The sequence below is a fragment of the Equus caballus genome, chromosome 26 (genome assembly GCF_041296265.1).
Source record: "Equus caballus isolate H_3958 breed thoroughbred chromosome 26, TB-T2T, whole genome shotgun sequence".
Classification (NCBI taxonomy): Eukaryota; Metazoa; Chordata; class Mammalia; order Perissodactyla; family Equidae; genus Equus; species Equus caballus.
Window position 1 is genome coordinate 48516095 of NC_091709.1, and position 259724 is coordinate 48775818.

Consider the following 259724-nt stretch of genomic DNA (forward strand, 5'->3'; position numbering starts at 1 on the left):
CCTGCTTTGCTTGTTGATGGGGGAACATTCTTTACAGAAAAGTGCCAGCTAGTTAATACAGAGGGAATGGACACAATTAGAGAACCACCATTCTGCAACCCCCAGCGAAATAATCAGTTCAGGTTAGGTTCATCAACAGGTCCTAAAACTAAGATGAAATTCCACTTTTACAGTGCCAAGATTGATAGTCTCCACTTTACTCACAGCTCCCCACAGGTGGCCTGGCACAATGTCATGTGAAGTATGCAGCATCTCCCATGGCATGCTCCCAGCTTATAGATGGAGGAACAAATTACATGAAACCATGAGGAAAAAGACAAATGTGGGATATTTTATAAGTGATTGGCCTAGTTTCATCAAATAGATAATCTTAATGGGAAAACAAAAGTGTAGGGCTTGTTTTAGATTGAAGGGATCTAAGGGGATATAACCAAATGCAATGTGTAAAACTTGATTAGTTCCTAAATTGGGGGGAAAACAGCTATAAAGACATTTTTGGGGGTAAGTGGGTAAATCTGAATCTGTCCTGGATAGTAATTTTTAGGGGAATTATTGTTAAATTTTCTTAGATGCAATAATGGTTATGTAAGAGAGTATTCCTTTTCTTAGGAGTTATATGTTGAATTATTTAAGAATAGGAGCCATAACATATGCAACTTACTTTGAAATGGTTCTGTTAGGAAAAAAACATACACACATGTATATGGATAAAGTAAACATGGCAAAATCTTTTTAAAATATTGAATCTCGTTAGTAAGTATATTGTTTATGGTTTAAAATTTTTCGTAATAAAACATGAAAAAATACATCAGGACCAACTGAAGTCTGGCCCAGGATGCCTTAACCTAACACAGTATACTCTATCAGAGCCCAGGCGGGAAAACAGAAACCACCCTTGTTTTCAAACAAAGGGAATTAGTACAAGGATTTGATTACTCTGATGATGGAGGAGCTGAGACATGAGGCGGCATGGTGAGGCAACCCAGAGACAGCCATGCTGGAAGCTACTGTTGCCCTGGGGCTGGAGGGTCAATGGAATTACTACTGGGACACAGAGACAGAGCCCCTCTGGTAGGAGCCAACCCCACAGAGGAGATGCATCAGCTGCCAGAGTTGCTGCCTGCAACGAGTGAAAGGGAGAGAAATGTCCGTCTTTGCCCTCCTGCCCTCCTGTTCACCAGAACTAGACGAGGGAGCCTGGGATGGTCCCTGTGCAGTGCAGACAGGCCAGAGTTGGTCTGGAAGCACACCAGCTGATGACCAGCACAGTCCACTCCTTTGGCTGCCAAGCATTTGTTTTCACCCTTCCACCCACATTTAATGACCGAAATGTAATCTAACGCCCCTGCCCAATGTGAGGCAAATTTCTTCATATGGAAGAAGATGCTCTAATTTTCTCTCCAAGGCCCACGAGGTGTCATAGCTCAATAGTGCAGACCCTCCAGGTAATGTACAGACTTCTCCTTCAGTACTGGGTCAGCCCCTTTACTAATGTGCACAGGTAATGCACCCAAGCAGGTCATACAAAATGGGAAGGTGAATGCGTTAAAGTGAAAAATGCACCGCCCCAGTCTCTATAATTAGTCACAAGGAGCTATTTGATATTTATCACCTCCTCCTCCCATCGCCTAGTCCTTGTTTTCTGGCCCTCAGCCTGTACCTTGGCTGGTTGGGTGACCTAACTTCCCTTCCTGAAAGATTTGAGACCATAATAGTCTTTTTAGAGGACTTCCTTTTTTCTTCTTTTACAATCGAACCTGAAAGCAGTAAATACCAAGAGGTACCCAGTGAAGACATTACAGAGAGATTCTCCTGTCCTCATTGCCAGCCACCCAGTTTCCCCTTGGTAATTGGGGTCCATTGCACCGGCTAATACAGTAACCCCTGTCCCAATTCAACTGCTCGTTCAAAGGGACCATTGTCATATCTGGTGGAAGCAGTCCTCCCTTGGGACAGCAGAACCCAGAGTCGTAGCAAAAGTTCCTTCAGGAGTTATTTGGCATAACAGTAAGAGGGGCCATTTCTATCTTCCCCCCTTGGGTTCCCAGGCTGCTGTATTCTGGCTGGGAAGAAATGGCACCATAAGTGATTCTTCAGTAGGTACCTAGGTCTTTCCACCACCCATTGGGTGAGCTACTTCTGGGTGATGGGAGTTTATGGTAACATTAGGGAATTACATGGTCTTAAGCCTAGTGCCGTGCTTGCTGTGAGAAGAGTTTTCTGGTCAGAACCAGTGATGGTAAGTAGTTTGAGAAGTCCACAAATGAGTTTTGGGGAAGAAAAGCAAATTCATATCCAGAATAGGAGTGGACAGAGGCATAGGGACAACTCAGCAGGAGAAATTTAATGGGAACTGAGCCACCTGTTAATGCAATTTACTTTTGCCAACTTGATCTGCTTGAGTCATCTTCTGTCGTTTTTCAACACCAGTTCCCCAACACTGAGTGTCCTACAATTCGATTCAATTCTGACACTACCTGGAGTCAGCACAGACCCCATAGGTTAAGGACTCAGTCCGACAAGACTGCCCCTACTTCAGACAGCAGCTGTAAGTGGGGTCCCCAGGCTACCCACACTTCTGCTTGGCTAACTACAAGTTGGGGGTTTTTCACAACCCCTCCCTCAGGTTTGGTAATTTTCTAGAATGACTCAGAATTCAAGAAAGTGCTATGCTTATGATTACCAGCTTATTATAAAGAAGATTACTCAAAAATGGGCAAATGGAAGAGATGCATAGGACAGATAAGGGGGCAGGGGTGCAGAGCTTCTGTGCCCGCTCTTAGCACATCAGTGTGTTCACCAACCTGGACGATCCCCCCAAACCTTGTTCAGGAGTTTTTATCGAGGCTGCATGATGTAGTCATGATTATTTGCCATGTGATTGAACTCAATCTCCAGCCCCTCCCCTGTGGCAACCAGCCTCCATTCTGAAGCTAACTAGGAGCTGCACCATGAGTCACCTCATTAGCAAAAACTCAAGTATGGTCAAAAGGGGCTCATTACAGCAGAAGGACAGTCCTGTCACTCGGGAAATTCCAAGAGTTTTAGCCAGGAACCAAGGGCAAAGACCAAATATATGTATTTTTTATTACACTTCACATAAATAGCAGTTCCATGTGATAATGGGTTACTACTACACTCACGTATCTTGATGGCTTGGTGATCAGACAGCACCCAGTACACGATTGGCAGTTTGAATGGCATATTGCTTGGTATCCCATGGACGAGTTGGATCTCTGCCAAGACCCAGGAGTAAGTCAAATGTTTCTCAAATGGAGAATGAGTTAGCAGAAGGCAAAACTTTGCTCTGCTGTAATGAGGCTTTATAGTGGTCTGCATCCTTAGTTGTAAAGGCACTTTAAGCATCATTGAAACTTGTGGGTCATCAGGCCTGAGTAACAGGACAGCTTGTATGAAAGCTGTAGGGGGCTTTTTTTGGTGAGGAGGATTGTCCCTGAGCTGACGTCTATGCCAGTCTTCCTCTATTTTGTATGTGGGATGCTGCCATAGCATGGCTTGATGAGCAATGTGTAGGTCTGCGCTTGGGATCTGAACCTGTAAACCCTGGGCCGCTAAAGTGGAGTGCAGGAACCCAACCACTACACCACCAGGCCGGCCCCAAAGCTGTAGGTTTTTATTGTCCAGATCTCTCTTGAAACCAAAAAGCCTATTGCTCCTCAGTAAGTAGACTGGAGCAGCACACCCAAATATGGTTGTATCCAAAATCCAAACAAGGCAAGCCTTGTGCCTTTCTTAGTTGTAGGCAGTGCAAGGTGTAGCCACTGTCTTTCACTTTAGAAGGGATACTATAATATCCCATAGACTACTTGACCCTCTAGAAGCTTTGCCAAAGTGGCAGGCCCCTGATTTTTCATTGAATTTCTCTCTCACCATCCAGCACATAGCTTACTAAGGCATCTAGGGTACTTACTACTTCCTGTTCACTAGGACCAATTAATATGTCTTTAATATGATGGATCAAAATGTGTTATGATGTCTAGACAATCAAAGACCCTAAGATAAGATAGTGAAGGTGTACTGCTGTCTCTGCCAGCTGAAATTGAACTGATTTTGTTTTTTAAAGATTGGCACCTGAGCTAACATCTGTTGCCAATCTTTTCTTTTCTTCTTCTCCCCAAGGCCCCCCAGTAACTAGTTGTATATTCTAGTTGTAGGTCCTTTTGGTTGTGCTATGTGGGATACCACCTCAGCATGGCTTAACAAGCGGTGTCATGTCCGTGCCCAGGATCCAAACCAGTGAAACCCTGGGCCACTGAAGCGGAGCGTGTGAACTTAACCATTTGGCCACAGGGCCGACCCCTGATCATCTTTTCTAATAGGTATTAAGGAAAAAGTGATAAGGGAACCTGGATATAAACTTTTTATGATTGTACCTGGGAAAGATGCCATTGCTTCTGGACCCATATCAAGAGTTTGATCCCAATATAGCCCAGAAAAGTACAAGGCCTGCTATGGGAAGAGAGCCTATACAACAAATCATAAAAGTGGATGTAAACAGCAGCATTCCATTGAAAACTGGAAACAGTATTTTCTTAGCTTGAGCTGCTATAACAAAATACCATAAAGTGGATGGCTTATAAACAACAAAATTTTATGTCTCACAGTTCTGGAGGTTGGAGGTCCAAGATCAGGGTGCCAGAGTAGTGGGGTTCTGGTGAGGGCCCCCTTCTGGGTTGCAGACTGCTGACTTGTCCTTGTATCTTCACATGGGGGAGAGCAGAGAGGGGAAGCAAGCTCTCATACGACTCTTACAAGGGCTCTAACCCCATTCATGTGGGCTCCAACCTTATGGCCTCATCTAACCCCAATTACCTCCCAAAGCTCCCATCTTCTAATTCCACCACATTAGGGAGTAGGATTTAAATATATGAATTTGGGGGGACATATTCAGTCCGTAACAAGTATGTGCAAAACGGCCTGAACAGATCTAGAAGGCATAAGTAAATGACCCAACTGAGTGGTCAAACTTGTGCTGAATTTTCTACTTAACTGTTTTCCCCTCAGTCCATATCTGTGGTCTTATGGGAAGTTCCCTATGACCAGTTGACAGAACAGAAAAAATCATAGGTTTGTTCTGCAAGTGGGTCTTCATAGTACGCTGGCATCAGCCAGAAGTAGACAGTTGCTACACTACAATCCAGCTTAGGGATGGGTTTTGGAAGATTTCTAGTTGGCAAAACATTGGATGGTACATGTGGTGGTCCATTTCATGTGGAAAAATAGCTGACCTGTGTTATTGATCTATAAGCATTCATGTGCAGTGGGTAATCTACCATCCACCTGGTCGATAACTTGACAGAGAAAAGATTGCGAAGATTGGTATCAAGTAGTCTACAGGACAGGTATGTAAATAGACCTCCTCTGTCTACCAGAGGACATCCACTGTGGAAATGTAATCCAGTGGACAAGATGATTGGTCTGTGGACGTCACTCAGCCTCTTTCTTTAGCCAACATGGTGCTTTCTGAATGAACTCATAAAAAGTGACCACAGCGTGAAGCAAGGAGAATTAACATTTGTTCAACAATATAGACTTCCTCTCACCAAGGCTTCCCTGGCTTCTGCTATTTCTCAGTGCCTGAATTGCCAGTGGCAGAGGCCAATGCTGAGACCTTGATATGGTGACCTGGTTCCTTCCGTTAGAGAGGAGGCAGTGATTTGTCCTCCCAGGAATAGAAACATATTCCAGGTACAAATTTGGCTTCCCTGTCTGCACTGCACCTGCTGACACTACCATCCATGGACTTATCCTGTAGTTCTGCACAACACTGCCTCTTAGCAGCAGGCATATTTTAAAGCAATAAAAGTGCAGGAATAAGCTCACACTCAGAATTCGCTGGTCTTACCATGTGTGGGAGGAGGTCATCAATAGGATGTGACTGTCGGTTGACTGGTGAGCTGGACCCAGGCAATCAGAGGCTCTTCACTCCCTCCCTTGTGCTTGAAATGTGTTTCCTGCTTGTCTTCCTCACACTAGAAGCTGCCCCAAGGACACAGCCTTGAGAGAGTAAGGTGTTGCTGAGACTGTCTGGATGTCTATTACATGACTGATCCCGGTCAAGTCCTCTGTATAAACTTTTAAGATTCTGGCGGGCAGGTGCAGAGATCTATTCATCTTCCAGCTCCCCAAGAGAAACCTTGTGAGTAAGTTCCCTTGTTTATGCAACCTGCCACCTACCAATCTGGAGTAGAGTGCCTCTTTCTTCATTCTTTCTTTGCCCTCTGTGTACAGGGGGTCAATTTACAAACCAACACCATGTATCCCATCAGCTGGAAGCAAATGCCTTGACCAAAGAGTGGAGTGGCCAGCTGAAGGCTCTCTTTCAACACTAGCTTGGAAACCACATTGTACAAGTTTGAGGTAATGTCTCAAACTGGTGTATGTCTTAAGCCAGTAGCACATGTATCATACTACCTCCTTTACAACCAGACTGCAGGGGTCTGGGAATCAAGAGGCAGAGTCTTCCACTATGTGTGCAAGTTGGATTCTCTAGTTTCTTAATCATAGTTGAGCAAAGGAGTACCAAGATGCACTCACATCTGGGTTCCACACAGATTCTTCCCCATTATGTAATGAATGTAATAAGAGCCCTACCTTTTCCACTACCAAGACAGTGACTCCCTCTTTTGCCTGCTGATTCCTAGAGGCAAGGACCCCAAGGTTAGACATCCATAGTTTGCAATCCAATGGACTATTTGCGTGTTCCCTGATGAGTGTCCCTTTTGGGGACCAGGGCCTCTACCCCTACAGAGTCTAAACTTGGGAGGACAGGAAGCACAAAGTTCCCCACTGGATAATGGGGAGTGATGGTAAGTGGGGCCACTCCTGTTTCCACCCCTTGGGTTTCAGACTCATATCTCCTTCCTATTGGGAACACAGTACCAAATACAGGTCTTGAACGGCACTCCATCTTTGCAGAATACTACTTCCAACGTGGCACTTCAGCTATTCCTTTAGCTGGCAGTTCCAATGGTCTATCAGGCAGTGAATCCCATGATCACTGCATTTCTTGCTGTGTAAAGAGCACTTCCGCATTTCATTTGCTGTAAAGTGAATCCTCTGTTTGATATGATGTCACATGGAATCTTCTGCCAGTGGAACAAACACTCCTGAAGCCCTTGCTGGCTGACACTTGTGGGCAGGAAAGGCAAACCTATATATGGAATATGAATCTATCCCTGGGAAAACGAACTGCTGGCCTTTCCAGGATGGAAGAGTTCCAATATAGTAAACCCGGTTCGTTGAGCTTCTCAATGACAGGAACCATATTGGGAGCTCAGCTTTGGTCTCTTTTGTTGGCAGCTTAGACATTTAGTGGCACCTAGTGGCTAGATCAGCTTTGGTCAGAGAACCCACATTGTTGGGCCCATGAATAGCCTCAAACTCCACCACCTTGGTCACTTTCTCCTTGGGCCCGTTGTGCCAGTACTGAGGTTGCCAATGAGAGATGCTTCCCAACGTCAACTGGCCAAGTCATTTTGTCTACTTTGTTAATACATCTTTCATGGATGCTCTCTGGTGGGCATTAACATTTTATACAAAGATCATCCCACTTGGTGTGTATTCCAATACGTCTACCCACATGCTTCTCCACTTTCCTCCTTGTCCCCAACTTCTAGTTGTTTTCCTTCTAGGCACTCAACCAGTCACCCAGGTCATGCAGCACTGCCCATGAGTCCATATTTATTCTCACTTTGGGCCACTTTTTACACAAAAAATGTGAATGACTAGGAGCTCTACTTGTTGAGAGGATATGCCCTTAGTACTATCTTTCAAGGCCTGAGTAAGGCTATAATGTAGCTACTGTCCACTTTTTACACAAAAAATGTGAATGACTAGGAGCTCTACTTGTTGAGAGGATATGCCCTTAGTACTATCTTTCAAGGCCTGAGTAAGGCTATAATGTAGCTACTGTCCATTTTCATTTTGAACTCACATACCAAGTCAACCCATCGATGAACCAAGCTCCAGATTTTCCCTCCTCTGTCAACTGGTCATAAAGGCTCCCCATATAGTCATAGATGTGAAATGACAGAAAGGCTCTGATATGACAGCAGTGCATGCCGTGTGAGTCTGGGCTACCTATTCTGTGCTCACTTGTGACCTCTGTCCATTCTCATGCTCAGTCTTGAATGTACTACTCCATCTTATGATGGATTGTTGCTGGGCCCAGCTAACCTTATGACTTGGTGAATTTCACAGAACCCATCTCATAATGGGCAGTTTGGCTGCATGGTCGCTTGGTGCCCCAAGGTCAGGTGTTCCATATCTATTAAAGCACAGTAACACACCAGAATATTTTCCCCCCAAAGGCATATAATTTTATGCTGCAAGTGGCATGGCAGAACCTCAGAGTCCTGCATTGTGAGTCACCTACTCAGATGTGCCAGAAACTCCACACTGCATTGTTCCCCACCACCGATAACTACCAATACCACTTGCTAGATCGTATGGCCCAGGCAGCAGAGCTATTTGCTTTACAGCCTTGACGTATTACAAAAACTTTTCCTGTTCTGGGCTCTTCTCAAAGCTGGCAGTCTTCCAAATCACCCAATATTTGGGCCAGAGCTGTATTTCTAGGTGTGGAATATGCTACTTTCAGAACCTGAAGAGGCCCAAAGTCTTCCTTTCTTTCTTTTTTTTCTTTTTGTTTGTATCAATTTTTTTAATGAGTTCATAATAGTTTACATCAATGTGAGGTTTCAATTGTACATTATTTCTTGACTGTGACCACATAAGTGCTCCCCTTCACCCCCTGTGCCCACCCCCCACCCCCCCTCCCCTGGTAACCACTGAACTGTTTTCTTTGTCCATGTATTTGTTTATATTCCACATATGAGTGAAATCATCTGATGTTTGTCCTTCTCAGACTGGCTTATTTCGCTCAGCATAATTCCCTGCAGGTCCTTCCATGTCATTGCAAACGGGATGAATTTGTCTTTTTTATGGCTGAGTAGTATTCCATTGTGTATATATACCACATCTTCTTTATCCAATCATCAGTCGATGGGCACTTGGGTTGTTTCCATGTCTTAGCAATTGTGAATAGTGCTGCAACGAACATAGGGGTGCATATGCTCCTTTGGATGGTTGAATTCAAATTGTTTGGGTAGACACCCAGTAGTGGGATAGCTGGGTCATATGGTAGTTCTATTTTTAGTTTTTTGAGGAATCTCCATACTGTTTTCCGTAGTGGCTGCACCAGTTTGCATTCCTACCAGCAGTGTATGAGGGTTCCCTTCTCTGCACACCCTCTCCAGCATTTATTATTTTTAGTGTTAGTGATTATAGCCATTTTATCAGGTGTAAGGTGGTATCTTAGTGTAGTTTTGATTTGCATTTCCCTGATGATTAGTGATGTTGAATATCTTTTCTTGTGTTTATTGGCCATCTGTATATCTTCTTTGGAAAAATGTCTGTTCATCTCCTCTGCCCATTTTTCGATCGAGTTGTTTGCTTTTTTATTGTTCAGTTGTGTGAGTTCCTTATATATTATGGAGATTAACCCCTTGTCAGATATATGATTTGCAAATATTTTCTCCAAATTGGTGGGTTGTCTCTTTGTTTTGATTCTAGTTTCTTTTGCCTTGCAAAAGCTCTTTAGTCTGATGGACTCCCATTTGTTTTTTCTTTTTTTCCCTTGTCTGGGAAGCCATGGTATTTGAAAAGATCCTTTTTAGTTTGATGTCAAAGAGTGTACTACTGATAGTATCTTCCAGGATTCTTATAGTTTCAGGATGTATCTTCAAGTCCCTGATCCATTTTGAGTTTATTTTTGTGTATGGCGTGAGATAGTGGTCTACCTTCATTCTTTTGCAGGTGGCTGTCTGGTTTTCCCAACACCATTCATTGAAGAGACTATCTTTTCTCCATTGTATGTTCTTGGCACCTTTGTTGAAGATGAGCTCTCTGTAAATGTGTGGTTTTATTTCTGGGCTTTCAGTTCTGTTCCATTGATCTGTGTGCTTGTTATTGTACCAGTACCATGCCTTTTTGATCACTGTGGCTTTGAAGTACATTTTGAAATCAGGGATTGTGATATCTCCAGCTTTGTTCTTTTTTCTCAGGATTGCCTTAGCAATTTGGGGTCTTTGGTTGCCCCAGATGAATTTTGGGATTCTTTGCTCTATTTCTGTGAAGAATGTCATTGGGATTCTGATTGGGATTGCATTGAATCTGTAGATTGCTTTGGGTAGTATGGACATTTTAACTATGTTTATTCTTCCAATCCATGAGCAAGGAATCTCTTTCCATCTCTTTATGTCATTATCAATTTCTTTCAGTAATGTCTTATAGTTTTCATTGTATAAGTCTGTCACCTCCTTGGTTAGATTTATTCCTAGGTACTTTATTCTTTTAGTTGCGATTGCAAATGGAGTTGTATTCTTGAGTTCTCTTTCTGTAAGTTCATTATTGGAGTATAGAAAAGCAACTGATTTTTCTAAGTTGATTCTGCACCCTGCAATTTACTGTAGTTAATTATTTCTATTAGTTTTCCAATGGAGTTTTTGGGGTTCTCTATATACAAGATCATGTCATCTGCAAACAGTGAGAGTTTCACTTCTTCACTCACTATTTGGATTCCTTTTATTCCTTTCTCTAGCCTAATTGCTCTGGCCAAAACCTCCCGTACTATGTTGAATAAGAGTGATAGTGGGCATCCTTGTCTTGTTCCTGTTCTGAGGGGGATGGTGTTCAGTTTTTACCCATTGAGTATGATGTTGGCTGTGGGTTTGTCATATATGACTTTATTATGTTGAGGTAATTTCCTTCTATCCCCATTTTGTTAAGAGTTTTTATCATAAATGGCTGCTGGATCTTGTCAGATGCTTTGTCTGCATCTATTGAGATGATCCTGTGGTTTTTATTCCTCACTTTGTAGACGTGGTGTATCATGTTGATTGATTTGCAGATGTTGAACCATCCCGGTGTCCCTGATACGAATCCCACTTGATCGTGATGTATGACCCTTTTGATGTGTTGCTGAATTCGGGTTGCCAAAATTTTGTTGAGGATTTTTGCATCTATGTTCATCAGTGATATTGGCCTATAGTTTTCCTTTTTTGTGCTGTCCCTGTTAGGCTTTGCTATTAGGGTGATGTTGGCCATGTAAAATGTGTTAGAAAGCGTTCCATCGTCCCTAACTTTTGGGAATAGCTTGCAAAGGATAGGTATTAAATTCTCTCTGAAAAGTTTGGTAAAATTCCCCAGGAAAGCTGTCTGGTCCGGGCATTTTATTCTCTGGGATGCTTTTGATTACTGTTTCAATCTCTTTCCTTGTGATTGGTCTATTCACATTGTCTGTTTCTTCTTGACTCAGTTTTGGGAGGTTGTAAGAGTCTAAGAATTTATCCATTTCCTCTAGGTTATCCATTTTGTTGGCATATAGTTTTTCATAGTATTCTCTTATAATCTGTTGTACTGTACTACGATGGGAGTTTGGCGTACAAGATGTTTATCTGGTATCAACAAATGGAGTCTGTTGTTATTTCTGCTCTTTCATTTCTGATTTTATTTATCTGAGCTTTCTCTTTTTTTCTTTGTAAGTCTGGCTAGGGGTTTGTCAATCTTATTTATCTTCTCAAAGAACCAGCTCTTTGTTTCATTGATCCTTTCTACTGCCTTTTTTGTTTCCATAGCATTTATTTCTGCTCTGGTTTTTATTATTTCCCTCCTTCTCCTGACTCTGGGCTTTGTTTGTTCTTCTTTTTCTAATTCAGTTAGGTATAATTTGAGATTGCTTATTTGGGATTTTTCTTATTTGTTAAGGCGTGCCTATATTGAATGTCTTCCTTTCTTGATGGTTGAAGGTGCAAGATGCAATAATTATCTTTTCCTTTTGGAAGGGATGCCCTAGGGCATCGCTGACCGCTAGACCCCTAAACATGTTGTAGATCTAGGTCTCTGAATCTTTATAGCGTTTATCGCCCACTCTGTGGAGCACCTTTATCTTATCAAGGTCTCCAATATCTTTGTCTTCTCCACTTCTTGCTCATCTAGCCAATCAACATGTTATTGATGTAATGAAACAACATAATATTCTCCAGAATGTCTAGGTTTTCCTGATCTCATTGGACTATGATGGAAGGCAACAGAGGTAACATAGCCATCAGGCAAAATGGTATCTTCATCCCTTGTGAATGTGGAAAGTTTCTGATCCTCTTTCCTGATAGAGACAGAAAAGAACCCATTCACCAAATCAGTAGCCACCTAGCACATCTGGCACAGAGGATGTTATAAAGGCTACTACTTGGTTGGTTGTGGTAATGTCGTCATCTTCTAGGATCCTTCTGATTTCTGCAGGGGTCATGCTGGTGAATTAAAGATTTTTGGCACTACCACTCTGCATTGTTCAGATCCTTAAAAGAGACACCAATCCCTGCCATTCCCACCCTTGGATGTAATACTGTTTTATGATCTTGGCAGGGATGGGGCAGTTTCAGAGGTTTCTGCTTGGCTTTTCCTATTGTGATAGCTCTAACCCACAGACCCAGTGCACCTACTGTAACCTAGATCTTGAGCAAGACTCCAGTAACTACCTGGCCACCATATGCAGCCACTCTAACAAAGGGGCCATGATGATGATCCAGGCATCTAGATATGAGTCAATTCAGGCCCTGTGTCCATCAGTCTTCAAAGTGTTTGGTTATCTGTTTTCTCCCAGGGTGTAGTTATCAATGGAAATGGCTATTGGGCCCTTTGAAATAGGACTTAGGGATTCATTTCTGTGTGTCTCTATGGCATATTGCAGTGTCCTTCTGAGTTTTTGGCCACTTCTTCAGTAAATGTGTTTCATGTCTGAAAACTGGCTCAAGTCCAGAAACTGGTGATTCTTTAAATTGGGGCAACCATCTGGATTTTCCTAGACATCCATCCTTGACTTTTTTCTGCTGGTAGTATCCTCAGCTACCCATTTATTTTGCCTCCAGGGATGCCATGTTTTGTTAACCATTTCTGTAAGTCTCAATAGGTCAGGCTCCCTTGGCTGCCACTCAGATCTTGCTAGCCATTTTAATTGCTGTACTCTGACTTCTGTTCGTTAAGTGCTGCCTCTTGTTTTAGGATCGTATCATCTCCTTTGCTATCACCCAGCCAAGTTCTGGAACAGCCTTTCCTACTGTCAGCTCTTGCCTACACAGGTGAGCCACCACTGAACATTTTAGTGGCATCAGTGCCCCTTTCATCAGCTTGTTTCTTTGGACTTTTGTGTTATTTGCACCTCTATCTGGAATATAATCGTCTGGTGGGTCTTCAGGAAGCACAGAGTATATAAATTTCCATTATTCTTCCTTATAGCCATTATATATAAAAGGCCTAATATATCACCCACTAGTGTATTCCACTTCGCTTCACTGGTTCACCCTTCTACTTTGACACGGGTGAAAATGTAACAATTAGATCACCACCAAAGCCAGGGGCTGTGAGTGCTCCACCTACCAAAGTGGTAAGTGATTCAGCTTCAAACCCCATCTCATCCTGTTTTCTCAGACTACTCTTGGTACCAACTGTTGCAGGATGGTTTCTCCTCAAGCAGACACTACGATGGGAGTTTGGCGTACAAGATGTTTATCTGGTATCAACAACTGAGAAAGGAGGCAGGATTGGGCAGAGGAAGTAGAAGTGTATACAAACCCAGCAAAGCTCTGGCCAGTCAGGTGTCCTCCGCAGCAAGTACTGCTCATGAGAGGTGTGCTGCCTTAGGCACAGAGGCCAGATCTTCATACCCCTGCCTCATTCAGTCACCAGATGTGGACTGTCCCAGGAAGGCTGTGACCTTAGGAAGGTGGCTCTGTGGATGGATGTGTGTACTCACATGTACTACAGTGCAACCTTGTACCATGCAGACACACTTCCCCACATCTATTTGGGGAAAAGCCCCTTCAACATTCCTGTGGGTCTCTCAGGTCAGCACCACCAAGTCGCCAGGCTCCTAATGCCTCAGTGTTCCCCTATGCCTGTCCTCCCATTTCCCAAGGTCACCGCATGGTCTGAAATGGCTGTTGGAGTTCCTTCCTGGTCAATACTGTAGGGGAGGAGGACATTTCCTCTCCCCAAATGTGGGTTCGTCTGGCCGGAGAACGAATTAAATTCATAGGAGACAGAATAGCAAGAGAAAATTAAACAAAGCTTTATGAGGAACCATGGCCCGGGGCCTTTCTTCCTGAAGGAAGAAAGGGCACCGAAGAAGTGGGGTGCACATAGTGGTTATATAACCCCAAACAGGGTGTTTCACATGTGATTGAAATGTCCCTCCCACAATAGTCACGAGGCCGCTCTGTCGGCACAGAACTCGATGGAAACGACAGATAGGTCTGCTGTCCCAGTGAACGCTGCGGGGTGGCAGGTGTGTTGCCTCGGGCTGGGGGGGGGGGGGATCACAGATGAGCGCCCCAATTGGTTCCCAGCCTAAAGAAAGATGCTTAATCTTTAAGGAGATGCCAATGTTGGGAGGGGAGGGAAGTCAGTTACAGGAGGTTACCAGACAAGCACAACAAAATGCAGATTTTAAGTCCTCGCCTTTGGTATTAAGAGTTTTTAGAGAGAAGGTCATCTCCTTTCTTCTTCCTGGTACAGAGAGGGAGGCACCTTTACAGATAGAGATTTACCTTACAAATGTAAAGGTGTCCTAACAAAGGGCAAGTTCCTTTCCTCAGAGCCTCCTTCCCTGTCCCAGTTTATCAAAAGCAATCAGCCTCAAATAATCCTGATGCCAAAGAGACATATCTTAGGGTGGCCAATTCCAGGTCCCCACAATACTATACGTGCTAAGGCTGTTTTGAAAAGCAAACAAGTTAACGCACAGAAACGCCTGAAAAAACGCCTGCCCACACCACGGGCTATGTAGCTATCTGTTAACATGCCAGGAGGGATGCCGAGCCAGGGTGTTAAAGTGTGCCGACGGTCTCCCAGCAAGGCTCCCAAGAGTAAAGCACACCCGTGTTGGGAAGGGAAGCATGTGGAGAAGGGTCACTTGAACCGCAGAGCCGAGCGTATCCCGAACACTCGCGGCGGGGAAATGCCTCAGCATCCACGTCAGAACCCTCACCCGTGCCGCACGGTCAGTGTGGGACACCGAGGCCAGTGCCCACCGCTCTCTTGCCGGGGCTGCCGGTGGCCGCTCTAGCCGCTGTGGCACACGGCCACCTAGCCTGAGAGCTAAGCTTGGTATCCCCGCCTCTGGGCTGCGGCCCCGCCGCATGCCCGAGACCCCGACACCGCCGGCGGCCCCGCCTCAGGAGGCCCGAGACCCCGAAACCGGCGGCGGCCGCGCCTCAGACCGCCTGAGGCCGAAGATCCCAGAACCTGAAGCTGCCAGCTCCCAAAGCCTATCCGGCATTTAGACCACGCGGCGATCCGGGCCCCGGCCCAGAGCCTCTCGGGAGTGACGCTCTCCCGCCTCTCCCAGTGGGAGCCCGGAGCGACCTCGCCGCCTCCTCAGGGCCAATGGGAACGAGCCTTCGGTGTTGCTGGGCGGGCCGGGGCCCAGCCTGCAGTCGGCCGCGCAAGCGCGCTCCCCTCCCGCCCTTCCTACCGCGCACGCGCGCTCCGTGTGAGGCTGGCCGGGCGGTCCGGGACGCGCGGGGCGGTGGCGGCGCTAGAGGAGCCCCCAGCCCTCGCGCCCGCGCCGGCGCGGAGCTGCTTCGGCCGCGCCCCTTCCCCGCTGTCTCAGCTCAGACCCGGCAGATGTGAGTCGCCCGGCTGAGGGGAGCGACGTAGCCGCCGCCCGGGCTGACCCCGACTCCTGCCCCGGCAACGGCCCCGCCCGGGTGCGAGCCGGCTTCGCTGTCCGCTGGGCGCGGCCAGAGCGGGCCATGGCCGACCGTGAGTGCCCGTTGGAGGCGGTGCCGCTGCCAGCCGAGGTGCGGGAGAGCCTGGCCGAGCTGGAGCTGGAGCTGTCGGAAGGTGAGAGGCGCGGATCCCTGCCCTCACCCCGGACCTCCGCGCGGCCCTCGCCCCGGACCCCGACCCCCGCGCGCGGCCCTCATCCTGGACCCGGACCCCCGCGCGGCCCTCATCCCGAACCCCGACCCTCGCGCGGCCCTCACCCCGGACGCCCGCGCGGCCCTCACCCCGGACCCCGCCCCCAGCGCGGCCCTCGCCCCGGACCCCGACCCTCGCGCGGCCGTCACCCCGGACCCGGACCCCCGCGCGGCCCTCGCCCCGGACCCGGACCCCCGCGCGGCCCTCGCCCCAGACCCCGACCCTCGCGCGGCCCTCACCCCGGACCCCCGCGCGGCCCTCGCCCCGGACCCGGACCCCCGCGCGGCCCTCGCCCCGGACCCCGCCCCCAGCGCGGCCCTCGCCCCGGACCCCGACCCTCGCGCGGCCGTCACCCCGGACCCGGACCCCCGCGCGGCCCTCACCCCGGACCCGGACCCCCGCGCGGCCCTCATGCCGGACCCGGACCCCCGCGCGGCCCTCATGCCGGACCCGGACCCCCGCGCGGCCCTCGTCCCGGACCCCGGACGCCGCCCCCATCCCGGCCCTCACCCGGAGATCTGGAGACCCCTGCCCCCACTCCTTACCCGAGGACCGTGCCCAGGCCCTTTACACCTGGGACCCCCGTCATGCGTCTGGCACCCGGGACCCGCGACCCCCGCCTGGCTTCTCGTGATCGGATCCCTGATCCTCAACCCTTGGGCGCCCACAGGCACCCTGCGCTCTGCGCTTTGACTGGGTGGTTTGGCCTCCGCCTCGTGAATCTTGCTGGGAAAGACCATTTGTGTCCACGCAGTGAGCGGTGAATGTCAGAGCCCAAAGCAGCAGGTCAGGGCTTCACGAAGCGGGCTGACCCCAGCAGCTGCTGCCGGCATGAGGTGTGGACCTGTGAGCCCAACCTCAGCCCTGTGTGCCTTAGTTTCCTCCCCTGTGAAACCGGTTAGAACAGCACCTGCCTTTCGATTGTTTTAAGGCTCAAATACCTTAACACAAGGAAAGCGCTTAACGCTTAGAACGAAGTTAGTAGCCCCTTTTACGGAACTTTTAAAAATGAAGAAAAATGTGTCCCATAAATGGATGTTTGGTAAAAAGAGACTGGGAAAATTCAGCTTCAGGGGGTGGGTGGCTCTCGTTGTCTAGATGTCATCTCTCCCCAAGGTTTGTGTCCTGATGTTCTGTTCAGCTGTCATCGTGCAAGAGTAAGTTCCTGCCCGGGATCAGGGAAGCCTTGTAGCCCTTGAAGAAAAGCATCTAAATGTTTAACTCCTTTTTAAACTTAAATGCATTTTCATCTTTTAGAATACACTTTTTTCATAGTCTTATTATTCTTACTTTATGTTTCAGGTTGATATGTTTGGCTCAGGTTGGGGTAGTGAATTCTTGAAACAACCATCTAATAAATATGCACTGGCTTGTGCTAACTCATTTAATCCTCACCAACCTTAGGGAGGTAGGTGCTGTTGTTATCTTTGTTTTACAGATAATACAACATCTACTTACACGTGTTTTGAATTCAGTGTTTGAATTTTTAAAAGTTCTATGATGTGTAGTGCATTGTTTTTAATGGAATTACAATAAGAAATGGGTGGATTTGAGAATTCTTGGTAACTAGATGCTCTTGGAAAGTTTGGAAAACTCAAATTAGGAATGGTTCTGACAGGAACTCCTGTTCTGAATTTGTTATAGTACTTCAGGGAAAATCATGTAGATGCAGGCTAGATTTTACACATTTCAAATAACGTTTTTGCAGATTGCACCCTAATTTCTGCTCCAGTGTATTTGTTATTCTCTGAATTCCTTGTTTTGTGGTTGTGTTTGAGTACTTTCTAGGAGTTGACTGTTAGATAAAATTGGATCCTTTCCTCAAAGAACTTCATAATTTGTACAACAGAACACACATAAAGAAAAGTACTTCAGTAAAAGAAATGCTTATCTGTTTAATCTGTTTATACTGTTGTCATTTTAGACATATGTAGAGGATGTATAGATAAGTAAAGGGTGTAAAATTATATGTAAGTGGAGAGGAACCTGGAAATGTAGCTTAAGTTGAGGAAGGGGGTGAACAAAATGTTAAAGAGAAGAGACAGAAGAGTGCAGCAACAGCCAAGGAAGTAGGAGCCCTGGCTTCTGCCCCAGCTCCTACACTGGCCTGACACCTTTCTTTTGGCCCAAATAGGTCAGTGATTACTCCGGCACAGTCATGCTTGGTCCTGCTCCCAGGGTGCTTCCACACCTTTGATGCTGGCTTCTTCAGTTTGTGTTGTGATTATTGTTGACACAGGGCTTCCCCATTGGACTTGGAGATACTTTTTGATAGGGACTGTGTCTTAGGCAGAGTTTTGACATCTTCACACAGTGGCTAGCATCTGCTAAGTGTCCATGAATCTCCACCATGAATTATAACATCTCTGAAGCTGGTTTTGGTCAGCTGTAAAAGAAGATGAACACTACCCTTATTGACGTCCCACAGTTCTTGTGAAGATTCAGTCAGATAGTATATGTGAAAGTGTTTTGAAAATGGTAAGGTGTTTTGTTTATATAATTAAAGGAAAGTATTATTAATAAAGCCCAGTTCCAAAGCAGCTGAAGTTAGTTTCATTGTCATTATTTTTATATTTTGATGAAGTAAAAGTAGAAAGTGGAACCCTCTTTGTCCTTGCATTCTCCCCACCCCCATTTCGGGGGAGAGAGAAACGTGTAATTCAGAATAAAGTAATGTCAAAGTAGGATGACTTCACAGCACTCACATTTGTCTGAATGAGAAATTGCTTAAAACTTAGAGTTGGCACTGTGCTGGGCAGGTTGGTGGGAAGAAGAAGTAACAGACAAAATGCTGCCTTCATGGAGACTGGTAGTGAGTGATAGATACCTAGATAAATCTGGAAAATCATGCATGACTTCCCCTCATCCTGTACACCAGCAGTGACTAGTTGAAAGTGTGCCGGGGCTTTTATTCATAACTCACATGTGGCCTTGTTCTCCAGCATCCTCACTGATTCTCTCCTTGTAATTGAGATTGGCTCTCAGGAAAAGTTGTGGTCTTAGAATGCACTGATTTTTTTCCCAGAGGGCAGGTTTGCTTATTACTTCTGTTATTGATTCTCAAAAGGGAAATAAGGTACTGCTGTGATCTTGCTCCCTAACTTTCCTGGCTGTTTCACCCTCCTTGACTTAGGATCTCCCTTCAAATTAAGATGAGGATGAAGGGTAGAATTGCACAGAACCACACTCTTCTTAGACTCCACCCACCATGAACACACAGAACAATTCATACATGTGGCTCCCCAAAGCTTATCAGAATGTCCGTGGATGCTAATGAGGTTACTAGAGAGGTTACTAAAAAATCATGATTTTTTAGAAAAGAATTCTTAAATACTTGTGTTTTACCTATTATTGTATCAAATTACCTTCGATATACCTCACAACTGATTTTGGTACTGTACAGTATCTTGGAGCTATTGCTGCTGAACTGCTTTAAAAATGCAGACAATGGTATAAGGTTTGTTCTTTGTTTTAGTGACCTGCAGTGGTTTAGAGAGGAAATTCCGATACAATAGGCTACATTTATCCCACTCCTGTTTCTTTATTCTGGTAAATAGGTCTATTCTGTAGCTTTAACTTTAGTCTTTTTCTTGTTTTCCTGTATTCTGATAATGCAGGGGCCTCAGCCTGGGTGGAATAGGGGAAAAGCTCTCTTGTGGGTATAGAGGAAGGGACTTCTTCACAAAGCTTTTATCCTCTTTAAGCATCTTTAATTTCAAAAATTTGTGATATAATTCTTAGATTTCAAAATGACAGTCTGCCATTGCCTTTACATCACTAAACATTTATTGTGCTTCCTAAATATTTTGTGGTATATTAAAGTTGTCATGTCCAAATTCTATTCATCTGTCAAAGCCCAGCCCAAATGCCTTCTTATTTTGAGCCTTTCATGATGATTTCTTTTTTTTTTTTCAAGATTTTATTTTTTTCCTTTTTCTCCCCAAAGCCCCCCGGTACATAGTTATATGTTCTTCGTTGTGGGTCTTTCTAGTTGTGGCATGTGGGACGCTGCCTCAGCGTGGTTTGATGAGCAGTGCCATGTCCGTGCCCAGGATTCGAACCAACGAAACACTGGGCCGCCTGCAGCAGAGCACACGAACTTAACCACTTGGCCACGGGGCCAGCCCCATGTCTCCCTTATTGATGGTCTATTCTTTGAGGCTGTACCTGGCACATAGTTGGTGGTCAACTTGTATTGAACTGAATTATTCACCCTTCTCAGGACTCTTGCCTGTGCCTGTGGTAGACTCTGGTTTGGTTCTCCATCGTGATGCTTCATGAGAACAGATGCCAAGCCTGCCTTGCTCTCCTCTGTCCCAGGCATCAGAGCCAGCTGGTGTGTTCTCTGTGTCCACTGACCTGTTATGTGGGATTCCAGACTCCTGTAAAGAAAGGCACCATTTGCTCCATCAGTTTGCCTTCTTTTAACAACTGGTAGAGGGAGAGAAGTTGGGACTTGGGGAGGTTACTTTAGACTGGTGGTCAGAAAATACCTCTGGACAGGCAAATTGAGTAACAAGAGGAGCCATCCATGTGAATAGGGAGAGAGCATCCCAAACAGGTGGATTAGCTGGGCCATGGCCACAGGAGGAATAAGCTGGGTGAGTCATGTGATGAGAGAAGATGGGTGAGTTGTAGGAGTGTTGCCCGCAGCTGCAAAGGGCAAGGAATGACAGGTACCGCCAAGGCTACTTGGTTGTTTAAGCAATCAAAGTTTATGATAGAGGAAAACAGAACAAGGAGCCAGGGATAAAGGGGAACAACAAATCAGTACTTACAACATCCACACCACAATCAGCCGGGGAAGTCTCACTGAGGAAAGGACGCTTTGCCTCAGACCTGGACAATCTGCACTCCTACCCGCCGTACAAACTATTGGGACATCCCTGGCTGATTGTGGTGTGGATGTTGTAAGTCCTGATTTGTTGTTCCCCTTTACCCCTGCTCCTTGTTCTGTTTCTTTCTATCAATAAACTTTGATTGCTTAAACAACCAAGTAGCTTTGGCGGTACCTGTCATATCCTTGCCCTTTGCAGCTGCGGGCAACAAGGAGACAGGCCAAGAAGGCAGCCTGAGGCCTGGTGGATCTTTGATTTTTAAGTGTGATGAGGAGCCACTGGAGTTTTGCTATTTTGACTATTTATGTCCTTAAAGACTCACTAGTTGTTGTGTCAAGAAGGGATTAGAGGGAGGCAAGAGTGAGTCCAGAGAGAGACAATTTAGGAGGCAGGCACTGCTGGGTGAGAAATGGTAGCTTCAATCCAGGATGGTGGCTGCAGGGGGAGGTGAGAAGTGATTGGATCTGAGGTGGATTCTGAAGGTGGAACTGAGGGGATTTGCTGATGGCCTGGATGCTTTGGGAGGAAGTCAGCAAGGAGTCAAGAATTGAATACTAGGTTTTGGGTTTGAGATGCTGCATGTACAGTGGTGAGATGAGGGGAGAGGGAATGACTGGATTTGAGGGAAAATGCAGTAGTTTATTTATTCAAGGAAGAACTTATCTGCACAGATTAACTGTGTGAAGTGTATGAGGGAGCCATGTGGGGATGTTGAGTCGGCAGTGTGATGTGCGAGTCTGGACTTTAGGGGAGTGGTTCAAGCTGGAGATGGATATTTTATTCATCATTGCTTTCAAATATGTGTTGAGGAATTATAGCAGTACACAAAACAGAAATTTCTACTCTCACAGACATATATTCTAGTGGGGGAATAAGGTGATAATACGAATAAAAATATATGGAATATTAGATTGTGATACACTTACCACAATTGAGAAAAATAAGGAGGGAAGAGGGATAGGGAGCATGCATTTGTATATTTGAGAGGAGGAGGCTGCAGTTTTCCCTAGGATGGACAAGAAAGGCCTCTCTGAGGAAGGGCATTTGAGGCAAGATGAGAAACTGTATATTTCTGGGAGATTTGTCTGGGTTGAGGGCTCCGCAGTTTGAGAGGCCACAAGGCAGATGAGGACCTGTCCTATACAAGGAGCTTCACGGAGGTCCATGTGTGTGGAGGAGAGGGGACAAACGGGGCAGTGGCGGAGATCTGATAGGGCCCTATGTGTCTCCCCAGGATTGATGGTTATTCTGTGGCAGAGAGCCATCATCTGACAGGTGCCTCATGCAAGGTCTCTGTCCCCATGATGAGACTGGTTGAATAGGACAAGGCTGGAGACAAAGAGTGAGATGATGGGTGAGGATGGTGATGCCAGCTAGTTGGCCTGATCATTTCACTGTTTTGGGATGATTTTGAAAAATTCATTCAGGAGCTGGCCTGGTGGCGCAGTGGGTAAATTCACACGTTCCACTGTGGCGGCCCAGGGTTGGCTGGTTTGGATCCCGGGTGCGGACTTGGCACTGCTTGGCAAGCCATGCTGTGGTAGGTGTTCTACGTATAAAGTAGAGGAAGATGGACATGAATGTTAGCTCAGGGCCAGTCTTCCTCAGCAAAAAAAGGAGGATTGGTGGCAGCAGTTAGCTCAGGGCTAATCTTCCTAAAAAAAGAAAAGAATTCATTCACTACTGTGTCCAGTAAATGTTTAGTAAATGCTTCGTGCAGTAACTACTACCATGAACTGATATCAAGAATTTGCTACCCTAATGCTATATCACTTTCCCTGTTAGTTTATTAGGTAGTTGAGGCCTAACCTGACTCCTGACTACTAATTGTAAAGCTATTTCTATTGAAGTGGTACTGGAAAACTGACCACTAACCCCACCCCCAGCTTGGCTGGGTCTCCCTTACGTGACTCAGCACCATCTACTTTTCTTTAGAAGCACTTATCATAAGGAGGTACTTTCAGAGAATCCTGTCTCGTGTTTGTCTTTCCTACTCAGTCATAAGGACCTTGAAGAGAGTGACGTTGCCATTTTGCTCGGTGCTGGCCGTGGGCCCCTTCCTCAGCTGGCCAGCTGGCTGCTGTAAACCACCTTGATTTCTCACACAAGGCACTTGTTGGCAGGGAGGAAGCAATGTGGTGTCTCGAGGGCACCCTTCTTGAGGGAGAGCCACCTGGCCCTTCTCCCCAGGGGCAGGCCCTCTGCGAGGTGTGTGGGGTATGTGGGTCAGGGTTGTACTCTCCGAGGCAGCCTCTATTGGTCGTTTAGTTCTCTTCTCTCCTTTGACCTCCAGTCTCACAAAATGGGGTAAATATACATCCAGGACTTAGAAGTTTGAAAAGAGACTCGGAGGTGGGGGCACTGGTCTGCTAGAGTGAAGAATCTCTGCCTGATGAAGAGTCCTCCTGGAAATATGAGCCTGGGGGAGTGGAATCAACCCCATAGCAGATACCCGGCACTCACGTCTCACATGGTGCACCTTCAGTGAATGCTGATGTGTTTTTGCTGTGGCCCCTCTCTCATCATCGGGGTCTAGGATGAGTGTTCTGTCTTTTTATTTGAAAAGTACAAAGAGTTGTACTTTTTGAAAACATTTTTTATATCATCTTTTAATGTCTTCTTTTACTTGATGTGACATACAACATTTAATATAAAAATGAATTCATACAAAGTATTTATTCACTTTATATAATGTAACTGAAGAAAGGGTGGAAATGAAGGTGGGTTAAGTTAATGGGAAAACTTTACTTTGTTCTGCTCTGCCAGTTAATCTTTTAAAACTAATTCTTGCTGTAGCACTTTCTTTGCGCTGAGCTTGCTTCTGAGTAAGACTAACATAATCCTTGTGGTTCAATCTTTATACCTTCAAATTTATCTAGCATTTCTGGTATTCTACTTGTGTATTAAAAAGACTAAGAAGTTACATACCAAGTACTTGGCATAGAAAAACCTGTATAGTTGGTGAAAGACAACACCTAAAAATAGTTACATCTATTGTTTATTGATAATCACTTGAAGTGATGCACCCAAGGGCCCCACTTCCCTTTTTCACACAGGAAATGAATGGTCTCTATTCTTAAGAGTTCCTGGATTCTTGAGGTAGCACCTCAGATAATCCCTGGAGACAATAATCACGCAGAGGTTTCCTTTCAGTCTGGCTCTGTGTTGTTCAACTTTAAGGAAGGAATAGTAATCCTGTCCCTTCAGTCTATACCGACTATTCATGGATTAAGAGTACCATTTTTGAAATAGCAGAGAAAAATTTTTATTCCCTTCCAGATTTCAGAACAACTTTTTCTTCAGGATCTTTGGTAAAGAACCTTTAAATTGAGTATCTGAAACTTAAAAGGACACACTCTTCTTGTTGAAAGCAGGTGAGTAACTCAGAAGAGCTTAAAGCCTTTTGCCTATGTAATTCTTAGGCTTTGTTTCCTTAGTTTATCTCTGAAGATGAAGGAGGTTAAGGATTTCAGGAAACAACCAAGAAACGCTAAAATTAGGATCACTTTGAGATAAAGCTTAAAGAAATGAGAGATTCCAGCCTCATTATTAGATAATCTTGGTGTTATGGACTGAATTGTGCACACACTTCCCCCCCGCCCCAATTTTATATGTTGAAGCCCTAACCCCAGTGTGACTGTGTTTAGAGATAGGTCCTTTAAGGAGGTGATTAAGGTTTAAATGAGGTCCTAAGGGTGGGCCCTAATCCACCAGGACTGGTGTCCATATAAAAAGGTTAAGAGACACCAGGAGTGGATGCACACAGAGAAAGGCCATGTGAGGACACACTGAGAAGGAGAGCTAAGCAGAGAGGCCTTAGAAGAAAACAAACCTGCTGAAACCTTGATCTCAGACATCTAGCCTCCAGAACTGTGATAAAATAAATTTCTGTTACTTAAACCACCCAGTCTGTGGTATTTTGTTGTGGCAGCCCAAGCAGACTGAGATACTCAGGGTGTCATCCCTGTCATTCAGCAACATTCAAGAGACTGAGTGCCAAGAGGCTGTTGGCCTAGTGGGGGCTGAAAGACACGTAAATAGTGGCAGTGTTGTGAAATGTGTACAGGACCCATTTGGCTCAAGAAGGGGAGTGATCATCAGTACTGGGCAAGCAGGGTCAATAGCGGAAATAAAGTTTCTTCCAGCTTTGTTCTGAAGGCATGTGTGAGGAAGGTGGAGTAGGAAAGCAGGGAAGAACACGCTAGACAAAGGAAGATGAGCCAAAGCTGAGTGGGCCAGGGGATTTCCAGACAGTGCACCTCAGGCAGATGGGTGGAGAGAGCAAGTTGGCAGGGGCTAGCTCATGCGAGGATTTACACATCCTACTAAGGCATTTGGACTGGACTCTCTGGAGTCTAGACCAGTGTTGGAACAAACTGAAGTGCCTCCTGCAGCCAGGTGGGGGTTGTGGATGTGTGAGGTGACTGGGAGTAAGACAGGCACCTGTCAGCTCCGGAGCAGCACAGCTGAACTTTTCTGTGGTGATGGAAATGTTTTGTGCTGTCCAGTATGGTAGCCACTAGCTACATGTGACTTTTAAACACTTATAATGTGGCTAGTGGGACTCGGGAACTGAATAGTCAATTCAATTTACTTTTAATTAAAATTCAAATAGCTATATATGGCTGGTGGCAACTGCATTGGACAACACAGAAAATTATATGCCCTGCTTAAAGGCAATCTGAAAGAGTATTACCATCAAAGTGTATCTTATGCAATTTTTTTATCCCTGCGCTTGACAATGGGGAGAAAAATGGGAAAGATTAAAATAGGCTATGTGTACGCGTTCAAGAACCCATGAAATCTTGAAAACAGAGATGGCCAATTTTCTGTTTTTAAAAAAGGGCTAAGGGAGTGGTTATTCTTGGGTGCTTTATTTTAAACGAGTCTTCTTTAATAAATGAGGAAGCCAGCAGTTAACTTTTTTTTTTAAGGTATTGAGCAGCAGTTGGAATATTCCTGTGTGATCTCTGTCTGTCTCTTCTTCTGTCTCCTCTTCTCTCTCTCTCTGTTATATAGAATGATTTTTCTGGCAGCTTGCAGAGAATGGATTGGAGGGATATGAAATTGAGAGCAGAAAAATTAAAGAACCCATTGCAGTAATCTAGGGCAAGAGATTGTAGCGGCCTGGACAGAGGCTGAGCCAGTGGGCTGGAGACAGTGGTCTGAAATAGAATCAGGAGGCTTTAGTGTAAAGAAGTGGACATTGAAGGAGAGTCTAGGATGACTTCCAAATTTCTCAAATGAGTGACTGGGAGATGATGGGGTTGTTTACAAAGGTGTGGAACAGAAAGAATGTCTGTTTCATACCTGTTGAGTGTGAGGTATCTCTAGGAGATCCAAGCAGTGGTATCCAGGGCGCATTTGGATATGTGGCACTGGTACTTTCTAGAAAGGGCTAGTCTACAAGTAGAAATTGGAAGTCATTGGCACATAAATTGTAATAGAAGTGAATGTGATCACCCTGTAGGGAGAACTGAATAATGCAGAGGATCTAAGACGAAACCACGAGGAACCCAAACCCATAAGAGAAAGGCAAAGAAAGGAGGCCAGAGGGAAGACAGGAGAAGGTGCCACAGCAGGAACAGATGAAACAGAAGTGTGGGCATCTATGCAGCTGAGGCAGAAGAGGGTTTCAAGATAAGAAGTGTTTGTGGGAATGGAGGATTTTCTTGGTCGATATTCATGACCAACCGTTAGGTAAAGATGACTCTTCTTCCCCAAATCTCATTGAAATGGTAGAAGTTTTAAAAATTAAAAAGAAATTCACAGCAGTCTAGATTCTGAGAAGTCAGAAAGGTGGATCAGAACAGCAAGCACTATCTAGGTAGGGAAGACAGGAGTTGGGGAGATCGGTAATGGACAGTGCGTCCTTTGAACTGAGTTGGGAGGGATAGGAGTGGAAGGTGGTGGTGAGGAGAGGATGTAGTTTTCACTGGTTTTCCGGAGTCTGCCATGCCATTCCCTGAGAAGGGGCCACCAGTTGTATGGGGAAGAGGATGATCAGAGGACAAGCCCCACCTCTGCCTCAGTCACGGTGGCTTCTCCACTTCATACTCCTCAGAAGAGTTCACTTGATTGGAAGGTGTGCAGCTGAAAAGCTGGAAAAATACTGGAGTGGATGATATTTAAATTCTTCTTCGAGTTGCAAGAGTATGTTAAGTTCTAATCATGAGTGTCCAATAAGAATCATACCACAGTGTGGCTGTATCTCACCAAGTGATGTTTAAAAGCATTCTTTCTTTAAATGTCTGCTATTTCTAATAGGTTTATTATCTGTTTACCCATTTGTTTAATACAGACTTGTTAGCCAAGAGGGATATTTTTATGGGAGAATCTTATTATCCTTCTCTGTGATATTTGTTTGTCTGTCTGTATGACCTAACTGAGTGTTCAGGGTCTTACTTAGTTAAATGGGATAATTTAAATAAGCTCATGAGGACTGTAGAAAATATGGCAGACATTTGCATTGAGCAAGGACTCTTTCATCCTTGGGAGTTGCAACCTAGCCGACTGCAGAATTCAGTTTGACAGTCTTTTAAGAGTTAGAAACTGTTGAATGTGAATGACTGCTTTAAAAATTTTTTTTCTAATTGTGAAATATTTCAAACATACAGAAAACTTATGAGAATCATGGTGTACACACCCAGGTACCTACCACTGACTTAAAAAAATTAAAATTTTGCCATATTAGCTTCAGGTCTTTTTTCAAAGAATTGTTACAGAGAGAGTTGAAGCCACACACACTCTGATTCCATCCCCTAACTTCTCTCCTGAACCTGGTGTTCTGTTTTATTGCATTTCCATATAACCTTAAACAATCTTAGTGCTGTTTTGCATGTTTTAAAACTTTACATAAATGATGTACTACTATATGACTCCTTCTGAAACTTGCTTTTTATCTCAACATTTTGTTTTTAAAATTATGATAATAATTGTGGTAATACATGTAGCTGTAGCTCACTCTGACTACTACTTTGTGATATTGTCTTACATGATTATACCAAGGTATATTAATTTTTTTCTCCCAAGTGTATATATTTTTTAAGTTAATAAGCTATGTTTTAGAGCAATTTTAGGTTCATAACAAAAGTGAGTGGAAAGTATAGAGAGTGCCCATATACCCCTTGTTCCCACACGTGTACAACCTCCTCCGCTATCAACAACCGCCACCAGAGTGGCACATTTGTGACATCAGTGAACCCACACTGACACACCATCACCCCGGATCTGTAGTTTGCCTTATGGTGGTATATATCCTATGGGTTTTGACATATGTATAATGACATATATCCTCCATTTATTATATGATCTCGAGTGTATTTTTTAAACAAACAAAGGATGAGCAATCTGCATAGTTGGCACTAGCATCACTCCACAGTCCACTAGGCGAATGCTCAGGGGGAGGCATCAGAGCTTTAGCCCAGGAGCTCAGACACAAACCAGCATGGGAAGAGCTCAAAAAAGGGGGAAGTGGAAAGAGCCTTCAGACTAGGCAAGGCCCAAATGGCTGCTAGTGGGAAGTACAGGAGTCAAAATGGGCTCAGCATTGTAGGAAGCAGATCCCGGGTGGGTCAAGGCAGGTTTGGGATGAATCTCACTGAAAGCATATTCTGGCCACAGCATCTCTCTTATTCTGTACGTTGACCTGTCCCTACTAGACCATGGACATTTAAAAATGGTCATTCAGTTTATCTCTGTAGCCACTTTGTTAGGGTAGCTCTGGCATTGTTGACCTAGAGACTTTTGCCCTTCCCAAGGTAGCTCGAGGAAGCATATGTTCTTCTTCCTAAATTGCATGGCAGTTTTAAAGATCTACATCTATTTGTTTATTGGTCTCCCACTGTAGTACACTCGTTGGTAGCCCCAAAGAAATCAGATCTTAATCCCTGGAACCTGTGAAAGTTACTGTATTTGAAAAAAGTCTTTGCAGATATAATTAAGTTAAGGATCTTAAGACGAGTGACCTGGATTTTTTGGGTGGACTTTATATGCTATCACAAGTGTCTTTATAAAAGAGAGGCAGAGGGAGATTATTTGCACACACAAGACAGAGGAGAGGCAGTGTGAGCAACAAGGCAGAAATTGGAGTGATGCGGCTGCAAGTCAAGGAATGTTGGTAGTCACAAGAAGCTGGAAGAGTCAAGTAACAGATTCTCTCCTAGAGCCTTCAGAGGTAGTGTGGCCCTCCTGTCACCTTGATTATGGCTCAGTGAAACTGATTTTGGACTTATGGCCTCCAGAATTGTGAGAGAATAAATTTCACTTGTTTTAAGATACCAAGTTTGTAGTAATTTGTTACAGCAGCCACAGGAAACTAATCCACCCACCTGAAGACGTATTTAGAGGAGAAAGTATTTCTTTTTGTTTCTTGTTCTATATTACTTCTTTGTGAATTATACTGAAGGTCTGAAATATTTTTGTTTTTTCTTTTATGGTTAGTGATCTTTGTGTCCGGTTTAAGAAGTCTTTCTGTACCTCAGGATCATGAAGATATTCTCCTATATTATTTTTTAAAAAGCTTTATCGGTCTGTCTTTCACATTTACATGCATAATCCACCTAGAGTTGAATTTTGTGCATGGTGTGAGGAAAAAGTCATTTCATTTCTATTCCATGTGGTTATTCAGTTAGTTGAGCCAGCACATTTATGGAAAGTGTCGTCTTTTCCCCCACTGCTCTGGACTGATTTCTGCTCCATTGCTCTAATTGTCTATCTTAGCATGTACCCCTCTTTGTACTGTAGCTTAACTCTAAGTCTCTGTATCTGGTAGAGTAAGTCTGCCCTTTTTATTTTTCAAGTTTGACTTAGGTAATCTTGGCCTTTTGCATTTCCAAGTACATTTTAGAATCAGCTTGTCTATTTCTACACAAAAAACTTGCAAGAATTTTTGATTGGAATTACTCAGACTCTGAAGATACATTTGGAGATAAATGACATCTTTATAGTGTTGAGTGTCCAGATTCATGAACGTGCTATATCCCTTCATTTCTTTAGGTCTTGTAAAATTTATCTCAGTAATGTTTTTAGTTTCTATTTAGTGGTCTTACATATCTTTCCTTAAATTTATTCCTGGATTTGAGATATGGTATTTTTCAAATCTGGAGCGTACTTTAAAAAAATTCACAATCCTGCTTTTTAAGTCCTTGATCATATTGATCATGGTTTTTTTAAAGTTCCGTCATATGGATTCCCTGTGTATCTTTCTATTATCTATTGTTTTTCATGGTTTTTAGTCATAGCTTACCATTACCTATAGGCCAGACATTGTAGGTATAGTGATGATTTGTGACTCTAGATGATCCTATGTTTCTCCATAAAGGATTTACTTTTGCTTCTGGCAGGTGGATGGGCAGGGGCCTCATACAATCCAAAATCACCTTAATCCACATATAGAGAGAGTGATTTGAAACTAGCTCTAGTCCCTGTGAGGGCTGCTCTATTTCCAGTTCACACCCAAGGTATGGTCCCTCCAAATCTCAACAAACAACCTAGGGTGTTTTCCAGGTCCCCTCCTCCTTGGTGAGTTCTCAGTCCCATGGATCTCTCAGAGCTCTGCTCAGCTCAGCTACTTGGTTATTACTTTTCAACTTCTCAGACCCCTCCAGGGGAAAAACTGACCCCCAGTTCTTCACTTCTTTGTTAGTTCTCTGATATCTTCAAACAGATTTTTTAAAAACTTTTTTAATGCAGTCTTTCTAGTTGTTTTCATTGGTGAAGTTGGTCAGAGCCCCTAGTCTGCTGTTGCCTTAATGGAATTCCTATGTGTGTGAGTGTGGAGAAATATGTGTTAGCACACAAAGGGCACGATCTGCTTGCCACAAGATAAAAACCAATCATCAAGAGGCAAGATGGTGGCAGAGAAAGAGCATTTTATTACAGCTTGCTAGCAAGAGGGAAGATGGCCAACTAATGTCCAAAAGAACCATCTTAAGCGGGGCACAGAATCTTGAAGCAGTTATATAGGCCAGTGGGTTATAGGGGAGAGGGTTAGGAATGTTGACCCTCTGGTGTTACAGACCAGGAGTTGCCACACCAGATTTTTCAGTTTTCAATGATGATGGCTATCAGCATAGACTCTCTGTTTGGGGGGTCATCCCATTCCTGAGGAATTCAAAAGAATGAAGTTATTGTCTTATTGCAGCTGGGAGGTATATGCATTAGCAGGGGTCATAAAATCTACAGAACAGGTGGATCTCCTGGAGGGTTCATATCCACCTGGGTTAGTTAGTCAGAAGTCATTCAAAGTTAAACATGGTCTCTTTTCTACAATATGGCTTCCCTTATGTCAGCTTTGTGTTGAGCCAGTTTCGTAAGTATATAAATATATATATTTTGTGTTTAATCAACATATTTTCCATGGTTTCTTGAAAACTTAAAGGAGAGAAAAGAAAATAATATTTATTAAGCAACGCTTAGAAAATCTGCTTTTAATCACAAATGAGGCAATAGACATTTAAACCCTACTATGAAGGTATATTTAATGAATTATCTTCAATGTTGAGCATAAATAATTTAAACTCTGCAGTCCGGTTCTGCTTTTGTGCATTAGATCTGTATATTTAAGACCCTTGTGTTGGGAAACTTTAAAACTTGGAAAGTGAAATTCTTGCCTACTCATACTGAGTTCAAGAACCACTATTAACCCACACATGGTGCCACCAGGCAAAATATTAATCCTCACAGATTTTCTCCACCTTTTATCCTGTGCCACAGGCTCAGCCTGCCTGATACTCTTTGTGGTGGTCTGTCTTGAGGTTTTACAGTGGTCAGGTGTGGAGCCTGTGTGCCTCCCACTCCTCTTTTTATTGCTTCCTCCTTGTTCTCCTTTTGGGAACCTCCAGCAGGTCCTGTCCAATCCAGCAGTCATTGTGGACATCCACAGGTGGGATAACACAGAGACCCTACCTTAGGAACCTGGGTAGGCGTGTGTGGCCCAGATTGGGACCCAGTAGAGCCTTGGACCCCTTCTCTGGGGACAAACTGAGGACCAATACCCTTTCTAAAGGAATGGACACTGGTAGAGAACACTGGTAGACATGTCCAGCTCACTTGGGTTCAAGGTCTCTAGTAAGCATCTGATCTCTGGCTGGTGCTGAACTTGAAGTGGTCAAGATAAGGTTGGTCTACTCAAAGACCAACTGGACCAGAATGAATCCTGCCTGGGCCCCTGGGCCTCCTACCCACTATGCCCTGTCTTGTGGGGTGCTCCTTTTTTGGCCACACTTGGTCTTTGTTGGATCACCCAGCTGCTGCTTGCCCGAAGTACTTCTTTATGTCAGGCGTTCCTCTCAGATACAAGGGTTCTGATTTGCAACAAGTGACTTCTCTATTTACCTACCCTACATGTATGTAGGTGCCTGAGGAATGCTCTGAGGAGGAGTACCCACTTGCCTCTCTTGTCATCTCTGCCTCTGTTGCCCTAGGGCTGCCATCTTTCATCCATCCTTTCCATCCCAGCAGTCTCTCCTATGGTATATATGTTGGGGGGGGGGGGGCTTATTTTTAATTATCATACAGTCAAATAAATTTTTTTCTTTTGATGTTCAGTTCTTTGAATCTTAACACCTATGTAGATTCATGTAACCACTACCATTATCAGGATACAGAACAGCTCTGCCACCCCAAAATACTCCTCATTCTATCTATTACAGTCATCCCTTCGTACTCTTAAAGCTTACAACCTGGCAACCACCAGTATGTTCATCTCCTCTATGGTTTTGTCTTTTCAGGAATGTCATACAGAATGTAACTTTTTGGGACTGGCCTCTTTCATTCAGCATAATGTCTTTGAGATTCATCCTCATTTTTGTGTGTGTCAGTATTTTGTTCCTTTTTATTGCTGAGTAGTATTCCATGGTATGATTATGCTACAGTCCATTTATCCATACACGTGACACCTGGCTGTTTCCAGTTTTTGGTGATTATGAATAAAGTTGCATAAATGTGTGTACAGGTTTTTGTGTCAACATAGGTTTTTTTTAATTCTCTAGGGTAGATAGCCAAAAGTGGAATTCCTGGGTGTGTATGTTTAACTTTATTAAAAACTTCCAAACTCTTCTCCAGAGTGGTTGTACCATTTTGCATACCCACCAGCAATATGAGTTCCCCTTGCTTCACATCCTTGGCAGCACTTAATACTGTCAGTATTATTTTAGCCATTCTAGTAGGTGTGTAGTGGTATATCTTCATGGTTTTAGTTTGTATTTCCCTAACAGAAGGAAAACGATAAGAGCAGAAATCAATGAAATTGAAAACAGAAAAACAATACAGAAAATCAATGAAACCAAAACCTGATTCTTTAAACAGATGATAAAATTGATAAACTTTCAAGAAGACTGACACAGAAAGAATAGAGAAGATGCAAATTATAAATATCAAGAATTAAAGAGGATACTAATATCGACCCCACAGACATTAAAAGGATAATAAGGGACTACTGTGAACAACTCTATCCACATACATTCAACACCTTAGATAAAATGTACCAATTCTTTGAAAACCACAAACTGCCAAAATTCATCCAAGATGAAGCAAATAACCTGAATAGTCCTGTAACTATTAACAAATTGAATTCATAGCTTAAAAACCTTCCAGAGGACTTCTGCTTTCTTAACTTTATGTGTAAGGAGCTTGGAAGTTGCTACTTGGTCTTAACAAGTAAAGAGCTGAACAGGTTGAAAAACTGAGCAACTATTCTTGGATCTGTAAGAGAGGGGAGGACCCAGGGCAAACCACTGCCCCCAAGATTGGAGAGACAGACAGGTGAATATAGGGACTCACAGATTACCAGAGCAGAGACTCACAAGCAGAAACCATTGTAGGAACCAGTGCTGGGGTAGGAAAACCTGGTCTGTAACTGGGGACTTGTTTAGAGGCTCAGTGTGGACAACTCTGAGAGTTAAAAACTCCAGGGGACCTGATCATAAGGGAGCCCCACAACATTGTGTGATTTACCCTCAGAAACTCGCCAAGGTTCCCACAGTATTTAAGAGAAAAATCCCTTCGGGCTTCTGAGAGGGGGAGGGGACAAGGAACCACTTTGAAATCCACCAGAACATTCTGTTCTTAACAAGGCCTGCCCTCAGGAGAAACTTGTTAACTAGAGCCTAACCTGTTGGGGTATTATCAGAACCTAACTGACTTGAGGAAAGGGAAATACTCAACTCCAGCCTGCTTTAGACATCCTGTACCACCTAAGTGGGGAGAAAAAAACCTGAGAAACCTTATGAAGTTCATAGTCCAGAGGCACAGGCTCACTAAAAGACTGAGACCTTTCATAGGACCATAGAACACTTCCCCTCCCCCACACCTCACACTGCATCACTAAAGGCCTATTTACACAGATCCTTTTACCCAGTACCTCATGTCTGGCTATCAAGAAAAAATTACAAGGCATACCAAAAGGCAAAAAACACAACTGGAATAGACAGAGAAAGCATCAGAACCAGCCCTAACAGGGATGTTGGAATTAGCAGATTGGGAATTTAAAACAGCTGTGATTAATATGCTACGAGTTCTAATGGATAAAATAGACAGCAGGCAAGAACAGATGGGCAACTTAAGCAGAGAGACAGACATCCTAAGACAGAACCAAAAAGAAATGCTTGAGATCAAAAACACTGTAACAGAAATGAAGAATGCCTTTCATGGGCTTATTAGTAGACAGGACACAGGTGAGGAGGGAAGCTCTGAGCTAGAGGATATATCAATAGAATCCTCAAAAACGGAAAAGCAAAGAGAAAAAAGGCTGAAAAAGAAACAGGATCCAAAAATTGTGGGACAACCGCCAAATGTGTAACATACGCGTAGTGAGAATACAGGAGAAGAAAGAGAGAAAGGAACAGAAGAAATCATTGAAATGATAATATCTGAGAATTTCCCCAAATTAAGTCAGACCCTAACCCACAGATCCAGGAAGCACAGAGTACACCAAGCACAATAAATGCCCCATAAAAGTACACTAGGCATATCATTTTCAAACTACAGAACATCAAAGATAAAGAAAATTCTGAAAGAGAGAATGATGTCAGCATCATGGCAGAGTGAACTGTTCCCATAGCCTCTCCTCCCTAAGATACAACCAGAAGAACATTCACTAGGCAACAGAGGACACCCACACAGTACAATAGGACATCTGAGAGATCTACACAGCCTTATGCCTGAAGGTTGGGGATGCTGGGTCCTTAGGAAGCAGCAGAAAAGATAAGCAGATCTGCACCCTCCCCAGTGTCAGTGATATGCAGTGAGGGACCTCATGCAGCGGCTGGCATGTGACTCTGGAAGGAGGCAGGGGAGCAGGCAGGCCTCCACAGGAACACTTTTGCTTTTGGAGTTGCATCTCAGCTTGTGGAACAGTCCACACTGAGGCAGGTAGGCCACCGCGTAGGCACTGCCACAAGCCCAGTGGCCCAGGTGGGCCACCAGTGAGTGCAGACTAGGTGTACATGTGCACAAAAGAAAGTGCCCCTCCTCCCCCGCCTGGTGCACCAGCTCGGCTGGTCAGTCAGGGCAGTGGACCCATACCAGAGCACCTGCACCTGCGTTTAGGACCTGCCAGGCAGTGGCAGCCAACAAACATACATGAGCCTTACTGGCATAACTTGCACTGGACATGGCAGGTTCAGAAAACATAGCTCCTACCCCTCTTCCCCCATGGTGGCAGGTGGTAGCTGACCAGACACTACCACTATGTGCTGGCAAAAGTCCACTTCATCAAATAACATGAAGAAACACAGTAACACTCCAGATCAGAAGGAAAATGACAAGACAGAAACCAATCCTGAAGAAGTAGAAATTTACAATCTAAATGACAGATAATTTAAAATAGTTACCACAAAGAAACTCAGCAAGTTACAAGAACACTCAGAAAGAGAGTTCAGTGAACTCAGGAATAAAATTAATTGGCATGGGGATTTATTCACAAAAGAGATTGAAACTAAAAAAAACCCAAACAGAAATGCTGGAGATGAAAAACACAGTGAATGAGATAATAAGCAATCTAGAATCCTTCAAAAACAGAGCTGACATTATGGAGGACGGAATTAGGAATTTAGAGGACAGAAATATAGAATTGCTTCAGGGAGCAGAGGAGAGAGAACTAACACTAAAAAAAAAAAAAAGATTTTCCAAGAAATATCTGACTCAATTAGGAAATGCAACATAAAGATTATAGGTATTCCAGAGGGAGAAAGGAGGAGAGAGCTTGTACAAAGAAATAATAGCTGAGAACTTCCCAAACCTGGGCAAGAAACTGGAATTACAGGTAAAGGAAACTAATGGAATTCCTAATTATATCAATGCAAAAAGAGCTTCTCCAAGGCATATATTAGTAAAACTGGTAAAAGTCAATGACAGAGAAAAAATATTCGGGGCAGCATGGCAGAAGAGAATAATCTACAAAGTTGGAACCCCTATCAGGCTTTCAGTGGACTTCTCAGCAGAAACTTTACAGGCCAGGATACCATGGAATGATATAGTCAAAGTACTGAAAGACAAAAACTTTCAGATATGATGGAGAAATAAAAACTTTCCCAGATGAAGAAAAGCTGAGGGAGTTCATTGCCACAAGACCCCTCCTACAAGAGATGATTAAGCATGCCTTCATACCTGAAACTGAAAGGAAAAGTTTTACAAAGCCTTGAGCAAGGAGATAAATAGACAGACAAAGTCAGAAAATTGCAGTTCTCTATCAGAACAGGTTAGCTTGATTATAACATTAAAGGTAAAGGGAAAGAAAGCATCAAAAATAACTATAAACAATTTATTTTATTCTATTCTATCTTTTTTTGGAAGATTAGCCCTGAGCTAACATCTGCTGCCAATCCTCCTCTTTTTGCTGAGGAAGACTGGCCCTGAGCTAACATCCATGCCCATCTTCCTCTACTTTATATGTGGGATGCCTACCACAGCATGGCTTGCCAAGTGGTGCCATGTCTGCACCCAGGATCCAAACTGGTGAACCCTGGGCCGCCGAAGCGGAGTGTGTGAACTTAACCACTGTGCCACTGGGCCAGCCCTAAACAGTTTATTTTAATCACACACTCACAACACAAAATGGAATAATTTGTGACAACAATGACTTACTTAGACTGGGAAGAGGGAAGAGATGGAACCTGGTTAGGCTAATGGTCATAAGAGGCTATCAGAAAATGGACTGTCTCATCTATGAAACCTCATGGTAACCACTAAACAAAAAATCAGAACAGAGACACAAATGATAAAGAGAAAACTGAGAAAACAATCATAGGAAATCACCAAATTGAAATGGCAGTCACAAATACACAGGAAGAGAAACAAGGGGAATATAGAGCAACCAGAAAATAAGAGATAAAATGGCAGTATTAAGCCCTCATATATCAATAATCACTCTAAATATAAGTGGAATGAATTCTCCAATCAAAAGACACAGAGTGGCAGGATGGATTACAAAACAAGACCCAACAATATGCTGTCTCCAGGAAACACATCTCGGCTCTAAAGACAAACACAGGCTTAGAGTGAAGGGATGGAAGATGAGACTCCCAGCAAAGGGCAAACAAAAGAAAGCAGGTGTTGCCATACTTTTATCAGAGAAGGCAGACTTCAGGATAAAAAAGACAATGCAAGACAGAGGGGCAGTATATAATGATAAAGGGACAGTCCACTCAGAGGACATAACACTTTTGAATATATATGCACCTAACACAGGAGCACCAAAGTACGTAAAGCAACTAATAATGGACCTAAAGGGAGAAATGAGCAGCAACACCATAATAATAGGGGACGTCAACACCCCACTTATATGAATGGATAGATCATCCAGACCGAAGGGCAACAAGGAAATAATGGAATGAAACGAAGAAGTAGACCAGATGGACTTAATCTATATAGAAGATTTCATCCAAAAACAGCAGAACACACATTCTTCTCAAGTGCACACAGAACATTCTGAAAGATAAACAATATGTTGGGAAACAAGGCAAGCCTTGATAAATTTAAGAAGATTGAAATCATATCAAGCATCTTTTCTGACCATAATGCTATGAAACTGGAAATCAACTACAAGAAAAAGGCTGGGAAAGTGACAGATATCTGGAGAATAAACAACACACTACTAACAAACCATTGGATCAATGAAGAAATCAAAGGAGAAATAAAAAAAATATCTGGATACAAATGAAAATACATCATACCAACTCTTACGGGATGCAGCAAAAGTGATTCTAAGAGAGAAATTCATAGCAATGCAGGCCCACCTCAACAAACAAGAAAAATCTCAAGCAATCTTAAACTATACCTAACAGAACTAGAAAAAGAAGAACAAAGCCCAAAGTCAGCAGAAGGCAGGAAGTAATAAAAATTAGAGCAGAAATAAGTGAAAAATTAAAAAACAGTAGAAAGGATCAGTGAAACTAAGGGCTGGTTCTTTGAGAAGAAAAACAAAATCGACAAACTCTTAGCCAGACTCACTAAGAGAAAGAGAGAAGGCTCAAAGAAAATTAGAAATGAAAGAGGAGAAATTACAACAGATACCACAGAAATACAAAGGAGTATAAGAGAATACTATGAAAAACTATATGCCACCAATTTGGGTAACCTAGAAGAAATGGATAAATTCTTAGACCCCTATAACCTCCCAAAACTGAATCACTAAGAAATAGAGAATCTGCATAGACCAATCACAAGTAAAGAGATTGAAACAGTAATCAAAAACTTCCCCCAAAACAAAAGTCCAGGATCAGATGGCTTCTCTCGAGAATTCTACCATTCAAAGAAAATTGAATACCTATCCTTCTCAAACTATGCCAAAAAATTGAAGACAGAACACTTGCTAACTCACTCTTTGAGGCCAATATCACCCTGATCCCAAAACCAGACAAGGACAACACAAAGAAGGAAAATTACAGGCCAATATCAGTGTTGAACATAGATAGAAAAATCCTCAACAAAGTATTGGCAAACCAAATACAGCAAAACATTAAAAAGATGATACACCATGATCAAGTGGGATTTATACCAGGGACACAGGGATGTTTCAGCATCTGTAAATCAATCAGTGTGATACACCATGTTAACAAAATGAGAAATAAAAGCCACATGATCATCTCAATAGATGCAGAGAAAGCATTTGACAAGATCCAACATCCATTTATGATAACAACTCAATAAAATGGGTATAGAAGGAAAGTACCTCAACATAATAAAGACCTTATATGACAAACCCACAGCCAACATCATACTCAACAGTGAAAAACTGAAAGCCATCCCTCTAAGAATAGGAACAAGACATGGGTGCCCACTCTCACCACTCTTATTCAACATAGTACTGGAGGTTTGGGCCAGAGCAAGTAGGCAAGAAAAAGAAATAAAAGGTATTAAAACTGGAAAGAAAGAAGTGACTCTTGCTATTTGCAGATGACATGATTCTCTATATAGAAATCCCTAGAGAATCCATCAGAAAACTTGGAAATAACAACTACAGCAAAGTTGCAGGGTACAAAATCAACTTACAGAAATCAGTTGCATTTCTGTATTCTAATAAAGAACTAGCAGAAAGAGAACTCATGAATACAATCCTATTTACAATTGCAACAAAAAGAATAAAATATCCAGGAATAAATTAAACCAAGAAGATGAAGGACCTATATCCTGAAAACTATAAGATGTTATTGAAAGAAATCAAAGATGACATAAAGAAATGGAAATGGGTGTACATGGGTTGGAAGAATAAACATACTTAAAATGACCATATTACCTAAAGCAATCTGCAGATTCAGTACAATCCCAATCAGAATCCCAGTGACGTTCTTCATGGAACTAGAACAAAAAATTCTAAAATTTATATGGAACAACAAAAGACCCTGAATAAGTAAAGCAGTCTTGAGTAAAAAGAACAAAGCGGGAGGTGTCACAATCCCTGACTTCAAAATATACTACAAAGCTATAGTAATCAAAACAGCTTGGTACCTGCACAAAAACACACTCATGTCAATGGAACAGAACTGAAAGCCCAGAAATAAAACTACACATCTCTAGACAGCTAATCTGCAGTAAAGGAGCCAAGAACACACAATAGAGAAAGGAAAGTCTCTTCAATAAATGATGTTGAGATAACTGGATAGCCACATGCAAAAGAATGAAAGTAGACCATTATCTTTCAGTATGCACAAAAAGTTATCTCAAAATGCATTAAAGATGTGAATGTAAGACCTGAAACCATAAAACTCCTAGAAGAAAATAGAGGCAGTACACTATTTGACATCAGTCTCAGCAGCATCTTATCAAATACCATGTCTACTCAGGCATGGAAAGCAAAAGAAAAAATAAACAAATGGAACTACGTCAGTCTAAAGAGCTTCTGCAAGGCAAAGGAGCCATGACCAAAATAAAAAGACAACCCACCATCTGGGAGGAAATATTTACAACCACATATCTGACAAGAGGTTAATCTCCAGTATATGTAAAGAACTCATACAACTCAACAACAGGAAAACAAGCAACCTGATCAAAAAATAGGCAGAGGGTATGAACAGACATTTCTCCAAAGAAGATACACAGATGGCTAACAGGCACATGAAAAATGTTCAACATCATTAATTAGGGAAATGCAAATCAAAACTACAATGAGATATCACCTTACACCTGTCAGAATGAGTATAATTACCAAGACAAAAAAGAACAAGTCTTGGAGAGCATATGGAGAGAATGGCACCCTCATCCACTGCTGGTGGGAATGCAAACTGGTTCAGCCACTATGGAAAACAGTATGAAGATTTCTCAAAACATTAAAAATAGATATACCATATGACCCAGCTATCCCATTACTGGGTATCTATCCAAAGGACTTGAAATCAACAATTCAAAGAGACTTACGCACCCCTATGTTCACTGCAGCATTATTTACAATAGCCAGGACGTGGAAGCAACCTAAGTGCCCATCTACTGATGAATGGGTAAAGAAGATGTGGTATATATGTACAACGGAATACTACTCAGTCATAAAAAAAAGACAAAATCGTCCTTTTTGCAACAGTATGGGTGGACCTTGAGGGTATTATGTTAAGCGAAATAAGCCAGACTGAGAAAGACAAACACTGCAAGATTTCACTCACATGTGGAAGATAATCAAACACATGGACAAAGAGAACTATTTAGTGTCTACCAGAGGGGAAGGGGGTTGGGGGTTGGGTAAAAGGAGTAAAGGGGCCTGTATATATGGTGACGGCTAAAAATTAGACTATTGGTTGTGAGCATGATGCAGTCTATCCAGAATACTGATAAGTAATAGTGTACACCTGAAATTTCACAATGTTATAAACCATTATGATCTCAATAAAATACTTTAAAAAAGAAGAAAAAATCCTGAAAGAAACCAGGGGGAAAAAACACCTTACCTATAGAGGATAAAGATAAGAATTACATTCGACTTCTCAGACACCATGCAGGCAAGAAGAGAGTGGAGTGAAATGTTGAAAGTTTTGAGAGGAAAGAAACACCAACCTAGAATTCTAAGTTCTGTGAGATTATCTGTCAAAAGTGAAGGAGGAGATGAAGGCTTTCTCAGACAAACCAAAGTTGAGAGAATTTGTTAGGAATGTTAAATTTCTTTAGAGAGAAAGAAAATAATATAAGCCTGAAACTTGATTTTACATAAACAACAGAAGAGCATTGAAGAAGGAAATAGTGAAGGTAAAATAAAAACGTGTTTTTCTTATTCTCAGTTGATCTAGCAGATAATAGTTCAAAATAATCATACCAATGATGTATTCACTTATGTATAAGTATATATCTTATGTGTGTGTGTGTATATATGTATATATATGCACGTGTATATGTGTAAGTGAAATGAATGACAGCAATGATATAAGGGATGGGAGGGTGGAATTAAGATTATTTTGTTATCATAAGGTACTAGCACTTCCTGTGAAGTTTTTAATGTTATTTCAAAGTGGTCTTGGATTAGCTGTAAATGTATATTGCAAACTATAGAACAACTACTTAAAAAAGTAATAAAGAAGTATAGCTGATATGCTAACAAGGGTGAGAAAATGGAATCATATGAAATGCTCATTTAAAACCACAAAAAGTAGAAAAAGAGTGAAAGACAAAAGTAGGAACAAATAACAATGGCAACAAAGAAAATAGTAATGAATATGGTAGATACTAATCCAGTAATGTCAATAATCACTTCAAATGCCACTGGTCTAAATGCACCAATTAAAAGATTGTCAGAGTGTATTAAAAATAAATGCATGGTGGGGCCAGCCCAGTGGCGCAGCAGTTAAGTGCGCACGTTCAGCTTTGGTGGCCTGGGGTTCACTGGTTCAGATCCCAGGTGTGGACCTACTCACCGCTGTGGCAGGCGTCCCACATAACATAGAGGAAGATGAGCACAGATGTTAGCTCAGGGCTAATCTTCCTTAAAAATAAAATACATAAATAAATTCATGGAGGAAAATATGCAATGCTAACACATCAAAAGAAAGCAAGAGTAGCAGACAGCGGACTTAAAAGCAAGGCAAGTTATCAGGGATAAAGGTGTTACATAATGATAAAAGGGGTCAGTTCTCCAAGAAGACATAACAATCCTTACTGTGTATATGCCAAATAGTGGAGCATCAAACTACGTGAGGCTAAAACTAATCAAACTGCAGAGAGAAATAGATGAACCCACTATCATAGTTGGAGACTTCAACCACCCTTCTATTAGAAAAGGACATATAGGGCAGGCAGAAAATCAGTAAGGACATAGTTGAACTCAAAAACACCATCTATCAACCAGAAATAATGGACGTCCATAGACTGTTTCATCCAACAATAGAAGAATTCACATTATTCTCAGGCCCACATGTAGGATTCACCAAGATAGACCACATTATGGGCCATAAAACGCATCTTCACAGATTTAAAAGAATAGAAATCATACAATGTCTACTCTCAGAACACAGTGGAATTAAACTAGAAATCAATGACAGAAAGATCACTGGAGAATTCCAAAATATGTGGAGATTAAAAACACACTTCTAAGTAACACATGGATCAAAGAAGAAACGCAAGAGAATTTTAAAAATATTTTGAACTAAATGAAAATAAAGACACAACAAAATCTGTTGGATTCGGTGAAAGCACATAAAAGGGAAATTTATAGCATTGAATGCATACATGTGAAAAGAAGAAAGATAAAAAACCAATTACCTGGATGGACCTTGAGGGCATAATACTAAGTGAAATAAGTCAGAGAAAGACAAATACCTTATGATTTCATATATATGTAGAATCTAAAAAAATAACTAAACCAAAAATGAACTCGTAGATACAGAGAACAGATTGGTGGTTGCCAGAGGTGGGGTAGGGGGCATGGGTGAAATGAGTGAAGCAAGTCAAAAGGTGTAAACTTCCAGTTATAAAATAATTAAGTCATGGGATGTAATATACATTATGGTGACTATAGTTAATAATACTGTATCATATATTTGAAAGTTGCTAAGAGAGTAGATCTTAAAAGTTCTCATCACAGGGGAAGAAAATTATAACTGTGTAGTGATGGATGTTAACTAGACTTACTGTGGTAATCATTTCACAATATATACAAATATCAAACTGTTATGTCATACACCTGAAACATAATATGTCAATTATATTTTAAAGAATTTTATTTTTTATTTTTCCTTCTCCCCAAAGCCCCCCCAGTACATAGTTGTATATTTTAGTTGTGGGTCCTTCTAGTTGTGGCATGTGGGACGCTGCCTCAGCTTGGCCTGATGAGTGGTGCTAGGTCTGCGCCCAGGATCCAAACCGGGGAAACCCTGGGCCGCTGAAGTGGAGCACACGAACTTAAACACTCAGCCATGGGGCCGGCCTCTATGTCAATTATATTTTAATCTAAAAAATCAATAACTTGGGACCAGCTTGGTGGTGCAGCAGTTAAGTTTGCATACTCTGCTTTGGCAGCTTGGGCTTCGCTGGTTTGGATCCCGGGTGCAGACATAGACACCACTTGTCAAGCCATACTGTAGCAGGCGTCTCCACATATAAAGTGGAGGAAGATGGGCACGGATGTTAGCTCAGGGCCAATCTTCCTCAGCAAAAAAGAGGAGGATTGGCAGTAGATGTTAGCTCAGGGCTAATCTTCCTCAAAACAAAAAAAACTTCTTTTTTAAATCAATAACTTAATCTCCCGCTTTAGGAAACTAGAAAAGGAAGAGCAAATTAAATCCAAAATAAATAGAATAAAAGAAATAATTAGAGCATAAATCAATGAAATTGAAAACCAGAAACCAATAGAGAAAAATTAATTAAACCAAAAGCTGGTTCTTTGAAAGATCAATAAAATTGATAGGTCTCTACCCGGGCTAACTAAGGAAAAATAGAACACAAATTACTAACATTGGAAATGAAAGAGGGGAAATCATACAGATCCTTTGAACATTAAAAAGATAATAAAATAATACTGTGAACAACTCTATGCCCCAAAATTTGGTAACCTAGATGAAATGGACCAATTCCTTAAAAGACACAATTTGCCAAAACTCACAAAAAGAAATAGACAATCTGAATAGGCCTATATGTAACAAAGAAATTGAATCGATAATTACCTCCCAAAACAGAAAGCACTAGGCCCACAAGGGTTCACTGGTGAATTCTACCAAACATTTAAGGAAAAAAATTGTACCAATTCTCTACAGTCTCATAGGGTAGAGGCACAGGGAATGTATTCTGACTCATCCTATGAGGCCTGCATTACCCCAATACCAAAACCAGACAAAGACATTACAAAAAAATAAAACTGTAGACTAATATCTCTCAGAAAGATAGATGTAAAAATCCTCAACAAAATATTAGCAGATTGAATCCAACAGTGTATGAAAAGAATTACACACTACAACCAGGTGGGACATATCACAGGTCTGCAAGACTAGTTCAGTGTTCAAAAATCATTTAACATAATCTATCACATCAACAGGCTAAAGGAAAAATCACATGATCATATCAATAGATACAGAAAAAGCATGTGACAAAATCCAACACCTATTTGTGATAAGAACTCTCAGTAAACTAGGAATAGAAGAAAACTTCCTCAACTTGATACAGAATATCTACAAAAATCCCACAGCTCACATCGTAGTTAATGGTGAAAAACTCGAAGCTTTTCTATTAAGATCAGATATAAGGCAAGGACTCCTTTTCAACATTGTACTGGAGGTCCTAACTAATACACTAAGATAAGAAAAGGAAATAAAAGGTATAGATTGGGAAGAAAGAAAGAAGTCTGTCTTTGTTCACAGTTAGCATGATCATCTATTTAGAAAATCCAAAATATTTGACAAAACTGGAACTGATAAGTAGTTATAGCAAGGTTACAGGATATAAGGTTAATATACAAAAGTCAATCACTTTGCTATATACCAGCACTGAACAAGTGGAATTTGAAATTAAAAACACAATGCCATTTACATCAGCACCCCACAAAATTAAATACTTAGATATAAATTAAATAAAATATGTACAAGATCTATATGAAGAAAAATACAAAACACTGATGAAAGAAATCAAAGAACAAGTAAATGGAGAAATATTCTGTGTTCACGGATAGGAAGATTCAATATTGTCAAATGTCAGTTTTTCTCAAAGTGATTTATAGATTTAATGCAGTCCTAATCAAGATCTTAGCAAGTTATTTTGTGGATATCGACAAACTGATGCTAAAGTTTAGGGGTAGAGGCAATAAACCCAGAATAGCCAACACAGTATTGAAGGAAAAGAATAAAGTTGGAGGAGCGACACTACCTGACTTCAAGATTTACTATAAAGCTGTGGTAATCAAGACAGTATGTTATTGGCAAAAGAACAGACAAATAGATCAATGGAACAGAATAGAAACCCATGTAAATATAGTCAACTGATCTTTGACAAAGAAGCAAAGGCAATACAGTAGGGCAAAGATGGTTTTTCCAACAAATGGTGGTGGAGCAACTGATCCATGTGCAAAAAAAATGAATCTAATTGCAGACTTTATACCTTTCGCAAAAATTAATTCAAAATGGATCACAAGCTTAAATGTAAAATGCAAAACTATGAAAATCCTAGAAGATAGCGTAAAGGAAAACGTAGGTGATCTTGGATTTGGCAATGACTTTTTAAGATACACCACCAAAGGCATGATCCATGAAAGAAATAATTGGTAAGCTAGACTTTGTTAAAATTTAAAACTTCTGCTCTGTGAAAAATAATGTAAAAAAAAAGAGAAGACAAGCCACTGACTGGGAGGAAATATTTGCAAAAGACACATCTGATAAAGGACTCTTACCCAAAATATACAAAGAATTCTTAAAACTCAACAATAAGAAAACAACCTTATGGGCTAAAAACCTTAACAGATACCTCACCAAAGAAAATGCACAGATGGCAAATAAGCATATGCAAAGATACTCCACATCATATGTCATCAAGGAAATGCAAATTAAAACCAACAATGAGATATCACTGTTCACCTATTAGAATACCAAAATCCAGAACACTGACAGCACCAAATGCTGGCGAGGATGTGAAGCAACAGAAACTCTCATTCATTGCTGGTGGGATTGCAAAATGGTATGGCCACTTTGAAAGACAATTTGGTAGTTTCTTACTAAACTAAATATACTCTTACCGTACAATCCAGCAATCACCCTCCTCGCTATTTCTCCAAAGGAGTTAAAAACATATATCCACACAAAAACCTGCACACAGTTGTTTATAAGAACTTTATCCATAGTTGCCAAAACTTTGAATCAACCAAGATGTCCTTCAGTAGTTGGATGGATAAACTGTGGTCCATCCAGACAATGGAGTATTATTCAGCACTAAAAAGGAATGAGTTATCAAGCTGAGAAAAAACATGGAGGAAACTTAAAAACATATTATTAAGTGAAAGAAGTCAATCTGAAAAGGCTACTGTATGATTCTAACTATATGACATTCTGGAAAATTATGGAGACAGTGAAAATGTCAGTGGTTGCCACGGATTGGGGGATGGAGGGAAGGCTGAATAGGCAGAGCACAGAGGATTTTTAGGGCAGTGAAAATACCCTGTATGGTATCATAATGATGGATATATGTCATTATGCATTTGTCCAAACCTGTAGACTGTACACCACCAAGAGTGAACCATAATTAAACTATGGACTTTGGGTTGTTATGATGTGTCAGTGTTGTTCATCAATTGTAACAAATATATCACTCTGTTGATAAATGTTGACAATGGAGGAGGCTTTGCATGTGTGGGGGTAGAGAATGTATGGAATTCTCTGTACCTTGACTTCAGTTTTGCCCTAAAGCTTAAACTGCTCTAAAATAAATAAATCGTCTTAATTTAAAAAGTAGAACACAGCAGGGGCTGGCCCCGTGGCTGAGTGGTTAAGTTCGCGTGCTCCGCTGCAGGCGGCCCAGTGTTTCGTGGGTTCGAATCCTGGGCGCGGACATGGCACTGCTCGTCAGACCACGCTGAGGCAGCATCCCACATGCCACAACTAGAGGAACCCACAACGAAGAATTCACAACTATGTACCGGGGGGCTTTGGGGAGAAAAAGGAAAAAAAAAAAAAAAAAAGTAGAATACAGCAAAAGATAGAAGAAAAAACTCAACCTTTTGGAAAATAAATCTGTAAGCCCACATGTTTTCACTGATAAATTTTATCAGACACTTAAAAAAGAAATAACACCAATTTTATATAGTCTCTCCCATATGTGTTTGTTTACTTATTTATTTATTTTATTTTATTTGTTTATTTTGGAAGATTCAATCTGAGCTCACATCCATTGGCAATCCTTCTCTTTTTTTACTTGAGGAAGATTATCCCTGAGCAAACATTTGTGCCAGTCTCGCTCCATTTTTTGTATGTGAGATGCTTCTACAGCATGGCAAATGAGTGGAGTAGGTCCACATCTGAGATCTGAACCCGCAAATCTGGGCCACCGAAGCAGTGCACATGGATCTTTAATCACTTGGCCACAGAGCTTGCCCCCACCCCATATACTTTTTTAACTGTTTATTTTGAAATAATTTTAGTCACATAAGAAGTTGCAAAACTAGTATGTAGAATTCATTCAGTTTCCTGCAATAACATCTTACATAATCATAGTACATTATCAAACCATCTTCCATATATTCTTAATTACAAAGGACTATGTGATTATTGTGATAAAAAATTTAAAGAGTTCAAAAGTGTATTGGGGTCAGCCCAGTGGTGTAGTGGTTAAGTTTTCATGCTCCACTTTGGCGGCCCAGGGTTCGTGGGTTTGGATCACAGGCGTGGACCTACACACTGCTCATCAAGCCATGCTGTGGCAGCATCCCACATACAAAATAGAGGAGGATTGGCATGGATGTTAGCTCAAGCAAAAAGAGGAAGATTGGCAACAGATGTTAGCTCAGGGCCAATCTTCCTCATCCCACCCCCAAAGTAAAACAGGAAAAAAAAATGTGGGGGGCTGGCCCAGTGGCCAAGTGGTTAAAGTTATGCACACTCTGCTTTGGCAGCCTGGGTTTGCAGGTTCAGATCCCAGGTGTGGACCTACTCCACTCATCAGCCATGCTACAGAGGCATCCCACATACAAAATAGAGGAAGACCAGCACAGATGTTAGCTCAAAGCTAATCTTCCTCAAGCAAAAAAAGAGGAAGATTGGCAATAGATGTTAGCTCAGGGAAAATCTTCCTCACCAAAAAAAAAAAAAAAACCTAAAACAAAAACCCAAAAACGTATGAAGTAAAAAATGAAATCTATCTCTCTCACCCCACACTAAATAAATAAATCACTGTTAATTTGTTGGGCAGCCCTCCAGACGTTTTCTGCACACACAGAAATATACACACCTACATGCATATAAATATAGTTTTATTTATCTATTTTTACCAGAATTAGATCATTCTGTATATACATGGGTTTTCAGCTTAACTCTTTTTACTCAATAGGACATCCTGAATCCATGTAGATTATAAACGCCCCCAACCCACCTCCCAAATAACAGAGTATTTTTTTAGGACCAACAGTATTCTATAGTAATGATATATGGCAGTGTATTTACTTCTTTCTTCTTTTTTGATGGAAAATTATGTTGTCTCCCATTATTTGCTGTTATACGTAATGTATCCTGCCTATCCTTGTTCCTGTGATCTTAAGGAGTTGCTGAGTGTTTTTGAGAATAGGTTTTTAGAAATTATGTTGCTGAGTTAGGGACTTGGAGATGTTATTTGGGATTTTGCATCTGTAATCCCAAGTGACTTTGGTTGCGGCAGTGGAGGTCAACTACACATTGAACCCCCACCTAAAGGGCTAGTAAGAACTAGCCTGCTAGCTCACAGACCATTAGGGAAGCATGTTCCGAGGATGGGCTGTGGTGTTTTTCCAAATTCTCGCAGGTGCCTGGGTACTCGGCCAGGGGAGAGCTCCACCTTATCTGAGACTCCCTCTGGCTGTCAGGTGAGGGTTACCTGAGTTCTGTACAGTGGATTGGGGAGCCTGGTTCTGCTGTTTGTCTCGTTAGTGTTTAATGAGCTTGGGGTCAGAAAACTTGGATTCGAGTCCCTTTATTAGCTTATTAGTTTTGTATCTGGATTCTATTTTGAAATTCTACCTTGCTCTCTGTGCGGGTGGAAGCTTTGTTTTCAATGGTGTGTTGGGTTAGCCTCTAAGCTAGATACGTGAAAATATGGTAACTGATTACACATGAAAATGTGTAGCTGGTTATGTTCAATTGGTTCAGTAAAAAAAAGTGAGACAGCTTTTGGGATATCATGAACATCAGACAGGGAGTTAGCATGTTTCATTTCTGATTGCTCTTTTGGTACCTTCACCATATCAATGTTCATTTGAAATGGGAAGGTAAGAAGGAACTCTTTCTAGGAAATGAATACCTAATTTTTAAATATCCTGGAAAATCAAATGCTCTGCTTTTCAATAAGGGTTTATCAGTTTTAGTTTAGTGTAGCAATATTTAATTTTCATTTAAATTTGTCTCAATTATGTATTTTCGTATATCCCAGAGGAAACAATTTTTTTTTAGCAGATATTGCTTTAAAGAATACATGTGCTTTAAAGTTGTTCACAAGTTGAAGCTTAATAAATGAAACAAAAAATCATATCCTAGATCCGATTGGGTGTGTGAATGTCTAGAGAGTGGGTAAGATGAGGACGACACACCCCAAGGGCCACTGCAGTCAGCAGTGGATTAGGTATCCTCACTGCATCACGGATGGGTTGATCTTAAAAATTCAGTGCTTGGTGAAAAAAAATAGACGATAGCGTGAGATTTATAATGTAATGTTATTCAGGTAAAGTAAAAATACATGGACACAAAGCAGTATACATTCTGCAGAACATAGTCAAATTAAAAGTCACTAAATGCAATAGAATAGTGTCCTGTGGGGGTGGCGGGGAAATAAGGTGGGGACAGAGGGATAAATAAAGGAAAGGATAGATGAGACTGAATGAGAGAGGCTCTGTGGGGAGGGGCCTGACTGAACGAGCTGTTGTCAAAGTGGAAGCTCTGTGCAGAGGGCAGGGTGCTTGAGGCCACCAGCACTGTGTGGTAGCCTGGCCTGGACCCAAAGCAACTCATGCTTGGCTGGCAGGAGGACCCACTGCTTCCCTGACCTCAGACTCCTCTTCTCTAGGATGGCATATTAATGCCTACCCAGAGACTTTCTGTGAGGCTTAATTTAGATGTCAGGCATTCAAAGGTGTTGGCTGTTTCACACAACAAATGCTGCAGTCAAGTTTATCTAAAGGAAATACTTGGTGAAGCACTCAACAAGTGATAGCAGCCTGTATCTTCTGATTGCCAGCAGCTTGACCCTTTGCTTATTTGTTTGGGGTGAGGGAGAGGGGAGAGTGGGGAGGGGGTGAGGAGGGCTTGCAAAACACTGAAAGCTTTCTGTTGAACACGGTTCACCCAAGGAGCAAGCTACTAGTGGGAATTGTAATATGTATTTTCAGTCTAAATAAAGTCTCCAAAACACGACAGATCACTGTGAGCACTCGGAGCTCTGTCTAGAAACCAAATGATGTCCTTAGATGGAGAAGTATTTCCTTGAAGATACATTTCCTATCTTGTTCCTAGATGGTTTAATTAGTTTTTAGGCTGTTCTTTATGATAATTTATCAGGACACCTGTCCTTTTTCCTGAGTCTTTGCCCAGGGACACTGCATGGGCTGCTAGGGCTCTTTTTCTGTGGGTCCCTTACACAGTGGTTCCACAACTTGACCCTGCACAGGAATCATGTAGGGATCTTGGTGAAATGAAGATTCAGACTCTGTCAGTCTGGAGAATGGCCTCAGAGTCTGCATTTTTGCCAAGCTCCTCAGGGATGCTGATCACAGTTGTTAAACATTGAAGTGTTATTTCCATACAGTAAAATTACCCTTTCTGGTATGCAGTTCTGTAAGTTTTTAACAAATGCATACAATTCTAGAACACCACCACAATTAAAACATAGAACAGCTTCATTACCCCCCAGAATTCCCTTGTACCCCTTCATGGTCTGCCCTTCCCTCACTTCCATTTTGAAGGGACTCACTAGCCTTTGAGTCTGGCTTCTTTCACTTAGCAATAGGCATATCAGATCTATGCAAATTGTTGTTTAGATCAATAGTTTGTTCCTTTTTACTGGTGAATAGTATGCCACTGTATGGATGCATCATAGTTTGTTTATCCAGTCACCAGTTGAAGGACATTAGTCTTTCCAGTTTTTCCATTATGAATTAATTTTTAATTCAAAAATTTTGAAACATTAGAAGAAATTTAATTCTCTTTTTCCATTGTTGTTTTAGGTGACATCACTCAAAAAGGATATGAAAAGAAAAGGGCAAAGCTTCTTGCACGTTATATACCACTTATTCAAGGTAAGGTCAACACACTCAAGTGTTTTGTAACAATTATATTGTCTCATAAAACTTGATTAAAAATTGATTGTAGAGTTTAACATTTGTATGTTTCATATTTTATTAAGAAGGATTGGGCAAATGATGTGTCTAATATTAAATAATAAAATCCAAAGGCATAGTTTATAATTTAAAGCTCTGGTTTGGTATAGATCTCATTCCCAAATAGGATTTATTTTATTTTTGTCATTATAGAACATGATTATTTTTATAATTATTGTAAGGAACATTGCCTTACTTAGGTTAAGAACAAATATTGTAGAGATGTCAGTTCTTCCCTTCGTAGATTGATCTGTAGAGTCAGCACATTCATCATTTCAACAGATTTTTTTGTATGTGTGGACTTTAACCAGCTAATTCTAAAATTTATATGCAAGTTTAAAGGGCCAAGAGATTCAAAATATGCTGAAAAAAGAACGAGGATTTGGGGGCCAGCCCAGTGGTGCATTGGTTAAGTTCGCACGTTCCGCTTCTCAGAGGCCCAGGGTTTGCCAGTTCAGATCCCAGGTGCGGACATGGCACTGTTTGGCGGGCCATGCTGTGGTAGCCGTCCCATGTATAAAGTGGAGGAAGATGGGCACAGATGTTAGCTCAGGGCCAGTCTTCCTCAGCAAAAAGAAGAGAATTGGCAGTAGTTAGCTCCAGGCTAATCTTCCTCAAAAAAAAAAGAACGAGGATTTACCGTACCAGCATATGAAGAATTAACATCAAGCTATCATCATTAAGACATCATGGTTTTGGGGCAAGAGTAGACAGCTAGATTAGCAGAGGACATAGAGCCCAGACACAGATGCACACATGTGGAGACTGGGCTTAGTAGAGGCGACATTGCAGGTTATTGTGCTGGCATAGTTCCTTATCTGTATGTAAGACACACAACATTGGACCCAGAAACCAGTTCCAGGTGTATCAAAGGCCTAAATGTGAAAGGCAAAAACCAAAGCACCTTGAGAAGATCATAGAGGAAAACTATCACCATCTTGAGATAGGATTTAAGTCACTAAAGTACCAAGCTGCAACCATAAAGAAAAAGATTGGTAAACTAGACTACATTAAAATTAAGAATTCCTTTTTATCAGAAGTCACCATAAAGAGATTAAAGTGAATCCACACAATGGGACAAGATAACAGAGAACTGGAAAAGAACATAGAAAACAGCACCGTCCAAGAGAACTGCCTGTGATAATGGAGATGTTCTGTAGCTCCGTTGTTCAGTGTAGTAACCACTAACCACATATGGCTGTTGAGCACTTGAAATGTGGCTAGTGTGATGGAGAGACTGAATTTTTGATTTAATTTTAATTAATTTAAACTTAAATAGCCAGAAAGTTCTCCAACATGATAAAAGTCCAGCAGAAAAATGGGCTAAAGACTTGAATAAGTATTTCATAAGAGGAAATTCTGATAGCTAACAAGCAAACAAAAAGATGCTTAATCTCAGTAGTAATCAGAGAAATGCAAATTAAAGCTATAACCTACCTCGGGGTGTTGGAGAGGATTCAGACAGTGGGGAATGTGGACAGCTGGGGCAGTTGAAGAGGTGCAGAGGTGACAGCAGTTCTCTTTCAGGTGCTTGCACGCCCTTGAGAAATTCTGTACGTTTGCACCTTATACCTGCCCTGCGCACAGAAATGTTCATTATATCCCTCGACAGCCAAGATCTCAAACGTCCATCAGCAGAATCCATACAGTGGAAATTCATACAGTAGAAATCTTTACAGGGGAATCCGTATAGGGGAATCTGTCCAGAGGAATCCATACAGTGGAAATCTGTACAATGAAAATCCATACAGGGAGATCCAAACAGTGGAAACCTAAAGACCAACATGTGTCTGCAAGGACAAATCTCATAAACATCATGAGGCATGAAAGAAACAATTACAAATGAATATAGCCAAGATAAGTTTAAAAACATGCCAAACTGCACTGTTTAGAAACCCATATGTAGCCGGTAAAGAAAGACAAGGGGCTGGTTTTCACTGACGTCAGCACGCTGTCTCCTTGTGGGGTGAGATTGGAGGGGCCAGGGGGCTCCTAAGGCACTTGAGTGTTCAAGCTTAGTAGTGTCGTTGTTACCTTGATTCTTTTCTGTGTAGTAATTCGTAAACCATACACATGCTTTATACTGCTTGTATCGGTATGATATATTTTATAATAAATCAACAAAAAGAATATTAAGAAGACTCTTTATATACTGACATTCATTCATCCAAAATAAACCAAAAACAAACTGAGTAAAATTGGAATTGGAGGAAACTACTGAAACGTCTTGAAGCCCATTTGCCAAACATGAACAGCAACTGTCAACCATGCTCTGCAGCATTTCTCTTCCAAGGGTGACGAGACAGGTGTGTTCACTGTGCCTGCTCCTGCACCACTTAATTCTGGTGGCTGCTGCCAATGCAACGAGACGAGACGACGACGAAGGATGAGTAGTGAGACAAAAGACAGCCATCTTCACTTATGGAAGGCATTATTTTATACCTTGAAAGCTCAGGTGACGGCTTACTTACTATTAGAATTAGTAAGAGTTTTTGGTTTATAGAAGACAAATATGCAAGAAATATGCAAGCTTTTCTCTGGCAATATTTCTATTAATGAAAAAACTCTTATTCACGATGATAATAAACTGTCAAACGCTTATTAATACATTTAGCAAGAAAGCCACAGAACCTGCATTTGGATTATAAAATCTTTTTGAAAGAAATAAGTAAGATTCTAAAATATGAAGAAACATACCAATTTCCTAAATGAAAAAGCTTAATATTATAAAACTGGCAGTTTCCAAATTAATGTGTGAACATAATGTAGTCCAATCTGAATACCTGTGGCAGATTTTCTTCCCAAACCTGGGATTGGAAATAGTAACCCATTTGAAGGAGAAGAGTTCTGAGAGTAGCCAATACGGTTTTGAAAAGAATACTCGTAAGAAAATAAACCTGATTATGTAAACTTCATAGTCACAGCAGGAGGGTGTTGGCAGATGGGGCAGAAGACTTAATCAGTGGAAGGGAAGCGGGTCTAGAAACGATTTAGGAGGATTCGAAGGAGGGAGGATTTATTTACTAACTGATGCCATCCCTCTGGAGGCAACAGGGCTGAGATCCTCTTCCTTTCCACCATTAGTGAACATAAATTGCGGAAGGATTAGAGCTCTAAATATGTTTGTAATTATAAAATACTGTTAAATTCAGGAGGATATTTGAATAACCTTTGAGGTGGGGTTACAAGATAGGAGAGCTGGAATTTAGAATGGAAAAGAAAAGCAAGTATGTTTGGTTCTGTAGAAGTGACCACATTTCACAATGACTGAGCTGCCACTAGCTGGGCCACGGCTCTGGAATGTGTGCATAGTCCAGGGAAGTGTCCCCAGCAGACCAGGGCTTCCTGTGGGTCTTTTAGAGGGACTCATTAGCTGAGTATAATGAATAGAAATTCAAAGAAGAGGAAATTTGGGTGGGCAATAAACATTAAATTATGTTCAACTCCACCAGTAGATATGGAAATGCAAATTAAAGTGAATCATTTTTCTCCTATCAGATTGGCAAAATTCTAAAACTTTTTATAGCATCAATGCTGCCAAGGATGTGGGGAAGTGACGCTTTTCTACATTGCTCGTGGGAGTGCGAATCACTCTAACCTTTTTGGAAAGTTATCTCTTGATATCACTTAAAACTAAAAATATACCTTTCCTTTTATCCAGTAATTTCAGATTGGCTTTTGTATCTTTGTTGAATAAATGAATCCATCTCAAAGAATAAAGGCACCCATATTTTGGAAATTAAGTGTAAGGATGTCCATGTGCATATATATTACTTTGCAACATGCCTGTTTATAATCCACAATGAATAAGATTCTATGTATTCTCCATTATGAACTTTAAAGTAGTTCTATCCAGTCGCAAGAAACAAAAAGCCAATAGCAGTACTGATCAGTATTGCTCTAAGCATGTATGTGTATACGTGCATATATGCTCAAATTTTGAAGAGCTAAACATTGATTTCCAGACAGAGTGTTCTCATTCTCTAGTGCTACATAACTAACCACCCCAAAATGAGGTACTTCAAACAACAGTGACAGTATGTGTTCTGCTCACAAATCTGCAGTTTAGCCAGGCACCGTGGGTAGCTCCTCCCTGTCTGTGGAGCCAGAGCCCGTGTCCTGTGCGGGCTCCTCAACACAGTTGTGGCGTTGGTGCTGGGAGACTCAGGCAGCCTAGAGCTGGGCTCCTGGGCTGCCTCTGTCCTCTCACATGTCCTCTCAGTGTGTTGTCACAGAGAGCAAGGTGGGAACTGTGTTGCATTTCATGACCAGCCTTGGAAGCCACACCACGTCACTTCTGCCACATTGTGTCCGCCAGCAGTCAATGACCCACTGGGTTCGAGGTGGGGGTAGACAGCCTCTTTTCACGGAGTGATGAGGGCTGGAGAAGCCAGTAGGGCTGAAATCCCTGCTGGCCAATCTTATGAGACATCTTGAAACAAAGGCTAAAGTTAAACAGATTGTTTTGATGAAGCACAGCTGAAGGCTTTGATTTGTGTCAGCAAATTAGGACTCAACACCAGGGATTCTCTTTGATGACCCTGCATGCTTGTACCCTGTTCCCTTACTCACCACCCGTTGTCCTGAGGGCCTGTGTGGTCAGGGGCTGTGGATATGAGAGCCGGCGGCCTGGCGACAGAGTGTGCAGAGCCATCCGCAGGTGGGTTTGGAGACAGCACTCAGGCATGCAGGCCGAGGCAGTGGGGCCTGATCTCAGCACTCTGCTCTACAGTTGTCCTTGTTATCTATGCCTCTCATGTCTTTTTCTCCACCGTTCCCCTTCTTTTCTGCCTGTGTCTAAGGGTGACTGGTGACCCCCTAGTGATTGCTTGTGGGCTGTTTCTCACTGAGTTTGCTAACACCATGGACAGTGCCAGGAAAAGGGGCAGGGCCATTTCCGATTCAGGAAATATTTATGATGCAGAAATGCACTTTCAAAGGACCTTCCCTAGAGAGTCTGCCCCGAGTGGCTGCCTGTTGTGCTGATGGGGCCTGTGATGGCTCTGTGATGGTCACCCTTCTTGTGGATGGTGGAGAAGAGATGGTGGATGGAGGCAGGGCTGGGCTGGGCCAGGCGCTGTGGGGAGAAAGAGAGCTCAAAGAGGACATCCACAGCTCTATCTCTGACTTCTAGACTCGGGTCTTCTGGGCTTCGAGGGCCACCACAGGGTACATACGCTTGGATCATTGTTTTTGGTACATGTATGCTGTGTAGCAACATATAAGAAGTTGTTTGTGCTGTTTTAAATGGATTTTTCCATAATTGGAAAAGCAAGTTGTTTAAATAAGAAATTCCTATAAAATTGTGTTTCAGGAGTAGATCCATCTCTACAAGCTGAGAATAGGATCCCTGGGCCCTCACAAACCATGACCACAGTGCCCAAACAGCAGAAGCCTCGGCCCACCAACTCACGGGATGAGCGCTTCCGGTCAGGTAGGGACCAGAGAGGGGGTAGACCTCAACTTTTGGACTCTAAGTCTTCCGGTTTTTTCTTTGCTAAAAATGTCTACTGAAGAAATTATCTTCTCTTGAATGATAATGTACCATATCATCATATTCTCCAAGAAAAAATTTAACCTTAATATAACTACAGTATGTTTGAATGTAACCTGTAGTGTAAGTGCTCTCTTCTTGGGGGATGCCTATAAAAGTCTCTGGAGAAATCTTCCTTCCCCCCGATTAGAATAATTTCTTTGGACATTTTTTTTCCATTTTTTTGCCTAGAACTTTGGGGTTGGTATAAGTAATTTTTGTACAGTATGGAGCAGCTTTACTACCATAGATGTTTTAGTATTTTTTGTTTTTCTAATTTTGAAGATTTCCTTCTAATTAGTTTTCTGCCATTCTGTCAGTGCTTTTATCAACGTTTAAATTTGTCTCTGATATTTTATTTAAATTATCAGAATACCCATGGGAAGAATTCATGTTTTAAATTACTAGGTTACATATCAACAACTTTGGAGCACTCTATTTCACCTGTTTAATAACATTTTCACCATTGTGTGATTGTATATTTCCTTTATATTTAAGCTCTTTTGATAAGCCTTTTTTTTTATAAAGAAAAACTTTCAACAGAGATAAAGAAATGGCCATTTTGTTTTAGGAATATCCAAAAAGGATGTTAAGATTTTAGATGTTATGTCAACATGGGAGTGTGATGAACTGATTTGAGAAATTTTTGATCAGATAATTTCTTACCAATTTAATACACATTTAAAAAACTTTGTCACACTGATAATAGTTTCTTTTCTGATTATATAAATAATACATGTAATATAAAATATTACACCAAGTTTAAGGACACCTGAACTCTCTGAGTCCTGAGACAACCACCATGAGCATTTCACTGAGCACCATCTTTTTCAGCCCTCAACGCAAAAACACACACTTGCGTGTATTTGTTCCATGAGTGGGATCACATAAAAAGTTTCCCTCCCCTCCCTTCCTGTCTTGCTCTTTTCCTTACTCCCCATCCTCCTCCAATCCATTTCCATGTAACCCGTGTTAACAAGCTGCTTCTGCCCTTGTGAACTTTATTCTAGTTCTAATTCTTTATTTTATGAACACAGACCATTATCATAAATACAGTTTGCTAATATTTTCTCCTAGGCTTTATCTTGTCTTTGCATTCTCTTCAAGTGACTTTTGAAGAGCAGAGGTTTTAATTTTAATGAAGTCCAACGTATCAATTTTTTTTAATGCATAGTGCTTTTGTTCTTGTATCTGAGAAATCTTCACCTAACCCAAAGTCACAAAGATTCTCACCTGTGTCTTCTGTAAGTTTTCTAGTTTTAGGTTTTACCTTAAATAAAATAGGATCTATGATCCATAGTTTAGTTAATTTTAGTATGAGTCCAAGGTGTGGGTCAAAGCTTATTTTTTTGCATATGGATATCTGGTTGTCCCCCACCATTTGTGAGGAATACATTGCCTTTGCTCCTTTGTCTGAAAGCAATTGCACATATATGTGTGATTCTATTTCTGGACTCTATTCTGATCTATTGATGTAATTGTCTTTATGACAAAACCATGCTCTCTTAATGATTGTAGCTTAGTAATAATTGTTGAAATCAGTATTGTCATTCCACCAAGTTTGTTTTTTATCACTGTTCCCTGGTGTGTAATGTGTCTTTTTTTCCTCTGGCACTTTTAAGATTTTTCTCTTTATAACTGGTTAAGAGTGATTTGATTAGGATGTGCCTTGGCATGGTTTTCTTTATGTTTCTTATGCTTGGTGTTTGTTGAGCTTCTTGGATCTGTTGGTTTATATCTTATTGTGTTGATATTGTCTAGATTTTTAGTTCTGGGTGTTTTTAATCTTTTTGTATGTTTTTATTTGTTTCTAAGACAGCAATAAAGTTTAAAGTGTGTGCTCACAGTCACTGCCATATCTGTTGCTGTTGCTCTTGGATTTGTCTCTCTCTCTCGAGCACCTTCCTCCATGAGTGTTTCACTTGTATGCCTGGGAATATTTTTATTAGACCTTCATGTTCAAGTGATAATTTGGCTGGATACAAAATTCTGGGTTCAACACTTTTCTTCTGACTATGTTGCCTACTTGCATCTAGTGGTTACTATTGAGTTATATCAAGTCTATTTCTTGATCCTTCAAGATGATTTACCCTTTCTCTCTGGAAGCTTTTAGAATTGTCTTATTGTCTTTGATGTTGGCAGATTTTATTTTAATACATCTAGATGTGAATTTTTCATTTTTCCTGACTAGCACCCTATGAACCATTTCACTGTAAGTTTTCTAAATGTTTTAAAAACATTTTGTTGGAGAAAAATTTAAACATGTACAAAAGTGGACTTAATAATGTAATAACCCCTCTGGATTCATCATCCACAGCTCCCAAGCGTGCTCAGTCTTGTACTCATTCATCTTCACCCACCTACTTCCTCTCTTCCCATATGATTTTGAAGCAAATCTCAGAGATTGTGTTATTTCATTTAGTTGTGATAATATTCCTGGTCTCTGTATCTGAAAAGAATGTATGTTCCTCTAAAAGATAATGTTATTATCACAAAATAAACAATAATTCCTTAATATCAAATATCCACATGTTTGTATGGCTTTTTAAAAAGTTTATTTGGACCCAGGATCCAAATAAGATGTATATATCACTAATGGTTGATAGGTGTTTTTACTGTTTCTTAATTCATGGATTCCCTCCCTCCAGTCTGTGGAAGAACCTGGGCTATGTGTCTGATGGCTCCTCTATGATGTAGTCCTCAGCTCCTCAGCTTCCTAGGCTCCATGAGGGTCAGGTGAGGGTTTTCAGTTGTTCATAAGACTTCTTCAGAGATGGGACTGTGTTCTTCCATCAAGAGGCACAGTACGCCTGATTCTCTCTCTTCCTTGGGGTGCTGGCAGCCAGTGACACTCAGTTCCTCGATCTGTTAATTCATTAAGGTTGCAAAATGGTGAAATGGATTCTGTCATCCGTCCTCATTCATACTGCTGTCAAGGGAAACTTCTCCTCACTTACTACAGGAGATCCAGGATAAATGCTCAATTCTTTTCATTTATTTACTCCTTTCCAAAATAATGGGTTGGGTCACTGGCATCCTTTCATGGCAGCCAATTGATTTTGCTTCCTCTTTTCCTTCCTTTTTCTTTTATCTTGTTTTTTAGTATCACATTTGATATTCAATCCACTCTAGCACTTATCCGTATTGAGATTTAAACTGTGTCATCCTTAGCCTTTGCAAATGTCTTCCACTCAGCTCCACAGCCTTTGTGTTGTTTGATCCTGTCCTCATTGGCTGTTAGGATAAGATGTTCTAGGCTCATCTGTGCATCTCCTGCCCCGGGCCTAGAATCTGCCATTTCTCAGAGTCCTTTTAGTAAGGATGGAATTTTAAGACTGCAGTCTACATACTAGGGATAGTCCTTGCTGTTGGGCTGACTGTTGTTTCTAGACATTTTCGGTGGATAGAGGTAAGACATTCTGTTTAAAGACAAAGTACCACATGCGTCCATACTGATATTTTCCATTCTGATTCAGGACTGCAGAGTTTTCGTCCCTTCTTTTACCTGCATTTGTAGCTCTTCTCTCTTTCCTGAGTGTCTGGGTTCCCAGGGATGATAGAATCACACTATCACGCCACTCTTCATTTGTGCTACAAACATTGCAGTGTGACGGTGGCCTCACTACCACAAACAGTGTGACAAGGGTTTAAATTTCTTATGCAGTTCTTTTTGTCTTGAGTAGATATCTCTAGAGGAACAGGTTAAACAGTCTAACTGCAGTGTTTTAAGTCATTTGGAATAGTTCATGCCAACAACTAGAGACACATTTAGGTTCATTTTATTTTCAATTTGGGGGATTTCTTTTTTATTTAGTTTTGATTTATAACTATGAAAATATTTACATGGTTCCAAAGTCAAATCTGCAAACAAAGGGATATTTAAAGAAATGTTCCTTTTGTACTCAATGAAAACAAATAAAAACAGGAAGTTCAATTTTATTACTTTGTAACCAGTCTTATGAAAAGTATTTTACTGCTGTTGTTTCTGTGTAGATGTTCACACTGAAGCCGTGCAAGCAGCTTTGGCCAAGTACAAAGAAAGGAAGATGCCTATGCCTTCGAAAAGACGTTCTGTTCTTGTGCATTCGTCTGTGGAAACCTACACCCCTCCAGGTAATGATAAACAATCTCAGGAATGGGTTATGTGGGTGTTTCACAAGCCTGATGTCCTAACATTTGTTTCCCATTGAGTTGGAATATCCTTCTGACCTGTGGTGAGAATTTGGAAAAATTGAAGGTTAAGACTGTTTGTATATGTGCAATATTCCTTACCTGAAAATCCGTAGTCTACATGGTATGACTCTTACCCACAGGGATACTTGCTTTCTACAGATTTCAATTTTTTATTGAGGTGCTATTTGTGTCTTTTAGTAAAGAGAAGAACCTCAAATAAGTGCCTAGTAGAATGCTAAAGTTCCCTGAATTCACGATTTTAAAATTGTTCTCATCTTATTAACTATTATTTACTGTGTTGTTACCAGGCTTTAAATGGGAAAGTATAAGGCTATTTGGAGGGTTTTTTGATTTATTTTGTTATTATTGTTTTGTTGATGTTACCATTAGAAATGAAGATTTATATGGAGCTTCTCTTCACCAGTAATGTGTTTTAATAAACTACACAAGATGTTGATAGTGTTTAGCGACTGCGTTATCTGTGCACTTAACTACTGTTGCCCAACTTATTATTTAAGTCATGAAACTGGTGACATTAGTTTTTGGTTTGATGATATAGTAAAAACGAACACACCAGATTCACAAGATAGTTTAGTGGTTTTGATAACGCTTCCTTGCTACAGAAAAAAAGAAGTTTACATTGTTGAAAAAAAATCTTAGAAATGGCTGTCAAGTTATTGTTTTTACTAAATATAACTATAGATACTACCCACTTTTTAAAGAACTTTTTAATAATTGTGAAACCCATAATAAAATGCACAGTTGTACTGACTTAATAGAACCTTAATTCACAGTAAATTTCATTGACTGAGGCTGTTGTATTGGGAAGGAATTCTTTTCAGAGCTCATTCCTGCTTCCCTAACAGGATTCAGGTAGACCCAGCAAGGCCTTGAGGCAGGGCTCTGGGCTGTGGCCCCTGTGGCCACCACTCTGCCCCAGGAGGTGTAGCTTGGCCCTCCCGAGGAATGTCCAGCCGTGTGTGGAGGTGGTGTGGGGCTCAGAGTGGACACTCAGTAGTAATACTGAGTGTTCACTGAGCACTCAACACTTGGGTCTCCTTTGGAACTGGAGACCCCACTGAGGAATGTGCTGAGGCTGGTTAGGAGTTGGGGCTGTCTTTACTGCCAGTGTGTGGTGCCCCGGAAGCTATGTCTTCTGGGGAAGCTGGAGTTGTGAAACCAGTGTCCTGAGTAGGGCCCTTGGATCTTATAGTCGGTCAAATGTAGGCCCTGGTAGGGTGAGGGCAACCACATCTGGGCGCAGCTGTACAAGTGCACAAAGCATGTCCAGTGCAGGCCTGGGCAACCCAGGTGCCAGTGTGGGAACCACCTGCTCATGGACTTGTCCCTACATCATGCCTGTCGTCGTTATTTTAACCACAGACACGTCGTCTGCCTCAGAAGATGAGGGCTCTTTACGGCGACCCGGGCGACTTGCCTCCACTTCGCTCCAGAGCCATTCCAACGTCGAGCCCTGGCTCGACCGGGTCATTCAGGGCTCGTCCACCTCATCCTCTGCATCCTCCACCTCATCTCACCCGGGAGGGAGACCCGCCGCCACGCTCGCAGGCTCTGCGGCCCACGCCCACATAGGTCAGTAACAGCTGCCATGGCCCCTCCAGGACAGGGGTGCCTCTGCGCTCATCAAGACCCACCTTCTCTTTTTCATCTAGAAAAATGTCTTTTTGGTAACAAAAGTAGTTCTTGATGCTTCTGTGGTCTGGCAGTCCCAGATCCTGTGGCTTGTGGGCCTCCCCTGTGGACCCCGAGAAGTGCGCGGAGTTTCTTGATGTCTTGTCTCCTGCTCTGGAGGGGTGGTCTGGCACAGGTGGCAGGTGCAGGGTGCATGGTCAGTTGGATGTGACCGTGGTTGCTCCTGAGAGTTACTCTTGGCCTGTGGCCTCTACACTGTCTCCCTTTGCTCATTGCTTTGTATGCACAGCTGTGGAGCTGTCAGTTGTCCCTGCTCCTGGGCGGTCCCAAGGCAGGGAGCTGGGGCTGTAGCCATGGTCTGGCTTTTCTTCTTCCACATACCGGATTAAACAACTCTTCAACCTGAAAAGAGATGTCAGTGAAAGCTAAATCATGAAGATACGTATATCTTTTCCAAATCATCTAATCCTTGAAATTATATTAAACTTAGAAAGGAAAATATTGCAAACTTGTCATCATTTGAAATGATATTTTTTAAACAAAAATAGTAGCATAGTTAGTTAGCTGTGTGTGGCTGGCATGCAAAGCCCACATACATTCTCGCACTAGTCCCTTAAAAAAAATGTACTCCTTAGATCGTGCAATCAATATTGTTGAAGCCTCATCTTAACCCCCTCTTTTTTCTAGATATGGATGGAAGACACAACATCAGGTTGATTGTAACTTGCCTGAGATCACACAGCTGGCTTAGTGGTAAAGCCAGGGCTAACACACAGTTTTCTTGATTCTTGTTCATTTTCTTTACTGTCAGTTGCTGTTCTGCTAAAATTGAAATGGTGTACCAGCAGTGCACCCAGGAAGGATGGTGTTTGCAGTGGGGTCCTAGTGAGTGAAACAGTCATCAGGCAGGCACTGGTGCTGAGCTGCTTTTGTGTAAAATCTTGGTCATTTGGCTGGACTGGGAGTAAATCAGGTGTTTTTAGTAGCCAGCAACTTCTGTCTCAGCGTCCTCTGTGAGCACATCGCTGATGCTCCTCATTTTTTATTTGTTGAGTCAATATACGAAGTCTGCACATTTCTGTTGAGCATTTGTCTTCTGCTGTGATGTAAGTCTTAGGTGAGAACTCATGACTCCTCACTCTGCTTCCTGCACACAGAGAAGCCACCAAGATCCCTAGGGTAACAGGAGAGTCTGGAGGTCGGGCTATCAGGGCTGTGCCAGGCTGCTTGTTTTACAAGAAAAGGACCCTTTGGAAAACAGCCCACCAGATTGTTTTGGTAGCTCTCCTTAGTGTCCTTTGAATGACTAGTGGTTACTGTGCGCCTTTCCTCAAGGAGTTTAGAGTGGATAGCTTGAAAAACAGCTTTTGCACTGTTAAATTTTTTCTCTGTTTGTGACGGTGATTTGACTTATTTGAAATACACAGATATTTCTGGTGTGAGAAAAAGTAGTTTTGGATGTTCTTTTACCTTATTTCTGCTTCTTGAAGCTCTGTTGCAGGTGAGACAGTGTAGTAAAGTAAGCAGAACATTTATAGTTTGAGTATATTAGCCATTGCTGAGCTGTTGTAAATGTTGTTTCCTGGTGGGTTAGAAATAAAAGCATATTTAGCATAACAGATTGGCCACAGTTCAAAATGTTTAACCAGACAGCCCTTGACTTTCAGTGGTTCTGGGCTCTTTTAACAAAGCACTTAACCGTAAGGCGTGTTTGAGTTAGGTGTTTTCATTCTCTGAAAGGCTCTGGCTGTAAAGATTTACAAGGTGGGTTTTCACCTCCATGGATGGAGGACTCCCAACTTCTGCAGGTGTGGCTTTGACCATCTCTTCTCCCATCCCACTCGGTTGGCCTCACATACACATTGTGTGATTAATTTAACAGTCTTAACTTGGGCTGTATTTAATACCTTACTGTGGATTGTAGCCTTCATATGCTAGATGTTTGCTGATATGGTTGACTTGAATTTCTAAATCTGAAAATACTCAATTTCCCTCTCTATATTATAATAATCATCTTAGAATTCTTCAGTTTGGGCTAAGGAAGGAAATATAGAAAGAAGAATATATTAGGTAAAAAACTTGAGGTAGAATATATTAGGTAAAGGTAATTTTAAAAATATGTCATTTTCAATTTTGGACTAAGGAAATCAAATATGTAAAACATTTGGACACAAATATAAATACCTATATTTAAAAGCAGTATTTTTAGTTATAGTAGTTCATTTTTATTTTGAATGTAGTTCGTTTATTTTTAAAATAGCTATTTTAAAAAGTGCTTTGTAGTTAAGATTATCATTTATGTCTTTTTTCATGAATACTGTTAAAATCATTTATTCTTTTTGCCAGATTTGGAAGGGTGGAGAGATTTCTTTTTAAACTGAAAGAACTTCGTGATAGGCAGATTTTAAAGTGCTAATTTCATCAACGTTAAGGTTTTTCAAGGGTTGTGAAAATACTGTCTCTAAAGTTAGATTTTTCCAAATAGTGTATTTTGCTATGTAAATAGTGAGTTTGTGTTTTGCTTCCATATAATTTAATCTCTCTACATAAAAAATTCTTAGTTTGCATTCTGCCTTGGTTATAAAATGATTCCAAATGATTGGAATTTAAAAATTAAACTCTTGGAGGGGCCAGCCTGGTGATGTAGTGGTTAACTTCGTGCACTCCACTTCCGTGGCCTTGGGGCTGCAGGTTTGGACCCTGGGCGTGGATCTAGCACTGCTCATCAAGCCATGCTGTGGTGGCATCCCACATAAAATAGAGGAAGGTTGGCACAGATGTTAGCTCAGCAACAATCTCCCTCAAGCTAAAAGAGGAAGATTTGCAATAGATGTTAGCACAGGGCCAATCTGCATCACCAAAAAAATAAAAAAATAAAAAGAAATAAAGTGTTACGGTGCCGTTTGTGATAGCAGGAATATTCATTAGAAATTAAACAGATTATACAGATCTCTACTGACAGAGACTAATGTTGATTCTTACAAGCGGACAAGTGTCTGCACACAGTGTTATGGTGGGATACGGACATGGTGCCTTTCCAGTGGTAGACCTAATTGTAATGATAATGCTGTAGCAACTTACAGTCAGCCAGTGTTCCCAACAGATAAATGTGCCATACACTGAAAATTAAACACAAAGATGGAAAGAGTGATTTTAAACATTTTCTGTATCTAACAGTTTGTCTTTAAATGTGACATTAATACATTCTGCTCTAAGAACTTGATTATAGTCTCTTAATAATGAGATGTGTTAAACTGGCAGTGGGGGTAGTTTTTATCTCTGTTGATTTATTCTTTGAAGCCAGCATAGGTCTTTTGTCTTCATGACATCCAACATATTTTTTTAGGGAATGGGGGGTAGTTTATAGAAGCCTGGCTATTTTTTTGTAATATAACAAAAAATGGTCCAATAACAATTGATTTTAAATGTCTCTATGCTGTAGTTGGTTGTTCTGGTCTAGATCCCTTTGAGAACTGAACAATGCACACGCACACAGATTTCTACATGCCATGTCTGGGAGTTCATAGTTCACAGGGTCCCAGTGTACGTTGGTCAACTAGAAAAACAAAATCAATCAGAATACTGCATTCCTTGCTTAGAGCTCAGCTAGTGAAGCTTTGGTTGAATGAGGTTGAAATAGCAACTTAATACTCTTTTGAATTAACAGCCACTTTTATTTTGGGTTTGTTTTTCAAAAGCAGATCTGCACTCTGCCCCTCCTGATGTCACCACCGGCCTTGTGGAGCATTCACACTGTGAGCGTCCACAGCTGGCTTCTGTGAGAGGTGTCCCTCGGGGGTACAGCGGGAGCATCCTGGAAACAGCGGGTGGTGAGCATGCCTCTCTCTTTTTCAAACAGCAGAGCACAGGTTCTCTCCTCAGGTACTGAGCTTCGCTTTAGTGGATTTGCTTCAGCAAACCTGAGCCAGTCATCTGTTATAATACTCAGTGCATGTAAACTGAGACCAGTGTGTGCACTGAACATTGCAGAAAGCATCATGTGGAGAAGTAATCAGGAATATCCATGGAATTGGTCAAATGGGGAACATGGAGAGTACGGAGGAAAAGCCTCCAAATTTTAATTGAGTGCAAAGGAGTTTGATCTATAATATTGTAGGAAAACGAGAAGCTGTGGCAAGTTTCTTTGTTTGGACTCAGTGTGGCCACGTGGAGCAGGTCTCCCTGTGAGTGTGCAGCTGGATGCATCAGTAGCGCACTCTCCATCCTCAGCAGCCTGTGAAATCGGCACAACAGCAGTCACGGCTTCTGATGTGCAGGATGGGGATGTCAGCCTGATTTTTATTGTGTCTTCGTTTATACCATTTCCTTTTGGTATAAAGGTATAAGTTTCCAGTGTCTTTATCAAAATCATGTGATGTTTTCTTTCCAGTGTACCAGATTTGAATTGCAGAAAAATCCAGAGGATCTCAGATCTAAGACTTTAACATGTATTTTGATACTTCTAAGTGGTAGCTCAAATTTTGTCAAAGTCTTTCAGCTCCTTGTCCAGGTGCAAAAGGAAAATACTGAGTTAGCACGAAGCAGGCTTTCTCTTGGTTAGATATATTTTTTAAAATTTTATTTATTATTCTTTAAAAAAAATTTAAGAGCTTAGTTGAGGTGTAAGTGACATATAATCAACTGCACATATTTAAAGTGTGCAATTTTATAAATTTAAGACATGTATACACCTGTGAAACCACCCCTATAATATCAAGATGGTGAACACACTCAAACAGTCCTAAAAGATTCCTTGTGCCCCTTTGTAATACCTCCCTTCTGCCCTTTTTGGCTTCCCCTCAGGCACCCACTGATTTACATCCCAACACTAAAGATTAGTTTGTATTTTCTAGAATTTTATATAAATAGAATCATACAGTATTTACTCTTTATTGTCTGGTTTCTGCCACTCTGCATAATTATTTTGAGATTCACTCATGTTTTCATGTGTATCAGTAGTTCATTCCTTTTACTGATGAGTAGTATTTCATTCTATGGATGCACCACAGTCTGTCTATTTACCTATTGATGGATATTTTTGTTGTTTCCAGTTTTGGGCTATTACGAATAAAGCTGCTATGAATATTCTTATACCAGCCTTTGTGTGGATATATACTTGCATTTATTTTGGGTCAATACTAGGAATAGAATGGCTGGCTCATATAGTGGGTTTATGTTTAACTTTTTTAAGAAATTGCCAAACTGATTTCCAAAGTGGTTGTACTGTTTCACATTCCTCATCATTGGTGATGAGAGTTCCATTTCCTCCGCATCCTTTCCAACAGATGGTATTGTCAGTTTTTAAATTTTAACCATCCTAATAGATGTTTAGGGGTATCTCATACGTCATAGTTTTAATTTGCATCTCCCTGATGACTGATGGTGTTGAGCATCTTTTCATTGGTTATATGCCATCAGTATGTCTTTTTAGAAGAATCTGTTCAAATCTTTTGCTTATTTTTTTTATTAAGATTATGATAGTTAACAACCTTGTGAAATTACAGTTGTACATCATTATTAGTCATGTTGTAGGTATACCACTTCACCCCTAGTGCCCTCCCCCCACCCCCCCTTTCCCCTGGTAACAACCGATCAATTCTCTTTGTCTGTATGTTAACTACCACCTATGAGTGGAGTCATACAGAGTTCGTCTTTCTCTGTCTGGCTTATTTCACTCAACATGATACCCTCAAGGTCTATCCATGTTGTTGTGAATGGGACGACTTTGTCCTTTTTTATGGCTGAGTAGTATTCCATTGTATATATATATACCATATCTTCTTTATCCAATCATCAGTTGCTGGGCACTTAGGTTGGTTCCATGACTTGGCTATTGTGAATAATACTGTGATGAACATAGGGGTACCTGGAATTTTTGGAATTGCTGATTTCAGTTTCTTAGGATAGATACCCAGTAGTGGGATGGCTGGGTCATAAGGTATTTCTATTTTTAACTTTTTGAGAAATCTCCATACTGTTTTCCATAGTGGCTGCACCAGTTTACATTCCCACCAACAGTGTATGAGGGTTCCTTTTTCTCCACAGCCTCTCCAACATTTGTCATTCTTGGTCTTGGATATTTTTGCCATTCTAACAGGTGTAAGGTGATACCTTAGTGTAGTTTTGATTTGCATTTACCTGATGATTAGTGATGATGAGCATCTTTGCATGTGTCTATTGGCCATCCGTATATCTTCTTTGGAGAAATGTCTGTTCATGTCCCCTGCCCATTTTGTGATTGGGTTGTTTGATTTTTTGTTGTTGAGCTGTGTGAGTTCTTTATATATTATGGAGAGTAACCCTTTGTTGGATAAATAACTTGTAAATATCTTTTCCCAATTATTGGGCTGTTTTTTTGTTTCAATCCTGTTTTCCCTTGCCTTGAAGAAGCTCTTTTAGTCTGATGAAGTCCCATTTGTTTATTCTTTCTATTGTTTCCCTCATGTGAGGGGTTATGGTGTCTGAAAAGATTCTTTTGAAGCTGATGTCAAAGAGTGTACTGCCTATATTCTCTTCTAGAAGACTTGTTGTTTCAGGCCTAATCTTTAGGTCTTTGATCCATTTTGAGTTTATTTTAGTGAATGGTGAAAAAGAATGGTCGATTTTCATTCTTTTACATGTGGCTGTCCAGTTTTCCCAGCACCACTTGTTGAAGAGACTTTCTTTCCTCCATTGTAGGCCCTCAGCTCCTTTGTCAAAGATTAGCTGTACATAGATGTGTGGTTTCATTTCTGGGCTTTCAATTCTGTTCCATTGATCTGTGCACCTGTTTTTGTACCAGTACCATGCTGTTTTGATTACTGTAGCTTTGTAATATGTTTTGAAGTCAGGGATTGTGATGCCTCCAGCTTTGTTCTTCTTTCTCAGGATTGCTTTAGCAATTCGGGGTCTTCTGTTGCCCCATATGAATTTTAGGATTCTTTATTCAATTTCTGTAAAGAATGTCATTGGGATTCTGATTGGGATGGCATTGAATCTGTAGATTGCTTTAGGTAGTATGGACATTTTAACTCTGTTTATTCTTCCAATCCATGTGCATGGAATGTCTTTCCATCTCTTTATGTCGTCATCGATCTTGTAGTTTTCGTTGTATAGATCTTTCACTTCCTTGGTTAAATTTATCCCAAGGTATTTTATTCTTTTGGTTGCGATCGTGAATGGGGTTGAGTTCTTGAGATCTTTTTCTGTTAGTTCATTGTTAGCGTATAGAAATGCTACTGATTTATGTATGTTGATTTTATACCCTGCAACTTTGCTGTAGCTGTTGATTGTTTCTAAGAATTTTCCTATGGATTCTTTGGGGTTTTCTATATATAAGATCATGTCGTCTGCAAACAGCGAGAGTTTTACTTCTTCGTTGCCTATTTGGATTCCTTTTATTTCTTTATCCTGCCGAATTGCTCTGGCCAACACCTCCAGTACTATGTTGAATAAGAGTGGTGAAAGTGGGCACCCTTGTCTTGTTCCTGTTCTGAGAGGGATGGGTTTCAGTCTTTGTCCGTTGAGTATGATGTTGGCTGTGGGTTTGTCATATATGGCCTTTATTATGTTGAGGTACTTTCCTTCTATACCTATTTTATAGAGGATTTTTATCATAAATGTATGTTGGATCTTGTCGAATGCTTTCTCTGCATCTATTGAGATGATCATGTGGTTTTTGTTTCTCATTTTGTTAATGTAGTGAATCACGTTGACTTGTGGATGTTGAACAATCCCTGTGTCCCTGGTATAAATCCCACTTGATCATGGTGTATAATCTTTTTGACGTATTTCTGTATTTGGTTTGTCAAAATTTTTTTGAGGATTTTTGCCTCTATGTTCATCAGTCATATTGGCCTGTAGTTTTCCTTCTTTGTGTTGTTCTTGTCAGGTTTGGGGATCAGGGTGATGTTGGCTTCATAGAATGTATTAGCGAGTGCCCCATCTTCCTCTATTTTCTGGAATAGTTTGAGAAGGATAGGTATTAAATCTTCTTTGAATGTTTGGTGGACTTCTCCAGAGAAGCCGTCTGGTCCTGCACTCTTATTTTTGGGGAGGTTTTTGATTACTGTTTCTATTTCTTTACTTGTGATTGGTCTATTCAGATTCTCTATTTCTTCCTGATTCAGTTTGGGTAGGTTGTATGAGTCTAGGAATTTATCCATTTCTTCTAGGTTGTTCAATTTGTTGGCGTATAGTTTTTCATAGTATTCTCTTATGATCCTTTGTATTTCTTCGGTATCTGTTGTGATTTCTCCTCTCTCGTTCCTAATTTTATTTATTTGAGACATCTCTTTTTTTTTCAGTGAGTCTGGCTAAGGGTTTATCGATTTTGTTGATTTTTTCGAAGAACCAACTCTTTGTTTCATTGATCCTTTCTACTGTCTTTTTTGTTTCAATATCATTTATTTCTGCTCTAATTTTTATTATTTCCCTCCTTCTACTGACTTTGGGCTTTGTTTGTTCTTCTTTTTCTAATTCTGTTAGGTAAGATTTTTCTTGCTTATTGAGGTGAGCCTGTATTGCAATGAATTTCCCTCTTAGGACTGCCTTTGCTGCGTCCCAAATAAGTTGATATGGTGTGTTTTCATTTTCATGTGTCTCCAGATAATATTTGATTTCTTCTTTAATTTCTTCAATAATCCATTGTTTGTTCAGTAGCATGTTGTTTAGTCTCCACATTTTTGCCCCTTTCTCGGCTTTATTCTTGTAGTTGATTTCTTGTTTCATAGCATTATGATCCGAAAAGATGCTTCATATTATTTCAACCCTCTTGAACTTATTGAGGCTTGCTTTGTTTCCCAAGGTATGGTCTATCCTTGAGAATGTTCCATGCGCGCTTGAGAAGAATGTGTAACCTGCTGTTTTTGGAGGAAGTGTTCTATGTATATCTATTAAGTCCATCTGGTCTAATTTTTCACTTAATTCTATAATTTCCTTGTTGATTATCTGTCTGGATGATCCATCCATTGGTGTTAATGGGGTGATGAGGTCCCCTACTATTATTGTATCGTTGTTGATGTCTCCTCTAACTTTGTTAATAGTTTCTTTACAAATTTTGGTGCTCCTGCCTTGGGTGCATATATATTTATAAGTGTTATGTCATCTTGGTGGAGTGTCCCTTTTATCATTATGTACTGCCCCTCTTTGTCTTTCTTTGTCTGTTTTGCTTTGAAGTCTACTTTGTCTGATAGAAGTATGGCAACACCTGCTTTCTTTTGTTCATTATTAGCTTGGAGTATTGTCTTCCATCCCTTCACTCTGAGTCTGTGTTTGTCTTTGGGGCTGAGGTCTGTTTCCTGAAGGCAGCATATTGTTGGATCTTGTTCTTTGATCCATCCTGCCATTCTGTGTCTTTTGATTGGAGAGTTCAATCCATTTACATTAGAGTGGTTATTGACACCTGGGGGCCTACTACTGCCATTTTATTACTTGTTTTCCTGTTCTTTTGCATTTCCTTTGTTTCTCATCCCATGATTTTTGGATTCCTAATTCAAGTAGGTAAATTTCTATATTGGCTTTCTTCTTATTTGTAATTTGTGTCTTTATTCTTGTTATTTGTTTAGCGGTTACCAGGTGGTTTGTATAACACATCTCATAGATGAGATAGTCCTTTTTCTGATAGCCTCTTATTTCCTTAAATTAAAACGTTCCATCCCTTTTCTCTTCCCCTTCTAGGTTGTTATTGTCAGATTTTTTTTTTCCCTCTTCTTTTTTGTGTTGTCAGTTTGTGGTTAAAATGACTAGGTTATATTTATTCTTGGTGTTTCTGTTCCATTTATCTTTAATGTTTTATTTAACTTTTGCTAACCTGTTCTGATGGAGAGCTGCTACTTTCTGTTATTGTCCTTCTACTTATCTCCTTTGTTGTGGATTTTGTAACCCTTTTCATTTTTTTGATTTTTCAGGAATGAGGTTCTTCCTGAGTCATTTCTTGAAGAGGAGGTTTTGTGGCGATGAACTCCCGTCACTTTTGTTTATCTTGGAAAGTTTTTATTTCTCCATCGTATTTGAAGGATATTTTCGCTGGGTAGAGTATTCTTGGCTGCAGGTTTTTGTCCTTCAGCGTTTTGAATATTTCATTCCAATCTCTTCTGGCCTCTAAGGTATCTCCTGAGAAATCTGCCGATAGCCTTATGGGGTTTGCTTTGTAAGTTATTTTCTTCTGCTTGGCTGCCCTTAGTATTTTCTCTTTGTCGTTGACTTTTGCTAGCTTCACTACTATATGCCTTGGGGTTGGTCTTCTTGCATTAATAAAGTTTGGAGATCTTTTGGCTTCTGTCACATGAGGTTCCATCTCTCTTCCCAAGTTTGGAAAGTTCTCAGCCATTATTTCTTTGTACAGGCCTTCTGCCCCCTTCGCCTTCTCTTCTCCCTCTGGTATATCTGTAACCCTTATGTTCCATCTCCTAATTGAGTCAGATAATTCTCGGAGAGTTTCTTCATTTCTTTTTAGTCTTAGTTCTCTCTCCTCCTCTGTCTGCAGCATTTCTATATTCCTATCTTCCAAATTGCTAATTCTGTCCTCCATATTATCGACCCTACTGTTCAGAGAGTCCAGATTTTTCTTAATGTCCTCCATTGTGTTCTTCATCTCCAGTATTTCTAATTGGTTCTTCTTTATAGTATCAAGCTCTTTTGTGACATAGCTCCTGAACTCATTGAGTTGTCTATCTGAATTCTCTTTTAACTCATTGGGTTTTTTAATAATGGCTGTTTTGAAATCATCGTCATTTAGGTTATAGATTTCATTGTCATTGGGATTGTTTTCTGGGTGCTTATCATTTTCCTTCTGTTCTGGAGATTTAATATATTTTTTCATTCTGCTTGATGGCATGGATTTGTGTCTCCGCATAGAGATAGAGTTTAGTCGCTGCTTCCACTTGTTACAACTGGTGTGCAGGGGGAGCAGCTGTTTAGACTGCACCAACCAGGAACCCTGTCAGCTGTTACTGACTGGACCTGGGCCTCTCCTTGTAGTCACAGTGGTCCTGTGGGGTCCCTAATCAGTTGTGGGGGCAATCGCAAGGGGGCCTCAGGTTGCTGGTGCCTACTGTTACAGCCCACCCAGACGCACTCCCTCCTTGGGGTCTGCAGGGGTGTTATGGGCTTTCCCAGCAGCCGGGAGCAGGATCACCTATAAACGCAGCTTTATCACTGTCAGAGGCCACACAATCCCACGTGTCCACTATAGGTCCCAGCAGAGCTATGGGTATCTTCTGCAGTATGTTGTTAGCTCACCTAGCTGTGCTACTTTTGCCCCAGGGCCTTCCAGCCTTGTGATTGCCAGTCAGGACCTCTCCAGTAGTGCTGTGCAGAGGCTTTTGCTGAGGCTGCTGTGGGAACATGGAGCCATTCCACTAGAGCTCCACCCAGTCCCTGGGCCACGTAGCCATTCCACTAGAGCTCCACCCAGCCCCACACCAGTGTCACAGAATCTCTGGGAGCCCCTTGCCTTGTCTGGGACACAGCCAGAGTCCGTGGGCCTGGCGGCGGCTGGCAGGCCACTGCCTTGTGGGGAATTCTGCTCTTTGGGAGCTTCCTGGTGTTCTGAATGCTGGGAGGGGCCTCCCTGCTACTGGTGAGCAGAGGCCTTCCCTGCCGCTGCGTGCGGGACCCTGGAGTTTCCCCCTGGGCCGCGGAGCTGGGCGCTGGAGCTCCACCCAGTCCCCAAGCACATCCACGGGAAGTCTGGGCACCTCCTGCACTGTCCGTGCACAGCCGGAGACCGTGGGCCCGGCAGCCCCTGGCAGGCTGGTGCCCTGCCGGGGAATCCACTCCCTGGGAGCTTCCCTTTGTTCTGATTGCTGGGCGGCGCCTCCCTGCTAGTGGCAAGCAGTGGCCTTCCCTGCCAGTGGGTGCGGGACCCTGGGGTTTCCCCCTGGGCCGTGGAGCCGGGCATTGGAGCTCCACCCAGTCCCCAAGCCCGTCCACGGGAAGTCTAGGCACCTCCTGCACCGTCCCATGCACAGCCAGAGACCGTGGGCCCGGCAGCGGCTGGCAGGCTGGTGCCCTGCCAGGGAATCCGCTCCCTGGGAGTCTCCCGGTGTTCCATATGCTGGGAGGGGCCCCCCCGCTAATGGTGAGCAGAGACTTTTCCTGCTGGTGGGTGCGGGACCCTGGAATTTCCCCCTGGGCTTAATTGTAATCGCAGGGGGCTTAGGTAGGGCTGTTGTCACCTGTTTCCACTGTCGCTCCGCCGGTGAGTGCACACTCCCACCCTTGGTGCGTGGTGATGCTGTGGGGGAGTCTGCTGGAAGAGAGCCTCTTGCAGGTACTAGGCTGTCTGGGGCTCGGGGGTTGGAGAGTTTTCACCTATTTCCACTTCCTCCCGGGGGGAAGTCTGTCCGCCTTCCAATGTATAACAGCATGCGTCTCTCAGACGTCTTGAGATGCTATCTGGATATCCTTTGTTAACTGGTGAATGTCGAATTAGTTGTAGATTTGAAGGGGGAGAGACAAAGAAGACCGGTCACTCCACCATCTTGGTCCCGCCTTTTGCTTATTTTTTTAATGTGTTGTTTGCTTTCTTGTTAAATAGTTTGAGAGTTCTGTATATATTCTGGATACAAGTTCTTTATCAGGTTTATAATTTGTATTTTCTCCCAGTCTGTGGCTTGTGTTGTCATTCTCTTAACAGTGTCTTTCAAAGAAGAAAAGTTTTTAATTTTGAAGAAGTCCAGTTTACCAATTTTTTCTTTTATGGATCGTACTTTTATGTCATAGCTAAGATATACTTTCCTAACCCAAATTCATAAAGATTTTCTCCTAGAATTTTGTAGTTCTAAAGTGTTTTATGTTTAGGTGTATGATTGACTTGAGTTAATTTTAGCATCAGTGTGCGGTATGAATCAAAGTTCACTTTTTTGTATATAGACATGTAGTTGTTCCAGCATCATTTATTGTAAAGACCATTCTTTCTCCACTGAGTTTCTTTGGCGTCTTTCATGAAAATCAGTAGACCATATATGAGAGGAGTCAACTTCTGGGCTCTGTATGCTATTCCGTTGCTCTTTGTCCATCCTTACACCAATGCTGTACTGTCATGATTACTGTGGTTTTATAATCTTGAAATCATGTAGTTTGTATTCACCTCTGCTTTTCATTTAAAAAGTTGCTTTGGCTTTATTTTTGCAGAGGCTTTGTAGCTCCTTTGCATTTAAATACATATTTTAAAATCAGTTGTTAGTTTCTAACAAAATTCCTGCCAGATTTTGATTGGTATTTCATTGACTCTCTAAATCAATTTGGAGAGAATTGACGTCTTAATGATATTGTATATTTCAATTGACAAATACGATATATCTCTCCATTTATTTAGCTCTTATAAAAAACTTTTTCACCACTGTTCTGTAGCTTGCAGTGTGCTGGTATTATATATATTTTGTTAAAATTATCCCAAAATATGTTATATTTTGATGCTATTTTAAGTGGTATTTAAAATTTTTTCCAATTGTTTTTTGCTAGTCTATAGAAATACAGTTGATTTTTGTATATTAATTTTATATTGGTTCTAGTAACTTTTTGGGTAGATTCCTTAAGATTTTCTACATGCATGATCATATTGTCTATGAATACAGTTTTACTTTTCTTTCCAAATTGTTTACCTGTAGAAACACTTATTTTTCTGGCTTTACTGTAGTATCTAGGAGTTCCAGTGATGTCAATTAGAAATATCAAGAGTGAAGATAACTTGCCTTCTTTCCAATTGTAGGGAGAAAGCATCCATTTTCCCTTTTTTAATTGTGATGTTAGCTGTGGGTTTTTCATAGATGCCCTTTATCAGGTTGAGGAAGTTCCCTTTTTGTCCTAATTTCCTGAAAATTTTTATTGTGAATTTTGTTAAATGATTTTTTTGATCTATTAAACTCATCATGTGGTTTTTCTTCTGTAGTTTGTTAGTATAGCAAATTTCATTGATTGATTTTTGAATGTTAAACCAAAGTTGTATTCTCAGGATAAACCCCACTTGGTTATGATGCATTATCTTTTTTATGTATTGTGGATTTGATTTGCTAATATTTTTTTGTAAAGGATTTTGTGCCTGTGTTTGAGGTACATACTGGTCTGTAGTTTTCTTCTCTTGTAATATCTGTTTGGTTTTGGTATCAGGATAGTGCTTGTCTCAAAATGAATTGAGAAGTGTTCTTTCCTCTTCTGTTTTCTAATCAAAAAAAACTTATTTTTCTATTCTTGAGTCAGTTTTGTGTCTTTGAAGGAACTTGTTCATTTCATCTATGGTCTCCAATTTATGGGCATAAAGTTGTTCATGATGTTCCCTTATTATCCTCTGATATATGTGGGATCAGTGGTGCTGTCCCCTCTTTTATTCCTGATATTAGTTATTAGTGTAGTCTCTCTTTTCATTCTAGCTAGAGAGTTAATTGAATTTTATTTATCTTATCTTTCAAAGAACAAGTTTTGGTTTAATTGATTTTATCTATTGTTTATGTTTTTCCTATTGTGTTTATTTCTACTCATATTTATTACTTCCTTCCTTCTCCTTACTTTTGGGTTTACTTTCTCTTTTTCCAGTTTCTGGAAACTTTTTCCAGTTTCTAAATGAATCTTTGGTCTAAACTCACTGCGTTTAGACCTTTTTCTTGCTTCCTAATATAAGTATTTAAAGCTATAAATATTCTTCTAAGTGCTGTTTTAGCATCCCACATATTTTGGTATGTTGACTTTTTTAATATTCAATTCGAGATATTTTCTAATTTCCCTCATGCTTTCAAAATTTGATGCATGATTTATTTAGAACAGTGTTGCTTAATTTCAACAGATTTCCAAATATTCCAGATGTATTTCCCTTATATATATAATTTAACTCCTGCTGCATATATTGAAACTTTTTTTTTTTTTTAAAGATTTTATTTTTTTCCTTTTTCTCCCCAAAGCCCCCCAGTACATAGTTGTGTATTCTTCGTCGTGGGTCCTTCTAGTTGTGGCATATGGGACGCTGCCTCAGCGTGGTTTGATGAGCAGTGCCATGTCCGCGCCCAGGATTCGAACCAACGAAACCTTGGGCGCCTGCAGCAGAGCGCGCGAACTTAACCACTCGGCCACGGGGCCAGCCCCATATATTGAAACTTTTTAACGGCCCAGCGCTTTGTCTATTTTGATGAGTGTTCTAATCAGAAATAATGTTGTTGGGTAGATTTTTCTGTAAATGATAGTTATATATAGTTGGTTGATAACATTTTTTTGACTCTTCTCTATCCTTATTGACTTTCTGTATACTTGTTCTATAACTTGTTGAGAGAGGGATATTGAATTTCCAACTATAATTGTAGCTTTGTCTGTTTGTTTGTTAGATCTGTCAGTTTTTTGTTTCATTTATTTTGAAGTTCTGTTATTAGGTGCATACATATTTAAAATTGTTATGTCTTAATGAATTGGCTCCTTTGTCTTTATAAAATTTTCCTTGGCTATAGTTCCGAAATCTCTTTTGCTTGATATTGCCTTCAGCTATTTTATGGAGTGTTTACATAGTAAATTTTTTTATCCTTTTACTTTTACCCTACCTGTGTCTTTGAAATTAAATATTTCTCATATTTAGTTTTCTGTTTGTATTTTTTTCTGAGGAAGATTCGTCCTGAGCTAATATCTGTGCCCATCTTCCTCTGCTTTTTATATGGGTGATGCCACCACTGCATGACTGACGAGTGGTATGTAGGTCTGCGCCCAGGATCCAAACATGCGAACCCAGGCCACTGAAGCATAGAGCACTGAACTTAAGCACTATGCCACCTGGCCAGCACCTCTCGTGTTTAGTATTTTATTCATTCTTGCTTTTTTCTTTAGGCAGACAATCATTGCCTTTTCATTGGAGTGTTTGGGTCATTTATAGTCGATGTAAGTGGTGGTTTGGTTGGGTTTACATCCATGATCCTGCTACATTTTCTCTATTTCACCTATCTGTTAAATTCACCCCTTTCCTGTCTTCTTTTGGTTTATATTCTATTTTATCTCCACTTTTATTTTTTTTGTGGCTGCTCTAGGATTTACAATATGCATCTTTGCCTCATTGGTGTGTGCCTTCAAATAGTATTTTACGACCTCAGTGTGGCAAAGGTGGTCTTTTTAAGAAATGTTATTGGGACTACTGGAAAGCTTTTTGGGAAAAGTTAAAATTAGATCCTTTCCCCACACCACTGAAAAGGAAAAACTTCAAAAGATTCGGATATCTAAATGTAAGAAATGAAGAATAAAGGGAAAAAATTGGTGAATTTCTCTTTAACCTGGTTATAAGTAAAAGCTTTCTAAATTTAATTAAAAATCTACATGCAATAAAAGTAAAGATACATGAATTTGACTGCATGAAACTAAAAACCATCCTTTACATGTCAAAATAATTTCATAAAGTCAAAAGAAAAATTGACAAACTAGGAGAAAATATGTGATGATAGATAAAGGTCTAATAGTTCTAATTCAAAAAGGACTTTTTTTTTTAGGAAGATTAACCCTGAGCTAACATCTGCCACCTATCCTCCTCTTTTTGATGAGGAAGACTGGCCCTGAGCTAACATCTGTGCCCATCTTCCTCTACTTTATGTGTGGGACGCCTACCACAGCATGGCTTGACAAGTGATGCGTAGGTCCGCACCCAGGATCTGAACCGGCGAATCCCGGGCTACCTAAGCAGGACGTGCGAAATTAACTGCTGCGCCACAGGGTTGGCCCCTGAAAAGGACTTTTAAAAATCAAGGGGAGGGGCTGGCCCCGTGGCCGAGTGGTTAAGTTCGCGCGCTCTGCTGCAGGCGGCCCAGAGTTTCGTCGGTTCGAATCCTGGGCGCGGACATGGCACTGCTCGTCAGACCACGCTGAGGCAGCGTCCCACATGCCACAACTAGAGGAACCCACAAGGAAGAATACACAACTATGTACCGGGGGGCTTTGGGGAGAAAAAGGAAAAAATAAAATCTTTAAAAAAAAAAAAAAAATCAAGGGGAAAATACGCAAAATCATATGGATCAGGGATCAACGAACTAAGGCTTATGGACCAGTATCCTGCATTTGCAAATAAAGTTTTCTTGGAACATTGCCGTGCCTGCCCTTCCCGTATCATCTGTGCTACTTTCATACCACAATGGCAGAGTAGGGTAGTTGTGACAGAGACTGTCCCGCTGCCCAGAATATTTACTATCTAGCCCTTTAAGAAACGTTTGCCAACTCCTAGTATAGGAAAATGGGCAAAAAAGGTAAAGAAACAGTTTCACAAAAATAGATATAAAAATAAGTCTTAAACATGATGTTTAGCCTTTTTATTAATTAGAGAAATACACGTTATTGGTGGGAATGTAAAATAGTTTAACTTCTTTGGAAGGGAAATTGGTAAAATTTATATATGGACTTACATTTGGACCCAGCAATGCCAATGTAGGAATTTACCCTGAACACACACCTCCAAAAATAAGGAAATACGTGTGCACGAGGTTGTTCACTGTCGTGCTGTTTATAATTGCAAAATATTGGAAACTACCTAGCTATCCAAGCCTCACAAATTGGTTGAATAAACCTAGTACGTTCACATTGTGGAGTACTATGCAGCTGTTAAAAATAATGGGAATGATCTTTATGACCTGGAATGAGGTAATTTTCCAGAAGCTATTGGTAAGTGAGAAAACAAAGAGTAAAAGAACATTATAGTTCCCCACTTTTTGTGTGAGAAGCAAAGGAAAGTAAACTGTGACATATCTGCTGGTCTTTGTAGAAGGAAACACTGGAAGGATAAACCAGAACACAGTGAAGGCCACCCCTGGAGGTGGGGTAGGGTGGGTAGAAGGAGTTCAGGAGGGAGTGATAGTTCTTCATCTTTTTGTATAGTTTTGACTTTTTAAAAGTTTGTTAATATTATACATATTCAAAACATAAACTTAGAGGATGGGAAGAAGGGAAAAAGCCCATAAAATTGAAAGCAAGCAGACATAAACTCAATGGTATTTCCAAGAAGTACCATAGCCACACTTAAGGGAGTGATAGCAAGAGCTGATATAGGTAAGTTGTGAACATGATATTTGACCATGCACCTCAGTCTTGGATGGGGTTGAGTGTCAAGGGCAGCAAACAAACCCTGAACTCTGGTTAGCAGGTTTGTGTTCTGTAGTGGTATTGGTGAAGAAATTTGGAAATTACTTTATATACATTATAGTGTTGAGCAAAGGTGTGGATGTTGTTGGGAGCCAGAGTTCTAACTGTGGAAGAAGGGACATCCAGGTGTGAATGGGACAAGGCAAGAAAGAACCCTGTGGGGAAGACTGGAGTTGGAGGTATTGGTGTGGACTCACGATTTCCAAGATATAAATGTATATGTTTATGCTTGTCTGTGCACACATGTATATTGTATGTGTAGGTGTGTATGTCCATGAATACATACATGTCTCTATACATAGTATTCTTTTTTAACTCTGTGTACGAAGAGAAGCAAAGACACTGCAGTAGCACCAAGCACACGAGTGACCAGATGTTGGTTTTTAATGTTTCCCACTCTCAGAAGAACGAGGGCTCCTTGGAAAAATGACTGATTCCAGGCCTGGAGCAGGGTAGCATAAAATGACTCTAAAGTATCTTATGACAGAACATAAGGCAGTGCTCAAAAAACTGTTGGGGGCATGTCACAAATCAATTTGCATGGGATCCTACTGGCTAAAAACAGAACAGTTTTATGCATCAAAATAGTTAAGAACTGTACTGATTTATAACAATTGCGAAAATAGCAATCCATGAGTCCTTCCTGATGGTTGATTGATTGATTGACAGATAGATAGATAGATAGATAGATAGATAGATAGATGACAGACAGAATGCTGGGTGCCAACTAGTAAATGTAAATAGAGAGCTAAAGTTGGGAAATAATTTTGCAACCATTGCAGTAAAAATTTCTTCTGGAAAGAATGATCCAGTGTCTGTTAAATGCAGGAAGAAAGTTATGTGAGGATCAGGATATTCATGTGGTCTTAAAGTTTCTCCTCACACATTGCTTATTCATTGCATAAGAAAAAACAGTAACGATGTAGTGGAGAACCCAGACAGCACTCTGGGTGATGAAAACCGTCTCCATGAGAGCAGGTGGACGACCATACATCTGGACATGAGATTTAGGTAGTATTTCAGCCAGGAATGCAGCACCTGAATTAAACCATGAGAAAACCTTGAGCAAACTCAAAAGGAGGTATGTTCTAGTTAGTAAAAAGAAAGAACTGTAGTCTTTCAAAAAGAAATCAGTGTCGTAAAGGACTAGGAAATGTTCCGGATTAAAGTAGACTATAGAGTTGTGACAAGTGAATACAGTTCTTGATTCTAGGCTGGCTCCAATATCAGAGGAAGGAAAATGCTATAGTACATTGTGGTGTTGGCTGCCACACTTGCAGTTGGATGGTGGATCAGCTAGCTGTCTCCACCCTCAAGAGGGGGTATCTGGGGCTCAGGGGGCCTTCCTTAACTCCTCTTCCATGCGTGCTCTTGGTCGTCTTCCCACGTCTGTTTTCCTTAGAGCACTCATCAACCATGTCAAGTGTTTTTGTTTATTTGCATGTGTACATATTTTTGCTGATTTTCACCCAGGAAATGGTGAGCTGGTTGAGGGCAGACTCTTATCTGTCTTTTTGCTGACCTTACAGCTCCCAGAACAGCATTTCTTAATAATTTTTGAGGACATCAAACAGCTTTGTTTATGTGGGTTATACCTCTTGATATTTATCATATTAGAAATGAAAACTAATGACTTAAAAAAATTTATTAGTTCATTTAAAAATAATAAACTCATTATGTCTTAACATATATACCACTTATTTATGAAAAAATTTCTAAAACAACAAAAATTTATGAGAAAAATGAGCTTATTTTTTGCCAATCTCTCCCATGACTGGCATAATAAAAGCATCTGGGTTCTTATGTCTCGTCTCCATTCGGTCTGTTGTAATATCACGTGCTGAGGCCTCTGGGATTCTCCACTGTGTGCTTGTGGGAGGAGGAGAGTGAGAAGGGCAAATGACATCCTGATATGACTATGGAAGTAGTTTTGACCTCATGAACTCCCTGAAAGGGTCTCAGGCCACCCCCAGTGGTCCCTGGACCACTTTGAAAACTGTTAACTTAGAACAAGTCCTAGTTCCTGGAAGGCATTCAGTAAATATTTGTTAAATGAATTAATAAATTGCAAAGTGGCTATTTGATGGGGCCAGCTCTTGGTGGGATTTGTAAGTTCCGAAGTGTTCATGTGGTTGGTCCCTGGACCTCATTTCCAGGTCATGTTCTCCAGAGGGTTTGGTGTGTCCTAGCCTCAGTGCTCTTCTTCCTATGACAGGTGTCCCTGTGAACAGCAGAGTGTCCTCCAAAATCCAGCAGCTTCTAAACACCCTGAAGAGGCCAAAGCGCCCTCCACTGAAGGAGTTCTTTGTGGATGATTTTGAGGAGTTGTTGGAAGGTGAGATTGCTGACTTTGGCTCTTGAGCTTGTGTGACCCGGGTGGCTGTTATGTCTGGAGACATAGGTTAATGTTCATCATATGTGGGTTATTGCTATGATGTTATGACACAGTAAAGTGATATTCTCTCTGTTCCCAGATGCTGTGGTCACTGTCTATGATGGTGAATTCAGCATCACACTTGACTGCTAGCTTTGTTTGAGCAGGTAGAAAATTCATTGCTCACAGTTAAGAGACTTAATGTTTCTCTGTGCCTCCTTTTATTTATTTTTAAAAAGAAAATTACCAAGAAATGGAAAGAAGTGTAAACCTGTAGAAAGGGAACAGAAATAAAGCCTAATATGAGATTGAAGTGTATGAATGTGTTGTTAGAGACTTGGGGGCACATGGCCAGCCCACCCCTCAGCTGCTGGCTGCTCTTCTGCACAGTCGCCGCCCCACAGACCAGCTCCAGGTGTCTCCTCCGTACATAAGGATTAGACACGACTGTTATAATCAGATAACAGCTTTCAAATTCAGAGTTCAATGGGTAGTCTTTTTAGGGTAGTCTTTCTTAAACTTGGGCAAATTTGGCTTACATATGCACTGGAAATATAACTGACTGTATTTTATTTTTTTCTTTCAACATGGTGATCGTTGTTTTGAATGCCCAAACTACTCACTTTCGTCCTGTACAAGTGAGACTAGTGTCTGCTTCTCAGGTGTCATCAGAGTCGGCTGTAACCCCGTGAAAGCCTGGCTATCACTGCCATTGTTCTGGGGATTGTTGTATGGAGTCACAGTAACCAGGATCCGTCATTATCCATGACTCCATCCATGATGAATCTCCATCCGTCCTTTGGGCAATCGGTCTGTGACTATTAGAATGAGAAGGAAATCTAAACAAATTATTGTAACCTTTTTATAACTGGTACTTTTTTAAAAATAAAATTATAAAATATCAATGCTTAAAAAGAGAATATGTGCATAGTACTATGAAATGTTGATTTTTAAATTCCGATTTTGCTTATAGTTCAGCAACCAGATCCAAATCAACCAAAGCCTGAGGGAAGCCAGATGGTAGTGCTGAAAGGGGAACCTCTGGCCCTGGGGACTCCCTGGCCGCCGTCGCTGCTAGCTGCCTTGCAGCGGTGGGGTACAACGCAGCCCAAAGCCCCCTGTCTGACTGCCTTGGACACAACTGGGAAGGCCGTCTACACCCTCACCTATGGCAAGTGTCAACAGAAGGCAGTTGGGCTCTGGTTGAGTGTAAAATATTACATGTGTCGTACAGCACAGACATACAGCTTGATGAACATGATAGAACAAATTCCTGAGAAACTGACGCAGCTGTCAGATAAATAGAACATTGCCTCACTCCAGGTCTCCCTCCTGGACCACTGCCCCTTTCTCCCACCAGAGGGGACCACTGAGTGACCAATGGTGACTGGCTACTGCTTTGGTTTTGAGTGTTCACATCTATATATGCATTCCTGAAAAATGGAGTTTAGCTTTGTCTAATTTTGAACTTTGTATGAATGGAATCATACGGTATGTATTTTTTGTGTTTGGCTCTTTTTGGTTGCATATTATGTTTTTATGTAACACAAATGATAAGCATATAGCTTGATGCATTGTCACAGAGCAAAAACATTCCTGTAACCAGCACCCAGCTCAGAAGCATTTCCAGATCCCTAGGCCCTTGTGTCCCTTCCAGCACTCACATCCTACCGCACACAGAGGTGACCTGTCATGCTGACTGCTAGCACCTCTGGCTTTACCTGTCTCTTAAGTTTAATGTAAATGGATTATATGAAAGGTATCTGTGTCTGTTTTCTTTTGCTCAGCATTGTTTTTGAGACTTATCCATGATGTTGTGTGAAGTTATAGTTAGTTTATTCTTATTGATGGATTTTTTTTATTGCATGAAAATGCCAAAACTTACTTATGCACTCTATGGTAGATGGACATTTGGCTTGTTTCCACTTTGGGGCTATTGTGTATAGTGCTGTTATGAACATGCTCATGTGAGTCTATTGGTGAATGTATATAGGCGTTTGTGCTGGGTATAAACGTAGAAGTAGCACTGCTCAGCTTTGGGACACACTGCCAAACAGTTTTCCAAGTGGCTGCTGCAACCTTCACTCCCACCAGCAGTGTGTGAAGAGTTCCAGTTGCTCCCCACCCTCTCCAACACTTGCTAATGTCGTTTATTTCATATTAGCCTTTCTTATAGGTGTGTCAAGGTGTCAAGTTATCGTACTAGTCTGCATTTCCCTGATTGCTAATGATGCTTTTCATATGCTTTTTAGCTATTTGAATATCCTCTTTTATGAACTATCCAAAATTTTGGCTCATTTTTTGATTCAGTTGCTAATGTTTTCTTACTTCTATGTTTCAGATACACATCTTTTGTCAGAGACATGTTTCGCAAATATTTTCTTCCACTCTTTAGACTTCCTTTTAGCACTTTTAATTGTGGCTTTAGATAAATGAGAAGTCTTAACCTAATGTGGTCTAATTTATCTATTTTTTTCCCTTTATTGTACTGCTTTTTTGTCCTGTTTAGGAAGTCTTTGCCAAACCTAAGATCACAAAGATCTTCTTCTAAAAGCTTATCTTAAAGTCCATCTACAAATGAATAGAAAAAAATTTTTCACTCATTCCATTGTAATAGGAATAAATCTAATGAAAGATTCTCAAGACTTTTGTACTTCTGTTGTGACTTTGTATCTAGTAATCTTGTTAAATTTATTCTTTTTTCTTTATTAGTAATTTGTCATGTATCTTTTGGAGATCCTGTGTACAGAGTCATGTCATCTGTGAACAAATGACGGTATTGTTTTGGCCTTTTTAATTCTTACACCTTTTATTTCTTTTGCTTGCCTCGCTGCATGAGCTAGACCTTCCAGGACAATGTTGACTTGTGGGCATTCTTGTCTCCTTCTCCATCATAGGTGGAAAGCTTTTGGTCATGAGTAGGATGTTTGCTGTAGTTTTTTGCTTGTTTTATGGTAGAAATTCTTTGTCAGATTAAGGGAGTTCCCTTCTAGTCCTAGTACGCTAAGTTTTTCATCATGGTTTGGCATTGGATTTTATCCAGTGCTTTTTCTGCTCTGTCAAGATGATCGTATGATTTCTTTCCCCTCCTCCATTAGTTTGATGAATTGTATTGATTAATTTTCAAATGTTAAGCAGCCCTTGCATTCCTAGAGTAAATTTCACTTGCTATGATACATTATCTTTTTAATAAATGTCTGGATTTGATTTTTCAATATGTTGGTTAGGATCTTTGTATCTGTGTTCATTAGAGACTGGTCTGTACTTCTTTAGAAAGGAACTCATGGCTTATTTGTGAGGAGTGTGGTTTGCTGATGGCCTGCACCTGTTGAATTCGGCTTTCAGATCTAGGTTATGCCATAACCAGGGCAGTCCCGACTAATGACCGAGCAAGGTGGTGGCCAGGGCCTGTGTTTCTGCTCAGCACGGCCTTCCTTGTGAGCAGTCGGCTCCAGTGCCCCCTGGGATTGCAGAGGCTTCATCCCAGCTGCGTTGCAGTCTGACAGCATCTCCCACCCATCTCATTGTTTCTCTTCACAAGTTTTACTCCCCAGGAGTGCTTTTTCATGCCTAACTCTGTCTCGGTGTCCACTTCCTGAAGAACCCAACCTGTGACACCCTTCTCTCCTTTTGCATTCTCCTTGCATTTTAAATGTATATTCATTTATGCCCCGTAAGATATTACTGTTGTTGTTTTTTAGGTCAGTGGTTGTAACTATTCTTTCCTTTGCTATTTATTCCTTCCTGTCATCCCATGTCTCCCACTGTAACCTCTCCTTTTTGCCAGCAGAACTCCCTGTGTATTCATTTTACTGTATGTTGCTGGTGAGGAAGTCTCTCAGTATTTGTCTGACAACAAGTTATTTCATCTTCATTTTCAAAGACTGTGTTTGACGGTGGTCATTTATCTTCTTTGAGCACTCTAAAGACATTATTACTATCTTTCCAGAAGTAAGATACCAAACACTTGTTTCTTTTTTGATGATAATGTGTCTTTTTTCCCTCTGACTGCTTTTTAAAACTTTCTCTTTCTTGGGCTTGGATCTCTTACTGTGATATATTTAAGTGTGATATCCTTTTAAATTTTCCTTCTTGGAGTCCACAGGGCTTCCTGAGTCTATGGAATGGTATCTTTCATCAGTTTTGGAAAAAGTGTAGCCATAATCTCTTAATATATTGCTTATCCCCCATTTTCTCTTTCCTCTCCTTCTGAGACTCTGATTAGACTTATATTAAACCTTTCTTGAGTCCCACATGCCTTTAATGTTCTTTTTTATATCTGACATTCTTTTTTATGTATACTTCAGTTTAGAGACTTTCTATTTTCCTTTATTCAAATTCTTTCATTCATTCTTCTGAAATTTCTAGTCTAATGTAAAACTGCTAATGAGTTCCTATTTTTAGATACAGGCATACCTTGGAGATATTGTGAGTTTGGTTCCAGACCACTGCAATAAAGCAAGTATCGCAATAAAGCGAGTGTCACAATAAAGCAAGTCACATGAATTTTTAGGTTTCCCAGTGTATATAAAAGTTATGTGTATGCTATACTGTAGTCTATTAAGTGTGCAATAGCAGTATATCTAAAAAAAAAATCCACAATGTACATACCTTAATTAGAAAATACTTTGTTGGAGCCAGCCTGGTGTTCTGGTTAAGCTTGCGTGCTCTGCTTTGGCAGCCCAGGATTCGCAGGTTTGGATCCTGGATATGGACCTAGCACCACTCATCAGGCCGTGCTCTGGTGGCATCCCTCATAAAATAGAGAAAGATGGGCACAGATGTTAGCTCAGTGACAATCTTCCTCAATCAAAAAGGGGAAGATTGGCAACAGATGTTAGCTCAGAGCCACTCTTCCTCACACACACACAAAAAAAAAACCACAAAAAACTGCTGCTAAAAAATGCTAACCATCATGTGAGCCTTCAGTGAGTTATTATCTTTGTTGCTGGTAGAGGGTCTTCAAAAAATGCAGCATCTGCAAAGCACAATAAAGTGAATCACAATAAAACGAGGTATGCCTGTATTGTCTTTTTAGTTGAGAATTTTCATTTCTTTATTCTAATTCCTATACTAGTTCTCTGGGAATATTCTTTATCATCCCATGCATCTTCTCCATCTTTTCCTCTGTTGGACACATACATTCCTTGCGGTAACTGAAAGTCTCTGTCACTTTGTCCAGTCACCTCTGGGTCTGTTGCTCTTGTCTTTGCTTTCTCTTGGTTTTGGTCTGGGGAACTTATCTTTTGGGATGCCTAGTACCTTCTTGATTGAGTGTTGATCATTGTGTATAAAAAAATTATAGAGGCTCCAGATGATGTCATCTTCCTCAAGAGACATCCTTCCTCCTTCCCCTAGGCAGATGTAGTGGCTGGCCACTACAGTCTGGAGAAGGCCAGTTCAGCCCACCTCTTCTCCCCGACTGGCCCCCAGACACCTTGCTGTGCCAGGGATATTCTGTGTGTCCTTTTCCTCTGGGGCTCTCCAACCATGGCTTTTATCTCATGTGGCTATTTAAGGACTCCACCTTTCTTTTCAGAGGTTTTCTACGTGAGTTTTTAGTGTCCTGCTACACGCAGTCCCAGGATTCAGCAGATTTGCCAGGAGGAAGCTGGCTATGCTCTCGGGGCCCCCAGTCTCTGCAGGAAGCTCTGCTTCCTCCGTGCCCCAGCAACAGGGCTCTGCGGGCAGAGGCAGCGGGATAGATGCTCAGTCTCCCCTGGGCACCAGAAGCCTACACCGCCCCAGCTTTTGTAAAAGCAGCTACGGAAGACAGCTCCCCTCCACATGGTTTTTCCTCTGGAGTCTTAACTCTTCTAGTTGCCTTTGCTGCCTCCCACAGATGTTTTCTGCATTGTTTCCAGTTTTTAAAATCATTTTAGGCAGGAGTGCTGGTCTACCACCAGTACCCTCTCCTACTTGGAAGCAGTCTCTTACCATTATGCTTTTAAGATCCATCCATGTTATTGTCTATAGTTGTAGCTCATTCACTTCAGTTGAGGAATGAATATATCAGAATTTACATATCCATTGTACTGTTGATCGACATTTGGGTCATTTTCACTTTGGCTGTTACATACAATGCTGTTAAGAACATTCTGGTGTGTGCTACCTGGTACAGTAGCATGCGTTTTTGTAGGGTACATACTTAGGAGTGGAAGTGCTAGGTCTGGGATTATGAGTATCTTCACATTTATCAGATAATGACAAACTTTTCCAGTTTACACTTACCCATCAGTGTGTGAGTCCCACCTGCTCCCTGTCATTGTCAGGCATATTTTAACTAATCTGGTGATAATATGGTGGTATTTCATTGTGGAGTTAATTGGCATTTTCCTGATGACTAAGTAGGTTGAGATCTTTTCCTGTTTTTTCAGTCACTTGGGTTTTCTCTTTTGTTAAGCACTATTGAATCTTTTGCACATTTTTTAATATAAGGTTGTTTGTGGAAATTTTTTGTGTGCTCTGGATCCCAGTCCCTCAGTGACACGTGCTACAAGTGTCTCCTCCTGTGTGCCTTGGCCCATTCTCTCCTGAATGGCAGCTTGGTGAGCAGAGCTCTGTCCAACTTCACCTTCTTTTCTTTGATGGCTTGTTCTTTGCATGTTCTCTTTAAGGACTCTTTGCCTAGGCCGAGAGTGTGAAGCAGTTCTGTTATGTTGGGAAAGCACTGTCATTTTGGCATCCACATTTAGACCTACCATCCATGGAAATGAGCTTTTGTGTATGGTATGGGGCTGGGTCCCATGGGACAATAGCTGTCCCATTCTTCCTCTCACAGTGCCACCATTTTTCTGCAGTGCTGCCTGGGCCATAAATAGAGTTGTCCACACGTGAGTGGGTCTTTCTGGGGTTCTGTGTTTTATACCATTTATTTGTATTCTATCTTTATGCCAATATCACACTCTCTTAATTACAGTAGCTTTATAGTAAGTCTTGACATGTGTAGAGGAAGTCTTGCCATCTTGTTTCCTTCTTCAAGAGTGTCTTGACTGTTCTTGCCCTGTATCTTTCAGGGTCAGTTTTAGAATCAGCTTGTCAAGTACTACAGACATACCTGTTGAGATTGAGATTATCATTGCTTTGAACAGTTTGAGAATTAACACCTTTGCATTATTGAGTCTTCCAGGGCATGGATATAATGTATCCCTCCCTTCATTCAAATCCTTTTCACTTTATCTCAATAATATTTTATAATTTTCTGTTAGGAGACTTTGCATATTTTGGGGAACACTTATTCTTAGGTATTTGGCATGTTTATTTTAATTGTACTGTAAGTAGTATCATGAAAATTTTTTACTTACTGTTTTTGCTGGTTATATAGAAATCAACTGGTGTTTGTATATTGTTTTATATCTGGCAGCCTTGCTAGTTTCAATTATAAAAGGTTCATAATGTACACAGTCATGTAATCTGCAAATAATGACAGCCTTATCTGTTTCCAATTGTTTTACCTCCCTCTCCCCCCTGCACCGTTATTGCTTTGGCTGAGACTTTCAGTAAAAAGGCAAATTACTTGACTTCATCTGATTTCAGAAAGAAGCTTTTAGCATCTGACCACTAATGATGATATCTCCTATAGGATTTTTAAGGATGGCGTTTATCACAGGAAGGAAGTTCCCTTTCATTCCGAATTAAGGAGGAGTTTTTTAAATCATTTAAAATCCTGAATGATTGTTAAATTATTTTACTTTTTTTCACCTTTATTCTGTTAATATGACAAATTATGTGGATTTTCTGTAAAACCTCTTGCATTCTTGAGATAAAACTAACTTGGTCATGGTGCATTATTCTTTTTATATATAGCTGGATTCAGTTTGGGAATCTATTATGCTCATTAACATCTTGAATTGACCTTTTTATATAGGCAAAGACAATGATTTTTTTTTTGTTTTTGTGTTTGTTTTTTAAAATTGGCACCTGAGCTAACAACTGTTGCCAGTCTTCTTCTTTTTCTCTACTTTTTTCTCCCGAAATCCCCCCAGCACATAGTTGTATATTTTTAGTTGTGGGTCCAGCCATGATGTTTTGAGTTGAATATTTTTTCTCATTTATTTCTCAGGTCTCACAGTTCACTTATTTCACAAAGTTGCAGCTGAGTTTAATGTTACTTACAATGAAATTTGAGCATTTGTTTGGAGGGCATGGCTCCTCAAACTGCATGTGAGTGTGCCACAGGAATTTGAGAGGGGCTAAATTATGACTTCTTTGGTACACTGCATAGGGTAAACGTTAGGGCTGCTTTGGGTGTTGAGGGTGGACTCAGGTTTTTCTATCTTCCTACCCCATTATCACTACTGCCTCTGTCTGCCTCCCCAGATACCTTCAATCCTCTTCACTTTTCCTTTGCCTCTTCTCCCATCCTTCTCATTGCAGCTCTCGCTTGTTGAGCATTCACCAGGCCTGGGCACTGTACAAAGAGACCACCTGCCAGGAGGGAAAATCTGGTGGGCAGGACCTCAGACAGGGCTAAGGGCTGGATCCTGGGATTTGTACCAGGATGCACCTCTGTAGCAGTCAGTGGGTCGGGGCAGGTTACTTAACATCTCCCTGACTGTCTTCTCTTGAGTGAAAAGTGGAAATGAAGATGTAACCGCTTCATGAATTGTTCTAACAGTTAAATGAATTGTATGCCACTCTTATAAGGGATGTAATTGAGACATATTTAATGATGTGAAAATGCATTCACAATGCAGTGTTTATTGAAAAAAGCAGGGTGAAATATGATCCCATTTCTTTAAAATTACACACATGTATATGTGTGTGTGTGCATATGTATGTGTATATATATGTATATACCTACGTAACAGAAAGATTGCTGACTTCTTTCTGCTGGCTTTTCTATATTCCAAATTTTCTATAATAAAATCCTGTTTTATTTACATGTTACGAAAAATAAATCTATAAGTTGTTTTTAAGAGAAAACTATGATGTTCATTACAGCATTGTGCAAAATGGTTATCATTTGGAAACTACTGAACTTCTAGTAATAGAGTGATGGTACATTATAGGGTATTATGATCGCTACATTAAAATGTTAATTATTAGTTTCTTAAATTTTACATTGCTTAGTATTTTTGTTTTATTTTAGGCAAACTTTGGAGTCGGAGTTTAAAACTAGCTTATACTCTACTTAATAAACTGACTAGTAAGAATGAACCACTACTTAAACCTGGAGACAGAGTAAGTAACTAGAACATAACTTTATTGGAGTGAGCAAAAACAGAGACCTAAAAATCTGTTTCATTGAAATCAGTATCCTATCAGTTGGTTAGACTTATAGCATTAATACAAGGGATTTAAAGTCAATAAAAAGTAAAAAATATGAAAAAATATTAAATTTGGAAAAAAGTTTGTGATGATGTAGGTAAAGTGATTGCTTTTTATTCTCCCTCGTTGACCATCCACTGATTCTTCAACTTCTTTTCTCTTTGACTTCATATATGTTGATTTTAATGAAGATGTTAATATCAGAGATTACTAAATGTTAAATTCCCAAAGCTTAAGTTTTATGAGGAAACTCTGACCTTACTTTGAAATTCTTTGTACTTTATATTCATCTCCTTCACTATCCATGTGGCCAGGCAATGTGCTCTGGTCTACCTGCCAAAATAGAATGTGGAGGAGGCCAGAGGCTAGTTCGTTGTCCTACGCTGCCCAACATAGTTGGCAGTAGCCACATGGGGCTATTTAAATTAACCAGAACTAAATACAATTAATGATTTAGTTCCTCAGCCACAGGAGCCACATTTCAGGGGCTCAGTAGCCGGACGTGGCTAAAGCTTCCATGTTTGATAGCTTGGAGACAGTACCCTTCCATCATCGTAGAAAGTTCTGTTGGTCAGCACTGCTTGAGGTGAACTAGGAACCCAGGTATGCCAGAAGGTTCAGGATGGAAAACAGGAGAAAATGGTGGAAATCAACATACTTACCAGTGAAATCCCATAGTGAAGAAGGTGGCCTTTGGTCAGATCACCCAGCAATGGGTAAGTTGTTGACAAGCTGACGTAGTTTCAGGCAACTCTTTGAGTGCCTCACTCTTTAATATGAACCAATAGCCAAGGACATTTAAAGAGGGAAACTTCAGTGGGAAAGAAAACAACCAAAGGGCAAAGAACAGGGAAAAAAAGGAAAAGAAGGTGGGGGGAGGAGAGAGGAGGAGGGAAAGAGGGAGGGGGAGGATAAGGATGGGGGAAGGAGAAAGGGAGGTAGGGAGATGGAGGAGGGAGAGATGGAGGGGGAGGGAGGAAGAGAAGAAAGGAGGGACAGGGAGGGAGAGAGAGAGAAAGAGAAGGAGAGAGGGAAGGAGGAGAAGAGGGAGAGAGGGAAGGGAAGGGTAGAAGGGAGAGGGAGAGAAGAGGGGAGGGATGAAAGGGGAGGGAGGGGTATGGGAAGGAAGAGGAACCAAACAAGCTTGGAGAAAAGCTAGATACAGAAAATGCGTTTAGAAATTAGTGTTAATATCCCTGGAAATCAAAGATGAAGATGTTGCTCTATAAATTGAGAAAAAGTTGCTACTAGGGAAGACCAAGAGATAAAAAGTAGAAAGGAGAAACAGTGCAAAAATTAGACTTGATTAAAAAGGCCCAACATCTGACTAATAGGAGTTCCAGAAAGAGAGAGGAGAAAGAGAGTAGACAATATTAAATGATAATGATAAGACGAGACAATATCTTGGAGTTGGAGAGCATGTTCCAGAGTGAGAGGACCTGCAGGGAATACAGTGGACCCACACAGCACATCACTACATTACTGCTTAAGACCAGGGATGTGGAAAAGAGCCTCAGAGCTTTCGGGGAAAAGTGGGATGTCTATAAAGGGTCAGCAATCGCAGTGGCTTTGGGACTTGTCAGTAGTAATACTGGAAGAGACCAGAGTGATGCTTCAAAGATCAGAGGGAATATGATTTTAACCCACAGTTCTATTCATAGAGATTCAACAAATGTGAGGGTGGTGTAACCATTTTCAGACATGTGGGACTCAGAAAAAATTGGACTCCCAAGCATTCTTTCTTGGAAAGTTCCTAGAGCATGTGCTTTAGCCAAATAAGTGAGTGGGGTCCAAACAGGAGAACCACAGGGGCCATCCCAGGATGACCACTAGAGCCCAGCAGGACTAAGAGGATGCAGGCCCCAGGATTGGGAGGCGCCGGTGAGCAGCTGGTGAAATTTACGGGTTTATCTGACTGGTTGGTTGTTTGGAAAATATTATTGATAATTCTTTGACACATTGGGTGGAGCATTTTCAAACAGATTGGCCAGTGCATACGTAAAAGCAAAGCAAGTAAAAATGGTGGTACTATTACCATCAGAAAGAAAGAAAATGTGTACTTAGCTGTAAAAATGTAAATAGTACAAGAATGGTACTTTATGATAAGTTGTGCTTTAGAATGAACCTGTAAGAATCCCTGACTTATCTTGTGCTTTAAAATGAATCTAGGAATCACTAGTTTATTTTTCTTGATAAAATTCTTGCAAGGACAAAGACTTCCAGATAACTTTCTTGACTTGCGAGAGAATCCACGTAGTTAGGTTAATTATAAGAATATTGACAAGATTATGGTGAGTAGGTTAATTGTCAGACATGGGTGGCAAAACCATCCCCCTGTGATAATATACTTTATGAAAATGAACAAACGTAACCCTTTAACAAGTTCTCTAAAGACGTATTTTCTATACCAAATATCTAGTCTCAAGGCTATAGGTCACAGTTCTGGGGCAACCCACTCTTAACATTGGCTTTTGAAGGAGAGCTTTGCCCTTTCCACCAAACAGACTTGTTAGAAACTTGATTTCCAGACCTCAAGTACACAACAAATATAGATATAACTTAAGTTTTGCCTTATAAAGTGGAGGATTGTTAGTTATCCATTGCTGTGTGTTCTCAAGGGCACTGTATTGACAGTCTGTTCACATACTGTTTTGACCAACAGTCATGGTTTCAGGCACACCTGTTACTATATTTGGGGCTTACAAAAATCTTATTCCATAAGTAGCTTTTCATTTAACCAGATATTATAAGAAATGGAAATTAGGATGGTGGGAGAAGGGAAAGGGAGAGGAATGCAGAAGGCTGGATACTTATCACAATAACAGGAAAGAAAATTGGTACCTAAATATTTTCAAAAAATAAAACATAACAGTATAAGCATAATATTTTAAAATGTGGGAGCAAGTAGCGAAAGGAAGATGTAAAATATTTTAAAACAGGTTGCCTTGGGGAGTGGGGAAGGGTGGAGCATGGGGGTATTGTTTTGCGTTAGTCCTTTTTGTAATTTTAAATTCTGTGTTTTAAAAAATTTTTGATAAAAATAAAAATATAAGATAAATAGAGTGGAACATAGTTTAAACAGTGGCAGCATGGTGACCGGGTGGGAACTGGAGTGGGCCACCTTTGGGAGCTCAGAGGGAGGGGGCGGTTGTGGGGGGTCTCAGGCGAGGTGTTCTGTGCCCACCACTCTTCCTGTTAAGTTTTGAGTGAAGATCTGTTCAGTTAAAACTTTGGTGCTAGGACTTTTTTCTTTTGGAAGATATTTTAGATATGATTTGATTCCTTGTTCACTTTTCATGTTGGGACAGGTGTTTTTTTTTCTCCTGGGCTAATTGGTGGTGGGTGATGGTCCATCACTTCCCTCTCTAAGTTTCTGCTGCCCAGATGGTCAGAGTGGATGGGAGCTGGATCTCAATCCCACAGCCAGACCTCTGCTGGACTGCCTTTAAACCCAGAAATTTAAAATTATTTTGTTGCATGTGGAGTAAAGACCTCAACCTAAAAACTATTTGTTAAAAGTTATGTGGTTGAGGAAATTTAAGGAACAAGAATTAACCCCCAAGTTACATTTCCTGAACTAAATTTAAAAAACTATGAGATAATCTAAAATGTCTAAATTCCATCTAATAGCAGATATTCTGAAAGTTGAGATGACTGAGTCATTCACGAGTAGATTTCATGATTGTTCTCTGTACTGTTGTAGGTGGCGCTGGTGTTTCCCAATAGTGACCCTGTGATGTTCATGGTTGCGTTTTATGGGTGTCTCCTGGCAGAGCTGGTTCCTGTCCCCATAGAAGTGCCACTAACCAGAAAGGTAGCCGCTGGGTCCAGGCCGTGGGCTCAGGTTCCTGAGGGGCATTCTGAAGCTGACAGTTTGGTGGTCTTCTTTCTCCTCTGTTCTAAGGAGCAGTCTGCAGATAGGTGGCTGATGACAAAGGAGAGGCGCACAGGCAGGAAAGGCCTTGAGAGAGATGTTAAGTAGAGCTTTGTCTACAGGGCTGCTTTTTATGTGTCTTGTTGGTGAGAGGGGCACTTAGAACAGCTATAGATGGAGCTATTATATCACCTATTTGAATTTCCCAAAGAAATGATGAGCATTTTTTCCTCTAATGAATAGAATTTGGGATTTGATAATATTTTGTTAAACTTTTTCTGAAAACTGTATGTTTATTGATAATTCTCATTTCTTGGGGGTAAATAAGTCATACAGTGATATATTATAGCTCACTTCTCAGTGATGGTTTTGGATATATGAGATGGAAGTTTTCTGGTGTTTCTGTTTGCTTAGAAGAAGGTTTTTGTTCTTTTTAAAGATTGGCACCTGAGCTAACAACTGTTGCCAATCTTTTTTTGTTTTTTTTCCTGCTTTTTCTCCCCAAACCCCCCAAGTACATAGTTGTATATTTTAGTTGTGGGTCCTTCTAGTTGTGGTATAAGGTGTTTTTTTTTATGCTTTTTTTGGGTGAGGAAGATTGGCTCTGAGCCAACATCTGTTGCCAGTCTTCCTCTCTTTTTGTTTTTCTCCCCAAAGCCCCAGTGCATAGTTGTATATCCTAGTTGTAAGTCATTCAAGTTCTTCTAGTGGGATGCTGCCATAGCATGGCTTGATGAGCAGTGTGTAGGTCTGCACCCAGAATCTGAACCTGCGAACCCTAGGCCACTGAAGTGGAGCACGTGAACTTAACCACTCAGCCACGGGGCTGGCCCCACAAGCAGTTTTTATTACTGACAAATGATTAATGTGGGGACTTGCTGATGTTCTAGAAGCTCATACATTTTAGGTATAAGTATCAGTGATCTGATTCTTGAAAAAAATACCATTTTAGGAGTAGACTAGGCTTGTATTTTAGAAAATCAGAGTTTTCTATTGTATTCCAGCGTTCAGGTATTTGTTAATGTGAGCACTGTCAGCAACAAATATTCTAGAATCCCAAAAGTAAAGTTTGCAAATAAAACCAGTACATCTCATAGAATAATATATGGTGAACAGATATTTAAATACAGGGATTCTTAGGAAAAAACTAGAGATTTTTCAAACTTAAAGAAGAAAATGATAAAACTTTACTGAGGGATGTATGTAAAAGAAGACTTGACTAAAAGAAAGTGTGCATTTCTGTGTGGAAATAATTAATATTGTTAAAGGTTAGGCCTCCCCAGATTAATCTATAAATTTCAAATGCAAATCAAGTGGAAATTTCAGTGCTGTTATTTTTGGAGTTTGTTAAAATACTGCTCAATGTCATTTACAAAAGAAAACTTTGAGAAACTAGCTCATTATCCAGAACTTTATATTTCACTGCAAAAGCATATCTTTTAAATTTAAAAACAATTATATTTTGGGGCCAGCCCAGTGGCGTAGTGGTTAAGTTCACACCCTCTGCTTTGGCGGCCAGGGTTGGCAGATTTGGATCCTGGGCATGGACCTACACATCACTCATCACGTGCTGTGGCAGCGTCCCAGATACAAAGTAGAGGAAGATGGGCACAGATATTCGTTCAGGGCCATTCTTCCTCACCAGAAAAACAAATTATATTTTATTTTCATGAAAATATAGTATAGAGTTGAATTGTTCTAGAAGTTTTATGAGGGGTGAAAAAAAGAGCTCTACTTTCCATGTGTGGGCCTGAGCCATGAAGGGCAGTGTGGCAGCGCCCTTGAGTACCTCATGCCCACCTTGCTGTGTTCTCCACAGGATGCTGGCAGCCAGCAGGTTGGGTTTCTGCTGGGCAGCTGTGGGGTCACCCTGGCCCTGACGACGGATGCTTGTCAGAAAGGCCTGCCCAAAGCACAGACTGGAGAGGTGGCGACTTTCAAAGGTGGGCCCCAGGGCAGGGGAGTCAGCCTGCTCCATGCTCTTCCTCAACCTGCACCCTCTGGGCACAATTTTCCAGCAAATAAGCTTTAGTTATGGAGGCTGAAGGGTCTTCAGCAAAAGCAGAGTCCTTGTTTGAGGCCTTGGTGAGTCTTGCTTCTCACCTGGTTCAGGGTCTAGACCTGTACTGTCCCTCCGGTAGCCACTGACCAGAGGTACCTATTAAGTTAATTATAAGTTAATAGAAATCAAATGAGACTGAGGCTCTGCTCCTCAGGCGCTCAGTAGCTAGGGCTGCACGTTAGACAGCGAGGCCCTGAGTGTGGGGGACAGAGACCCTCTGACCACCTGCCTGTTCTGTGTCCTTTGTCTGTGCCCTCACAGGCTGGCCCCCCCTTGCCTGGCTGGTGGTCGACGGGAAGCATCTGACCAAGCCCCCCAAGGACTGGCACCCATTGGCCCAGGACATGGGGGCTGAGACTGCTTACATCGAGGTAGTGACCCTCCTAATGCATCTAAACAGGCCCAGGGGCTTAAGTCTTGTTTTTCATAAAGACCATAAGCTGCTATTTTTTTTTTAGATTACAGGCTAAAACTTCTCCTTGTGTTTTATCCTCATCCTAGAAATACAGAGTGGCATGTGGAAACTTACCCAGCTCCTTTCAAGTGTCACTCTTACCTAATTCTCCCTTCGCTGGCTCCCCTGGGGACAGTTAAGAGGGAGCCTGCATGCACTGTTGCACCGAGGCACCTGCCCCAGGATGATCCCCAGCATCATCTGAGGGTGTTGCCTCGAGGGTCAGGGCATACAGTGAGCCCTGGTCTAACGGGATGGTTGGTGAAGGAGAGACGACCGACGGCTGCTTCTTTCCAGAATTCCGTCAGCTTCCATTCTGTGTGCTGTGGCCTCCAGAAATATCACATAATAGACTTTTCTTGAAATCTTTCAGTATAAAACCAGCAAAGAAGGCAGCACGGTGGGGGTCACAGTGTCCCATGCGTCCCTGCTGGCACAGTGCCGGGCTCTGACCCAGGCATGCGGCTACTCAGAAGGTAAGGCATGCGAGGCGGCTCTTCCAGATGTGCACAAGGCACCCAGAAACTGTCGCTGCGTGTGTCAGGTCCAGCCCGGTATGAGGGCTCCCTTTAACCCGGGCTTTAATCCAGGCCGTGCCAGGTGCTGCCTTGCTCGGGGCTCTGTGCTCCCACTGACACGTGGATGTTAGGTCACCTGGGCAGCCCCTCTCAGGGTCCTTTTTGATAAATTCATGTGTATGTTGGTTTCACGGAGTGTGAAATCCATATTCCACCAAGTCATCTGTGCCCACTGGGCTGGTTCAATCTGTGATGCAGTTAGGGGGTGGTGCATTTTACATTTTTGAAAAAAGGAAAATCGTCTTACTGAGGCACGCTTTCCTGTGACTGTGGTTTTGGCTTAAGCTGCTGTATGTGCAGACCTACAAATGGAATCTTTGTGGCCATAGCTTATCTCTTGGTAACATTTGGTAGCCTACTCATTTATCAGATATTTAACTTAGGGAACTATTATTTTAAAAACTGTAAAAACAGATACATGGTAGCTTTCTTACCATTACAATGCTGGAATTGAACAAAACCACAAAGTAAATTGAATGGTACTTTTAAATATCTAAAAGATGGGTGTTAAAAGCAAGGAGTGGCTTGAGGGCACAGCTGAAGGCATTGGTAGAGGTTTGGAAAAGGGTGTTAGATATGTTCAAGGGCCTGAATAATTTTTTGAAAATTAGATCTATCACATCAAGTCCCATGGTTTTCTTTCTCTTCTGATCCAGTGCTAACCCTACATGGCTCACATGTAATTTGGGCTCTTTAGCTAACAAAGAAGCATGTGCACAGTATCCTTATTCAGAATGAAACAGCATTTCCTGACACACACAAATCAGACTACTTAATCCTCGTTGAGTGTTTCTCCTGTGGGTGCACCTAGGGGTTGCTGAGGTGAGGGACCAGATTTGCTCATAGCCCCAGGCTCCGTCCTCTGCCCAGTAGCCTCTGCCTGGCCTGGAGCCAGGTCCTGCAAGGACCTGGCTAGGAGCTCTGAGCACAGGGCTGTGCTGGGAGCCCCAGAACTCCCATCCTCTCCCACCCTCTAAGACGCATCGATCACACTCTCTGGAAGAGAAAAGGGGTTACTTCCTGAAGGGAAGTGACAAGAGCAGCATGTGACGTTTCCTGAAGGTGCAGGATGATGGCCTTGGGTGTGGGAAATGGGAATCTGGATGTAAAGTTGAGAAGAAAGAGTATCCATGACAGTACTCATCCCCACCTCTGACAGAAACGTGTATAGCCTCGTACAGGCTCTGGAGTATATGCTGTTCCTTGTGTTTTCCGATTAGTAATCAGCACAGTTCTCCGTTTTAATACAAAATTGTATGACTATCTCCTTTTATGTTTTTCCAGTAATTTGAATAGATAACCAAGATTATTGGTTAATTGGTGCATGGTATTTAGGAATGCTGTATATGTTTCCTAAAACTCTTCTACATCGATGATGTACTCAGAGTTTCTCTGAAAATGCATGTGACTTGTGAAGAGGGTCACTCAGCGGTTTAACCATCTTTGTCCACTTTCAGCTGAAACATTAACAAACGTGCTGGATTTCAAAAGGGATGCTGGTCTGTGGCATGGCGTGTTAACAGTGAGTGTCGTATGCTAAGTGATCTAATGGTTGGAATGAGGGGTTTCTAATGTTCCATATCAAACCCTGTTTTTTTAGGTGATGTAATTAATCCTTAATTGCTGATTGACTTGAATGATGTATCTAAGCTGAAATGTCATTGTGAGAGGAGTACTGATGCTGTCTGGTCCTTTCTGGTGCGGTATAGACTCTGCAGTCTGGATGCTGCATGAGGCCTGCCCCCTGAGTGCCTTTGTTTCCTTCACAGAGTGTCATGAACAGGATGCACGTGATCAGCATCCCATATGCGCTGATGAAGGTGAACCCACTCTCCTGGATTCAGAAAGTGTGTTCATATAAAGGTAATAGCAAGTAGCATCGTTACTGGATTCATCCTTCATTAAGGAAGTCGCTTTGAATTAATCTTTGGTGATTAAGAAAAAAATAAAGGACAACATGCAGAACTGCAGATGTGGGTAGAAGAGCCTGGTGACCAGCATGCCATGGCCAACTCTCAGACATACCTGTGGCTATCTGGACTCGCAGGCACTGGCTGTAGGCTGCCGTATGGTTGGACCTGCATGTGCAATACCTCAGTGTTAGCTCTTTTCTGCAAGGACCATGGGCTCCTAATTTTATTCTCTTGAAATTTCCCTTACAATCACTTCGATCTTCTAATTCTTGGTGTTTGAGATGGTTTTTACTTGAAGTTAGAGCTTTTCAAGCCACCAATAGCAAAATGGCTTATTCAAACGAAGAAGTCTAGACACAGAGCAATGGGGCTGCCCTTGGGGCCTTGCCCCACCCTGCCCTCCACCTTCGGTCAGTTAGTGCTTCCTGAGCACGCCTACACCTGTACTGGCTGGGCGTCCCTCTGGCTCTGCTCTGGTGGAGCTCAAGGCCACCTTCACTAACCCCTGAGGCTGGACCTAGGGTCTATCTTTGCACTAACTCGTTCTGGGCACCGTGTTTACTTGTCTACCTGCGCTGACAATAGTACCAATTACTGAGTGCGGATGTGGGACATGTGCTCTGCTGGTATGTCTTCAGAGCAGCCTTGAGGTGGTAGCTGTCTCTGTTTATCCTATTTTATGGAGGAAAACTGAAGCCTAGTGGGAGGATTTGGCGGGTGCCGCCCAGTAGTCAGGGCATGACCAGGACTGAGGGCCAAGTCCACTTGTTCACATTGTGGCATCCTCCCAGCACACCTCCTCACATCCCGAGACTTTCAGCACACAGTAGACTCGGCCACATGGCTGTGTGAGTTAGCAGCTCAGGGCAGGACAACATGAGACAAGAGGCAGATATGGAAAGAGCAAGATCGTGCTCTTAGGAGAAAATTAAAGTTGAAAGCAGATCTGAGTTTACTGTATCTTGAAATCAGACCTCAAAGTTGATGTTTAAGTGAAATGGCTTAGGGTGGGTTAAGCTGCCTCTGAGACAGGGCTGCAGGGAACACGTGGCCTGAAGCAGCAGTCTGTGTGTATCTGCTCTTGCATGTGCACTTGAGTGCAGGATGAAGGGCTGTGTGTGTGTCTGTAAGATTCCAGGGTGCCAGTTTCGCAAGACTCAGGGCACGTCTGTATCCCCTCCTCTGCAGCCCGTGCTGCGCTGGTGAAGTCCCGAGACATGCACTGGTCTCTCCTAGCTCAGCGAGGTCAGAGGGACGTGAGCCTCAGCTCGCTGCGCATGCTGATTGTGGCCGACGGAGCTAACCCATGTGAGTAAGCCCATCTGATCAAGGCCTGGCCCTTGCAGCATCCCCACCTGTAAACCTGAACTCTAGAGGGACAAGGCTGAGAGAGAACATGTTGAGAAGCAGCACTGCAATGTTATGTAAACATAAATGTCCTATAATGTTCTATAACATATAACCTCTTGTTGGTGACTCACTGGTATATCTCGTGCATGTTTATTAGGGCACTGAATTGAAAAGCAGTTGACAGAAGGTACATTTTAACACAGTTGACACAAGGTACCTGCCTGGATGAGTCATCTTTCTTAAGAAATGACCAGAATGTAGATACTAACTAGGACCCTCCTCTGAGCCTCCCACCCTTTAGCCTTGTGCCCCCACTGCAGTCCTTGACCTCTCCATATGCCTGGCCCCACTCATCCTCCCAGCTGGAGCTCCCCTGGCATGCTGCTGGGCACCCTGGGCTCTACACGGGATTCTTTTTTTTTTTTTTGAGGAAGATTAGCCCAGAGCTAACTACTTCCAGTCCTCCTCTTTTCTTGCTGAAGAAGCCTGGCCCTGAGCTAACATCCGTGCCCATCTTCCTCTACTTTATATGTGGGACGCCTGCTACAGCATGGCGTGCCAAGCAGTGCCATGTCTGCACCCGGGATTCGAACTGCCCAACCCTGGGCTGCTGAGAAGCGGAACGTGTGAACTTAACTGCTGTGCCACCGGGACAGCCCCTACACGGGGTCCTGAGCATAGCTGCTTATTGGGGGTTGTCCAGGGCCTGCCTCAGGCGTCCTCTGGGCAGCCTTGGTTGACCTTTGGTGGGGATTTCTGTGCAGCACAAAGCTGTTGACCAGGTAGACTTGAGTTTTCTCAGTTTAACAGCTGTGTATCGCTGTTATGCATTGAAACCGCCCTGAACCAGAGGCTGGCCTTTCAACTAATCCCCTGTCCACTGTGGCCCCGACACCCCTGCACTCCTGGATACTCCATTGCTCAGGAGAGCACCCCACCATCCAGCGCTTCAAAGCCTCTCATTCCCTCCATCCACACTTGGGCCCACAGGGCCCCTATGTCCTGCCTGCAGAACACTGCAGCGCCGCTCACGTCTCTGCATCTCTACTCATTCTCTCAGCCCCACACTTCACTCCTGCCTGAACCGGGTCAAGCAGCCCAGTCAGTGCGTGGCACTCCCCTGCAGGGCCTCCATCTTCCCAGCTGCTGGGCTTTCCCGCCAGGAAGGCCCTCCCCAGGCTGGCTCCCCTGCAGACCTCAGACCCCTACCCCACCAAGTGCTTGTTGGTTCTCTGTAGCACTGACCCTTCTGGATTGTCTCGTTTGTCCTCTGCTGTCCCTCAGTGCCTAGCATGAGTCTGGACACAAGGGCACTTGTGAACGGGTCCCTTCCTTCCTTGGGCCTCGCCATGACAGAGGGCTGGAGGCCTGTGGTACAGCCTTCAGGTCCCGACAGTTGTAGCCCAAGCAGGCAGCACCCAGGCTCCTGAGAGCTGAGTTTTCATACCCAGACTGTGGCTAGGATGATGCTGGGGGAGAAGCAGGGACAGCCTGGGGACAGAAAGTGTAGGCTACCCTGCAGGGGGAGGCGTGGCAAGACCACTTGCAGACTGTGCAGCTCATGGCACTTCTGGGAGCAGGGTGCTCACATGTACCTGGGGCCTTGTGACATGGATGGTTCAACTCTATAAACGCTCCTTGGTCACCTCCCACTTGGCAGACCTGCCAGGACATGGGGTGAGGCTGCATGTGATGGGGAGGGCAGGGCTGGCTGTGAGTTACACCTCAGCAACAGCGTAGGGGTTAAAAATAGGCTTTCTGTGAGAAATTTCCAACTCTTCCTTGCTGGTGATTTGAAAATGCATCATGTTTTTCATGGAAACAGCCCACTCCCTCCCCATAAGGCTTTTGCCTCTCTGTGTTGTGACAGTATTTTACGTCATGATGACTTAAACGTGAAATGGAGCACGTGCAGCCTCCAGGCTTGTCCCTGCGGCATCCTCACAGAGCTGTGTGCCCAGTGTGTTGGCGGTCGAGGGCTGTCCCTGTCGGCCTTCCAGTTACCTCTTGCGTCCCGCTCTGTCGCTCACAGGGTCCATATCCTCCTGTGATGCATTCCTCAACGTCTTCCAGTCCAGAGGTCTGAGGCCGGAGGTCATCTGTCCTTGTGCCAGTTCTCCTGAGGCCCTAACGGTTGCCATCCGCAGGTAACTTAATGACTTGTAAAGACTTAATTCTTACTCATACAGCTATTACCTGTGGTACCAAATTTGGTTAATTTGTTTCTAAGCAGTAGAAATCATGAAGCAATGCCCCATCCTGTGCCAGCTTCCCAGGTGTGTTTGCGTGGTAACAGGGCGACCCCCTTTTGGCCACATGTCCCACACAGCCTGGATTCCTGGTGGGAGTTGGGTGGGGGCTCCCTGGGCCATAATGTCGGGATTCTTGCAGTTTGTGGGCTTGTTTTCCCCGAGTGCTTCCTCTCACATCAGCAAGGCCTTGCCAGCTTGCTCTTAGCCACAGTAAACATGTCAACCCCAGAGCTCTTCGCTGTTCTGGGGTTGGGTGAGCAGCGTGGAATGGGGTCCATGCCTGTGGGCCCGTCGACCTTCCTGGAGAACTCCCCTGCCCCACTGCTCTCACAGCTGCCTTCTCTTTGTGCTCATCTATTGCAACTTAGAGGGCAAGGTTGGGAGGCCTCAGAGACAGCAGGCTCGTCTTCTTCCTGTGCTACTTCCACACCCCTTGTTGCTCCCGAGGCCACCGCAGATGTGCCCCTTGGTTCACTTTTCCTGCCGGATCAGCTCTTGCCTGCCCTAGGGCTCGTGTCCACACTGCCCCAGCACCATGCTGGGGTGGAGGGCAGTGGGCTTTTAGCTGAGTCTTCTATGTTAATTTTCTACTCTCAACTCAATTGTTAGAAAATTAGTCTCAGTTGTGATCTTGTATTATGTTTATATATTCATAAATAATATGTGCTTTCATATGGGTAAGGATTAAGTAATCCTAACATTTTAATAATGACTTAGCATTAAAAATCACATTTTTATCCTTCACAAACCATAAAACATCCTTCATTCCTTTGTTATGTGGTGATTCCTTTTGCTCGACAGTATGATTTCTTACTGGAGAAAATGCTGACCTTTGTTTCTCAGTGTTCCAGTCACTACTGCTGCATAACAGATCACTCAGAAACTTGGTGGCTTAAAACAGCAACAGTCATGTTCTTATTTCTTGTGCTTTCTGCAGTCAGGAGTTTGGGAAGGGCTGCAGTGGGCGCATCTGGCTTGCAGGCAAATGGTCTCTGGACTGGAGCGGGGTGGGGGAGCTTCCAGACGTTTCTTCCTATGTGCAGGCTTGGGGCTTTTCCCTCTGGTCTCTCGGAGTTCCTCACAGCATGTCATCTGCTTACCTGGCTGCCCTGGGCTCCAGGTCAGTGTCCCAAGGCAACCAGCATCACTTCCACTGTCATCACAGGGCTACCAGATGAAGGGAAGGGACGCAGACCCTGCCTCCAATGGGAGGAGTGTCAAGGTCCCATAGCAGAGGAGTGTATGGGATGGAGACGTCCTTGCGGCACCTTTAGGAATGCATCTGCCACACACAGTCCTGCAGCCACTGTCCTGACAGTCTGTGACTCAGAACAGGGTCTCTGTGCAGCATCACCCTGCAGGCAGGGTGGGCCATGGGTCCCATCTCCTCCCATGGACTCTCTATCCCCTTGTCAGTTAATCTGGTTTTGTTTTCTAGGCCACCTGACCTGGGAGGACCTCCTCCGAGAAAAGCTGTGCTATCCATGAATGGTCTCAGTTACGGTGTGATCAGAGTTGATACTGAAGAAAAGTTGTCAGTCCTCACTGTTCAGGATGTTGGTCAGGTGATGCCTGGAGGTAAGGGATGCAGGAGTGTGTCTGGTCCTGTGGATGATTAATGTAACAAAGAGTCATAATTGCCCCAGCCTTTGTAGGAGTGCTCTAGAAGCACACAAGTAAAAGATTTCTTAAAAATGTTTTTCCATGTAAATTGGGATTTTAATTTGTACCATACTTTTTCAATTTTTTGCCTTCCCTTTGTATTAAGTTTAAAGTTAAGCTAAAATCCAAGGGTCTGTTTATGGCTGTGAACCTGACTTCTGGTTCTCCAGTGCTGGGGAAAATGGTGACAACACACGTTCCGGAGTGCTCTCCTTACGCCAAGCTCATACTTGTTGAGGCATTTAACCCCACAGCACCCTATGTTGTCTGTAAATAACTCGATAATTAGATTATCTCAGGGGGTCATAAATAGTGTGTGCTACGTCAGGAGCTTGACTTTAAAGGTTCCCAGAAATCCCCATGGGTTCCAGAAAGGCCCCTGTGAACCATCCTGCACATGGGGCCTGGTGAGCCTGAATGTCACATGAGTCGCTGGGAGTTCCCTTGCTGCCCCAGGGCAGAGCAGTGGGGAGAAGTTGAGAGAGCAGTCTCCCTGCAGTTCTGCAGGCACATCCACACAGCATGACGCTGCGGCAAAGTTCCACAGAGGAAAAGTAAGACTAGAGCCTGGCCAGGAGCCCCCAGTGACAGTTGTGAGTGGGGGAACGCTCTGAAGCTGCTCTGAGGTCGTCCCTCATTGCTGCAACCCCGCAGCTGCTCCAGCTCCCCTCCTCGCCACGCCAGCCCTTCTGGGGTTCGTGCGTAGCTGTCTTGACCTACCCTGGTGACTTCCAGAGGCAGGTTCCCACCTCTCAGTTAGTTACCCTGTCCCTACTGCTACCGGGACTGCATTCGACATCACAGGGCCTGCAGGTGCCCCTTGTGCCTGCAGCTCTGCCTTCTACAGGCACCCCTTGCTGACAGGACGTGAGCCTCTCAGGTGCTGTGCTCGGGCATTCCAGACGCAGAGCCCACAGGCAGGGGCTCTCTGATCCTGTGCCTGTGCCAGAAGTTGGGACTCTTAGAACAAGACTGGAAATTTAAATTTTATTTCTAGTTTCCACAATTATAATAACATGAGTTATATTTTTTCCTACCTATAATTCTTCCAAAATATGGAGTCATTGGTCCTGTAGTATGCTTGGACATGAGGAAAAAATATTTTACAAAGAGCAAAGAACAAGAGTCTATTTTTAGTTGTCATGAGGCAAGCACAAGTAATTTAAGAGATTGACCAAAAAAATAGGTGATTTCTTTTGAATGAAAATTTAAGGGACTTTCATAGTAGTGCTCATTTTCTTTTATTAGTAAAATGTGGACCATGATGAACTGTGTGTCTCTGTGCATAGAGCTCCCTAGGTGTGTGTGCACAGTGCTCCCCTAGGCGTGTGTGTGCATTGTGCTCTCCTAAGTGTGTTCACAGAGCTCCCTAGGTGCATGTGTGCATAGTGCTCTCCTAAGCATGTGTGCGTAGTGCTCTCCTAAGTGTGTGCACAGAGCTCCTTAGGTGTGTGTGTGTGCACAGTGCTTCCCTAGGTGGGCATCTGTCAGCTGGGACAGTTGTGGAACTGATAAACTCGTTGAAGGCTGATGGCGTCTTGTCTTCAGCGGACATACAACCTCCCACTGTGTAGCCCCACAGGGTTTGTGTGTACTGTGATGCGAAGTGGATTTGTTGCCCTCTGCCTTTTTGTGATTTAAATCAGGGTCTCTGTCACCACTGTGAGTGCATGCATGAGAGAGTGCCGGGTGTGAGCTGAGGGCTGCCTCACAGTGAGGTCCACATCCACACCATGGTTCTCTTCAGCCAAGTGTTTCCAGTGTTCTCTCTGCTGAGCCTTTGATCTGATTGTGAGCAAACAGAAATAAATGACTGATTACACCTCCTTTCTCTTCTCCTTGCTTACTGTCTTTGGAGATGAAAATATATTAGAAAAAACTCAAGAAGAGGTGAAAGAAGGATGATGCCTAGGTGACTGCAGGTTATTTAACTCATCACTGAGTGACTGAGCTTCATTTAATGGACCACCGCACATTGTGGTGTGTGTTTCGCTCTCTTTGTTGGAGGCTATTTCTGGGCACTTGCACTGTGGCAGGGCTGGGTGGCCTGGGGCTTCATTAACCAGACAGGCAAGGTCCCCAGTGCCGAGGGGTGGGCAGCAGGCAGGAGCGTCAGGGATGGGGACCCTCAGCAGCCAGGTCAGCCAGCATCTCACATGGGCTCGAGAGGGTGGGGCAAGAAGAGTGAATACAGAGTCTGCACATCTAGTAAAGACCCTGTCGGTCTCAGCCTGTTATGTGAAGGGTGCATTGTACTTTTTCATCAGCTCACATTGGTTATATGCCATATATAAAATATAAAGACTGATTAGATGGGTATGTTATACATGTCAGAAAACTTGTTATAATAACCTACTATATATATGATGTTTTGTTTCCATAATTGCAAATATAGCAGCAAGTAGATCTTTAGGAATGAGTCATTTAAATGTCTATTTTGTTTATGATTTTGAGGATTTTTTCCCTTTTTAGCTAATGTATGTGTTGTGAAGGTAGAAGGTACCCCTTATCTTTGTAAAACTGATGAAGTTGGAGAAATATGTGTGAATTCCAGTGCAACTGGTGCAGGATACTATGGACTGCTTGGAATCACGAAGAACATCTTTGAGGTTTGTTCCTTTTCCCAACGTTTAGTGGAATTAAGTTCTACAAGCATCAGTGGAGTGGCAGTGGGAAGGTGTGCCAAGAGAACAAAGCCCTCGGGCCGGCCTGCCTCCTGGGCATCCGCACTGCTGGGGCTGCAGCCGTGACGGGAGTTGAGGTCAACCCAGGGAAGCCAGCACTCTGTGCTGGCATTGTTGGGTTGTTGGAGGAGTCCAGTGAGTGCCCCTCTTCTGGGCCAGGCACTAGGAACACAGAGACAAGGAGATAGGAGGAGGAGTACAGGCCTTTGGAGGCCGTGCTGGGCACGGGAACCCAAGGAGGGACTCGTCAGCCAGCAGAGACTCCAGCCCTGGAGCAGCCTCTTCCACTCCAGGGAAACCCCAGTGATAGCCCCATCTGAGGAAGTACACTCTGGCTGGCAGGCAGTGCACATGCTGAGCTCTCCTGCCTGCCCACTGGGTCTTACTGACTGGTTGGTAGATTGTCTGTGGACCACAACCTGACCGGTCCCCTCTCCACTCTGTGCAGACCATCCCAGTTACTGCAGGAGGAGTGCCTGTCTCTGATGGGCCTTTCACCAGGACGGGGCTACTGGGCTTCGTTGGGCCTGTGAGTATGTCCCACTACCAGAACCTCAGCCTCCAGACAGGTCACAACTCAGGGGAGGAGATGCTGCTGGCATCTAGTGGGCAGGTATCTAGAGGCCAGGGATGATGTTCCATGTCCCGCAGTGCAGAGGACCACATCCCGACAGAGTACTGTCAGCCCAGAATGTCACTGGTGCCGAGTTTGAGAACCCTTCCCACGGCCCAGTAGCATTCAGAGTCCTTTACAAACTTCACCTGTAATGTATTCCCACCTCTGACCGTTCTTGTAAAGACTCCCTCCCTGGATGTCCCCTCGCCCCCACCCCAGCCCACTAGGCTGTAGGGACCCCTTCATCCCACAGTCACCCCTGGCCCTATTTCACCATGTGCATGGGGTATGTTGATCCTGTGTGGAGTTACTTGGCTTCCATGTACTATCTGCTCCTTGTAGCAGAGCCTGACCCACAGGGCCTGCCTGCACGTCCTGAGTCCTGACCAGTGTCCTTGCCTTTAGGATAACCTGGTCTTTGTTGTGGGCAAGCTGGACGGGCTGATGGTAGTCGGAGTTCGCAGACACAACGCGGATGACATCGTGGCCACTGCCCTAGCCGTGGAGCCCATGAAGTTTGTCTACAGAGGCAGGTGATGCGCTGCGGGTCCCTGTGCTGTGGCTTTAGATCCCTTCTCTGCTTGAAATTGGAGAAGTCTGTCTGCAGTAGAAGGGAAGCGCAGTGATTTGAATACACAAAAGCTAAAAATTCCTGTTCATCAGAAAAACTTCACAAAGAAAAAGATGACATTTGCAGCAAGGGCGCCAGAGTCAGTGTCCTCACTGTCTACAGAGCTCATGCAGTTCTTTAAGAAGGTGAGATCCAAATATATAATTGGGCAAAGGGGCCACAGAGGGTGAGTGACAGCAAAGGAGCACTGGGCCCCCTTCCTAATAGCCACCATGTGCAGATTCAAACAGTGAGGTGCCATTGTCTCTGAAGTCGGCAAAGGCCAATTCTCTTTTCTACTGAGGTTTAGCAAGACACGTGGAGTGCTCTACATTGCCTGTGGGATAAGAATCATTCATGGGCCGGCCTAGTGACATAGTGGTTAAGTTTGCACACTCCGCTTTGGTGGCCTGGGGTTTGCAGGTTCAGATCCTGGGCACGGACCTACACACAGCTCATCAAGCTGTGCTGAGGTGGCATCCCACATGAAATAGAGGAAGACTGGCACAGATATTAGCTCAGAGACAATCTTCCTCACCAAAAAAAAAAAAAAAAAAAGGAATCATTTCATTCAATCAATCTCATTGCCCCTGGGATAAGAATCAATTAAACTTTTCTGAATGTGTTGGGCAAGCACTTTAAAGATTCTCGTTTCTGTTGACAAATAAATGGACCTCTGGCCCAGGCCTTTGGGTGTCTGTGGGCAAGGAGGGGAAACCCTGTCTAGTTCTGTTCAGCTCCCAAGCTCTCTGTCCTAGAAGAAGTAGCCCCTTCTTCTAGTTGGTACACTCAGCTATCTGCATTTCTTAATTTTATTCTCAAGAGAGTGCTTTTGTTACTCAAACTAGGGTGCCTCTGAGCCTGGCTAGACCCTGCCTGCCTTTGAATATACCTTAAAGAAATCCTTAGGCAATTCTGACAAATGGTGGGTCAGCATGGGCTTCAGGCCCTTCCCCTAGGTCAGGATGATGGCTATGGGACAACTGCCCAGGAGAAACTAGCAGGGCAGGCCTGTGTGGGTGCGTGCAGCCTGGAGCATGGGTGCCCAGGACATCATGACCTGCCCTTACAGCATAAACTGAGGACACCATTGCATAGGTGTCCACAGGGGTAATATCAGGTAGCCCACACCTGCTTCTGAGGTGGATTAGGGACACCACCTCCTTACATGGCCGTCAGAACCTGGCAGTGCCTAGAGGTGAGGGCCCCACCTGATGAGGCAATGCCAGCCCCGGTGATTAGCTGGGGTATGGGGTGATGGCCTCTGCGATTGGACAGGGTAGCCTGCCTGTCCCCACCAGGGAAGAACTTGGGGACTACACCCACCTCAAAAGAGAACCACAGTCAATTAAGCGTAAGTGCCACTGGAAGTAGAACATCCAGGAATATTAGCAACGTGTAATGAGGTCAAGAAATCATAACAACAGTTGTTTAAGCAAAGAACACAACAGACGGAATAAATAGTAGGATGGATACAGCTAGAGAACAAGTTGATAAGCTGGAAGGTCAGATTAAGGAACTACTCCAGAAGTAAAGGAATAGAAAGTTTAGAAGAAAAATTAAGAGAGATGGGGAGAGAGGAAAAAGGGCTGGCATCCCGATAGCAGACTTGGACATGGCGTGTGCACAGAGAAGCGGGGTGTCTGGGAAGCAGGAGGCTGGAAGTGTCCAGATGTGAGAAGGTCCTCAGAGCTGCTTTGGCCACGTGTCTCAGCCAACACAAGAACCAAGCAGATGCATCAGACTTCCCATTGGTGGCACTGCTGCAAGAGGATGACAGTGCAGTAATGTTTTCAAGTTTTTGAAAGGAATTTTTAACTTAGACTTTATGTTCATCCAAATTGTCACCTCATTGTGCAGTAATAAGTAATAAAAATATTTTGGGGCATATAAGTTTCAGAAGTTTTGTTACAAAAAGACTCTTTTTGTGAAAACACTTTCAGATGAGACACTAAGGGAAACAAATACAGGAAATGCTACAAGATGTATGAAAATAAGGAAAATTTAATACTAGGTAAGGTTTGTTGTATAAGAGTGTGTGCATGTGTACACACCAGGCTAAGGAGAGAACAAGAGAAGGTATATGTCCATAACAGCCCAGAACTAGAACAGTGGACATGCTAGCATGATGGGTTTGATGGGAAGACCAGCTTCTTGTCTTACAAGGAAAAAGATAGTGATACCAAGTCAAAGTCTAAAAGAGGAAAAAAGGCAAGACAAAAGAAGGAGAACGTGTTGAAATTCTTAAAGTAAGAGAAACAAGTCCAGATATATCAATCACAATAAGCGTGAGTAGATGAACTCATGAAAGATTTAATTAGTTGGATTTAAAAATATAATTAATAGAATTTCTAGACAAAGATTTTTGCACCAAGAAATGTATCACATGTATTAACGTGATAATTAAGGAAAATTTTTTTTTAAATGTGTGCCTGGTTGCTTTGCTTTACACCAAAGTCCTCTCTGTTTTAGTGAATTGAAACTTATTTCAACCATACTTGAGGTTATTAATGACTGCTTACTTTTTAAATTCTCAACAAGCAGCCCATTGTTAGATTGACTTTTACACACCAGCACTTCTGGATCTCCCATTTCAAGTAAGAGGAGGCTCTGCGTCCCATCTGGCATCCTTTGCTGGGTGGTCATCTTTGTTCTTGTCCTCTCCCAGGATCGCTGTGTTCTCTGTGACGGTGCTGCATGATGACAGGATCGTCCTAGTGGCAGAGCAGCGGCCTGATGCCTCCGAGGAGGACAGCTTCCAGTGGATGAGCCGCGTGCTGCAGGTGGGCGCAAGGGTATGCTCCTTTTCCGGCCTCTCTAAGTGTGTGGTTCAGAGGAATCCAGGTGTTTGGGGTGTTCCACATTCCATTCCTCTAGAGTGCAGGCGGTGAGCCCCACCTGCCTGTCCCTGTCTCCAGCTCAGTTTTTGAAACACTTTCACCTTTTTGTGACTGTGCTGAGCAGGCCAGATGTCCAGTTGCTCCACACTTGATCATGGGGTTGACTTGCTGAGACTCCTGGCTTCCAGGACCCCTCTTCCACCTTGCACGTAGTAGGCACTAAGTAAACACGTGCTTTGTAAGGATGAGGGAACAGCTATGTAATGCTGTTCATATGTAATGCTAGACGAAGCTTAGTGTGTCCTTGTTATTCAAAGAACAGTCCCATAAAGCTGCTGTCAACTAGGATGATTTAAAATGAAAATATCACTTAGATTCAGAGTAGGCCGACACCCAGGGGTGGACTGGTGTGAAATGAGAACTTGTACACCTCTCTACCAGTTATTTTTTCATTTTATTATGAAAATGTTCAAACATACAGCAAAGTTGAAAGAATTGTACAGTGACTTCCTAGTGCCCAGTCTCTGGGTTCTGCAGTGGTCTACATGTTGTAACATTTGCTCATCGCATGTCTGTCCCTTTGCCCGTTCATCAGGGTGGCTCTGTTGTGACACATCGCAGCATCACCTTCCCCTCTATGCTTGCATGTTCATATCTTTAAATACTGAACTAGGGTTCAACATATTCTTTGAGGAGAAGGAAGTAGAATTTACATTCATTAAAGTGCACAAATCTTAAATGTAGTACTCAGTGAGGAGTTTTTCAGTCAACTTTATTGAATGTAATTTACATGTAGAATGAGCCCATTTTTAAGTGTGCAGGTTGATGAGTTTTGACAAATGTATGCACCCAGGTAACCGCTGCACATGATAATTTAAATACAGAGCATGTGCATCACTCCAGCAGGTTCTCCCGTGTCCCTTTGCAGTTGGTCCCAGCCCAGAGAACCACTGGTCTGCTTGATGTCACGGCCAATGAGTTTTTCCTTCCTGCCTGATGCTCTGTGTAGATGGTGTCACCGTGTGTGCTCCTCCATCTGGCTGCTCTCCCTCAGCAGCGTTGTGAGATTCCTCGTGTTGTATTTGGACCAGTGGTTCATTCCTTTTATTGCTGACTGGTATTCCTTTGCTTATCTAGTCACATCTTGATGGACGTTTGGGTTGCTAATTTCTGGGTGTCCCGAATAAAGCTACTATGGACAATACTGACTCTTGGTTCTGGCAGCTTTTCAGAGAAGCTCTCTGGTGTCCTGACATCTCTAGGTTAGTTGCATGAAGTTGTGTGTAGCCCCACAGCCACCTGACAAAGGAAACAAACTTCAGAGTGAGTTTTTCCCACATATGATTCACAACATTTATTTTTGATAAAAACTTTAATGTTTTTTGTGGAATATTTCTAATACACCAAACATAAAAAGAAGAGTTCCCATCGACCTGCTTCAACAGTGACCATCCAAGCCCTGTCTGCACCTCCACCTGCCCTCCTCACTTCTGCCTCAAAGGTGTTTTGAAGCAAATTCCAGACATCACATCATTTTTTCTGTAAAGATTTTAGTATTTATTTCTTTAAAAGAGAAATACTATTATCACATTTTAAAAGTTAACAATAACATCTTTATTTTTTTACTGAGATATAATTGACATATAACATATAGTTTCAGGTGCACAACATAATGAATTGATATTTGTATATATTGTGAAGTGATCACCACACTAAGTCTAGTTAACATCCATCAACACGCTTAGTTACAGAATTTTTTCTATTGTGATAAGAACTTTTAAGGTCTACTCTCTTAGCAACTTTTAAATATATAATACAGTATATTAACTGTAGTCACCATGCTGCACATGACATCCCAGGACTTATTTATCTTATAACTGGAAGTTTGTACCTTTTGGCTCTCTTCACCCATTTCACCCACCCTCCACCCCCTGCCTCTGGAACCACCAAACTTTTTTCTGTATCTATGTGCTCAGTTTTGTTTTTTTTTTAAGATTCCACATATAAGTGAGATCATACAGTATTTATCTTTCTCTTTCTGACTTATTTCATTTAGCATAATGCCTTCAAGGTCCATCCATGTTGTTGCACATGGCAAGATTTCATTCTTTTTTATGACTGAATAATATTCCTGTGTGTGTGTGTGTACCCCATTTTCTTTATCCATTCATCCAACAGTGGACACAGGTTGATTCCATATCTTGGCTATTGTAAATAATACTGCAGTGAACATGGGATGCAGGTATCTTTTTGAATTAGTATTTTTGTGTTCTTCAGATATGTACACAGAAGTAGAATTGCTGGATCGTGTGGTAATTCTTTTTCTTCTTCTTTTTTTTTCGTGAGGAAGATTCACTCTGAGCTAACATGTGTTGCCAATCTTCTTTTTCTTTTTTTGCTTGAGGAAGATTAGCCCTGAGCTAACATCTGTGCCAGTCTTCTTCTGTTTTGTGTGTGGCTTGCAGCCACAGCATGCCTTGACAAATGGTGTAGGTCTGCACCTGGGATCCAAACCCATGAACCCAGGCCGCCAAAGTGGAGTACACTGGACTTAACCACTATGCCACGGGACCAGCCCCAGTAATTTTATTTATAATTTTTTGAGGAACTTCCATACTGTTGTCCATAGTGGCTGCTCCACTTTATATTCCCACCAACGGTATACAGGGGTCCTTTTTCTCTACATCCTTGCCACATGCTTGTTATTTCTTGACTTTTTGATAACAGGCATTCTACCAGGTGTGAGATGATATCTCATTGTGGTGATGTGTATTTCCCTGATGATTAATGATGTTGAGCCTCTTTTCATGGACCTGTTAGCCATCTGTATGTCTTCTTTGGAAAAATGTCTATTCAGAGCCTCTGCCCATTTTTCAATTTGAGTTTGTTGTTGTCGTTATTGAGTTGTATGAGTTCTTCATATATTTTGGATATTAACCCCTTCTCAGATATATGATTTCTCTCATTCCATAGGTTGCCTTTTTATTTTGTTGATTGTTTCTTTTGCTGTGCAGAAGCTTTTGAGTTTGATGTAGTCCTGTTTGTTTATTTTTGCTTTTGTGGCCTTTGCTTTTGGTGTCAAATCCAAAAAATCATTGCCAAGACTGATGCCAAGGAACTTACCGCCTTTGTTTTCTTCTGGAAGTTTTACGGTTTCAGCTCTTACATTCAAGTCTTTAATCTATTTTGAGTTAAATTTTGTGTGTGGTATAAGACAGTGGTCCAGTTTTCTTCTTTCACATGTGGCTGTCCAGTTTCCCCAACGCCATTTATTGAAGAGACTGTCGTTTCCCCATTGTATGTTCTTGGCTTCTTTGTCATAAAACTGACCATATATGCGTGAGTCTATTTCTGTTCCACTCCATTCTTTTCCATTTCTGTTCCACTGATCTGTGTGTCTGTTTTTATGACAATACCATATTGTTTTTATTACTATAGCTTTGTAATATAGTTTGAAATCAGGAAGTGTGATGCCTCCAGCTTTGTTCTTCTTTCTCAGGATTGCTTTGGCCATTCAGGGTCTTTTGTGGTTCCATACAAGTTTTAGGATTGTTTGTTCATTTCTGTGAAAAATGCCATTGGGATTTTCATAGGAATTGCATTGAATCTGTAGATTGCTTTGAATAGTATGGATATTTTAACTATTAATTCTTTCAGTCCATGAGCACAGAATATCTTTCCATTTCTTTGTCTCTTCTTCAATTTCTTTCATCAGTGTCATATAGTTTTCAGTGTACAAGATTCTTACCTCCTTGGTTAAATTTATTCCTAGGTATTTTATTCTTTTTGATGCAATCGCACATTGGATTGTTTTCTTAATTTCTGTTTCTGATAGTTTGTTGTTAGTGTATGGAAATGAAGCTGATTTTTGTATGTTGATGTTGTATCCTGCAGCTTTACTGAATTCATTTTTTAGTTCAGTTTTTTTGTGGAGTCTTTAGGGTTTTCTATATATAACATTGTGTCATCTGAAAATAGTGACAGTTTTACTTCTTACTTTCTAATTTGGATCCCTTTTATTTCTTTTCCTTGCCTGACTGCTCTGGCTAGGACTGCCAATACGATGTTGAATAAAAGTGGTGAGAGTGGGCATCCTTGTCTGGTTCCTGTTCTTAGGGGAATACCTTTCAGCTTTTTGCTGTTGAGTGTGCTGTTAGCTGTGGGCTTGTCCTACATGGCCTTTCCTATGTCAGTGTAAATTCCCTCTGTACCCACTTTGTTGAGAGTTTTTATCATAACAACAAGTTTTTGATGTAATTAAATATATAGTCACTATTCAAATTTCCCTGATTGTCTAATTTTAGTTTGTTTGTTAGACTCAGGATCCAAATGAGGTATGAAAAATTGCACTTGGTGGAGACAGGTCTGTAAGTCTTTTTTAATCTATAGACTCTTTTTCTGTCATATTTTTCTTGCAATTTTATTGTCAAAAATGGGTTGTTTGTCCAATACGTTTCTCTAGCCTGAATTCTGATGACTGTGCCTCTGTGGTGTCATGTAATGTAGTCGTCTGTCCTCTGTGGTTCCTGTGCATTAGTGATTTGATCTAGAGGTTTGATCAGACTCAGGTTCAATTTTCTGGCAAAAATTCTCTATTGTTTAGCACTCCTATGTTGTGCTGATTTGTTAGGACTTCATGGTGCTGCTCCTTTGATCCTTCCATTCCTTCTTCATTATCAGCTGGAGCAGCTTTAGAAGTTTCCTCTACAGAGAGTGCACGTCCTCTTCAGTCAGCGGAGACCTGGAGGGCAGGTCATGCAGGAAAACAAGGTTGAGGATTGATTTCAGAGTAATGAGCTGGTTTCCCACAATCCTCTAAAAGTGACCACTGAGTTTTGTTTTGTTTACTTGTTTCATTATGAACTAGTGGATTTAAACATACTGGATGTGTTTCAGTCTACTATAGTTATTATTTTCCTTTTTCAGTGGTCAGTAGGAGCCTCTTCAGGGTGGCTCTTAAGTCCCTTTAACACCCACCTGGGATTCTCTGAGGCCACAACAGAGAACAGGAAGATCAGACACTTGAGGCAGGCAGTGCATTTCGTGTCCTCGACCTGTCCCGGCCAGGACCCCAGGGGCCCTGCTGCCTCCCAGGGGACGTGGGGTTGGGACCACCATCTGGACACTTGATGTTGCTGGCTTAGTCACTGTTTCTGGGCTTTTTTCAGGGGACATGGTAGGAAATGATGTCTGTATGTTTGTAAGATTACCTGCATCGTGAGTTTATACTGCTAATTCCAAATCACATTCAAGACCACAGGGTTTTATTGATCTCATCGAACTCCTTTCTCCCACACAGAAAAATTGCCTTTGTCCACGACTCCAGCAGAACTACTCACTTAGCGCAGGCCACTCTACACACACTGCGGTCTCATAATAGCGATCTCCACACTACCTCTAAAACGTGAGATTTCTGACAGCAGCTTATGATGTTTTTGCAATTCTTTTTGCCCATATGGCACATCCCATGAGTGGTGGACTAATTGAACTACAGTGTTTAAAGTCACTGTAAATAGATTCTTTCTCTGTGGCTGTGCCACCAACCTGACTCCAGCTCCATTGAGTTCATTTGTTTTATTTCACTTTCAGTTGTTAGGAATTGCTTTTTAAAATTTTAAGTTTTTTGTATGTAAAATATATACATGGTTCCAAAGTCAAACCTGAAAGAGGAGTCCAGCTTCTGCCCCTGCCTGTTCGCTCCTGCCCCCACAAGAAGTCCTCTAACACTGCTTTTATGGCTTATCTAACCTTCCATTGTTTAAGCATATGTACACATGGACAGTATGTGTATGTGCATGTGTGTGTTCAATGATGGAGCATTTACATACATCTTCCTGTTTTCTCATTTAACAAAATGTCCCAGAGAACACTCTATGTCCTTGACTTTTGGATCTGAAGGTTGTCCCCAGTGCAGTTCCCAGCCTTCCAGCTTCTTCCCAGCCTCGATTTGGTCAGCATGTGCTCAAACGCAGTTCCTCTTATCTCATGTCCTTCCAGGCAATCGACAGCATCCACCAGGTGGGCGTGTACTGTCTGGCCCTGGTTCCTGCCAACACCTTGCCCAAGGCTCCTCTCGGAGGGATCCACATTTCTGAAACCAAGCAGCGCTTTCTGGAGGGGATGCTGCACCCGTGTAATGTGCTAATGTGCCCTCACACTTGTGTTACCAACCTTCCCAAACCTCGCCAGAAACAACCAGGTTAGTTGTGTATAACAATAAGTGTCTATTCAGTCTTAAAATTGGTGACAGCCACACTCATGGTTACATCTCTGGGGTTGGGGTTAAGTGCCAGAGCTAGTGACACACCAGGTTGGTCACCACCTCCTGCCTCCCTGGAACCGAGCCATGGATGAGAAAACTTTACCACATCACTGGTGGTGGTTTCCACCTGCCTGTTAGAACCCGTCTCAGTAACTAAACTCAAGTGTAGCATCTCAGCTTTGGAAGGCTAGGCGATGGCTCCTGGGAGTAGAAATGATGCCCAAGAGCAGACTTGGAGCTTGGGGATCTAAACAGCCACTGTTGGCCACTGCTGTGGCCAGCCACACTGAGGCCACAGTTGTGTGCTGCTCCCCTCGGCCCTGTGATGTGCCACAGCCACAGGGTTGATGGGACCTAGGAGGTCTTAACAAACAGTAAATTTACCTTCCCTGGTTTAACTATTATATACAGTTTTCCATTCCTTTGATTATGTAAATTTTTAATAAATACTAACTTTTACTGATTATTGAACACATAAAATATCGTTAAATAAAATACATTTAATCAGGAAGATTTAATTTTCTGATTTATACATAAAATACAATAAAACAATGAAATATATTAAAAGTTTGGCTGTGGCTGAGGTCAAATCATATCTCCCCAGATAATGCCATATGGTAAATTTTTCAATCTGGCATTGTTTATATTTAAGAGAGAAATTCCGTTTGTCACTTAGCATAAGCCTTGTAGCTGGTTTCCGGAACAGCTCCGTGTTAGTGAATAATCACATGCCTAATTCAAACAAAAAGTGTGACGGAAAGAAAGTCACCTGATGATTATATATCTGGAGTCATCAGCTTCTCATCCAGAACCCCCCACTGTTTTCTAGAGGTTGGACCAGCCTCCATGATTGTTGGCAATCTGGTTGCTGGGAAGAGAATTGCACAGGCCTCGGGGAGGGAGCTGGCTCACCTGGAGGACAGCGACCAGGCAAGGAAGGTAACAGCCCAGGCCCTTGGAGGGTGAGGAGGTCCTGCTCCCTCCTGCCTCCTGCGTGAGGCTGCAGGAGACTGAGCCAACCTCTCTGCGCAGTTCCTGTTCCTGCCAGACGTGCTGCAGTGGCGGGCCCACACCACTCCTGACCACCCACTGTTTCTGCTGCTGAACGCCAAGGTGAGGGCAGGGCCTGTGCCCAGGTGGGCGGGTGGAGCCCACTGGTCCTGCAGCGCTCCATGCTCTGTCCTTGTGATTTCACGTTCAGAGATTAGGCCTTCACGGGCTGGGTTCTCTCTGCCTGCCTTTCTATGTAGAGCCCTCGGCTTTCACACAATTCACACAGTAACATTTCTGTTGATTTTGTATTTAACAGGAAAATTCTTGTTAGCCTGTTTTTTGATAAGAACACCATACAAATCCTCCTAAGGAAACTAAAAGGAAATGCTCATGTTGTAAAAATTAGAATTTAGACTTTCTGCATTTGTTTATGGCTTTAACATGACAACAATGCTTATTGCCCTGATCTTGGTGCAGATTCAGAAATTCACTTTTGTGAATTTTGGATACTTTTTAATGTGTATGATACTGTACCTGGAGTTTTAGGATATAAAGAAGGAGAAGCTGTAATCCTGACATCCAAGTTGTGGGCCAGTAGACAAAATACGAAAATGTGAAAAGTTAAACAACAGTATAAGTCCCCGCATGACTGTTAGGTGTGTCCTACAGACCATAAAATTGCTTGCACTTTGACGTAGTAAAGGGCCAATCGCAGTGGTCTTAGAAAATGCAGGTCTAGCTCTTGTTACTGCTCATTACTGGTCACTATTTCTTCATTCAAAAAACATTTATTGATGCCTACTCCATACACTATGTTAAATAAGATAAAAAGGGCCCCTGTTCTCAGGACACTTAAAGTAAGTCTTCCCTGCTAGAAAACTAGTCCATAAGAGAGATTTATGTTCCTTGTTCACTGTGTATCCGCGGATCTAGCACCGTCTTCGGTAAACGTTTGTTTGATGACTGACTGAGTTCTAAAGCATAGAGACAGCCAATAATTAACAGTTGACCAAGATAAAATCAGCTCATGATGAGAACCTGAAGATTAGTGCAGCAGGGCTGTGACCGTGAGCACAGGGCTCTGAGGCAGGCGAGGCCTGGGCGCTGGGCAAGGGTGTGGTAGGAAGCCCTGGATGGGGCTGAGCATGATGGGCATGATGCATTTCAGGATTCTGGGCGATTCCTCTGGATTGTAAGAGAGTAACTGTGGGAGCAGAAGGACACGGAGGCCACAGTCCAGACATGAGATGGCAGTTCAGAGAAGAGGAGAGCAGTGGAGATGTGGACAAGTGTGAGACGTGGTCAGAGGCAGGGCCTGCAGGACCTCCTGAGTGTGGGCATGATGATTTGGCTTTGGGCTGTTAGCTGAACAGATGGAGCACTTCTCAAGGGAGGAGGGAGCCACGGGTGGGGGTCACACAGAGATGCTTACCAGGCCTGCGTTTGGAGAGGTTGAGCTCAGTAGGGTGGTCAGCCCACACGAGCCCAGGAGCATCTTTAAAGCTAGGAGAGAGCTCAGGAGGAGCCAACAGAAGACAACCAGGCCTTCTCCAAATCCATTCCAGATTTTTCTCAAAGTTACTTGTAAATTTTTGTATTTCTTTTAGTTTTAGCCTTCTCCAGGTTTGAGTTGTCCTTAGGTTCCTGAGGATGTGCTGGCCTTTGACCTGGGAGGAGGTCTGTGGCCATGGCACAGGGTGATCTCTGGGCCTTGGGGACTCTGAGTCACCTGAGGGAGCTGGCGGGGCTCTGAGCATTTGGGTTTCCAGCATCTGCCAGTGCTGATGTTCTCCACCTCAGCTTGGGTTGTGAGAAGTGAGTCTAGTTGGCTTGTGTGAAGCCTCCAGGGCCTCTGTCCTGGCTCGACATATAAGTGCATTGGCCTATGCAGTGGAAGCACCAGTCAAGAAGGGGTTTTGACGTTAGGCTGATCTGTCCTGGAGAAATATGATTAGACCAAGTTGCACTTTTAGAGGCCTCCCTGACTCAGGTCAGCAGAGGAAGAGAGCGTTTACTGGGAGCTGGTCCCCAGCCCCGATGTCCTCACAGAGACACCAGGTGAATAGATGAACTGGTGTAGGTGTGGAGAGGAGCCCTGTGAGTCAGCACAGGCACTCTGAAAAAGCAAATTGCAGAACGACACGCTCACCTGGTGGACATGAAGTTTAAACATGCATAATCTTATTGTTTAGGGATGCTTGTTTATTTATTGTTTACTATTTATTTATGTGTTATTTATATTCAGGATAATGGTTGCTTCTGGGGAGGGAGAGGATGAAATTGGGGGTGGTATGCAGAGTAGTAATGATCTATTTTAAAAAACAGAAATTGAAACAATGGTAAAATATTATTAGGTAATGAGAATCTGAATATATATTGCATCATTCTTTATAAAATTGTTATATTTAAAATATTTTATCAAAAGTCCAAAAGGGTTTTCTTCAGTTGCTGTGTCTCTGACTGTCCCAGACAGGTGGAGCACCCACTGCTCCAAGCTCTCAGGATACACTTGATGGCTTGTCCCTTCATTGCTGGCAAAAGAGCCACCGTTGGGAATTGTATTAGAGATACACATGACTAGCAAAGAGAGCAGATGTGTCTCTGGGCCTGGCACCTTGTTCTGGTTCCTGGCACTAGGAGTTCTGAGTACAGAGTATGCCCAGTGTGCACACAGGAACCCAAGGAGCAAGCATTCTCTGCTCCACAGCTTGGTGGTGACTCGATTGCTTTCCTAGGGCACAGTCACGAGCACAGCAACCTGCATCCAGCTGCACAAAAAGGCGGAGAGGGTGGCCGCTGCCCTGATGGAGAAGGCGAGAGTGAGTGCTGGGGACCATGTGGCTTTGGTCTATCCCCCAGGTAAGCACACTGAGTGGTCCTCAGCCCTCCTCTCTGCACATACCCACCTCCCTTGGCTCTTCCCTCACGGGGGCAGTCCCTGGTGGTACTGGTGCTGTGGCCACCTTTCCCAGACTGCTGTCGTAGGGGCTTCTGGTGAGCTCCTGGACTGCAGTCCTGCACCCCTGCAGCCAAAGCAGTGCAGCTTCTGACACTTAACAGCGGGTTTTACTATTTACAGTGACCTTCTTTAGACATCTGTGCCTCCATTGTGATTATGACTTGATTGTGATTTTCCACATGCCTTTTAGCACAACCCACACTGTCCTGCTTTGTTCATCTGTTCTTCTTTCCCAGTCTCTCCCACAAATTTTATTATTTTATTTATTTATTTATTTATTTATTTATTTGAGGAAGATTAGCCCTGAGCTAACTGCTGCCAATCCTCTTTTTTCTGAGGAAGACTGGCCCTGAGCTAACATCTGTGCCCATCTTCCTCCACTTTATATGTGGGACGCCTGCCACAGCATGGCTTGCCAAGCAGTGCTATGTCTGCACCTGGGATCTGAACCAGTGAACCCAAGGCCACTGAAGCGGAACGTGCGCACTTAACTGCTGCGCTACTGGGCCGGCCCACATTTTATTATTATAAAGTAAACACCCTTGTGACCACCAGCCAGGTCGAGAAAGGGACCCTTGCCAGGTACCCAGAAATCCCTTTGCACTCCTGTCCCTACCACAATCCCCTCCCCTCTCCCAAAAGTAGCCTCTCCCCGACGCCCGCAGTCATCATCGCCTCCATTTCATTATGTTTGATCACCCCAATGAGCATCCCTACACATCATAGTTTAGTCTGCCAATTTTCTTTAAATTTGATATATTTTTTAAGTCTCCTTTAGTCTGCAGACTCCCCTTTCCCTCTCCTCCTTACACTTATCCACTAGAGACCTGGATTGACCCTGTAGAGCTTTTCTCACAGCCTGTAAGTAGCTGAGTACATGCTCTGGGTGCATTTCCTGCAGGTTGGCAGCTAGATCCAAACACTGGATGGGACTTGGGTTCAATTCCCTTGCCAGGACTATGCATGGTATTGAGTTATTTTATCAGAAACCACGTGCTGGGTTGTCTCTCCTTTTGCAGTATTAGCAGGCGTTGATGCTCAGTGTTCTACATTCATTAATTCCTTAGGGCGTCACAAAACAGTGATATTCTATCATTTCTTTTACATTTATTAGCCATAAAACTAATAAACAGACACTTCCTCTCATCTGGTATTTGGTCACCCAGTGGTAGAATTCATGCAGGAAGGGCAGGAAAAGTGTTGATTCCTTCCTTTTCTCAGTTTTCAGTAAAATGGATTTTGTTCCCTGTCATACTCCAAAGGTAGCCAATCAATGGATTTAAATATATATATATATATATATGTATCTCATTATGAACTCATAGATTTAAACATATTTGTGGGTTTCAATCCTTTGCAATTGTTTTCTTTATTGAAGCTCAAATGGACCCACTTTGGCCAATAGGAGCCTCTCTAGCTGGCTCCTGAGTCCCTAGGACATGACCTCTGGTCCCTGATGGCTTCCTTGCCGTCTGGTGAGACTAGGTATTCCATGCTCATTTTGTGCCTGTCCTACCCCAGACCTGGAATCAGCTGTCTCTCCATAGAGCACCAGTCCTGGTGTTCCCACGACAAAATCGAGGCACAAGGGATGGGATGCTCATTTCTCCTGGGTTGGCTGCTATTTGTTAGCCTTTTCAGTGAGCAGAGCTAGAAATTATAAATAAATATAATTATATCTCTTAGAGAGGCAGTTCCTCATGAGTTCATACTGTTACATCCAATTCAAATTCAAGGTTATAGGATTTTTATTAAACCTCTTCTACATTGTATCTATATTTCCTTTTCTCCATAGGAGAAAAGAATCTTGATTCTACAGGACAGAGGGGATGACAGAATTGAAATATCCTATAATTACTTACTTACTTTATCCCACATCACACGCAGCATTCCCAAAATAACAGTAGTAATACCATGACTACCTATATGATTTTTGAAAACAGTTTAAAATTTTGTGCACATTCTTTCTTGTCCCCCTCTTTTTCTTATAGCTGTATGCTGTCTATATTGTCAGAGAGACAGCCTTTACAAATCCAGCCTCTCTGTTTTCACCCTGGTTTGGTTTCAGTTCCACCATGACTGTAGTTCATGCTCATCTTCAGTCTGTGCATCTGTGTCTTTCTGGACAGGTTGTAACTGTGTTTCATGCTCATCTTCAGTCCATGGATCTGTGTCTCTCTGGACAGGTTGTAACTGTGTGTTTCATGCTCACCTTAAGTCCATAGGTCTGTCTTTCTGGGCAGGCTAGTTTTCTGAATCCTGTTCTCTAAGTGATTTCTCAGGAAGGGTTCATGGGAACAACACCCCAGGGTTCTTGCTTTTGATAACAATTTGTACCCTTTATAATCAAAAGTCATTTTTGCTAGATAAAAAATCCTTGATTCACATTTCTTTCCTCGAGTTATCTTAAATTTGTTGCTCCATTTTGTCCTGGCATAAAGTGTCAACAAGCCTGATGATAATCTAATTTTCTTTCTCTATGAGTCACTTGCTGTTTTTGCCTGCATGCCAAAAGGATATTTTTCTTTTTCTTGAGGGCCAGTACATAATCTTGATGTTGGTTGTTACGGGTTAACATTCTCATGTATAAGGTATCTTTAAATATGTAGCTTCACAACTCTTTTTTCTAATTTCAAGAACATTTTCTAAAATCATAGTTTTTTTCTACATATTTTCTTCCCTTGCTGGATTTTCTTCATGCTCTCCTACTTGTCATCCGTGTGTTAGAGCTGCTTTGTCTTCAATCACTGTCGTTTTTTCTTGAAGTGTTTCTGTTTCTTACTAAATTTCTTTTTGAGCTTTAAAAGTTCCTTCCTTTTTATCTGTTGTCTTTATTTGCTCTTGTGTTCCTTCTGGTTTCATCTTCATTTCTGAAATGATTTTCAATAATTTCTAGTTCTTTCCTCATTTCTGACTTTTTTCTAATTCTGATTTCTGTTATTCTTTTGTCTTGTATCATTTTCTTAATTTATTTTAGCACATTTTGTAGTAGATGATTATAGTTTTTATTTGCTGTCTTTGTATGGACAGATGATATTCTGCTTTCGATTCTTTTTTCTTATAACTGTGTGGGACTTTGGCTTGTGTGGTAGCCTGGTTTTCAAGATCTCCCAGCTGGCTCTGTCCCCTTCCCCATGCTCACTGTGGCCTCTCCCTCTTGTTTCTTGTCTCTACACCACACCCCGCTTAAAGCAACAGTCTCTTGCTTAAAGCAACAGTCTCTTCCGTGTAGGGCCCTTCCCCTTGTTGGGTTGAATTGCTGTTTTCAAATCCTCATAAGTGTTAATTGTCCCCAGTGAATGGCTGAATGGTTCCTTTCCTCTCCCTGCCCTCTGGTCTTTTGGAAATAAGATGCAGTGATCTCCCCAATCAAGAACAACCTTGACTCCCACTGGGTGCTCCATGTCCTTCCTGCTCCCTCCCTGACCTCAGAGACTTGTAGAAATCTCCACTTGTCCCTCCCCTTCCCTTCTTTCCTCATCCCCAACTCATCACTTTGCTGAGGGCTTTTGGTTCTCATGAGAACTTCCTCACTCTTTTCTCTCAGTGCATACCCCAGACAGTGTGTCCTTCCCATTAGATGGGGTCTTGTCCCCTCTCCTCTTCCCCTCCCGCTCTATTCTAGCCTACCCCTGTCTTCAGGTCTCAGTTCTCTGAGTTTGTTATTTAGCTATTAGCAGGTTGTTTTTCTTCCAGATCTGGGCATGGGCCAAGCACACTCAGAATATCTTTCTTTTGCACTGGCGACTCATGCCTCAGCTGTAATAGGAATCTAGGTTTCTCGCTGTTTCTCCTGGTTGTGCATGTGCTTATCCAGGCGTTTGGGTGATAATCCACTCTTTCTTTTTCCCTTTGTAAGTTGTTGTTTTGCCTAGAAGCTTGTTAGTTTTCATTCTTGCCTCAGAGTTCAGGAATTTTACTAGGATATGCCCAGGTGTGGGTCCTTTCTTACCTTCTTGCCCATTTAATCTATGGACTCTCATCTTCATCTCAGGAAAATGTGCTTTTTCATTACTGCCTTTTTCCCCCTCTTTTTCTCCTTCTGGAACTCCTCTGACTCATGTTTTGTATCTACCCTCCGAGTCTGGGATCTCCTCCATGGTGACATCCATCGTGGGTTTGCTCTGTGCTGACATCTTTCTCCCCTTATCTCCAGGCCACATGTCCAGGCCCCAGCAGTGACCTCTCTTTTCAGCTTATCTGGTGGGACACTGGGTTGCACTCGACACTTTCTCTTTATGGGAGCTGGGGGCCTCTTCCCCGGGGGGCTGCCCTGGAGTATAGACGTCCCTGTGACCATCTGCCTATGTGCTCCCCTGCTTAGGAGCCAGGGCAAGATGGCAGCCTGGTTTATTTCTTGACAGAGATACTTGGTAATCTGAATACTCTAGAACTTCTACTGGCATTTCAGTTCCTTCTACTCTGTCCAATCCCTGGAATGTGAAGCTATTTTTCCCAGGGGCACTTGTAATTCCCACACTTCAGATACCCACTGTGTTCCAAGGTGCTTTCTGCAGCTCCTCCATGTAAGGTGAGCATCACCCTGACAGAAAGCAGGCTGAGACACAGCCCTGCTGGAGCACCCCCTTGCCGTCTTGCTGTCCACACTGGCAGAGTGGTGCTGCGCCATGCTGAGAGCCTGGGGGATGAGGGCATTCCCCAGGCTTAGGGCTGGGGCTGCAGGCCAAGCAGCCCGTGGGAAGACATGCTCAGGGAGGGGCAGGGCTGAAGTGATAGGGTGTGTGGGAATTGCCTTCAGTGCTTCAACACAGGAAAAAAGAAGAGGTAGGTGGTAAACACAGTGCCATCATGATAATTGAGAACCTGAATGATGAAGATGGGGGCTGGATGCTCTTCTCTGTTTTGGGGTATGTTTGACACTATCCACAAAAACATTTTAATGAAAAAAAGAAAATGCATGGTGAAGTTCTAAATTTACATTTTAGAAACTTAGTAGCAGGTGGAGAGTATAATAGCTGGAGGGTAGAGCTGGGCCCTGCCTGAAGGTCTGGAGCTTCCTGAGGTGCGGATGGTTTGCAAATGCACACAGGCACGTGCATTGTGCATTTTGGGGGGTGAAGGGAGAATCCAAGACTTTCTTCCAATTCTCAAAGGGGTGTGTGACCCAAGAGATTATGAAGCAATGCTGCAGAAGGCTGGGGTGCTCACTGGGTGATGCCAGGGACGAGAGAGAAGATACATATGCAGGGAACAGCAGGAGCTTTATAGGCTCAAGGAAATGAGTTCTTGGTCATACCTTGCTCTGGTTTAGTTTGATATGTTTGTGGCACATGGGGCAGAGTGACCGTGCGCAGTGTAAGACTGCCCATGTGCATTGGCCTCAGCATCGCCCCCATTCACTCCTTGCTACCAGCAGGCACAGAGCAGATGGGTGTTGCCATGGCAGTAGTACTGGTGGGGCCAGCCTGGCTGAGTGGGTGGGCTCAGGCCCTGCTAATGACCTTGCTAAGCTGACCTGGCCCCAGTAGTCACTTTCCCAGTTACTGATGGAGCACTGGGAACTTGTAATTTGGTGAGACACATAGCCGGGTTAAACATTGCATATTTATTTTAACTCTGGAATCGAAACAGTCTGAGGCTGGTTGTCTTGGTGTCTTGTAGCCAGAAAAAGCCAGGTAAGGCCTCACGTGATTTGAGGGCAACATCTGGAGCTGCCTCCAGGGTGTGGAGTGCAGGTGTTCTCAAGTCAGACTGAATTCAAGATGGGAAAATAGGCTTTAAAAGGATTCCCCCCAAGTTTTAAATAGGGGGAATTTTAAATATATAGCAAAGTCGAAGGAACAGTGCGTTGGCCTCGCGTTGCATCATGTGGTTGCGAGCCAGGCGGAGCGTACTGGCCGGTGCCCAGGGCTGGGGGACTCCCTGCACACCCTCCAGTGCCTGTCCAGGAGAAGCTCCCGGGCCGCAGCGGCATCCGGGCACAGAAGCGTGGCTAGGAGGTGCTGGGCCTCTGTGGCACTGCCCTTGCGTCCTTGGGTTCCCTCCACGTCCATCCTCACATCTTCTCCGTGGCCGTGGTGGGTGGCACTGCCCCTGCGTCCTTGCCTCTTCTCGCGGTGGACAGACATCTCACCCCTCAAAGGTTTCCTCGCTGCCCTCATTCACCCACCCCGCCGTCCGCCCTGGCGCACTGGGATGGCGGGCAGAGCGCTGCTCCATGAGGCCCGGGCCACGGCCCTTGGGGACCTCCGCTGTGCCATGGCTGTGCCCCTTCCACCTGCCTGGCCTCCCAGGATCTAAGAAGGGGGACGACCTGCAGTCAGGCTAGCTTTCTGTCCATCTCTAACACCCTTGTGTTCGATAAATACCCTATTCATTTGATAGAGTAGTAGCTTTATCCAAGTAAGGTCCCCTTGTCATTTTCACCATTCCACGGCATTAAACGCCAGGAGCCACACTCGGCCCCACGCTGACCCTCTCCACCCACATGTCTCCCCAGGGGTCGACCTCATTGCTGCCTTCTACGGCTGCCTGTACTGTGGCTGTGTGCCTGTCACTGTGCGGCCCCCGCACCCCCAGAACCTCGCCACCACGCTTCCCACCGTCAAGATGATCGTGGAGGTATGTGTGCCCCAGACGGAGATCTCCTCTCCTCCCGGCCTCTGGTCAGCTCTTTAGGGCTGCATGGGTGGGTTTGCTCCCAGGTGCCACGTCTTACTCGTGCCTTCAATCCCCGGGCTCCACAGGTGAGCAAGTCTGCATGTGTCCTCACCACGCAGGCCATTATGCGACTGCTGAAATCCAAGGAAGCAGCTGCCGCTGTGGACGTCAGAACCTGGCCGACCATTCTAGACACAGGTGCATCCTCAGCGCCCTTGGTGTGTGTGCTGGTCCCACCACAGGGAACTCCCTGCCCTTTCCTTGTTATAGGGATTGCATTGTTGCTCCCCCAAAAATAAAAGTCAGGTAAGAGCAGCTGAAGTAAATGGTAAAGAGGTGCTAAAAGGAGACTCCAGCTGGGTGCTCAGAATGGAGAGAACCATCGAGCTGGGTTCACTTGCCGCGCCGTCTCTGTGGCCAGCAGTGGTCCAAGGTCTGTGTGCCTGTAGCCCAGCTCCTCTGCTGCCTCTGGTGCCTGCCTAGAGGTTGGCAGTTGTGAGCACACAGACAGTTCTCGCAGTGCATACGCACACACCCATCCCTTGTCCCCATCATTGGTGAATGCTGCCACACACTGTGAAAGGCTTGTGGGCCAACCTGGAGGGGCTGAAACCCCCCACCACCACCGTGGCTGTGGGTTCAGCCTAGGCCTGAGAGAGCTTTGGCCCTCCCCAACAAGACAACCCAAACCAGCATCACCCCACAGGCTCCTTCAGTCACTTGGAATACACAGCCACATGGGTGCCGGCCAACTAGCAGACAAGAGTCTCCCCTTCCCCACATCCTTGCCCTCCAGGACACCACCTGTGAGAGAAGGTCACGGACTGTGTTGTTTGCAGCCACCTGCCTGATATCCATCAATAGGCACGAGGAACTGGTCCAGGCAGCCGGTGTGGGGCCCGGGAGGGGTTGAGAGCAGACTGGCCCCAGAGAGTCCCATCACCTCACTGGCCTGCTGCAAAGTGGGCAGCCTCCTGCCCTTGCCTCACCTGTGTCCACTTGTAGTTGGTCAGCAGCTGTGTCCACCTCATGGTCTTAGAGGACTTAATGAAGCACTGTGAGCCCATCCATGGCATTCTCGCTGTGGCTGGAGTTCTTGTTAAGCCTGGCTCTGCCATGGGCTCTGCACCCTCTGACAAAGGCCTGCTCCTCTTGACCTTTCCCCCGGTAACCAAAGTGACTTCCCACACAGTTTTCAGGGCCTGTCTTCTCCACTCCATGTCCACCTTGCCACGGTCCCTGTCACCACATGCTGAGAGCAGTTATGGTGGGTCTGCTCCCTGTGACGTTTACTTGAAGGTTAAAATAAGCTTCCCCGCCTACAGACGCAGCCTGCTTTCTTGTAGCCTAACTTCCATCTGAGCTCACTCTCAGGACTCCCCAAGCATGAATCATGTCTGTCTCTCCCTACAAGAGTCTGAAGCAACATTAACATCAGTGGTATGTTCTGTCCAACAGATGACATACCAAAAAAGAAGGTGGCTAGCATTTTCAGGCCCCCCTCCCCAGACGTGCTTGCGTATTTGGACTTCAGCGTGTCGACTACTGGAATATTAGCGGGTGTGAAGGTTGGTCCTCTGATCATAGCTCCTGTTTGCTTTAGTCCCTGACATGGGGGTGGGCAGAAAGGATATTGGATGCAGGTTTATGCAGGCCCTTCCTCTTATCCAGAGCTTGAAGCAACAATGTTGTTCCTTAAAGTCTGTGTTAAAGACCAATAAACCACAAAATTAGATTAGCCTGAGAGTAATCATATTTTGATGTTTTATGGTAATATCTAAATTTTCTGATTTATGACTGGCCTCGAGGAGCAGGTGGCTTTGATGAGTCTGTCTCCTTATCAGGAGCCAAGAGCTGCATTAATATGCTTTATTATTCTCATTTAGAAGATTTTCAATGTGCTACTTCCTGGATATTATTTCGCTTATAAGAGATTTGAACCAGCCATCTTTTAAGGAAGTAAATATGTGTGGACAGCAGCACTGTTCTTAGCCCTCTCTCTTCCTTCACATCACTGAACAGAACTTTTATTTGGTTCTTCAGATGTCACATGCAGCCACAAGTGCCCTGTGCCGGTCCATAAAGCTGCAGTGTGAGCTGTACCCCTCAAGGCAGATTGCCATCTGCCTTGACCCTTACTGTGGCCTCGGCTTTGCCCTGTGGTGTCTGTGCAGGTGAGTGCTACAGGTAGAGTGTGCAAGTAAGAGGAGAAAGAGTGTGCAGCTGAGAGTACAGGTGAGTGGAAGTAGGGTGTGCAGGTGAGTGGAGGCACAGTGTACGGGTGAGGAGGAAGAGTATGCGGGTGAGTGGAGGAAGAGTGTGCGGGCGAGTGGAGGCACAGTGTGTGGGTCTCCTGCTGCTGCGCCAACCAGCTGGGCTAGAATTGCTCCTATAGGTCTTTAGAATCTTAACATTCTAAGCATTTTTGATGCCCAGGAAGCCAAAGATACACGTTTGTTTGGGGGTGACATGGGTTGGAGTCTGGGTCTAAAATTGAGTCAGAGAGTAAAAATAGGCGTTTCGTTAAACACAAACACAATCCATTAATAATAATTGGGAAGAGATTTCTTAATCCCATCAAGACTAGGAAGTAGTGACAGATCTTTATGACACTGAGTCCCCAACCAGCAGGCCCTGACGCTAACTGTGACCTGGCTCCTTATAAAGTGCTTGGAGGGAGACCAGGACCCCCTGTGTGTCACACCCTCTCCCTACAAGCGTGTTTTCTACTGAAACTCCCACTTGACATTAGGGCAGAATTGTGCCCCTGTCCTGGTTAGAAAAGAAGTGTCCTTGAAGAAGGAAAGAGGCGGCCGCCCCGTCGCCCTGGGGCTGTGCTGACCTCCGCGGCCTCTCGTAGTGTCTACTCTGGACACCAGTCTGTGCTGGTGCCCCCGCTGGAGCTGGAGAGCAACGTGTCCCTGTGGCTTTCGGCCGTCAGCCAGTACAAGGCCCGTGTCACCTTCTGCTCCTACTCGGTGATGGAGATGTGCACCAAGGGCCTTGGTGCACAGACCGGCGTGCTCAGGGTAAGTGCACACAGTCCTGAGGCCTGCCCACCCCGCTTTCCCTCATCTCTCCTCAGGAAGGGCCCCAACCGGGCCCCTGGAAACCTTAAAAAAAGATTCCCAAGACTTGTCCAAGCAGTTTGTTGAAACAGAAAAAAACCTTTCCGTGTGCTGAGCAGACTCGCTCTGTGTCCCCTCTGCGTGCCCACCCTGCTGTGAGCTCCTCGCACACTCCGTACCCTGCTGTGCTCCCACCACGCCTCTGCAGAGGTCCCTCCTCTCATCCACACACCCTATATGGCAGGAGGGGCCGGTGCACAGGGCAGGGGTGGTGGACTCCAGCTCTGAGAGTGTTGCTGGGTCTTCGAGGCCTCAGGGTCGGGAAGGGCCTGGGGCTGGAGCCAGGGAGCTGTGGAGGGTTGGGCCACACAGGAGAGCAGCTGTGGGTGTGGAGTAGATGCATACTCTTTAGTGCTTCCGTAGTTAGAATTTTGAGGAACCAAGACCAGGGCAGAGGAGGCGGGGTTTGTGTTCAACTCGGCCTTTGTGGGCCTTTGTGCGCCTTTGTGCACTTGCTCCTAGGGCCAAACCACCTGTGGTCCCCGAGGAACTCCCTCAGACAGTGCTCAGGGCCGAGGTCTCACCCACTCCTCCCACAGATGAAGGGGGTGAACCTGTCGTGCGTGCGCACATGCATGGTGGTGGCTGAGGAGAGGCCCAGGATCGCGCTGACGCAGTCCTTCTCCAAGCTGTTCAAGGACCTGGGCCTGCCGGCGCGTGCCGTGAGCACCACATTTGGGTGCAGGGTCAACGTGGCCATCTGCCTCCAGGTAAAGCGGCTGGGCCGGAGCTCAGAAGCTTCCTGCTGCCCTGAGGTGGGCGGTTTCTGAATCGTTAACGTGCTTGTCGTACCTGCTGCGTCCATTTCTTGTCCTCTGAGGCTTAGATGTTTTATTTTCCAAACAGCAGTTTAGCTTTGAGAGCTATGAGGGTTTTATTTTAGAAGATGTTCTAGTCTCATTAATGAACAAAGGCTTATTTGGAAAAAATACAAATTGTTCTTGAACAGTGACTGTTACCTTACCTGGAAGAATCTCTAAGTTAGATACAATATGCAGCTAATTTTTTAAAGCAAGAATAAACTTATTTTTTTAGGATATCTACCAATTTTAAATTGAAACATTAGGTGACATGATAATTTGTATTGCCCCGAGTGCATTTTTGAGACAAGCTATTTCACTTACTATAAGGAAACACAAAGTTTCAGAAATGGAGCAGCATTGTCTAGATTTTGTACTAGTATCTCCATTTCACTTCTTTCTACAAACATATTGAATGCCTTCCTCACCCACACAGGACAAGAATTGTTGGGAGGGGAGGTATCACGGAAGCAGAGCAGGGCACCGTGTGGGGCTGCTGCTCCATCTGCAGGGCATTTGCCTGGCTGCAGTGCTCCATCCTGGGTCAGCCTGCGCCAGGCACAGGACAGGTCTCAATTGCAGAGACTGTCATCCTGTTTTCTTGGAGTTTCTGCTCATGTCCTCTCAACTGTGAAAAGACTCTGCTGACCACTCCGAGCCTCCGTCCCTGCCATGTGGCAGGAGGAGGTGGGGTAGGGTCCCCTCCATGTCCCTTGCTGTTGTAGAAAGTAAGACTGAGCATCAGGCTACTGCCAAGTAGTTCGTGGCTGTAAGTGAAGACTTTACTGTCTGCTCAGCATCTAAAAGCCTGTGTCCTCCTTACTCAATATTTGAAGGTATCTGTTCTGTTTGTCGGCATGTGGGATACCATGTGTGATTGCAAAAATCTTAATGGGGTATTCATGTTTTTGCTTTGAGATGCAGTGACACATTTTACTCTCTCTTACTGTGTGTTTCTCACATGGCCTGTTGCTTTCTGTTTGTGTTTCCTGTGGCTGTTTCCTCCCTGTCTCACTCTGCTGGCCTCCTTTGCCTCTGTCAGCCCAACAGGCTGGGAAAGCTGGCTGAGCAGGTAGGACCTTGACCTTGGCCTCGAGGCACCTCTGTGTATCCCCCTTGAGTTCATGTGGCCTTCTCATGAATTCCAGACAAATATGTGTTTCTTTTGCTGTCTAACTTTGCTCACAGTGGATATTATCTGACATATTACAAAAGCTCCTTTGTAACCAACTTAAGAGCAAAACTATTTTCAAAAGAATTTAACATTCATAGCATTGGCTGTGGAGGAAGGGCTTTGTTTAGTCTCAGTGAAGAAGTTTTTGTTTTAATCCTAGGGCAGACATAGGTCATGTTGTCTGGGACCTTCAGAGAATGATGTTGAGCAGATTGTCCATTTAATTTGATGTTCCTTATCTAATAAAACAGAACATAACCATCCTTTAATCAGGATCAATGTCAAATGTCACATAAGAGGAGAGAGAAGTGAGGAGTCATTTGGGCTAATCTCTGAGAGAGCTTCTGCTGTGCCAGCCCTCAGGAGAGTTAGCTCCTCTGGTGGGGGGCCAGGCCCCACCCGGCGGCTTGGTGGAGACGTCCCCCAAAACCCCTAGCGGTGTTTTCACCATATTATACAGCATAGAGACCAGTGGGAATAGAGAGCTGTTAGAACTGAAATGTAAAATTGTAGGTTTTGACATCTTCATTCAGTGTTATTGGATGTTTCACTCAATATCACGCCATGTAGGTGTTTGGATGGAAGGCATCAGGGCCCCTGGGCAGACTCACTGCTGGGAGCAGAGCTGCTCCCTCCCAGGTGTCCCCACTGGCAGGAGCTGCCACACGGCTGTGCCACATAGATGCAGACACACTCCTGAAAATGAGTTGAGCGTGAGGACCCTGAACAGAAGTTCCTCTGCTGCTCTCCTTCCAGGGCACTGCCGGCCCAGACCCCACGACCGTCTACGTGGACATGAGAGCGCTGCGCCATGACAGGTAACGGCCTGTCCACACCCACCCTGACGTTCTGCAGGCTGAGTCTGCCCTAACTGGACCTCCCGGCACCCAGATGTTAGTGGACGGCTGGCTGAGTCAGCGTGCTCTGCTGGGGGAGCCTGGGCTTCCTTTTCTGCTTCCCTGTGTCCTCAAGGTTCAGTCAATGTCCCTTTATCTGCCATCCCACAACCAAGGAGGATGATAAGAGTGACCCAACAATTGACATTTATTTTTTTATGGGGTAGAAGACAAGTAAGCAGCTAATGGTAAGGACATTTTTTACATGATACCATTTTAAGGAAGGATGTAGTTTTTACATCACTAAACTTGTGCTAGGGCCACAGTGTGTACCTGTGGCTCTCAGCCCCTCCCAGCTTTGAAGTTCAGATCCCAGTTCTGGATCCTCAAACATGGTCACACAGCATGGTGAACAGGGGTGGAACTTACTGAGGGTGGGGAGACAGCTGTTGAGAATGGCCCCAGAGAGACCTGGAGCAAGGTCCTACCCTGAGCCTTGCCAGGTGAACTGGGCAGGTGGTGCTGGCACACGGAGCAGGTAGAGGGTGAGTCCCCTGTGGCACCTGAGGTCACTGCTCCAAGGTCATGATCAAAAGGCTAAAGGCTTGGCTTTTGTCAATAGACTGACTGTCACAATGGTAATCAATTTCTGATTACCTTATGAGTTACCTTTTTAGACATTGTTATCTGTGTAGTAAGTTTTATTCTGAAATTTTTCCCTTGTTAATTTTTAGGGTACGTTTGGTAGAACGGGGTTCTCCACACAGTCTGCCGTTGACGGAGTCTGGAAAGGTAGTGGAAGCTGCAACTTATGCCTCTGTCACATGCCTTAGTCCTTTCTGTCCTTTCTTAGTCCTGGAAGGTTCTAGGAGCTGCAGTTCTCCTGATGAACACAGATCGACTGTGGTTGGGGTTGGGCTGGGTTGATGCAGAAAGCCTCCGCTCCTCCTCACTGCAAACACACACAGACCCTAGGCTGAGTCCTTAAATACACATCTGAGTTCAAAACCAAGAAACCCAGAAGGAACTCCCACAGCTGGGGCTTGAGGCCGCAGGGCCCTCGGGTCAGGGCCCGATGCGTTCACCATGGTCCTGGAGCAAGAGCTGGCACAGGCACACAGCTAGAGTGCATGGTGGCCCTGACCCTGGACTGGGGCCTGCAAGAACTCAGCCCCTGACCCAGGTGACAGCCAGAAAGTCGTCCCCACTACGGTCTTAGGCAGTAGGTGGAGTCCTAGCCCCTGCATTGGCAATTTACCATTAAAGCCAGTCCAGGCCTGGTAAGGCCCTGGGAGCCCACATAGCTTTTGAGGGAGGGGGCTGTGCGACCACTTGAGGGCACCCAAGTAAAAACTGAGCTGCCATGACAGGGGATCAGCAGATGTAGACCCAGAAGAACAGGCATCCTCAGAACCAGAGAAGATTGGAAGGAAGGAAGAAACTCATATGGCCCCATCTGGCACTGTGAGAAGGGGGACGGACTGGTGATGGGTCTGAACAGCAGCCGTGTGCTACAGCTGACCACCAGGAGACAGCAGGATAGAGGGCAGGGCTTTGTGCCCACTGTGGCCAGGAACAGACAGCCCCCCAACCTCAGGGCCTTGCCCAGCTCCTGCTGCACATCCATGGTAGGTCAGGGTGCAGGTGGGGCTCTGTCCGTCTCTGCACCTGCACAGTCCCAGAGGCAAGAAATGGAGCTTGGTGCAGCCCACGCAGCCTAGAGGGGCCAGCCTGACTCTGCTCACAGACCCCATGGCCACAACTGCCTTTAGGGAGGCAGGGAGGTGCCCAGAGAGGGACAGGGCAGCAGGGGCAGCAATAGGACGAGGCTGTGGTGGATGTGCTGGGGATGAGTGAGGAGGAGTGAGCACTGCAGGAGCTGTGTAGCTGCAGAGGTGGCTGGGCTTGGTCCCCTGAGGAGCACCAGCTGTGGAGATATGGGGCAGCTGATGCAAAGGTCCTGGGTTGGGAGCATGGGCCACAGGAAGGCCAGTGTGGCTGGAGCTGAGCTGGGGGAGAGGAGAAATGAATGAATGAGTCAGTGAGTGAATGAATGAACTCACATGCAGTGCAGGGCATGGGAGCACACCCCCCATGTATCTTGTGTAGTGCTGCTCCAAGTAGAGCAGCTGAGAGAGGGATGTAGGGTCACTAAGGCTGCTGGTTCCCTCTCATCCTTTTCTTTTGTTTTTGGGTGAGGAAGATTGGCTCTGAGCTAACATCTGTAGCCAATCCTCCTCTTTTTGCTTGAGGAAGAGTGGCTCTGAGCTAACATCTGTGCCAATCCTCCTCTATTTTGTATATGGGACGCTGCCAGAGCATGGCTTGATGAGCAGTGTTTAGGTCTGTACCCGGGATCTGAACCTGCGAACCCTAGGCTGATGAAGTGGAGTGTGCGAACTTAATCGCTACAAACCACTGGGCTGGTCCCTCCCATCCTTTTCTGAGCGCAGAAACATGCGTACACTGGAGCTCGCACCCAGCATCCCATTTTGCATCATCCTTTTTGTAATCTTAGCATATCTTCCCCTGATCACTAAGCCTCAAAACAGTTTTAGTGCCTTTTTTGTGTCACAAGTGGCTGCACCAGGATTGTTTTAATCACCTTTTTTTTGTCGGGCTTTTCTTCCCTCTCATATTTTGCTTTTACAGTAACTTGGGCCTGACAGATGTGTGTTCTGGAAAGACAGCTCTGGCTTCAGGGTTCAGGTGGGCCACACAGGGAGAAGTTGGAGGCTCCACTAGCATCCTGGAAATCAGGATCGTCCCACCGGGACATTGTGGCGAGGGTGTGGCAACAGCAGGAGGAGAGGAGGGCCTGGCGCTGACCGTTGGCAACAAAGCCTGCATTCACGCCTTCCTGTGACCCCTTGTCCCTTCCTCCCACCTGCCCGGAGGTCCCCAGTGTCATCTCCCATTTTATATGTGGGGCAAGTAAGGACACAGAACAGGTGTCCAGGCCCAGAGCAGCCAGGTGGTCTGACCTGAGCCCACTGAGGGCCCCCCAGGACCGGGTGTTGGGAAGGTCCCTGCCCTGAGGAAACCTCCCCTGGAACATTCTCATGGTTCCTGGAGAGCCAGTGCCTCCATTTGTCCTGAGTCAGTGGTTGGACTGACTCCGAGTCACAGAACAGGAAGGGCTTCTTCATAGTTAGGTTCCAGGTCCAGAACTAGGAGGCTTGATGGAGCCCATGGACAAGGCCCTTGCAGGCTAGGCTTGGGGCAGCCGAGTGTGGTGCTTGGATGGCCCCTGCACTTGTGTGCCCCCATGAGCAGCAGGTGCTCTGCGTGTGGCCCTAGTGCAGGATCCTAGGGAGAGCACATGCTTATGTAGACCCTTTCTGCCCTGCTTGACCTCAAAATAGGGTCCATTCTTGGGAACTGTGGTAATTTTGCTAAGCTTCACAATTTAATTTTATCTATTAAAGTCTCTTCTTTCTATTAAAATTCAAAATCACATTTAGGTTGGCTTCTGAACCTCCTGATCACTCCCATGTGCACATCATGTCATTTGGACCCGTTTCTGAGGACATTATTTTTAATGCAGTTGAATCAGGAGTCTCATATTGTCTTTGACACGAGGCATCGTTCTCCTTCCAGATCCTCCCTGGGGTGAAGGTCATCATTGCACACACCGAGACCAAAGGGCCGCTTGGAGACTCACACCTGGGAGAGGTGAGGCTGGAGGGCCTGGGCCCCAGGGGGACTGTGCTCCGGAGCCTCACACACTGCTCCTTAGCCCCCTCCCCTTTCTGCCCCAGATTCAGGAATTCTAAACCCTTTGGGGTCACACATGCTTTGGGGAATCTGTCAGAAGCTGTTTGGCACTTCCTCCCAACCCACATTCATGCTCCCAGACCCAGTCCCTGGGTAGGATTTTGGGGTCCTGAGGATGAGCTCCCCAAGGATTGCCCACCAACAGAGGAAAACCTTGAGTTGTTTTTTTTTTTTTTTTTAAGATTTTATTTCTTCCTTTTTCTCCCCAAAGCCCCCCAGTACATAGTTGTGTATTCTTCGTTGTGGGCTCCTCTAGTTGTGGCATGTGGGATGCTGCCTCAGCGTGGTCTGATGAGCAGTGCCATGTCCGCGCCCAGGATTCGAACTGACGAAACACTGGGCCGCCTGCAGCGGAGCGCGCGAACTTAACCACTCGGCCACGGGGCCAGCCCCGGAAAACCTTGAGTTTTATAGGTACTGGGAGGCCTAGGAGCCACACATGAACCAGCAGCAACAGAAAAAGCAGCTTCCCCTTCAAAAGCAGTTCCTGCACCAAGCCAGAAGCTGCACCCTCGAGGGAGAAACTAGCACAGGGCAGACACTGAGGTTGGGAGGGAGGGGTCCTCTGTGTCCTGAGGACACAGCGTGGGGAGGTCCTCATCATCCCAGGACACAGGCCATGTGGGAACTGTGTTGACGTGCTTTTATTTATGCACATGTGTCTACAGTAACTTGAGATAGGTGGGACCTCTTACCTGGAGGCCAGGATGGCAGGTAGAGTGCATGTCAAGGCCTGAGTGCCCCGCTTGGTCTGTTAGGATGGGAATGGTCTCACACTCCCAGTTCCAAGCTCTGAGGACATGCTGTGTAACCAGTGTCCTGGTGCCAGGTGGGCATAAGGACCCTTGTGCCCTTATGCTGCAGACAGCTTCCAGGGTCCCAGCAGGCCCTGTTCATGTTCAGGGGTATTCACAGAGATGCTGTTCAGTCTCTGTCAGATCGGGACGGAGACATCCATGAACCCAGGGGCCTCCCTGGGGCCGCATCTCATCCTAAGGGGAAGATATCCCAGTCCCAAGGCTGGGTGTGGTCGGCGGGGGGCCTTCCCCCAGCCATCCCCCTTCCTGGCCAGTTGGACCTAGGCCTGTTAAGACAACAGTGTGCCCCCAAGATGGTCACAGAGGGTCTGTGCCAGGCTGGGAACCTACCTCGTGGTAGAAGGCCCTGTCAGCTGCCCCATCTGCTCTTTTGGATGCTGCCTTGTGGGGACGTCTAGAGCCAGGTGCTCAGTCTGGGGAAGCAACTCTGGGTGCTGGATAGGTCCCATGTTTAGAAGGACACCCCAGGGGTGTCCCAGGGGTGTCAGGGGCCCCATGACACTCTGGGTACCATTAGTACATATATGGCCAATAAGGGTATGTGGATGCATGTAAACTTACGCATGCCTGCGGGGCAAGTCTAGTGGCTCTCATCCTCCACTCTGAGCCCTCACTCACTTCACTTGTACCTCTTGGAAATGCAGATTGCTCCCAGTTCTTTCTCACTGTTGACAGTAGTTTGATGTGAGGAATGGAGCAGTACCTCTCTGAGCTCATCCACATCGCAGAGTCCCACAGATGTCATTCCTGGTCAAAGGCGAGGAATGCTTCAATGGAAGGAGAGAAAAATTACTCATTTGCTTTCCCTGCCTGCAATTTTAACTTAGTTCGCAAGATAAGAAACACTGAAAACAACCCCTCTCCCCCTGCCTTTGTTCAGTTTTTCTTAAGCACTCTTGGCTAGCGGATGTCACATGACAGAATCTGTGTTCAGCGTTTGTGACGCACCAACACTCTTGTCCTCTGGGCCCCACCAGATCTGGGTGAGCAGCCCCCACAATGCAACTGGGTACTACACAGTCTACGGGGAGGAGTCACTTCACGCTGACCACTTCAGTGCCCGGCTGAGTTTTGGAGACACTCAGACCATTTGGGCAAGGACTGGCTACCTCGGCTTCCTTCGAAGAACAGAGCTCACTGATGCCAGTGGAGGTGAGGGGTTACCGTGAAGCCCCTGCATCAGCGCTGTGTGTGTTGGAGGGGGGTGGTCTGTCCGCACCCCACAGGAGTTCTGGTGCTGCAACCTATGAACCCAACATGCACACCACAGCATCCTGGAGATTCCTGCTGACTCACCTCACCCATTGCTGTGCGCTTGTATCTTTAGGTATGGGGTAAAGGACATGTTCAGATAGTGGTTTTCTCTGAAAATTACTGTTCTTCCCTCTGTGGCTGTGCATGACTGTCCTTGGACCCTTGGCCTGCTGAGGCTGTGGGGGTATTAGTGATAAGGCCATCAGGTCTTTCCCAGGCAGAGCCACCAGCACATTACACCAACTGTGTGTGGCACCCTCCTGATGCATGACCACTCAAAGTTGCAGAATCCCCTAGACCACAGCAGGCCCACCAAAGTCAGAACCTCTAGTCGCCATTATAGGTGCTGTTTTGTTTCCAGAGATAGTACAGATTATTTTTAAACATATATTCAGACACCGACATAACTTTTCTGAGGTGGTTACTGGCTGCAGAGATGTAATCACACAGAATCGAGGTTTTGGACAGCACATCAGGCCGCCTGAGGTCTCACCTGGCAGAAGGCTCAGATATCACGTGATGTTTGAGTAGCCAGCTCCCTGTCCCAGAGAGCAGTGACTTAGGGCTGACACAGACATGCAGAGAGCACCCAGCTTTCACTCTGCCTTTCTGAGGTGTGTGAACTGTGCTGTTCACAGAGCGACACGACGCACTGTATGTTGTTGGGTCTCTGGATGAAACACTCGAACTGAGGGGCATGCGGTACCATCCCATTGACATCGAGACATCCGTAATACGAGCACACAGGAGCATCGCAGAGTGGTAAGATCCCAGGGGAGGGCGAGTCCCACCCCGTTCACCCATCCTCTCCTCTGGGGCAGAGCCAGGGACTGTGGGCTTCCTGCCTGCTCACGTGGTTCCAGCAGACCCTCTCCACCAGGGACGTGCCAGCAGCTGCTTGCCTTTCCAGGAGCCTACCCCAGGCCTCTCGCAGGTTCTTCTCCCTCCAGATACACTCTGTGAAACACACCACACACCCCTTGGTGCCCTTTGCTTGGGTTTTGCTTGGTTTTTCATGTTTTCCTAATCAGTTTTCAACTAAGAGTCTGTCCCTGAATGCACAGGCAAAACCTGAGACCTCCACAGTTTATCCTGAAGTGTTTCTGCTTTTAATGTGAATTTTCTAATTTAAATCGTTGTGACTCAATTTCTTCACTTTGCAGGGAGTTTGCGTTGAGACAGGTACAGCTTTCAACGTCAAATAATACTCTTGATTCTTAGGAGGAACTTTAATTAGACTAGATATTCCTATAAAAGACATTTAGCCTAACCTTTAAATTGTAAATGATGTTAAGCAATAGTGTGATGTCAATGAATATCCTTCAGTTTTTTTCACTATTCTCTATTGGGCACCGTTTCTTGCATGTCCAGTGGCCCCCAGAAGCCTGTGCCCATCTCCCATGTGATGCCATCTGTCTTCTCCCTGCAGTGCTGTGTTCACCTGGACCAACCTGCTGGTGGTGGTGGTGGAGTTGGATGGGCTGGAGCAAGATGCACTGGATCTGGTGGCCCTGGTGACAAATGTGGTGCTGGAGGAGCATCACCTGGTCGTGGGTGTGGTGGTCATCGTGGACCCGGGTGTGATCCCCATCAACTCTCGGGGCGAGAAGCAGCGCATGCACCTGCGTGACGGCTTTCTGGCCGACCAGCTGGACCCAATCTACGTTGCCTACAACATGTGAGCACAGCTCGCTAACCCCCAGGTTCCTGAGACAGGCGTGATCCAGGTTTCCCCAGCATTGGAACCAGTTGAAGGTGCTGGAATATGTGAAAACACTGCAGTGTCTGCACCACTGGGAGAAAGGATTCCAGTCTTCATGGAACACCGTGCCCCTTCCTCTGCTTTTCCAGATCCATCTCAAGGTTCCCCAAATCTCATTTTAGAACCACTTCTTGAATTATTTGAAGAAAATTTTTAATCTTCAAGGACATTTATAAAAACACAAATGTCAGTGTTTTACAGGCAGGGTAACTGGGAAAGGGAAGGCCTGGTGTGGGCATCGCAAGGAATTGCAAGTGCACGGTTGCTCTCTGCAGGTTGCGAGTTTGCACTTTCTTGGCTAAAAATATAGTTCTTAATTTTAAAAATTCAATTATTTATTCCCACTTCAAATGACAAGTTCATATATAGAATTTATGCTAGAAAGAACTTGAGGCCTCTAAGAAAGCTGCTTCACAGGGAAGAGCAGAGCCTAGAAAAGCTGGTGGAAAGGGAGCGAGTCCCAGCCTGCCGTTCCTGCTCAAACCCCAGACCAGGCACAGCCTCACTTCCTTTATTGAAACAGGTATGCCCCATTGTCTGCATATGTTGTCACTAATACTCAGTAAGTGCCATTTGGGGCTGTCAAGTTAGATGCTCTGTTTTGGAAAGATAAACCAGCATTTAGTTTTAAACCACTTTCGTAGGTTTGTAACTTCATGCTGTTTAGTTGAAGTGCTTGTTTTTATAACAGTACAATGTAAATTCTCAATACATGGAAGTGTACTGAATTATTTTTATTACAAGTTAGCAGATTTAGAAGCATTAGTGGCAGCATGTGAGGTTTCACGTCCTCAGTGCTCTTTGCTGAGCACCTGCAGTGCAGTCAAGGAGCCGTAGGGAGAGCCTTGCCCCAGGAGAGCTTTCACATTTTGAGTTGCGTGCTTATAAAATTTGGCCAAACCATATTCAGTTGTTTTATTCAAACTTGACTAAACTGAGTGATCTAATATTATAGTAAACCTAAATCAAAGAAGAGAATGTAAAATCCTTTAGATACTTCTAAGAATTTGAAGTGAAGCTCAAATCTAAGATATAGATTATTTTTATATAGCTAATAAAGAGTGTGTTATGAAGTTGTTGGGTTTTGGGGGGACTGAAGGTGGAAAGTTTATGAATCATGCATGCTTCATAGAAATAACCAGGTTTTTCTAGAACTAGCCTGGAAATTAGCCTGGACCAGTGCCTAAGAAAGCTGTTAATTCTCTACCAAATGGGTCTGGCTAACTGGGCCGACTCAGATCTTACTCTTACTTGGCTACAAGTAACACATGCATAGTAGCTCTATTTGCCTGTGGTGATGGACTGAGGTGTAGTATATTCCAACATACTGGAATTCTAATAATCCTATTGTAATTATGTATATAATCTGTGTAACTTATTGTTTGACATACAGAGGTTCTAGCAGTGGACTAATGGACATTCCTTATAATAGAATGGCCAGGAGGAGAAAGAACTACCTAACCCTAATCTTAATACTGTAGTTTTATAGCAAACAAATATTGTAAAATCTTTGTATTGAAAGGTCAGTGGCAGTAAGGCAAGGTGTCTTGTAAATTAAGATTTTAAGAAGTGCATTAAAATGTTTTAAAATTACTCTTTGGGAATTGTGTATATCACACTAAAATTTTTTTATATCATTATGTTAATAAAAGTTATTGACTTTGTAATTCTGCATTTTGAAATGTGTGAAAAGGTTTTCAAAGTTACCCCAAATAGGATGTATTTTATTATGCATTCCTTTTTTCTGAATATAAAAGCTTTTATGCTTACAGCATAAAATCTACAAAGTACATTAAGATGTAAAACAGAAAATTAAAATCTCCTATAATCCTACCTCTGAGTAATAGCAGCATTAGTATTTGACATAAATCCTTTAAGGGATTTATTTTTTCCTTTTTAAAATTTTTACAAAATTAGATCATATACTTTTATAATCTGCTTTTGTACTTAATAAATTACAGACTTTTTAATCTATAACATATATTCTTCTACATGTTTCAACGACTGTGTCATATGGGTGTGCCATGACAAAGAGAGCTTTTACTCTGTTGCTGTACATCAATGTTGTTTCAACAGTGCTGCAGTGAACCTCCTTGTAGGTGTGTTCACACTTCTGTGATTACAATTACTGCCTCAGGCTCAATTCCTACAGGTGGAGTGAATGGGTCAGAGTTCATGCCAGGTTCGAAGCTTTGGGTGCCTGCTGCCCTGAAGAACAGCAAAAGGGCAATGTGAGAGTGGTCTCTTTCCAGCAGCCTGATAGTGCTGGCAATGGACTTTTGCTCAAGATTGAAATAAGTCCTTGCCAATTTGATAGTCAAGTAGTGTCATGTCACTATAGAAATACAAAGGATTATGAGAGAATACAACAAAAAGCTATATGCCAACAAATTGGATAATCTAGAAGAGATGTATAAATTCTTAGAATCATACAACCTTCCAAAACTGAATCAAGAAGAAATAGAGAATCTGAATAGACCAATCGCTAGTAAGGAGATCAAAACAGTAATCAATTGGGAGAAGATATTTGCAAACCATATATCAGATAAGGGGTTAATTTCCAAAATAAGCAAAGAACTCATGAGTCTCAACAACAAAAAAAAACCAACAACCCAATTAAAAAATGGGCAAACGATCTGAACAGACATTTCTCCAAAGAAGATATACAGACAGGCAACAGGTACATGAAAACGTGTTCAACATCATCGGCTATCAGGGAAATACAAATCAAAACTACAATGAGATATGACCTCACTCTCATGAGAATGGTTATAATTAACAAGACAGGAAACAAGTGTTGGAGAAGATATGGAGGGAAGGGAACTCTCATACACTGCTGGTGGGAGTGTAAACTGGTGCAGTCACTATGGAAAACAGTATGGAGCATCCTCAGAAAATTAAGAATAGATCTACCATGGGGCTGGCCCCGTGGCCGAGGGGTTAAGTCTGCACGCTCCTCTGCAGGCGGCCCAGTGTTTCGTTGGTTCGAATCCTGGGCGCAGACATGGCACTGCTCATCAAACCACACTGAGGCAGCATCCCACATGCCACAACTAGAAGGACCCACAATGAAGAATGTACAACTATGTACTGGGGGGTTTTGGGGAGAAAAAGGAAAAAAAATAAAATCTTTAAAACAAAAAAAAAAAAGAATAGATCTACCATATGATTCAGTTATTCCACTGCTGGGTATTTATCCAAAGAACTTGAAAACACAAATGCATAAAGATACGTGCACCGCTATGTTCATCACAGCATTATTCACAATCACCAAGGTTTGGAAGCAACCTAGGTGCCCATCAAGGGATGAAGGGATAAAGAAGATGTGGTATATATACACAATGGAATACTACTTAACCATAAAAAATTATGAAATCCAGCCATTTGTGACAACATGGATGGACCTTGAAGGCATTATGCTAAGCAAAATAAGTCAGAGGGAGAAAGTCAAATACCATATGATCTCACTCATAAGTGAAGATAAAAATGACAAACACACACAGCAACAGAGACTGGATTTATGATTACCACAGGGGAAGCAGGGAGGGAGGAGAGCAAAAGGGGTAATTAGGCACACGTGTGTGGTGATGGATGGTAATTAGTCTCTGGGTAGGGAACATGATGTAATCCACACCGAATTCGAAATATATTATGATGTACATCTGAAAGTTACATAATGCTATAATCGTATGTTATTGCTATAAAAATTAAAATTAAAAAAAAAAAAAAAACTAATCAAAAACCTCCCCAAAAAAAAGTCCAGGACCAGACGGCCTCCCCAGTGAATTCTACCAAACATTCAAAGAAGACTAATTATCTATACTTCTCAAACTCTTCCCAAAAAATGGAAGAGGACAGGATGCTTCCTAACTCATTCTACAAGACCAACATTACCCTGATACCAAAACCAGACAAGGACAACACACAAAAAAGTACAGGCCAATATCACTGATGAACATAGATGCAAAAATCCTCAACAAAATACTAGCAAATTGAATATGACAATACATTAAAAAGATCACATACCATGATGAAGTGGTGTTTATTCCAGGGATGCAGGGATGGTTCAACATCCACAAATCAATCAACATGCTACATCACATTAACAAAATGAAGAATAAAAATCACATGATAATCTCAACAGATGCAGAGAAAGCATTCAACAAGATACAGCATCCATTTATGATAAAAACAATACAATGGGTATAGAAGGAAAGTACCTCAATGTAATAAAGGCTATATATGACAAACCCACAGGTAACATCTTACTCTAATGGTGAAAACCTGAAAGCTATCCCTTTAAGAACCAGGAACAAGACAAGGATGCTCTCTTTCACCAATCTTATTTAACATAGTATTGGAAGTCCTAGCCAGAGCAGTCAGGCAAGAAAAAGAAATAAAAGGGATCCAAACTGGAAAGGGAGAAGTAAAACTGTCACTATTCGCAGATGACATGATTTTATATAGAGAAAACCCTAAAGAATCTCCCCAAAACTAAGAGAAATAGTAAACAGATACAGTAAAGTTGCAGGATACAAAATCAACATACAAAAATCAGTTATGTTTCTATACACTAAAACTAGCAGAAAGAGAAATTAACAATACAATCCCATTTACAATCCCAAGTAAAAGAATAAAATACCCAGAGAATAAATTTAACCAAAGAGGTGAAAGACCTATACACTGAAACCTATAAAACGTTATTGAAATAAATTGAAGAAAACACAAAGAAATGGAAAGATATTCCATGCTCATGGATTGGAAGAATTAACGGAGTTAAAATGTCCATACTTCCTAAAGCAATCTGCAGATTCATGGCAATCACTACCAAAGTCCCAATGACATTTTTCATGGAAAGAGAACAAAGAATCCTAAAATGTATATGAAACAACAAAAGACCCCAAATAGCTAAAGCAATCCTGAGAAAAAAGAACAAAGCTTGAGGTATCACACTCCCTGATTTCAAAATATACTACAAACCTATAGTAATCAAAACAGCATGGTACTGGCATGAAAACAGACACACAGATCAATGGAACACCATCAAGAGCCCAGAAATAAACCCACACATCTATGGACAGCTAATTTTTGACAAAGGAGCCAAGAACATAAAATGGAGAAAGGAAAATCTCTTCAACAAATGGTGTTGGGAAAACTGGACAGCCACATGTAAAAGAATGAAACTAGACCATTATCTTAGACCATACACAAAAATTAACTCAAAATGGACTAAAGACTTGAATGTAAGACTTGAAACGATAAAACTTCTAGAAGACAACAGAGGCAGTATACTCTTTGACATTGGTCTTAGCAGTATCTTTTCAGATACCATGTCTCCTCACGCAAGAGAAACAAAAGAAAAGAAAAAAACAAAACAAAAACAAAAGAGACTACATCAAACTCAAAAGCTTCTGCATAGCAAAGGAAATCAACAAAACAAAAAACAACCTAACAATTGGGAGAAGATAATTTGCAAATGATATATCTGATACAAGGTTAGTATCTAAAATACATAAAGAACTCATACACCTCAACAACAAAAAAATAAACAGTCCAATTAAGAAATGGGCAAAGGATCTGAACATTTTTCCAAAGAAGATATACAGATAGCCAACAGGCACATGAAAAGATGTTCAACATCATTAATTATTAGGGAAATGCAAGTCAAAACTACAATGAGATATCACCTCACGCTCCTCAGAATGGCTATAATTAACAAAACAAGAAGTAACCAGTGTTAGAGACGATGTGGAGAAAGGGGAACCCTCATACACTGCTGGTGGGAATGTAAACTGGTGCAGCCACTATGGAAAACAGTATGGAGATTCCTCAAAAAATTAAAAACAGAATTACCACATGATCCAGCAATTCTACTTCTGAGTATTTACCCAAAGAACACGAAAACACTATTCAAAAAGATACTTGCACCCCTATGTTCACTGCAGCATTATTCACAATAGCCAAGACTTGGAAACAACCTAAGTGCCCCTCGATGGATGAATGGATAAAGAAGATGTGGTATGTATATACAATAGAATACTACTCGGCCATAGAATGATGAAATCTGGCCATTTGTGACAACATGGATGGACCTTGAGGGTATTATGCTAAATGAAATAAGTCAGACGGAGAAAGTCTAATACCATATGATTTCATTCATATATGGAAGATAAAAACAACAATAACAAACAAAGATTAGATTGGTGGTTACCACATGGGAAGGGGAGAGGGAGGAGGGTGAAAGGGGTGATTAGGCACATGTGTATGGTGATCGATGGTAATTAGTCTTTGGGTGGTGAACATGATGTAGTCTCCACAGAAATCAAAATATAATGATGTACACCTGAAATTTATATAATGTTATAAACCAATGTTACCTCAATGAAATAAACAGCTTTGGAAGAATGAAAAAAAAAGTGTCATGTCTAGTCATGTTGAATATGTTTTTATGTGTTCATGGTCATTTTTTTTTTTTTTTGAGGAAGATTAGCTCTGAGCTAACATCTGCTGCCAATCCTCTTTTTGCTGAGGAAGACTGCCCCTGAGCTAACATCTGTGCTCATCTTCCTCTATTTTATATGTGGGACGCCTACCACAGCATGGCTTGCCAAGCAGTGCCATGTCTGTACCTGGGATCCAAACTGGCAAACCCTGGGCTACTGAAGCGGAACGTGAGAACTTAACTGCTGCACCACCAGGCCAGCCCCCATGGTCATTTCTCTTTTGATGCATTCTATTCAGACTTGGCAGTCTTGGCTCAAGGTTTTGTCTTTTTTTTAATTGATTTGTAGGAGCCGTTTTATATTAAGAATCATAACTTCCATATAGTCCGTACATTTTCTAGAAGGTTGTTTGTATCTTGATTCTTTTTAATTCAGATTGTTTTTTAAATGTTCTAATTATTTAATCAAACTACGGTTACTTGTACTTAATTTCAGATTATGAATACAGCTGATTTGTTTCAAAGCGATTCTACTAGGATGGTCTATGTGGGAGTACCTCCAGAGAAATAATTTACCTCCAGTGTTTGCTAAGTTCCTGCCAGGATCTGCCTTTAGGCCTTCCAAGCTGTTCTAAAGAAAGGGCTAAGAGACCTGCATGTGCCTCTGTGTCTGACAGTGTATATGGTCAGTGAATCATGCACACCTTACTTGCTGTGTACCAAAAGAGAAAGCAGCATTCTCTTCCTATCTGAGGCCATTTTACATAAGTTTGGGATTTTAATGGCTTAAGGAAGAAACACTTTCCCTTTAAGTTGGATGTAGTACCAGTGTTATAACACCATGTATAACATTCATCCTCTTTTGTATGATGTTCAATTTTGGTAATGGAGAATTCTTTTAAAAAGTAACTACATGCAAAATTTCAAAACCAACTGGTTTTCAACTTTTTGCTTCTTAGTAAATTATTCATGTTAAATTATCCATGCAGGTGGCTGGACTATCCTCCCTCCTTCCTGTGGATGGTCTGAGAGCTCACTCCCTTTCTTACTCTGATCCTCTCCCTTTTCTCCTCGCATCCAGCTCTGTCTTTGGAGGTTTAATGAGGGGAATGTTTTACGTGAGCCCCTGAAATGTTTTGGAAGTATCATTGTGGAGTTTGCCAAGGGTGGTGGAAGGAGAGAAATTGAGAGGTTATTATTAGTTTCAAGTGACAATTGAGTGTGGTGTACCTTATTCTGCAGACTCTCAAAGTGACTGAAAAGGCCAGATATCATGAATGTTCTTGACAGATGCCACTTAAAAGCAAAAAATTTAAAAAGGACCCTGAGGGCCCAGATGAAGTTTTGAGGGAAACAGGGAGTGCAGATGCACTGTTACTGTCACCACTCCCAGCAACAGTGAGCTGGACTTCCAGGTGGGCGCACCCAGATGCTGCAGGAGACTCCAGATGGACAGCAGCAGAGGGCAGGCCACCTATAGGCTGTTGTGCTCTGATGGAGTGGAATACAGTTCAAAGACAAGCAAAGTTTAGCATTCATTTTACATTAAAACGCAGGGAAAGAAGATTGACTTCTGGTATGACAGGCTGAGAAGCTCTGTGGACATGCTAGGCAGTAAAACTGGTGAGAATTATTTTTTTTTAAACTAACTATTTAAAGCCTTTGGAAATGGTCCTAAGGGCATATAGCAAATGAAGAAACATTCTGTGTGAAAGTTTAGTAAGAAAAGCAAGAGTCTGCCATTTGAACCATTACTGCTCCTTCCCTCCTACCTCCTAGGTGAAGCAGGTAGAGACTCCACTTCAAGCTGGTGCAGCCAAGAAGACAGGCTCCTGCCCTCAGTTACCTATTGATAAGGCTAAGTTCTGGGTGAGTGCATCTGAGAGGTGGGAGATCTCTTCTATCCAGCCTCCACTCATGGAATGGTGCCTCTACATTGGGTGAAGTGCCCCTGAGAATACAGCGGCCCAAATCACCCTTGTCCAGCTCATAAGATGGTGGTTCTTAGCCAGGAGAGGCAAGCTGAGATCTCAGGCTACTGCCCCCCACTTCACTGAGCACTCAGCTCCTAAAGCAGGGTGTCACTCAGAAAGAAATGTGCCATTGTTCCCACTCTGGGTCCAGAACCCTGGCTCAGAGATTTTACCTGCTGGGAGAAGCAAGCTATAAAACAAATAGCCCCTTGTCTCTTCCCAAAGGAACTGACTTCATTTGCACCCAGATCACGGAGAAGTTCAATCACAAGTGTACTCTCAAAAACAGTAGAGGTGGTGATGAAAGGCAACTGGGAGGAGTTCGTAGGTTCAATGAAGATACAGACTAAATTGTAGGCCAGCTCGTTTTCAGGAGAACTAGGGAAAGAGACAGCTAGGAAGAGTCCTCCTGGAGTTAGAACAAATCTCAGACACTGATCTTGGGAAGTATTCCTTCAGTAAATCCTGAACGGGGATCAAATTAGGCTGTAGAGAAATTATGTCCCCAGAGCATTGTTGAAAACCATAGAGCAATCAGCTGGCAACTGGTGAAGCTTAACAGCTGGGTGTGGTCAGGGAAGGGACTAGAGAGCCCTGCCAAACCACTGTCATTCCAGGGTGACTGTGGCTATACTCAAAGCTGCACCTCCCCGAGGAACACCACCAGAAGTTTAACACGGGGAGAGACGAAAATGGGGACAGAATTCACTAAAATACTCCAACCAGTCACTAAACAAATAAAACAATAATAACAAGCCCTGGGGGGGGGGGGGAGTGGCAAGAACCCAGAATTGATATAATATATTATTTAAAATGTCCAGTTTACCAAAAAAATTATGAAACATGTACAGAAACAGAAAAGTATGACCTATGCACCAGGAAAAAAGAAGACAACAGAATTCCTGAGATCAACTAGATGTCAGATTTAACAGACTTAAAACTAGTCATTTAAAATATGTCACAGGACTGACGTCAGCATCATGGCAGAGTGAACTTGCCTGGGTCTATCCCCCCTCCAGCATACAACAAAAAGGAGCATCCATACTCGAACAGAAGACATCCTAACAACACAAAAATATTGGAGAGACAGGCAGCCACACGACGGAGAGTGGAAAGGCTGGAGCCCCCTTGGAGGAGCTGGAACAGGGTAAGAGAGAACTTCACTCCCTCCCCTAATTGCTGCCATGGGAGGATCCATGAGGGAAGAAGTAGGGAGGGGTCGCTCGTCCATGGGATCACGCAGGACTCCCATGGGCCCTTGCAGCCCAGAGGGAAGCCCTCTAATGGGGCAAAAGCTTTTTCAAGCCAAGACCCCAGGAGACCAGATAGCAAGAGCTGATTGAGAAATCTCGGACTGCAGGCAGGAGAAAGCATGCCTCCCCCGACTGGTGCCATGGGATCTTGGCTGAAGGTGGAGGGCTCAGAACACATGGCTCTCAACCCCCACCTGGTGGCAACAGGCTGTAACTGCAACCGAATAATATCAATGAGAAACAGCTGACCTTCCAACATCAGGCACTACATCAAATCTCCAGACCACAGAGAAAAGACAAGCAACCAGAACTCAGCCCTGAGGACACAGAGATATGTCATCTAAACGACAATGAATTCAAAATAACTATCATCAAAAAACTCAATGAAGTAAAAGAGAACGTAGAGAAGCAATTCAACAAGTTCAGGAGCTACTTCACAAAAGAGACTGAAACTATAAAGGAGAATCAAGCAGAAATATTAGAGATGAAAGACACAACGGAAGAGATAAAACAAAATACAGATTCCCTGAATGCTCGAGTGGACATCATAGAGGAGCGAATAAGCATAATTGAGGACAGACATGTTGAAATGCTCCAAACAGAGGAGGAAAGAGAACTAAAACTAAAAGTAATGAAGACAGTCTCCAAGAAATATCCGACTCAATGAGGAAATGCAACATAAGAATTATAGGTATCCCAGAAGGTGAAGAGAAAGAGAATGAAGCAGAAAGCATGTTCAAACAAATAATAACAGAGAACTTCCCAAATATAGGGAAAGAGAGGGAAATATGTGTGGAAGAAGCTTCCAGATCTCCTAGATCTGTCAGTGTAAAAAGACCTACTGCAAGGCATATAGTAGTAAAACTGGCAAAAATGAATGACAATGAATACGCAGGGCAGCAAGGCAGAATAAAATAACCTACAAAGGAACCCCTATCAGGCTTTCAGCAGACTTCTCTGCAGAAACCTTACAAGCTAGGAGACAACAGAATGACATATTCAAAACTTTAAAACACAAGAATCTTCAGCCAAGAATACTCTATCCAGCAAAAATATCCTTCAGATATGAGGGAGAAATTAAATCTTTCCCAGGCAAACAAAAACTAAGGGACTTCGTAGCCATGAGGACCTATCCCCCACACCCCAAGAAATCCTCACGAAGGCCCTCATACCTGAAAAAAAGAAAAAAAGGGAGAAAGGGGTCACAAAACGTAGAGTAAGGAGATAAGTAGGTAGACAGAATCAGAATAGGATAGCAAATATTCAACTATAGCATTAGGCTAAAGGGAAGGAAAACACCAAAAACAAAGACAATCTTGTCACTTTAACCACAAACTCACAACACAAGTTGGAATAAGATATGAGACAAACAACTTAGGAGGGAAGGAGGAAAGGGACTGAATCAGTTTAGACTAAGGAAATAAGAGGCCATCAGAAAATGGACTACCTTATACACAAAATTCTGAATACAAACCTCAGGGTAACCACTAAACAAAAAAGCATAACAGAGACACAAAAAATAAGGAAAAAACAAAGAAACACATCATTTAAAAAACTACATAATTTAATGGGTAGACCAAAATATGCAGAACGAAAAACAAAGGAAATGCAGGAAAACTGGAAAATGAGTGATATAATGACAGCATTAAGCCCTCATACATCAATAATCACCCTAAACATAAATGGATTGAATTCTCCAAAAAAAGACACAGAGTAGTGAGATGGATTAAAGAATAAGACCCAAGAATATGCTGCCTCCAGGAAATACATCTCAGCTCCAATGACAAACAGGCTCAGAGTGAAGGGGAGGAAGACAATACTCCAAGCTAATGGCAAACAAAAGAAAGCAGGTGTTGCAATAATTACATCAAAGTAGACTTCAAGATACAACAGGTAAAGAGACACAAAGAGGGGCAGTATATAATGGTCAAAGGGACACTTCATCAAGAAGAAATAATACTTATAAATATCTATGCACCCAACTCAGGAGCACCAAAGTTCATAAAGCAACTATCAACAAACCTAAAAGAAGATATCAAGAATAACACAATAATAGTAGAGGACCTTAACACCCAATTCACATCAATGGACAGATCATCCAGACAGAAAATCAACAAGGAAACAGTGGAATTAAATGAAAGGCTAAGCCAGTTGGATTTAATAGGTATATACAGAACACTCCATCCAAAAACAGCAGAAAACATTCTTCTCAAGTGCACATGGAACATTCTCAAGGATAGACCATATGTTGGGAAAGAAGGCAAGTCCCAATAAATTTTTAAAAATTGAAATAATAACAAGCATCTTTTCCAATCATAATGCTATAAAGATAGAAATTAATTACAAGAAAAAAGCTGAGAAAGGGGAAAAGATGTGGAGACTAAACAACATGCTATTGAACAAGCAATGGATCATTGAAGAAATTAAAGGAGAAATCAAAAAATACCTGGAAACGAATGAAAATGATAACATGCCATACCAACTCATATGGGATGCAGCAAAAGCCATATTAAGGGGGAAATTCATCACAATACAGGCACACCTTAACAAAGAAGAAAAATTCCAAATAAGCAATCTCAAATTACACCTAACTGAATTAGAAAAAGAAGAACAAAGCCCAAAGTCAGCAGAAGGAGAGAAATAATAAAAATCAGAGCAGAAATAAATGCTATGGAAACAAAAAAGGCAGTAGAAAGGATCAATGAAACAAAGAGCTGATTCTTTGAGAAGATGAATAAGATTGACAAACCCCTAGCCAGACTTACAAAGAAAAAAGAGAGAAAGCTCAAATAAACAAAATCAGAAATGAAAGAGGAGAAATAACAACATACTCCAGAGAAATACAATAGACTATAAGAGAATACTATGAAAAACTATATGCCAACAAAATGGATAACCTAGAGGAAATGGAAAAATTCTTAGACTCTTACAACCTCCCAAAACTGAGTGAAGAAGAAACAGATAATGTGCATAGACCAATCACAAGGAAAGAGATTGAAACAGCACTCAAAAGCATCCCAAAGAATAAAACCCCAGGACCAGACGGCTTTCCTGGGGAATTTTACCAAACTTTCAGAGAGGATTTAATAACTATCCTTCTCAAGCTATTCCAAAAATTAGGGAAAAAATTAGGGAAAATGGAACACTTCCTAACACATTCTACGAGGCCAACATCACTCTGATACCAAAGCCTGACAAGGACGGCACAAAAAAGGAGAACTACAGGCCAATATCACTGATGAACATAGATGCAAAAATCCTCAACAAAATTTTGGCAACCCGAATACAGCAATACATCAAAAGGATCATACATCACGATCAACTGGGATTCATACCAGGGACACAGGGATGGTTCAACATCTGCAAATCAATCAACACGATACACCACATCTACAAAGTGAGGAATAAAAGCCACAGGATCATCTCAATAGATGCAGAGAAAGCATCTGACAAGATCCAGCAGCCATTTATGATAAAAACTCTTAACAAAATGGGGATAGAAGGAAATTACCTCAACATAATAAAGTCATATATGACAAACCCACAGCCAACATCATACTCAAGGGGCAAAAACTGAACACCATCCCCCTCAGAACAGGAACAAGACAAGGATGCCCACTATCACCACTCTTATTCAACACAGTATGGGAGGTTTTGGCCAGAGCAATTAGGCAGGAGAAAGGAATAAAAGGAATCCAAATAGTGAGTGAAGAAGTGAAACTCTCACTGTTTGCAGATGACATGATCTTGTATATAGAAAACCCCAAAAACTCCATTGGAAAACTAATAGAAATAATTAACTACAGTAAATTGCAGGGTGCAGAATCAACTTAGAAAAATCAGTTGCTTTTCCATACTCCAATAATGAACTTACAGAAAGAGAACTCAAGAATACAACTCTATTTGCAATCACAACTAAAAAAATTAAGTACCTAGGAATAAATCTAACCAAGGAGGTGACGGACTTATACAATGAAAACTATAAGACATTACTGAAAGAAATTGATAATGACATAGAGATGGAAAGAGATTCCTTGTTCATGGATTGGAAGAATAAGCATAGATAAAATGTCCATACTACCCAAAGCAATCTACAGATTCAATGCAATCCCAATCAGAATCCCAATGGCATTCTTCACAGAAATAGAGCAAAGAATCCTAAAATTCATCTGGGGCAACCAAAGACCCCGAATTGCTAAGGCAATCCTGAGAAAAAAGAACAAAGCTGGAGGTATCAGAATCCCTGACTTCAAAATGTACTACAAAGCCATAATGATCAAAACGGCATGATACTGGTACAATAACAGGCAGACAGATCAATGGAACAGAACTGAAAGCCCAGAAATAAAACCACACATCTATGGACAGCTAATCTTCAACAAAGGTGCCAGGAACATACAATGGAGAAAAGATGGTCTCTTCAATAAATGGTGTTGGGAAAACTGGACAGCCACATGCAAAAGAATGAAGGTAGACCACTATCTCACGCCATACACAAAAATAAACTCAAAATGGATCAAAGACTTGAAGATATATCCTGAAACTATAAAACTCCTAGAAGATAATATTGGTAGTACACTCTTTGACATCAAACTAAAAAGGATCTTTTCAAATACCATGTCCTCTCAGAGAAGGGAAACAAAGGAAAAAATAAACAAGTGGGAATTCATCAGACTAAAGAGCTTCTGCAAGGCAAAAGAAACTAGAATCAAAACAAAAAGACAACCAATTGGGAGAAAATATTTGCAAATCATATATCTGACAAGGGGTTAATCTCCATAATATATAAGGAACTCACACAACTAAACAATAAAAAAACAAACAACCTGATCAAAAAATGGGCAGAGGAGATGAACAGACATTTTTCCAAGGAAGATATACAGATGGCCAATAAACACATGAAAAGATGTTCAACATCACTAATCATCAGGGAAATGCAAATCAAAACTACACTAAGACACCACCTTATGCCTGTTACAATGGCTATAATCACTAAGACTAAAAATAAATGTTGGAGAGGGAACCCTCATACATTGCTGGTGGGAATGTAGACTGGTACAGCCACTATGGAAAACAGTATGGAGATTCCTCAAAAAAACTAAATATAGAACTACCATACTACCCAGCTAACCCACTACTGGGTATCTACCCAAACAACTCGAAGTCAACAATCCAAAGTAACATCTACACCCCTATGTTCATTGCAGCACTACTGACAATAGCCAAGACATGGAAGCAATCCAAGTGCCCATCAACTGATGATTGGATAAAGAAAATGTGGTGTATATATATACAATGGAATACTACTCAGCAAGAAAAAAAGACAAATTCATCCCATTTGCAATAACATGGAAGGACCTAGAGAAAATTATGCTAAGTGAAATAAGCCAGTCTGAGAAAGACAAACACCAGATGATTTCACTCATATGTGGAATATAAACAAATACATGGACAAAGAAAACAGTTCAGTGGTTACCAGGGGAAAGAGGGGTGAGGGGTGGGCACAGTGGGTGTAGGGGAGCACTTACATGGTGACAGTCAAGAAATAATGTACAATTGAAATCTTATATTGATGTAAAGTATTATGAACTCAATAATAAAATAAAGTAAAATAATAAAATATGTCACAGAACTAAAAGAAGCCATGATTAAAGAGGTAAAGGAAGGTATGATGACAATGTCACATCAAATAGAGTGTCAATAAAGAAGTTAAAATAAAATATCACATATATTTTATATATTTATCTATTACATAATATATATTACAGTGTAAATTATATAAATATCTACTATAAATTATGTAATGTATATAATAAATTTATATATATAAAAGAACCAGATGGAAATTTCTGGAGTTGGGAAAGTAAAATAACTGAAATGAAAAACTCACTAGAGGGGCTTAACAGTAGTTTTGAACTGTTAGAAGAAAGAAGTGCATACTTGAAGATAGAGCAATAAAGATTATGCAATCCAACAAACAGGGAATAAAGAATGAAGAAAAATGAACAGAGCCTCAGAGAAATATGGGACAACACTAAGCTCAAAAACATATGTGTAGTGGGAGTATCAGAAGGAGAGGAGAAGGAGAGAGAAAGAGAAAAGAGAAGAAAAAAATCTGAAGAAATAATGGTTGAAAACTACCCTAATGTATTGAAAAGCACTAACCTACACATCATGGAGCTCAAGAAACTCCAATTTTAGTAAACATCAAGAGATCCACAGACATATATAGTAAAAATACTGAAAATCAAAGGGGAAATCTTGAAATCAGCAAGAGAAAAACAACTTGTCACTTACAAAGGAACCCTAATAATATTGACAGCTGAATTTTTAGAAGTAATAATGGAAGCCTGAAGACAGTGGGATAACATACTCAAAGAGCCAAAAGAAAAAAAACTGTCAACAAAGAATTGTATATCCAGCAAAGCTTTCTTTCTAAAGTAGAGGCAAAATAAAGACATTCCCAGATAAAGAAAATCTGAGTGAATTTATTACTAGCTGACTTGCATTACCAGAAATACTAAAGAAAGTCCTTCAGGCTGAAAGCAAGCGACCTCAGATGGTAATTTAAATTCACATGAAAAAACAAAGAGTACTGGTAAAGATAAAGGTAATTATGTAATTATAAAGGACTATACAAATGCATATTTTTTCTCCTTAACTGACTTAAAAAGCAATTGTATAAAATAATATGTACCTAATATTTGTCTTATACATATAGAAATGTAATGTATGTGTAATATTTTTGTCAATAACAGCACAAAAGAAGCAGATGGGAGCAAAGCAACTGGGCTACTTTTTGGGATGGTAAAGTAATAATTATAACAATGTATTTTTGAGTTTGTAACATTAATAGATGTAATATGTACTACAATAATACCATAAAAAGGAGAGAAATAAAATAGATATGCAGGAGTAACACTTCTAGATCTCACTGGAATTAAGCTAATATAAATCTGAAGCTGATTCTGATAAGATGTATATGGTAAGCCCTAAGGAACCACTAAAAAAATAGCTCAAAAAAGTAAAATGGCAGAGGTAAATCCAACTATATCAATAATAACATTAAATGTGAATTAGTTAAACGATTTATTCAAAAGGCAGAGATTATCAGACTGTACATATATAAAAAAGACTCAACTGTATGCTATTGACAAGAGATATGCTTTAGATTCAAAGATACAAATAGATTGAAAGTAAAAGAATGGAAAAAGATACTTCATGCAAACAGCAACCACAGGAAAGGTGGAGTGGCTACATTAATATCAGATAAAATAGACTTTAAAACAAAAAAAAATTTACCAGAAGAGATAAAGAGGAACATTTTACAGTGATAAAATGATCAAGCCACCAGGAAGACCTAATGTACATGCACCTAACAATACAACACCAAAATACATGGGGCATAACTGACAGAAACGAAGGGGTGACAGCTGGAGACTTCAATACACCACTTTCTATAATGGATAAAATTACTAGGCAGAAGATCAACAAGGAAATACTGGACTTGAACAATACCGTAAACCAACTAGACCTAAGACATCCATAAAACATTCCACCCAAGAACAAGAGAATATACATTCTTCTCAAGTGTACATGGGGCATTCTCTAGGCTAGACCATATGCTAGGCCATAAAACAAACCTCAATAAATTTTAAAAAGATAAAAATAATACAAAATATGTTCTTCAACTACAATGGAATGAATTTAGAAATCAACAGAAAAAATTTTGAGAAACTGACAAATATGTGAAAACTGAGCAACACACTCCTAAATAACCAATGGATCAAATAAGAAATCAAAAAGGAAATCAGAAAATACTTTGAGGTGAACAAAAATGAAGACAACATATCAAAACTTATAGGATGTAGCTAAAGCAGTGCTTAGAGGTAAATTTATAGCTGTAAATGGTTATATTAAGAACAAAGACCTCAAATCAATAACCTAACTTTCCACCTGAAGATACTTTTGGAAAAAGAAGAGCGAACTAAACCCAAAGCAAGCAGAAGAAAGAAAATAAGAGTGGAAGGAAATTAATGAACTAGGTAATAGAAAAGCAGTAGAGAAAATCAATGAAACAAAAACCTGGTTCTTTGAAAAGATCAACAAACTTTTAGCTAGGTTGACCAGGCAAAAAAGAGAAGATTCAAATTACTAGAATTAGAATGAAAGAGAGACATTACTACCAACCTTACAGCAACAAAAAATATTATAAAAGAATACTATGAATAATTGTATGCTAATAAATTAGATAACTTAGATGAAATGGGCAAATTTCTAGAAACTACAAAACCTGACTCAAGAAGAAGCAGACAATCTGAATAGCAAGTGACAATACTGAATAAGTAATCAAAAAACTGCCCACCCATGTGGCTTCACCACTGAAGTCTACCATTTAAAGACAATATCAACTCTTCACAAACCCTTCCTAAAGACAGAAGATGGAACACTCATTTTACGAGGCCAATATTACATGATACCAAAACCACAGACATTATAAGAATAGAAAAATAAAGGCTAATATCTCTTTTGAGTATGGACACAAAAATCCTCAACAAAATACCAGCAAACCAAATCCATCAACATACAAAAAGAATTATACACCATGACCAAGTGGGACTTATCCCAGGAATGTAAGGTTGATATAACATCTGAGAATCAATTAAGGTAATACACCATATTAATAGAATAAAAAACAAAACCACATGATCATCCTCAGTAAATGTAGAAAAAGCATTTGACAAAATTCAATGCCCTAGGAAAGGGAAGTTACTTAACCTGATAAAGGACATCTACAAAAACCCCACAGCTAACATCACACTTAATGGTGAAAGACTGGATGCTTTCCCCACTAAGTTCAGGAATCTGACAGGGGTCATACAAGGTGTGATCACCAGGAAAGGGGATGAGGGGCATCTTATGTATATCCACACCCCATCAAACATTCCTGAATGAAGAACCTGCAGCCCAGAGGAGCCCAGCTGCAGTGAGCCCAGCCAAGGACTGTGCTCTCTCTGCTCAGGGGTCCTCAAATGTTGAGGATGGTGAGGTCTCTCTCACCCTCTGCCTTGCACACAGTCTGCTCTTGAGTGAGAGGCCCGCTGTACAGGGAGGGTGGGCACAATTCCTTTAGAAGGACCATCTAGGTGGACAGTGCTGCCTTACTAACCCGGCATTTTCTAACTTCCTTGAGGACAAGAATCACCCGAGTTCTTGTTAAAACAGTCCTACAGCCAGGCAGGGTCCCATCCCAGATCTGGGAGGCCTGGTGCTGGATGTTTAAGAAGCTCCCCACGGAGATTCGTGTGCAGGGAGCTGTGGGGCCCACATGACCCAGCACTCCCTTCCCAGCGTCCACACCCAACCCCTAACAGTGGGGAAAGTTTCAGGAGTGGCCTCCAATGTGTGAGAGGTACTCCAGGGATCTGCATGTGAAATGAAGGATACTGGGGTGAGGGGTCTTCAGAAAAGCCTGGGGGCATTGGGCTTCATTCTTGAGGTTGCCAGCCTCAGTCTTGGCTCTGATCCATGTCTAGCCCTGTACCCAAACCTCCCTGCTTGACCTCCTGCCAACTTGCTTGAATGATATGTATTTTTCACACTCCTTTAGATAGAGGCCAGTCCTTTTCTTCCCAAATGCAGTGAAAGGAGGATGTGACAGGATGTTACCTGGCCAGACTGCTAGTGGACATGGCCGTTAGGATCATATCAAAGGGGCACAGGACCCCTCTCTTTGCCTGTAGGATAAGAGTCTGGGCAGCCCCTGCTTATGCCCACCTGGCCCCCGAGGCAGCCCAGCTATCAGTATAGGAGCTGCACCAGGCGATATCTGGGCTCCCTCAGGATGGGGATGAAGGGCAAGTGGAATCTTAGCCTGATCAGTCTCCTGATGCCCAGACATTCACATCTATCTGCAGTTACAAGAATCCAAGTTGGGCCAGAGAGGGATGGAATCCCTAAATTTGAACATCCTGATCAAGAAAATCTCAATACTATGCAACCAATAAGAATTTGCATATATAAATTGGCTGCTGAGGCACATACAAGATGATGATGGTCATCTAAGCCCCTAATTTTTGGTAGTCATCAAAAGAGACTTGTTTTTCATTGAATTTGAATAAATATGATAAATTTGAACTAAAAATAAATAAGTAAAAATAAAACTCCTGAAACAGCAGCAAGCAAACCCAGGAGCCTCACGGAATAGAGATGTGGGCCTTTGCAGGACTTCCTGGGAAGACTTGCCAAACTCTCTCCAGGGCCTCAGCTATGGGCTGGTGGGTGAGGGCTTGAAGGCCCCCCGACCCCTTGCCTTGGAGACCAGGGTGGGGTCTTGCAGGACGAAGCTTCAGGGAAAAGCTCACAAGCTCATGGAGCTCACAGGGGTGTCAAACTGCAGAGGCAAACTGCCAACAAGGGAGACACCCAGAATGGGGCCCCAGTTGACCAGGGGCAGTCCCTGTGCCTGCTGGCAGGTGAGGATGGGGTGTGGCTGGACTCTCTGTGAGGACCTGAGGCCTCGTTCCCACTCCCCTCCTCATGCTAATGAGACGAAGATGAGCGTTCCTCCTCTCGGTGGCAGGAAAGTCTGCTGATTATGTTGCCTGGACTGTGGACATGGACAGCAGCACCTGGTGGGGTGGTCCTTGTGGTCCAGAACGCGAAGGATGGGTCACCAGTGGGCCCCAGACTCTTCCACAGCACTTGTCACTGAAGGGCCAACAAATGGGACCCTCAGCTTGACCCCAGGCACTCAATGCTGCTGTCAGGGACAGATTCTCTGGGTGACTGTGGCCCAGTCTTGTGGATCAAACTGACAAACTGATGGGCACAGGACATTCTGTGTGGCTGAACTAAGGCCCTGTGAAAGGGAACCTGAGATGACAGAGTTCATTTAAAATGGAGAGTTTCCATTGTCCTGTTCTTAAGGTCTGAATGAATTGCATTTGCTCCTGGCTAAAGTTGGGACCTGATTTTCCCTGGAGATGCCTGAGACGGTTGATCCGCCCCCCTGCCCTGCCCCAGGCACCCCCCTGCCTACCTGGGGATGCCTGAGACAGCGCTGGGGCAGGTCAGACTGGGGGCTGTGTGGGGACCAACACGACCCATTCAGGGAACTAGATGGTGCCGCTAAGTCAGGGCAGGTCACAATCTGCTGAGGACAGGTCAGGGGAAGATGGATGTTTTACCACCTGGAGCTAATCGAAGCCTCCAAGGATAGCTGTGGAGATGTGCTGAGGAGCTGCTTGTCTCCCTGGGGTAAAGGAGTACTTTTCCCTTGGATGTAAGGTCAGGGGGCATACTAAGTGGCTGCCTTGGGCAGGCTCCTTGAGGGCTGGTACACTCGTTCTTTCCAGTCTGGTTTGGAAAGAGGGTGGATGTCTGGGGACTGTCACCCTGGGATTCTTGGATCAAGGCAGGCAAGGGAGGTACCAGCAGGGACCTCTCAACTTCTGGCAAAGCAGCGCGGCTGTCTTCTGGCGACGGAGGTGTAGAGCTGAGGTTTGAATGCAAGCTGGAGAGTACACACAGGGCAGGCACTGCAGCCCAGGGCCGGGGCTCCAGTGCACAGGGCCACGCTAGCCTCTGGGCCTCCGAAGCCTGCTCCTCTTCGTGTGTTCCCCAACCCAGTGTTTCCACCACTGCCCAGTGCCCAGGACCGGCTGCATAATCTGTAGGGCCCAGCGCACAGGGAAAACGCCGGGCCCCTTGTCCAAAAGTTACCAACAATCTCAAGACAGCAACAGCAGAGTGCAGAACTGAGGGGGCCCCTGCGGACTCCCCAGGCTGACCCGTGTGGGGCAGCGGATGGTGTCCCGGACGTGCACTCAGCAGCTACCACACTGGCCCACCTCTCTCCACCCTGCTGCCCCCATCTCTCCAAAGACCCCCGTGCTGTTCCCGGCTCTGCTCCTGCCCCTCCCATCCACACGCCCCGCACTAGAGAGCTCTTCCCGAGGTCAGCCGGGCGCGGACCGCCCTGCTGGAAGCCCCTGGAGCGCCCCTGCCCTGGGGATAAGGCCCAGAGCCCTCCCTGTGCCGGCTCCTCTGGCCCCTCACACTCAGCCATCCCCTGGGGGCCCCACTCCCTACTTCCGCCCCGCCCCTGCTCCTGCCCTGGGCGACTCCTGCTGCTCCTGCGGCCTTGGCTCCCCGTCCTTCCCGAGACACTTTCTCCCTCCCCGGGACAGGGAGCACGGGGCCTTCTGCGCCCAGAGGGTTTGAGTCGTCTCCCTGCGTGTTCGTGCTGCCGTACTTACGCTCGCACTGCAGGATCCTACAGGCCAGCCCCACACGCCGTGGCCGAGCCGGGTCTCTCCCGGAGAGGGAGGCTCAGAGTGGGCCCTGGGCTCCAACCTGCGTTGCCTCCTTAGAAGACGTGAGCGACACCCACCCAAACACCTGTGGAACCGGAAATAGGCCTGCGAAGCCAGGGCCGCGGGACAAGCAGGAGACACTGACCCCGCGGGGAGCAACTCGCCAGGGCAGAAGCCCCTCAGGGCTACGCGGGTCCCAGGCACACACACGCCCTAACTCCTAGACATCCACTTCCCGTCTAGGATGCGTCCCAAGGCGGGGAGCACGTGCCCGTCTGGACCAATCGCAGCTCCCCTCACTGGCGATTGGTTCAGGGAAGGCCACGTGACACCAACGAGGCAGGAAGTTCCCGGCAGGAGGAGGCGGCCGACTGAGGAGAGGGAAGATGGCCCCACCTGGCACCATTGCGCTGCGTCCACTCTTCCACGGCCCTCCTCTCCCGCCCCTCACACCCCACCCCTCCACACCCCTGTCCCTCCCGGTTCACAGGCCCCCCCACACACCTCAACCCGGAACACCTCACCCCTTCTTACCCCACCAAACCCCACCCCATCCCTCCTCGCCCCACCCTCTACGCCCCACCCCTCCACGCCCCTCCCCTCCACACCCCACCCCATGCCCCACCCCTCTACGCCCCACCCCTCTACGCCCCACCCCTCCACACCCTACCCCCTTCATGCCCCACCCCTCCACACCCCACTCCTCCACGCCCCTCCCCTCCACACCCCACCCCCATGCCCCACCCCTCTACGCCCCACCCCTCCACACCCCACCCCCTTCACACCCCACCCCTCCATGCCCCTCCTCACCCAACCCCACCACACCCCACCCTCTGCACCCCACCCCTTCACACCCCTCTGTGCTCTGCCCCTTCACGCGGGTCTCATCCAAGTGTCCCCACCTCTGGCCCCTGCCCCGGCTTTGCAGAATGCAGCATGTGCTACCATGGTGAAGCCAGGCCGCGCTGACTTCGCTCGTCTTCCCAGTTTTGCAGGTATTTCGCTTTTATTTCATGTGTAGTGTCTACAGAGACTTGTTACAGTGCTCTTTTTATTTAATGCAAATACAAGCAATCAATTAGTTTATAAATTTCCACATATGTGGCCTTAAAAAATAAAGCAGGAAAAGGGTTGGATAAGTTAATTTGAATTTTCCTGTGAAAATTTTTCTGTGATTTTTAGTATTTATAACCTGCGTATTTGAATTATTTGAAACTTGATTTATCTGAATTCGTGGATACAAGAGCAAAAGTTCAGCTTTCCACTTACACTGACTTCACCAATAGCCATGAGCGGACCCTGTCTCAGCACAAACAAGTCAGGCGTGACATTCACTGACAGGCCAGGCACATCATTAGTAACCCATCATTTTACAGACAAGAGAGGAGGCCAGGGAAATGAAATTACTCGCAGTACCCCTGTCTCCAGAGTGTCGGAGCTGAGCTCTGGTCCTGAGCCCGGCCCTGCTCCTTCTGCTGCACACGTGCCGCACAGATCCAGCACACTGATCCCATCAGGAGAATTACACTGAATGTAGAATTTGCTTCTCAGTTCTGATGAGAGTTAAAATGTCAGTACTTGTTGGTTTATGAGACATGTTTTTTCATTTAGAACTGTTGGCATTAGATATTTACTCAGCAATCACAGCTCCCCTTAGGAAAAGGAGTCTGGCTGTGACCAGGCTCTTTATGTAGGTGGGACAGCACTGTCAGATCACCTAACTACTTTATGTTTCAGTTACACTGATGATGAACAAATTTAAGGAAGGGCAGTCTTTTCAAAGGATGGTGGACAAAACTTTGTATTTTTAAATGTAGTGGAGGCAAGGAAACTACACACGTCTGGAGTCATTTTTGGTAGCTTGTTTTTCTGGGTTAGGATTCTATACAGCCACAGCAGTCAGTATAGCACATGCTTTATGACTGAAACTTGACTTTCCTAAATGATTATTACCAAGAGTCCCTGGGACCAGCCAGCTAACACGTATGCCTAATATAGCGGAAATAATGACGGGAGCCATTAAAAACAGCCCCTGGAAAGACGTTTTAAATTTTTCATTTACAAAGCAAATCAAGCTTCCTAATTAGCTACAACATACTGGAAAGCTCAGCTCCTACTAGCCTGCAAGCCCTTGCTGTCTGCTTCCTTGGGTCGTCTCTGTTACACGAACAGCTTGACTGCTTTCTTTAGTTCACTCGTGTTCAAAGAACTCGTGGCAGGCAGTGGTAACCATGGCAACGAAGGCCATAAATTCCTGGAAGTCACATTCACCGTCTCCATCGTTGTCCAGTGTTTCCATGACTTTGTCGACAACCTCCTGCTCTTTGATTTCCTGAGAGAGAAGAGAAGTTGCCCAGCTTATTTTTAAAGGAAATTTAGAGCCATCAAAACGATTAAAAGTTGGCTGGCTTTAATAATTTGTGTCAGAAACAACCTAAGATATAAAATGCAAAATGCCGGAAAAGATTTCTCCTGTGACCAGGGGCTGTTGGCCCTGTAGAACGCTCTGGGGATCTGTGCCTTCTCTTCTATCTTCCTTTAGGTCCACTGGGACCTGGGCTGTTTAAAAGACTGTGGAACAACCAAGATCTAAAAAACTGCAGGTTGTTATCACTGTGCTTAAAACAAAACACCCAGAAAAGAAGAATACAGCCTAGACCAGCATGAGCATATTATATGCAAATGTCTTGAAACGAACAAAAAACCCCCTAAGGTTTTCGTTGTTTCTGTGTGCGGAAGTCCCTATAGTGAAGGCTTCCAGTGGATTTTCATGTTTTGAAAGTGTTTTTTTGGCTGAAATAACTCTTGGGAACATGTCCTAGATTTGCTAACTCTTTGTGTTCTTTTTGCCACTTGAGTTACTTTCTACTTCATGGAACTTTTCCGGACAGTTCTCCCGCCCAACACGGAAGCCAAGAGAATGGTGTTGCAAAGTCTCAAGGAGCAAACACAGTGCAGGACTACAAATGTGGTGGCAGGAATGTGGTGCTGAATACTAAAGAAGAGCATAAATGCAGATTGCTCAGAATAACCAATCCCTAGGGCAGGAGATCTTTGCCCAAAGAAGTCAAGTGAAATGTACAATGGCTGCCTTGAATATAAAACATGAAAGACTGAGATTCCAGTGGGGGTTGGGGTGGGCCCTATAAACATTTGCTAAAAGATGGATGGGAGTAGTGCATTAATTTCAGTACATTCTAGATTTGCCTCCAAACTGAAATTACCTTGATAAAATAGGCCAACAAGTTTCATGATATCTTGATACACTGACTATGAATTCTTTATCTTTTATAAATTGTGGTTCCCATATGCTGAGCACTCTCTATGTTTTAAAATCAATAATTAATAATAGTAGCTACTAATTGTTAGGCTTTCATTATATGTTAAGCACTTAACAAACACTGTCTTATTTCATCCTTACAACAGTCGTTTTTACAGAAGAAACTGGAACTTTTTGATTGTTAATTTGGAAGGCAGGATTGGTGGGACTAGATAATTGAACATGCAAGTGAGGCAGCTGCCACTCTGAACTTGGATGCCTGAGAAAATCATTCCCAGAATCAGACTAAGGGATGCCACTCTCCTTCAAGCCTGCAGGCTGCTTCCCCTGCTCTGGCGGTGCCATTCACAGCAATGGAGTGTTTGAGTGGGAGTAGGGACAGGAGAACCCCAGCTAGCCCTGCAGACAATGGGTGCTGCCTTGTTGCTGGAACCTAGGGCTTGTTCTGTACTGAGAGGCTCAGCTAGCTCAGGAGAGCAGCTACCCATCACTGTGCAGCAGGACCCTGCCCTGGTCCTCTAGTATCTTCCCCTTAGCTCTTGGTCAGACACTAGGACACTGGTTCATTGTCTGGCCATTTCCCCTGTCTGTGATTGGTCCCTTCAATGACCTTGGTTCTGGGCACTAAGGGAAGGTCACGTATCAGGTGGATTGCAGTTCTTTGCCTCAAAGGCACAAGACTGATATGCAGTAGAGATACTAGGTGGCTGATCCAAGGGTAGTAGAGACAGTGGGTAGGGAAGTGAGTTCTCGATGAGGTGTCTGGACATACTTCCACTACAGGCCAGAGCAGGAACTGCCTGGCGAAGGACAGGGCTCATCGGGGCCCTCATGCAGCTTCCTAAGTTAGGGTCTCAAGCTGAAGGCAGTTCCTCTCCAACATCCCTTGCTCCGTGGAGCCCCCTGCAAGGTCTGAGGGCCTCCAAAGGATGCAGGGACCTCTCTCATGCCCTCAGTCAAGTAGGTTGTAGCTGTTCACTGATGTGCCAGGCTAGGTACCCCAAAAGCAGAGGCCATGTCTTCGGGCCTGTGTCTCTCCAAGTATTGAACATAGTGACTGCTCAGTAAATATCTGCTGTGTGAATGGCATATTTTATCACCATGGTGCATGCTAAACGTCTAGCTAAAATAGTCCTTTTCCCAAAAACAAAAGCTTATTTATAACTACTTTTTTTATATGTTCACTATGCCCATGATAAGTCATGAGTGTATTTTCCATCCCATTCCGCCGTCATTATTGCTATAAATTCTTAGATTTTTTTCAGAGAAAAGTCAGCATTATTTGGAACCTTTGAGACAGTTTTGAGACAGCAGTTTTTCCTTGATGTTTCTATTAGAAGCAAAACAGATGAAAACGAAAACAATGGGGCCCATCTAAGCTAGCCTCCATAATGAGAGTTCAATTGTGAAAGTAACTTTTCAGAAGCAACCTAGGAATCCTGAAATGGAACTGGAATCACCTTCAGGCCAGCTCAGAAGAGAAAATGTGCAGGTGGTTTTATAAGTGGAAAGGAGAGTAGTTACACAGTTGATTTTAAAAAGCAAGACTCACCTCTAAAAAATGAGAAAGCTCATTGTTGATGAGCTCTTTGAGTTCGGATTTCTTCAGCTTGTGCTTGTCGCCCTCCCTTCCAGAATATTGATGGAAAACATCAATGAGGGCCACCATGGCCTTCTCCAGCTCAGACATCCTAAGGATCCACAAAGGAAAAATGCCTTCTCATGCTTCTGCCTTGTTTGTACATAAAACAGTTAAAGTGTTATCTATACAGAGCTAGCCAGAGGAGGAGGCTAGGCTGGCCTTGGCTCATCTCCTCTTTCACGCTTAGAGAAGGGCATTCTGGGACCTTGCACAGTTGTCAAAATTCTCCCATCTGCCTCTTAAATCCATTCTTCCACCCTCTCCTCCCTTCTCTGTGCCTGTGGACCACACTGATAAGTTCCCATGCCCTCTGGCTTCTGGTTGGCTTTGGCCAATGGGAAACTTCAGCAAAAATACAGAGGCAGAGCAGTGAAGGAGCACAGGGGTTGGTTCCTGCCTCCTCACTGGCAGGCCACCCTCTGCCCCTGCAGGGCTCCAAGATGAAGTGACAGAGTGTGGGTGAGCAAAGCATCAACTGTAAGCTGTTAGAATTAATCAGAAAGAAGGTGACCAGGAGCCAAATGAGGATACAAAAGTCTATGGTATTCCTATATTCTATCAGTAAACAGAAAACGTAGTAGAAAAGTCCTATTCCTATAGCAACACAAATATTACTTAAGAATAAGTTTAGCAGAAAAGTGCAGGTTCTTCGAAAAGATTCTAAGGATCATACAATGTAGGAACTTGCTTTCCTTTGACGTAATATATAAATTTAGCTCATTTTTAATAAAAATACTTATGGAATTTTTTTTGATGGGTGAGGAACATGACCAAAAAACAGCGGTAAAATTCAACTGGAAAAATAAATGTAGTAGAATTGCCACAAATTTTTTTGCAAAAGATCAATGAAAGGTACTTTGACCTACCAGAAACAAAAATGTATTATAAGGTTACATGATAAGCTGGTTCTGAGGCAAGAAGCTGAGCCACAGCCAGGTATTTAGTATTCGTGGAGGTGCTGCCTCGAGTGAATCAGGATGTGGCACTTATTCACTAATGTGATGGACAAGTGCCGGAATAAGTGTTTCTCTGCTTTATCAATGTGAAAGAAACTTCCTACATCCCTCACAACATGTACCTTATCCCATAGCCTGCAAACTGAGGAAATATCTATTTAATCCTGTGAATTAGGCACATTTTACAAAGGATGGCTTGCCAATTGTCTCTTAAAACTAAGACACTCAGCCAGAGAAATTTACCAACTTTTGGCCTTGAGTTCTAATCATTAAAGAATCTTTGCACTGCCATAGTTAAAGATAATTCAAAAGTTACGTCTAATCATTGAAAAATCATTCCCACGTTAAGTCTGTCACATCTTTAAAATAAATTGGAATAAAATTTTTAAAATTTTATTTATTTCTGATTTCCTAAAGGAAAAAGGATTGAGAATTTTTGTCTTGGCCTGATCTTTGCTAAATTTACCCTGTTAGTAGTCGGTATACTTTGTTTTGCTCTTAAATCCCTAAAAATAAGATATATCACATGTAGGTAGAACATTTACGTGGATTAAAGTCTTTAGTATGTCATACTTTCTTATTGTTTGCGCTCAAGTTTTTAATTATTAATTTTTTTTTTAAGTAACAAAACAAAAACCCCAGGAAAGTTTTGCATCATCTTGATGCTTCTTAAAGTCTGTGATAATTTGGGGAAGGGGAGCCTAAACTATTTTTTCATGAAGAATGCCTTCTGGAATTTTTTTAAAGGAAAGGCATAAAACATATATTCTGTATATTTGAAAACTCCATAAAATGTGATTTTCTTCCTAACCACACACTACAAGTTAATTAAAATTTTTTTTCCTGTTAAATTCTTCACTTTGACTGTGAAACAATTGATGGTTTAAAACTTGTTTTTTAAGAAAGATGTAAATCAAATATCTATGTTTCCTTTTCACTTCATTCTGTGAATGTTCTGCATTAATCTTTTTATATCAAAAACAAGAGAACTTTGGGGCTTTAATTCCTTAGAAGGACACATCACACGTGTGTTCTAAGGAAGGGGTCCTACCTCCCTGAGAAATTGTAAGAGTCAGGAAAGTTAAATTCACTATAAGTGCCAATTTCTTTGACCCATTTTGTATTTACTTTTAAATTGTAAATTTACTTGTAAATTTACCTGCACAGTTGTCATGTAATTTCTGAATGGTGTGCTGGGGAACCCTGACATTTCCCGTTGAGGGAAACTGGAAAACCGTGAAGCAGGTATGTACCAAGGGCCAGGGCAGAAGCCACGAGAAGAGAAAACATTTCTTTATGAGATAGAGTTAAACTAGCATCAGGTTGCCCGTCATTCTCAGCACCCCCAGGGAAGCAAAAACCCTGCTCTTCACGGAGCAAAGATTGCAAAATATTGCAGAGAAGCAGTATTTGTAGTACTTCTGGAAAGATGTCAGCAATCACCTCTGAGCCACCAGACCTGATGTTTCTCCAATTTATAGTAATAAAAATATAGGCAAAATGAACCTCTAGCTATCTAGAGTTGAGGTGGTCATGTCCACAAAACAGTAGTAAGATCCACACTTTTGAAATGATGCCAGTTATCCTAAAGGGACTTTTTAAACTGCTGCCCAGTTCCCAGCCCCACCTTCTCCATCCCCTGCCCCCAAAAAGAAAAGAATAGCTTTTCCTGAGCGTCTCACATCAGTGGTTGTTGGTTGCAGCTCCTCGTCGCTGCTCCTCGTTGCCGCTGGCTGCAGAGTCTGGAGTAGCAAGAGTGATGGGCAGAAGAAGCCTCTTATTCCTTGCTCCCTGGGCGGTCAGGGCGTAGGCCCAGTGCAGTCTCACTGCAGACCGAGGCAGCCAATGGGGGCCGAGGGCGGGGGTTGGGGTGGCTGGGGCGGCCGGGCCTGCACACAGGGCTGCATTGACCAACAGCCACAGCCACCCGGGGGCTCGCGGGGGAGCCAGGACTGCACATGGGGCAGGAAGTGGGGAATCAGCTTTTTGTGCTATTTTTTAATTTATACATGAATATTGATGTTCCTCTAAAGGCAAGGTTAGGGGTGGGGAGAGGAGAGAGATTAATTGATTCAGACAAGGCAGATATGCAGCCAAGAACATGAAGCTTTCAAGTACAGGCTGAATGCAGGGGATTCAACCCTGAATGCAGGGTTGACAACAGAAAGGCCCTAAGCTTCTCTCCCCTGGTCTGGCCCCCACCCACAGACAGGTCGCCCTGTGGACATCAGTACTCTCAGCCAAGCAGGGCTTCCTTGAGAAGCCACTGAGCCCGGCCTCTGCAGGAACTGAAATGTGTGGCAAAATAGAAACTTGATGTTTTTAGGGAAAAATCCTTGTTTAGTATGATTGAGGGGACATGGCAGGCACACCCCAAGGCCTCTTTCATCCCAGGGTGAACAGTCACAGACTGTCAGAGTTATACAGTACCCTGGATGTGTTATAGAGAGGTAGAGGTGGTGTGCCCTTCTCTGAGGCCCCACAACCAGCCACAGGAAAGCTGAGTGCAGACTCCGCACTGCCCATCTTCAATGGTACCCTACCTGAGCTATTTCCAAGCAGAAATGTGAACGGTAGGCATTCTTTTAGGCAAATTATACAAAAAGCATTTGCCCAAACTCATCAAAGGACGTCTGAACCAGAATCAGGGCCCTTGTGCTGACTCGGGTTTTTAGTGGCCACAAAATGATCAACACACAAAGAAGTCTGTGGACACAGTTATTTTGTTGTCATCTGTTTTACCAGGAAATTCTTGACTGTTCAACGCCCAGACATATGCCCTGGAAACATCAGGGGGCTGTGAGCCTTGGGGCTTGAGTTGTCCCTCCCTCGACCTGTCAGCCTGTCCCTACACCCCCATGAGTGGGACGTGAGCAATGTAATTTGGCCCTACTTCCTCAGCTGCCCCACAGGCTGCTGTCTCCTGAAGGGTCAGACACCTGCTTGCTCTGTGAATCACAGAACTTGCCCAAGTCCAAGGAAGGAGCAACTGTGTGCTGGGTGCGTTGTGTGTGCCAGGTGCTATGGCTGAGGGAGCGCCACTCCTGCACACCATAATCATGTCCCCTGAGTGCAACCTGGACTCTGGGTTTACCCTTCAGTGTGCACAAAAAAGCTTCAGCCTGCTCATGCAGGGGTAAAAAAAATAGTTTGAAATCCACTCATCCAACTGCTGGACACGTGGGCATGGTGCCTGCCCTCTGTACACAAACCTCACAGCCTCCTGGGACAGCCAAGTGCAGTGCCAAGTGCCTACTCTGTTCCAGGCTCTGTGGGAGCAGGCAGGGGCAGACGTTCTTCAGAGAGGTGGGAGAATGGTGTCAGGGCTCACAGGCTGCGAGAAAAACCGCCCATCTGGATGAGAGGGGCTTTCAAGTGCTGAGGGGCCTTCAAGATGGTATCCCATCCACCCCCAGGAGCTCACAGACATGAGACCTTTCGAAGAACACAGGAAGGACGTATATGACCTCTCCAAGTTTCCACACTCACAGCTGCAAGGCTTAATCTCAGTGCCTTCACTTGACGGAGGTGTGACTTAGGACAAATTAAAGCTGTTCTGTGAGAGGAGTGATCATAGGCCTCACCTCAAAGGGTTGTCTGGGCCCAGAAGTCCTTCTCAACTTTCACACTTCCAGATTACCCTGGCTCCTTCTCCTGACACCCCAGTTTTGAGTCTCCTGTCATCAGACTAGATGCCCTGATCTAGTCATGTGTGACTTGCACGTTCACTCCCTCCCTCTAACCGTATTCCACAGGAGGGCCCTACATTGAAGCAACTAGAAATATGTTATTGCGTGGGACACCCAGGAAGCTCTTTGTAGTCTACGTATGACCATATGGGATGCTACCATTGAAATAGGCTCCCTGATTTCAACGGGGATCATGGGATTTCAGGGTAGTAGAGCTGAATGACTGCACTCAACCATCAGACTGGGTGGGTGTGTCCACTGTGAAGGTCAGAGGGACGTACCAGAAATCAGAATGCCTTAGTCCACAGAGATTTTAGGCAGTGGCTCACTGATTACAGTGTACCCAAGAATGAGACAGATGGATTGCCTCCTCAAGTAGTCCTTAACCCACACAACAGGAAAAACTCTAGGTCTAGTAGCCAAAACCTGACTTGAATCACCACAGTGGAGAATCACAGCCTCTCTCTAAGTTTCCAGACCTAAGTTGGGTGGGACCCAGAGCCTCTTGATTGAAGGGGAGGCAGGCCCCCTTGAGAGAGACCCTGCACTACTGCCAGTATACACACATGAGTCTTCTCCACACCCTCCCCACCTGAGCTGCAGACACTTACTAATACGACCATGTAGTGGGGAGAAGGAAATACCCAGATCTCTCTAGGGACTATTAGATATAGGCTCTGAGTTGATGCTCATTCCTGGGGCCACAAAATGGCCCACTGGTCAAGGTAGGGATTTCAGTTGACAGTCTTAACTTACCAACTCACAGTGGGCCAGGGTTGTGCACAGATTTTTTTCCTGTAGTTATTTCTTCATCTCCTGAATGTGTAATCAAAACAGACATACTTGGCCACTGGCAGAGTTCCCTCACTGCCTCTCTTATATGTGGGGTTTGGGCCATTATGATAGGAAAAGCTAGATTAAAGTCCCTAGAAACTCCCCTTCTTATTATGACAGGAAACCAGAAGCAATGCGGCACCCATGGGAGAATTTCAGAGATTAATGCTTCCATCAAAGAATTGACATCAGCAGGGGTGGTGATACTTATTATAAACCCATTTAACTTGCCAGTTTGGCCTGTGCAGAAGTTGCGTGGATTATGGAGAATGACTGTGGACTGTCGTAAAGATATCAGCTCGTGACTTCAACTGCAGTTGCTGTGCCAGATGAGGTATCACCACTGGAGAAAATCAACACAGCCCCCGGCACTTGGTACGCAGCTACTGATCTGACTAACACCTTTTCTCTAAACCAATTTTCAAAGACCACCAGAAGCACTTTTTTACCTGTCAGGGCCAAAGGTGTACCCTTATAGTGTCACCTCAAGGACATGTCAGGTCTCCTGCTCCTTGCCATCTTATTGTCTGCAGAGATCTTCGTCATCTCAGCAGTCCACAGAGCATCACACTGGTCACTCTATTGATGATAGTGTTCTGATTGGGTCTGATAAGAAGGAAGTGGCAAGTACTTTGGATGACTTAGTAAGACATATGCAAACTAGAGAATGAGAGATAAGCTACACAACGATTTAGGGGCCCACCACCTCAGTGAAGTTTCTGGGAGTTGAGTGGTCTGGAACATTTTGAAATATCCCCTTCAAGTGAGAGACAAATTACTACATCTTGCACTGCCTGCCAGGAAAAGAAGCACAGCATTTAGTCGGGGTTTGGGAATTTCAGATATGAATATACTATATTTGCATGTGCTACTTCAACCCATGAGGCTGGCAGTTTCAAGTGGGGACCAGAGCAGGTTTAGGCTGCTGTGAAAGCTACTTTACCATTGGTCCTTAGCATCCAGCAGATCTGATGATATTCAAAGTGTCTGTTGCACTCTGGGATGCAGTATGGACCCTCTGACAAGCACCAGTAGGAGAATCCCTGCACAGACCTCTAGGATTTTGGAGCAAGCCTGTGTCCTCTTTGGCCGCTAACGGTTCTCATTTTGAGAAGAGCTTCTGCCTTGCTAATAGGCCTTAGTAGAGACTGAACACCTATCCCTGGGACTTGGGGAGACCATGCAACCCTATTGTTGTCTGACCCACCTAGCCATAAAGTTGGGTGTGTGTACCAACACTGTATCATCAAATTAAAATGTCTAGGAAAGGAGTAAGTGGCTCAGACTTCGTGGACCCCAATTCCTGTTCCATCGCCTCCCCTCAATCCATGTCTGTGGCCTCCTAGGGTATTTCTTAGAACCAGTTGACTGTGGAAGAAAAAACTTGAGCCTGCTTTACAGGTGGGTCTGCATGATATGCTAGTGTCACCCTGAAGTGGACAGATACAGCACTACAGCCCACTCAAGGGTTAATCTGAGGGACAGTAGTGAAGGGGAATCCTCTCATGGACAGAGGTTTCAGCAGTACATTTGGTTGTCCATTATGTCTGGAGTGAGAAGTGGCCAGAGTATGGATCTCGATTAATTCATGGGTGGTTGCTAATGATTTGATTGGTCAGCAAGTTGGAAGGAACAGGATTGGAAAATTGGTGACAAGCAAGGCTCTGGAAGAGGCGTGTGGATGGACCTCACTGAATGAGCACGGTTTGTGAATACATTTGTGTTCCGACTGAATGCCCGCCAGTGGGCATGCACTGTGGAACAGGCTCTTAACTATCGCGGTGGAAAATGATCAACCTTGTGGGTGTCAGCCAGCTCTTACTGCAGCCACTCCAGACCTTGCTTAATGTGTCCATGAACAAAGTGGCTATGTGGCAAGGATGGAGGCATGCATGTGCTCAACAACATGGACTTCCCCTCCCCAAAGCTGACCTGGCTACTGCTGCTGCTGAGTGCCTGATCTGCCAACAGCCAGGACCAACACTGATTCCTGTGGTGACCAGCCAGATGCATGGTGGCAGGTTGATTATTTTGGACCTCTTTCATCATAGAAGGGGCCGAGATCTGTCCTCCCTGGAATAGACATATGTTCTGAATATGGATTTGACTTCCCTATGGGTACTGCTTCTGCCAAAACCAACATCCATGACCTCACAAAAGCCTTAGCCGCTGTAATGGCATTCTGGACAGCATTGCATCTGATCAAGGAACTCATTTCACAGCAAAGAAAGTGCAGGAATAGGCTCATGCCCATTAAATTAACTGGTCTTATCACACATCCCATAACTTAGAAGTGGCTGACCCAGTTGAAAGGTGGAATAGCTTCCTGAAGAGTCAGTTATAGTGCCAGTTGGGAGACAACATCCTGAAAGAATGGGGCTCTGTATTACAGGATACAATATATACTTTGAATCAGGAACCCTTGTATGGTACCGTGTCCTCCATAGCCAGAATTCATGGGTCTGGGAATCAAGAATTGGAAGTACACTTAATAACCTATTTGCAGAATTTTTGTTTCTTGTTCTGGCAACTTTGAGATAGTTTGGAGATCTTAGTCTCCAGAGGGGATGCTTCCACCAGGGGTCATAGCAATGGGCCCACTGAATTGGAAGCTGAGACTGCTACCCGGCTACTTTGGGCTCCTTATGCAAAAAAGGGTTAATCTACTGGTTTTCATGATTGATCCCCATTACCAAGGGGGAAGTTGTGTTATTGCTCCACCATAGAAGCAAGGAGGATTATGGAACCTGGAGGTTCTCTGAGGCATCTCTTAATACTTCCATGACCAGTGGTAAAGGTTAATGAGAAACTATAGCAACCAAAAAAAATAAAAATAAAGCAGGACTATTGAGGACTCAGGCCCTTGAGGAGTGAAGATTTGGGTCCCTCTATCCAATATGGAACCCAGAGGAGGTTCTTGCTGAGGGCAAGGGAGACATCGAATGGATAGTTGAAGAAGGAAGCCACAGATGTCAACTATGAACTCCTGACCAGTTGTGTAAATGAGGACTATAACAGGTTTGTATGTTTTTTGCTTGTTATATTCATGTGTTTATTTATTAACCATTTTCTTCTCTCTTCTTCACAATTTTTATTTTATAAACAAGTTGTTGGAGGTTAGCATTTCAGTTTAATCTTTAGGTAACCGAATTTTCAGTGCAACCATTATTTGAGAAGTAATTAATATAGCCAGTAATGGGCACAATGACTATTGGAACTGTGTATCTTCTTATTTGGAGAAGGGTAAGCACTACTTCACTTGTGACAAAGATAGCTGTGTCTTTTTAGGTAGAAATATAGAATGATTTAGTTGTTGTAAGGGAGTCCAAATGTGTGTAGAATGTTGCTGATGGATGCTGAGTAGCCAAATTTGTGGACTGTGTCTGTTACCCATTTATTGCCTCTCAGGTCTGCCTCTCTGCTTCTGTACTTTCACCACATTCATGGACTAGACTCTCTAATCATGCCTCCTTACAGTGTGCGTGATTTTCAGTTTGTACTGAGGGTGTTAGAAGGGCACTGCAGGAGGAAGGGGCTTCTCTTCCTGCTTCTGGTGGCGAGGTCTTGCTTTTTCTCACTCCTGCTTCACAGTCCTTCACAGCATCTGATGGTGCTCTGCTCCAGCCACATGTCCAGAGAGGTCAGCCCTTGGTGACCTTGCAGCTTGGCCTGGGCCTGTGGTCACCTCACTCTGGTTTTCCTAACATGGACACTGCGCACTTGAGAACTTTCTTTCACAGCAGTCCCCACTGCCAGTGCACATGCACCCACTGGCCTCAGCCTGCTTATGCCCTGGAGGTTGTTTACCGTGACCTTCCTGGTGCAGTCACTGGACAGCCTGGGCTCATACCCACAGTGGCACCCCAACACCCTCTGTGTACCCGCCCACCAGCCTTGGGCCACATTTACTTCTGACAACCACCTATAAATTGGGGCTTCCCACGACGCCTTCCTCAGGTTTGAGAATTTGCTAGAACAGCTCACAGAACTCAGAAAAACAGTTAACTTACTATTATTGGTTTATTATAAAGCATACAACTCGGGAACAGACAGATGGAAGAGATGCATAGGGCAAGGTATGTGGGAAGAGGCTTGGAGCTTCCATGCTCTCTTCAAGTGCACCACCCTCCCAGCACCTCCACGTATTCACCAACCTGGAAGTTCTCTGAACTCCATCTTTTTGGGTTTTCATGGAGGTTCCATCACACAGGCATGATTGAGTAAATCTTTGGCCATTAGTGATTAACTCAATCTCCACTCCCTCCTCCATCCCTGAAATTGGAGGTGGGGCTGAAAGTTTCAACCCTCTAATCACACAGTTGGTTCCTCTGGTGACCAGCCCCCTTCCTGAAGCTTTCTAGGGGCCCACAGATTCACCTCATTAGCGTAATCTCAGGCATTCTTGGAAGGAGTTTATTATGAATAACAAAAGATGCTCCCCTCTCCCCTCTTCCTCAGGAAATTACACAAGTTTTAGAACTCTATGCCAGGAACGGGGGACAAAGACCAAATATATATTTCTTGTTATATCACAATGTCACACGACGTAATAAGACATTGTAAATATAATCAGCCCAACTATAAAAGGAATATGTACTATTGCCCAAATAATAAAAGAGCTTAGGGAGACAGAGTACCAACAAGGAGCTGGTTGTTGGATGGCAATCACTACAGGTGTTTTCCAGGAAGCTGAGACCAAGGGACTGCTGAGTGTGACACCTGGAAGAAAAGTGTCTACTGTGAATAACAATGAAGCGACTCCTCTGGTTTTACTGTCTCTATAACCAAGAGCCATCCACTGGGTTAGTGGTCATGGCATTGTTGAGAAATGCCCAGCATTTCAATCTGCAAATCTTTGGGGGTAATTGGGAGGGAGTGAGGAAGCTCAGACCCTGCTGCGCCTAGTCCACAGCACCTCTTGGTGCCAGAGGCATCTTGTGTGACCTGATGATGACAGTCTGCTGGCTGAGGGAGGTAGGCTCCAAGAGTGGAGGTTCCAGCATTGGTTATGGTAAGGAAGAGGTCCACATCCCAGACAAGAGTGCTTCTCCACCCAAGCAGTGGATGGAGATCTGGCGGATCAACAGGCACCTCTTTCGGATGCACAAAGGTTCTACCAAGGTCTTCTTCCATCACCTAGATCCTCCTCCCTTCAGCCCACCCTTCATCCACTCAGCAAACCCTTAGCACCAATTAATTCAGTAACCAGACCCAAGCCTAGCTGAGTCTGCTCAGGGTTCAGGAAGAGTCGTTCTGGCTTGAGTTTTCCAGGAAGAAGGGCCTTGGGCAGTGACATTGTTCTCTCGCACAAAGGACAGTGCCATCCGCCACCAAGCTGCTCACGAGGTTGGTTACAGTGACCCATGTCCATAGAGAGAAAAGGACGCCTGTGTTCTAGAGGGATGTGGGAGAAGGGACAAAAGGCTTCTGTTGTAGTGAATGCAAGTGTCAAGGCAATGAGAATTAATTGCCCTCCGTGTTACAAAGAATGCTGCCACCAGCCAGCAGGCTGCCATGGGTTGAGGGGCTGGAGTCTTGGAGCTGGGTTCAAATCCTGCTGTGGAGAGACCTTCATCAGATGACTTAACCTTTCTCATCCTCAGTAAAAGAGGGGAAAAGCAGTACCCCCTCAGAGGATTGTTGGAGGAGTAAATGAAATTTTGCACACACAAACATGTGCTCATGTATATATAGTATGAAGTGCCTAATGCACTTAATTAATGGTCATTATTATTATCATAAAAGTTCCTATTCTTGTCTATCAAAAGAACATGAAACTGTCTGGTGAACTCCTGGTACAGAAGGCAGACAAAGCAAAGCAAAGAACAGAAGGATAGAGATTTCTTTTTGAGCCAGTAGATTAGGGTCCAGAAGTGCAGAGTGAACTCATTGGCTAATTTAGAATACTTTGAGTCCAGTAGGCTCCCGATTTGGCAAGTTGTGATAGAGTATCTGTCTTTCATGGGTATCACATTTTATTTTTTTATACCCCATCAAATGCCATGAATCCATTTGGTTTCTAGCCAGTCATTCCAAAGTCGGTGCTCCCTCGCAGAAGGGCAAGCCCAGCGTGAGCAGAGCTGGCATCTGCCCCCGTGCTGGGGTTTGCTTTGGATCCATGGCAACGTTAGGGGCCAGCTCAAAACAACAGGGCTTTTGTTTTTGTTTTTGTTTTTAGACTTTTTTTTTCGTATTTTGAGAAGGAGCTGGAGGTTGGAGCAGAATGAGCACACCCCACAAAAAACGACTTTCCTCAGCCTGCTTTGTGTGTGTGAGGTTTGTTGCCCAGGAACTGGTCTCGGTGAGATGTGAGATGACGTGTTGAATTGGTGCCAGGGAACGACATCAACAGGAAAATGAGGAGTTTTCCTCTTGGTAGAACTCTGCCACAAATACTTTGTTTATACTTTTTATAACGTTTAAGGACTCTTGGAAATTTGCCCTAAAATCTTGTCAGGTTTAAAGTTTAAAAAAATCACCAAATTAGCCTATTTGGTTTTTTACTCAGTGGGAACATTTTTTTTTTTAATTTAACTACTTTGTAGGCTTCACACATTTTTGTGACTTCGTCCCATTGTGGGCCCAGAGCAGCACACAGTATTCAACCACATTAGGCCAAATGAACAACAGCGAAAACCTAATCAGTGGACTGTTAAAATTATTTAACTCATGAAGATTCATACAGCTCGATTTAAAAAATGCCTGTGTGGAACTGAACTATCTCCAACAAGAGTGATCCAGGAGGTGGGATGAGTTAACTTATTTACAGATTTAAAGAAAGAATGTACCAAACACAGCAGAGAATATGAAAGAGAAGGACATGTAAATCAGAAGCCTAATTCCCAGTAGTTTTTCTACTGCAGGACAGTAGTATTTTTTGCTTTTTAAAAACAAACTTTAAGTTAAAGACATTGTAAAGGGTTGGCACTATATTTAAAATTTTAGTGTCACTGAAATATATCCACAGGTATATTTATTATCTAGTTGTTCAATTGAGTGCTAATATAATAATGATGTAAAGGATGCTTAGGTAAAATTATAGGAAGAATGAACTATTTTTGGAAATTAGAACTTAAAGTAGCCTCCACAATAAAATTGAATAAGTTGGTATAATTCTTATAATGTGTGTATTAGCACTGTTTGTTAAACATCTAAAATTATCTTTCCTTAGACTTCTAAATGTGTCTTTGTAATATTTTTATATCACTAGCTCAACTGATGCATTCTTAATATATTGAAACTTTTTTCAAGATTTCTTGAGGAGGCTCTCACACCATGCTTCTGGATGCACCTTGGTGTACCTGGAATGGTTTTGGCCTACCCCACTGGGGCTTCCAGAAGGCCCAGGAGATGCTCAGGTTATTAGAAGGCCTATTTACTCAAGAAGGTGTGAGAGGTGCATGCACAAGTTCCACAGAAGGCCTTTGCCCATCTGTGAGGCACCAATTAGACCCTGTTGGAGTCTTAACAGACTGTCTTACAGTCCCTCCCTTGGCTACTTTCACTCTGAAACCATTTTCCCAACAGTGCCATGGGGTCCATCTTTGCCCTGAGTTCTTTCTCTCTTTGAGAATCTTCTGCTGAGAGATGCTGGGGATGAAAAATAGTTTCATTTTTTGGCCCAGTCAATCCTGGCTCCTTTATAGTTCTTTTGAAAATTGAATACTTATTTATTTATTTATTTATTTATTTATTGGTGAGGTAGATTCGCCCTGAGCTAACATCTGTTGCCAATCTTCCTCTTATTTTTTTGCTTGAGGAAGGCTAGCCCTAAGCTAACATCTGTGACAATCTTCCTTGATTTTTTTTTGTATGTGGGACACTGCCACAGCATGGCTGACGAGTGGAGTAGGTCCATGCCCGGGATCTGAACCTGCGAACCCGGGCCACTGAAGTATGTGGAACACTGCCACAGCATGGCTGACGAGTGGAGTAGGTCCATGCCCGGGATCTGAACCTGCGAACCCGGGCCACTGAAGTGGAGCATGAAACTTTAACCACTTGGTCACGGGGCCATCCCCTGAATACTTCCTTCTTTAGCTCCTCTCTCTCTAACTATTGTGCAGTTACCAGACACCTGTTGACACTTTTGACACTCTTCCTGGAAATCTCCTCACCAGCTCTATCAGTTAATTGGGATGGTTTCTACTTACACTCCCATGCAGGCAACCATGGTGCCAGACTTTCTACCACTGAATAACAAGAGGCTTTCAATGACATTTCCTTTCTTTTCCCTGGGCCTTTGCTGACAGCCTCCTCAGTCCTGTCTCCCACCAACAGGGTCTGAAAGGCCCTTCCAGCCTCTACATGTTGCCTAGGCCCAAGCTAATGCAACAGGTTTTAGGCTTTTGTTATGGCAGCATCCTAATTCAAAGTACCAAGTTCTGTTCCACAAGAAGTCACCAGTTAATATCAAAAAAATCTCAACCACTTTCTTATTCTCACCAGCACAGCAGGTCAGGGCATAGGGCAACTGTCTGGCTCAGCTCCACAATGTCTGGGCCTCAGCTGGGAAGACTGGAACAGCCGAATGGCTCCAATGATGGGGGTGGGATCATTGGAGGCCTCCTCAGTCACATGTCTGGCACCTAGTCAGGGATGACTTGAAGGCTGGGCTCAGCTGGGACTGATGTCTGTAGTGCTAGTTATGGTGTCCCTGGGTGGCTTGGGCTTTTACAGTGACTGGGCTCTGTCGGGGTGACCTGAGAGCAAGCATTCCAGGAGACCCAGACGACGCTACATGGCCTCTTGTGAGCTGGCCTTGGAAGTCACTACTGGTCTGGTATCCTATTGGTTAAAGCAGATACATGCACACCCAGATACGAGGAGAGGGAATGTGGACCCTATTTCCTGATGGGAAGGATATCAAAGAATTTACAGCCATTTTAAAAAACCACCACAGTTCACCCACTAGCCACAAATTATTTATAAACAGTAGAGGACACAAATCTTTTTAAAGACATTGTAAAGATTCATTTCAATTGAGGTAAATTTTACATTGTGTAAATTACATAATTTTTATCGTAATTACACAGTTATACAAATTTTTATACATTTGAAGATATAGAACATTCCAGGATCCCAGAAGACTCCTTCACGCCTATTCCCTCCACTATGAACCTTTCCTGTACTTATGTTTTGATGGACATATGCAATTTTCTTTGGAGGGGGTAGGGTATATACCTATTAGTGGATTTGTTGAATTGTAGGATAGGCATACGTTTAACTTTGCTAGAAACTGCCACATGGTTTTCTAACATAATCATACCAGCAGTGTATGAGAACTCTAATCGCTCAAGGTACTCACCAACAGTAAGTGCTTTCAGTCTTTTAAAATTTATCCATTCTGATGGTTGCGTGGTGGTATCTCATTGTGGTTTTCATTAGCATTCCTCGGTGTATCAATTAGCCTTTGCTGCATGTCAAACTGTCCCAAAATTGTGTTTTAAAACAACAATCATTTATTTAGCTCATGATTCTGTACATTGGCTATTTGGGATTTGTTCAGCTAGGGAGTTCTAATGCTGGCTTCATCTGGACTCACTCACGTGTCTATAGTTACTACTGGTCAACTAGGTGGCTCTGCTTCTGGAAGTGGTTGGTTGTTAAGTGTGTACGTGTGTGTGATGGGTATGTGTGTTTGTTTATGCACGTATATATGTGTTTATGTGCACGCATGTATGTATGTATACATGCATGTGTGCGTGCACATGTTTCTGTATGTTGCGTGTGTGTTCCTGCGCATGTGTGTGTATTTCTGTGTGTGTGCCTGTGTGTATGTGTGTGACTTAGCCATAGGTCTCTCATCGTCCAGCAGGTTCACCTAGGCCTTTTCACCTGCTGGTGCAGGTTTCAAGAATATGAGAATGGAAACTGAATGGCCTTTTGAATCCTATGCTCGGAAATGGCACAAGATCACTTTTGCTACTTCTGTAGGTACATCATGAGACCAGCCCAGATTCAAAGGGTCCATGTCTCACTGGGAAAAACTGTAGAGTATTATGGCTGTTTTTGCCATCTCCCATTCTTAGTCCTCTGGACACAAAATATTTGCCTCAAACACAAAGCTCATCCTATCCCAGGACCCCTAAAACTCTCATCCAGTTATGGCATCAGGCTTGAAGCTCAGGACGTCATGATTTAAATCAGGTCTAGAAGCAGCTGAGACTCCCTTGGTGCATCTCTTCTTGTTTGAGTGTCCTGTGAACCTAGAAGCCATCTGTCCTCTGCACACACATCCAGCTTATGCTGGTGAGATGGGAAGATAAACACAACAGATACTCTCATTCTGAAAGGTGCATAATATAAAGCACATAGTCATTACTGGTTCACTACAATCCTGAAATCTCGCACACAATGTTCCCAGGGTCTCCTGGACCAGGGCAGGAAATGTGTTTAGATTAGAGCCTGGTTCTGCTTGCTACAAGTGGCTCACCAATCCGCTGTTCTCCATCACTCCCTGGGAGTGGCACCACAGTCCACTGTTTTCAGAGCGCTAGTCTCTGCCCATGAGATGTCCTTTCTTTTCCATAAGAAGTGGTCCATGTTTGCCGCTGAGTGGCTTCCTGAGCGTGATTATGGTCCATACAAAGTTGGAGGTCCACAGACATAGGCCTTGTTTCATTTTGAACCCTCTCAGTCCCTCTTAGTCCATGCTGGTAGTGCTTTTACCAATATAAATTTCCTAAGTGGTGTTCCACTGTAGGAATATACCACAATTTGTATATCCATTCTCCTGGTGACTGATATTTGGAATAGTACCAACTTTTTTGCTTTTACAAATAAAATGCTATGAACATTTTTGGCTAAGGCATTTTTTTGGACATATGTTTTATTTCTCTTGGACAAATGCCTTGGAATTCTTCTTCTGGGCCTTAGGGTAGCTGTAAGTGTTGTGGACTGAATTGTGTCCCCTCAATATTCATATGTTGAAGCTGCAACCCCCAGTGTGAGCATATTTGGAGATAGGGCCTTGAGGGAGGTAATTAAGGTTAAATGAGGTCATAAAGATAGGACCCTAATCTGATAGGACTGATGTCCTTATAAGAAGAGGAAGAGACACCAGAGCTTTCTCTCTTTTTCTGTTATGTGAGGACACAGTGAGAAGGCGGCCATCTACACGTGAGCAGGAGAGCTCTCACCAGAAACTGAATTTACTGGCACCTCGATCATGGACTTCTAGCCTCCAGAACTGTGAGAAAATAAGCATCTATTGTTTAAGCCATCCAGGCTGCAGTATTTTGTTATGACAGCCCAGGCAGACACATATAACATGTTTAACTTTATTAGAAAAGGCCAAACATTTTTCCATAGTGGATGTAATATTTTATACTCTCTCAGCAATGTATGATAATTCTGGGTGCTCCACATCCATGTCAACATTTGAGTGTAGTCTTTTTAATTTTAGCCGTTCTGTGTAAAGGTATCTCATTGGGGTTTTAATTTTCATTTCTCCAGTGATCAATGATGTTGAGGAATTTTTTCATATACTTATGGACTATTTGTATATCTTTTTTCATGAAATGTCTGTTCAAGTCATTTGCCCATTTCTATTTATTTATTTGTTTGTTTGCTTTTTAATTTAGTTGTTGAGTTTTAGAAGTCTTATGTATTTGGTATACAAATCTTTTGGTAGGCAGATGTTTTGCAAATGCTTTTTTCCCAGTCTATGGTTCACCTATTTGTTTTCTTAATTTGTTTTCTTAATTTCTTAATTTTTATGAGCAGAGTCTTAAATTTTGATGATCTAATACAGCAAACTGGGTTTGTAAATAAAAGTTGTATTGAAACACAGCTGCATCCATTCATTCACGTGTTGTTTATGGCTGTTTTCATGCTACAACTGCAGGGTGGAGTAGTTCTGACTGAGACTGCCTGCGAAGCTTAAAGTAGTTACTGTCTGGCCCTTTATAGGAAATGTTTGCGGACCCCAGTCTAATATACCAATTTCTAATTTTGTTGTTAGTGCTTTTTACATCTAAGGAAAGCTCCTGCCTCTAGCTTTAAAGTTTTAGCTTTTACATGGACTTCTGTGATCCATCCCAAATAAGCTTTTGTGTAGTGTATAAGGTAGGCATCTAGGTTCGTTGTTTCTAAACAAATACCCAGTTCTTGCCTCCCATCTTTTGAAAAGACTTTCCTCACCCCCCGTCAAACTGCTTGGGCGCCTTTGTTGGAGATCAATGACTATAAAAGCTTGGGTCTACTTCTGGACTTTATTTCCTGTTCCATTGCTCTCTTTGCCTGTTATTTTGACAATACCGCATTGTCTTGATTATTGTATCTGTGTAATGATTATTGAAGTCGGAGACTGTCTGTCTTACGATGTTGTCATTTTCTTTTAAAATTGTCCTGCTACTCTAGGTCCTGTGCATTGCTCTATGCATTTTGGAAGCAGTTTGTCAGTTTCTAGGAAAAAATCCTATTGGGATTATGATTGGGATTGTTGTGGAAAATTGACTTCTTAAATATATTGAATTTCCAGTATGGACATGAGATCTCTCACCGTTTATTTAGATATTTTAAAGTTTCTCTCAGCATTTTAGATACAGTTTTAGTATAAAGTCTTGCACATATTTTAGTTAAATTTATTCTGGAGCATTTTATGTTGATACTTGTTCTGGGTCTGTCTCAGCCTGTGGATACTGATGCCATCCACTAGAAATGCCTGGGGGCACTCACCTTGGCCTCTACTATTTGTAGAGAGTTCCTACAGACATTTCCAGTGTTGTGTTTGGACTGGCCCTCATGGTTCTTATTATGATTGCAAGACACACCTCAGCAACAACTATAGCAGAAATTTGAAAAGACAAGGTTTATTACTCACAAGTCCTAGAGGGTACACACATGCCTGGGCCCACACAGCAAGGTTGCAGGTAGAGAGAGAGTGCGGGCATGAGCACATGCCTGAGGTTCTGCCTGTATTGGGGTGAAGGGAGGGTGCCTAGAGTTTCATGGGTTCACTCTTTATTGGTGAATTTAAAACCTAAGAGGTGGAATTAAAGTGCAGGAAGGGAAAAACAAGTGGTCAAAAGGTCAGTTATCTAGGTTACCCAGGGCTTTCTAAAAAAGGGAGCTTTATGGGTAGGGTGGACTGGCTCTTTATCTAGTTGTGTAGCTGGCAATGTGTTTATTCGTTTATTGAAGTGGATGCCTCAGCAATCAAAAGCTTAATGTCAGGTACTTATAATCAAAAAAGCTAATTGTCAGGTGCTTACCCTACAGTGCTATTATAAATGGGTTTTAAAAAAAGTTCATTTTCAATGTTTTGCTCCTAATAAATAGAAATACACTTATTTCTCTATGTTGATCTTGTATTCCACAATCTTGCTAAATTCACTTATTTGTTCTAGTAGTTGTTTTGTAGACTTGTTAGGCTATTCTGTGCAAACAATCTAATTTTCTGTGAATGTACATAATTTTATTTCTTCCTTTCTAATAGTTATTCCTTATATTTATTTGTTGCTTTACTTGCCTTATTGTATTGGCCAGGATTTCTTATAAAATGTTGAATAGAAGTGGTAAAAGTGGATACATTTGCCTTGCTTCCAAAAAAAGCTTTCAATATAACATCATTAAGCATGATTTTAGTGATAGAGTTTTTGATAGATGCCTTTTACAGATATAAGATGTTCTATTTTTGCTGATATTAAAAAGAAATTATGATTGGGTATTATTTTGTCAACTGTTTTAAAAAATTTATTGAAATGATCATATGATTTTTTTCCTTTATTCTTTTTAAATAGTGAATTACATTGATTTTTTATTCTATTAATTTTTTCAAAGAACCAAAGTGTTAGACCAATTTTACACTACTGGGATAAACTCAACTTGGCCATAATGTATTACCCTCTGTGCGTATTGTTGGGTTTGATTTGCTAATATTTTGTTAAGGGTTTTTGCATCTATTTTTATGAAGATATGGGTCTTTAATATTCTTTTCTTGTATTTGTCAGGTGTTTGTATCAGAGATATGTTTGTCTCATAAAACAAATTGGGAAGTGTCCATCCCCTATTTTCTTTAAATTTTAGTAATATTGGTGTTATTTCTTCTGGAGGGGAGGAAAACAATTCCTCTACTCTCTAGGTCCTTCTGGCTGGTCTAAGAATTAAACTGACATGAGACAGAATAACAGAAGAAAACCAAACAAAGTTTAATAACACATAGACATGGGAGAGACCCAGAAAAACTGAGTAATTCATTAATGGCCAAAGTCGCCACCTTAAATACCATTTTCAGCTAAAGACAAAGGAGAATGTTGGCGTAGTGGTTTGAGGCTTCAAAGGGGAGGAAGGCAATTTACATGGAGATAGAAATGTAAATGTTTGTTCAACAAGTGTTTGTTGGGCCCTCTATAGACAATGTGACCAAGAGACAGAACTTTGATAAGAATTGGCTTAGCAAGGACCCTCTCAGTCTACTGACCCCCAGAGTTATCTAGGATGATGGCCTGTCCCGGGGTCAGGCCTTCTATCTTAAATTCTTTCAGGCAATTAGGGGAAAGGTCAAGTTTCTTTCAGAGTCTCCCGCCGTTAAAAATAATCAAGCCAAAGAAACACATTTTGGGGTGGCCAATTCTGATCTCTCACACTTCCTTTCACATTTGACAGGATTCACGGTGAAACAATTTAGGAGTGGAATTTTCTTTGTGGGAAGGTTTTTGGTAACAAATTTATTATATATAGTACATTTTTTATTTTCTCTTGTGTCAGTTTTGGTAAGTAATGCCTTAAAGGAGTTTGTCCATTTCATAAAAGTTATCAAATGTATTGGCATAAAGTTGGTCATGGTCTTCTATTTAATCTTTTTTTTTTTCTTTTTAGGAAGACTGGCCCTGAGCTAACACCCATGCCCACCTTCCTCCACTTTATATGTGGGACGCCTACCACAGCATGGCTTGCCAAGCGGTGCCATGTCTGTGATGCAGGGTCAGTGAGCCGAGGAGTCAAAAGAAAGATTTCTTAGACTCTCAAGATCTGGCAGTAGTGCTCTTTTATTTAGAGAATAGTGTGGAATAGCATGGGGACAGGACCCATGGGCAGTCAGAGCTTCTGCTGCCACCGCTTCTGCTGCCCCTGCTGGCATGGGGACAGGGCCCATGGGCAGGCAGAGCAGCTGCTGCTGCCCCCACTGGCATGGGGACAGGGCCCACGGGCAGTCAGAGCTCCTGCTGCTGCCCCGAGTTGAGGGTGAGGGCTAATTTTATAAGGCATGGGTATGTGACTTATTTTTATTGGAGAAAAGAAAAGATGATGTAAAAAGTCATTAAATGATTTCAGTGCAGATGGGGTCTGGTTATTGTGCGGTCATATAACTTTAGATACAAATCTGGCCATATAGATCGGCATGTAGGTGAGGATGCCCTGGGGCAGCCCTAATTCATACCATAAAAAAAGTCCACTGGGTCATATAGTTTGGCATGTAGGCCAGGTCACCTTGGGTTTCTCTAGCTGGGGCAGCCTTAATCCACATCATCTGCACCCGGGATCCAAACCGGTGAACCCCAGGCTGCTGAGGCAGAACGTGTGCACTTAACAGCTGCACCACCAGGCTGGCCCCTATTTAATCTTTTTAACATTCGTGTGATCTTGTAATAGGTCCTCTTTTTTATTTCTAATATTGATAGTCTTATGTTTTCTTTCTATTTCTCTTGCTAAATCTTGCTAGGAATTTAACAATTCTATCAATTTTTTCAAAGAACCAACTTTTGTCTTTGTTAACCTTTTCTATTGTTTCTGTTGTTCACTGATTTATGTTTATATTTTTAATATTTCCTTACTTTGACTTACTTTGGTTTTAATTTGCTTTTCCTTTATTTTTAAATTGTAGCTTAAGTTGGAAGTTTAGATCATTGGCGTTAACTTTTTCTTCCATTCTAACATAAGCATTGAAAGCATTGATTTCTCTAAGTCTGCTTTATCTGCATCCCCCAAATTTTAATATATGTGTCTTAGTCTGTTCAGGCTGTTGTAGCAAAATTACCTTTAAACTGTGTGCCTTATAAACAACAAACATTAATTTCTCATAGTTCTGGAGGCTAGGAAGTCCAAGATCACAGTGCCGACACATTCAGTGTTTGGTGTCTTTTCATTGTGTCCTCACATGGTGGATGGGTCAGGGATCTTTCTGGGGTCTCTTTTATAAGGGCATTAATTCCATCATGAGGGCTCTGCTCTAACGATCTAATCTCCACCTCAAGCTCCGCTTGCTAACACTATCACCTTGGTGTATGATTTCAACACATGAATTTTCGGGGGACGCAGACATTCAGACCATAGCAGTACATTTCCATTATCATTCAATTTGAAATTAAAAGAAATATCTCTTTGGTTTCTTCTGTTGGCCCATGGATTATTCATATGTATGCTGCTTAATTTCCAAATATTTTGGGCTTTTCTAGATTTCTTATTATATGGATTTCTAATTTATTTCACTATGGTCAGAGAACATGCTCTTTAAGATTTTAATCTTTGTGATTTATTGTGACTTATTTTATGGGCCAGCATGTGGTCTGTCTTGGTTGACGTTCCATGTGACCTTAATAATAAGGTATATTCTGCGGTTTGGCGTATTATTTATGATTATTAATGAAATCATTGGTGTGATAGTGTTATTTAGATCCTTTATATCCTTACTGTGTTTGTTTGTCCAGTTGTTCTGTCAGTTACTAAATGACAGATGACATCTGATGTTACTTGGTGCTATGGTACATGGAATTTTTAGATTGCAGTTTCCAACTGCTGATTGCTACTATATTGGCCCTTCATCTGGAGACCTTGGATATTCACTTATTAATTGTAAGATTTTATTTGTAGATTACTTTGGATCATATGCATACACAATCATGTCATCTGTGAATAATGGCAGTTTTACTTTTCCCTTTTAATCTCCACATTTTTTGTTTTTCTCTGGCTTTCTTGCATTGGATAGGACTGCCAGTACACTGTTGAGTAGAAATGGTGATAGAGAACATCTTGTCTTGTGCCTTAATCCAGGAGGAGAGCATCCACTATTTTGCTATTAAATATTATATCTGTGTGTTTTTTTTTTTTTTAAAGATTTTATTGTTTTCCTTTTTCTCCCCAAAGCCCCCCGGTACATAGTTGTATATTCTTCGTTGTGGGTCCTTCCAGTTGTGGCATGTGGGACGCTGCCTCAGCGTGGTCTGACAAGCAGTGCCATGTTCGCACCCAGGATTCGAACCAACGAAACACTGGGCCGCCTGCAGCGGAGCGCGCGAACTTAACCACTCGGCCACGGGGCCAGGCCCCCTATATCTGTGTGTTTTTAGCAGATATCTTTTCACAGATGAAGATACTCCTTTCTATTTCTAGTTTTGTGAGTTTAGTGGGTGTTGAATTTTATGAAACGTTTTTTCTACACCTGTGTACATGCTCATATGGTTTTTGTCCTATAATCTGTAATGTGGAAATAACTGATTTTTTAATATTAAACAATCTTCATTCCTAGAATATACCATAATATGTAATCATTTCTTTATCATTGGATTTTTTGCTAATATTATATAGCAGGTTATGCTGGCCTTATAAAACCAGTTAGGAAGTATTTCACTTTTCTCTATTTTCTGGAAGAATTTGAGTAATACTGGTATTATTTTCTCCTTCTATGTTTGGAAGCATTTACTCATGAAACCATGTGGGCCTTGAGTATTCTTTGTAGAATGGTTTTTAATTATGAAATTAATTCGTGTAACAAATATGGAACCACACAGATTTTCTAAATATTCTTCAGTGTTGCTAAGTTGTGTTTTTCAAGGAATTTGTCCAATTTTTGACATAAAGCTTCATATCAGTTTACTATCTTTTAAAAAAATCTATAATCTGTACTGAATTCCTTTTTCATTCCTCATATTCGTAATTTGTGTTCCTGCTTTTTTTTATTGTGGTAAAATACACAGAAAATTTATCATCTTAACCTTTCTAAGTGTACAGTTCACTGGTATTAAATACATTCACATTGTTGTGCAACCAGAACCAACATCCATCTCCAGAACTCTTCATCGTGTAAAACTGAAACCTCTAAGGCTAACGTGATCTCCCCGTTGGCCCTCCCTAGCCCCTGGCAACCACCTCTGCTTTGTGTCTCTGAGATTTCTGACTACCGCGTCCGAGTCTTCCCGGACTGCAGCGCTGCCACCGGCCAACCCTCTGGGACCACCACCCAGTAACCGGCACGAACGTTATCCTATTTTCCTTTTAATCCCTAAGTTCCCCTTGGTGAAATAAAAACTTAATCACTCTGCTTCCATTTGTCAAGTGGAAAGAATGACAGACTGTTCACACTTTACAGCCGTAGATGGGAAGGTTAATTGAATTATTAGAAAAAAAAAAGCAGGAGAAAGGCGGTCTGGCTCCAGAAATGTCAGCATTTCTCTTGCCATAATAGCGTTCCGATCCCCAGGCCAATATGTGCCCGGCCCCGTCGCTCCCTCCCGGACCACCAAGGTCCCCTCCCCGGGTCAGGCGGCGCCGGGACGCGAAGAATAGGCCGCACGCCAGCGGCGCAGCCCCTCAACTCTTGCGACCACAGGAGGCGGGACCCAGGAAATGCGCCTGCGCGGGCCGCTCAGCCCAGGCCAGCGCTCCGCCAAGGGCCTGAGCGCACCGCGCCTGCGCACGACGAGAGCGGTGGCGCCGCTTCTCACGGCGGGGACTGGGCAAGCGCGGGACGCCGAGCCCAGGGCGGGGCCCACTCCGCCGATGCGCGCACCGCGTCTGCGCGGGCCGAGGGCGGTGGCTCGTGTCTTGGTAGGCACCGTCCGCCCCTCCGTGCCGGCGGCGAGGACGCGGAACTCAGGGCAGAAAGGCGGCTGAGGTAGGTTTCCCGTTTCTCGGCGGCAGCTCAGGCGGCTGGGCGGCGCGCGAAACGGGACACGCTAGGTGAGGGGGCCCGGCCAGGCATGTGCGTCAGCTAGCGGGCCGAGGCCTCCGCCCTGCTCCGAGACTCTCCGGCGCTTTCCCTGCCTCTCCTCCGCGCCCGGCGCTGACCGCGGGTTCCGCGCCCCGCCCACCCCGCTGCCAGCCCCGCCCACCCCGCTGCCAGCCCCGCCCACCCCGCTGCCAGCCCCGCCCACCCCGCTGCCAGCCCCCGCCCACCCCGCTGCCAGCCCCGCCCACCGGCGGTGCCTGCCTCGAGCCACGCCCACTCCCGGCGGCGCCCACGCGCGTCCCTGCCGGCCGCCCGCTCTGGCCGCGTCACGCTCCCTCTCCTCGCTTCCCCGTCTCCCCAGCGCCCTCCTTGGCCGGCCGTCCTCAGGAGCCTCGGCCCTCGCCGCCGCAGCGTCCGGAGCCCGCGCCCCTGCGCCCGCCGGCCGCGCCCGGTCCCGCCCTCGCCGCTTCAACCAGGTCCCAACCCCACCGCATCCCGGCCCCATCCTGCCCCCGCCCCATCAGCCGGGCCGGTCCCGGCCCGGTCCCACCCTGGCCGCAGTGCGGTGTTTTCCGATGAAAACGCAGTGTATGTATTTTCGTGTTTGTGATGACAGATATCACACAAGTATTGGGTCTTGGTAAGTGAATCACACATTGTAAGCAAAGAATTGCTGTGTAATTGAAAAAACGTTCATCTCAGCCTAGTACGGCTTACACTGTCACTGAAAAAATGAGAATTGAGAATGAGAAGGAAGAACCTCTAAAGATGCAGCGATCCTGTTAGTGGAAATACTTTAAAGCCCCAGGTAGGGAATTTCAGTTGGAGTTAAAGCTATCAGGATTCCCAGAAAAGATTTGACATCGATTTGTTGTTTTAAATCACCCCAGTGATCTAACAGAAACTAACAAGCTTCAGCTAATGAGTAAGTTTGACACCTTGCAGACTAGTGAAGAAAACACAGGTTAGGGTTTATAAATATTAAATGCTTTCGATTGTTTTTGTAAAGAATTGTGTCTGTAAACTTCATTTTTATTTCATTCTTTACACGTGCATGTTTTACTTCCCTTTGGTAGAGAAACTTTATCATGGACCTTAGAAGTTAAGTGTTGTAAAAAGCATTTTCTCATTCTCTGTCCTTTTAAAAGTAGGAATGGAGGGGAAAATGAAACATTAAAAGCAGCAGCTATGTGGCAGATCCTAAGAGAACTATGGCAACACCAGGTGACTGCACCAGAAGTGAACCGCAGGTAATTTTGGTTCTGCTTGCAAGAACCTGTATTTAAAGACCGTGAACATCACTGAGCTCAGCCCAGAGTGGTGGCACTTTCCTTGGACCTTTGAAGGTGGCCACCAACCATGGGATGCTTAAGTAGTGGAAGTGTAATGTTTGTAAGGGTCACAGCTGACATTCTGAATTGGGCATTGTAGACACCTCCCAGGAATCTAGGGTTCCATTTTTTGTACCTAAGCTGGTGAAGCAAGCACATTTTCTTAGTAGTTTGATGAAGTCCCAGGCGTAATATGTTAAAGGCAGGTTGGACACATTAGAAAAGATTTATGTATTCATACTGCTTTTCTTCCTAGGATACACATAAGTTTCATTCAAGTTAGCAGTAAAAAGAAAAGTCACCTTAAATTTCAAGGAATGTTGATTATGTGAATTTAAAACCAGATAAATACTCTAATAAATAATGTTTCTAAAAAATCAAACATTTTCATGTCTGTGATGTCAATTTTAACGTATCTTTTTTTCCTTTCCTTCTAATGATTGTTCTAATTTCATTTGAGTTTTTGTATATAGGAACTTTATTTATAGTGGGTCATTAATCTGTTTCTGAAGATTGATTATAAAATGTTTTAATTCCATGGATGTCTCATTTTTCTTTTGAGAATTGAAAAATACTGGAATGGTTACTGAATAATGTTGCAGACATCAAGTACATATTACACAGAAGTGAAAACTTAACATTTTGTCATATTGCTAAAGAATATATGTATAAATAAGTATAAATAACAAAACCATAGGTACAGTTTGTTCTCCAGCCCCAGAACCCCAGTCCCATTCTTCCTCCTCTTTCTCTAGAGGCAAATACTATTGTGAATTATGAATTGATCTTTGTACTTCTGCACCATTTTTTATACTTTCATACTTTGTATAGGCATCCTTGAGCAATATATGATGTTGGTCTGTGTTTCTTAGAAATTTCCCAAGTGGTGGTATATTCTGTGTGTCATCTGCAGCTTGCCTTTTCCACTCATGTTACTTTTGGGGAATTTGTCCTTGATGTGTGTGTAGGGCTAGTTCAGTCCTATAGGATGCTCCTGTAGCATGTTCCTTATATGAAGGTATTACCTTTGTACATATGGTTATAGTTCTTTTGCAGTCTTACTGTTATACAGTGTGTATACACTACATTTTATTTATTTCCTTTTTGTTGGACACTTAATGTTCTTTGCAGTTTTTCTCTATTTCAAACAGTGCTACAGTGAACATCCTTCTCCAGGTCTCCTTGTGCACATGTGCCCTAGGGTATATTCCTAGTAATGGCATTGCAGAGTGGAAAGGATTGCATACTTTCCTTTTTACTAAATAATGATCAGTTGTTCTCCAGAGTGGCTTTACCAGTTCACAGCTCTGTCGGTAGCCCACATAGTGCTTGCTAACACTTGAGAGCATCAGACTTTTAAATTTTGGTCAGTCTGTTGGGTTAGAAATGGTATCTTGTTATTTTAGTTTTCCTGATTACTTGTGAGTTATGGTAGTATTTCAATAATATTTGTGTTCATTCTCTTAATAGCACCTTCCATTACAGAAGAGGTGCCTTACATTCACAATTTGTTATATCTTTTTTCCTCTTGATCAGTTTTTTAGAGTTTTGTTAATTTTATATTTTCAAAGAACCAGTTTTGTCTTTGACTTTATCTTTGTTCATCTCTTTTCTGTTTCGCTGATTTCTGCTTTGATCTCTGTTTCTTTTATTCAATTCTATTTGGGTTTAATTTTCTCTTTTTATAGCGTGTTGAGATGGAAGCTTGGATCACTGATTTTAAGCCTTTCTTCTCTAATGTAGCTCTTTAAAGCTATGACTTTTCCTCTAATCACCGCTTTTGCTGCACTTCACACATTTAAATACATTGTGTTTTCATTATTGTTGAGTTCAAATACTTTCCAATACAGCACAATGGAAATTGGAAATTTTCTGGGCTATTCAGTAGTGTGTTGCTTAATTTCCAAACATTTGGGAAATTTTACTTATTTTTTTGTTTAATTTTGGTTTGATTATGTTTGGTCAGAAAATATAACTTAGTCTGTAAAGTTTCAGTCTTTTGAAATTTATTCAGGCCTGCTTTCATATGGGCCATTTTGGTGAATGTTGTGTGTGCACTTGGAAAGAATATGTAGTCTATAATTGTTGGTTATAGTGTTCTATAAATGTCATTCAGGTCAAGTGGGTTATTAGTATTGTTCAAATCTCTGTATGTTTTCTGAATTTTTGTCCCCTTGTTCTATCAATTACTGAGAGAGATGAGCTTCAAAAATCTCAAGTATGATTGTGGATTTGTCTGTTTTTTTGTTTGTTTTCTTTTGGATCTATCACTTTTTGCTTCATACATTTTGAATCTCTATTATTTGGTACTTAGATTTAGGATAGTTTTTGTTTTCTAGATTAATTGACCCTTTTATTTTTATGAAACCTCTGTTTTTGCCTATTAATACTTCTTGCCTTGCATCTAGTTTGTCTTATATTAATATTGCTGTACCAGCTTTCTTATGGTTAGTGCTTGCATAGTACACACACACACACACACACAAACACGCCCCCTATATTTTCAATGTAAGTCCTTATATTTAAAGTGTTTGTCTTATAAAGAGCCTATAGTTCTGTCCTTTTTTTCCTGTCAGATAATTTCTGCCCTTTAATTGGAGTATTTAGTCTATTAGCATTTAACATAATGACTGATATGATGAAGTCTAACATTTTGCTCCTGTTTGTCACATTTCTTTGTTCCTTTTCCCATTCTTGCCTTCTTTTGGTTTTATAAAGTATTGTCTGTAATCCCACATTATCTCCTCTATTGGCTTTTTAGCTGTACCTTTTTGTATTATTTTAGTGGTTACCCAAGAAGTTGTGATCCTTAACCTATTCCAGTCTTTTTTTTTTGACCACTTCACAATGTAGGAATCCTCCAGATTAGTTCCATTTACCAGCTCCTATTTTTTGTGCTATTGTTGTAACATATTTTACTTCTATATATGTTATAAACGTCACAATAAATTATTATACTATCAAAAGTCTTTTTTATAAAGTATATAAGAAATAGTGTATTTCCTCACATTTTTTTCTTTTTCTGGGGTCTTTGTACCTATCACTCTGGCAAAAATTAAAGATAGTGGTAATGCCTGTTGTTGCTGAGTATTCAGGCAGAAGGTACTCCATGCATTGCTGGTGAAGTGTGAAGTCCTACACCCTTTATGGAAAGTCTGACAAATATTTGAATGAAAACGATGTTATTTTTTAGCCCTGGCAAAATGTGATCACATAAGGAAAAATGTGCACAGATGTTTGTGGCAGTGTTGTTTATGGGGGTAGAAAACTAGACACCAAGAGAAAGTCCATTAATTGAAGATGGCTGAAGAATCAGGCAGAATTCCTGCTGTAGGGTATTATATAGCCATTGGAAATTATAAGTTAGAATTCTAACAGTTGGGAAGTTTTTCACAAGATGGTGTATGAGTAAAAGAAGCAAAATTAAAAAGAAGGCTCTGTGGTATCCTTGACAGAAAACCATGTCAAAGAAAAAATAAACCGTGTGTGTGTGTTTGTATATGACACGAGCATGGAGAAAGTTTGGGGGATACCCACCAGGGGCCTAAAACAGACTTGGATGGTGGTGAGAGGGTGATGATGTGGTGAGCAGGGACAGGGCATGGAGGCAAGCTAAAAAGAACAAGATAGTGTGCCAAAACTAATCTTGTTCCTGTAACAGGAAAGTGTGCAAAGGATACAAATAGTGAATTAGCAAAATAAAAAAGATGACCAGTAAGTACTTAAAAAACACGTTTGACCTCACTAATAATCAGAGAAAGGGAAATGGAGGTAACAATGACAGGCAATTTCTCCCCATCAAATTGGCAGAATTAAAGTGGTGAATCAGTCACCTACTCTCACAGAGTTAAGTCCTAATCTCAGGTAGGAGTCTAAGGAACCGCCTTTCTGGAGGGCATTTGGTGGTGATATCAAAAGTCATAAAAGTATGTATCCTCTTAATTGACCAATTCCACATTCAGGAATTTATCCTAAGAATGTTATCAAGGACAGTCGAAATGATTTATGTTTAAGAAAGTTTGTCTTAATTTATAATAGTGAAAACTGAAAACACTTTGTCCAAAACTAGGAGTTTAGATAAGTAAGTTACGATAATTCATAGAATGGAATACTATCAGATGTTAAAAACATGGTGTTTAGAAGTCTAATAATGAGGAAAAGGGTTCAGAATTTAACAAGTGGGAAACATGTCACAAGGCAGAATTATATGATCTGAATAAACAGCCTTATGCACGTGTTATATGTACACTTAAAAAAAAAGCCTGAAAGGATATGAATGAAAATGTTGACCAGCATTATGTCTGGCCAGTGAGCAAGATTGCAGATGGTTTCAATTTTCCTCTGTGTACTCTTGTGCTTTCACACATTTTCTAGGATGAATGTGAATTATGTCTGTGTTTAAGGAAAATTTGTTTAAAGTGTATATGTTGGAACAGGATTGCCCCAGTGAACTGGAACGTGTGATTGGAGGTTCTGCCACCTCCAGTGGGTGTCTTCCAAGGAAGCCTATTCTGAAATAAAGCGGAGGTGGGGTGTGTGCAGGGCCCCAGGTCTAGGGCATGTGTCAGCAGCATTGCAGTCTGATTGAGGCTAGCTGCTTTTGCCAGGTCACCAGCACCTTTCCTGGGCCATTGTTGAAGCCCGCCCAGCTCTGTCCTCGGGTCTGACGCTGTGCCCAGAACACAGCACTTCAGAAACAGGGCTGCTTTCTCCTGGGGCTGGTCATCACTTTCAGGAAGCATTGCTGATGATCAGGGCTCAGTCACCAAATAGACACTAAAAGCACCTCTGTCTTGTTTCTTTGAGTTTTCTTGAGGATGCAAATCGTTTTGTAATAGAGACATAAAGTAAAGGTGCAGTTAGGATGAGATCTCTTGACTTTGCTAGTGAAGATGTCCCAAATTGTTTGTATGATGAAAACTTGGCCACATGAATCTTCATTTGAAACCATCCTAATGACCTGCCGCCAAAAAAAAAGAGAAAGAAAAAGAAGCCACACAGTCATTTCCTTGTTCTTTCTTTGGCTTTAAGCAGGAGGGACAAGAACCTGTTGGGCATGGTGAAGAAGAGCATCTCCAGGAGGGTCTGCACCCCGAGGAGTTTGTGGCCATCGCAGACTATTCTGCCACCGATGAGACGCAGGTAGCCATGTGCACTCACTCACATGCGGGGCCCGTGTGCATCAGGTGCATGTTTTATGGATTCAGAACGTTCAATGACAGAATTAGATTAAGTTTTGCAGAAGTCATACCAAATTTAAATAAAGAAGTACTCAGATTTTTAGAGCCACGTGAGACCTGTGAGTGACCTCTTCCTAGCCTAACAAATTCTGGTCCCAAGTCTGATATGAAAGATACTGGGTAAGGAATGGAGGGAGGAAGCGCCTATTCCAGTTTTTGCTTGGAAACCTTGGTTTAGAATCTATTTTAGTTAATAGAAAATGAAGCTATAAAATAAAAATATTTGAATGTAGCTTTCTTGACATTTTTAACGGGAATTTCTTAGTGTAAGCCTCCAGTAACTGAAGCAGCTACTGCATAGCTGAGTTATTGGGAAGAGGCTTTTGAGAAATTCTGTCCTAAGCCATCTGAAAATGTTTAATCTTTCTTTTAAAAAATATCAATTAAGCTATGCTCTTCTTTCATGTAAATGTTCCACAAAAATCTCTAAATCCTGGTATCATTTTCATAAATTGTCAGTTGGTGTAAATTACCCATTGACTTCTTTTTGAAATTGCTGTGATTTGGGCCCCAGTGATGGGGGATTTCTCGCTGAGCTGTGGTTGAAATACCAACTACAGGTTTTTCTTGAATTTTCACTTCTGTATATATTTTTTCCAGCTCAGTTTTTTGAGAGGAGAAAAAATTCTCATCCTGAGACAAACTACTGCTGATTGGTGGTGGGGTGAGCGTGCAGGCTGCTGTGGGTACATCCCAGCGAACCACCTGGGGAAGCACCTGGAGGAGTGTGACCCTGAGGACACGTGGCAGGATGAAGAGTATTTCGGCAGCTATGGAACCCTGGTATTGCTTTCCACACTCCCTGTTCACTGGCCAGGTTGTGGTTTCTTCTTTCTAGTTTTAGGTTCTGACTTCAAAAAATAATATCTGGGCTTGTACTCATTATTTAGAGCAGACTTTTTCTTCTGATTAGCAGGCTGTGTGATCTGAGTCACGGCTGCTTGGCTCTGCCATCGTAGTGCAAAAGCACCCGTGAAAACACAGAAAGTGAGCATGGCTGTGTTCCAATAAAATTTCATCCATGGACATTGAAATTTGAATTTCATATAATTTTTGTGTGTCATATCCTTCTTTTCATTTCTAAAAACCATTTAAAAATCTAAAAGCCATTCTTAGCTTCCAGGCCATACAGAAGCACGTGGTGGCCTGGATTGGGCAATGGGATTATGAACTTTTCTCAGTATTTAAAAAAAAGTAATAAATTTTACTTTAAAAATAAAATACAAAAAAGTTATATAAATCAACAATAATAAGTCTAAATAACTGCCTTATTTGTTTTTTTAAAATATGGCTAAAGACCCATAATCCTATGGTCTGGATAACCCGTTTATATCTTAAAACTAGATAAAAACAGATAATTGTAGGATGAATGTTGCAAACATAATGTTGAGCGAAAGCAGCAAGACATCAAAAATATCTGATGTTTGATTCAGTTATATAAAGGCACCGTAGAAAGATACTTTTTATGAACAGTGTGTAAGTGGTGAGACTCTAATGGAGATCAGGGACCTGGTTCCCCTGAGATCAGGATGGTGGTGACTGGTGAGGGAGACCGTGATTGGCAGACGGGTGGGAAGGTGCTGGCGCTGCTCTCCTGCTGGTCGTGGGAGTGTTTGCTGTGTAACCGTATTTGATACACTGTAAGGCACCCTTTGAGATACTTTTTTTTTTTTTTTGAGATTTTATTTTTTTCCTTTTTCTCCCCAAAGCCTCCTGGTACATAGTTGTATATTCTTCGTTGTGGGTCCTTCTAGTTGTGGCATGTGGGATGCTGCCCCAGCATGGTTTGATGAGCAGTGCCATGTCCGCACCCAGGATTCGAACCAACGAAACACTGGGCCGCCTGCAGCGGAGCGCACGAACTTAACCACTCGGCCACAGGGCCAGCCCCTGAGATACTTTTTTGTAGGTCCTATTTCACAATTAAAAACGTTAAAATAAATGAAAATCTGTGATACATGTACATGGTTAGAGGTTTCAATCTATTAAGAGAAACATAAAGTCTGTAGTCTGTCTCCTCAGTCTGCTGCCCCCACCCAAGAGCCCCACTGCCCCTTGAGGTTTCTTTCAGCAACTGTATGTTTCCTTCTTCCAAGTATAAGCTACATCTGTGTTATTTTAAATTTATAGAAAAGGAATAGTTCCACACACAGTTTTCACCTCATCTTTTCACGCAGCTATATTATTTTGAAGGTCTGTTCTTTACAACAGCTGCAGAGTATTGTGTTGATTTTAAAAGGACCATTGGTGTTTTTCTTATTTAACAGCTTTTTATCATGACTGACAATGCCGTAACGGACATCCTCCTACATACATTCTGGTAAACTTTGCTAGAATTTCCACTGGGTGAATCCATACAGTGTATGTATGTGCGTTTTGCTTTGGCGGGTCATGCCAATTTGCTCTCCAGAAAGATTCACTGATGTTACACCTACCAAGGGGGTGTGAACACTTCATCGCCACAAATCATCAAAGTGAAAGATTTCCACTCTTAAGGGTGAAATATGGTATCTCTTGATTTTGATTTCCATTTTTTATTTTTATTTTTTATTTTATTTTATTTTTTTAAAGATTTTATTTTTTCCTTTTTCTCTCCAAAGCCCCCCGGTACATAGTTGTATATTCTTAGTTGTGGGTGCTTCTAGTTGTGGCATGTGGGACGCCGCCTCAGCGTGGTTTGATGAGCAGTGCCATGTCTGCGCCCAGGATTCGAACTGACGAAACACTGGGCCGCCTGCAGCGGAACGCGCGAACTTAACCACTCAGCCACGGGGCCAGCCCCTGATTTCCATTTTTTAAAGTGAGATTGATCATCTTTCGTATTTTATTGGCAGTTTGTATTTCTTCCCTTTTGGTAAACTTTCATATAGTTTTCCCATTTTTCTTTTGATTTCTGTCAGTTTATGTCTTAAATAAGTAGTTGAGCCTATATTTGTGATATGTATTACACTTATCACTTGCCACCCTTTTTTTCCATGGAATTTTTTGTCTAGTCTAACTGGTCCTTTCCTTTGTGGCTTCTGGGTTTTGTGTTCTACTTTGATGGCCTTCTTCACTCCAAGATTACAAATATCCATGCTTTCTCTTAGGACCTTTATGATCTCATTATTAACAATGAAAGATTTAAATCAACTTGGAATTTACTTGTAAAAAACAAGGTAAAATTCCGACAGTTTCCACAACTATCGGGCTGTTCCAGCATCAGCTGTTGGATAATCCTCCTTTTCCTGGTGATGTGAAATGCATGTTTATCATACGTTAAATTTCTGGGGTCTGTTTCTGGAATCTCTCTTCATTTCATTGGCCTGTTTATTTCTTCTGCAGCTCCAGACACTTACTTTTGTAGCTTTGAATGTCTCAGAGAGCTTTGCCTCTTGCAGTTCTGTTTTTTTAGCATTTTCATGGCTAGGCTTGGCTGTGTAGTTTTTCAAAACTAAATTTATCATCATTTTCTTGTCCACCCCCATGCCAAATTGGTTAGCATTTTAGTTGGTATTACATGGATAGTGTACATTAATTAAGGGAGAAGTGACATCTTTGTAACATCATGCTGACTGTCCCATTTCTTAAACTTTGTTCTATTCTCTCAGAGTTTTAAAGTTTTGATCATACAGGGTTGTGTACCTTTCTTGTTAAATCTATTCGTAGATATTTTTGTGTATTATTATTGTGAATGGTTGGGTAAAGTGTTCTCTGAATACCAACTAGATTAAGTTGGTTGATAGTGTTGTTCAAGTCTGTGTCCTTAGTGATTTTCTGTCTATGTCTGTCAGTTACTGAGAGAAGGGTGTTGAAGTCTCTGACCACATTGTGAATTTGTCTGTTTCTCGTGGCCTTTCTGTTGGTTTTTGCTTTTGAAGCTCTGTTGTTAGGTACAAAAATATTTAGAATTATTATGTCCTTTTGCTGAAGTGATTCTTGTGTTATTATGAACTGGCCCTCTTCGTCCCTGGGAATATTCTTTGCTCTGAAGTGTATTTTGTCTGATGTTAATAGTTGCTCCAGTGTCTTTCCTCTGGCATCAGCACGGTGCCTTCGCATCCTCGTTCTGACTTTCTATTAGGTGATTCCTGCAGGCAAAATGGCTGGGTCTTGACTCATCCACTCCGAAGGCCTCCCTCAGTCCACCCCTATGTTTTTGTCAATGCCATCTTTGTGAGGAGCCGAGATGGGCTTGTGAAGACCCCGTCCAGATCTCATGTTTGTGCTGACACGGTCTGGGTGGCCTGGCTGTCTGTCTCCCTCTAAGTGGTGCCGTTTCTAGGCTGGGTTTTCTGCAGCTGAGACCTGAGGAGTGGGGCATGGGGAATGGGCGCTGGGTGCAGCCTGGCCAGCATTCGGGGCTCTGACCACCGTCCTGGCTTCGTGAACTGTCTGGAGGAGCCTTCCTCTGTGCCGCTGGGAGTTGGCCCAATTCCCAGGGGGTGTGTCCTTGGGTTTGAGATATTTTCCTTCTGGACATGGCTGGGGGCCTTAGGCTCACGCCCGAGGGTTGGGTTGGTGGGGTGTCATTCCCCTCCAGAGCTGTAGTTTCTGCGCTTCCCAAGCAAACAAAGGGCAGATTTATGTGTGAGAGTAACTTTTGGGCCCTGCATGCAGAGGACTCTGGCGTGGAGCCCTGTGTGCCTCCTCTAGCATCTCTCCTGGTGGCTTGTCCATGTTCTCTCTTGGCAGATACTTGCCCAGGTTGTGTCTAGTTGGGAATGTGGTGGTTCCTCCTGTCTCAGGTGGGAACAGTGGTCAGGAGGGTGATGTCTACACCACCTCTCGAGTGGTCCACACCTGCTTCTGTGCTTACCTGGCTCCTGGAGGGTTGCAGGGAGAAGCTGCAGGCAGCACCACACTGAGCTGGAAGGATTCCAGGAATTTCCATTTCATTCCTTCATTGTCTTCTCTTATTTTTATCTATGGACATATTTTGGTCTTTTGATTTTTTTAAACCTCTTTGTTGCTCACATTTTTAGGTGTGGGGTGGTGGGGTCAAGGGTGTGAGCTCAAGCTCTAATCTTCCATCTTAAACCAGAGCTCAGCAAAGCTGTTGTTACAAGCAATGATTCTTAATGTCTGTTTCCTGTAGAAACTTCACTTGGAGATGTTGGCAGACCAGCCACGAACAACTAAATATCACAACGTCATCCTGCAGAATAAAGAATCCCTGAAGGATAAAGTGATTCTGGATGTTGGCTGTGGAACTGGGATCATCAGCCTCTTCTGTGCACATTACGCGCAGCCCAGAGCAGTGAGTAGGAGGCAGCTGTCCTTCCAGCAGCTTCTGAGCTGCATCTTGGTGAAATGTCCTCCGTGTGAGCAAGGCACCGTATCGTTGGAATGGGCAATGTGTTCTTGTAGGCTGAGCCCATCAGAGGCAGTGACGTTGGTTTAATGAGTCGCAACAGCACATAGTGGACTAGGACAGAGTAGAAAATATCTGAGTGAGCTGCATGTGGTGGGATATTTTTTGTGAAAAGTTCATTTCAGTTAAATATAGGTGCACATGTGTCCATGTGTCTGGGCTTGCCACTTATATAGATCACCATTCAAGTGTCATGCTTGCATGACTGCCTGGCAGGGACAGGACAGACCATGCCCCATGACACCTGCTGGACTCCCATCCTGCTCTTCCCTTTAAAGCATGCCTGGGCTGTGCAGAGTTGCAGCCTCATGGTGGCTCCTGGCAGAGGTAGATGGAATTCCTAGTTTACAGGTGAAACTGCAGTTCAGTGACTGCCTGAGTCCAGATCCTGCTGGAACCAGGACGTAGAACTCGGGACCTTCCTATAAGAACCTGGATTTGAAATTGTCTCAGAAGCCACTGATATCCTAAAAGTCCAGCTGTTCTCAGTTGAGTGCTAAGGAATGTGTTAGTTGTGGAATGTGTTGCTGTGTGTATGGGGGCCGGGCCCCTGGGCCTTACCCAAGAGGGCTCCTGGGATGGACGGCCCCGAGAGTGTGCAAAGCTGCTATCTACCCACAGCCCCATGTCTGTGTCTTAGGCACAAGATGGAGTTAGAATTAGTGGCAGCTCCCTTCTGAGGGCTCTGTCTGGTGGAGGTGGCACACCCTGGCCTGGCCACTGCTTGCCACTGTCCACACCTTCCTTCTGTGGCTGCTGTTTGCTGTTTCCTCTGATGCTGGTTCTGACTTAGCCCAGGAGACTCAGGCTTGGGGAGAGTAGATGATAGGCCACTAGTGCAAGGCCGGGACACACACTGATGGTGCTTCTGCCACATGCAGGTGTATGCGGTGGAGGCCAGTGAGATGGCCCAACACACGGGGCAGCTGGTCATGCAGAATGGCTTTGCTGACATCATCACCGTGTTCCAGCAAAAGGTGGAGGATGTGGTGCTGCCAGAGAAGGTGGATGTGCTGGTGTCTGAGTGGATGGGGACCTGCCTGCTGGTAAGGAACTGCTGTGGGATGGGGTGGGGCAGGTGGGCTGATCTCTGGAATCTTAACAAATCATCATTAATTTTGACTTTTTTCTAAGCTGCTGTGTTACTGACTTCTTGTATGAACATTGGCTCAGTGTCTTGAATTTTTAACTGATTCAAAAATGCCTTTATGAGAAATCTAAGTCAAAGTTAATGTAACTTTCTCATGAGTGTGTACATAAATTCTGTTCTCTTTGGGAACCTGCGAATAGCCAATGCTTATTGTCTTAGGCTGTTTTTTTAATAGCAGCAGTCTTTGTCTATTTTCCCTAGCCTAGGTCTCCCTTCTTTATGAGGCCCCTAATTAGCCTAAGTGCCACCCAGGCTGGAGTTCAGGCTCCCCCAAGTCACTCTCCCCGAGGCTCACACAGATGGGGGTGGACAGTTTTCTGGTTATGCACCGGCCCACTCTCTTCAGTGCTTTATGTGCTCACAAACTCTGTGAGCTCGGAGGGCACGTTGAGAGGTGGGTGGGAGCCAGGCCTACAGGTCTGCATTTTCTCCTACCCTATGCCCAGCCTTCTCTTGGGCTCAGCATCTCTGGACCTAAGACAATAAAGTGAAACATCCCAATCTGAAATTTAGTTTGTAAAAATCCAGAAAAATAACATCTGGGTGAAGGTGAGAAGAATATGGCTGATGTTTCCAGGAAGAAATCCGTTTAAATAATAAGCAAGTAGCTGTTGAATGTTGCCCCAGCTCCTTATAGATTGCAGAGATTGAGGGAGATGACGACAAATGACCTTGGGCTTTTAGCCCTGTTGAAATTATGTTGTCTGAAGGTGAAGTGTACACAGAGTCAACATCCATGATAATTGGGCTTATTAATAACCTCTGTGGATTCGTAAGATGATACACAGGGAACAAAGGAACTAGCTACACCGTTAATGGGTAAAGTGGGCATTGGCCCTTGCCCCCCAAACACCAGTGTTCATTCGGTAAATATATATTGAGCCTCCTGGCCACGGGGGCCTGGGGAGCCAGCCTGCAGTGGAGATGTGTCCCCACGCCCAGCGCAGTTTGGGCAGCCTGGGTGCCAAGGGTCCAGCTCTGCCCCTGGCCGCGTGGGAGGGACGCGGGAGGCAAAGAGAAGGAGGGGCATGAAGAGGGAGGAGGATCATGAGAAGGTGAGAGGGGAGGAGGTGGAGGCGAAGGGGATGACAGCAGGGACCCCTGGGTGGGGCGGGCCGAGCCTGGGGGCGGCTCGCTGGACTGGGGAAGGCTGGCTCCGCGCGGACTCCGTGGAGCCGGCTGGTGGGGCGGTGGGTTTGCTGTGTCGGAGGCAGAGGAGAGGCCCCCTGGGGAGGGGCTTCCTGATGGGGACGTGGGCGGAGGGGGCCTTGACCTCGGCGGGAGGCGGTGGCGAGGTCTGTTCTGCCTGCAGGCGCAGGCGTGGGTTCCGCGGAGGGGTGGAAGGAGGAGTGGAAGGTCCGCAGGGGCGGCCTGAGCGCGGCGCCCGGAGGGGACCGGGGCTGTCCCGTCGAGGCCAAGCCGCCTGGCGCTTTTCCCGGCGCTGCCTCGCGCCGTGAGCTGCGCAGTGCGGGACCGCGGTGGGAACGATGGAGGGCGGCGCCGAGTCCCTGGGGACGCGGGGCGGGAGCAGGTGGGGCGGCGGGAGGCCGGCTGCGCGCGGGTGCCGGGCGTCCCGGGGAGACCGCGGCCTGGGCCTGCAGCTGCGGGTCTCCGGTGCCGCGCGCCCGCCGCGCTTCCGCCCCGCCTGTTGGTTTTCGGCGCCGCTCCTCGAAGAGACTCTTCTTCCCCATTGAGTATTCTCGGCTCCCTCGTCAGTTGTTGGTTGACCGTGTATTGGGGGTGTGTGTGTACTTGTTTCTGGGGTCTGTTCTGTCCCGTTGGTCTGTGTCTGTTTTTAGGCCAGTGCCGCGCGGTTTTCATTGCTATGGCTTTGTAGTATAGTGTGAAACCAGGGCGTGGGATGCCTCCAGCCTTGTTCTTCTCGGGATTGCTTTGGCTCTTTGGGGTCATTTAAATTTGGGGATTTTTTTTCTCTTTCTGTAAAAAATGTCCTTGGAATTTTGATAGGGGTTGCATTGAATCTGTAGATAGCTTTGGGTAGTAGGGACATGTAAACAGAATTGTTTTTTCCTGTCCAGGAATACAGGGTATCTTTCCATTTGTTTGTGTCTTCAGTTTCTCTCATCAATGTCTTATAGTTTTCAGTGAACAAGTCTTTCACCTCCTTAGTTAAATTTACTCCTAGATATTTTATTCTTAATGCAATTGTGAATGGGATTGTTTTCTTAATTTCTCTTTCTCGTAGTTTGTTAATGTATAGAAACGCAACTAATTTTTGTATATTGATTTTGTATCCTGCATCTTTGTTGAATTTGTTTATTAATTCTGACAGTTTTTTGGTGGAGTTTTTAGGGTTTTCTATATATAATATCATGTTATCTGCAAATAGAGACAGTTTTACTTCTTTTCCAATTTGCGTACCTTTTATTTCTTTTCTTGCGTGATTGCTCTGGCTAGGACTGCCAGGACTATGTTAAATAAAAGTGAGGAGAGTGGGCATCTTTGTCTTGTTTCTGAGCTTAGTGGAAAAGCTTTCAGCTTTTCATTGTTGAATATGATATTAGCTGTGGGTTTGTCATTATGTGACCTTTGTTATGTTGTGGTATGTTCCCTGATACCCATTTTTTATCATGGAAGGTAGTTGGATTTTATCAAATGCTTTTCCTGCATCTATTGAGATGATCATGTGATTTTTATCCTTCATTTATTTAATGGGTTATATCACATTTATTTCTTTTTCTGGGAAAGATTTGCCCTGAGCTAACATCTGTTACCAGTCCTCCTCTTTTTATTCTCTCTCCCCAAAGCCCGGTACATAGTTGTATATTCTACTTGTAAATCCTTCTAGTTCTTCTCTGTGAACCACCACCACAGCATGGCTTCTGACAGACAAGTAGTGTGGTTCCACGACCAGGAACCAACCCAGGCCATCAAAGTGGTGAGAGTGCCAAACTTTAACCACTAGGCCGTCAGGGCTGGCTCTGTATATCATGTTTACTGATTTGCTATGTTGAACCATCCTTTTGCATCCCAGGAATAAATCCCACTTGATCGCGGTGTATGGTCTTTTTAATATACAGATCTTCCTCAACTTACAATGGGGTTACATCCCAATAAACCCATCATAAGTTGAAGATACTGTAAGTAAAAAAATGCATTTAATACACTTAACCTAGCGAACATCATAGCTTAGCCTAGCCTACCTTAAATGTGCTCAGAACGCTTACATTAGCCTAAAGTTGGGCAAAATAATCTAAACATAAAGCCTATTTTATAATAAAGTGTTGAATATCTCCTGTAATTTTAGTGGCTACTGTAGAGTAAAAGTGAAAAGCAGAATGGTTGTGTGGGTACACAATGGTTGTAAGTGTATCAGTTGTTTATCCTCATGATCACATGGCTGACTGGGAGGTGTGACTCACTGCTGCTGCCCAGAATCATGTGAGAGTATTGTACCAAATATTGCTAGGCCAGGGAAAGAGCAAAATTCTAAATTTGAAGTATGGTTTCTATTGAATGTGTATTGCTTTTGCACCATGGAAAGACAAAAAATTGTAAGTTGAACCGTCATAAGTTGGGGACCGTCTGTACTGTGAAATTCAGTTTGCTGATATTTTGTTGAGGATTTTTCCATCTCTGTTTATCAGAGATATTGGCCTGTAATTTTCTTTGCTTGTAGTGTCCTTGCCTGCCTTTGGTATTGGGTAATGCTGGCATTGTAAAATGAGTTTGGAGAAGTTCTGTCCTTTTCAGTTTTTTGCAAGAGTTTGAAAAGGTTTGGTATTAATTCTTTAAATGTTTGGTGGAATTTACCATTGAAGCCATCTGGTCGTGGACTTTTATTTGTTGGGAGGTTTTTGATTACTGATTCAATCTCATCACTGGTAATTGGTCTGTTGAAATTTTCTATTTCTTCATGATTCAGTCTTGGTAGGTTATATGTTTCTAGAAACCTATCCATTTCTTCTAGGTTGTTCACTTTGTTGGCAAATAATTGTTTGTAGTAGTCTCATGATCCTTTGTATTTCTGTGATATCAGTTGTATTGTCTCCTCTTTCAGTTATAATTTTATGTATTTCAGTCCTTTTCTTTTTTTGGTAAGTCTAGCTAAAATTTGTCTGTTTTCTTTATCTTTTCAAAAAACCAGCTCTTAGTTTCATTGATCTCTTCTATTGTCTTTTTACTCTCTATTTCATTTATTTCTATTCTGATCTTTGTTATTTCCTTCCTTCTAATAACTTTGGGCTAATTTGTTCTTTTCGTGTTCCTTGAGGTGCAAAGTTAGATTGTTTATTTGAGATCTTTGTTTTTTCTTAATGTAGGTATTTATTGCTGTAAACTTCCCTCTTAGAACTGCTTTTGCTGCATCCCGTAAGTTTTAGTATGTTGTGTTTCCATTTTTGTTTGTCTCAAGATATTTTTTGATTTCTCTTTTGAATTCTTTGATGACGCATTGTTTGTTCAGGATTATGTTGTTTATTCTCCACATATTTGTGAATTTCCAATTTTCTTCTTGTTTTTGATTTCTACTTTCATACCATTGTGGTCAGAAAAGATGCTTGATATCATTTCAGTCTTATTAAATTTATTGATTTGTTTTGTGACCTAACATATGACCTATCCTGGAGACTGTTCTGTGTGTGTTTGAGAAGAATGTGTGTATCCTGGTGCTGTTGAATGGAATGTTGGATGGGGTGTTAGTCCATCTGGTCCAATAGGTAGTTTAAGTCCAGTGTTTCCTTCGGATTTTCTATCTAGATGATCAGTCCGTTGTTGAGAATTCCCTGCTGTTATGGTATCACTGTCTCTTTCTCCCTTTAGATCTGTTAGGATTTTCCTTGTATCTTAAGGTGCTCTGCCTTTTGAAGTTTTAATTGAGACTTTACATGACTCCATTTTCTACAAAAACCTGCAGCTGAAGGATCAGTGCCTTCACCTGAGCACAAGAATGAGTCAGGGTCACTCTGCCATTCAGTTCAGCATTGTTCTGGAAACCTAAACAATGCAAAGGAGAAAGAAGAAATAAGAGGACATAGACTGAAAACAAAAAAAAAGAGACCGTCCCCATTGTCAGACAACGTGAGTGTCTTTGTGGAAAATCCCAAGGAATCTCCATGAAATTTCCTAGAACTAATAGGCAAGTTTAAGAAGATCACAGAGTGCAATCAACACACAAAAATCAGTCATCTTTTTGTATACTAGCAATGTACAATACCATTTATAGTTGCATTTATATCACAGGATACTTAGAAATCTAATAAAACATGTTCAAGTGCTGTGTGCTGAAGACTGTAAGATGCTGTGAAAGAAATCACAGAAGACCTAAATGAGTGGAAATATGTACAGTGCTCATGGACTAGTACACAGTCTGGTGAAGATGTCTCTTCTCAAATTAATCTATAGATTTAATACAATTCCAGTAAAACTCCAAGCAGGAGTTTTTGATAGATACAGACAAGCTCATTGTAAAATTTATGTGGAATGTAAAGAAACTAGAATAGCTGATATAATTTTTAAAAGAAGAATAAAATTGGAAGAGTTATACTACCTGACTTTAAAACTTAGTATAAAACTATAGTAGTCAACACAGTGTGGTATTGGTGAAGGATAGACACACAAGTCAATGCAACAGAGTGGAGAAATAGACTCCTACATATATGGTCAATTGATTTTTAACAGAGGAACAAAATCCATTTAATGGAGAAAAACTGGTCTTTTCAACAAATGAAATTGGAACAGTTGGCCATCCATATGCAAAAAAAACCAACAAAACTTCAGCTTTAAGCCTCATTCTTCACACAAAACAATTAACTCAAAATTGATTTGAGATCTAGTTGCATAGAGTATAATACTTATACTGTTATAGGTATTATAACTTTCAGAAGAAATCGTAGGAGAAAATCTTCATGGGTTAGGCCAAGAGTTTTTAGATGTGACTTCAAAAGCAAGATCCATTAAAGAAATTGATAAATTGGACTTCATCAAAACTAAAAATATTTGCTCTATAGCAGATAGTGTTAAGAGAATGAAAAGACCTGCTAAGATTAGGAGAAAATATTTGCAAATCACATATCTGATATGTATCCTGAATACACAAAGAACTCTCAAAATTGAACCGGAAGAAAATAACCTAATTGAAAAATGGGCAAAAGACTTGAACAGATATTTCACCAAAGTGGATATATGGATGACAAGCACATGAAAAAACATTCAACATTATTAACCATCAGGGAAATACAAGTTAAAACCATAATGAGAAATAACTACATACCTATTGAAATGGCTAAGATTTTAAAAAATACTAACAGTATTGCCAAGTGCTGACAAGGATGTGGAACAACTAAAACTTACAATGGTGGGAATGTGTAATCATACAGCCACTCTGGAAGACAGTCTGGCAGTTTTTTATAAAGATGTAAGTATACTCATCATATGACCCAGCAATTATACTCCTGCGTATTTCTTAGAAATGCAAGCTATGTTCACACAAAAACCCGTATGTGAATTTCATACTAGCTCTAATTATAATTGCCAGAAAACTGAAAACAACCCAGGTGTCTTTCAGCAGGTGACTGGATAAACAATTGTGGTCCATCCGCTTGATGGAAGACTGCTGAGTAATACAGAGGAATGAACTGTGGGTACGTGAATGACACGGACAAACCCCAAAGACATTATGCTGGAGGGATTAAGATTACTTAGAGTAATTAAAAAGTGTGATACTGTAACAAGAAAAGATAGATGAACAGAACAGGATACACGACACAGAACACGACTTTTTAGTATATGAAAAAGTTGGTATTGTGAATGAAAGAAGCCAGGCTCACAAGATTATGTACTGTATGATTCCATTTATATGACATTCTCAAAAAAGACAGCACCATGGGGATGGAGAGCAGATCAGTGATCGCAAGAGGATGTGACCACAAAGGATAGCATGAGGAATGTTTTGGGGTAACAGAGCTGTTCTGTATCCTGATTGTGGTTGTGGTTACACAGATCTATGTAAGTGTTAAAATTCATGGGCTGTAAGTGATTTACTATATGATAATTTAAGAAATAAAAAATTATACGTATATAATTTTTACATGTGTGTATATTTGTGTGACTGAAGGAAAATCCTTGAAGATAAGCAGCCGAGTGATAACAGTGTTCCTTCTGGGTGCTAGTTTACTCATGATTTTTATTTTTGTTTGTGCTTTTCTAAACTTTTCCATACTGAACATGGGTTACTTCTATAATCAAACCTGCCTGAGGTTATTTAAGAAAAACAAAACCCTTCTGTGGCTTCCCATTAGCCACAGGATGAAGGGCCTCTGGCCTCCTCCCTGGCACGCCCTCCCAAATGCAAAGCGTGGCCTCTGGGGGCTGTCAGCGTCCCATGTCCTCAGTCGAGATGGCACATGCCCCCTTTGCTGGGGCATTCTGAGCTACGCAGGGTGGTGCATGGCTGCTCTTCTGACTTAATGAACGTGAACCTCTGTGGCACTCCTGCTTTGACTTTTCATGTTTTTAAAAAGTGATTTCAGTCACAGGGTTGTAAAAATTCTGAGAATACCCCAGACCAAACTGAGATCATTTGACAGTTAAAACGCTGCAGTGCTGAGGGGCTCTTTAAAATATAGTAGCAACTGAGTGACTGAGGTGGAGCCAGAGGGAAGGTTTCTCCTAACTCAGCCGTGCCCCAGTTCTGAATTCTCATGTGAGTTGACGTGACTTAAATCCAGACTGATAGGAATCGGTGACCATCAGTATGTGGGTACAAGATAATTCCTCCAAGACTTGTTGGCTGGGCAGTGCTTATCCTGGCTGGTAATGGTGTCAGGGGTGAAGCTTATAAAGATGCCAGACTGTCTGCAGCCAGGGAGGTCTGCACAGACATGGGCCTCAGTCACCGTGTCTCCTGTGTGTCTCTCCCTCCGTGCAGTTCGAGTTCATGATTGAGTCCATCCTGTATGCCCGGGACACGTGGCTGAAAGAGGATGGGGTCATCTGGCCGACCACAGCCGCGCTGCACCTCGTGCCCTGCAGTGCGGACAGGGACTACCGCAGCAAGGTCCTCTTCTGGGACAACGCCTACGAGTTCAACCTCAGTGCCCTCAAGTGAGTGTCTGCAGCTAGGGCACATCCAGCCGCTTTATTGGGCCTCTGGGCAGTGCAAACCACAGACTTTCTTAGACACAGAATAACTATACTCTGTAGTAGAACATGCCGCAGATAATCTAAATTTACTCACGTGCCTGAGAATTTTGCATGTTTCCTTTAATGCCTTTAAACTGATAGCAGATGTGATGGGAATTGAAATGTCTTTTGCAGTCTTAAGTTCCCCAATGTAATGGGAAAAATAAGGTCATGTTTAGAAATGAGGCCTTTATAAATGTGTGGGCCGTTAAAACACAAATGTATATTCCCAGTAAGAGCTGTAAATTTTTAATAAGGATCAGAAAATGTATTAGTGAAGTCATTCCTTGCATTTCAGAAAGAAAGCAGTGCTCCAAAATAGCTGATTTCCTGGTTTTTAAGATACAGACACACTTGTACAGTTGAACTTCAGATTCTAACATAAGGTGATTTCTCGATAAGGCTTTTACATTTCTAGTGTTTCCTTTTCTGAGAAGGATGGTGACGTAAACGGGCTGCTTCCCCTTCCGAGGGTGCCGTGAGCATTAGGAGAAACCCAGCATTGGCCCTGGAAGTCAGGGAAGGGTCACTGTTTGTCAGAAGCTGCAAGAAACTTTGGTTTGTGCAGCCAGGGCCAGAGGAGCCTGGACGCCTGCGAGACACCCGGATGGAGAGTTGGCAGCAGGACAGGGCCTCTGGGACTTTTTGTTTTATTGAAAAGTTTTAAAAAAGAGAAAATAGTAACATAAAGGTATGAAACTTCCCTGGTTAACATGTTGAGTCGTTTTGTCTTCCATCCATATCCCACCGTGGGTGGGGGGAAGGTCCCTGACAGAGGGGTCCCATAGTTCCTCCAGGAAACAGTGAGTAGAAAGGGCTGGGAAGCTTCGGAACAGAGCAGTGAGGATGTTCTCACGTGGCCAGGCATTAGCATTCAGTGGTCAGAGTGATTGACACACTGTGCTCCTGAGACCAGAAAAGACAGCGAACAGGCCGTGGCCAGCACAGACCTCATGGTGTGTGGAGGAGGTGGGAGTGAGGGCCGGGGCAGCACATTATTCTGGGGCACTTGCTTAGCCCCTTGGAGAAAGTTCTTTTCTTCTCACACCATACATTAAAATTTAATTCCACATGGATTTAAGAGTTTTGTGTTAAAACATCTGCATCAACTCCAGGAATCTGTGGGGGCCTGTGTGTCAGGTCCTCAATGGAAAGAAAGTCAACAGAAACAAAGAAAGAGGCACTAGACTTAAAAAAAATTGACAGACTCTGTGTTAGAAAGCAGCAAAAATGTAATTAAAAAAGGCAATGACTACATACTTAGAGAAAGTTACCAGCTGCCAGATCTTAACAGTCAATTAGAATAAAATGAATATCCAGGGACCAGCCCAGTGACGATGTAGTGGTTAAGTTCATGTGCTCTGCTTTGGCAGTCTGGGGTTTGCAGGTTTGGATCCCAAGTGCGGACCTATATACTGCTCATTAAGCTATGCTGTGGTGGCGTCCCGTGTACAAAATAGAGGAAGATTGGCAAGGATGTTAGCTCAGGGAAAATCTTCCTCAGGCAGAAAGGAAGATTGGCAACAGATGTTAGCTCAGTGCCACTCTTCCTCACCAAAAGGAAAAAGTCTATACATATGAAATTATAGCCAAGTCACGGAACAGGCAACTCATGAAAACTAAATAAAGTTACCAATAAATATTTGAAAAAAATTGCAACATCATTAGTAATTAAAATGCAAATTAGAATGAATGCCATTTTTTGAGGGGCTGGCCCAGTGGTGCAGTGGTTAAGTTTGCACATTCTCTTTCGGCAGCCTGGGGTTCGCTGGTTCAGATCCTGGGTGTGGACATGGCACTGCTTGGCACGCCATGCTGTGGTAGGCGTCCCACATATAAAGTAGAGGAAGATGGGCACTGATGTTAGCTCAGGGCCAGTCTTCCTCAGCAAAAAGAGGAGGATTGGCGGCAGGTGTTAGCTCAGGGCTAATCTTCCTCAAAAAAAAAAAAAAAGAATGCCATTTTGGCCTACTAGATGAGCAAAGATTAAATTAAAATTCAGTGTTCATGCTGCGTGAGCTGCAGGTGTGATGGGAGAGAGAGAGCACCATCTGCCCAGAACCGTGGGTGCAGGGACCCCGTGGGTGCAGGGACCTTGCAGGTCGGGTCCACCCACCACCATCAGACCCTCCTGCTGAAGATACACATCACGGAGTCATGGTGCTCTCGAGTCTACACGCAAAACACTGGAAACAAATGGCTCTCCATAGGGATGTGGTTAAATTGCTGTATGTTCAGCTGATGGAGAATTGTGCCACTGTTTAAAAACTGAGTGTTTTTAGGAATATCTAATGATACCAGATAGTGTCAAGAGACTTAAATGGGGAGGACACAAACTGTTTATACAGATGGCTTCTGTTTTGCACAAATATATGTACGTATACCTATGTCTTTGGGGGAGAAAAGTGAGTGAATATATCAAAGTCCTATGGCAGGAGTATGGGGGATTTAAATTTTTTCTTTATGCTTTTCTGTATTTTCCAAATTCTTTATAAATTTATAGTTATTTTTATCATCAGGAAAATATTAAAAATGTGTCCATATAGTGGAATGTTTACTAAAATGTTTACTTTTATTTGCTGTGTCAGAAGTTACTGCTGGCTTAATCTTTGGAACATTTCTGTGGTAAATAATAGATTACCTTCTGGCAAGCACAGGGTTCAGCCAGTGAGGTGGGGTGTTAGACAGGGGCTGCAAGCAGAGGGGTCCCGCAGGAGGCCCAGTATCTGTTTCTGTGTTTGTGTCGAAACAACACGAGGATTTCTCCTGAGAGCCGGGCTCAAGTGAGCAGCTTCAGTCCTGCTGAGGCATTACGTTTATTGTGGAGTGACCTAGAACAGGCATTTCTTTTTTATTTGCTGTGTAATAGCAGATCCATGAGAGGTATTTTGAAATGAAATAGATTCTAAAACTGAAGGGAACACACTGCAGCTCCTGTGTCTCCTAGGTCTGTGGTGAAGGTTGGTCTCTGTGTGTTCAGACCCCATGAATAGGACAAAAGGGAGGCACCCCATTACTCATACCTTGGCAGAGGTTCAGGAAGGCTGCAAGTAGCCCCCGCCAGGCCGCAGGGAGGGAGGGAGGCCCCAGGGCTCGGGGGCTCTTAGGGTTGGACCCTCCACAGCGCAGCCTCTGCCCTCGGGGCTGCAGACAGTGTTTTGGAATTCCTGCTAACACAGAAGCAGAAGGCAGGTTGTCACGCGTGTGTGTCAAAGCCTGAGATGTTGGTAAATGCATTTGAGCAATTACTTTGACCTTTTCCCCAGATCTTTAGCAATTAAGGAGTTTTTTTCGAAGCCCAAGTATAACCACATTTTGAAACCAGAAGACTGTCTCTCTGAACCATGCACTATATTGCAGCTGGACATGAGAACTGTGCAGATCGCTGATCTAGAGGTGAGAAAAGATGAATGCTTCCTTCTCACGTTAAAAATTAACATGTGCGTGAGAGAAACTTGTTATGCAAGTAAATGAATTTATGAACTCTTTGCTATGGATTTTCCCAGTCTTTTTTTTTTTTTAATATTAATTTCCTCTTGTATTTTTACATTGTTTTCTTCCTAGTTAACTTCTTTAACATCTTCAATTATTTTTAGATGTATGTTTAATATTCTCAGAATCTTCAGATTCAAATAAATTATATCTAATTTCATCATGGAATTTGAATCAAAAATTTTTTAAAGATTTTTTTAGCTACCATTGATGACAGAATTCTTAAAATTCTTTCTTTTATTTACCCTCTGCTGGCACGTGTGAGTTCAGGGTGATCTCATTTTAAGGGTGTGCTCTGAGGCAGAGGAGCAGGAGGTCACTGTGTGAAGCTCCTGTCTGGAGCTTTGATGGCAAAACAACGTGCGAACTGAACTTTTGAAGCTTTAGTTGGTTTTGGCATTGTAGAGACCCAGCCTGGAACTTTCTATGTATGGAGAGTTGAAAAGAGAGAGTATTGTGCTTGAATTTGGGGGTGGAAAATTAGGCAGGTGAGGCCCATGTTGCTTGAAACCTTTCTGATTATCTGCCGTATTTGAATTCATAATGCAAGTTTTAATATTTACTTTCCCTAGAAGGAATTTTATGTGGTTTTTGATGTGTTCAGCTAAACTAGCAAGTTATGAATTTGTTTCATAATTACTGAAATAGATGATGTGCCTGCTTAGTTCAGTGCATTGTTGTGGGTTTATGAAATGTGGCCAAGCGGAGGACAGAGTTACTAATTCTCACTCACAGAGAGCCCACAGCGGCCTCACGTCACGTGCTTATGGAACCCATGTCTGTTTTCTTGTTTGCTTGAACACAGACAATGAAAGGTGAGCTGTGCTTTGATATCAAGAAAGCTGGCACCTTGCATGGATTCACAGCCTGGTTCAGTGTCTGGTTTCAGAACCTGGAGGAGGACGAGCCGCAGCTGGTGCTGAGCACGGGACCGTTCCACCCGTGAGTGCCTTCCCCTCCCTGGCGGGCGGTTGTGCAAACACAGTGGCTCTCAGAGGGGTGCAAAACGGTTTGCCTTCAGGTTGTTGGCATGACAGGGACATGAAGTGAAGATCTACTTATGCTGAAGTTGACCTAAACTCTCCAGGCCAGGCTGAATTCTGGTGGGGAGCTGTGGCCTGGAGCTAGGGCGTGCGGGTGGTAGGTGGGCGCTAGGGCACAGGCTGTGTGTACAGGTGCGTCTGTTGTCTGTGCCCCCACTTGCCGCTGCCGTGGGCTGCCGTAGGCTGCTCCTGGAACCTGTGAATGAGCAGACACAGGGCTGCGAGGGAGCAGGCTTAATCTTCTCTCAGTTGCCCTAAGCGCTGCTGCAGCTTTTTATGGTCTAACACAAAACAGTCAACAGAATTTTAGGGGGTTTTACTCAGACTTTTTCGGGGAAGGCAAATGTTTCTTGAGACAAATTTTTTGTGTGATAACATTCTGTGGCTGTGTGCGTGCTTGTGTGCCCACTGGAAAGCTGACATCTGTGGTGTGGTAGACAGCAGGTCCTGTGGAAACACCGCCTTCATCTAGGGGCTTTCGTTGCCCTTTCAGTAACTGCCCTGGAGACTCCCTGCAGACGTAGCAGTCAGGTGAAGTGAGCAAGCACCATGGGGTCGTAGAAGTGCCTGGGTTTAATGCTGGCTGTGCCATTTGGGCCTGGAAGGACCAGCCATCCTTTTGTGAAAAGAGAGCAAGGCCGAGGGGCTGTTTGCCCAGAGCATACTATGGAGATGGCAGGGCTGGGACTCTGGCTGGTCCTCCTTCCAGAGCCCACCAGCGCAGATGGGAGCTGTTGCCGGATGAGGGCAGGAACCTCAGAACCCACCAGGGGACAGTGGTGTGCCTGGGTGGTGGTCCACCTCAGTGTCTGCTGAGGGGTTGTAGGTGGGGACAGTCAGGGTGCAGGTGCAGATCCCGAGGATGCGCTCTTAGTGATGGGCCATGGTGGCTGAGCAGGAGTAGCCCTCGAGTCAGGGAGGATGTGAGAAACAGGGAGAGGCAGCCAGTGCCTCTCTGTGGGGGGTGATGCTGGGGCCCTGGGGCCCATGCCAGGTGCACTTGGGCCGAGGACAGTGTGGGCATGTCTGGGGGTCAGATCCCACAGAGCTTAAAGATTCCCAGAGTGTAACTATTTTCTCCCATACGTTATAGTCATCTTGCTCACATTCAGCCTAACTGTCACAAAAACGACTTTTTGGATCATGATTTCATCAGTGTAATTCCTGCTTTAACTACGGGAACAAGAACCTTGGGCATCAGTGGCTTAGAGAAGGAGCAGGATGGCCCTGGGTGGGTGACCGCCATGCACCCTCTGGGCCACCAGGGTGAGCCACCCTCACCCTTCGTGGAACCCGAGCAGTGTCCAGGAGCCGTGTCCTCGGTGGGTTGTGTCTGGAGTTGGCCTTGTTGTGACTGGATCCCAGTGTCCCATAAAGGCCATCTTGATCATGGGGCTTGAGTGTGTGTCCCGTGGTAAACCTGACAAGTCAAGGCTCCCAGAGAGGAACAAGCTCCAGGTAACGCCACGCTCTGTCTTACAGCACCACCCACTGGAAGCAAGTGCTGTTCATGATGGACGAGCCTGTCTCCGTCCAGACGGGAGATGTGGTCACAGGCTCAGTTGTGTTGCAGAGAAACCCAGTGTGGAGGAGACATATGTCCGTCGCTCTGAGTTGGTCTGTTGCTTCCAGGCAAGACCCCACTTCACAGAAAGTAAGATATTTGCATGTAAAGTCATATTCATCGGTGCTGGGTCTGTGGCGACACAATGGCAGACACTCGTTCCCACTGTGCCCAGACCCCATGGCCACGCCTTGCCTGCATCATTTTTCTAGTCCTCGAGGTGGGAACTGGATGCTGTTATTTACAGAACAGGAAATGGAGGTGCAGGAAGGTAAGTCATGTCCTCTGTGACACAGCCAGTCAGTGAGACCACAGACCCACACCAGCCAAGAGGCCACCCCTTCCTCCTGTCCAGGGGAGCCCAGGCTGGAGAGAAGGGGTGGAGGGCCGAGCCATTGCGCAGCCCTCCACACACCGTGGTGCCTTCAGCAGAGGGTACTGTGGATGTGTGGTGTGAGTGTCACATTTTGACTGTGCCAGTGGTTTGAGGACTGAAGAGCCCATTGTTCCCACAAGGAAACAGTATAGCCGGGCGGGGGCTTCAGGCTTCATGTCTCACAGAGGCCACTGAAAAATGGATTCTCTTCTTCAGACTAAGGGTTAATGTAGGAGAAAAAAGAAAACAATTAATGGTCTCCCTTTATTATTTAATACCTGTTTTGTGCTTTGCTTATGATAATTTTACGTTAAAAGTTTAAATGTTTGTCATTTAAAAAAAGATTCTGCACCTGAATGCCATTCTCTTGTCCAATATTAAATTATTGTTAGGAAATACCACATGTTAATCAAATTGAAACAATTTATTATTTGGTTGATTTGTTTTCTTTGTCCTTGTCAGGTTGGAGAAAAAGTCTTTCCAATCTGGAGATGACAGTTGAAGTTCTGTTTGGGAAGCAGTGTGCATATAGCAGAGGAGTGAATATGAGTGAATGAAGACGCAGCTGATGCGAATGCACGTTCTTGTGAAAGCCCGTGAACTCTTACTTGCCTGAAAGGTGGTAACACCCTTATCTGTGGGCTTGGGGCCATTGTGAGGGTCCTTCCCCAGACAAATGTATGTGGGCTCAGCAGGAACTGCCCTCACCACTGTCACTGCCCAGGTCTCTCCTCTAGAGGTAGGCTGTGTTTCCAGGTGTCCACCAGTGGTGTCCACAGTGCCGACCTGTGGGTAAGTTGGTGGCACAGTGTTCCTAAGCTAGTTTAGTTCTAAACTCGTGGGACACACACATCAACCTTGTACTCCTGTGAAAGTGACTGTTCATGCATCTTGTGTTAATGGTTCCTTACTGCCCTTGCTTCATCCACTCAACATGCGGAATGTGGGGTTGTACAAAGCCTTGCAGGACCTAGAGGTGGCAATGCATGCGATGGGACTGCATGGGATAGTACAGTTATAGAGATGTCTTCCAGATAAATTACGTGTTGGATATAGTACATGCTCAATAAATATTTTTTAATGAATATTGGTGTATATCCTATTTCTGTGTGTATATGTTATTTTTTCCAAGCATGGATTGTGCTCCATATTGCTTTGTAACCTTCCCTCATCTAATATTATGAAGAAACTTCCATGCCAGATCTACATTTTTTGTTGTTGTTTTGATTTTTAGTTAAATTTTTATTGAAATATAAAAAATATACCCCAGACTGCACAAGTCATGAGTATACAGATGGATGAAATTTCAGCAAGTGGACACACATGTAACCAGCTCTCTGGCCAAGATCCTTCAACAACCAGAAGGCCCCAAGTGCCCCTTCCTCTCAGTACCACTCCTGAGGGTAATGCTTGACTTCTGACACTTATAGATTACTTTTGTGTGGTGTTGAACATTGCATGCATGGAGTTACACATTGTGTATTTGTTGTGGACTGAATGTTTGTGTCCGTCCAAAATTCATATGTTGAAACCTAACCCCCAAGGTGATGGTATTAGGAGGCAGAGCCTTTGGGAGGAGATGAGGTCATGAAAGTGGAGCCCCTGTGAATAGGATTACTGCCCTTATGAAAGAGACTCTAGAGAGTGCCTTGCCCCTTCCGCCATGTGAGGACACATCAAGAAAGTGGCTGTCTGTGAACCAGAAAGTGGGCTCTCAGCAGGCACCAAGTGGGCCTTGATATTGGTCTTGCAGTCTCCAGACTGTGAGAAATAAATTTCTGTCGTTTGGGCCACCCGGTCTGTGGTGTTCCGGTATGGCAGCCCATAGGGTCTAAGACAGTGCTCTCTCGTGTCTGCCTTTTTTAGTGCACCTATGTTTGTGAGATTCATCTGTGAGTTGTGTGGTGTGGTTGCCTTCCCATTGCTGTGTAGTCTACTCATTGCATGTTCCACAGTTTACGTGTCTTATTCCACTGTTGGTGAAGTTGGGTTGTTTCCAGGGTCTGCTGTTTTGATTGGTGCAAATGTGAGCATTTCTGTATGTATGTTTTGGTTCATATATGTATGTGCATATTTCTGTTGGGTATACACTGAGGAGTTCAACTTTATTGGAAATGACCAGATAGTTTTTCGCAGTCAAGAACCTTCCGTCCCTACCCGCAGTGCATGAAGTCACAATGCCTCACATCCTCCTTAGCGCCCGCTATTGTCTGTGTTTTCATTTTACCCTTTCTGGTGGGTGTATGGATTTCTATGCATTTCCCTGGGGGCTGATGCAGCTTCTTGTGTTCACTGGTCATTGGGTAGCCAACTTTTGAAGTGCTTCTTCAAGCCTTTGCCCGTTTTGCTATTAAGGTTGATTGTCTGTTTCTAATTAATTTTGCAGGAGTTCTTGATATAATCTGGCTATGAGTCCTTTAACGTATTTATTTTTTGTATATCTTCTGCTCTGTGGCTTTTTTTCATTCTTTAGAGTATTTTGACAAACAGAAGTTTTTAAGTTTTATGTTGTCCAATTTGACGTTATTATTTTTTAGGATTAGCGTTTTTTGTGTCTTATTTAAGAAGCTTTGCCTGTTCCAAGATCATAAAGATGTTTTCCTATATTCTCTTTTACAACTTACATTGTTTTATCCGTTGCATTTAGATCGATACTCCACTTGGAATTGATTTTGTCATTGATGAGAGGGAGGGGTTAAGATTTATTTTCCCCATGAGGTAGAAGCTTAGATCATTGATTTCCAACCTTTTTCCTTTTCTAATACATGAATCAAAACTGAATTTTCCTCTAGAACTGCTTTAGCTACAACATATTTTGATATATTTTCAATATCATGGAGTTTCAAATATTTTCTAATTTCTGTTATGATTTCTTCTGTTGTACCATGGGTTATTTAGAAGTGTGTGGCTTACTTTCAAAAGGCGGGATTTTCTAGTTATCTTTTCTTATTGATCTCTAGCTTAATTCCACTGCTGTCAGAGAACAAACTGAGTGATTTCAAGCCCTTGAAATTTCTTAATCTTGTTTCGTGACTCAACATATGTCAGTTGTATTCATGTATACTTGAAAAGAATGTGTATTGTACTCTGAGTGCAGAGTTCTAAATATGTCATTTAGATCAAGTTTGTTAATTATGTTGTTCAGATAGTTGGACCTTGACTGATATTTTTGTCTACTTATTCTATCAGCTACTGAGAGGGAGGATTAAAAATCTCTGTCTTAGACTGGTCAGGTTGCCCTAACAAAATACCATAGGCTTTGTGGCTTAAACAACAGGAATTTATTTCGCAGGAATGTTATTCTCAGGAATTTAGTTCTAGAGGCTGGGAAGTCCAAGGTCAAGGTGCCAGCTACTTTAGTTCCAGGTGAGTGCCCTCTTCCTGATTTGCAGACAGCTGCCTTCTCGATGTGTCCTCACATGGTGGGGAGAGAGAGAGTGAGCTCTGTGGTGGATCTTCTTATAAGGATACTAATTCTGTTGGATCAGGGCTCCTCCTTTATGACCTCTTTTAACCTTAATTACTTCCTTAAAGCCCCTATCTCCAAATACAGTCACATTGGGGTTTGGGGCTTTGCTATACAGTCATGTGTCACTTAACCACGGGGACATGTTCTGAGAAATGTGTCCTTAGGGGATTCTGTCGCTGTGCAAACATCGTAGAGTGTACTTACGCAGACCTAGGTGGTATAGCCCACTACACATCTAGCCTATATGGTACTAATCTCCTGGGACCACTGTCGTGTAAGTGGTCCACCATTGACTGAAATGTCGTTATGCAGTACATGACTATATACTGTTTGTGTCCCCACAAAATTCAAATGTTGAAACCTAACCCCCAATGTAATGGTATTTGGAGGTGGGGCCTGACGGTGGTGATTAGGTCATGAAGGTGAAGCCCTCATAAATGGCATTAGTACCCTTATAAAAGAGGCCCCACAGAGTTCCCTTGTCTCTTCCACCATGTGATGACACAGCAAGAAGATGGCCATCTGTGAACCAGAAAGTGGGCCTTCACCAGACATTGAATCTACCAGTGCCTCAATATTGGACTTCCCAGCTTCCAGACTGTGAGAGATAAATTTATGTTGTTTATAATCTACCTACTATTTAATATTCTCTTATAGCAGCCTGAACAGACTCAAGACAGGCCTCAACATATGAATTTTGGAAGGACACAATTCAGTCCATAACATTTTGCCCCCTGGCCCCCAAATTCATATCCTTCTTGCATACAAAATACATTCACCCCATCCCAACAGCCCCAAAAGTCCTAACTCCAGTATCAACTCTAAAGTCCAAAGTCTCATCTAAATATCATCTAAACCAGACATATGTGAGACTTGAGGTAGGATTCAACCTGAGGCAAAATCCTTTCCAGCTGTGAGCCTGTGGAACCAGACAAGCTACGTGCTTCTGAAACACAGTGATGGGACGGGTGTAGGATAGATACTCTCATTCCAAAAGGAAAGAATGAAGGGGCTGATGGGCCCCATCATGTCTAAAACCTAGCAAGGCAAATCTCATCAGTTCTTGAGGCTGGACAGTAATCCTCCTTGGTCTGATGCTCTGCCTGCCAGGCCCCTGTCCCCATGGCTCTTGATTACCACAGTTTCTTGCTTCCCCAGTTGGTGACTGTAGATGGTTTACTTGTTTGCTGCCTTTTTCTTCACTGAATGTAGGTCTCACAAGGCAGGTGTTTTGTCTCTCTTGTCCTGTTCTATCATCCCAAGCACCTGTCTCCTGGCACATCGTCGAAGAATGTTTGTTTAGTGAAGGATCATTTGTTACAGGAGGAACGGAGAACAATGTGAGCACAGAGGGAAGTATTTAGTGCATTTTTAAACCTAGGCCAGGTCCAGTAGCCAAAAAACTAAACAAAACAAAAGGAGCAAGTAAGCAAGAACATCTTCTCTTAAATTATTCTTAGGAAATACAAACTACAGTTACAGATGCGTGATTAGAAATAATGGCAACAGCAATGGCACAGTAGTGACATAAGGCACCATTCCAACTTGTGTTAAAGCGAAATTTGTGAATGTTTCACATCTGCTTTTCAAAAGCAGCTTTTTTTGAGAGATAGTTTACATATCATACATTTCACCCATTAAAGTGTACAAGTCTGGTTTTTACTATATTCACAGAGTTGTGCAACCATCACTACAATCTAATTTTAGAACATTTCATTACCCCCAAAAGAAACCTTGTACCCATTAGCAAATACTCCCCTTCTTTCCCAACCTCCTGATTCTCAGCCCTAGGCAACCACTAATCTACTTCTGTCTCTATGGATTTGCCTACTTTGGACATTTCATATAAATGAAATTCTGCAATATGTGATAGTTTGTGACTGGCTTGTTTCATTTAGCATCATATTTTCAAGGCCACATTTTGTGGCATGTATCAGAACTTCATTCCTTTTTATGGAGGAATGATATTCCACATTTTGTTTATTCATTCATCCATTGATGAACATTGGAGTTGTTTCCACTCTTTGGCTATTATGAATAGTGCTGTTACAATTATTCATGTACAAGTTTTTGTGTGGGCATATATTTTCATTTCTCTTGGGTGTATACCTAGGAGTGGAATTGCTGGGTCATGTGGTAACTCTGTGTTTAACTTTTTGAGGAACTGTCAAACTATTTTCCAAAGTGGCTGCACCATTTTACATTCCCATCAACAGTATATGAGGATTCTAATTTCTCCACATCCTTGCAAGCACTCGTTTGTCTTTTAAAAAAATTATTATTATAGTCATCTCAATAGGTATGAAGTGATATCTCATTTTGGTTTTGACTTGCATTTCCATTAGGGAATGCCTAATGATGTTAAGCATCTTTTCACGTGCTTATGGTCCATTTCTGTATCTTCTTTGGAGGAGTGTCTATTCAGATCTTTTGCCTGTTTGTTATCTTTTTGTTATTAAGTTGTAAGAGTTCTTCATATATTCTGGCTACAAGTCTCTCATCAGATATATGATTTACAAATATTTTTTTCATTCTGTGGGTTCTTATTTCATGTTGCAGCACAAATGTTTTTAATTTTGATGATATCCAATTCATCTGTTTTTTTCTCTTGTCACTTGTGTTTTTGGTGTCATATCTAAGAAACCACTGCCTAACCCAAAGTCATGAAGATTTACTCCTATGTTTTATTCTAAGAGTTTATACTTTGAGTTCTTGCATTCAGATCCTGACTCATTTGGAGTTAACTTTTGTGTATGGTGTAAGGAAGGCATACAATTTCATCCTTTTGTAAGTGGACGTCCAGTTATCTGAGCACCACTTTGTTGAAAAGACGATTCTTTCCCCCCGTCTAATTCTCTTGGTGCCCTTGTAGACAATCTTTCTCACATAAAATGAAAGAGAATGATATGATGAAATGATGAAAGAGAATAAAGACAAGTGAAGCAACCATCAGTTGAAGAAGTTTAAAAAAAAGCAAAGCAGGAAAAGGCACACATAAAAATGAAAACAGAAATTAGAAAGACAACAAAGATCTCTGGGAAATGCTCAAATATTTGAAAAGTAGAAAACATCCTTCTAAATAACCCATGGCTCAAAGAATGGGAAATTATAATTTTGAACTGAAAGAAAATGAAAATATAACAATTTTTGGGATGCGGCTAAAGCAAGACTTAATGGAAACTCATACCATTAAAAGTCTGTGTTACATATTTAATGCTCCTGAACCGTACACTTAAAAATGGTTAAAATGGTGTATTTTTTATGTACATTTTACCACAATAAAAAAGTATGTCAGAAAAGAAGAAAGGTCTCAGCTTCTACCTGAAGGAACTGAAAGAGAAGAGCAGACTAAACTCAATAAAGTGGATAAAGTAAATAAAAAATATCAAAGGCAAAATCAATGAAATAGAAAACAAAAAGATAATGAGGCCACAGCTGGTTCTCTGAGATTAATGACATGGATAACCCTCCAGCCACGTGTAGGGACAGGGATCCAGCTGTCCCTTTAGACCATCACCACACTGCCAGCTGTTATAGTCTGTGCTTGCCCGTCCCAGGAGGTTGACAGGCTGCCACTTGCCCAGGTGATCCCCACCCAGGGGATGTGCAACCCTCTTGTAATTTGTAGAACAAGTGAGTTGATGTTGAAAGGATGGACATGACTTTTTTATTTTGTAACTACTGGGGGCACAAATGCTCACCTGGGTACCAACTGTATTCCACGTGTGTGTCTAAAGACCTGCGATGATGGTGAGAAATGTATATGGAGGGTCAGAGTGCTGTGTGTTCCTGCTCTGGGCTGAGTCTGGGCAGGTTCTTATGAAGGCTGGAGTGTGTGTGTGTGTGTGTGTGTGCATGTGCCTGTGCACGTGAATGTATGAGCCTGGCCTGGGCGTGGGAAGCAGCCCCAGCTCGGCATCCTCTTACTTGCTATGGTGACCCCTTTCACACCTTCCCTGGCTCTGCACAGCCCTGACCCCAGTGAGCCCCTGGTAGCAAATCTTCAGTCACCAATCTGCAAAGGACAGCACTTATGGTGCAGTTTTGATATTCTCTTTTTGTGGGCATCTTTAAAAATCAAACCTGCAGTGAATGTCTCAGACAGCAACCCAGGTGGGAGAAGAGATGAGGGAATGTAGGAGCAGGCCACTGTCCTGGGGGCCCAGGTGGGCACAGGGGCTGCCACTGGCTGGCTCCAGGGGCTGCCTGCTGGTCCTGGTCAGTGTGGGGTTAAGGCAACTTTCGGTCTATGGTTCCTGCTGTGTGGTTTCTGTCCACTGGGTCCTTACATTCTCAAGCTGGCAGCTGTGAGTGTCTGACCCCAGAGGCCATGAAGCAATCTCAATATTGTGACAGGAAGGCCTCATCTAAGATGCACTTGGCTGGTTCTTTACAAAATATGCACTCCACACATGCAGACGCATGCCTTGTGGTGCCCCAGGGGTCCAGACGGTGCACTTCCAGCTTCTTTCTCTGGAATTCAGCTGCCAACTGCATCAGCGGCCTTTTTGCACAGCAGGGAGTTTGCTAATGTGAGTGCAGCCATGTGAACTCAGATGAAACTCCAGCGCCAGACAGCAAACCACTAGCCACCATGATCTCTCTGCAGGGTGATGAAGAGAAATCATCCTAAAGGGTGGGTTCTTGGATCCATCCTTCCTCAGGCAGACCTGGCAGGGGCATTGGAGGGCCTGTTGCTGGCCTAGGGGTCCAGTTTCTCAGGTTTTGCCTTCATCTTGGTCAGTTTGCTTACTGTGAGTTCTCTGAGCATGGACGGACAGGCTCAGCATGGGGGACGCAGCCCCATACCTTGCCCACCTCTGTGGGGCCCTGAACCACGACGTGAGAGGGATGAGATGTGGGAAGGCCCAGAGTGAGTTTTCAGCCCTGTGTCCCACACCTGGCACCAAGGACAGGAACTCTATCCTCACCAAACAGTCAAGACGGGCCCGGGCACAGACAGGTGTAAGCCTGAACAGGGAAAACTGACGATGTGGAAACAGAAGGACGCCAAGGGAGAGACTGAGCAACGCCGCTGTGTGGGCAGACTGAGAGGCTCTGCCCATCACCAGAGGCACGTGGGCCGGCAGACGACCTCACTTAGGCACAAAGTTAGTCTCTACACCGCATGACCCTCTTGAAGCCCATTGGAGCCTGTGGGTTCTTTGCCTATGGAAGGTTCCCTGGAAATTTCCTTAAGCAGGAGGCTCTTGGAGGTTCCTTTAGTAAACTGGAGCCTGGACATGGGATTTGGAGGTCAACTTGGTCAAGTTTCAACTTTGGATCAATCTCCCACTCTCAACCTGCACCTCAACTGCTGTTGGCCCTGGTGCACCTGGAACTGAGTCCTTCCAGATGTCCCAGTGGAGTCCAGGAGTGGCTGCTTTATTCCAAGGCTAACCAGAGGGATCACCATATCCATCAGCTTCTGCTACACTACTGTCTGTGGAGTAGTTTAAGAAGGGGCAGCAGATAATTTGGTGATTGACCTCCCACCCCGCCATGTGGAAACACGGGTCCTTCTTTTCCTCCCACTGATCTTGCATGGGCCTCCTCCCTCACCGCCTCCTCCCTCACAGCCTCCTCTTTCATGGGTTTTGTGGAAAAAGTGGAATGCATAGCCTCCAACCCAGTGTCCCCCTTTGAGCAGGGTTACCCCTTGGGGTTGTGCCTGGTGGGGGCTGGAATAGGGGGCTGTGACTGAGGGGCTTTGGATCTGCACACTTCCAGAATGAGCTTGCACCCCTCTCTGTTGGGCCCAGAGGGGCTGCCTTAGCTCTCCCATCAGGACCCTGCGTCTGAGTGACCCTTAGTCCAGTGGTGGGACCTGGGCTCATCCTCCTGGGTCTATTAAGGATTCAAATTCATACCCATGAAATGAGCAGGTGTGGTGGGCTCTGGGTTCCCTCCACTCTGAGGCTGACACTCAGCCATTGGCCAGTGGCTGGTGAAAGAGGAGGGAGGGGCCAGGCTCTGGGCCCCCAGTGGGCCTGGCAAACACCATGGTCCTTGCAAACAGGGGCCTGCAGAGAGTTTATGAGAAAACCTGCAAGTGGCTTTGGGGCCAGCCAAGGGAGAGGAACACCACCAATTGCCTCTCACTTCCTGCTCCCATTGGCTGAAACCAACCAATCAAAATTGGGGACCAGGGAACCTGCTGATGCTGTCCCTACAGGTCAGCCTCCAGGGTAGAGAGGGGGAGAGGGTGAGGATGCATCTGGAGGGCAGGCAGAAGGAGTCCTGCCTGGTCACCCAGGCCAGGCCAGAGGACCTCAGCAGCCCTGGGGCAGGTGTCAGTCCTCTGTCCCTCAAACTAGCCTCCATAGGGAAGGCTGGGTCCCTGGACAGAACCATCAGTGGGCAGTGCTTGGCTGAGTCCTAGGGAGGGCCTGTGTCTGTCCTTCCTGCCTTGAGTGAAGAGCAAGCTGGCTGTACGGGGCAGGAGGGGGCTCATGGGTGCGCACCCTCCCCAGGAGTGAGGGGTCAAGTGTGAGGACAATTATGGCGGAGGGAAATCAGAGGGTAATGTTGGAGTTCTGCCCTGGCAAGGATTGGGACATTGTGTTAGACGTTGCCCTTTCCCTCATCTGCAGATCTCTCCTGGGAGTTAAATGTCACGATATTTTCTCTGTGATGGCCCAAAATGTTGATAAAAGCCCACCTGGGATTGAGCAGTGTCCCAGCTTCCTGCCATATGACCAGTGCTGTGTGAGCGTTTGTGTTCATGACCACTCAGGGGCTAAGAAAAGTCACTCTCATTTCACAGAAAATGAGGAAAGTACAAAGTAGACCCCATGCAAAGGCCCCATGACCCTGGACTGGACCTGAGGAAGGAGGCAGGAGCCCTCCAGGCTGAGCAGCACATCACAGGAATATTCCCTCAGGGGTACGCTGCAGCCCAAATGCCATAGGCACAGGGGATTATTGGTATTCAATTTATACATTTGTTTTGAGTTTATGTTTAGTTTATATTAGTATATATTTAAGCTATATGATAAAAATAATTTAGGTTGACCCTAGTGAGATAGAACTTTTTTCTTTAGAAATTGTCCATACATTATTCACGCAAGAAATACTGACCTAATACAAGACACGTGTCCACAGCTTTGCAATGTGGTAAGAATTAATCAGGATATGCCACACTCTATCTTGAAACCCAATACCCCCATTCACTCCCACCAGGATCTTGGAACAGTTGCCTTATTTTCAAGGGGACTTTACCTCCGCTGCCCACTTCACAAGGATGTGGTGAGGATCAAGTATATGAAAATGCTTTGGAATCTGCAAGGCGAGTGACACACTTCATCCATCCACCCGTCTATCTGTCCATCCATTTGTCAACTCTTTTAAGCCCTTTCCTAGAGTCAGCCCATTCACACTCATGAATGTGGATGCCCAAAGAGTCCTGAAAGTAACATCATCTTTTTTTTACAGATTAATAAGTGGAGCTTGAAGAGGTTAAGAGGTTTCCCTAAGGTCACCCAGCTGCTAGGCAGATATCAGACTGACCATGTGTTGTGACAGGCCCTGGAGTGATGGATGGTCATTTCGGGTGTTAAGAGAAGGTCCCCTGTGGGTTGGGAAAGGGGTGGAGATGGGCAGGCACCAGCAGACTTCTTCATTGCTCTGCAGTCCTTGCTTCTTCCCTAATGCATGAACCTCATTTGAGCTGTTCTGCTCCACTGCACACAGTCCAGAGGGCCGTGAGTAATGCTGGAGGAGCTGGGACCTCTGGGGAAAGCAAGGATCAGCTTATGGGGAAGACTAGCCACATAAGCTGGGAGTACTATAAGTGTGGCCTGGGAAATTAGTCCCATTTTTTAAAAACTAAAATGAAATTTTATGAATTCACACTGAAAGTGAGTGCATTCTCTGCTATGTGAGGAGCTCTGCATGGATTCAGAGCAAAGCAGATTGTGGTGATGATGATGATCTTGCTGATAGTGATGATGAGGATGATGATGATGGAGGCGGTGGTGGTGATGATGATGGTGAGAAGGATGCTGATGATAGTGATAATGATGATCACTATCATTTATTGCTCTGTATGAGCCGCACTCTGTATGAAGCATCTTAAAGCAGGTATTATTATTGCCAGTTTTACAGAGAGGAAATGGGTTACACATTAAAAAATACATTAAAGTGGAGGTTGAGTGAAGCTGTAACAGGAATAAGTGTGTTTGTTTTTAATATACTAAGACAAAATTAATATTAAATGACTTCTACTAAAATAAATAAATAGGAAAACATGGCCACAGCCCTCAACAATTTATTCTCTTTCCCATCCAAAGACAAAAGTTCACCTCCAAAATTCATGAAAGTGAAGTCTGAACATAGAAGAGACAAAGTGGGGGCAAACATAATTTCAACATTTTCAATAATTTGACATTTCAAGTTGCTCTTTTCATATTTTAGGGAGGTATATTTGTTTAAATATTTTTCCACTAAAGTTCCCTTAAAAAATACTGTATTTGTCAGAGTTCTCCAGAGAAGTAGAACCAATAGGATGTACGTATGTATCTATATCTATCATCTCTATCGAGAGAGAGAGAGAGATTTTAAGGAATTGGCTTATGCGATTGTGGAGGCTGATAAGTTCAAAATCTGTAGGGTAGACTGGCAGGCTGAGATCCAGGAGAGTTGATGTTTCAGTTGGAGTCTGAAGGCAGTCTGCTGTCAGAATTACCTCTTCCTAGGGGAGGTCAGTCTTTTTTCTATTAAGGCCTTCAATTGACTAGAAGGCCCATCCACTCTTTGGAGGGTAATCTGCTTTACTCAAAGTTTACTGATTTAAATGTTAATCACATCTAAAATATACCTTCATAGAAAAATCTAGAATAATGTTTGACTAAATATCTGGGCACCGTGGACTAGCCAAATTGAAACAAAATTAACCACCATGAGTGTCCTTCATTTATTTTGGAAAAAGAAAACATAGTTAGTTATTTAAATATTCTTGGGGAAAAAAAGGAGCTTAGATATAATCAAGTATTTAGAGCTAACTTCTACTCTGCAGAAAACAGATGGTAGAAGGACCAGTTAAATAGCAGTCCAAGGAAGCCAGAGCTGAATTTAGGAAATCTGTGGGATGAATGACTCAGTCACCTGAACATGTCAATGACAGGACAAATCCATACACACAAAGAGGGGAGAGAGGACTGAGAGAGAGGTCTGTGATAATAAGAGGTTTAAGAGACATAGGAACAATTACAATGTGTGGACCATGTTTGAGTCCTGATGGGAATAAAACCAACTGTGAAAAGATATTTTCTTTCTTAGACAATATGGGAAGTTTGAATTTGAAATGGGTACAAGCTGACATTACAAAAATACGGTACGTTTTCATAGGTGTAAAAATGACATTGTGGTTAAGTAAGAAAACGTCTTTTTTTGTTTGCTTATTTGAGATGCAACGGATGTTTTTGCAGGTGAAATGACACGATGTTTGGGATTTACTTTCAAATTACTCCAGCGAAAAGAAAGGTGAGGATTAGTGAAACAAATATGTCAAAATATTGTGATGACTGGTGATTGTCGAAGCTGGGTGATGTGTATGAGGTCCACTGCGCTTTTTATTTTTGTGTATGTTTAGAAATTTTCAATAAAAACATACAATAATTAAGTCTATTAAATATTAAAAAATTGTGTTTACATATACATATAAATGATATAAATAAATCTATTAAAACATTATACCAATTTTCCTTATCAAAAATATTATATAACAATTTGAATTTGTATTGGTAAAATTATATTTCTTGAAATTCTTTTAGGCATCATTCAATTGCACCTTATACTTTCTTTGTATCCAAGATTAAAGCCACATGCTGCCAAGTTACATTACATCAACTGTTCACTCTACATTCCCATCTCTCCACTGGGATATAACTCATTAGGGCAAAATGTTTGTTCACTGATATATCCTAATACCTGTAACAGTGACTGGAATATAAATGCTTGTTGAACAAATGACAGATTTTTCCAGAAAATACTCTTAATTGCACATAAACAAATTTGAACAATGTGTCTATTAAACACAGTCTGCTGAGGAACCAATCCAACTTTTAAGTAATCAATAAATGAGTTAGCATCAGTTCTGTACCTTCCTGTCAGAATTTTTAAAATAATCTATACATTTTACAAGCCTAATGATACAGGATGATCACATATTAAGATTGCTGATAGGTTACAAAAGACTTCCATTAAATTGTTGTTCTGAAAGCATATTTACGAAACTCAGCAGAAAACATTTGAAAACATCTTGCACTTTTCTCAAATACAACCTGACACACACACAGCTCAATAAAGGGAAGTCAATTTGGTGTCCTGACCAGGTGGTTTACTCCTGGGTGTGCCCTTCATAATCTGTTTCATCTTCAAAATGGTGTCACGTCAGGAAACTTCGGAAGTGGCTTACAGCGCTGCAAAGCCCAAAACAACATCAGACAAAGACTGGCTTTAGAGTAAAGAAGAAGTGTTTTCTGAAGGACAAAATTCCTTATTGGTCGCTTCTTAAGGCCATGTAGGCAGCAAAATGAATGCTAGTGATGTGATTTACACCGTTAACTGCCTATTCCGCCCAGGTCACCAAACAAACGAAGATGAGAGATGAAATCGTCTGAAAACGTCGAACCGGTTTCTCCACTTTCCACGCACTGCTGGACGATCCCGGCCTGTACGGAAGAGGGGACGCGAAGAGGCAGCCGCCGAGTCCGGGCTCTGGGCCCAGCACGCGGCTCCGGAACCTCAGGCAGGGGCGGGCGGCGCCAGGGCGCAGAGCGGACTCGCACATGCGGCCCCCGAGCTCCGCAGGAACGCCGCCGCCCGCGGCCGGGGAGGCCCCGGGCCGACCGCGCACCTCCACCCCACGTGTCCTTCGGTGACATGACCCGCCACGCCTCCTCCCCTACACGTGGGCCGGGCCCGTGACTGCCGGGACCAGCAGATGCCCACGAAGCGACGTACGACAAGGCCCTTGCCCGGCCGACCCTTCCACTTCCGGTGACTTCCGCTTCCGGCCTCATGGAGCCTGCGTGGCCTCGCGAGAGGCGCAGGTGGCTGAGCGGGAAGAGCGTCGTGCGTCACCGTGCGGCCCGGGGAGCCTGTGGGTGATGCAGCCCCAGTGGCGCTGACGACGGCCGAGCAGTGAGCCCGCCAACCCCGAACGAGCGAGAGAGCCCCCAGGGCTGCTTTAAGGGACACACCCGTTCGGCCCCGCCCGGCGTCCGCTCTTCAGTCCGCGCTGCACGAGGCGCTGGGGAGCCTCACGGAGGAGGCGGGGCTGGCGCGCAGAGCAAGGACAACGCGGGTCGACGGCGTGACGCTGCGTGACGCGTGCTCTTTTCTTTCTTACGGGACTTGGTGGCGTAGAGAAGGTCCGGGCAGAATGTAGTTGGTTTTTTTTTTTCCCTCTCCCCTTTTAAGTAAGGAAAAAACCACTCAGAAACTTTCCATGACAATCTGGATGCCATGCGGCCCTGATGCTCCTTAGTGACCAAGGACTTTCCTTGGGGAGATCCCTTAACTGCTGCCATTTATTCATTCAGTGACTGTCCAGCTTCTGCTTTGCTGGGTGCTGGGGACACCACCGTGAACAAGATGACAAGGACCTTCACCCCTGGAGCCTGTGGTGTGGCGACGGAGAGATTCAGACGCAGCACAGTAAAGCGTGAATGAGATAAGCTTAGATGGTGAGCAATGGGGAGAGATTTCAGAGGTGGAGTGGACTGGTTACTGGCCCTAGGTGGTCAGGGATGGTTTCTCTGAAGGTGACATTTGAGCAGATCCCAGAGTGACCAGCAGGAGAGCACTGGGAAGATCCAGGAGAAGAGGTGAGGTCAGAGGTATGACACATGTAAAGGTCTTGAGGTGGGAATGAGTGTGGAGTGTTGAGGGCAATGGTAAGACCTGCTTGGGAAGCAGGGAGTGTGTGTGAGAAGTGGGCAGGGCCAGAGCAATGCAGGACACTATAGGCCAAGCTAATAAGCTTGGGCTTGGTCTTAACTGTCACGGAGGGCCATGTGCACGTGGAGAGCAGGGAGGGGGTGGCAGGATCCAGCATATGTTTTGAAAAGCATACACTGCTGGGTGCATAAGGAACAAGGGTGGCAGCGGGAGCCCATATGAGGGGGCAGAGATGGGGATGACTGAGACCGGGTCCCTATCGTGGCTTTAGGAGAGATCTAAGGTGGATTTGGCAGGACTTGCAGAAGAATGAGATTTGGGGTGAGGAGATGGGTAGAGTCAAACTCTGGGTATCCGGGTAACTTTGCTTCATCTCCCGTAGTAAATCCTTCCAGCTAAGCTAAGCAGGTGATACAGACTGAATGTGCCCCTGAAATGCATATGTTGAAACCCTAACCCCCAATGTAAAGTTTATTAGGAGAGGGGCCTTGGGAAGTGAGTACGTCATGTGGGTGGAGCCCTCACGATGAGATTGGTGCTTTTATAAAAGAGACCCGGGTGAGCTCCCTCCCTGCTTCTGCCATGTGAGGACAGCGACAAGGCACCATCTCTGAACCAGGAAGCAGGCCCTCCTCAGAGACTGAATCTGCTGGCACCTTGATCTTAGACTTACCAGCCTCCAGAACTGTGAGAAATAAATGTTTGTTGTTTAAGGCGCCTGTCTGTGATATGCTTGTTACAGCAGCCTGAACAACTAAGACACGAGGTAAGAGTTTTCCTGGGAGGAAACTCAGAATGGAAACTTATGGAAGTGAAAAATCATTCCAAGAAGCAGAACGAGTCCTTGTTGGGCACTAGAGACACTTTAAGGAGGAGATTGTGATTTTGGAAGCCAATTTGACTTGCTTTTGGGCAAGGGAGGAGCTGACATGTGGTGGATTTCAGCATAGTTACCAGTCCCTCCCATTCCTGTAAGCACAACCCCTTTGCATCTTGCCGTTTCCTCTGCTTCCATCAAGAGGTGGTGTCTGTTCACCTCCAGCCATTGACTCTGGCCTCATCCATGTGATTTCTTTGGCCAATGGGACATCACAAAGGTGACCCAATTAGAGGCTTGAAAAGTGCTTTTGCATTGGGGCCTGGCTTTTCCTGCTGCTCTATGGGACCTCAGACACCACTATGTGAATAAGCCCAGGCCCATTTGCTGGAGACACATGGCCCAGGTGACAGCTAGCACCAATGCCAGTCAGAGTGAGATTGTCCTGGACCCATATAGTATTAGTTTCCTGTGGCTGCTCTAACAAATTACCACAGACTTTGTGGCTTAAAACATTAGAAATTTATTCTCTTACAGTTCTGGAGGCCAGAAGTCCAAAATCAGTTACACTGGGCTAAAACCAAGGTGACAACAGGACCACACTACCCCTGGAAGCTGTAGGAAAGCCTTGCCTCTCCCACCTTCTGGAGCTGCATTCCTTGCATCCTTGGCTCTTCACCTCTGATCCCATGGCCTTCTCCTCTGCTCCCGCTGGAGCCTCCCTCTGCCTTTCTCTTATCAGGACACTTGTGATTGCATTTGGGGCTCACCTAGGTAGTCCAGAGTAATCTCCCCATAGCAAGATCTTTAATGTAGTTATCCACAAAGACCATTTTTACATATAAGGTAACATTTACAGGTTTTGGGGATTAGGACCTGATATTTTGGGGGGCGATTTTTTAGCCTACTTCTACCTCCAGCTCCACAAGTTAAGCACCAGCTGACTGTTGATGTGGGAGTGAGCCTGAGTAAGACCAAGCAAAGAACCTCAGCCACCCCAGCCAGAATTGCTGACCACAGAATCCTGAACTAGTAAATGATCCTCATTTTAAACCATTAAGTTTTGGAGAGGTTTGTTATGCAGCAAAAGCTGCCTGATACATGATGCTTTTGTTTAACTGACAGACCCTGAGAGCAAATTCTCACCCCACCCTGCCCCTCTGGATTTGGTCTATTTTCACAACGTGCCTGTGAAAATCTTAGTTATTTCCTTAGTAAGTGGAAGTATCCCTTTCCCACATTTCTCTTTGTCTCTCATCACTAAAATCATGAACTAAATTTTATAAAATAAAATCAGTCTCATATAGGCAAGATAAGAAAGTAGCAAATACCTTTCTAAATTTTTTATGTTATCTATGTATTTATGTCTGCATGTATGTACTTTTTTTGCTAATCATATATGGTACAAATATGACTGTTTTGAGACACAAAATGTACTATGACAGTAGGTAGCAACTTGGTTATATGAAAGGCTATTTTCTAGATATGATCATATTAATGCCAAAGGTTTTACCTTTATGCATGAACTCTTAGAATTCTCTCCAGAACCAGATGTTGACTGCATTCTCAAATCTGTATATGTGTATGTGGTGTGATGTGTGTTTGTGCAAGTGTGTATGTGTTGTACATATGGTGTGTGTGTTGTATGTGTGTAGTGTGTGCAGTGTATGGTGTGTGTGAATGTGTGATGTGCAGTGTGTGTGGTGTGTGAGTGTGTGTGTGCCTACTAAGATCTCCACTGATCACCCTGTCAGGTGCCCCAACTTCTACCTCATACTTAACACCTCCTGACTCAAACCTGGGCAGTCTCACCTTTTGTTCCATCCCATGTCGCTCTTGGCCTGTGGTTTCCTCCTTTAACTCAAATTCCACTTGCTTTGGTGTTTTGGGTCTTGAGTTTGTGAAGGAGTTGCTGATCTATTTGTTGAAAGCATGTCTTTTCTGTCATTTTCAGGGTTTTGGGTGGGACCGGTGGCTCCATGCTGGCTGAGGAGGTCTTGTGTTGAGCAGAGCATCGTTCTATTAACAGCATGTGAAATGCAGCACAGACAAGGCACTCTCTGGTACTTTGCAAGCCCTCAAGGGCACAGTCAGGGCCACAACAATGGCAGCTCCTGGAACCCACCCAGTCTTGCTGCTGAGAGGTCTCCACTCCCCAGAGCTTCATTGTTCTGAGGGTCCCACGTTTTGTGGACACTGAATAGTCTGCCATCTGTCCTCTGCTGAGGGCCCTGCTGAAGCCTCTGCCTGTGAGTCCTGTCCTCTGTGGAGCTGCAGTGTCCAGTGTACATCTTGATGTCCACTCAAGCCATCTATATCCCATAAAACCCTCTGTATGAGTCCCCGAAACATACTTTGAAACATGGATGTGATATTGCATTGTCGAATAAGATAATTTTCAGGATACAAACAAATGTAGCTTATGCTATGTGAATGTAAGTAATTTTTCTATTGAAACCCAAATGTCAGCTGAGGTCACCCTATTCTTTGAGATTTACCTGGCCTTTGCTCAGAAATCTTATCTCGAGGTTCAGAACCATCATAGGACCTCTTGGAAGTTCCAGCAAATTCCAGGTGCTCAGTCCGCTGCCTACTGTTTCTTGGCTTACCTGTTTCCTCTAAACATTGCCTTTTTAAAAATTATTTTATTGAGGTCATAATTTATAACATTGTGAAATTGCAGTTGTACATTATTATTTGTCAGTCACTATAAAAGTGCTCCTCTTTACCCCTTTTGCCTACCCCCCAACTCCCTTCCCCCTGGTAACCACTAATCTGTTCTCTTTGTGTGTTTGTTTATCTTCCACATATGAGTGAAATCATACGGTGTTTGTCTTTCTCTATCTGGCTTATTTTGCTTAACATAATACCCTCAAGGTCCACCCATGTTGTTGCAAATGGGACGATTTTGTCTTTTTTTTATGGCTGAGTAGTATTCCATTGTATATATACACCACATCTTCTTTACCCATTCATCAGTTGATGGGCACTTGGCTTGCTTTCACGTCTTGGCTGTTGGGAATAATGCTGCAATGAACATAGGGGTGCACAAGTCTCTTTGAATTGTTGATTTCAAGTTGTTTGGATAAATACCCAGTAGTGGAATAGCTGGGTCATATGATATTTCTATCTAAACATTGCCTTTTTGTTTCTCATCCCCTGTCACCATCCCATCTCTGCTTTTTGGAGTGCAGGTCTGTGTCCTCAAGGCACAAGGCATGTGTGTGTGTCCATTGGGCATTCCTGAGGGCTGACGGCAGTAGGAATGGCCATCAGACCAGTACGTATAATATGTGCAGCCCCTGCCACTGGCTACCATGTTTCCAGAAGTCCCCACCTCTACTGCGTTCCTAGTGCCCCTTTCTTGGTCGCCACCCCTATTCCTGTCCTCTCTCTTCACCCACCCCAGGACTGATCTTATTTCTTAAACATCTTCATTTCTCTGATTCCTTCCAAGCCTTGGGAGTCGTGCTTTTCACACCCAGAGCAGATTATCAAGGCTTTTTGTTTTTTTGTGGGGTTTTTTTCCTGCAATAAAGAAGACCATCTATTGCAGAGAGACATTAAATCACCCCTCCGTGGGCGTCATATATTAGATTTTCTTCCTTTCCTCTACACACATACACACGATTTCAAACCACATCCACATCTCAGTGGTTAAAGTCAACTTTTGAGGCTACATCTTCACAAATGTGCAGTAATATATGCACAAAGTTATTCATGGAAGTATTATTTGGTAATAGCAAAGTATTGGAATAAACTCAATGCCCAACCATAGGAGACTGGTTGAATTAACTCTGGCATATCCAGAATGGAGTACTATGTAGCTGTAAAGAGACAGGAATGTTTCTATGAACTGATGTGACCTGATTCCCAGGACATATTGTTAAGTGAAAATAACAAGGTGCAAAAGAGTATGTAAATATGCTACTTTTTATGTAAGAAGAGAAAATATAAATGCACATATAAGAAGAGGAAATATAAATACACATATATATGTATTTATTTTTTCCAAAAGAAACTAAGAAAAGTGGGCATCTGCAGGGGTGGTGAGGACAGGGTGCCCCAGGAGCCATGCAAACACAGTGGCCTGTGGAGTGTGCACATGGGTGACCATGGGTGACATGGGAGTGGTGGGACGTGGTAGCCCACGGAACATGCAGCCATGGTGGCCCATGGAGTTTGCAAATGTGGTAGCCTGCCTGTACTACATGTCCTTTTGGTTGACAGCAAAAAATATACATGTGATCCAAATTAATTTGTGTCTTCAAAGACATTATTCTCAGTATGTAAGCAAATCTGTTCCTTATAAGAAACAGGAAAATTGGAAGAGCCCTTTAAATTTTAAAGGCATGTTGTGTTCACAAACATTTTCAGGAGTCTACTACTTTTTCTTCCCAACACAGCTTCCCCAGATCACCTGCTGAGTGACAAGAGTGTCACTTTATGTACAAGCAGAGGGAGGCAGATTCTCGCAGACTACAAACCCGCCACCGCCGTAAAAATGGACAGGGTTATCGGACCTCTTTCAGATTTCATTTTCTTCACTAGAATTCCCCTGAATGGAGCAACAAAATTTGAGTCATAGAGCTTAACGGGGAGCAGCAGGGGTGTTCAGTGAGTCTCGGAGGTTTCCCATCGTGTGAAACCTCTTTGCCAAGAGCACAGAAGTCAGGGCTGCTGGAACCAGAAGCTGGGCTGAGTGTGAGGTGAAGGTGGGGGGAAGGGGGATGGTCATGACTCCACAGAACACTACTTTATTATTTGTGCTTGTTTTGATTTTTAAATAAAATTTTTTTCCACTTCACAATCAAGACATTCCTTCTATAGACCACCTGGGAAATACCATGATGTCAGAGAAGAAAGAAATTCCCCACAGTCCTGCCCCCTAGAGACAAGCACCTTCTGCTTCACCTGTCTCCGGAGGGATGGCTACCTCATCTTGGGACTCACTTCCTCTGGCCTTTCAGAGGCTCCCTGCATGTAGGGCTGCACCCCCCACTCCACTGGATCACCTCCCAACGTCCTGGAACTCTGTCAGGCTGCCGTCTCCTTCCACCTTCCCTGTAAAGGCTCTTCCAGCTTCTCCACAGCCTGCCCACCAACTCTTGCAGACTCACCCCACACCCGCTGGCGACCTCAAGAGCCTCGGGCCTCTCTCCTGAGCTCCAGACCCACAGTTCTGATGATCCTAGGACTTACACCCCAGGTCCCTGAGCACCCTAGACTTCCCAGCTCAAGTCTTGACTCTGCCTTGAATGAGTGACTCCACCTCACTGTGCCTCAGTTTCCCCATGTGTAAGCTATGGATAATGATGTACCTTCTCCAGAGAGTTGTCAGGCAGATTGAGTAAAATACTGAGAATATTCACAACGACCATCATCTCCACAGCCCACGAGACAGATGCCAGTGTCCCTTCCAGGCCTTTGCTGCCTGTCACTCTGAGGCCTGGCCGTGCACCAGCTCCCCTGACTCTCACCCTTCCTTCTGGCCAGCCGCATCTGTGGCTGCCCCCCGCCCCCTCCATCCTGCCCACTCTACCCTTGTCAGTGATTGTGGAACACGAAGAGGTGGCGGCTACAGCAGGGCTACGTGAGCATCCTTGTAGCAATGAAACGTCTGGTACCTTGACTGTGGGGGAAGCTGGGAGGTGTGCAGGGCCAGATTCTGGAGGACTGCCATGGTGGCTGGCTCAGAAATGCCACCTCCATCCCAAGACTGGGGAAGCCTTGATGGCTCCAGGAAGTCTATGAGGGTTGTCGCTGGGTGGTGGCATTGCTCACAGGATCAGGAGCGTAGGGGTGAGTCCTGAGCTCAGAGGCTGGCCATACCCTGGCATCAAGCTCAATGTCCCGTGGTGGTGCCTGGCAGAGTCTGGTGGTGTCCACCCTCCTTGTGCGATGCAGGAAGTGTGACCCATATGTACCCCCTGACAAATCCTGATTGCCAAGGCCAACCTGGTGCCCCATCTGTTCCGGATGAGGGCTCAGGTCAGGGTGTGTGGTTTTGGCCAGTGTGGGGGAGCAGAGTCTGGGGAGCCTTTGGGAGAGGTCCTGAGGAGAAGCCCACCCCCTTTCTGTGCTGGACTTTGTTCTGTTGTGAGGTGGGCCCAGGTTGCTGCCATCATCTTGCTAATGGCACAGGTTAAGGCCCATACCGGAGGAGAGAGAGGCTGAAGGAATGGGCAGGGACAGAGCTGGCCATGAGCCCTCCTCACCTCTGGCCTTGAGCCTGACCCTCAGAATCTGGTTGCCCCAGGAAGTGCTATTGCCCCTCCGGGGCTCTTCTGGGACTTGGCAAGAGCAAAGTTTAGGGGATGGTGGGCTTCTGTGTCTCCAGAGGAGATCCAGCGACCCCTCTGAGAAGCAGGATGTGGCCTGTGCTCTCCCAGGTCCACCTGTCACAGCCCTCTTCCCCACAGGCGGCTGCCTGGTGGAGTGACTTGTTTTCCCACATCCTGAGCAGAGTTGGTTGAGGACGGTAACGTCCACCCTGGGGGGCAGCATTTCAGGGTGGTTCCAAGGGGAGGATGGGGCTGTTGGCTGTGCCTCGGTTTCACCAAAGTAAATGGGACTTAGATATTTCCTGTCCATTTCAAAGGCTTGTCGAGGGAATGGAGAGACATGGCTGTGGCCAGATGAGGGACAGCACAGTCGCGCATACCCTGGGGCTGGGGCCTGTGCCCACATGGGACTGGGGTGTGGGGACAACCCTCCACCTTCAGAGTAAGCACGTGGGGCCCGCAGGTTCTCAGGGAACCGCCAGTGAGGGAGCTCGTGGGCCGACACGGGGCGGGACGGCGGGGCCCCGCCACAGGGGTGCCTTCCCACCTCGGGCCATGGGCGCGCGTCACCGGGCCGAGCAGAACCACGTGGGGCGTCTGGCTGGGCAGGAGGTGCCCCGGCTCCAGGACGTGGCGCCAGACCCGGGTTTCCGAGCGGGGACCTTGTGGCGGGGGGTGGGGGAGGGTGCGGGGATCAGAACTCCGACCCCTCCCCCCGCGGCCCGGTCTCCGTGGGCCTGTCTCACCCAGTGTCACTGCGTTGGGAGCGTCGGGGGAACGAGATCTGCCGAGTGGGGTTTGTTCGGCCCCTCCCCAAGCCAGACCCAGGTCCTCGGAAAGCCGCCCCTACGCGCTCACTGGAACCCTCCTACAGGGCAGGCCGAGAACACCTCCAAACGCCAGGGATAGAGAAACTCGGAAAGAACTAACCCCAATCTATGTACTTGTGTGTACGTGCAAAAACAGCGCTAACCTTTGTGTACATATTTTCCCAGCTGGTTGGAATTTTAAAATGAGTTCCTTTCTTGGTTGAGATAAGATTCTCACTTCCAACCCGAGGACATGGTTTCCACAAGTCAGTCAGTAAAGTTTTGGGGCCACACAGGCCACCGTGGCCCGCCCCCACCAAGAGTCTGAGGGGGTTCCAAGGAGAATAAGGAAAACAAGATGAGGTGAGGAGACGCTCTTCCGCAATGAACTCTTCTGTGGATGCATTCTGCAGGGCGGGTGCAAAGCCTGACACCACTACTGGCTTCACCTCGTGCCACATGCTGGCTTCAGCCTGGGTGGCTTCCCAGGGCCATGACCCCTGGGTTCCGGATCTTTGTGGGCTCTTGCCGACCTTACTGACCACATCAAGTGTGGGGGGCCTGCACATCCTAGGTGACATCCAGGAACACAAATCATGCATTATTTTTCCTAAAACGTTTTCCCTGTAAGAAAACAAGCAACGGAAACTTTGACTCCAAAATCTCTTTCGGCATCAAATAAAATTTTATAAAACATAAGCTCTGTGAATTGTACATCTTCCGTCTCACGAGTTCCTGCTGTGAGACTCTGAACAGCACCAGTTTCTGCTTTTTATATGGAATTTAGAGGAGGGTGGGGTGGGACTTCCGGGTCTGACTTGTGGCCTCAGTGACTACCCACCATCACCTGGGGCCTCCCTCTCCTCTGTTGTAAATCCATGCTGCTGGAACAACCACTCTCCATGGTGCCTTTTGTCTCCAGCATTGTGACCTTTTGACTTGTTCCTAAGGCTGCCTGGCCCAGCACTTCCTGGTTGGCGGGAAGTATCTTTGTTTTGGATCCCAAAGCTTTCTGTGGGGAAATCTCCTTTTATAAGTGAAGCAAGATGGTGAGCCCCTTGCTTGTTCCTCCAAGGGGTGGCAAGGTAAGTGGTTCTTTCACACTTGAGCCCCTTCCCCAGAATTCCTCATGTGCCTTGAGCAAAGTTTCCCAGTGTTTGGAGATTTTCCTGTTGTCTTTACTTTATTAATTTCTAGTTTAATTCCGCTGAGATAGAGAACACACCAGCCATGATTTAAATAATTTTAAATTTATGAGGTTTGTTTCATGATGCAAGATGTGGTCTATCTTAGTATATAGCTCATGGGCACTTGAAAATAATGTGTATTCTGCTGTCGTTGGGTGGAATGTTTTATTAATATCAATTAGATCCTATTGGTTAATGGTATTGTGGGTTCTTCGATATTCCTGCTGACTTTCAGTTACTTATTTTATCAACTGTACAGAGAGGAGTGTTGAAGCCTCCAGCTATAATTGTGAATTTGTCTATTTCTCCTTTCAGCTCTATAGGTTTTTGCTTCAGATATTTTGTAGCTCTGTTGTTTGGTGCATACACATTTAGGATTATTATGTCTTCTTAGTGGGTTGACCCTTTTGTCATGATAGAATGTTCTTTCTATTTCTGATAATTTTCTTTGCATTAAGCCTACTTTATTTGATATTAATATGGCCACTCTTGTTTTCTCTTGTTAATATTTCATGATATATTTTTCCATCTCTTTACTTTCAACCTGCCTGTATTGTTATATTTGAAGTGAGTTTCTTATAGATAGCATATAGTTGAATCATGTTTTTTAATCCACTCTACCAATCTCTGTCTTTTAATTGGTATATTTAGACCATTTAAATTTCATGTAGTTATTTATATGTTAGCGCTTCTATCTGCCATTTTATTTTTTGTTTTGTTTATCCTCTCTGTTTTTCATGCCTTCATGTGGGTTACTTGAACATTTTTTAGAATTCTCATTTGATTTACTTATAGTGTTTTTGAGTGTATTTCTTTGTATAAACTTGACTGGACCATGGAGTACCCAGATATTTGGTTAAACTTTATTCTAGGTGCATCTGTGAGAGTGTTTCTAGATGATATTAACATTTGAATTGGTAGAGTGAGTAAATCAGATTGCCCTCCCCAATATGAGTGGGCCTCATTCAACAACATTGAAGACCATAATAGAACAAAAAGGCTGAGTAAGGGAGAATTCTCTTTCTCTGCCTGTCTTTGAGGTGGGATGTTGGTCTTCTCCTGCCTTCAGTCTCAGACTCAGAATGGAAGTTACATCATTGGCTCTCTTGGTTCTCAGACCTTTAGACTGGGACTATACCATCAGCTTTCCTGGTCTCCAGCTTCGCTCTCTCTATGTGTAGGTGTAGCATATGTGTATGTGTATATATATATACATGTACACATATATAAGGTTGGCTATATACATACATATACATATATATATATGATGGATAGATATATAGATATATAAGATTTATATTTATATATCTTCTGTTTCTCTGGAAAACTCTGACTAATACATACATTATACATAACTTGTCAAAGTCTATTCATGTCCATAATTTACCAATTCTAGTAAAGTATGGGAAACTTACGTTTCTTTATGTTCCTTTACCCTCTCTTACTTACAATACAATTATTTTGAAACTTCCTCTACACGAATTTAGAACCACTTCAGATAATGGTATATTTTTTGCTTCAACTGTCAAACACAATTTAGATGACTCATGATGTGACAGTCTATTTCATTTACCCATATTTTTGATTACCATATTCTTTCTTCCTTTCTGATGTTCCAAAGTTTCATCTGTTATTATTTCCTTTCTCTTTAGATAACTTCCTTTAGCCATTTTTTAAAGGGTAGTTCTGTTGGTGAAAAATTCTCTTAATTTTCCTTTATTTAATAATGTCTTGATTTCTTCTTCATTTATAAGGATATTTTTGCTGGACATGGGAATTAGGGTTGACATTTCTTTTATTTCAGCACTTGAAAAGATAGTGCTACCACCTTCTGACCTCCATGATTTTTGATGAGAAATCACTGTCATTCAAACTGTTTTCCCTCTATAGGTAGGTGTCATCTCTCAATTGATGCTTCAAGATTTTTTTTGTTCTTTAGTTTTCAGAAGTTTGGCAGAGATGTGTCTTGGTGTGGATTTCTTTGAGTTTATCCATTTTGTGATTTTTTTTTCAGCTCTTGAATCTATAGGTTTAAGTCTTTTGCCAGATTTGGGAAGTTTTCAGCTCTTATTTTTTTGAGTACTTTTTCAGCCCTACCCTCCTTCTCCTTTCCTTTTTGGACTCTGATGGCACACATGTTAAATCTTTTGTTATAGTCTCCTAAGTCCCTGAGGCTCCGCTTATTTTTTTTCAACCTATTTTCTCTCTGTTGTTCAGACTGGGTAATTTCTCTTACTCTATCTTCTAGTACACTGATGCTTTCTTCTTTTCACTTTCTTGTTGTTTAGCTCATCAATTGAATTTTTTCATTTATTATATTTCTATGTTCTAAAATTTCCATTTGGTTCTCTATATTTTCTATTCCTTTGCTAAGACTTTCTAATTTTTTGTTTGTTTCATGTATTTTTGTAATTGTTCACTGAAGCATTTTGGTGATGGCTGCTTTAAAATTTTCATCAGGTAATTCTAACGTATTTGTCATCTTGTGTTGGCGTCTATTAATTGTCATTTTTCATTCATTCTGGGATATCCCTGGTTCTTGCTATGACAGGAGACTTTCACTTGAAACCTGGATATTTTGGGTATTATGAGACTCTGAATCTTATTTAAATCTGTTTTAGCTGGCTTCTCCTGACACTGCTCAGCAGTGTTATAGCCAGGTGGGAGTAGAAGTCCAGGTTTCCCATTTGTACTCCATTGACACCTGAAGGAAGAGGTTCTTGTTATTGCTGAGCAGGGATGCGAATTCCCCATGAGGCGTCCACTGATACCTCTTGCTGAGAGGGGTTGGAGTAGCTAGTTCCTGCTCTCCGTCTGGTCTCCACTGATACCATGAAGGGGTGGTCTCATTACCACTGGGTGGTGGTAAAATTTTTGACTCTTCATTAGGCCTTCTTGATGCAACAGGGAGTAGACAGGGTGCCTCCTTTTTGCTGAGTGATGGCTGAAGTCCTCATGTGGTCTCCACTGACACTGCTGGGTTTGGAGGCCTTGTTAGTGGCCGTTAGGATAAAAGTCCTGGCTCCCCATTTGGTCTTTACTGAATGTACCCTGGTGGAGAGTTTGTGGTGCCTGGAGAGGGTAGAAGTCTAGGTCTTTGCTTGCATGAGTGGGTATGGGGCCACAGTATTTTCTGTGGTGTTTAGTTGGAGTAGACTGATTACATCTAAAAGTTTTCTGTCTTGCTATGTTGTTCCTTTTCTTGTTATTTTGATTAGAGAGAGCTAGTTTTTTTTTGGGAGATTTTCTTAGTCTATGCTCATTGGTGTTTTGAGTTTGCTGGCTTCTTCAGCTCCAAGTCTGGGATATATTAAACAAACAACAACAACAAAACCCAACCCAACCCAAACCAACCAACCAAACACGAAAAAGAAGGAACTCAGTGCTGTGTCATTCCTTGGTTCCCAAAGTCCCTAGTTGGTCTGTCTTGTTCTCTCCACTTCAGTCTTCTTCTTAGGTGTGCTTTATACATGATGTCCAGGGTTTTCAGTTGTACTGTGTAAAGAATGGGGAAAAAAGCCTACTCCATTTTCCTAGAAGTAGAAGTCTGTGTTACTATTTTTTTTAATGGAAAAGAAATATCCTTGCCATGAATAGATAAGCAAAAAACCTAAATGATGTGAAAATGAGACAATGCTATTCCATCTAGGTACTGGTATTGGGAAAGGCCCCAACTGAGTCTTGGTTTCTGCTTAAAAAGATTTAAGAGATGTTTGATGGTGTTACAGACTTACTAGCACCACACTGGGGGATTATCCTTGATATTAACAAGACTCGCCTACATCACATCCTGAGGAACCCACACTCTTGGAAGTGCCAATATGTGTAACTGGAAGCATAGGGATGAATTTTTAAAAACATTTTTTTTAACATTATGAAGGATTATACATACAAATGAAAAATAAAGTGACACCCATGGGCCTACCACTGGTGAGAGAAATGGAACATTACCAATATTGCGAACACTCTGCTTGCACCTCTCATGGACATCCTTCTTTTTGCCACCCCATGCCCCTACCATTCTGATATTTTGGGTGTATCATTCTTTAATACATATGCATGTATTCTTAATAAAATATTGTTTTAATTATTTTAGACTTTATATAAATATGGTATCATACTGTGTGTATTCTTCTGCAATTTTCATATTTCATTGAACATTATGTTTCTGAGACTCATCCATGTTGATGCATGCAGCAGTAATTTGTTAGTTTCCATTGGTGGATGTAGTAGTATCCCATCATATGACTATCCCACAGTTTTGTTGCCTTGCTGGTGGCCATTTAGATTGTTTCCCAGTTTTTGCAATCACAATGCCTGTACATATCTCATGGTGTCCCATGCAAGCATTTTTCTGGAGTGCGTACCTAGGAAGTGTAGTACCTAGGAGTCAAAGGGTGTGTACTTGTTCAACTTTACCTGTTACTGCCAAATTATTTTCCAAATTTGTACCAATTTACACTCCTACCAGTAGAGTATAAGATGCCCCACATCTTTGCTGACATTTAGTATTGCCAGACTTAAAAATTTTTGCCAATCTAGAGGGGGTAAAATGATCACAACTTTAATTCTGATTTATTTTACTTCTGTTCAGGTTGAGTGTCTTTTTATGTTTATTGGCCTTTCTCTTTCCTCTTGTTGTGAAATGCTTATTTATGTCAGCTTTCTATTTCTATTTCTTCTTATTTTTTAATTTTTTCTTTATTTTTTTATTCTTTTTTATTTCAATAACAGTGGTTTATAGCATTATATAAATTTCAGTTTTACATCATTATATATGTCAATTTCTGTGTAGATTACAACATGTTTACCACCCACAGACTAATGACAATCTATCACCATACACATGTGCCTAATGACCCATTTCGCCCTCCTCCTTCGCCCTTTACCCTCTGGTAACCACCAATCCAATCTCTGTTTCTATGTGCTTCTTTCTCATTTTTATCTTCTACTTATTAGTGAGATCATATAGTATTTGACTTTCTCCCTCTGACTTATTTCACTTATCATAATGCCTTCAAAGTCCATCCATGTCGTCACAAATGGCTGGATTTCATCATTTCTTATGGCTGAGAAGTATTTCATTGTGTATATATACCACATCTTCTTTATCCATTCGTCCCTTGATGGGCATCTAGGTTGCTTCCAAGTCTTGGCAATTGTGAATAATGCTCCAGTGAACACAGGGGTGCATGTATCTATGCATTTGTGTTTTCCAGTTCTTTGGATAAATACCCAGCAGTGGAATAGCTGAATCGTATGGTAGTTCTATTCTTAATTTTTTGAGTAATCTCCGTACTGTTTTCCATAGTGGCTGCACCAGTTTGCATTCCCACCAGCAGTGTATGAGAGTTCCCTTCTCTCCACATCCTCTCCAATACTTGTTGTTTCCTGTCTTGTTAATTACAGCCATTCTGATGAGAGTGAGGTGATATCTCATTGTAGTTTTGATTTGCATTTCCCTGGTAGTTAATAATGTTGAACATCCTTTCACGTGCCTGTTGGCCATCTGTATATCTTCTTTGGAGAAATGTCTGTTCAGATATTTTGCCCATTTTTAAATTGGATTCTTAATTTTTTTGTTGTTGAGATTATGAGTTCTTTATATATTTTGGATATTAACCCCTAATCAGATGTATGGTTTGTAAATATCTTCTCCCAGTTGTTAGGTTGTCTTTTCGTTTTGTTGCCTGTTTCCTTTGCTGTGCAGAAGCTTTTTAGTTTGATGTCGTCCCATTTGTTTATTTTTTATATTGTTTCCTTTGCCCAGTCAGACATAGTACTTGAAAATATGCTGCTAAGACAGAAGTCTAAGAGCATACTGCCTATGTTTTCTTCTAGCTGTTTCATGGTTTCAGGTCTTACCTTTCAAGTCTTTAATCATTTTAAGTTAATTTTTGTGTATGGTGTAAGACAGTGGTCTAGTTTCATTCTTTTGTATGTGGCTGTCCAGTTTTCCCAACGCCATTTATTGCAGAGACTTTCCTTTCCCTATGGTATGTTCTTGGCTCCCTTGTTCAAAATTAGCTACCCATAGAAGTGTGGGTTTATTTCTGGGCTCTCGATTCTGTTTCATTGATCTGTGCGTCTGTTTCTGTGCCAGTACCACGCTGTTTTGGTTACTAGAGCTTTGTAGTATATTTTGAAATCAGGGAATGTGATACCTCCAGCTTTGTTCTTTTTTCTAAGGATTCCTTTGGCTATTCAGAGTCTTTTGTTGTCCATGTAAATTTTAGGATCCTTTGTTCTATTTTTGTGAAAAATGTTGTTGGAACTTTGATAGGGATTGCATTGAATCTGTAGATTGCTTTAGGAAGTATGGACTTTTTAACTAGGCTAATTCTTCCAATCCAAGAGCATGAATATCTTTCCATTTCTTTGTGTCTTCTTCAGTTTCTTTCAATAATGTTTTATAGGTTTCAGTGTACAGATCTTTCACCTCTTTGGTTAAGTTTATTCGTAGGTATTTATTCGTTTTGTTGTGATTGTAAATGGGATTGTATTCTTAATTTCTCTTTCTGCTACTTTGCTGTTAATGTATAGAAATGCAACTGATTTTTTAATGTTGATTTTGTATCCTGCAACTTGACCATATTCATTTATTATTTCTAAAAGTTTTTTAGTGGATTCTGTAGTGTTTTCTTTATATAAAATCATATAATCTGCAAATAGTGACAGTTTCACTTCTTTCTTTCCAATTAGGACCCCTATTATTTCCTTTTCTTGCCTTATTGCTCTGGTTGGGGCTTCCAATACTATATAATAAGAGTGGTGAAAGTGGGCATCCTTGTCTTGTTCCTGTTCTTAGAGGGGTAGCTTTCAGTTTTTCTCCATTGAGAATGATATTAGCTGTGAGTTTGTCATATATGGCCTTTATTATCTTGAGGTATTTTCCTTCTATATCAATTTCATTCAGAGTTTTTATCATAAATAGATGATATATCTTGGTGAATGCTTTCTCTGCATCTATTGAGATGATCATGTGATTTTTATTCTTCATTTTGTTTATGTGGTGTGTCACATTGATTGATGTGTGGATGTTGAACCATCCCTGCATCCCTCAAATAAATCCCACTTGATCACGGTGTATGATATTTTTAATGTATTGTTGTATTTGATTTGCTAGTATTTTGTTGAGGATTTTTGCATTGATGTTCGTCAGTGATATTGGCCTGTAATTTTCTTTTTTTGTGTTCTCCTTGTCCGGTTTTGGTATCAGGATACTGTTGGCTTTGTAGAATGAGTTTGGAGGCTTGCCATCCTCTTCAGTTGTTTGGAAGAGTTTGAAAAGGATAGGTATTGTCTTCTTTGAATGTTTGGTAGAATTCACCAGGGAAGCTGTCTGGTCCTGGACTTTTATTTCTTGGGAGGTTTTTGATTACTGTTTTGATCTCCTTACTGGTGATTGGTCTATTCAATACTCTATTTCTTATTTAGTTTTGGAAGGTTGTATGATTCTAAGAATTTATCTATTTCTTCTAGATTACCCAGTTTGTCGGCATATAGCTTTTCATAGTATTCTATTATAGTCTTTTGTACTTCTGAGGTGTCTGTTGTAACTTCTCTCTAGCCGCCCCTGACACAGGAAGGGTTAATAATCACTGAAAAAAGCTTGCCAACAAACTGTGACCTGGAGGTGAGAAGGCCGGTTAGCCAATGACGGGTAAGACCCCCTGGGGGGGCAACCTAAGCCAGGCGGCGGCCGCCCGGGGGCACAGATGGAGAAACGATATCGATATCGGGAGCAAGAGGGACCGTTGCCTAAGAGACCTTGCCTGCTCTGAGATCAAAATATAGGAGCACAGCAACAACATGATAATATCAAAACAGAGGCCAAGGGAGGGCTCCTTGAGAAATCACTAAGAATTCTTGGCATTCGCTAATTACTTCATCCAGAACACCTGTGTATGTTTAACAGATGTAAGCTATGTATATATTGAAACGCTGGTTATAATAAACTCAGAGTGGCCATCAGCCCTCTCCGCATCTATCCTGATGTGTACATTGGACTGTGACACCGACACTTGTCCTCTTTCATTTCTGATTTTATTTATTTGAGCCTTCTCTCTTTTGTTCTTGGTGAATCTAGGTAAAGGTTTGTCGATTTTGTTTATTGTTTCAAAGAACCAGCTCTTGGTTCATGATTTTTTCCTATTATTTTTTTTTGTCTCTATTTCATTTATTTATGCTCTGATTTTTATTATTTTCTTCTTTCTACTGATTTTGGGCTTTGTTTGTTCTTCTTTTTCCAGTTCCTTTAGGAGTACTGTTAGATTGTTTATTTGGGATTTTTCTTGTTTGTTGAGGTGGGCCTGTATTGCTATAAACTTCCCGCTTAGAACAATTTTTGCTGTATCACATAGATTTTGGCACATTGTATTTTCATTTTCATTTTTCTCCAGGTATTTTTTGATTTCTCCTTTGATTTCTTCATTGATCCAATCATTGTTCAGTAACATTTTGTTTAATCTCCACATATTTTTGGCTTTTCTGATTTTCTTTTTGTGGTTGATTTCTAATTTCATACCTTTGTGGTCAGAAAAGATGTTTGGTATTATTTCATTCTTAAATTTATTGAGACTTGTTTTGTGGCCTAATATGTGATCCTGGAGAATGTTCCATGTGTATTTGAAAAAAATGTGTATTCTGCAGTTTTTGGATGAAATGTTCTCTATATATCTACTAAGTCCATCTGGTCTAATATGTTATTTAAGGCCAATGTTTCCTTATTGATCTTCTGTTTGGATGATCTATTCATTGGCGTAAGTGAAGCGTTAAAGTCCCCTACTATTATTGTGTTATTGTCTATTTCTCCTTTTACATCTGTTAATAATTGCTTTATATATTTAGGTGCTCCTATGGTGGGTGCATAGATATTTACAAGTCTTATATCCTCTTGTTGGATTGCTCCCTTTATCATTTAGTAGTGCTCTTCTTTGTCTCGTGTTAGTTTTTGTTTTAAAGTTAATTTTGTCTGATATAAGTATTACTACCCCAGCTTTCTTTTCTTTGCTATTTGCATGGAATATCTTTTTCTTTTAAAGATTGGCACCTGAGCTAACATCTGTTTCCAATTTTCTTCTTCTTTTTTTCTTCTTCTCCCCAAAGCCCCCCAGTATATAGTTGTGTGTCCTTCTGGCTATGCTATGTGGGATGCTGCCTCAGCATGGCTTGATGAGCATTGCTAGGTCCACGCTCAGGATCCAAACTGGTGAAACCCTGGGCCGCTGAAGCAGAGTGCATGAACTTAACCACTCAGCCATGGGGTCAGCCCCTGGAGTATCTTTTTCCATGAGATGTTCTTCTTATTAATTTGTATGAATTCCTTCCACATTTTGTATATTTAGCTTTTCTTGGCTAGGTGTATCACAAGTGTGTTTTCTCACATTGGCATGTCTTTCCATTGTATTTACAACATATTTTATGCATAAAGTTTACTAATTTTTAATGTAATTGACTTTAACAATTCTTTTATTGCTTTTGCTCTTTATGTCTTATTAAGAAATTCTTCCCTATCCTGAGGTCATAAAAATGTCCTCCTATATTTTCTTCTAAAACTCCAAAAGTTTCCCTTTCTTAATTATCTACTCCATTTAGAATTTATTTTAGTGTATGATAAGATGGAGACCCATTTTTTTTTTTTGTGAGGAAGATTGGCCCTGAGCTAACAGCCATGCCAGTCTTCCTCCACTTTGTATGTGGGTCACTGCCACAGCATGGCTTGATGAGCAATGTGTAGGTCCACGTCCAGGAGCCGAACCCATGAAGCCCAGGCCACCAAAGTGTAGCGTGAACTTAACCACTATGCCACCAGGCCAGCTCCTGGATACCCAGTTTTATTGTCTTCCATATAGATAACCAATCATTTTAGCCCCAGTTATTGAACGACCTATCTTTTCCTGACAGTTCTAATCCCCTTCATCACGTTTCCATAGATGCCATAGTCTGTTTCTGGGATCCTGCTCTGTTCCTTTGGCCTATGTGACTGCCTCTGCACCAACACCACAGCCTCCTTATTGTTATGCTTTATGGAAGGCTTGATAGCCAATATGGCAAGCATGGCCCCTTGTTCTTCTTTATGATTAGATATCTTGGCTAATCTTGGCCCTTCACCTGCCTTATACATTTTTGAAGCAACTTTTCAAGTTCTATGAGAAACTTGCAATTTTGACTGGAATTGCACTGAATCCTTAGGTCAGCTAGGAAATACTGATACTTTATAATACTGAGTTTTGCAGTCAGAGCTGGAGTGAGAGCTGTCCTGGACTTTCACAGGCCTCGTGTTCAGAGCTGAGTCTTAGACTCCAGCTCCTATATCACTGGGTTTCCTGCAGCAACCTGTGGGCCTAGCACAGCTGCAGGAATCAGAGCTCATCAAATGGCAAAGATGGAAAGTCCTTCAGAGGATTCATGGGTGCCTGGGTGCCCAAGGCATCTCCATCCGTGGTCCAGTCACCTCTTCTATATTGAGCAGCCATTATTGAGAATGAGAGATGGACCCAGCTCCACTGCTGAGTCTTCCAAATCTCCCTTGGAAATTCTAGACAATCCCAGGCAACCCCATCCTCCCTGTGTTCCTCACCCATGATTAGCTCAGGCACAAGCACATGACCCATCTTGGGTCAGAGGAAGGTAACTGCTGGGAACTTCTAGGGGGAATTTTACTTGCTCTTCAGAGAGAGGCAAAGGAAAGAAGGACAGTCTCTCCTGTGCTGCATGTTGAAGCTGTGGTATGGCCTCTGGAACTGCCACCTGTCTGGAGTGAAGCGAACACACTGCAAAGGGCAGCACCAAGGATCAACCAAGCTCCAGCAACACTGGGTTACCCCACAGCCTCCTCGACTCACTGGGCTTCTACTTAGTGGGCCCCTGCCCTAGTGGTTTGCCAGACAGAGTCAGGTTTTCTGTTCATGCCATCTGACAGTACCCCCTCTGACAATCCCCAAAAGAGAACCCCAAATTCCCTCTGAGAAACCCCCTACCCCACTCTCAGCCCATGTACCTGGTGGAAGACCCCAAGCTCAAGGAGTGGTGCCCATGACCTTGGCTAAGCCGGGGGCATATTTCCAATTCATAAAAGTCCTGGAGGGGAACCGAATGCAGCCTCTCCCAGGTCAATATGTACAAATCTTGCAGCAATGGAGGTTGTTTTTATGCCACAGTCTTTGGACTTTCCTTTGAGTTCTGATACAAGAAGATCCTTCCATTTCTCTAGCTGGCCTGAGCCTGGTACATTAGGGGGTGGTGTGTGCCACACCCCAGAAAAGGGTGAGCAAGTACAGCACAGTCTCTCCAGCACCCATGACTACTGTTTATGACCTCACAAGCCTGCTCAGTCTCTCCCCTTTCACTCTGCCCCACATCCCAGCCCTGGGCAATCAAGCACTTAGCCTCCCCAGCGTGTGCCTGGGTCATCAGGTGGCCCTTCAGTCCTCTTCATCAGTCAACAGCAGCACTCTCACAGCACAGGCACAGTCTGAATTATGGTAGTTGTAAAAAAAATGTTCCAGGAACTCTCTCTGGTGTCCTGAAGGACAATCATCAAATTATTTTCCAATCAGACTCAGTAGAAGGAAGAACACAGTTTAGTCATCTGATCCCACAAGTCAGGTTAGTTTTCACATACACATTTGCCTCAACTCATGCTTGGCACAGACCACAGATACAAAGAAATCAGAGAGGCTGCACTCACCAAAGATGAGTTAGACCTGTAACTGTAAACACACACATGTACACACATTTGCTATCTGCTTTAACATGCTGAATCATGAATCACGTCAGTAAGAGGTTATGTTATTGGACATGTAACACACATTTTCTGTTTCTGAATAAAGAATAATAATATTTTGCTGAGGGCCTGGGTTATATTTGACTAAATGTTATTATTTCCAAGATGTTAATTAAGCCAAGTGTAGTCTTCATTATACTGTACACCCCAATTATTAGGAAGACTGATTTTGTTCCTTTGAATGATTAATCACTCCGGCACAATTTAACTGCATAGAAGGTATTGATAATGGCTTTGTGCTTCACCTACTGGGAATCCTGTAACTTGTGGGACAAGAGTGCAATTCACAGGAGACGGAAGGCTTTTGAGCAATATGAGCACATTCTGCGGAGGCAAAGGACAAATCCACAACTTGGACGTCACCCT

The 259724-nt window shown here is 43.2% G+C and overlaps 3 protein-coding genes across 53 annotated transcripts; 2 read left to right on the top strand and 1 right to left on the bottom strand.

Annotated features, from left to right (window-relative positions):
- The first annotated feature begins 15531 nt into the window (after positions 1 to 15531).
- Positions 15532 to 146108, top strand: DIP2A (disco interacting protein 2 homolog A). 39 transcript variants are annotated; one of them, XM_023630365.2, is made up of 41 exons: positions 15794 to 15924; positions 17305 to 17410; positions 24120 to 24214; positions 51631 to 51702; positions 57098 to 57217; positions 61310 to 61429; positions 62873 to 63082; positions 66841 to 66972; positions 83427 to 83546; positions 84559 to 84756; positions 92677 to 92768; positions 96559 to 96669; positions 98549 to 98672; positions 99053 to 99162; positions 99619 to 99721; positions 101281 to 101345; positions 101593 to 101686; positions 102925 to 103044; positions 105119 to 105233; positions 106777 to 106916; positions 109473 to 109609; positions 110133 to 110213; positions 110706 to 110833; positions 113579 to 113693; positions 119748 to 119949; positions 120842 to 120951; positions 121045 to 121125; positions 123741 to 123864; positions 130425 to 130546; positions 130672 to 130783; positions 132044 to 132153; positions 132629 to 132759; positions 133446 to 133614; positions 134253 to 134423; positions 135556 to 135585; positions 136444 to 136505; positions 137258 to 137315; positions 140124 to 140198; positions 142096 to 142270; positions 143011 to 143134; positions 143802 to 146108. In XM_023630365.2, the coding sequence occupies exons 5-41, from the start codon at positions 57151 to 57153 to the stop codon at positions 144052 to 144054; spliced, it is 4491 nt and encodes a 1496-aa protein (XP_023486133.1). In that variant the 5' UTR covers positions 15794 to 15924; positions 17305 to 17410; positions 24120 to 24214; positions 51631 to 51702; positions 57098 to 57150; the 3' UTR covers positions 144055 to 146108. The 39 variants fall into 39 exon arrangements, 36 of the variants coding, with proteins under 36 accessions (XP_023486126.1, XP_070108500.1, XP_023486128.1 ...); XM_070252405.1 differs by lacking the exon at positions 24120 to 24214 and having other exon boundaries at positions 15546 to 15924; positions 66844 to 66972; XM_070252407.1 differs by lacking the exon at positions 17305 to 17410 and having other exon boundaries at positions 15576 to 15924; positions 66844 to 66972.
- A 21045-nt stretch (positions 146109 to 167153) lies between these two features.
- On the bottom strand, positions 167154 to 173974 carry S100B (S100 calcium binding protein B). Its single transcript, XM_001487892.7, has 3 exons — positions 173680 to 173974; positions 170952 to 171090; positions 167154 to 168451 (listed from the first exon to the last, which is right to left on the bottom strand). Coding segments are annotated over exons 1-3 (282 nt in total). The 5' UTR covers positions 173682 to 173974; the 3' UTR covers positions 167154 to 168310.
- Positions 173975 to 195137: 21163 nt separating this feature from the next.
- On the top strand, positions 195138 to 224185 carry PRMT2 (protein arginine methyltransferase 2). Of its 13 annotated transcripts, none has more exons than XM_023630378.2 (12): positions 195142 to 195355; positions 195771 to 196049; positions 196561 to 196659; positions 201775 to 201882; positions 202581 to 202763; positions 207058 to 207219; positions 208215 to 208379; positions 216372 to 216547; positions 219892 to 220021; positions 220923 to 221059; positions 222643 to 222814; positions 223563 to 224185. In XM_023630378.2, the coding sequence occupies exons 3-12, from the start codon at positions 196621 to 196623 to the stop codon at positions 223593 to 223595; spliced, it is 1305 nt and encodes a 434-aa protein (XP_023486146.1). In that variant the 5' UTR covers positions 195142 to 195355; positions 195771 to 196049; positions 196561 to 196620; the 3' UTR covers positions 223596 to 224185. The 13 variants fall into 13 exon arrangements, with proteins under 13 accessions (XP_023486141.1, XP_023486145.1, XP_023486146.1 ...); XM_070252455.1 differs by having other exon boundaries at positions 195144 to 195355; positions 195771 to 195997; XM_023630374.2 differs by having other exon boundaries at positions 195146 to 195355; positions 201772 to 201882.
- Positions 224186 to 259724: the final 35539 nt, after the last annotated feature.

What these genes read in the sequence shown, in the direction of transcription:
- DIP2A (XM_023630356.2), top strand. Translation starts at nt 15,834, where the DNA reads ATGGCCGACCGTGAGTGCCCGTTGGAGGCGGTGCCGCTGCCAGCCGAG. An exon ending in TGGTCAGGTGATGCCTGGAG is followed by an intron (nt 106,917 to 109,472) that starts GTAAGGGATGCA and finishes TTCCCTTTTTAG; the next exon opens with CTAATGTATGTGTTGTGAAG. An exon ending in GAATATTAGCGGGTGTGAAG is followed by an intron (nt 132,154 to 132,628) that starts GTTGGTCCTCTG and finishes TTGGTTCTTCAG; the next exon opens with ATGTCACATGCAGCCACAAG.
- S100B (XM_001487892.7), bottom strand. An exon ending in AGCTTTCTCATTTTTTAGAG is followed by an intron (nt 168,452 to 170,951) that starts GTGAGTCTTGCT and finishes CTTCTCTCTCAG; the next exon opens with GAAATCAAAGAGCAGGAGGT.
- PRMT2 (XM_023630373.2), top strand. Translation starts at nt 196,621, where the DNA reads ATGGCAACACCAGGTGACTGCACCAGAAGTGAACCGCAG. An exon ending in TCGGCAGCTATGGAACCCTG is followed by an intron (nt 202,764 to 207,057) that starts GTATTGCTTTCC and finishes TGTTTCCTGTAG; the next exon opens with AAACTTCACTTGGAGATGTT. An exon ending in TTCAACCTCAGTGCCCTCAA is followed by an intron (nt 216,548 to 219,891) that starts GTGAGTGTCTGC and finishes CCTTTTCCCCAG; the next exon opens with ATCTTTAGCAATTAAGGAGT.